Source organism: Triturus cristatus, chromosome 3_2, assembly GCF_964204655.1.
Source record: "Triturus cristatus chromosome 3_2, aTriCri1.1, whole genome shotgun sequence".
In the NCBI taxonomy this organism is placed as follows: Eukaryota; Metazoa; Chordata; class Amphibia; order Caudata; family Salamandridae; genus Triturus; species Triturus cristatus.
In genome coordinates, this window is record NC_140584.1 from 720,765,344 (window position 1) to 721,053,701 (window position 288,358).

The following is a 288,358-nucleotide window of genomic DNA, read 5'->3' on the forward strand; positions in this document are numbered from 1 at the left end:
GTGGCAGACACATGCTGCCGTGAGACACAGTGTGGGAGGGAGAATGTGGAGGGATGCCTTTACACTTCTTGGGGATTCAATAGGGAATGAATGTCTTGGTAGGAGTGGGAAGTGGGGCGGGCACAACTGCCTCACTCTCCACAACAGGTGCATCAGGTGCAGGTGGTGGTCCTCCCTCTGGAGCTCTGCTGGATCTGGCGGAATGCTTGGCCTGGCCTTACCTTTTCCCCTCCATTACCTGTTGACCAGGTGAACCCTCCACAGTGCCCCCCTGTCCCAGCTTCACAGGGGTGTGGGTGGGAGTTGAGGTTGTGGGTGAATCTGCCTTTAGGGGGCTTTTTCTTTGGACTCTTACGAGGCACCAGCTTCACAGCAGGCACAGCAACTGTTTGCCTGTCTTTGGGAGACGCTGTTGGGACAGGAGTGTCCTTGGATGGGGCAGATCTTGAGGCATGTGAGCTTCAGGCCTGCTTCTTCGCTTGATGATCCTGAGAGCCACCTGAAGGACTTTTGCCTTTGCTCTCCTGTGTGACTTTAGTTTGTTTGGGCGATGGTGTCTGCACTCTGACCCGCTTGGGGTGCTGCTGTTGTGTGCTGCGTGTGGTATACTGGGAGCCTGTGGGTTGTGGTCACTCTTGTCAGATGTAGCCACTGGCAGGATACTTGTCGAAGGGACTGGAGCTGGACTCTGAGCCGGTGACAGCTGAATGGCTGCCATCGCAGTGGAGGACAAAGATTGGACAGTCCTGTGTGGCCCACCCATGTCTGAATGAATGCCCTCCATGAAGGCAATTACCTGTGCCAGCTTCTTGTCATGGTCTTGAAAGGCAATCAGGAGAGTTGTCTGACCCACACACAGCTGGCGCAAAAGGTCCACATGCCTCATCACTGAGCGCAGCAGGGGAGACAGGGGCAGAGGTGCCTGGGGGAAGGACACTCTTCCCTTCTCACTGGTGCAAGCATGTGCAGCACTAGTGGAAGTAGCTGGGAGGGTGGGCACTGGGCGATGTGTGGTGGTAGAGGAGGCAGAGTTCCCACTCCCTGTGCCTGCCAACATCGAGGAGTCACCGCTGGCGTCAGATGACGTTGAGGTTGGTGTTTCTGGGCATGATTCCTAAAGGGCACTCCTGTCCCCCTCCGAGGCGCTGGTCACATCAGTGTCAGTGAGATTATGCGTAGCAGTCGTGCCCGAAGCTTCACCACTGGTGTCCATCCCATGTCCTTCTGTGCCCTCGGTAGATGCTGCAAGAGACAGAGACGTAGGTTCAGTTTAGTGCCATACACACAAACATCATATGCCAGCAAAGTACAATACGAGATGATAGTACCCTCCATGTTGCACACAACCCTGTGCAGTCTGTAAGTGCCACCTTAATTAAAAAATCTAAACATGCATGATAACATGCATACTTGGCAGTAATGACCCATGTGATGTCCACACAGCCAAATATCTTGCCCGTGCCTCAATGTAACCTGACATACAGATTCCTGTAAGCATACCTATGTGCCTGTAGGTAAAAAAGATGTGCATCTCCACATGTTGTCACAGTCACATATGGAGTCACCATAGAGGGACAACACAGATACAGGCTCCAAAATGTAATTTAGCAATGGCCGTGAGCTCCTGCCATCCACCATGTTGTGCTTTGGTGCACAACTACAGTTGCACATTGGCATCAGATGTGTAGTTCTCACAATTTCAAGGTCAGACACTGCACGCATCAATGAAATCACACTCAGCTGAGGCACACTGCCGTTCACTGCCCAGTGATGTCCATGACTCCCCTGATGCAGCAGTGCCATAAGGCCACATCTCAGCCATCACACTAGAAACATCACAGAGCTATGCACTGACTCAGGTTTGGAATACATGCAGTCACTCACACCGAAAGTCACCCTTCCCAGAATACTTACCCCCAACTTGCTGCTGATGTGCCCTTAAATGTCCATCCAGCTCTGGTTGTGTCACTGCCAAGATGTGGGCCATTAGTGGTGTCATGCTCCTGCGTGCCAACCTGACAGTTCAAGGGAGAAGCCCCAGCGTCATCTCAGCCACGTTTTTGCTCAGCCGGCAGATGTCATCCCACCTCTTGTGACAGTGTGTGTGCCGTCGGTTGGAGACACCCAGAGCCCGCATCTTGCATGCAATGGCCCTCCATACGGCCTAACGTTGGTAAACTTTGTGCTGCAGGCATGGGAGAGGAAATTTCAGTGACACTGGGTTATGTACCACTGTGTCTCAGTACAGGAGTATGCACACACTCAGCACAGCTATTCAGATATGTTAAGCAGAGACAATACAACATGACACATAGTACATTAGCATCAGATAATTGTATAGAAAGGCATGCAGGTATGAGGATGGACACAGTACCTGGTCATCTCATACTCATGCAGAATGCCAGCACAGAAAGCAAGGTGAAGGTAGCCACACATCTGCAATGCTGTATGTGAGGGAGCAAGACATACATTACATTGCAAATGATGTTTTGGGCCAGACTCATTGTGTCCAACACTGCACACCCCGCAATGTCCGTGGCCTGTGAATGGCTACCTGTGTCATGGAGGTCACATAAAGGGACATGATCTTACAATCTCACACCCTTCTCACAAGGTCTGTCTCATGCAATCCACAGATAGCTCATTGCGGAATAGGGCAGCAGACAACCAATAATTCTCACTCTGTCCATTCAGTGATGGGTCCCTGACAAATTGGGCAGTAACAGTGCAGGCTAGGGGGGCTCACACTGCAGTATAACATGGGCCATCATAACCGCCACATGCATGTACAATATGTGAGGGAAAACAGTGCCTACACATGCAAGTCAGTACACATTATGAAGAAAATGGAAGGGGGATGTTTCATAAGTACAACAATCTGCTGTGTCATATGTGAATTTCCACCTAGAGATTCACCCTCAGGCATTTCACTTTTGTTCACAATGCTGACATATCCATGGTGGCAATATAAAGTCAAACACACTCCCATCAGTACCCTCTGGACGGAAACTCTTTGTAATGTGACAGATGAGCCTGTGACGAACCTCATGGACCCAAACATCCATCAGCACAGGCAATTCCTGTCCTGACACTCACTTACCAAACTTGCAGCGTCACTGTATGGCTGCAAAAATACTGCATGTCCCTCCCATCCTGATATGTAGCCTGGGAAATGTGTAAAATAGGCTACAAAGCCATTTCCCCTGAAGACAGCATGCTAGTCAGTGTATCACACAAACCCTCACTCTCAGGCACATACTGCAGCAGTTCAACTTCATCCGTGCACTCCCTGAACTCCCCTATTTTCATTCTGAAACACTTACCATGATGTCAGGGGCACCATATAGCCTCCCATACTGTGTGAGCACCTCGTCCACCAGGACCTCCAGCTCCTCTGTGGTGAAGGGACGGGCCCTGATGTTCTCAGTCCTTCCCACCACTGGGTCCAGGAGACAGGTACAGCAGCAGTTGGTGGTGAATTGTGTCAGTCAGCAGTATCTGGAAGCAGTGGAAATGTGTGGCTCTCTCCCACACATATATAGCCCCCATGGGGTTGTTTCAGTGGTACTAAGCTGCTGCAATTGGTGTTCCAGGTCAGGTTTTTTTAAATGCATCCAATGACCGGCCCGCGGTAGCGGAGCACGCCTACCACAATTTTGAAAATTGCATTTGGCTACCGCGATTGCAGATCCCAATGGCTGCATGGGCATGGGCATTGCCGGTGATACATTGCAGGGGCCAGGCGGTTGCTACCACGATCGTGCATCTTACAATTGCATCCAATGCCCAAACCCACTGTAGCGGAGCACGCCTACCGCTATTTTCAAAATTGCATTTGGCTACCGCGATTGCGGTTCCCATTGGCTCTGAGGGCATGGGCATTGGTGGTGACACACCGCAGGGGCCAGGTGGTCGCTACCATGATTTGCCCACCTGATATTGGTGCCCATGGCCGTGACTGTAGTGGCAGAGCACACCAACCGCCATTTTACGATGAACGAAGTCCTTTCTGCTTTTCCTGCAATATTGTGTCAAAATAGCCTTGTGCCTCTGTTTACGAAGCTGGGGTTAGAGACTGGCCGAGTACACTAATCCCTGTCTGGTTTTCCTAATCCCTGTCTTAACTATCTATTGGTTCACACTATTCTCTTCTGATCTTATCTTGTCTTCTGGCCTTCGCTGTCCTCCGCTCGTATTCTCTTGTTTCACAACTGTCCTCCAAAACATACGAACGTATCTTGCCACCTGCAAACCAGTTACATACATGTTAATACCTTAACCTGTGGGAGGGATGGCAAACACCATTGGAGGAGAGGCTTCTTCGAGTTACTCGATACCTTGTTTTCCAAATCTTTCTATTGGCTCTGACTTATTCTTGAACTATTCTTATTGGTCCTCTATGTATGTTTTAGGTGTGTTCTTTGTTAATGTAGAAGTTATCTTTGTACTATATAAGATTGTGCGCCCCAGAGTGAAGTGGCAGTCTCCTGAGAACATACCGTGTGTACTTCTAGGACAACTGTACTAGCTGCAGCTAATAAAACCTGATCTTTTACGCCGACAGAGTGTCCCCGTGTCTCTGTTAGCTGAAGCAGGAGAACCCAGGAGATTAAGGCGTACCCTGCGCCGCCAGGCCCAATTGGTTCTGGTTCTTCAACTGGCGCCCAACGAGGGGCGGCTTCAGAGGTAGTGGTTCTGCCTGAAGGTCGTGAGGAACCCCGCAAGAAAATTCTGGAGGAATCGTGAGCCACGTCAAGTGACCCCTGCATGTCGAAAGTGGTCCGAAGGTCTTTTGCAGCGTGGTTACTCCTTCCTGACGGCTACTGACGACTGCTGCCCTGACTGCCGCCCTGCCTTGGCCCTCTTTTCGATGATGTATGGTAAATCGAGATGATAGACGGGGCCTCTGTTGGTGTAAGAAGACATCTTAGTTAAGTATTGGTGGGTCGCTCCCACATTTGGTTCTTTGGTTCTTTGGTTCTTTGGTTTTTTGGTCCTTTGGTTCTTTGGTTCTTTGGTTCTTTGGTTCTTAGGTTCTTTGGGTCTTTGATTCGGGTATTGCAATAACCGAAGCCGAGGGGTAAGTACACTTGTGCTGTGTTAAGTATTTAACCCCCTTGATGTTTGTGAACAGTCCAGTGAAATAACGATGACTGGTCTGACTAAGTTTGAGAAACTTTGTTGTTTTGGTTGTAATAGGGATTCCCGGCTGGAGGACTCTTGCTCGATTCCTTCGGGTGGAACTCCCACTTATGAGCTCTATTCTAAACATGGTGTTGGCCCTTTTGCCTTTAACGAGACATGGATCCGATGCACGAAGAATGATTGTGTTTTAAAATGGCCAGAAAATGGTAGCTTTGAGCCCGACATACTAGATAATTTGGAAACTATTTTATTTAAAAGAAAAGCCCGGCCGGCAATGTTTGACTCTTTCCGCCTTTGGCGTAAGGAAGCTAAACGGAGAAAAATTAAGCAAGAAAAACGAGATAAGAAAGCACAGGGTATGTCAATTATACAGGCTGCTCAGCAGTTTAAAGATGATGAAGTTGTTAATACGATGGAAATTTCAGAGAGACAGCATCGTATGGCGATAGATAAATGCTATCCGATGTTGCCAGCTTCCCCCTCTGATAAAAGAAAGGATTTAGAGGAAGATCCCTTGATGTCTCACCTATTAAGATTGCCTCCGTCCTGTGTACAAGGTGCTAATGCACCACCGTTGTTACAGCCTATTCAGCCGCCAGTTGCGCCTCCGCTTGCTCCGGCTCTTCCACATTTGCCCCCTCAAGTATTGCCTCCTTTGCCAGCTTTGCCTTCGACTCCTTTACCTTCATCTTCTACGCCTTCCGCTCCTCCGGTAATACTGATTTCCCTTCCGTTAGTTTGCCTAATACCTTGTCCCCTATTATTATGTCCAATTCTCCATCCATGCGTAAACGACTTACAGAAACGGTCTCTGGTCTTTTATCACCTTTCTTTGAGGCATTAAATGTGTCTCCGGCTTTTTCTCGAAGACAGTCTCGTAGTCAGTTCCCAGCTTCCGAAGAACGAGAAAGGTTGGACTCTCTCGCTCGCAAATGGATTGAGAAGGGTCCTCGATATTGCGTACCCAACATTATGCCTACCTTCTCACAGTGGACTGCGCCTACGCAGAGATATGTCTTCAATACTATGCGTGATACTCTTATTAAAAGTTGGGAGAATATGGACTTGGGTTCAGTTCCTCAGGGTCTGTTAGATATTCAGGCTAATTTTGATAAGGGACTCATTGTGGGTTCTAAGGTTGAGGACGCTGTAAAGACACATGTTTCCTTTAGAACCTTATTTACTTCACAGACTTTTCTAGATTCCGATCCCTCAGTTAGGTTGACACTGAAAAATTATCCAATGAGAGAGGTTCCTCCGGTATGGAGAGAAGAGGTTCCGGCAGCAGGTGGTAATCTAGCTATTCCTGCTCATTTCCAGCGAATATGGGTACATGTCCACTGGAAAAGGTCTGAAGTTTTGGCCCTTAAACAGTCTTTACCGGATCCTCGTAAAAACCCTGCAGGCTATTATAAAGAATTGTCGCAAACTGTTGAAGCCTGCATCATGAATTTCGCAGATATCGATATGTTGATGGGGAATGTAGTTCCACAAGCATTATGGGCTAGGATTCGTAAAGAGAATCATGCCCAAGAATTAGGTGCTGATTGGGATGCTATAATTGCTGCAGATAGAAACCAAGTGGGTGGTGTGAAGCCTGAGGCTTTGATTTCAGAACTCCCTGGTAGGATTATTACATTAATGAAAACAATGATGCCTGCCTTGAGAGTTAACTGGGATAAACTAGCCGCTTGTAAACAGAAGAAAGATGAGAGTGTCTCCGATTTCTTCACTCGTTTTGAGGAGACATTCATTGATCACAGTGGTCAGGACATGACTACGGAGGGTGGACAGCGATTATTTGTAGATAAGTTCGTATTTAATTTGCTTCCCGAGCTGTCGCATAAGTTGAAAGGATCCGAAAGTTCGTGGGCTGTTTCTTCTTCAGCCCAGATATTGGCTACTGCTCAATATTATGAAAATAGAGATAAAGAAGAAAAAGATAAGCAAGAGAAAAAGACTAAAGAATTGAAAACTAAGGTTCTCTTGCAACAGGCTTATCCACCTCGTTATGCTCAGCCCCAGTTTCAACAGCCTCCGCAGTTTCAGAGGGTGTATCAAAAGCCTGAGCCATATATTCCGCGACCTTTGTTAGGTCTTAATCAATGTGCCTATTGTAGAGAGGAAGGTCATTTCAAGAATAGTTGTCCAGTTTTATTGCAGCGTAATGGGACACTATCTGCTCCACGAGGTTGTGCTGGCCTCCAGTCAGCAAACAGAGGTAGAGGTCGAGGTATGTTGACCCAAGAACAGCGTTCCCTTCCTCCCTCTAGTTCTGTGAACTACTTTGATCCGCAAAATGCTCGGTCTACACAGTATTACAATGGAGATTGTTATATTGAAGGCGAGAATGAAAGTCTTCATGTTAACTAGGACAGCCATAGACAAAGTAAGGGAGTTGTGTCGATTCCAGTAGATCAGAATGGACCTTATGTTAATGTCACTACAATGGGTGTTTCAGAGCCATTTCTTTTAGATACTTCTTTTAGATACTGGTGCGATGAGAAGTTCTATCATTCATTCAAAACTCCCTGGGGCACCTTTGTCTGGCTTAACGAATGTATCTGAAGGTTTTTCTGGCGCCCCAGCTCGTAATCCGGTTTCTTGCCCTTTGCCCATTTCAATTGGCCCCTATGATTTAGAAGTTCCGCTTCTCTTAATGAATGGTTGCGGCGAGAATCTATTGGGCTTGGATATATTGAAAAGAATATATGCCACAATATCTTGTTCTCCTTCTGGTGTATATCTTACTTTAGGACAGAAACTGATTTCTCCAATGTATATGACAAAAGATCAATTTCCACCTGAATTGCTCTCTCTTCCTACAACGCTTTGGGCTACGGGTCCAAATGATGTTGGTTGTCTTGAAATTCCACCTTATGTTGTTACTCTCAAGCCCAGTGCTGAATTAACACGCGTTCCTCAATATAGAATTTCCACTGAAGGTGAAAGAGCGCTTTTGGAAATAATTCATGATTTGATTCAGAAGGATGTGGTTGAGGAAATGAGAGGTAACATATGTAATAGCCCTATTCTTCCTGTTCTTAAACGCACTGATCCTTCTCAACCTCCTGTTTATCGTTTTGTATTTGATCTTCGGGAGGTAAACAAAATTGTTGTACCACAGTTTCCTGTTGTCCCAGATATCACTGCGCTGTTGACGATGATACCTTCTACAGAGGTTTGATCTTCTCTTATCGATCTGAAAAATGCTTTCTTTAGTATTCCCATTGCTGAAGAGAGTAGGGATATTTTTGGCTTCTCTCTTGGAGGCTGAAGCTTCCGGTTTAAATGCGCACCTCAAGGCTATTGTGAAAGTCCCTCTATTTATAGTCAAGCTCTGAAATGTCATCTTGATGCTTTTTCTTTGCCGTCTGCTGCTGCTCTCATTCAGTACATGGACGATTTGTTAATCGCTGCTGATTCAGAGGATGTATGTAAGAATGTGACGGTTGCATTGTTGCGACACTTATCCAATCTTAATCATAAGGTTTCACCTTCTAAGCTACAATATGTTCACCGAGAGGTTACCTATTTGGGTCATCTCTTATCAAAGGAGGGAAGACGATTAACCCCAGAATGTATCCAAGCTATTGCGCAAATGTCTGTGCCATCCACACAAAGAGAGGTACGTGCCTTTCTGGGCATTACTTCCTATTGTAGGCAGTGGATCCCTAACTTCTTTCTGTTGGCCAAGCCTTTGTTAGCACTCACTTTGAAAGATACGCCTCAGCCCCTTTCATGGACTGACGACTGTCAGAGGAGCTCTACTGACTTACGTGCTGCTCTGTGTTCTGCTCCTGTACTAGGTACTCCTGATTACAGTAAGCCTTTTACGCTTTACGTTCACGAAAGAGAAGGTTGTGCGTTGTCAGTTTTAACGCAGCGATTTGGAGAAAATCAGCGGCCATGTGCCTATTTTTCGGCTACGTTAGATCCAGTAGCTAAAGCATTGCCTAGTTGTCTCAAAGCGACAGCAGCAGCAGCAATTTCTATTCAACAGTCTGCTGGAGTGGTACTAGATAATACTCTCATTGTTATGGTGCCACATGCAGTGGATACTTTGCTAAACAGAACAAAAACACAGCATCTTACGAGTGCTCGTTTGTCTGGATATGAGCTGACGCTTTTGGCTAGTCACGTGCATATCAAACGATGTAATGCTTTAAATCCAGCTACTCTGTTGCCTCTTCCAGATGAGAAAGGTATTCAGGAACAACATGATTGTTTCTTTCGTACTGAGGAAGAAACAAAAGGTAGAATTGACTTAACAGATACGCCATTAGTGAATCCGTATGGAACACTATGGGTGGATGGTTCTTGTTTTAAGCTTCCTAATGGTGAGACAACTTCAGCCTATGCTGTTACTACTTTGCATACAATCATGGAAACAGCACGCATCAGACATAATTCAGCTCAGGCAGCTGAACTGATAGCCTTAACCAGAGCATGTGTGTTATCCAAAAAAAAAAGAGTGAACTTGTACACCGACAGTCAGTATGCTTTTGGACGTTTGTGGAAAGAAAGGGGATTCCTTACTTCCCACAGCACTAAGATACAACATGGTCAGTTGGTGACTGATCTTCTTGAGTCACTTGCTTTGCCTACCCAGATAGCAATTGTGAAGTATACCGCACATAAGAAGATTGTTGACGATATTGGTCGCGGGAATGCATTTGCGGATGAAGTAGCGAAAAAGACAGCCAGAGATGCTACAAGTCGCATGTATGTTGCAGGCCCTGCAAATTGGGTCAGAGAAAGAGGAATGTATGAGGATACAGTAGAAAGTGCGAAATCAATTCAAGAAGAGGCTACAGAGAAAGAATTGAGTAGGTGGAAAGAAAGTACAGGAATGTTAGATGAGATGGGATGTTGGGTAGAATTATCCGAGCACCAACGTTAGCTGTTACCAGATGCCTATGTACTACCTGTAGTTACTATGGCGCATGGTCCAGCCCACCTAAGTGCGAAAGGAATATGCAAGCTTCTGGCTCCAGTGTGGCAAAACGAAGGAATCCCAAAGTGTGCAGACAATGTAGTGAAACATTGCATTATTCGCTTAATGTACAATCCGGGAAAGGGAATCCCAACTCCAGCAGGTCATTTTGCTCCTCCGACCTATCCATTTGAGGTGTTGCAAATCGATTACATTCACATGGAACGATGCAACAATCTCAAATATGTTCTAGTGGTGGTATGTGCCTTTTCCCGATGGATAGAGGCTTACCCCCTGAAAGATAATACTGCTTTATCTACAGTCAAAGTACTTCTTAAAGAGTTTTTCCCTAGATTTGGTTTGCCGCGCTTTGTCTGGAGTGACAATGGGAGCGAATTTGTGGGCCAAGTCATGAAAAAGGTTTGTGCAGGTCTTGGTATAAGACAAAAATTCCATGCGGCAAACTATCCACAGTCAGCGGGTCTAGTGGAGTGCTATAATGGCACCCTAAAACTCAAGCTTGCTAAAGTGCAGGCTAGTACAGGCCTTAGTTGGCCTGATGCCCTACCTTTGGCTCTTCTATCTACCAGAACGGCTGTGCATTCTCATTTGGGACTTAGCCCTTATGAGGTAGTTTTTGGACGCCCAGCCAATATATGGTGAGTCCCTCGCCCTAAAAAGTATTCAGACTTGCCATACCGAATGTTGATTGATTACTTGCACGACCTTACAACTAAATTGCGTGTTCTTCATCAACAGGATCAGAGCGCTCTGCCAGAAGCCTCCACAGACTCAGGTCATTCCATCCGACCAGGTGACTGGGTTTGTGTGAAGAATTTTCAAAGGACGAACAATTTGGAGCCTCGCTGGAGGGAACCCCGTCAGGTCCTCCTAACAACTCGTACAGCAGTGAAGGTTGAAGGAAAGAAAAACTGGATTCACGGCTTGCACTGCAAGAAGGTTCCTTTGCCTTTGCCCTTTGATCAGTGGGTCCGCAAGGGTATAAGTGACTCTGAAAGCCAAAAGGTTCCATGATTTGTACCCTTTAGTCATGCACGCTTGAATGGAACACTGTCGGAAAAAGAAAGCGATGACATTCTCCAAAAAGCTGTACCATCACATTTTCGTCTGAACACCACAAATCCACGAACACTGTTTCAGGATCAGACTGTACCTGATAAAACCCATTACGATTTGTGACCCAGACTGAAGAAGAAAAATTGAAAAATCTCTCTTCTATGTAGTTTCTATCCCGGCTGCAGGGTCACGGTAGGAGTCTTGGTTGTGACCTGAGTAGTGGCAATAGGCCTTCAGGACTTGCAGTGTCATAGGACGGCAGACAATCGTGAACAAGTGATTAAGGAAGATTGCCGTGAGCATCCATTTAGAAGATGGAAACTACATTAGGCGAAAGAGAGAGAAAGAATAAAATGAAAAACTGTCATTGTAAAATAATATACAGTCGTTGTGGTATAACTTTATGTGTTTCCATATTATTGTGTGTTCTATTGGCGTGTATAGGTTGGATTGTTTATGCTATGCAGCAAAAAGTTGTCCCTTCTTCTATCTCTATGCCTTCTTATTCTACTATCTCTCCGCATCTCTTTCATACACTTCCTCAACATGAACTCCTAAGAAGAATCGAATACTACAATAATTTGTTTATTCAATTATTACACCAACATCAATTAGTAATTAACACAACTGATTGTTGGGTGTGTGGATTAATGCCTCATACCACAGAAAAAGGGATGCCATATTTAGTCCTTTCATTCTCTTATGAAGGTTCTGCTTGGGCTTATTTTGTAATTTTCTCTAACGCTTATCAAAGCCGATTTAAACGACCTGTTAGTTCTTATATTGGTGGTCCAGATTTCAGTCATAGTTCACTGATAAAGGGAATGGTAGCTATGGCTAAAATCATGGAAAATAGCAAAATTGCTGTCGATGAAAGAAAAGCATACGCTAATTGGAATGTCACTCATTACATCACAAGTCTTAGTGATAAGGTTAAACAAGGAAAATCTCTACCGATTTGGACTGTACCTCATCAAGGCAATTTCTGTTTGCAAATCAATGGTCAAACTACTGACCCCGAAAAAGAAAAAGCTTTTGTTCCCATACTCATATCCACTCCTCTCAGAATTCGTCGCCATTAGTGCCATCTCCGGGCACATATTTTATCTGTCACGATAGAGCCTATACGTGGTTGCCGACTGGTTTTTCTGGAACTTGCTAAATAGCTTTTCTTCTTCCCCCTACATACACCGCTTCTTCAAATTTCCATAAAAACAGATATGGCAGAGGAATTATTGATTCCAAAGACACAGCAGGTCAAGAGGGAGGAGACTTCCTAAAGGGATTTCTTCCTTTTTGGGGTCCTATGGCAAACAGCAGGAATATGAGGGAAATATCCTTTACCACGCAACCATTACAACACGGTATGGCTACATCGCGGTCGTGACAACGCAAGTCGTTACACCGACTTGCACTGGAGGGCGCTCTAGACTAAGGAATAGTGTGAATTACTATTCCAACACCTTCCCTACTGTACGTAGACCGGAGTTGGAATAGTAATTCACACTATTCCTAAATCCAGCGCCCTCCAACGCAAGTCGATGTAATGACTTGCGTTGTCACGACCGCGATGTAACATACCGCGTTGTGATGGTATGCGTTGTATCATCATACATCCGAATATGAGGCAACTGGTTCATGTTGTAGAGACTACCATAGACATCACTGTAGGAGCTTTAAGTAATATTACAGTAGAACTACAAGCGGAACGACTTATGACTTTACAGAACCGAGTTGCCCTAGATGATATTCTTGCAGATCGTGGTGGAGTCTGTAAATTGATCAAATCAAGTTGCTGTATTTATATACCTGATGACGCTCCGACAGTATACCAGGCCATCACTAAATTACATATAATCTCTGAGTCGATTCATCAGGACGAAGGAGATTGGTCGTTATTGGGATGGTTTTGGGGACTACTGTCCAAATGGGGTTGGAAGGTACTAACATTCCTCGGTATGGTTTTAGCCATCATATTCTCTTGTAGCCTCTGTATGCACTGCGGTCCCCCCATCTGCGACCTTTGTGCTACTATGTACATCCCAAAACCCAAGACACAAAGAACAGAGAATATTAGAATGATGTTACAGCAACAGCTTGATGACCTCATGGCCATCGACATCGACTCAGATTGACGTGAGTCTATATATCTTGCCTGAGTTCTGGCAAAAGGAGGGTCAGAGGAAATTTGATTTTCGATCACGATCGCATTGAGCCGCCATTTTGTGCTCCGCCGCCATTTTGTGTTGCCCTCACTCAGGCAGCACGACGAACGAAGTCCTTTCTGCTTTTCCTGCAATATTGTGTCAAAATAGCCTTGTGCCTCTGTTTACGAAGCTGGTGTTAGAGACTGGCCGAGTACACTAATCCCTGTCTGGTTTTCCTAATCCCTGTCTTAACTATCTATTGGTTCACACTATTCTCTCATGATCTTATCTTGTCTTCTGGCCTTCGCTGTCCTCCACTCGTATTCTCTTGTTTCACAACTGTCCTCCAAAACACACAAACGTATCTTGCCACCTGCAAACCAGTTACAGACATGTTAATACCTTAACCTGTGGGAGGGATGGCAAACACCGTTGGAGGAGAGGCTTCTTCGAGTTACTCGATACCTTGTTTTCCAAATCTTTCTATTGGCTCTGACTTATTCTTGAACTATTCTTATTGGTCCTCTATGTATGTTTTAGGTGTGTTCTTTGTTAATGTATAAGTTATCTTTGTACTATATAAGATTGTGCGCCACGGAGTGAAGTGGCAGTCTCCTGAGAACATACCGTGTGTACTTCTAGGACAACTGTACTAGCTGCAGCTAATAAAATCTGATCTTTTACACCGACAGAGTGTTCCCGTGTCTCTGTTAGCTGAAGCAGGATAACCCAGGAGATTTAGGCGTACCCTGCACCGCCAGGCCCCATTGGTTCTGGTTCTTTAGCATGGGAATTAGCGGTGACACGCCGCAGGGGCCAGGCGGTTGCTACCATGATTTGGCCGCCTGATATTGGTGCCCATGGCCTTGATTGTGGTGGCAGAGCACACCAACTGCCATTTTCCAATGTGTATATCAGTACAGCGATTGCGATTCCCATTGGCTGTGAGGACATGGGCATTAGCTGTGACACACCTTAGGGGCCAGGCTGTCGCTACCGTGATTTGGCCGCTTGATATTGATGCCTATGTCCGTGATTGTGGTGGCGGTGCGCGCTTATGGCACATATGGACACATAATGCTATGGCAGTGTCAATGGCCAGTTCTCAACATTGTAGAGTAGACACATGAATCATGCCACCAGATAGTGCTAACCAATGATAGTGTGACATTTAGCCCAATGATGACTACACATGACATGTCAGAGCACAGGATTTCATGAACAGGCAAGTATTCTCTCACATATAACTTATGAAATTGTTGTGCAGGTACACAGATCTGTGGTGTGATGGACTCTCACATGTATACACCTTTCAACGTGTGAGATGTTTAAGCGACACTCAGTAATGAAGGTCTGACCATATAATGTGCCTATTTCACTGTGTAGATTGTTGAACTCATGTTAATACTTGATCTTTGTGCACACACTGTGCACATTGTGTTGTTAATGTGTGCCCTGTCCGACTTACACAAGAAGATATAGCAGGTACAGCAGCTATGTAGAAGCTAGCATTGTTGCTGTCTCACACATGTGCTGTATCAACTACTCTCAGGGCTGGTGGCACTAGATGTTGGAATGTACCTTTTTGAATTCACATAGTCTGAATCTGTTTTGGTGGAAATCTCTGTGTGAATACTGGACAAGTGTCCCACTAGTTTAGGTCAAGGTGTCCCTAAATGTGAGTTGTGCTGTAAGCTGAAGAGTTTTTGCCAGTCACTGTTGGCACTGTCTCTGTCAACACGTAAGATGTTGTAAACATGACATAGAGGAATTCAATTGACATGTGTCCCCTTTCATCTAACCTAGAAGGTGACCAAATGTGCATTGTCCATTCACAGTGCTGGCGGATATGGCGGATGAGGACATCATATGAAAATTCCATCTGGATCGACCTACCCTTCAAGACCTATGTGCTCTGTTGGAGCCCCATCTGAGGCCTCGCAGAACCTATCCAACTGCTTTGACACCAACTTGTAAGGTGATGGTGGCCCTGCAGTTCTTTGCTACTGGTTCATTCCAGTGCACAGTGTCCACCTCAGGTGGGATGTTGCAACCTATGTTCAGCATGGTGCTATGTGATGTCCTGTATGCTATTATGACCTGGCTACAAGGACAGGTACATCCATTTCCCCAGGAGGCATAAATTGGTGGCTGTGAAGGGTGATTTGTATGTCCTTGGCCACATCCCTAATGTTGTTGGTGCCATTGACTGCACACATGTTGGTCTGGTTCCACCACAGGCACGTGAGCACATCTACAGGAACAGGAATCATTTCCATTCCATTAATGTGCAAGTGGTATGCCAGGCGTATATGATAATATCACATGTATGTGCCAAATTTCCAGGATCAGCCCATGACTCCTACATCCTGCATAACAGCATCGTACCACAGCTGATGGCAAATCTGCATCCAGAGTGTGTGTGGATTGTGGGTGAGTAGTGTGCTGTATGTGTGACATGCTGTTCTCAGCTACCATTTATCCTACAAAATTGGTCTGTGTATTTCACACCTAGATGACTCTGCATATCCCAACCGGCCTTGGTTGCTTAGCCCACTGAGGAATCCTAGGACCCCGGGTGATGTCCGCTCCAATGATGCCCATAGCAGGACACGTCATGTGGTGAAGAGTGCTTTTGGTCTACATATGTCACGAATTGGCTGCCTGGACAAGACCGGAGGTACAGTGATGTACTCTCCCCAAAAGGAGTGTCAGATCGTAGTTGCATGCTACATGCTCCACAAACTGGCCTTGCGCAAGGAGATCCCCCTGCTCCTGGATGATGATGAGCAGCCGAGGCCCCCGCCAGCAAACCCACACATGTCCAGTGACAAGGACAGTGGAGAGGAGGAAGGTGTCGACCTGCAACAACAGCTCATCAACTGCTACGTCCCTTGAAGGTCATTGAAAATGTACAACGGTGCCATTGTCTGTTGATTTTGTTGTTGGTGAAAAGGCCTAGGTGAGCTTTGTGACTGCTGCCTGTTGTTGACTCTGTGCTGGCTGCTAATGTTTCTGGGACAGGGTAGTAATGCACAGCAACAGGATGTCTATGTTGGTACTGTTGCTCATTGGTGTGCAGATTTGAGTACATTTATGACAAGTGTTGTGTAATGGCTTTGATGCCATCACCTGACAAGTGAATAGTGTTCTCTTGTGTTTTCTTAGGTCCCTTCAGCCTCTCAATGAGTCCAGACAATCAGTACTCCTGGTACATTGTAAACAGAGTCAACATTGTACATCCTGTGATAAACATGGAGCTGACATGAAAACATAGATGTGTAAAGAGTGTTTATTTACAATGGGTATATGTGTCAGGGAAGTGAATATTTACAAAAAGGTGAAAAGTGAATCAATGAGTTGTCAGTGATGGTAGATGAGACAATGGAGTAGTCAACACATTGATGTGGCGACCCAGTTCAACAGACGCATGCCGTTAACCTGGCAGTGTGGGTAAGGACAGTCAACAAAGTCAATGGCAAGGTGAAGAGGGGTGCCATCATGGCTGGCTCCTTGACTGGCGTTTGGCTGGTGCTTTGCCATGTGATCCTCCCTGGGATTTCTTTGGACGGCCCCTTTAGCGTTTGTCAGGGGGGGCCTCTGCTGCAGGCTCAGTGGGGCCTGAGGACTAACCCCTCTCTGTGGTCGCTGGGGAGGTGGGGGAACTGTCATCCAGCGGGCCACTGGAGGGAGGTGGAGCTGTTGTTTGGGCTGCAGACCTGTCTCTTAGAGCACCCACAAGCTGGCCCAAGAGTTCCATGATTTGGCCCATGCGTGTGTCTATGGACCTCATAGCAGGCGGAGCTCACAGGAATCTTCAAGAGCCTGGCCCGTGTGTCCCTGGGCTCGTTCATAAGCCCCAAGGACTCTGACGATGTTGGCCAGGGCTTCGGTCCCAGTTTGGTTTGACGCCCAGGTGACCTATCACATGCCCTGCTGTCCCGGACCTGTGGCGTCACCTCTCTATGCACCCGCGTACTCTCCCGCCCTCCTCACATTGTGGGGTGGTGTGGTCATCCTCTGAGGCAGGGAGAGTGTTGCAGGCAGCACTGGTGGTAGTGGTGGTGGTAGCGGTGGCCGCACTGATTGTTACAGCAGGGTTCAGCATAGTTGTTGTTGCTGAGGTGGTAGCAGTGGGAACAGTCGGGTCCTGGGACCTGTTGCGCCCTGGCATGCCTGATAGGCCGGCTTCTGGCTTCGCATCCAAGAAATCTAGGGAGTCTGCATCTGAGAGTCCATGTTCCAGAGGGAGAGACTGGCTCTGCAGGTTGGTGTGGTCATCTTCAGCTGTCAGTTCTTGTTCACCTGTGGAACAGAAGGGAAATGGTTATTGAAGTGCGCTCCTCAAGCTTGATGTTAGATTTTTTTTACAAGTTATACACAACACAGTTTACATTGATATCACATGGTATGTCTGCACAATACTGTGCATCATGACATGATGTGGAGGTACATACATTACTTGTCCATGGTGTGATATGTCAATAGATACCATGCGCCACGTCCAGATTTTGTGATTATGTGGACATGTTGTCATCTAACGACTAGCAGCACAACAACTTTAGTGAAGCATATTTGTTGATTACTCTGCATAGAAGACGTTACATCTGAGCATGAACTAGACAATGTAATCTCATGCATACCTTTGTCATGTCATGTGCTTTGCTTTTTGTTTTACTACAGACCATGCTTGTTTTGTTTTCATATGGGCATTGATTAAGGGTGGGCGTTGTGGGCGTAGTGGGGCTACGTGAAGCAGCACGTAGTGTGCCCGAATCTACGCACACTACGTGCTTCGCATAGCCCCACTACACGCCACCCACCTCCCGCCCACCCTCCTTTTAAAAGATAACATAAATTTATAATAAAGCAAATTAAAAGGCACTTACTTGAAGCGCGGCGTCTCCGGGGCTCCCTCTTCCTGGTTTTCAACTTTTCTGACAAATGCGCAATGCGCATTTCCTGCTGAGCTGTGGGACAAGGGTGCCTGGTGGGAGTTGTAGTCTTAGCTGCCTATCCACAGACACCCCTTCCCCTCCCTGTTATGATGGCTGGCTCCATGTGGAGCAGAGGGAGGTAATGGTTACACATGGCTCTTGGGTGGGGGGAGTTTTCCATCCTGCTCAGCTGTGGGACGGGGAGCCTGGTGGGAGTTGTAGTGCTAGCTGCCTCTACACATGCAACCCAGGGAATGGTGCTAGCTGCCTTTGGGGTGAATGTTGGATCTGTGAGACATGTGTTGGGGAGTGTGTAGTGCACATGAATGGAATTGGGCCTAGGAGGTGTAGCTTTGTAGTTTTGCAAGACAGTACATAGGAGTATGATGGTAGACATTTGTTTGTACTTACCAGCCTCCACTCCCATGGCTATTCCTGTGAGACTCTTAGGATGCAGTTTGGCAAGCACCTTCTCCTCCCATGCAGTGAATGTTCTTGGTGGAATGGAAGGGCCACCGCCAGTCATCTGAGCCAGCTGAGGGTTCTTGTAGTTCATCTGTTTCACCTGCCTCTTGAGGTCATGCAATGCTTCATGATCTCCTTCTTGGTGCACGTGGTGGTCTCTAGTGCATTGACCTTGTTGACTACCCTTCCCCACATTTATGCTCTGGTGGCTAATGGTGTCTGTTGGACAAGGTTACCAAACAATTGTGGTTCTACTCTGATTATCTCATCTGCCGTGACTGATAACTTATTGTCAGTGAATTCAGGCATTTTCTTTTGTGCCATGGTGTGGGATGTGCAAATGGTTTGAGGAGCAGATGTGAGAGTGGTGAGGGTGTGTTTATGTGTGTGTTGTTGTGCTGGTGAGATGTGTGGTGGTCTGCCTCTCCTTTGTGCTGTAGGTTTTAGTTCCTTCAGGGCTGGAGTATTGCAAGGGATTCTGGTCAGGGAAGGGGCTGGTTTTATACTCAGCTATGTGGGTGTGTCAAAATGGAGTATTGCTGTCAGGTGTGTTGTGTGGGTTGTCCTGGGATTTGTATTTTTTTAGTTGCCATGGGAGTGTGTCTTGGGGTGTGTTAGGTGGTTTTGGGGGCTGAGCTAGTTTGATGTGTACACTTGGTGGCCTTGTGTGTTTTTTTTGTCGACCGCCATAATAGTTCTGGAGCGTCCGTGGCGATGGGTATGCAACAGCCCTTCCGACTGCTCTCCCATTCCTCACTGTTAGCAATCGCGGCGGTCGGAAACAGCAGATCGTTCCGCTGTCACCTCAATGGTATCCTAATTGTGCGTGTGGTCACTCCACTGGTGTTGCAGCGGGTTTGGGTTTTTCCACCGCGAATCCGACCGCCGCGGATGGATTTCCACCTGCTCTGCCCACTACTGGCGGTCTTTTGTGGCATTGTTCCGCCGCAGTCGGATTTTTCTGGCGCTTGATCCTAATCTGACCGCCTGTTTTCCCGCGGTACCTGCGGATGGTTATTTTCAGCTACCATGGCGATCGGAATGGTTTTCCAACCGCCATCCTAATAGAACCCCTAAGTCTCAGTTGTACATTTTCTGTTTATAAAATTTCAGGATGTTAAAGTGTAGGGCTTTATGGGTAATTCAGGCAATTTTTAACTCAATCATTGCCTCATATGGGAGCAAATTTAGAGACTGTAGATCAGGAGTGATGTGGTTGTATCTTTTAGATCCTGTGATAAGCCTTGCACCAGAGTAAAGAGAGGCCTTTAGTGGGGCTATCTTAGATCTAGGTAGGCCGCAGAGGGTTGTTCTTCCATAGACCACCCTGGAAATCACTAGGACTTGGACAACTGATTTGAAGTCATTGAAGGGGAGGAAGGGTTATATTTTCCTTAGGATGTTCATTTGGAACTTGGCTCCTTTATTGACAGTAGTGATGTGCTTCTGCATAAACAAGGTCTTGTTGAGGGTTATTACTAGTGATCTTGTGGAATCTATAACGTGTGGTAGGCAGTTTAGAGCTGTTAGTTACTTCATACATTCTATGATCTCAAAGGAATGTTTGGGTGGGGTGATTAAGAGGAGTTCCATTTTTAAAGCGTTTTGATTGAGGTGGTTGCATGTCAGCTAGATTTGAGTTTTTGAAGAGATATGCTAAGAGATCGTATAGCCTCAGGGGAAGAGATTATCAAGTACAGTTGGGTGTCGTCACAATACATGTGATAGTGGATGTTGGATAGTTTCAGAACTTTAGTTAGAGGCTCCATGAACAGGTTAAAGAGCGTGGATGAAAGCGTGGTTTCCTGTGGGACCCCTAGTGGGACCAGTGTAGAATTGGACAGGGACTGATTAATCTTTATCTGTTCTGTTGTGGAGGAATGAGTTGAACCAATTTAGGATGAGCCCTGATAGCCCCATCCTACCTTCTAGTAAGTCTAGGAGTCTGTCATGTTAACTGTGTCGAAAGCTGACAAGAGGTCTAGGAATATTCAAAGGCATGATTTCTTTTGATGCGTTCCCATAAGGCGATGTTTTTGGGAGTATATCCTCCTGTGAGAGCTAGAGAGCTCAGCGATCCAGGAAGGGGGAAGGCTGAGATGTGGAGTTGCCAGAAGGTGCTCCACTGCTGTGAGCAGATCACTTTAATTTTTTCTTGTCTTTTCAAGAAAGAAGGAGGGAAAATTCTCAGTTTGGCTGCGTACTGGACCCTATAGGGGTAGGGTTGGATTGAATATTTGATTGTAGTTTGACCAGTTCAAATAGATTTTTTTGTGGTTTTCTAGCTTTATCTAGCTGGTTTCGAAAGACGTTTGATTTTGAGCTTCTAATGTGTTTCTGATAGATGTTCCTCAGTGATCTCAGATGCTTAAGATGTTCGAGGGTCAAAGAGAATCCCCACACACATTAGGTAAGTCTCAGATTGTATGTTTCTGTATTAATGCTACCATGATTTAGAGTCTTTGGTGGATAATCTTTTTAGCTGTAGGGGCTCAATCAAGTCTAGAATGTTCACCATGGAAATGTTGTAGTGTTCAGTAAGGTCGTGGACATCCAGCATTTCTACCGGAGGAGGCAAGATGTTATTGCTGATGAATGTCAGATCATTCAGGTGCCACTCTTTGGACAATAAAATATGTACAAATGAGTTGGGTAATGTAGCACCAAAATGTTGATCACCAATAATTGTGGAAAGACCTGTGATAAATGTATTGCAAACGTTGTTCCACATTTAGGAATAAATCACGGTTTTAAATTGCTCCTCATGATTTCTGAACTCTTATGTATTCCTCTAGGTAACACTTAGGTATTTAACGCTGCACTCTCATTACCCAGTCATTGTTTGCCATCAATGGATCTCTAGATAATGAATTTGTACTGTTGTGATCCGTATTGCCCCACAGCTACAAAGCTGATCAGAGGAGAGCCCTTGCAGTCTTTGCGGCTGCTACTGGGGACTCAGAATCCCACAACTCCCTCTGGCTTTCACCTGCACCTCATCTCACCAGGATAAAAGGGGTGCTGCAGTCCCTTGCAGTGGTTCTGTAGCTTACACGATATTATGGGGAAAAGAAGGAACATGGGGGTAACACATGTTCAGAGCCCTGCCGCCAAAAATGCGGTGACTGATTACATGTTAGAGAGGGTGATTGGGTGGTAAATAGCAGAGATAGATTTGACAGCAAAAAGGCTCTCATTAGGTCTTCGCTCTGCCCTTTTAGTTGCTCAATTAGAGGAACGAAATTCACCGTTAGTCCTTCATGAATCGGCAAGTGATCCAGCCCTTATTCTGGAAATGTCGGAGGTTCCGAGAACTCAGGAACTAGATTCATATGTAAGTCCACCTAAGAGTCAAAAAGCCAGGAAGACTACTAGAGCTAAAATCAAGGTTAAGTCCTCTAGACCTCAGAAAGGCACTAAGCAGTGCCAAGCCACAGTAGAATCCAAAGGGCGGAAGTTACCCACTCCAGCAGTACACCAATTTAACCCTGTTACAGAGGATCAGGCCCCGGTCCTCCTATTCACACATCCATGGATCCATGGATCTGCTTTTGAAGAGCAGTAAAAAAAACATAGGGACATAATTAAGCAAGATTATATGCGGCATACGGCCGATTTCAAGTAAGCTATGAAAAAAATTAATAAAACGAATTTCGTTGCGCGCGTTGCATCGCCAAATGCGATGCAGCGCGCGCAACGAAATTTGTTTTATTATTTTTTTCCGTAACTTACCTGAAATCGGCCGTATGCCGCATTTTGCAACCCCCCCCCCTGCCCATCCTCTGCGCCACGTCACCGCCCCAGTAAAACGCCCTACACGGGCCGTCACTGCATTAAGAGCATATTAAATGAAAGACAGGGGTTGGGAAATGCAAACCTTATGGCCACAGCCCTGTCTAATTTGCCAACTGGGCCAAATATAGAACAGGCGGGAGGTCAGTGTACCTTGAGGCATCAGAATAAAGAAGCAGTCCCAATACATATCCCCTTAGTACCACAGTTTTCTGACCCCCCCATTTAGGTTTAGTAACCAGGACTAGCCACAATACTACAGGCCCACTAGAAAAAACACATGTGAAGGACCAAGCTATAATAAGGGGTACCCCTGCCTTTATCCAGAATGTACCCATTACACTATTATATTAAATGGTGTGCCGTGTGCCAAGGATTCTCAAAGAAGATTGCGAGGACTATGTAGCCTTGGAGAAAGATAGGGCAGCTTTAAAGAATAGCACCCAAGGTAACTCTGGGGCCTGATGGGATCCCTGTGCATGCTTTTAAGTCATATCTCTGCCTATGGGTCCCAAAATCGTAACTCAAAATTTTAACGCAGCTGTAAATGGCCATTTCCTGAAAACTAGGCCTGAAAGTGTGATCCTTGCTTTTTTTTTTAAAAAGGGAACAGAGGCAATGCTAGGTGCTAACGGCCTATATCGCTCTTAGATTCTTCTGGGAAAACTATGGATAGAGATCCTTGCAAGACTTGGAAAACTGGGCCCAGGAAAAAGATATTTTGACCTAGTCACAATTAGGTTTCAGGAAAGAAATAGGCACTGTGGAACAGGGAAAAAATCTACACCTCATTATTAGAAAATAAATCCTGGCAACGGAGGGGCATACACACCTGTGTCTTGCTGATTTGCCCAGCACCTTCAATCTTGTGAACCATGACAAATTATTCCAAATGATATTGTTTGTCACCTCTCCCAGATGTACACTTTTTAACATCAAATGCAAAAAGAAATATTGAAGGACAGAATGCTGCACACTGTCAAACATTCACCTCAGTACAGAGATGAGGGCCTAAATCCATCATTTTTTTGCTTCCCATGCCATTCCAGGTCAGACTCAGCCATAAGCAAATCAGTCCTGACCCTGTTCACCATGGGAACAGTCCCGCCGAACTGCCAGGCCTGGTCCTCCCTGGGCTGGAAACCAGCATCCTGGAAAAAGCCTCTGTGATTATTTTTGTGCAGGGAGGTCTCCCCTCAATGCAGGTACCATTGCATCATGGTTTTCCTAACCAACTCCAGGTTTTTGTCTAACCAAGATGCCCAGCTAGGGGAAAGCCATGGAAAATGTAAGGAGAAGCTCTCTAGCTTCTGAGGCACTACCACTCTCCTAGTGCCACCAGGTTTGGAGTCTCTGGCCACAGTGTATAGGAGTCCCTCCTCCCAATAGGTCTTGTGGGAACCACTGACACTTCCCTTTTCCTGATCAACACCTTGCTGCCTCAGGCTTTCAAGAGTGGAACAGGTTCTCTGCCCCCGCACAGATCTTCCCCAGAAGGTCCCCCAGTCCTTAGAGCTCTGCCATCTTGGCCCAAGCTCCTAAGGCTCAGTTCCCTCTGGGTCTGACAAATCTTCTAAGTGAGGAGAAGGAATTTGGTCTAGTGTGTGTTTTGAAGCTAGCTCCTCAGTCTTCTTGCCTTTCCTCTTGGAAGGTTGGTCCTTCAATTCAGGCTCAAAAACATCTTTTCACATAGGGTTTTGCTTTGTGCTCTTCTTTTTACACACACCCATTCAGGTGTTCCCAGCATTGCTGCATGTTTTTTTTCTTCCACAGCCCATGCTAAGTACTCCAAATCATTTTCAAACAGACACTTTTCAGGGATAGTGGAAGACACCACTAGCCTTTTGTGCCCACTAACCCCTCCCCAGTCTAAGGGCTTCCACTCTAATCCCATTAAACCTTGCCTCTTGTATGCATCTCTCCTGGTTTCTAGGCCAGACATCCAGGGTGGCTACATCCACCCCTCCTTATGAGACTAGGGTTGCCTCAGTGAAGACCTTGACATGGTTAGGGCTCACCTGTGATCCCATTTAGAGACTCACACGTGCATTTACTAGAGGTGAGTTATAGGCATTCTTTTTGCTTTTAAAGTTATGGTCTCCGGTTCAGTGTCCAGTTGGCTTGCAATTAAAACACCAAGCCTTCTTGGGATCCCAGTTTTTACCATGGTACACACCCTGGACTGTGATGGGTTGCTTAGTCCACCCTCCTGAGCACGGCTTTGGTGGTCTGAAGAAGACTCAGTTTTGTTTTTGTCTTTTGTGGTCACCATCTTTCCCTTGGGGGATCTTTTTGGCTAATTTTTGGTCACCCCCACCAGTGGCAGTTTTAGCAGCTCTTGTTTTGATCCAGTGGTCTGCCTTCTTCCCCAACTCTAGAGGAGAAAGTGGACCTAGGTCTCCCAGATGCTGATGTAACTTCTCATCGTAACAAACTTATTAGCAGTGGTAAAGTGGCCGGAGTCCTAAAGCCAACAACAGGTCAGGAAAATAAATTGAAGGAAGAAGCAAAAGGTTTGGGCATACCCTTGCAGAAAGGGCCATGTCCAACAATGTGCTTTCTAACAATCATTGCAAAAAACAACGTTTTGTAAACAATGAAAAACAAATTTCTTGGTATCAAGTAGCTGAATAAGCAGGGATTTCAAATGGTTTCGGAAAAACACCTAACACTCACAAAAAAATACCTACTGAAAATGGGACACCCTATTCATAGACGTTGTACTTCCTGGAAAACATTTACATCATTAATGTCACTTGAACATCATTTACTTCCCAATGTGACTTTGATGATGCATGTTAACGGGCTGGAAATGTCTTCATTAAAGTGTTCCATTTGGATGAGCGATGCATAACTTTATTTGCAGCATGTATGTATCACTAGTTTGTGATTGTTGTGCATGCTTCCAACCATGACTCCTATCATAGACTGACATCACGGTGTGGCCCCTAATTCCACCAATATGTGAACACACAACACAAATACCTCGTTACAACTTCCATCGATCAAGTCAGTCACAATACTGTACACCCAGTGCTTCTACGCTTGGTATAAATCAGAGATGAAGATGCGATTGGGGCATTCAAGCTGTTCTAGAAACCAAGGTCTAGAAAAATCGTTCAGTGACAAATGGGGCCAGATGTCTCAGACATGAGTTACGAATACTGTGTGCAAATTGAGACCAGTATTATTGTAAATAAGTTTGGGAATTTTCAACCTACCTGTGCACTAATAGGTTAGTTTGCAAAACCCTGGAACATAGTGGGTTACAATCAAATATCAAAACCAAAGGAAATGTTGGACGGAGTGTTGAACATTGCAAGCACTCACACCCAGTCAACAGATCTGGGTTTGATCCATCACCGTTCTGTAGCCCACTCTGCCACCCCAGTTGACTGGGGGTGAGTGCTTGCAATGTTCAACATTCCGTCAATCATTTCCTTTGGTTTTTGCTTTGTTCACCATAAGTTGGCAGGGTATGCTCAGTCCCTTGCTCACTTTGCCACTTGATTCAAGCAAGCCTGGCTGAAGACGGTTGAAATGCCAGAAACCGGTCCTAGGAAACTTGTTTACGGTCGAGGAAAAGCATGGCTTGGCAGTTCGGGCTGGACTGTTCCCATGAGGCACAGGGTCAGACTGATTTGCATATGGCCATGTCTGAACTGGGGAGGAAGAGTGGGCTAAAGAACGGTGATGGATCAAACCCAGATCTGTTGACTGGGTGTGAGTGTTTGATTGGTTCTGATGCTCCGTCCATCACCACCCCCTTTTTTACAATCAAAGGTACCTCACCTATGTTTATGAGGTAAGTGGCCAATGGCAATTCTCTACAATTGGTGGTCATCACTGGCATGATGGCATACTGGGATCTACAAATCACCATGCCTGGGATCGATTTAAGAAAGAATTTTTTTTTTTTTTTTTTAAACGCAGCTTAGTTTCAAAATGGATCTTATCACCCCATGTTGGGAGTCAGTAAAATTTCAATGCTTTGTGACCTGATTTTGGTTGTAAAATATTGATTTATTACATAAGAAATTGCTATTTTGAAAGGGTTTCAGTAACCTGTTACCAAATTACAAAATGTATTTAGTACATTCCGAAAAGCCATTTAGTGGTTGCTAACTCTGCGAGTCAGAAAATCATAAGATTTGCAACAGATCAGTGTCTTCATACATGTGACCCATGGCGACATACAGACTCAGAACCTAATTTAAGATCTTGTTTCTTGACTCGATAGTGCTCTTTCACTATTGCAAAACCTCATGTTTCTCTAAACCTATTCCTATGCTCATAATGTAATTTAATAAGCCTCATAAGAATTTGATTCTGCTGCTTGTCAATTGCTGTCGCTTAGAACCAGTATCCTTTTCTTGCTGCAATATGTTGCCACACAAGACGTGCACTCAGTTGCAAGCAATACGTACCTCGTAAACGGTGACAGTAGTAAGCCACATTTGAACTACAAGATTAATTTAAGTATGCTAAATGCACAAAAATACACGCAAACTGATTTCAAAATAACTGCTCAATACATCCTCTGATTTCACATGTAAGACCATGAGATATCTCAGTGAGTTAGAAGACGTTGGATCCTTTGAATACAATACAATTCAATTGAACGAATCCACAGTGGGCAGATTCTGACTGTCATCCTACAAAGGCCAATAAAATAGGCACCACTAGAATGTGTGACAGAAACAGCTGGTAATTAAATGCCATAAACACATCTTGTGGTATGCCCTGAAAGTATAGTACAGTCAATATAATCTGATGAGTACACAGCTTCTTTACACATAATCAATGGTTAAAAGCTATTATGTTGTAAAGCTGTTGTGTAGAACAGCATGTGTGTGTTATATAATAATTTAATTCCCTTCTTCCAGCCCCATCGTACACAGCTGGCCTGTAAGGAACTGGATTAACAGGGTTGGACTTTTATGCACACCACCCACTGTTCCCTTGTAGGCATTTCATCTCCCTCGCACTGGACTAATCTGGTGGTACAGAGCTGTCGTGAGTAGTGTATTCCGTTTTAATATTAACTGAAGAAAATAATCTTTAAAGCATGTGCTAGTGCATGAAAGTGCCCCCTTCCCTGCTATTAAAAGTTTACGGACCTCATTTGGGCTTTCAAAAAGCAGTATCACCTATATAAGTCAGTGCTGCTGCGAGCTGCCAAACCTGTATTTCTCTTACTTTTAGAGCTACAAACTCCCACTTTGGGTGTTTGTAGCTTTTTAGGTCGAGCATTCGAGACCTCTTGTATATACCTTTAGTATATACTTTAGTATATACTTTAGTATATACTTATATGTGTATGTACTTTGTGTGCTCTGGAGATCAGCCCTAGGTCGTGTCTGCTTCCGCTTAGGGACTTTTTTTTCTGTTCAACTGCCTCTATTTAACTGTCTGGATAGGAAACGACCAGCAGAGGTCAGTAAAGTACCAGAATTGCTTTCTGCTGAGGGACTTTCTTTTTTAAATTTTTCTGGCAACTGTCTCTATTTAACTTTCTTGATATAAAATGACCAGCAGGGGTCAGTAAAATACCAGAATCACTTTAGCATTCTCTAGATTTCAGTCCATACAAATTGTCTTTGACAATAATATTTTTTTCAAATCTTGTATTTTCAGTGATATGACCAACGAAGGCCCTGCTTTTATATCAAAACAGAGCGTTGGACTATACAATTTCCTGCTGAAAGGCAATATTTCTCTCCATGTATTCCCATACCTGGTGTGTTAAGCAGTTTGGTGCTTACTTTCCCTCCATGTTAAAGAACAGTAGATGTTTCAGCACCCAGGCTAATGTGCTGCATAGCTAAATACATATAAGGTCCCAAAGGCGAGACCGATGCATTGCAAATGCTTGTTACACAGAGTGCCCAGTTGACAATTTGTCTGTGCTGTATAGGGAGCCTGCTATGGGGGTAGATCAATTTACATCACAGAGATTCCTTCCAGGCAGGCGTGGATCTCAAATTAGGAGGATGGCCCTGGCAGGGCGATGGAGGTCATGTTCCATTCCCCCTTGGTGGACTGATGGACCATCTGCCAGTGTCTATGTGAATCACCATCACTTTTAAACACATCTTGCACAAAATGTGTAAAAACAACATCTTCAAAATCCAAAAAGTGTATTTAATTATCATTCCAAACCTTTTCAACTTAGTAAAACTGATTATATCAGTGATTTCAGAAGTATTAATTTAAAAAGTGATAGGTTTCAAACATGAATTTAGAAGCATTATTTCTTCCCTCTACCCTGATAACAATGACAATAGTGAACTAAAGAGGCACGTCAGTTGCACTCTGTGGTTGGACTGGGTTCCTATTACATGAACAACATTATAGTTAATTAAGTCAAACACAGGAGACGGTTTTGTACAGCGCAAATCCTGAAGCCATGTATTTGAGGTCTTATTATATGTGATAATGAAGAAAAAGTAGGGCAAGAGAAAAAAAACTGTTGCCTAGGATCGCACAATTTGGTTAAGTGGGAAATCCTGGAATAACCCAGGTTTTTTGTTTTCACATTGTTCTATTCAGCCACCAGATATTTGCTCTGCTTTCCCTACACCCATCTTACCGCCAATAAAGCTCAACCCCTAGCCTGACTGCCACTCCACTGGCATCAATGTGGCCCTCGGGCACACATCACACACCAAACATTTTGGCCCATGAGAAAATGTTTGCGAGTACCCATGCTCTAATTAATGGACTGGGGAAGAGTGCACAAACAAAACAGCCCAAAATTATGATGCTACAGAAAAAGGGTTGGTTTCTTTCCTGTGGCATACATTTTTCAGATGATTTTGCCAGTGCTCATTCCCTGTTGCCAAGCATCTCTTCAACTCATTAGAAAGGTACCTGCTATCTTGAAATGGTAAAACAAGAAGAGACTATGTAGAATGCCATCTTTGTGACTAATCTGGGAGTGTTGTTGCATCACCTGAGTTTAAGAACCCTGGGCCAGATTTACAAGCTCCGTGCGCCACTTTTGCGCCACCGTTGCGCCACCGTTGCGTCACATTTTTTGATGCGGCGCCAAGCTAACGCCATGCTGCGACAGATTTACAACGTGATGCATCTAGAGAGATACGTCACGTTGTAAAGCCCTGCGCCACATTAAACTTCCCAGCAAAACGGCGATAACATCACTATCTCTGGAATTTTTATCGCCCTGGAGCAGTGTGTTGATGATAACGCGCTACCAGGGCGATAAAAAGCAGAGATAGCCAGCGATAAGAAAGTTATCGCTAAGCACGGCCAACGATAATTATCGCTGGCCGTTGCTGATATGGCCCTAGGTATGGCTAAATAGTATGTGGTCCCTCTTCTAACAGTGAAACTGTTGCGAAATGAAATCCTGACAAAAGAATGTGCCTGCACCGAGGCCCAGATTATCAAAGGTTTAGCACCGGGTTAGTGTTACTGTTGGACTCGGCCCTTCTGGCAGGTTCACCCCTGAAACTTTTTGCTTTTTACTGTGACCTGGTGTTAGTGACTTTTGGCTTCTGCGCACTTTACTACTGTGTCCCAGGGTAAAGTGCGTGCGTGTAGTGAGGTTGGCCTGCCCTCCCATAGGAATGCATGGGGGAATGTATGTGTCCCTGGTAGTTCCTGATGCGTGGGGAGTGCACGTGCGAGTTTGGTATGTGCGGACTCGTGTGATGAAATGCTGCGCGATGATGTGTGCGGCGTCAATGTACCTAGTGAGGAAGTGCCACTTCTAGAAGTTGGCATTTCTGTGTGCAGTGTGACATGAGTGTCTTGTCTGGCGATTGGCTGGCTGAGGTCATGTGATGGGCTAGGGAATCCCCATAGTCAGGAGGAGTCACCCAGTGGTGAATGGGGAGATCAGCAGCCAGATGGGTGGGAGGAGTGCACCTGGGACCTGAATTGGGCTGGGCTTTCCCCACACAATGCCCCCTGTGGTGCGACTCATGACCCTGGCCTGTTCTGTGAATAGGGAGAGGGGCTGAGCAAAACAAAGTGCTGTGGAACCAGTTGCAACTGGTTCGCCCCTTCCCTGCACCTTGAGACAAAGGAAACCTGTGTATAAAAAGGGGCTGTGACCCCACGTATGTTGTTCTCTTCTGATCCTAACCTGAGGGGGGCCTGCTGCTGCTAGGCACCAGGAGAGACCGCCACTGGGGACTGCCTCCCTGCTGGAGGGCCCTGTGAGCTGGCCCCTGGGCCCAGTCTTTGCCCCCCTGCATCCCAAGACTTTCCCTGGACCTTGCCTTATGGGGGGGGGGGAGCGCCTTGTCTTCCCTTACCAAGGAGGGCTTTATTTTGATTGCCTGAGGAGCAGCGCTTCCAATTTTAGCTGCCACACGAAGCTGCACCGTGTGGGATCCCCCCCCAGTGGTTATTTATCAAGCAGGTGCCCACCCTGCATCTCGGCGCTGAGGAGATTCCCTCGCAACCCTCTGTATCCCAGGAAGCGGGTGCCCACCCGCGGTATTGCCGCCGGAAGGATTTGTGCTTGGGTGAAAACGGGTGCCCACCCCGTGTTTGGCCGGTTCAGCAGGAGCCTACCCCGCTTTATGCAAATCTAAAAAGCAGCGGGTGCACACCCCGCAGTGGAGTGTCGTAAAACGGGAGCCTACCCCGTACTGTAGCTGCCCAAGCCCTGAGGGCCACCGCGCTGTCCGCGGTGACCCGGAAACTCCAACAGGCAACCCCTGACTGGGGGCGGGGCCTGAAGTGACGCGGAAGTCAGCGCCGGCTGGAGCGGGGCTCCCAGGAGGAAACGGAGAGCCCCGCGTGGCGCGTCGTTCGGCGAGTAAAGGACTCTCGACCCAGGCGGGAGCCTATCCCGCGCTGGGACGTGCGTCAGAGCAAGTCCCCCGGTGCCAGGGGAGTGGTGCCGAAATAGAGGGGAGGTCCCCAGAGGAGGATCCCCCCCGCGTTGAGGCCACGGAGCGGACATCGCCGGAGTCTGGGCCAAGGCTGGAGCCTACCCCGCCTTTACGTGACCCCCGCAGAGAAGTCCGGGAAGCCTCCGTAACCGCCGGTGAGTGGCACATTGGTGGGGACATTTTTTTATTTGCTGGAAAGAAGAGCCCCATGCCGCGATCACAAGGAGCCCGGTAAGGAGAGGGCTCGGTGGGTCCTGCCTGCATTCATTCCAGAGCGTCCCCACTTGGCAGCGGGCCGCTCCAACGAGGCCCGCCTCCCTTTGACAAAGAGGGCAGCAACCTGGGGCATTATTACTGCCGAGCCTACCTGGCGCCAACGTCTGGGGCAGTATTGTACTAGAGCCCGAGAGGCTCCAACGTCAGGGGCAATATTTTGCAGAGCCTGTGAGGCTCCAAAGGGGGCATATTTGTTTTAGAGCCCTGACAGGCTCCAACGTTATTGGGTGCATATTTGTTTAGAGTCCAGAGGGACTCCAACGTGAGGGCATCGAGGTGCCCAGGCCCCAGTCCCTACAGTTTTCCTGTGTTGTGCCCTCACCGAGGGTGCATGGTTATTTTAACATATATACTTTTGAGCAATGTGCACTGCCTTGATGCTGTTTTCACTCCTAAACTGTGTTTATGCCTAGGAGATTGTTTTTCCTAGTATAGGTTATGCTAGTGTGTTCATGGTCCCCTGCGTGATGGGTACCTAAGGTGTTTTAGGATTGCGTAGGGTGTACTTACCTGTTACCAGTGGTTACTGGTTGTGCGCTACATTTATTATTTGTTCTACCTTTCCACATTTACAATTTGGTGATCTGTAATGATTCTGACAGTGGTCCATGTGGCCCTGTCTTGTGTAAATAGTCCCCTGTACATTCCGCCCAGTGCCAGTTGGCACAGTGTAATTTGTGTGAATATTATCTAATGTGTTTTGGTATAATACAAAGGCTATTTTTATATAATACCTTGTGTGGAGTTTCTTTTGTGGTGGGCCTTGGGTGTTGTTACTGGGTGCGCGCGCAAACGCTTTACACATTGCCTCCGGGATAAGCCTGACTGCTCGTGCCAAGCTACCAAGGGGGTGAGCAGGGGTTATCTTTGGCGTGTAACTCCCCAGCCCTGACTAGAGTGGTGGTTTCTGCCTGGCTTAGGCCCAAGCCCTAGCCATCCAGAAATCCCATTTCTAACAGTTACTTTTTAAATACAAACCCGATGTTAAACTTGTTTGGGGATTAACAAACCAACGGAAATTTGCATTTGTGTTGGTTTTTATAGATAAGTAAAGCAAATCAGCGCGAAACGCTGCTTTGCATTACTTTGCGTCACAGGGGAGTTACATGGGTGGTGCATGGGCATTCCCATGCAACCACCCATGCTTTTTTACGCTAAACCATATCTGCTAACATTGACTGACAGGGTTTAGCACTAAAAAGTAATGAAGCTGTAAAGCAGCATTTTAAAGAGAGATATAATTTTCCTTGCTTTTCCAACTTTGAATGCGTGCTGCACTGTGCAGCACACGTACAAAGCAGTAAAAGCTTTGAGTGTGTCTACCCTTCGGGGCAGATTTATATCAGACTTGCGCCAGTTTTACGCCGCCGTTGCGTCACTTTTGTGAAGCAGCGGCGGCGTAACCCCTGCGCCATCTTGCGCCCCATTTACATCGTGACGCATCTATGGAGATGCGTCACGGTGTAAAGCCCTGCGCCACATGAAACCTGCGTCAGGTTTCATGTGGGTGTTTCTACTCAGGGGGGGGCGTTCCTTCGCAGGAACGCCCCTGAAAAGTGACTCTGTGAAATCTGTAAGATTTCACGTAGTCACTTTCCCAACGCTGATGCGTCAAAACCCTGCGCCTGCTTGAAGCAGGCGTAAGGCTTGACGCACCATGTTATGGATAGGGTAGGTTGGAACAGTGCTGGAGTTGCGTCGCGCTTGCGATGCAACTTCAGCACTGCGCCAACCTTACGCCGGCAGATGCATCACGTATCTGCTTGTCCTTGCGCCACGATGCACCGCATTGTAAATGCGGCGCATCTGCGGTGGCGCAAGGGCAAACTTGCGTGACGCATCTTCCCTGGCGCATCCATGCTGATTTGCAGGGATGCGCCAGGGAACATAAATCTGCCCCATAGTATTTTGCACTGGAAGGGTGCCCTTCCAGTAAAAAACCTACGGCAGACTTAGACACCCACCCAATTAATATGCCTCTATACCTGGCACGCAACACAGCGCAGCCTTTTTGAGTGCCGTGCTGCGTTGCTTGGCAGCTACAGGAATCTGGGCCTGTGTTTGATTTCCGAGGAGAATTAATGCTATACAAACTTGAGTTTCAACATTTTCTCAAAGAAACCCAAATACTCTGAAATTTTGGATCTGTTCATAGGGTGTATGCCAGCCTCTGGGTATTTATAAAAACCAATCATATAAAAACAGTGTTCAGAAGTCCAAAAAAGAACACTAAAAAAGTAATGTGATTTTTTTGATAAATGAAGTACATATATTCATATGTATTAAAGCATCTCCTTTGGGAAATTCAAAAATGAGAATATCACTACCTACATCTAGCAAAGTAGAATTTTATACATTAAAAATGGTGGTTTATAAAAAGAAAAGTACACTCCTTCAAACTTGCATGCCTCTGAAACTATATGAAGGTTGTTTTTGTTGATATTGCTATTGATTTTCTAACACGATAAGCCATATTTTAAAATGTGTGGGCCAGACAGACGCTCTGAATTTAAACATACTGCATTACTTGCACCACAGCAAGTGTTCTGCAGCTTCCATCTGTCCCGAATATTTGTGTGGAAGGACTGAAGCTCTGTAATTGATTGGCACTTTTTGATAATTGTTATTGGCATAGAGCGGTATGACTTCAGATTACCCAAATGGAAATACAGTTCTATAAAGCCATTTTCAGAAGTCTTAAGTCGCATGTGTCAGAACAGGGATACAAGATATTTGCCATCGAAAGGTTCGCCCTTGAGAAATACTTGCGCAGAGCTGGTTTGGAATTATAATTGCTTTTGCAGAGACATTCTGAATCTTGATTTGCAGCACGGCAGCGAGAAAGCAATCGAAAAAGCAACGACTGAAAGACACTAAACGCCGCGCTCTAGTCTTCACTGCTAAAGCTTTTTGTAAGATTATGGCCCTAGCGCTGACCTACATGCTACAAGCAGGTGCCATTTCTAATTTCGTGGGTAAATCAATTTGCCAAGCCACTGGCTTCCTACCCTCTGTCCTGATATTAATTCCGAGTATTCAGTCATAGCTCTTCTATACATATCCAGGTTGCAGGGCAAGTAAAAAAACTGTAAAAAGTATGTTAAATGTGGTACCTCTTCTTTCTTAGTGAAAACAGAAAATGCAACAAAAAGCGACACGTAGACATGAAAAACAGAGGATGCAGTGCTTATTAGAACATTTTAAAGAGAACGATTGGTGTACCTAAAAATTAATCAAACACATATTTTTGATAGAACAAGTTTTGAATATCAAAGTCAGTGAAATGTAAAGGCATAACTATACAATAAGAGTAGCAGTGTTAAAAAAAAACACAACCCTAAAGTTCGAAGCAAAAATTCATAGTACAAAGAAGATTGCGCAACTAAATGAAACGTGTTATAGCCATTTTGTACAGCGGTTCCACCATGTGTATGGTCCAATATGAATGTGGGCTTCTGGACGCCTATTATGGTTCTGCTATTTTAATTGACTGGATGCAAAGAGGTTTTTTGAGACTGTACTCTGTATGGTTTAGTTTTAATCGTATTGTATAGGGATCAACTTAGGTAGAGATGTCTACTGTATTTTTAGCAGTGGTTCATATAGTATAATAGCCAAGTAGCTATCATCATCGATTTATGTAGTCCATTACGTGTATGAATCTGTTTTTTCTTTCTGTTGGGGCGAATTATTGTACAATATTTGGCTTCACTGGGCTAAGCTATTAGGACGCAGCATAAGACAATCTTATGGTTTTGATGCCCTATCTGCCTCATGGGTATCAACAGGTTTTACTAAGCAAGTTAGGGTTTGCATATTTCTGGGCATGATGATGATGTGGGTGTTCCAGTAATTTCAATAACTAAATACAATACACACAGACAGAGATACACATGCATACATACACACACACACACACACACACACACCCACTCACACACAGACACACACCCACTCACACACAGACACACACATACACACACCCTCTCCGTAAACTTAACAACATTCTCCCCCAAAACACAGTACCTCATCTCCTTATAACCAAAAGCAAACCCTACATGCGCACACCTTCCCCTAAATTGAACAATATGACACACACAATAAAAACACTACACTACCCATCCTACCCGACCAATTGGTAATAGAGAAACATCGGAAAATGTTAGACAGGTAGTTTCAATTTTGCAGTGCAGAAAGTCTGCCTTTTATTTGTACCAGACTGACACCTATAAATGATACTTCCATATATGGTGAGCATTCAGGGCATCAAGCATGTCCCTGAAAGAGGAGTGCGAGCTGCAGTTTTGTAGGAGTGGTCATCTTTAGTTTAGCCAGTGTAACGTTGGTCCTAGTACAAGTAAGGACATGCCTTCCTGGCTGATGTTTGAATCATAAAATGCAGTAATAATCATGGGTCAGTGGGTCCTCAGACCTCTAGTTCCAAGTGCCACTGCGCCAGCTTCACCAATTGAAGCTATGTGCCAAGTGGCCATAGGTTTTCTCTTTTTAGTATGTACTGTTAAGTTTGTTGGCACCGCTTTCTCCTCCCTTTCCTCCAGCAGTGAAATATCTAGTCAAACTCTTCAATGATGGCCAGCTGCAGTCACTTTGCAGATTGCCTCCAGGTCCTTCTGCACACTCTGGAGGCATGGGCTTTAGGGGTCCTCAGAGGGAGGTAAAAAAGATTAAGTATATCCACCGCACCAATCCCACATATTTGAAAAGTTAAAGCAGCTAGTTCAGTAACCTTTAACCTACATATTCAACCCCCAACAACTACTATCCTAACAATGCAGTTATTTGTATTTTTACAAATTTTTGTTATCATAATCTTGAATCTTGGCCTTATATGGAGAAGAGCAAACATTCCTAACTTCACCTGGGCAAAGTTTTTTGGGCAAAGTTTGACGCAAAGCAAATCAAGATTTGTGTGGTATTACAACTGTTAAGGAACTGCTGCCGGGAGCTCCCCAGTATAGGGATCTCCAGAAAAAAGTGATCCCTAGCTGACCGGGCCCCCACTGCTGCGTGAGTCACGGGCCATCCCCATACGTACCAAGAGTAAGGGACCTGGTGCTACATTGCTCACACTCTAAGCCCCTCAAGCCTGCTAAACACATCACACCGTTACATTAGGTGGATGAGCTGCTCACACAGTGTCCTTTGGTTGCCTCAGGGCAGGGGCACTGAGGGAGCGAATGACAGCTCACAGACACAGACAGAGTAGATGAGATGCTCGCAAAGGGTTTTTGGAATGCCACACGGCAGGGGGACCGAGGAGCAGGCGAGTTGCCAGCAAGGGTCCAGAACAAGCAACAGCACTTGTAGCCCAGGCAGGTCCTAACGGATGCCCACAAATTCGGTAGCAAGGGAAGCCTGGAACCGGAAGCACAGAGACGTTGCTTAAAGGGTCACATCGAATAAGGACAATGCTGTCAAAAAAGGAGCCACAACAAATGTTAGAGGACAATTCATGTTGTGAAATTAACATGATGTTTAAGAATGACCAGTCAAAAGTTGTGAGATGTACGAATCATGTTTAATAAAACTGTGCCTTTTCTATGCACCATATCATGTCTTCAGTAGAAGGATTATTGGGGAAAGAGACGCAGTGCTGCAGAAGGCAGGGGCAAATGAGGGGGGAGACTCGCCCCTTCGGATGGGTTGGACTGGTGACCTGTCTCTTGCGGGTGGCTCCTGCCGCTCCGTCCTCCACTGTCACAACTGGCCTGTTTCAGCTATACAACAGCTGAAGCCCATTGAAATCTGCCTCCTAAAGTTCGTCACCACTCACGGAAAAACCCAATACAGATCTTGATACTGTTTGCCCTACTGTCATCATGCAAGTATCCGGTGCCATCATGTCTTCACTGAGAGTCCACACTGCTACAAAAAGTCTATATACATGTTCTTTTGCTCTTCCCACATCACTATTTTTAGCCTGTGTGCACTGTATCTGATACTCCATTCTTATAGGCTTTCTTACTAACCTTGTATCAATACTTTAGCTATGCACACACTCTTACTTAAGCCAACACACCCCACCTTAACCACCTCAGAACTATATTATCCATATTATCCAATGTCCTTTGCATGCACTGTAGCCATGTATCTGTGATTATTTGATGTAACTTTTTCTCGCTCCATTTGTAAATCGTACAGCTATCACTGTTTCTAGTATACCTCTGTGTATACTCTTGCAATGTTTTTGTTGCCACTCTATGTAATTGTTTCTAGCCACATATATAGCTCCGGTAACTGCTTCTCTGCCAACTATGTAAAGCGCTCTTATACCTTTGAGTCCAGGTGGCACAATACAAAATGCTATACATTAATAAATAAAAGAATAAAGAATGTTAGTAATCCTTGGTTGGTTTAGCAGCATAGTACTTGATAATGTAGAGACATGGTGGTGAATGAAATAAGATAAGAAAAGCATAGGATGACAAAGACAACATGATGGACGCTACCATTGATATGGTACATAAAAACCATGCTCTAAATAATGTTTTACAATAATATTGTGGTAAACACATTGTAAAGAACTGTTTGAGAGGGGTCCCTTGAACCAAAGGGACAGGACTCCATATTAGACTGTAACATCAAAAAGTATTCCATTTGGCGTACAACCTCACCACATATCACATTAGTTAAAGTTTCAAATAATGTACTGTCTCAAACTTAGTCACAATTCATACAAACAACCCCCCAGTCTAATATAATCTTTTCATGGGAAAAATAAAAATATATTCCTTAAAAGATTATCAAACAGTTTATCATAATAAAAAATACACATTCTTAAAACAAACCACAAATAGAGAAAAGAGAACACACAAGACAATGTGCTTTGTCATTAATTCATCTGCTAGTTTGTGCAAAGAATCAGTACAGACAATTGATCGATATAAAATTCCTATCTAGTTCCAGAAATTTATCCTGATATATGTGTTGACGCATTTTGGCTTAAAAATGTGTTGTGTCTACTGTTGTACTTGTTTTTGTGTGAAATTAAAAACAATCCTATTTTTTGCAAGCTTGCGGCTTACATTGGGGTTTGAATGAGTAGTATTTTAATGTTTCTGTAATATTCTTTTTACTTCTTTTTTTTATAATAGTTATATTTTAGTATTTTATTTTATTATGTGTAATGATTGTGTTAGGTTCATAAACTTTGGGCTGTTGGTTGTAGGCAAAATTATTTTTCTATGGATTATGTTTTTTTTGTAGGTAGTGCTCTGATATTTGTATGTTTTGTATTTTTAGAGTTCAAATAAATAAAATGCATTTGTCTGTTACATTAGGGATTTTCTTCTCTTTTTATACTATAATGTAGGTATATTTCTTGGCAGGTTCAGTGGATCAATATTTCAAATATTTATTTAATATACTATTCATAATATTTAAGTATTACATTGGGTTCACAGCTTGTGGGATTCAAAATGAAAAAGTAATATAGGTTAGTCATCAGTGCATGGCATGGGGTTGGTCATCTGCTGGTGGTTGGGGTGCAGGGCATGCCCACAGGGCACACCCCATGGCCAACACCACACTGATCAAGGTCATGATTGGTGGCATCTTGGGCTTCCTGGGTTGCTGCATGTTGTTTGGTGCTCACAGAGGATTGGACAGAGGGTCTGGCCACAATCCAGGCCCTACGGCAAACCCCCCACCGTTCACTACCAAAGGCAGGGAATTGGTTACCCACAGGAGATTGGGAACTGATCCTGCGGCCAACCCCCTGCTGCACATGACCAAACGCTGACCTCAGTTGAGAACTTGAGTGAATATGATTTTTGGATAAAACAGAAATTCACTGAAAGAACAAAAGATTAAAGTGATATTATAGTTAGGTATGGTAATAGACCTTACTTTATGTTACAATAACTTTAAAAAATCACTGAAAAAAATAAAGGATAAATTGGTGTTATAGTTAGCTATGGTAATAAGATCTTACCGTACATTGAAAAAACCTCTGAAATTTTCGGAATAAACCAATTTAAAGTGACGTTATACAATTGATGGTAAAGATAGTTCAGAGTTTCTATAAGGAGAATTTTTTAGTTTTGTTTTGCTAATATCTTTGGTGACATTTGACAAATGTGCACAAAACATTCCAAAATAAAATGAATTCACCTCAGGTCCTTCCTGTACCTTGTAAAGTAGCATGCCATATACCCAAGGCCTGTAAGTCAAATGCTACCAGTGGGCCTGCAGCACTGATTGTGCCACCCTCACAAGTAGCCTTTACAACCTGTCTGTGCAGTCTACTACCACTTTGACTTAACGATGATGATCACATTTTATAATGTGCACAGCTACTCCATGGAGTGTCCCAGCTCGAAAGCTGCTAGATCGGAAATATGAGAAGAGGTTCAGACTTATACAAAGAGCCTTGTTTTAGGTTTCTTATTAAACAATACCACATCCCTCATAGTCTGTATTTCCAATGGGAGAAGATTCCAAGCTGCATTTAAAACCCTTTTTCAGGCCTGAAACTGCCCTTTTATTGCACATACGTCACCCCTAAGGTAGGTCCTAGGTAGCCTAAGGGCAGGGTGCTGTCTAAGTAAAGGTAGGACATATACTACAACGTTTTGCATGCCCTAGTAGTGACAAACACCCAAATTCATTTTTCACAACTGTGAGGCCTACTCCACTCATAGGTTATCATTGGAAATTCCTTACTACACTTTTAAGCTGTAATTCTTGATTACAAGGGAGTAGCTGTGTCATGTTTAATATTTTTGGGATGGTAATGATAAATTCTCTTTATTGGTAAAGTTGGATTTAACATTCCTATTTTAGAAATGCCAATTTTAGAAAGTGGACATTTCTCTGCTCTTACTTCTCTGTGTGCCTGGAGCCTGTCTCCAATACATGTCTGGGTGGGTGAAAGCTTCACTTTCAATCAATCACTTTGCGCATTCCCTCTAGACAGACACAAACACATGAAGGTTAGGTGTGTCTTAGCATTGTGAAGGCCCTTCCTGGACAGAAAGGGAGAAGGGGACTGACAGTTATGCCTGAATAGGTAGTGCTCTGTCCCCACATAAAAGGGCTGATTACCCCCTACTGGGAGTCTGGAGCCAGGTTTGGAAAGAAAGGATGTCTTCGCACTGCAGCCTGTCTCCAATATATGTCTGGGGTGGGTGACAGCTGCCCTTTGAGCAGTCCCTCTAGAAAGACACAAACACATGTATATTAAACCTGGGTGGAGCTCACAGAGTTGCACTCCATGGAATTCTGTTGAGTGACCAAACAACTCCGCCTAATTCTGTGGAGCTCCGTGCCAGATGTAGTAGGGTAGTAAGGAAACCGTGCAGAGCTCCCTAGGTGTCAGAGACAACAAGGATCACAACCCATCTCGCCACCCCCACTCCCCACGTGTACCTGAAAACATTGCACATGGAAATAAAACACCGTAAGTTCAGTCAGTGGAGGCAGCTGTGCTTGCTGGAGTTCTTCAAACAGCTGCTGCAGCTTCATTACAGCCACATCCAGAGGCCTGTGCAGTGTGAGGGTGTTGGAGGGTGTCAGGGGCTGCTCTCACTCTGCGGCACTGCCCATCATGTCCCTCCCAGGTACTACAGCTGGCACTAGGAGCGGTGGGTCTCCTCCTCTCTGCACCTGGTCTGTAGCTCCAGCAGTGCAGCCAGTGCACTGGAGCTACCAATGTGTGGCTGGCAGTGGTTTCTCCCGGCCACCGGTGCCATTGCTTAGGTGTGCCACCAGAGCTGCTGGTTCAAAGGAGAGTAGCCAGTTCTATATCAGGGGCGGAGATTAAGCAGTGACATCACAGCCCCCTCCTCACAGAAAGGCCTGGAAGAATGTGAGGGGAGGGATGAGCAATGGAAATTGTTTAAGGACTAAAGGTTAAAATTAATATTAACCAGCGGCCATCATGTGTAAGAGGAGTGCTACACAATCTGCTTCCATTCATTCAATGTGTCATCCCTGTGTACTCTGAAATTCTGCCAAGCTGGTCTGGCATTAGTAGAACGCCAGGATCTCATTTCCCGAATGCATGCACTTTCCGCTATTTTTAGGAAGTGTTGATTCAATTATTGCTATCCATCGCAAAAAAACTATCACATCCAGCAATAATTTTAACTCATTGCCTGCTTAGCTGCCCATATAATGAAAATACACAGCTTTCTACAGTGATTAATTCTGTTGTTTGGTGACGCTTCCGGTTTGTACAGGCAATAGAACGGAGCAACATGAAAAAAAAGTGATTAGGCCAGGATCACACAATAAGGTCGAGTTAAGTAGCCAAAATTGGAACTTAAGTCTGGATTTGCTGTACATACTCTACTTTCCTCCTTGGTGTACACATATTATGGCATTTTTGATCACCATTTGGTAGAAGTGAGAAGTGTCAGTGCAAAATATTTTGATGGAGGGCCCGGTGGATAAGCACAGAGTAATGGTAAGCCCACTGAAGATGCTTACACCACAGGATATAAATAAGGTTATATGCTTGCTTGTCTGAAATGATGTATCAGGTGTCAGTTTAGGTTACCGTAACACTTTTTGATTCACTGGTTGGATTGCCTGTTAGTCTTGAACATTAATTAGTTAATATTAATCAGCAACCCCCATGAGTGTTTTTTTATTGCTGTGCCTGTAGCAGGGCTATCCCCTCGAATAACGCTGCAACTCTATAGCGCTCACAATGACAGAAACAGCTTGTTAGACAGCAGCACTCACTTTCCTTTCACACACGTGCAGGATCAGACCGCCATGCACTTTCCCCAGCACTTACCTGGGGTGCTATTACCCCCAGAGTGCCTATGGGGCTCCTTCGTGTCCATCCCTCAGAGGTGGGCTCGCGCTCTAAGTCGCTACTACGAAAGGGAGCCTTATTTATTGCATGTGGCTCGTGAGTTATCTACTGAGGTGTGTCTCAGTGGAGGAGTTTGTACTGCAAACGGAGGGTAAACTCTGACATCCATGTTGTCATCCACGGCTTAGCCACACCTATCAGCTTGCACATCTGAGGCCCCCTCCCAAAACATGTCTCTGTCAAGAAAACACAGGCTTGGAAGGTGGGGGGAAGCCCCTCCAATGAGCAGACTGGGGAGGGCAGCGGCTTGCAACTAACGCCTGTCACGCTAGTGGTTGGCAAACTCCCCTACAGTGTTCACAGAATTTTTTGCAGAACTTTGCGCTCTACGCGGAGTGCGGAGTTGCAAAAACTCTGCAAACTCCACCGGTGGAGCGGAGCTTCCTGCCCACCATTAATGAATGTATGTATAATAATATTTGTAGAGCACAGCTGTCACTCTGGGGTGCATCATGGTGCTCTGGCGGGCCGAAACAAAGGAGAGCAGCAGAGATTCTGCAAGGTCAGATGAGTGAGAGAACTAGGGGATCTGGGGATCCTAAAATCCAGGTTTTCAGGGATTTCCTGAAAATTGGTTCTGTTTGAGAGAACCAGAGATGGGTAGGTAGAGAATTCCAGGATTTAGTCCCTAGGACTACCAGTGATTTGCCACTGTTATGTTGTGGTGGTGGTGTTAGAAGGTTGGCTCATGAGGAACTGAGGAGGTGCTGCCTCACATACAGTTTGACTCTGGCCCAAAGATATTTGGGTCCTGATGATCTAAATGCTCTGTAAATGCTTACTAAGATCTTGAAGAGAATTATTTTTTGTATGCTATCCAGTGTAAGGATTTTAAGGCGGCTGAGGCTGAGGAGCCCCAAGGTAGTTTTAGGACTAAGCGGTGGCAGCGTGTTGGACTATCTGCAGTTTCTTCAGAATAGACTTGTTGGTCCCTGCATATAAGCTGTTTACAGTAGTCTAGTCTAGACATGATCAGGGCATTGCAACTGCCTTTCTCGCCACACAAGGAAGTAGGTCAAAAAACTTTTTGAGAGACTTTATCAGGTGTAAGCATGTGCCGGCCAAGGAGAATGCTTGTTGACGGAAGGATAGTCAAGTGTCAAATTTTCCCCCCAGATTCCTGACTACATCCACTGTATTGGGCAGAGGGGAGATGTCATTGGGCCACCACTGGCTGTGCAACAAGGTTTTGTTTTTTTGTAAGCAGCATGATCTCAGTTTTTGGTTGTTACATTTCAGATAGTTTGATTGCATCCAGTAAAAATCAGCTGTAAGGCAAAGTTGGAGATTCTCTTCCACATTGGTGGAGACTTTATCAAGTACTAGTATTAACTGAGTATCATCAGCGTAGGGGATGGTTTCAATTTGAATGATGACACAGAATTATCAGGGGAGCCATGTAGATGTTGAACAACGTTGGGCTTAAGGCAGAGCCCCGCAGGACCCCTGAAAGCAAGGGTTTCTCTGCTCATTGATAATGGCCGAGGGTGACTATTTGTCTTCAATTGGATAGAATTGATTTCAGCGAGCTAGGGCCATGTGGGAAATGCCATATGTTTGGAGTCGGTGCCTTAAGATGTCATGGGAGACCGTATCAAATGTGTCCGAATGATCCAGTAGAATCAACACTGTGTTTTTCACTTGATCTAAGGCAAATTTAAGAGTTTCAGTGGTGCATAGTAACACCGATTCCGTGGAGTGCATGGGCCTAAAATCTGATTGACTTGGATGCAAGATGTTGGCCTCTTCTAAAAAGGAAGTCAGTTGGGTGTTTACTAATTGTTGGTGATTTTGCTTAGGCAAGGAAGAAGGGAGATAGGACAGAGGTTAGGATCAGCTATTTGTTTTTTTTAAGAGGTTTAACTGCTGCGATTTTCCAAGTTGATGGTACTACCGCTCGCGCGAGGGAGGAGTTTATTATTTCATTGATGGTTGGATTAATGGTGTCAAGAATGGCATGCAGTTCCTCTGGAGGGCACGGATCAAAAGGAAATTGCGGGAGAGGATAGCTTGACATGACTGTACTATACTGATCTCATGATATAAACCAAGTCATGTACTTCAGTGCACGGAGAAGAGGTCGTCTTGAAATCTTTTTGTAAAATTTGAATATTCTGTTTAAAAAAGTTTGTTATTTGATCACAGAGATTCTGTGATGAAGGAATCTTGTGTTCAAGTACTTTAGGGTGTGTAAATGATTTCACAATTGTAAAAATTGTGTTTTGATTGCAGTCTGCCAGCTCAAGTAGATTGAGGAAGTAGGATTTCTTTTCTACTTTTATTTGTTGGTGGTAGGTTTTTAGTGCAAATTTAAAGAGGGTTAGATCTTCTTGTTTATAGCTTTTTCTCCATCTACATGAAAGCCACCTGCAGAGTTATTGTAATTCTCTCAACTTTTGAGTGAACCAGGGGGAGGAAGCTTTGAAGATTAGGTGTGTCTAAGCACTCATCTACTCATCTACGCAGGGTGGTGCAGACACTTACACCTGAATAGGCAGTGCCCTGTCCCCACAGAAAAGGGTTGATTACCCCCTATTGGGAGTCTGGAGCCAGGTGTGGAAAGAAAGGATGTCTGTGCACTTCAAAGCCCCTTCTTTGAAGTCACCCCCACTTCAAATACACACCTGGGTATAAGTACTGGGTCTTTGACCCCACGGAATCAGACACTTCTAGACTTACATCTGGACTGCTGTGCTGTATCAAGGACTGACACTCTTCTGGACTGCTGACCTGGAAGGCCTGCTTTTCTCTTGTGTTGCCCTGCTGCCCGCTCCTTTTCGACCCTGCTGAGAAGAGATGGACTCTGTCTTGGATCAAAGTGATCTCTAAGGGCTTGTTGCCTTGCCTCCTGTTGTTTGAGACTCAGGGATATCAAAGTCTCTACAGATGCTCCTGTGCCTGACTCAGTAGAAGTGGACCCAGATACTTGCTTCAGAGGCACCAATGCATGTGAAGAATACATGAGCAGAAACTGACGCACTGTCCCTGTGGCAGGAGCATCCCCTGGCACATCATATCAGAACCGCTGCAGCACATGCAGAAATTGACTCATAGAACCACTCTTTGCCGCCACAGCAGCATGGTGAAATTTATGCATTTCCTCGACTAAACAGAAAAACCGGGTGCATCACTTTGGAACCAGCACCTCTCACCTGTGGCGCTTCAGCACTTTGGCTATGGAACTGATGCACCACCATCACTGTGTTGAGAAAATCAATCCATCATTTACTGTGGGATAGACATTGACACATTGCTCGAAGTATCACTTGACAATGCCCGCATCTCGCTGTTGCAACCAGGATAAGGCACTTTGTTTACCGGGACCTGCATGGGTCCTGTACCCGGCCTGCACTCCATCTCAGTCGGCCCAAACTGTTAACTTTGCCCTGGTACAGTGTGACCAGAAAACCCCCATTGCTTTTAAGTGGCAGAACTCTTTTTATTCTTCATGTATATCATTGTCTATGTTTCCAAACCAGTGTGGAGTCTTTTTGTAGTGTTTTCATTGTGTTACTGTGTGTGTGTGTTGTACAAATGCTTTACACATTATCTCTTTAAATAAGCCTGACTGTTCTGTGACAAGCTACGAGAGGGTGAGCACAGGTTATCTTTCAGTGTGCATCTAGCTTTGCTTGACTAGTGTGGTGGTCCCTACTTTGACAGGGGGAATACCTCTGTCAACTAGAGACCCCATTACTAAAAGTGTCAGACAAGAAAAAGGAGCGGTTACAAAACATTAATATCCCATGTTAAAACCCATAGGAAGTTTTAGGAAGTGACACAGAAAAAGTGAACCCTTTGCTGTACACAGCCATATGTATGGGGTTTGGGTACCCTGAGGGTCTGTGAGCAGTGGGGGTGAAGTTTGAGCCCCAGTACCATGAGAGTACTGTGGTATAATGAGAAAAATAAATGAATATAATGTGGCTTGGGGGGTCAGTTGGAAAGATGGTATCCACTGAGGGTTGGGCCCAGGACAACCACCTGCTGCACACAGACAAAGACAATGTGCAAAAGGGGTTTGGCCTTGTGCAGTGGGTTTTGGCCACCCAATGAGTTGGCCACAGGGCATGGCAAGAAACCAGGCACTGCAGCCAACACCCCACTGCACAATGCCAAATGCGGTGCAAAGTGGGTGAGTTTGCTTCTTTTGGGGAGTTGGGAGCAGGGCCTGGCCAGAGTCCAGACCCTGCTGCCAACCTCAAATTGCTTACAGCTGAAAGCTATGCTCAGTATAATGTTGGCTGAATATGATCTGAGAAGGTCAGAAATTCACTGAAAAAAATACAGGTTAGAGTAACTGTAGGAAACTAGGTTATTAGTTGAAGATGTGGAAAACACAATTTTTTCAGGGTCAACCCTTAAAGTCATGAAGTTACCCTGAGATCAAATGCCTGGTAGCAATGGTAAAGAGCAGAGAGGCTTAACTTAAGACAATGAGTAAAGCAATACAAATTGCCAAACAATAAAAATCCTAAACTGAATTAAAACCATAGAATAAAATTGAATAAACATAAAAACATCAAAATGATAACATTACAATAGGGGAACAGGACAGGTGAATTTTCAAGAAAAAATAGCACCCAAAAAATTAAGGTCCACCTGCAGTCAACTGGTCATGGTAGACCAGTTCCTAGGTGTGATTGCATGCTGGACGTCATGGGTCGCAAGTCGGATACAGAAACAAGTATCAAAACCAACAGACATTTTAGCTTAGGACTTGGCCTCAAAAATGGAAATCAAAAATCTTTGGTGGAGTAAGACAGCAGGCTGTAGCCTGTTGACGTGGTCCCAGGGAAGCAATTGGTTTCAGCTGGGAAAGCTCAGAGCAGGAGAAATTTGAATTTAATTCCTAGGGAGGTCCTCTTTTCAGCTTTTACCAGTGCAAGCAGTATCTGAAGAGGGTTATACAAGTCTGGAAACATTCTCTGCGATAACCTACTGAATTAAGGGGCATATCAGCAGCAACCGGCGATAATTATCATTAAGCGCACTTAGCGCTAGGATAATTATCGCCGGCTAGCGTGGATTTTTATCGCTGAGATAGCGTGCTATTAGCAACGCTTATCTCAAAAGCGATAAGTATCCTAACGCTAACTCCCTAATGTGAGATTATCGCTGGAAACCCAGCTTTAATCTCACGAAATGTGGCGTTAGCTTGTTGATAGGGACTCACAAACTTAGCCATGATATCCACCTTCCATAGGATATCATGGCTAAGTCAGTCCTGAAGCAGGCGTAAGGAAAGTGGCGATAACAAGGGTTATCGCTACTTTTCCTGCCGCTATGCTTCCTAGCGTGGGGCTTGATGATAGGAGAAATGTCGCTTAGCGACATTTCTCCTGTCATGTTAGGTCAGGAACGCCCACTTTACATCTCATTAGAGATGCAAAGCTGGGCGTTAAGATTTCGTGCGCTAGAGCAAGGCGATAAAATTATCGCCGCTTTTCGGCCGAAAACAGCCGCAAAAGCGGCGATAATTTTCTATCGCCGCCTTGTAAATATGCCCCTTAATTTGCTGCTGTGGAGACGTTCCTAGTGAGAGAAACCTGAATCTGGAGCCCAACAGCAACAGACCTTGGGTAGATTGACTTGGCAGGTTCGTCCTGTCCTTCTAGAGGTCTTGGAGTTGAAAATATTTCTAAGTCCAAGATTTTCAAGGCTGACAGGAGACTTCCAGTCTGACACAGCCAAGGTTCCAGGACTTCAGGAATAACACAGGGGTCAAACAGCAGGGTCCAGAGAAGTTGCAGAAAAAGGCATCAGGTAACTTGTTGTGTCCCAGTAGCTTGAACATGAAGTTAGACCTATGACCCTTGGATTCTACTTTCTCATCCTAAGTACAAGAGTGAGCAGGTCCATTCCTTTAGGGCTCCTCTCAGGTTTCAGACATCAGGTTCAGTTCTGTTCTGAGCTTTAGCATGCCCAGTGGTGTCCTGCATAGGGTGCCAGAAGATGTCACATTTATACCTGGCATTAGTTTGTATGGGGGTAGTGGACGTCTTACCCTTCCCTTCCCAATTGTGTAAACCTTTCCAGTGTCAGCTGTAAGCACTTTAGCAGCAGCACCTGTCTTCATTACTTCAAACAATGCTAATCACACTTTAAATCCAAAATAATGAAGACCTTCTTCCTTCTGCAGAGCCTGTGTACCCACTCAAAGTTGTGGCCAGGGTTATGAGCAGCCCCTGTCCGGTACTCACATCACAGCCAGTCCTAGGGTCAGCCCCCTATCACTGGGATTAGTATCTGACTGACTGGGAGAACAAAGATGTAGCCTGTCCAGGTGTCATCTGATATTCTCTAGTGGCATGGCTGACCACTTTGAAATAAATTAAGTTTCTAGGCACAGCCCAAATGGTCATCCTTGCAAAAGCACCTCTTTACACTTATCCTTCATCTTTGCTCTTTGGAACAGTTTTCACACCTCAATCAGGCCCATTCGGCAGCAGGATGGCTATGGAAGGCTCATCTAAATGAGCTTTTAGGCATTTCAGGCAGGAAAAATGTAAGTTACTAAATGACACCTTTCCTTCATATTTATCCAAAAGCCGATTTCACCTTCAGATAGGGTTTTTGCTCCAGATTAAAAATATTTATTTAATCATATTTCTAGGTGGTTCCAAACCTATCAGATTTATTATTTAATATTGCTCCCAGATTTTCTTTATGGGCCAGCCAGCCTCCTTACAGAAAAATAGATTTTGGGTGCCAGTCACTGTAAGCACATGGCTAACATTACATATCTTTATGTCCTACTTTTAAATACTATGCACCCTGCTTTGTGTGCTACAAGGACTACTTAGGGTACCCTAAGAAGCTTTAGAGTTGTCAAAGGAGCTTATTTTGCAGATCGAATTGCATTTTGTACACTGCTCTTGTCAAGCCACAATGGTAGGCTTCAAGTAATTTTTAAACTGCATTGCAGTAGATGCCACAATAGGCTCTGCAGTCCACTAGTGGTATTTAATTTCCAGGCCCTGGGTATACTTCCTATCATGTACTAGGAACTTGCAAGTTAAATATGTCAATTGTGAGTCTACCCATTCAACTTTGTTAAAAGGAGGAGCACATGCACTTTACTACTGTTTAGCTGGGGTAAACTGCACAGAATTCAGAGCAGGCAAAAAATATAGAGAAAAAATCTGGGCATAAACCAACCAAAGGATGGGCATTTCCTACTCTAGCATTATAGTTATGTATGTATGTGTTACATCCTGCTGCTCAGGCAGTATGAGTGTGCTGTTTGGAATGTTGGTGCATAGTGATGGAGAATGTTGCGTTGGTGGATAGTTGCTGGGTGTCAATTCGAGTATAGGCTGAGCAGTCGGAAGGCTGCTCCTGGTGGGGCTTACATTAGAGCTTAACATCTGGATTATTCTAGAAGCTTTCTTTTGAAACTCATTACCTTGAACTAAGATAAATGAATCGTCTTACATAATCAACACCTTAGAGTACAGACTTATTTCCTTTCATTTACTACATTTTGGCAAAGATTTAAAAAAAGAACCTTTGTGTCTAAACTGAGGGAGACTGAGAAATAAAGTTTACAAGAAGATAAAGCCTGAAGAAACTACAGGAGAAAATGAGAATACAGATGATGTGAATTCCAAGGTTACAGACTGCCCTGCAGCCCCACCATTGTCTTGCCACATCAGGCAGCCAATGGGCAGGACATATATCTGTCTGCCTCTATTTTAATTTCAGCGAGTTGGAAGCTTGTATGCTGTTTACATCCGGCAGATGTCAGGAGGAAACCTTTATTTAAGGAGACAGAATAGAACAGCAGCTGAGACGAAATGTAGCTGCTTTATTTTGTATCAAAGACTTTGTGAAAAGCGCTTGAACAAGAATTTCCTGGAGAGTTTCTCCAAGCAACAAAGAACAATATTTAGACATTTGTAAGCTAACTTTGAGAGACCTTTTTCTAGAAAAAGATACATGACTGATTATCAATACAAGTGATGATAAAAACTTGTTGAGAACTTTTTGGAACTTTTATAAGTGCATCAATATCTTGAAAAGGTATTATAATTACAAACCTTTGATCTGGTGTACAACCAAATAACACAATCCAGGGTTTTGCTTAATGATTGTTTTTCTACTTACAGAGTGAAATAATTGAAGATTGACAAAATTATTGTCTAACAAGGTTAACAAGCATTACAGAGAGAGAGTTCAGGAGAACGAAAGTATTTTCTAGGTACTAGAATTATTTTATGTGAAGCAGATGTTAATACATGTATTTATATGTATACTGTTTGCATTAGAACACATCAAGGAGTCTTCCTGTGTATTTAGAAGAATAATCCTACCAAAATGTAGTTCCTGAGAAAGAAGGCGATTCCGAAGATTTAGAAGTATCGTAGAACATCAGGAAGAGACAGTATTTCTTTTTCTCTCTCATTCCCATTCCCCCTTTCCCCTTGGGACCTTTCTGAGGATCAGAGTAGTTTCTAGATTCTGGTGCTTGGGAAGATTCTGGGAGGACTGGGGTTAGGTCATCGTCAGCCAGAGCAAGGAGAACAGGTGAGTGCTTTCCTGACACCTTGGGCCTCCTTTAGGGGTGACTAAAATGCAAGAAAAGAGAAGGTTAGGGCCTGGCAAGTGGGTGCACTTGCCAGGTCAACATGGCAGTACTAGACTGCACACAGGCACCGCCATGGCAGGCCTGAGACCTTGTTGCAAGGCTGCTTGTGTTGGCGGCACAATCAGTGCTGCAAGCCTACTAGCAGCATTTAGTTTACAGGCCCTGGGCACACACAGTGCACTGTACTAGGGACTTAACAGTAAACCAAATAAACCAATCATTGAAACATCAATCCACAACAATAATTTACAAAGGGAGCACTTGCACTTTGGCACTGAACAGCAGTGGCAAAGTGCCCAAAGCATCTAGACCAGCAAAAACGAAGTCCATACACAGCAAAATAACAGGAGGCAATGGCAAAAATAGAGGGGAAACCCATGCCAATGATGCTAGGTCTAAAAGGCTTGAGTTCATATTTTGATTTGTGTTTATGCTGTGTGTTGTGGTCTGCCATGCCACTTTGGTATTGGCTTCCCTCGGTGGGCTGCCTTTCATGCTGATCTGGCTTACTGGTATGTTTTGTTGGGTGTGGGGTTCAGGATGAGATGTGTGGCGTGGTAGAGTGTCTAGTCTGCCATCTTTACAAAATTGCAATATGTTCATAAGGTATTTGCAATTTTGTATTCTTTGATTTATTGATTTTAAATATATAGTTTACACCTATGCGATAACATATCATTTTCCATTTAATATATTTCATGTATTTCTCTTTTGTCACCGTATGAAATTGCAATATATCATCTTCTATTTGCTATATTGTTGCTCTTTTATCTTTGGTTTATACATGCATGGTCTTTTATCTGTAGGCAATACCATTTCATCATCACATTAAAGATGTTTTCATGCATGTTCTTTAGTCTTCATGAAAGTGAGACATGTCTGTCTGTTATTCGCAATATGGTTGTTGTGTTCTGTAAAAGGAGGATATGTGTTATAACCTGCTGCTCAACCAGAAAGAGTGTTCTGTGTGGATGAAGGGTGATGCGTTAGAATGTTGATGTGGTGGAGAGGTGCTGAGTGTCAGTTGGACTATCAGGGAGAAGCAGGGAGGCTGCTCCTGGTGGGGCTTACATTAGGGCTTAACATCTGGCTTATCACAGAAGCTTACTTTTTGAACTCATTATCTTGAACCAAGATAAATAAACCTTCTTACATAATCTGCACTTTGGAGAATCCATTTATTTCCTTTCATTTACAACAGTTTGGTAGTTAGGTGTTACCTTATGCAAAAAAAGAAATTCTCTGGAAAATCCTTAAGTGACCTTATAGCTAGTTATGGAAATAAGCTCTTAGCTCAACTTTAAAAAATCACTTAAAAAACAAATGTTAAGGTAACGTTATAGTTAGATGTAGAAACACCACAAAAACTAATGTTAAGAAACAAATAAAAATGAAATTCACCAGTTTTAGTTTACTGAGCTAATTGTAGTTTGAACCCATCCATGCACTGCATGACTTCACATACTACATCACTCACAATGACATAATTGCTGATATCACTGATAACAACATCTAACCTTCTGCTCCTCAAATTTCTCTATAAAAAACTAGTTTTTTTTAAAAAGACCCATAAAACATATACATCATTGAATGGCTATGGGCCTGATTACAAGTTTAGTGATGGACTGCCACACTGCCACCCCACTCCCACACCACCAAACCCGTGTGCGCACGGCCCACCAGATTATGACTTTTTTAGTCACTGGTGGGCAGTTCTTTGGCTTTCCCATGGCAGCGCCTATAAAATAGACACTGCAATGGGAACATCAAAGGCAGTACCTGCATGGCATGGACTGGTGCAGTCCATGCCGTGCAAGTACTAGGGCGCATGCACACAGTGGGGCACAACATGTGCCACCCTGCATGCACCCCATGTGCCAGAGGCAACAAGGGGTTCTGTATGGCCCCCTTTATTTCTTCAACGCCATGGTTTTTATGAAAACCGCATCGGAGAGGAAACTTGTAATGTGCTTGGTGGGACCGCGGGGGTCCTGGCAAGCATATTGAGGCCTCAATACCACTGCTCTATCGCCAGGAATCACTGATCCCTGGGGGTTGCAACAGTTCAATGGCAGTCCGACTGCCCAATTTGTAATGGGGCTATCGGACCTTTGTGAGTCTGACAGATTGTGGACAGCCAGACACATAATCAGGCCCTATATATCTTTGTGAATAGAAACAGAGTAGTACGGGAGACAAGTCTGATACACTATGACAAAAGTTATATGACAAACACTTTACTTTAGCTACCAATGATGTTCTGAGTGCAAGTAATTCTTCATTTAAACAAGGTAGAGAATGAGCACAACTAGTGTGAGTTGCACACATACGTTTCAAATAGGTTATGGCTTAAATCAAAGGCCTGCTGCCAAAACATGCCAGAAACGCACAAGCTTTTCCTAAAATACATTATTCTCCTGTGGATTATGTGCCCATGCTAATGTTAAAGAGTTCTCATATTGTACCAACAGCAATTGTTATGTATGGAAAATTAGCTAGTGTAGATATTTACATGAGTTCACATTTTGAGACATAATACATTCTACATTAATGTTGAATGTATTATCTATGGGTTACTCATTCATAGATGCATACATTACCACTGGCTAATGTACAGATGTGAAGCAGTTGAATTACACTTCTTTGTCAGATGAGGTATTTAACATGTGCAGCTTATGAAGGCTATTAATTCCCAGGCACTCTTTTTGAATGATATTCAGAATTGACTGAGTTACTGATCACATTAATGTCTACAGAGCCAGTATGTTTCTTATCCACTTTAATGCTAATATAAGCAGGTTTTAACCCCTTCGATGCGTTCGTCGGCCAACGGCCGTCGCGAGCACTACCTCCATAGTGCTGTGCATGTCCGTTGGCCGACGCGGACCAGCCTGGGCATGGAAACGCCCGCACCGCGGCCGATTTTACACTGCGGTTAAAGGGTTACTAGTTAACTAAATGTGTGATATTTCACAGGTATTCTTTATGTTTAGCATGTTGTGTTACAGGGGTGATATAAAACTGGGTCTAGATGTAGCTTTCTGAATAACTTGCAATCTGAAACGTGTATACCAAACTGTCACATTCATTGGCTGATGTGATCAGTGATGTGATTAGTGATGTCATCAACTATGTAATTTGTGATGTCATCAATGATGTTATCAATTATGTCATTTAACATGTCCTGAGTGATGTAATATGTGAGGTCATAAGCAGTGCATGGCGTGGGAGCATGTTATAGTTAGCTCAGTAAACTGCAACTGGATAATTCCACTGTTTTATGCTTTTAAACATTTTTACTGTTATTTTATCCTTAACTATAATGTCACTTTAACCTTTTATGTGAGCATATATATCTATATATATATATATATATATATACACACACACACTCACACGCAAACACACACAGATATTTATATATATAGATATATTCACTAAAACAACCATAGGTTTCAGGGACGTTATGGTTAGAAATCAGCAGTTGAAAACCTTAGAAAATCACAGAAAAAACAATAGGTTTCAGGGACGTTATAGATAGCTGGACATTTCACTCGTACACAACCAGAGGAATTTGGCCATGATAGTTAGTTCAGCTAAATATAACTCGCGCCCCCGCAATGCACTGCTGATGACGTCACATATTACATCATTCATGACATGGTCAGTGACATCACTGATGACATCACTGATTACATCTCAAATGACATCACTGATTACATCACTGATGACATCATCCAGTGACTGTGTGTTTCTGTAAAGTTTAAATATGTTTTATATATATATTCACTGAAAAAAAGCATATGTTTAAGGGACGTTATTGTTAGTTGGTCATTTGACTCATATAAAACCAGAGAAATTTGTCTGTTATAGTTAGTTGAGCTAACTATAACGTGCGCCCCCGCAATGCACTGCTGATGACGATACATATTACATCACTCATGACATGGTCAGTGACATCACTGATGACATCTCAAATGACATCACTGATGACATCACTGATGACATCCTCCAGGGAATGTGTGTTTCTGTAAAGTTTAAATATTTTTCATATATATCTATGCTAAGGTGTATTGAAGAAAGTGAATTTACAAGTCCCTGAATGGATTATTTAGTAGGTGCGTGACTGACTGGATAAGTGAGTGATTGAACATGTGTTACTGAATATATGGGTCAGTGACAAAACTGTGTGAAAGTCTATATTAGTGTCTCAGTTGGTGTATAAGCAGCTCCACGGGTTGGTGAGTAGCTACATGGGTGACTATGGGTTATTGATTTGTTGTCTGAGTATCTGTATGGGTGCCTGAGTGTCTGTATGGGTGGGTGCGGGGTGGTGTGTGACTTTGTGCATACATGTCTGAGTGGGTGATTCACTGGTTGTCTGGATTAAAAAGTGCATCTGGGAAGGGCTGTATGGGTGAGTTAGTGTGTGTGGGTGAGTTGGTGAGTGAATGAATGTCTCACTGGTATATGTGTGAGTAACTACATATGTTTTAAGGCAGTATATGTGAGTGTTGGAGTAAATAAATGACTATACATGAGAGTAAGTTATTTGAAGTGTGTTTGTATAAAAGAGTGTCTGCTTGTATCAGTGATTGTATAAGACAGTAAGTATGTATTAGTATCTTCATAAATAAGTGATGTGGTGTGTGTATAAATAACACAGTTGATGTGTATAACTGTATACATGAGTAAATGCCTATGTGATTGATTCTTTGCATGACTGACTAGGTGTGTGAGTAACTCTACGGATGAGTGGTGGACTGTGACTGTATGTATAGGTGTATGAGTGCATATTATAGTACTGTGTTGATGAGTAACTGCATGTATAAGTGAGTGGATGTGAGTGTAGACCTAGGAAATAGTGGGTGGTATGTAGTATCTGGCATTGTTGTGTGTATGGTTTCAAAAATAGTAGTCTGTATTTTAGAGTGCATGTATCAAAGTTTATATTAGGCCATCAGTATGTGCATCAGATTATCACGTGGATGATGTCATCAGTGATGTCATCAGTGATGTCACTGACCATGTCATGAGTGATGTAATATGTGACATCATCACCAGTGCATTGAGGGCGTGCGAGTTATAGTTAACTCAACTAACTATAACAGGCGAATTTCTCTGGTTTTATATGAGTCAAATGTCCAACTAACTATAACGTCCCTGAAACCTATGTTTTTTTCAGTGGTTTTCTAAGGTTTTTTAAATGTTAATTTCATATTTTAATTTTTAAAAAACCTATATTTTTTCTATTTTTTTGTAATATTTTGCAACTCTATTATCTTTTTTTTATTTGAAAAATTATGCAATTTTTTATATCTTCCCAATAAAGCATGTATATATATATATTTTTTTTTTAGAAAACTAGCCTCCCGTACTGGTAGTGTACCATGCTCCATCACCACGCGAATCCTATTCACGATATTGTGAAACTCGTTAAGGATGCGCATTTCGTATCCAACAGCTTCGTAGCATTGCGTCCCGCCTAACATCATATATGTATAAGGTCGCGCCAGCTCCAAGTTTGGTATGCGACGGCTGCGTGGTACCAATAAGAGCGTTACGTCATCTATGTATAGGGTCGCGCCGGCTGCGGGTTCAGTATGCGATGAGTGCACAATGCCAGGCCCTGTGTTACGTAAAAGACGTATGGTATCGCGCCAGGTATGCCATTCCCTCATTTATTTTTTATGTCTCAAAACTATATCTCAAAAGGGTTTAAAGTGTATATGAGAGCAAGCGATTATCTAAAATATTTTCCACATTTATATATTTCTAACTGTAATAAACTTATATTATGGTAAATATATTTTCTCACAATCGTGTCGGGTGCAGCCTCCTTGCGCGCCCGGTGCGCTCTTGCCATGTGACCTTAAAAAAAAGCTTTTGATTGGTTCATAACATTTCCCATTGTAACAGTTGGAGGACCCCACCCATTTTAGTCATTTTCTCTACAGCGTTTGATGAGAGACACCTCTTCTGCTTACAGAGCTTTTTTGAAAACTTTTTTACTGTGTACACATATCTTATAGTACACACAACATGCAACGATCATCTTGATCAATAATCATGCTCTGTACAGTAGCCTTCCATGTGTGATAGCCATGCATCTGAAACGTTACATCAGAAAACGAATGCGTGTTACACGATGCCCCTGGTGTGTGTGTGCGTGCATTATTGTGCTGCCTTTCGGCCTGGGTATTGGTGGCTCGAAGTGGTATCATCAGCCAGGGGCAGAGTGCACATCATAGATCACATGTGACAAACAGTAAAGAGTAATGTGTAGATTTGTGTTACAGTATGCTCTGTTGTCAGGCTTTACTAGTATAGTAGTATTTCATATGTGAGACTTTCAGATTCACGTTTGGCATGCATTGCTTGACTGTAATGAGCTTTATCACTGTGTATGATGTAGCCTCACTGCTGATCCTCCCTCCATCCGAGCACATTCACATGTGTGCGCTTCGCGATAGCAACACTTTCAATAATACCGCACACCATTGACATGCGTGTCTGCGCATATCCACAAGCTTGACAACGACATGTGATGTTGTCCATTCAATGTGTTTGGACAGCATCTCATTAGCGATAGTTGCTGCCCTCCCGGTACATGTTACATTAATGTAAATTGCGGATTGTGCGACATCAAAACTGCAACAGGGACACACACATAAGTACACTTCCTGCCCAGGCAGGAACTGAACAACACCCAAGGCCCCTGAATAATTATTCACACCCCTACGCTGGCCTGGCGTACCCAAGCCCAGCTTACTTTTGTGTATGTATAAATAGGATAAAGACGACGCCACATGTCCCAGTTCTTCCACACTGCTTCAGGTGATATGGCCGCATCCACCTTGTATATCACAATGCGCAATAATAAAAAGGGATCCATGAGGTGTACATCATCCTGGCAATCAAAACTACATCTCAATTGTGAACCCTGCTGGCCGTCGTGTTTGGACACAAACCAATGACAGCCGGTGAGCAGTGGGGTCTGCATGCACAGGGGCTGCAATAGAGCGTGGTGTGGTGGAAGGGATGGGGTGCATCAGCCTGGGTGCACAGGTGCAAACAAGTGATGTTGCCTTGCGTAATGATGTGATCTCTGACCTCATTCAGTCACATCTCTCTCTCTTTTTAAGGACCTGCTGTACCGTACTGTAGGCCTGAGCCAGCGGGCAGCGCTGCCCTACAGACATGTGGCGTTGGCTTTTGGGGCACTGTAGTGAGCTGATTACTAAGTGTACATGCACACAGGCTTTCCCAGCTGCATTGTACGTGCACTTTACCCTACTAGCATGCTCTATGTTCCTTTGTATGTGAACGTTGGCATAATATATTATTATTTACCCTTGTGTATTCTTGTGCACTCCATCTCCTCTTTGAACCACAATTACCACTAACAGTTGGTAGATCGTACTTCAAAAAGGAAGGATGCACTCAACTGGTGTTCTCTCTTAAGCTTGAAATAAACTTCCATTTACCTTAAGACGTTTCCACCATTATATTATTTCTCCCTTTTCAGACACTGAGTTAGTTGCACAAAAAAGCACGCAGCATGTGCTCAACCGGTGCTGATGCTCTGGCCTTTCTGACGCCTTCCATCATGGTATCAAGACAATGTCCCCGACCGGAGACCTGCTGTGCCACCCTGAGATCGGCACCCCGGAGTTGGAGCTCGCACCAACACGTCGTTGGACACACCGGTTGTGGCAGGTGAGCAGTGAAGCCTCGGTGCGCAGGAGCTGCAATTGAGCACAGGAAGGGGCAGGGGTGCAGCAGTGTTAGACCTGGCACCTTGGCGTGAGTTTCCCTTCCACTTTTTGATGGTGTGCCTCGATTGTTTTGCTGGTGTTGTCCGCTCAGGGCACTGTGCCACGGCTAATCCGTGCCTCAGTGCAAGTGCTCCCTAGGTAAAGTGTACCTGTAATTGATGTTCATGATTGGTTTATTGGATTCACTGTCAGTCCCCAGTAAAGTGCACCAGGGGTGCCAGGGCTTGTGAATGCCAATGCTGCTGGTGGGCTTGCAGCGCTGGTTGCGCCACCCACAGAAAGCGGACTTGTAAAATGTGTCTAGGGTCCGCCACCGCAGACCCTGTGCGCTGTCCGGGACCGTCGCGCCGACTGCGCAAGTGCCCCCACTTGCCAGTCCCTAAACCTTCCCTTACCTACATATTAGCCACCCCACTGGTAGGCCCAAGGGCAGGGTGCATTGTAGGCATAAGGTAGGACATGCCCTGATGTGTGTGGCATGTCTTAGTAGTGAATTACAGCCCTTTCCGTTTTTCACTATTGAAGGCTACCTGCTCTCCATAGGCCAGAATGGGCTGCTGGGATCACGCCAACGCTGTGACCCCAGTGGACTCAGAGAGCATGGTAGAGATTCAAGTTTAGTATGCCTGAACTCAGAATAATAAAATACTTCTTGTAGTCAAGTTTATTTTAATATCCTGGGTTTGTAAATACTACTTTTAGAAAGTTAGTATTTACTGACCTGACCATCTCAGTCCGCCTCTGCTGTGTGTGTGTGTGTTCTGCCTAGCAACAGTAAGGAGCAGGGTGGGGGGATCCCCAGAGACAGGTTGGCTGCCAGGTGGTGGGTAGGGAGATGACACCAGGATGGGTGGGAGGAGTACACCTTGACTCTTGAATAGACCTGTGCTCTGCCACCACAAAGCCGGCGCCACCCCCTGTGGGGCGGCTGATGTCTCTGCCCTGCTGCTGAAAGGAAAGAGCAGAGTCACCATAGCAAAGTGCTCCAGAACTGGACTGAGCCAGGCCTAGGCCCCCTGGCGCTAAAGAACAAAAGAATCATGGTATAAAAGTAGGAGCCTGGCTCCTAAGAAATCAGAATCCTGTTTTACCACAAAGAACCTCTGCCCGACTAGAAGGAGAAGGAGACGCTGGAGGAGCTGGCCTGCTGCTTGCCTTGCTGAGAAAGGAGAGGAAGAGACTACTGAAAAGACATTGCTGCTTTGTGCTTTAAACATTCTCCAAGGGCTTGATCTGAGCTTGCCCCCTGAACTGAACCTCAGGACCAGTGGGTTCTCTGTGCTTTTGCTCGTCCTCCGATTCGAGCCGTGTGGGCATCCCGCTGGAAAAGAGACTGCGCCCCTCATCGCCCCTCCTAGGGCCGTGACACTCAGGAGCTCGCCTGCCACAACCCCGTGAGAGCCCCGCTCCGTCCGGAGCCGCTCTCTGTCCCCGGGCTAGGCCGCCTGCACCCCTGTCACCGCCTGCCACTGGAGCGCGCTGAACGCGCTATCACCCCTCCCGCCGGAAGCCGTCCGACGACTGTGATCTACGCCGGGTCATCCAGCTGCACTGACTGTGCCCTGTGACCCCGCTTCGCTATCCCCGGACATCTCAGGCCGCGCCGCCCCCGCTGTGGAGACCCCCCTGCACCGCCGTGCCGAGGGTCGCTGGCCGCGCCTGCCTACCTGCCCACACCCGCTGATCGAGGACCCAAGACCACTTCTCAAGCTGAGAGTCGCACCGACCTGTGCCGACTCTCCACCTCACGAAAGAAGTTCCAGTATCGGGCTCGGGGCCCGCAACGCCTTATTTCCCCGTTCGCAGGAGCCGATCTCTGTGAGTACTGGAACTACAAGTGACATTTGCGAGAGACTACAAAGTATCCATTTGAAACTACGAACAAAGAACATTTGCCTGCTTTATAACCTGGTGGCCTAGCGAAAACGTTATTGGTCTTGTGATAAGTCTGCTGAGATATATATACCTATTTTTACATAAAGAAGCGTATTTTTATATATATCCAAGTCTGGTGTCCGTTTCTGGGGGGATTGATGTATTTACTGTGTGTGTGATTGTAAGTGCTTAACCAACAACGCCTGAGGAATCGCCTTGGCTGCTCACGCCACGCACCTAGAGGGTGAGCAAGGGTCATTCGCAAGGGGTTATCCTGCGCCCTGACGTGGAGGAGAGGGTTCCTGCTTGACACAAGGGCAACCTTGCGCCAACCAGAGATCCCCGACTCTAACATTGTTGGCAGCGGCTGGGATTTCGGATTTGCACTTGTAATTTACATACAGCGAATTATTAATCACCAGATAGTGAGAGCAGACCAAATAACGCAGCCGCAGGTTTTCATTTTTGGAACTTTGTTGAGACATCCGCCATTACTGCAACCATGCCTGGCTCACTCTCCGCTGGAAGAGCACTCTCTGTGATTTCTGGAATAGATGAGGTGGATTGGGAGAGACTGGAAGGCTACTCGATGGAGCAATTGAAAGGCTACAGTGTAAAATTCCGAGTTCCCCATGCTGGATTCAAGAGGAGGGTCCAGTACGCCAAGGCGCTGAGAGCCTGGAAGGAGTCAAGAGACCCACGGAATGCGGGGGACATCGTTCCACCCGACAACCTTGAGGAGCCCAGCAGAGTCCGGTCGCCAGAGGAGCTGGCAGACAGGGCAGCAGACAGGGCGCATGCAATGGAGATGGCAAAGTTGGCAGGACAAATGGAAATGGAAAAGCAGAAGTTGGCCCTGGAGGCACAACAACGCCAAATGGATCATGATATAAGATTGAAGGAGTTGGAGCTGAAGGCGAAAAGTTTGGACACCGCTCCTTCTGGTGGCAGCACTCCACCGGTGCAGGTAGAGTCCAAGGTGTACATCCCCAAAGATGTAGTAAAGGAGTATTTTAGAAAGGATGACATAGGGCAGTGGTTTAGAGCCTACGAGGTGGTCATGTCTTCACACCGGGTCCCTGAGAAAGACTGGGGAGCGGGGTTGTGGGGAAGGTTCCTTGCTGAAGGGCGTGACACACTGTTAGATTTACCCTTAGATCTCCAAGCCTCATACCCCCATATGAAGGAAGCTTTAATGAACAGGTATGGGTTAACTCCGGAGCTATATAGACAGCGGTTCAGGGAGACTAAGAAGATCCCTGAGAGTACGTATGTGGAGTATGTGACCTTTTTCTGCAGAGCACTGGATGGTTGGGTGAAGGGTAGCAAAGTAAATGATTATCAAGGGCTGCTTGATTTAATTGCATGGGAGCACTTGTCCAGTCAATGTTTTCCTGAGCTACGCCAGCACCTGATTGATAGCAAGCTGTCCAACCCGAGGAAGCTTGCTGAGGAGGCGGACCGCTGGCTCAGCACCAGGGTCCACAAGGGTCCAGTGGGAGACTCCGCCAAAGGTGGGCAGGGTCCCCAGCAGAAGAGTGGGGGGGACAGGGGTAAACAGAAGGGGTTCCAAAAAGGCCCCCAAAGTAATTCCCAAGGGAACCAGCAGAAGGGTTCTCAGCCTCCCCCACCCCCGCAGCAGAACGGGGCCCCGACCGGTAGACCTGTTCCAAAGGGGCCCTTCAATTGTTATAAGTGTGGTGACCCGGGTCACATTGCCTCTGATCCTAAGTGTCGCCTGTTTGGTAAGACCGCACCCACTGGTGCTCCACCCCGGCAAGTAGCTAGTGTTAACTTTGGGGAGGAGGTAGCAGTCCAGGAGGGTGGGGGTCCCGGGCAGATGACCCTAGTCTCGCTAGGAGACAGTGAGATGGTCCCCGAAACTTACTTGCCCTCTAACACTAAGAAATATGGGCAAGTAGTGACCATCAATGGAAAGAAGGTTGAGGCTCTTAGAGATACAGGAGCCAGCGTGACCTCGGTGAGGCAACACCTGGTGTCTCAAGAGCAGATTGTACCCAATGCCTACTGTAGGGTTGTCAATTTTGACAACGTAGAGAGTCGTTGTCCAATGGCTCAAGTTCCCTTCGAGTGGGGGGAGGTCTCTGGTACTCTACAAGTCGCTGTGAGAACTGACATGCCTGTAGACTGTCTGCTAGGGAACGACCTGGAGAGCTCCCCTTGGGAAAAGGTGGAGAAGACCACGCATCTGAGGATGGTGGGTCTACCCGACTGGGCGTGCATGACCACCCGGTCCATGGCAGCCAGTAGGGGTGTTGAGAGGGTCCTGGAGCCTGAGGGAGAGGTCCAGGAACCGGCCTTAGGGAGAAGGCGCAGGAGGCGCGGGAAACCGGCCCCCGAAGTTCCCACGGCCCAGGAGGAAGTAGACCCTGAGGGGGATGCTCTGGAGCCTACCGGGGAACAGATTGCCGAACTGGGAGACTTGCCTGAGCTGACCCATTGGCAGCAAGAAGGAGGTCCCTCCAGGGAGGAATTCTGCAGGGAGCAGAAAGAATGCCCTTCTCTCGTGGGTATGCGGCAGCAGGCTGCAGACCAGGCCAATGGTGTTCAGGCCAAAACACACTACGTGTACTGGGAGAGTGACCTCCTGTATTCCGAGCCTAAGGCTGCTGAACCTGGGTCAGCCCGTGTGCTGGTGGTACCTCAGAAGTTCAGAACCTTCCTACTGGGGCTGGCTCATGATGTGCCGTTAGCAGGACATTTGGGGATGGACAAGACCTATGACAGGCTTGTCACCCACTTTTACTGGCCCCAAATGCACAAGAATTCAGATTCCTACTGCAGAACCTGTCAGACTTGCCAGGCAAGTGGTAAGAGCGGAGGGAAGCACAAGGCTCCTCTGCAACCTTTCCCTGTGGTCGGTACGACATTCCAACGAGTGGGTATTGATATTGTGGGGCCTCTGGACCCCAAGACAGCCCTGGGCAACAGGTTCATCCTGGTCTTGGTGGACCATGCCACCCGGTACCCTGAAGCCATCCCTCTGAGGACAGTGACGGCCCCCGTGGTGGGACGGGCACTGATGGGAATTTTCTCCCGAGTGTGATTCCCTCTAGAGGTGGTGAGCGACAGGGGGACCAATTTCATATCCACGTATATGAAATCCCTGTGGAAGGAGTGTGGGGTAACTTACAAGTTCACCACTCCTTACCACCCCCAAGGAAATGGGTTGGTTGAGAGATTCAACCGAACCCTCAAAGGCATGATCATGGGCCTGGACGGTCCAATGAGGCGTAAGTGGGACGTCCTCTTGCCATGCCTGCTCTTCGCTTACCGAGAGGTGCCACAGAAATCTCTAGGATTCAGCCCCTTTGAGCTTCTGTATGGTCACCCGGTAAGAGGACCTCTGAGTTTGGTAAAGGAAGGCTGGGAGCAATCTCCCAGGAAACCTCCCCAGAATGTATACAGTTACATGCTGGCCTTCCGAAACCAGACTCGGCGTTTCAGGCAACTTGCTGAGGCAAATCTGGAAGCCAGCCAGGAGGAGATGAAGCGGTGGTACGACCGGAATGCCACTCTGGTAGAGCTTCAACCTGGACAAAAGGTGTGGGTCTTGGCCCCAGTGGAGCCTTGTGCACTTCAGGATAAGTGGACAGGTCCATTTGAGGTTGTGGAGCGCAAAAGTCCTATCACCTACTTGGTGGACATGCAGTCTCCCAGGAACCCTTTGAGGGTCCTACATGTTAACCGCCTGAAGCCCCACTTAGAGAGGACCGAAGTGGGCATGCTGCTGGCCACTGATGATGGAATGGAAGAGGAGACCGAGCCTCTTCCTGACCTCTTAGTGGCCTCTGAGAAAGATGGGTCAGTGGATGGAGTTAACCTCTCACCCACCCTGACGCCCGAACAACAGGAAGATTGCCGCCACTTGCTGGGGCAGTTTTCCGATAGATTCTCCCTGGTTCCTGGTGTCACAGATTGGTGCGTCCATGATGTGGACACAGGAGACAGCTTACCTGTGAAGCACAAGGCTTACAGGGTAACTCACAGGGTCAGAGCTTGCATCAAGGAGGAGGTCTCCAAAATGCTTGCGCTAGGGGTGGTTGAGTCCTCCAGCAGTCCTTGGTCCAGCCCCGTGGTCTTGGTCCCCAAAGCTGCTGCGCCGGGAGCCACACCTGAACTCCGGTTCTGTGTGGACTACAGAGGACTCAATTCAGTAACAAAGACTGACGCGCACCCCATCCCCAGAGCTGATGAGCTCATTGATCGGCTGGGGGCTGCCCGGTTCCTCAGCACGTTTGATTTAACGTCTGGGTACTGGCAGATCGCCTTGAACGATGGGGCCAAAGAGAGGTCAGCATTCTCTACACCAGATGGGCACTTCCAGTTCCGAGTCATGCCATTTGGGATGAAGAATGCCCCTGCCACCTTTCAGAGGTTGGTCAACCAGGTACTGGTTGGGCTGGATGCGTTCAGTGCCGCCTACCTGGATGACATCGCAGTGTTCAGTGCCACCTGGCCCGAACACCTGCGCCACCTCTGGGAAGTGTTGATGGCTCTGCGCCGAGCAGGCCTCACGATCAAGGCAAGCAAGTGCCAGATCAGGCAGGGTTCCGTGGTGTACTTGGGACACCAAGTGGGGAGTGGCAAGGTGGCACCCTTGCAACCCAAAATTGAGACCATCCTGGCTTGGGAACCCCCCAAGACGCAGACCGCAGTGAGGGCCTTCCTGGGGCTCACTGGGTACTACAGGAGGTTTGTCAAGGGCTATGGAACGATTGTTGCCCCCTTGACAGAGCTGACTTCCAAGAAGCAGCCCAGGAACGTGATTTGGACTGACACCTGTCAGAAAGCTTTCGACACCCTGAAGACTGCCATGTGCACGGCGCCCGTGCTCTTGGCCCCTGACTTCTCCAGGGAATTCCTAGTGCAGACAGACGCTTCAGAGCATGGTGTAGGGGCTGTTCTCTCACAGATGACTGAGGAGGGCTGGGACCAACCCGTAGCCTTCATCAGTAGGAGGTTACTTCCACGGGAAAGTAGGTGGAGTGCAATTGAGCGAGAAGCATTTGCTGTGGTCTGGGCGCTGAAGAAGCTAAGACCCTACTTGTTTGGGTCTCACTTCCAGGTTCAGACGGACCACAGGCCCCTCAGATGGTTGATGCAAATGAGGGGTGAAAACCCGAAGCTGTTGAGGTGGTCCATTTTCCTACAGGGTATGGACTTTACGGTGGAACACCGTCCTGGTACAGATCACGCCAACGCTGACGGTCTGTCCAGGTATTTCCGCCTTAGTGACGAGGAACCCCCTGGGCAAGGGTAGTTCTCCCCACATTTCAGCTGGAGGGGACACGTGTTAGACCTGGCACCTTGGCGTGAGTTTCCCTTCCACTTTTTGATGGTGTGCCTCGATTGTTTTGCTGGTGTTGTCCGCTCAGGGCACTGCGCCACGGCTAATCCGTGCCGCAGTGCAAGTGCTCCCTAGGTAAAGTGTACCTGTAATTGATGTTCATGATTGGTTTATTGGATTCACTCTCAGTCCCCAGTAAAGTGCACCAGGGGTGCCAGGGCTTGTGAATGCCAATGCTGCTGGTGGGCTTGCAGCGCTGGTTGCGCCACCCACAGAAAGCGGCCTTGTAAAATGTGTCTAGGGTCCGCCACCGCAGACCCTGTGCGCGGTCCGGGACCGTCGCGCCGACTGCGCAAGTGCCCCCACTTGCCAGTCCCTAAACCTTCCCTTACCTACATATTAGCCACCCCTCTGGTAGGCCCAAGGGCAGGGTGCATTGTAGGCATAAGGTAGGACATGCCCTGATGTGTGTGGCATGTCTTAGTAGTGAATTACAGCCCTTTCCGTTTTTCACTATTGAAGGCTACCTGCTCTCCATAGGCCAGAATGGGCTGCTGGGATCACGCCAACGCTGTGACCCCAGTGGACTCAGAGAGCATGGTAGAGTGTCAAGTTTAGTATGCCTGAACTCAGAATAATAAAATACTTCTTGTAGTCAAGTTTATTTTAATATCCTGGGTTTGTAAATACTACTTTTAGAAAGTTAGTATTTACTGACCTGACCATCTAAGTCCGCCTCTGCTGTGTGTGTGTGTGTTCTGCCTAGCAACAGTAAGGAGCAGGGTGGGGGGATCCCCAGAGACAGGTTGGCTGCCAGGTGGTGGGTAGGGAGATGACACCAGGATGGGTGGGAGGAGTACACCTTGACTCTTGAATAGACCTGTGCTCTGCCACCACAAAGCCGGCGCCGCCCCCTGTGGGGCGGCTGATGTCTCTGCCCTGCTGCTGAAAGGAAAGAGCAGAGTCACCATAGCAAAGTGCTCCAGAACTGGACTGAGCCAGGCCTAGGCCCCCTGGCGCTAAAGAACAAAAGAATCATGGTATAAAAGTAGGAGCCTGGCTCCTAAGAAATCAGAATCCTGTTTTACCACAAAGAACCTCTGCCCGACTAGAAGGAGAAGGAGACGCTGGAGGAGCTGGCCTGCTGCTTGCCTTGCTGAGAAAGGAGAGGAAGAGACTACTGAAAAGACTTTGCTGCTTTGTGCTTTAAACATTCTCCAAGGGCTTGATCTGAGCTTGCCCCCTGAACTGAACCCCAGGACCAGTGGGTTCTCTGTGCTTTTGCTCGTCCTCCGATTCGAGCCGTGTGGGCATCCCGCTGGAAAAGAGACTGCGCCCCTCATCGCCCCTCCTAGGGCCGTGACACTCAGGAGCTCGCCTGCCGCAACCCCGTGAGAGCCCCGCTCCGTCCGGAGCCGCTCTCTGTCCCCGGGCTAGGCCGCCTGCACCCCTGTCACCGCCTGCCACTGGAGCACGCTGAACGCGCTATCACCCCTCCCGCCGGAAGCCGTCCGACGACTGTGATCTACGCCGGGTCATCCAGCTGCACTGACTGTGCCCTGTGACCCCGCTTCGCTATCCCCGGACATCTCAGGCCGCGCCGCCCCCGCTGTGGAGACCCCCCTGCACCGCCGTGCCGAGGGTCGCTGGCCGCGCCTGCCTACCTGCCCACACCCGCTGATCGAGGACCCAAGACCACTTCTCAAGCTGAGAGTCGCACCGACCTGTGCCGACTCTCCACCTCACGAAAGAAGTTCCAGTATCGGGCTCGGGGCCCGCAACGCCTTATTTCCCCGTTCGCAGGAGCCGATCTCTGTGAGTACTGGAACTACAAGTGACATTTGCGAGAGACTACAAAGTATCCATTTGAAACTACGAACAAAGAACATTTGCCTGCTTTATAACCTGGTGGCCTAGCGAAAACGTTATTGGTCTTGTGATAAGTCTGCTGAGATATATATACCTATTTTTACATAAAGAAGCGTATTTTTATATATATCCAAGTCTGGTGTCCGTTTCTGGGGGGATTGATGTATTTACTGTGTGTGTGATTGTAAGTGCTTAACCAACAACGCCTGAGGAATCGCCTTGGCTGCTCACGCCACGCACCTAGAGGGTGAGCAAGGGTCATTCGCAAGGGGTTATCCTGCGCCCTGACGTGGAGGAGAGGGTTCCTGCTTGACACAAGGGCAACCTTGCGCCAACCAGAGATCCCCGACTCTAACAAGCAGCCTGGGTGCACAGGTGCAGACAAGCGATGTTGCCGTAGATAATAATATAATCTCTGGCCTCATTCATTTCTCTGTTTCATTTGAAAGATTTGCTGGACCGCACTCTTTCTTGCGGACCCCAGCGTCCCAAACACATGGGTGATGGTAGGTGAACAGTGAGGTCTGAGTGCAGTAGGCCAACACTCTGTCTCCTCCTCCCTCTGTTCTTTTGACTCTTCCCTCCCCTTCTCCCTTCCACCCACTCGCTTTCTGTCCCATTCTCACTTTCTTCCTTTCATTCTGACTACCTTTCTTTTTAGGTCTCGCCTACACCATGTCTTCTTTCATGTTTTACTGTTGTTCGAATAAAGTTACATTCCATTTATTTGTGTTGTTTTAATAAAAGTTATTTTTTTTACCAATAAGTAAGTGAGTGTATGGGTCTTCTTTTTCTGACAACACTTGTCTGTAGTTTATTGTGAAAATCGGCGGTTAATAGTAGTTTATGAGGGAAAACATTTTTAATTTTGTGGTGCACCTACCAAATATAAACCAACAGACTATTACATAAATGCAGTCTGGGTAATTCTACAGCGGCAAGGGTTGTATGAGTGTATCACTTTATAACACCATGAGTACTGCCCGTGTGATATCAGAACCAAAAAGGCACTGCCTAGGACCACTGAGGCTTCAAGGACTGGCGAGGCCCACCCTGCATATTTAAGTAAAGCCCGAGAGGTTGCCGATCCCCGGTCTTGAGTTGGCCTCGAAGCCCCCCAAACAATTCGTACACAATACCAGGGGAGGTGTCGATCCCCTAGTCAGCGAAACTTCTCTGTGCCCTCCTGCACCTAATTTACATGTGGGATTAAGGTCCCCAGTGCTGCAGAGATCCCGCAATATAATAATAGGATTGGCCGTGGAACATTACCCACCAGTGGGCTCATTTAAATGAACGGGTGAGACCACGCTTCATTTTTTTTCTACATTTTTACCATCCGGATCCGCTTTATTGAAGTGATACAAGGTTTTCCTCCTCTCGCTTCAGCGAGGCAAACAAGGATTTACTGTCACAGGGTGGAAGCAATGCTCTCTCCCTGTAATAGCAAACATAAATGTCCCGCAGATGAACAAACCAGGACATTGTATGACCTGCGCCTGGGAGGTGGCGCTCCATAGGGCCATGATGTATTGGTTAATGCATAACTACAGAATTAGTATAAACGCATACTAACACTACTTGCACATGTGTAGGACAGCAACCAGAGTGTAGTGAAGAGGCAGAGGGAGCCCAAAATCAAGAAATGTAAATCCTACCAGAGGTAGGATCACATATTTCGATCAGCCGACTACCCTGGGATGAGTAGAAGCAGCTTCACCAAGAAAACGGGTCTTCAGCAGAACGCAAGCAAGCTCAAAATCTTGGTGAGTGCTGCCTTCTTTTTACCTTCTCCCGCTCATTGCCAAATTCATGTAGTGAAGAGGAAGACAGCAGTGGATCCGATAAGTAGATTTATTGCAGGAAAAGAAGACAGCTTAAACAGCCACCAACAGGACTAGACAGCAAGGCAACCATCTTCTCCAGCATCGTGTACAAACTCCCCAAGATTCCCGTCATGACAGCCCTACTATGACTTACATTGGAATACTACACAGAGCACATGACTTTACAGCAATGAGCTCATGGTTTCATCCACGAGTCTTGAGACTGGTAGGGATGAGTAGTTCGCTTCCCACTCCCTGTATTGCAGAAACGCAAACTAACACTACTTCCACAGGTATGCTACAGCACTCATACCACATAACTTTACAGCAATGAGCTCACAGTTTAATCCCCGAGTCTTCAGACCAGTAGGGGTGAATAGTTTGCTTCCCCCTCCCTGTATAGTACAAATGCATACTAACACTACTTACACAGTTATACTACAGCGGCCAGTATGCTACAGTGCCCACAGCCCATCCCTTTACAACAATCAGCTCGGTTTGATCCCCGAGTCTTCACACCGGTAGGCGTAAGTACTTCGCTTCCCACTTCCGGTATAGTATAAACGCATGGTAGAGCTCAGTAGTTCGCTTCCCACTCCCTGTATGGTGTAAATGCCTACTATCACTACTTGCACAGGTATCCTATAAAGACCAGAGCACATCACTTTACAGCAATGAGCTCACGGTTTAGGCTCTCGGTTTCATATCCGAGTGTAGCAGCATCTCATCTCAGCACCATGTCACTCTGAGCAACACCGCACTTTCAGTCTGGTAGGAGTGACTACTTCGCTTTGCACTCCCCCACAGAGCTTACAGTGCTCCTATCCTCCTGTTTCCTACTCTTTTTGCCCTTTCTCCCCCTTAGTCGTTTCAATGGAATCACAAAATAGCTTCCAACACTTCCTAGTTGCAACCGCTCGCAGCCAATAAACAGCAAGCTTGTGCTAGTAACGCCTCAGCCAATCAGATGGCAGAATTCGCAAATATCGTTATCTGTAAATTTCTATATTTCTCCAAAACTACTGAACGGATTTCAATAAACAAAAGCGTGCTTTCTAGACCAAGACCCTTTTCCCCGCCAAATTTGGGGTAATTCCGTTCACCCGTTCGACCTGTAGCCTTGTCGACCATGCTAGGGAAACATCTGAGCTATCGGTAAGTCCCTTCTTGATTTCCATGATACTTGTTTCTCACACGCAACTTTATTTAATCCTGGGTGTTTGTGTTCTTGGTTACACGTGATCAAGGCTTTTGCAGAAACGCGTTGTGTAATAAATATTTGGACCTGCACTACGGAGTTGCCGTGCCTTTATTACTGAGAGCTTACTGTACTACTTGGATTTTGAGACATATATATATATATATATATATATATATATATATATATATATATATATAACTTGCACGCAGTTCCTTTCCCCTGAATGCCAAGCCAGTGACAAAGGGAAGTTGTTTCTGAAACGCGTATGGCAGAGATTGGCGAAAGACTTTGTTAACATGGCCCGGTTTTAGCACGCTGCTGCCTGCCAAATAAAGAAGTGTCATGCCCCGCGGTCCACGAATCCCGCTGCTGTAGTATATAAGGAGCCTCGAGGCAAGGAAACGCGCTTAGCGTTCTTGCCTCGAGGTCCACTTCCGTCTTGACGCTCAGCTGCCTGACTTCCGTCACGCATTTCCTGTTTCCGGCGTTTCTCTAAGGAACGGAGCCGGCTTGGTGCATATCGTCGCGTTGTTTGTTCTCCGTGGCGTTTCCTACCGGCCCGCTTCCACAGCACCTCAGGAGAAGCGTACTTGCTCCTTTTCCCGTTCTACCAATAAGTGAGAGGTACCCCGATAATCCTGTTTAGTATTACTTCCTGGCGCTATCACGGTGCTGTGCAGATTAGTGCTAGTTGTTCCTTCTCACCGAGCAGTTCCCAGAACTTTCCTAGTGGTCTGGAGAGTGTCCTGCTCCACCCTTACGGCCATAGTTATTTTATCCTTTATTCCCTCCTTAAGAAATCGCACTTCATTGGCTGTCAGTGCTCCTTCTATCAGCCTGGAGTGGGTCCGGATGTTAGTCTACTGTTGGTGTTCCGGCGAGCACCCAGTTTAGTGGGGTATTGGTCAGTTCCTATTCATCTGCAGAAGTATCCTGTCCCTCACTGGGTGATTGCGTGAATCACTGTGCTGAGTATCTTCATGACTGAAACACGGTAACGGCGCCTAGCGCTACCTTTTTCATTATAATACTGTATGTTATACCCACGACAGAAAACTCAGGGGGTATTTTGTCTGCATTCCTGACAGGTTGTGTCATTCCTTTCAATAGAACACCTACCTTCCACAGTGGTCACCAGGCAAGATAGAATCCAGTGAGTTAGTAGTTCCTCAGCAACATTACAGGGGGTAAGCAGACAGCAGGTATAGAATAGACTCTGGGGTTGATTCTTACCCCCTCCTAACCATGTGTTCTCCTTTACTTAGTGTCTTACAGTGAATCCTTGATGCCTCCTCATTACCAGAATAGACTTCCTGACACATGGGGTAGTTGTGGCCAAGGGTTAAGTTTTTCATAAGGGTTATTCGTATGTGACAGTGTTTACACAGTCTTTGTTTTACAGGGTGCACGCCACGCGTAGATCTTCTTACCTACTGAACCAGACGCCAGTTACACCATTGAAGTGCGAACCCTCCTTCCCTTGTTTTATTTCCCTGTTTTCCCCTGGCGAGTCTTCTGAGTCTCTAGAGTCTGATAGAGTCGGAAGACCGCTGGGGAAGACTGAGGTATTCTCTTCAGGTTCCTGACGCTCCTGCGGAACATTTGACAGCCCTTACAAGAAGGTTGAAACACAACGTTGGGTGGGTGTCTTCTCTGTGAGAGTTTTCGTTGGAATATATGTGGCCTGCTCCGGCCACGAAAACCACCCCACTGCTGGTGAAGCAGGTCCGAGTGCCTTGATTGTGAGGCACACTTCAGGAACAACGTACCTGTTTGGAGAGGCGGAATCCAGCAGCAGGCTATCCGTGTCCATGATAGCAACCCGATTGGAATTTTAATTAAGGAGGACAAACGGCTTCTACTAAAGAATAAAATACCTACCTGGACTACGATAACCAGCATGCGTAGCGAATATACGCCCACTGAGGCTTGCTTGAAAACACCTGAATTTAACTTGCACACAGTTCCTTTCCCCTGAATGCCAAGCCAGTGACAAAGGGAAGTTGTTTCCGAAACGCGTATGGCAGAGATTGGCGAAAGACTTTGTTAACATGGCTCGGTTTTAGCACGCTGCTGCCTGCCAAATAAAGAAGGTTGAAACACAACGTTGGGTGGGTGTTTTCTCTGTGAGAGCAGTTTTCGTTGGAATATATGTGGCCCGCTCCGGCCACGAAGACCACCCCACTGCTGGTGAAGCAGGTCCGAGTGCCTTGATTGTGAGGCACACTTCAAGAACAACGTACCTGTTTGGAGAGGCGCGAATCAAGCAGCAGGCTATCCGTGTCCATGATAGCAACCCGATTGGAATTTTAATTAAGGAGGAGAAGGACAAACGGCTTCTACTAAAGAATAAAATACCTACCTGGACTACGATAACCAGCATGCGTAGCGAATATACGCCCACTGAGGCTTGATTGAAAACACCTGAATTTAACTTGCACGCAGTTCCTTTCCCCTGAATGCCAAGCCAAACTATGCACTGCACTTTATTCTGTAAATATTATGTAATCCCGAGGAAAACGTTTTTAATGCCAATTCTTAGAAGATGGGACCTAAGACAATGTAGAACCGCCTTTTTAAGATTACAAATGCTGGAAAATGATGACACTATTATGGCCATTTCCTCTTTCTTAACCCCTTCTGTGCCCATGACGAGATAGTCTCGTCATGGAGCGCGGTTGCGCTGTGCCCATGACGAGACTATCTCGTCATGGACCCCGCCCGCTAATGAAAGGGCCGGCACAGGAGGGGGAAAGGGCGGGGCACTCAAGGGGTTAAAGGCTGTTATCAGATTTAGGAACATTATGTGACTCCATTGTGTATAATAGTAAACTTGCACCTTTTTGTGTATATATATATGGATTTTATCTTGTTCTCTTTTTAAATTATGCTTTGTAAACTGTGAACACATGGATAGCACTGCTTATCTCTCCTGTATCGTGTAAATTATTTCTTTCTTGTATATCCCCTTCCGTATCGCTGCTGGTTATAGAGTCAGTGGCGCTTTGAACTCCAGAAACGTCCTCAATTGTTGCCCCTTGTGCAAGTTTTTCATACATGTGATCGTATTTGTGACAGACCCAAGAATAAAGGGATACCGGGGATCTGTCTGAGGTATTTTAACTTATTCAGCCCCCCAGGTCAACAACTTCTATCAAGAGCTCCCAACACTGTGGTTGAGCCCACCCCGACTTTTAGGCGTCGGGGTGACCCGATGATGAAGCATGACACCACTAGGGTGTGTGAGGGTAAATAAACAAAAAGGAAGATTTTTCTTGCTCACCTTTTGGTGAAGACGTAAGAATTTACCCTATCTAGATCCTTCACATCTTTCCCCACTGAAGTGCATCTATATCAACCACGGTTGATCTGTTAGAGTAATTTAAGTGATTAAGTGACTATAACATAGGAGGAGTTACTCTGACTTTGTAACCTCTTTACCCTTCCAGGTATTGAAAAAAAGTTTTTTTCTACTTTACCTTTAATGTGAACATATGATTAGCGCAGCGCACAGCTGTAGGGTGTATCAACAGAAATTATCTGTAATATAACTCACTATCTATTTTTCTGATATCCCTCATTTGCACTAACACTCATTTCACGCTCCAAATAAATAATAACAAGACTCTCTCCCTCCTTTTAACGATACATAAAGGATAGAGTAGATCATCTATCTGTATAAATATGGCAGAACAATTGGGTATTGGCTATTCAGACGATATAGCATCTGCCATTTTAGCAGGACCCTCACTATTACCGGACACGAACATCAGTCAGAACCTTTCCCAGGCTCAGAATTGGGATGAGCTGAAAGAATTAAAGCGTAACCAAATGAAAATTTTGTTACATGGAGCCATTATGACGGAGTACCTCAGAGGCAATACAGCACCCACAGGATTACTTGTCACTAATGCACCAAGGATCTTTCTTGAAGACCCTCAGTTTAAAAAGGAATGGTCTCTGATCGCGTGGAGTTGCTCACGCGATTGGCTTATTTTAATTATCAATACAGCCAAACGTTTAGCAGATGCTCTATTGATCAAAATCAAAATGAGTGAGGATTCTTTGATGACTGAGATAAAACTATCCTTATACAAGAAAAAACTTGAGGAAGTGAATAAAGAGATAAGTGAACATAAAGATTATCTCATGCAAAGCAAAATCAACAAACTACAAAAAGACCTAAAAAAGTTTAGTCACGAAAAGGTTTACCCTTACATCCGAGACGACTATAAAGGTCAAGAGAATTCGGACTCAGGATCTGTATATAGTGAACAGACGGTATCATCGGACTCTGACTATGACAACTGGTCTAGTGATGGATCAAATAAGAGCAGGCGAGGCAGGGGCAGAAGACCACGGAGAGGCAACTACAATCAAAGATATGGACACCAGCAGATGTACCCATGGCCCGCCCCTTTTGGACCAATCCCATTCCATGGCCCTGCCCAATTCCCTATGGGTTCCTACTATCAGCCCGACTTCAACCAACGTTTTTTAGGACAGGGCGGCAGGAGAGGCAGACGTGGAAGAAGAGGGAACAAAAGAGTCCAATGGGAAGAAGATCGGAGCTCCATGAACACACGGAGCAATAACAGGGACCAACAACCAGGAACGAGCAACATGAGAGACTAGTGGTAAATCTGACGGACATCACCCTCACTACAGATGAAGAAACAGTACTTGAAAAGGGCCTAGGTTTTGTACCTACATCACACTTGGACAAATTCCGTTTACGATGTGAATTGGGAGACTTCTTCCGGAAGATCCGCTTGAAAACATTCTTTAAGGACAAAGAGGACCCACAGGTGGACGAAACCCATACGGATTTAAGGTGTAAATATACTTTTTATCCTCCAACCAACATGATGCCCCCGGAGGTACTCGCCTTTGAAGAAGCTGTGACGAAGGAGGTAGAACTACTCCAAGTCAGGAAAAACACATTCAACAACCTGAGCAAGAAGGAACGAGAAGCCTTGACCTCCCTTCAATCCAGGACGGATATGATTATAAAACCGGCGGATAAAGGTGGAGCCACGGTTATCCAAAGCACTAGTGCCTATAGGACTGCATGTATGAATTTACTGGCAGATACGAAGTACTATAAAAAGATCAATAGAGACCCTACACAACGGATTAAAACAACCATCTCTACGTTGACAGCAAATGCACTAGACAGGGAGTGGATCACAAAGAAGGAACATGACTTCTTGAATCAGGAGGATCCAAGAATACCTTTATTCTACACAATCCCGAAAATACATAAAGGGAAAATACCACCGCCAGGAAGACCAATTGTCTCTGGGATTGGGTCCATTCTTGAACCTCTATCCAAATACACGGATTGGTTCCTGCGACCTCTCGTAACGAAGATCAAATCCTATGTACAGGATACCAAACATCTATTCAATCGACTGGATAGGATACAATATAATCCAGATAAGAACATCCTGGTCAGGCTTGACGTTGAGGCGTTATACACAAACATTCCTCAGGCTGAGAGTATTAGGGTAGTTGAAGAGATCCTCAAAAAAGAAGAATGGCCATGGGCGGCACCAATTGAATGGATCACCACCCTTATCCATTTGGCACTCACTGAAAACTTCTTCAAGTTTGAAAACCAGATATATCTCCAAACCCACGGCACTTCGATGGGCAGTACATTCGCCCCGAGCTTGGCCTGTCTATACGTTGGGCATTTTGAAGATCAACATATATGGACACATAATCCTTTCTCTGCCAACATACGTTGTTGGTATAGATACATTGACGACGTCCTCTTGATCTGGGAAGGAGATACGGCTGGTCTTGAAACATTTAAGACATGGATCAACAGTTTGAATCCCCATCTCCATTTCACAATGACAATGAACAAAGAAAGAATATCCTTTCTAGATGTAATCTTCACAGCTAGTGAAGGTACCCTTAAGAACTCTCTGTTTACCAAAGCTACAGATAAGAACAGCCTACTCAGATTTGATAGCGCACATCCACGCTCACTAAGGGAAAATCTACCTGTAGGTCAGTTCTTAAGGGTTCGCAGAAACTGCTCTGATCTTGAAACATACAAAAAGGAAGCAGCTATCCTCACTAACAAACTCAAACAAAAAATGTACCCGATTAAGATTGTAGATAGAGCAAACAAGAGAGCCCGTAACACACCAAGAGAGGCTCTATTGGAGACACATGTAAAAAAACACTCTGACCAATTGATATGTGTTACAACATATAATACATCTTCTAATGATCTAAAGAAGATAATAAACAAAAAGTGGTCCATTTTGACCTCCAACACAATATCTTTTGAGAAACCTATGTTCTCATTTAAAAGGAACACAAGTCTGAGAGATGTACTGGTACATACTGACACATATACACCAAAAACTACCAATCAATCAACTCTCTGGAGAACGCCTCAGGTTACGGGACACTACCCATGTGGCTCATGTGAAGCATGTCCATTTACTGAACACACCAAAACAATAGAATTAGGATTACACTCTCCATGGGAACAGAGAACACACACCAATTGTAACTCTGAAGCAGTGATCTATATGATCAAGTGCCCATGTGACCTAATGTATATCGGAATGACAAGTCGAAAAGTAAAAATGCGCATCAGTGAACATAGGAGCACAATAAGACGTGCAATAACAGCAACTAAACTGACTGCACACTATAATGATAAAAAACACAAGGACACAGAGATAAAGTGGACCATCATAGAAAAAATCAAACATGTGAATAACCTCCAACGCAAACTCCTGGAACGTGAACAACGTTGGGTCCATCGATTAAAAACTCATGAAAGGGGCCTAAATGACTGTATACCCTGGAACCAACTAAATAGATGAAGTAAAGGGATTAAATTACAACTAGGCCCTATATCTGTGTATTAATATGCTCCCTAAAAGTGTATATCCAACTTAGGGACCTTAATATGGTGGCCATATGAGCGTTGATTCAAAAATTTTTTTTAAAATAACAGTACCTGAACATATTATTTTATGGCTTGCACATCTGCCTTTCATGAAGGGAATATGAATATGATCATCGTATATTCTACAACATTGCATCAGTCCCTATACGAGGAAAATATTTCTCATTGGATACCAAGACTCAAATCAAAATTCCCCGAATGGCTATCACTAGGGGATTAGTGAGAACTGTTCATATGTATTAATGACTTTAACGCATCAAAAGGTTTTTCACAAATTGGGCAATTACAGTCCCCACGATCACTGTAAGAGTACGTTGGTTTTCTACCCGGCTCGAGAAACCTACTTAGGTTTACCTACAGCATGAGCCTATTTAATTATCACTTATACCGACCCCCTTTTTTAATAAAATTTGGGACTCGCGCATAATTTAATTAAACAAACAGTTTTGCATAACATATTCGTGTCATCAATCGGAGAAGCAGAAAAACATACTGTGCTTCACATTTCTTACTGATACAACACTATAGATTGCATCTAACGCTTAAGTCTAGCGCGTTATTTTGATGTTGTGTCTGTTTACAATGAGACAATAAATTAAGACGATATGTCAGAAGATATACATTTTCCGTAGTATCTCACGATTATTACAAGGAACTACAATTCCCTTGATTCCTTGTACGTCATAGGCGTCATCAGTTACTTCTGACCGCGCCGAGTGTCGCCTAGCAATCAGTACTTATGACGATACAGACTGCATCTAACGCTTAAGTATTGCACGTTATTTTGATTTTATGTCTGTTTACAATGAGAAAAGAAATTAAGACGATATATCGGAAGATATACATTTTCCGTAGTGTCTCACGATTATTACAAGGAACTACAATTCCCATGATTCCTTGTACGTCATAGGCGTCATTACGTACTTCTGACTGCGCCGAGTGTCGCCTACCAATCAGTACCTATGACAACACAGAGGTACAAAAACGCGGCTCCTTCGCATTACTAACGCGAAAGCCGGGAACTGAAGCCAAGTAGGTGTGCACGCGGGGCAGGACTCTTGAAGAAGTAAGTTATGGATAGGCATTTTGAGTTCCATTGCCAACGTTCTCATCTTGTGTTCCTCTACACGAGGAATACGAGGATCTATACATGCGGTTTTTAGAAAAAACCTCTCACTATGTTTACCTACGTTTCCCTTAACCTCCTGGGGTCAAAATTTTAGGGTTTGACTATAGAGCTACCCCTAGACGCTTTACGGTCCCCTGAGATACAGAAACCATTCAAGAATTGGGTAAGGGAATGTTTCGTTTCATTTTTAACGCACAAAATCATGATGAGGAGGGATAATGATAAATGAACATAACTAAGATTACCGTTATTCTATTCACAAACACGGTATGAATGTGGAGTGAGTGTGAGGCATGGAGTGTGTTACTAGTGAATATATAGACGTACTGACATGAATTTTGGTCAGTCTTTGAGTGCAATTGCCACCCCACAATTCATCTGTCACGTAATAGCATTATGTGAAGATATGCACGTGAGTGGCACAAGTTTAGAAGAAATTGATTACCACTATGTCATAGACACAATTTGGCACGTGTGGTTCTTTAATTATTTCCAAAGCACGCAATGTGGGACACAATATTGCGGAGACACTATGACATTACTATACAAATGTATGTTGTTTTTGTTTTTGTGTCTTTCTTTGTTGTCTGTCTTTCTCTTTACAGATGGAGTATAATATATGATTGGTAAATAATCAATCACCCAAACAAGGAGCAGCTACTCTGCCCTTGCACCACGTACAGGATAGGGAATTCCCGTCTGTCCTGTCTCCTAGGGAGGCCCAACCTTGCCCTGATGAAAGTCCAGGACCTTTACGGCCATTATAGGACTGAAACATGTTGGCACTAGGGTCTTAGGACCATAAGATTCCTAATAAGACCCAATATTTGTTTTTTAGTTACCCAGACAGACCCAAGAATAAAGGGATACCGGGGATCTGTCTGAGGTATTTTAACTTATTCAGCCCCCCAGGTCAACAACTTCTATCAAGAGCTCCCAACACTGTGGTTGAGCCCACCCCGACTTTTAGGCGTCGGGGTGACCCGATGATGAAGCATGACACCACTAGGGTGTGTGAGGGTAAATAAACAAAAAGGAAGATTTTCCTTGCTCACCTTTTGGTGAAGACGTAAGAATTTACCCTATCTAGATTCTTCACATCTTTCCCCACTGAAGTGCATCTATATCAACCACGGTTGATCTGTTAGAGTAATTTAAGTGATTAAGTGACTATAACATAGGAGGAGTTACTCTGACTTTGTAACCTCTTTACCCTTCCAGGTATTGAAAAAAAGTTTTTTTCTACTTTACCTTTAATGTGAACATATATAAGTTATACACCTGTAGCAGAAAAGAACATTGAACAATTCCTAACATGTGGAACCACATATGTTATCTATATTCTTGAATGCCCTTGCCACTTAAGATATGTGGGGAGTACCACTCTGGAAGTTAAAAAGAGAGTGTTGGAACATATGCGTGCAATTAACAACAAAGATCCACATTACCCAGTGGCAAGACATTTTGCCAAGTACCATCTATCCAATAACTCACTTTTGTAATTTTTTGCAATTGAACAAATAGAGTTCAACAGAAGGGGCGGGAACAGAGAATTACAATTGAGACAGAGGGAGTCATGGCACATTATTAACTTGCAAAGTAAATATCCAGGAGGATTGAATCAAGATGAAGAATTAAATGTACATTTACGAGAGTAACATCTGATTGTATATTCTGTACATCAAATTGGTCTGTATGTTTGTGTATGAAAGAAGTAATTTTGAATATTTTTATTGCTATTATTAGAGTCTAATACTTTTGTAATTTGTTTTAATTTTATCAGGAAAGGAAGGGGCCGACTCCGGAAGGAAATCAAGACATACCCCTACCCTTTTCTTCCAGAACATGAGAATTGAATCACATGACAGATAAGAGAACCTTCATATTCCTAATGATATGTTTTAGTTCTTTTCTGTGATCTGTGGACTATATAGGGGAGAAGGTGGCACATATATTAAGTATCTTTTTTGACAAGGGTGTGGATCTTTAGTTATGGTGGGGACAAAATGATGTCACGTACTTTAACAATGGGAGAATTAGTTAACAGCAGGTAACAAATTTCTTTGACACTATGTCAATAACAAGTATAGGAAAATCCAAGATAGTTTATTCAGTTATTGAATGTAGAAAATAGCATTTTCTTATTTACATTGTTCTAATTGATTGTTCGTTCAGAGCACTATGCTAACAAAATAATGATTCATCATGAAGAAAATGTATTCATGACTAATGAATAGGTCTGATTCGAATTATGAACCGAATAATTAGAGTCCTGTGTCTTTTGATTCAGATGTGACACAATAGTAATATAATGTATGAGGACTTATGAAGCCCTAGGCTTAGTAAATGCTATTGAACATGTATATGACTAGCCTAAAATGGCCGCCATAGTAACACACACTGCTGATGAAATTCACAGTCCGTTTTCTGTTTGAATTCCCTGAAGGTATATACGTGTACACAACCCACTATTCAATGTGTGATCAAGGCTGTTGTGTCAGGCGAAACGCGTTACCTAAATTAAAAAGATCTGGTGAAAGACAAGCCCTGTGGTGGTCGTTATAATTGTTGAATTGAGAATACATATATATATATCATTCAAAAAGTTGCCCAACAGCTTAAGAACGCACTCCACAGCAGCGAGTCCGCAGGACTATTTATTGGAGGGTCCAGCACACACATTTCTGCATTACTCGTGCCTAACCGGTTTCAGAGCCCCCAGCTCCTTTCTCAAAGGCGTGCACCACAAAGAAACGGATTGTTCATCGGCACTACCACAAGCAGCATCCTTTCATTTCAGCCCTGCATCGCAAGGCACTACAAGTCCCACAAGCCCATCCAGGGCGTGCATCCATGCAATTAAGAGGGAGGTGCCTTAAGCGCTTTTTCTAAACTGCCAAAGCCTCTGAAGAGAAGTGGGGACACTTCGAAACGCGTCAGGCATCCAGGGCAGCTTAAACAGTGAAAGGAATCGTGGTGGTGGAGGCGTGCTTACCTACTAAGGCTTCTTGTGAGCAGCTGAGGCCCGAGTGCTCCTTGTACGTAAGGGTACTTTGAGCTTTGATATTCACGCGGTGACCCTGCCGCGGGAGGAGCACCACCCTGAGAGAACCGGGGGCCATGCGGTCCTATACAATGGGCCGATACCATGGGGCAGCAGCGTATGGATCTTGCACGAATCACACTCAGCGAGGCCCATCTGTGGGCTTAAAATATCGCCAGCTGAACATTTGCGCATCGCAAGGCACTACAAGTCCCACAAGCCCATCCAGGGCGTGCATCCATGCAATTAAGAGGGAGGTGCCTTAAGCGCTTTTTCTAAACTGCCAAAGCCTCTGAAGAGAAGTGGGGACACTTCGAAACGCGTCAGGCATCCAGGGCAGCTTAAACAGTGAAAGGAATCGTGGTGGTGGAGGCGTGCTTACCTACTAAGGCTTCTTGTGAGCAGCTGAGGCCCGAGTGCTCCTTGTACGTAAGGGTACTTTGAGCTTTGATATATATATATATATATATATATATATATATATATATATATATATATATATATTCACTGAAAAAACCATAGGTTTCGGGGGCGTTATAGTTAGCTGGACTTTTCACTCATACAAAACCATTGAAATTCCCCCGTTATAGTTAGTTCTGTGGCGCTTACTGGAGGTACCTAGTGGTCTAGTTGCAGAGAGGTGGATGATGTCATCAGTGATGTCATTTGAGATGTCATCAGTGATGTCATGAGTGATGTTGTCGTAAATAAAATATTACGCGTTCGGAATTTCTATATATCAATATGATCATGCATGAAGCAAGAGGCTGAGTCCGTGGTATCAGGTTCAAAAAAGGCTTTATTCAAATAACTCGAGTTATAGGGAGAATAGTTCCATCACCACAAGGGATCAGGACCAGGATTCTCAAAATATATTCTCCAACTTTATTCACAGAGTACAGTATATATATGTTTGTAATAATATACGTAAGCAGGAGTGCTTCAGGCGGAGCAAGAGAGAATGAGATAAGAGCATGTGGGTGTGTAAGTAGGCGTGAAGGTGGGCGTCCACTTGATGATAATAGGTAAGTGTCATAGGTGGGTGGATGCCTGGAGGGGGGTTGCGTGATCAGCTGGAACTTTACTGGAACTTTGCCTTACTTGTGCTCAACTCGAGCATGACGTGTAACTGACGTGTGAAAGGGTTGCTATGCAACCGGGATGTCTGGAGTCTGGAAATGAGGCCTTCAGTGTCAGGGCGACCAGCACATCTTGTATTATCTGGTATCTAAAGTCTGAAGCAGGGACTGATTCGTGACATAGGTTGCCCATCACCAAGAGCCAATGTGGCATTTATTTCTTCGTTTACTGCTGAAGTCTTACATGGGGGCTATGAGCTTTTCACTGACGTGAGCTTTGTAATCGCACAAAAAGAGACAGGAAGGCTAGGCTTTCTCCTTTGCAGATGGGTCATGTTTATCCCTTCTTCTCCAGGCAGGAATGTGGTTTCGGTAGGAGTAAGCAGATAACCGTGCTCAATACTGTCTCGGCACCTCGGTCGGGGCCCCTTTGGCTGAGGCCCAAGTGTGCAAGGCCAAGGATACACAGCTGCAGCTTTCAGAGCGTTCTGAGGCCTGAAACCTCTTTTCGGCTCTGGCTGAGCCACAATAATGGAAATGCGGGAAAACATGATGTAAAACGTGTAGGCCTCAGAGCAGAATTGTCGTTTCTCTCATGGGAGACTGGATTATGGTAGGCCACGTTATAGCATAAGCATCATGATAGACAGGCCATGGAGGGGAAATACATAGTTTACATGTATGTGCACATGAGTGGTGGGGAACACACGGGGACACATAGGCCTCATGATATTTTATTTTCCTCATTCCCTCCTTGTCCCCTAGTGGAACCTCATGTCACATCTATTCTCATGAGACAGTCAATCTGTTCTTGCAGCATTATTTTACCATTTTCAATGCTCTGTAAATGGGGATGTGGAACACATGCAGTAGCACACAGGCCGCAAATGGCCGGGCCACACTGCAGACATAGGCAACAACTGAATACCATCAGTAGTATTAGTCCACAGACTGTCAACACTTTCCATCCCCATGCTGATATTATTTCCCAAAGCCAACTGGACCAAGTCCACGTGCCTGGGTCTTGGTGTATGCTTTGGGCAATCTTGTGGAGTCTTGTTATTGCTTTGTATACAGACGGTGCGTTATTAGGTATGAAAACGCAACAGCTGGAACCTATGACCCTACAGGCCCCGCCCCTATCCGCTAGGATGACGTCAAGAACAAGACGATTCTGGAGAACGACCATTCTCATAGCAGACTGTTCCTGGGTCAAGTTCCCCAGGGCTGATGCAGTCTCATTAGCAACTGTTTCTAGAATCCTTGTTAGTCTGCGGATAAGTTTACTATTCTGGACGGGACCTATGAAGAAAAAGAATCCTTTGTTGAAATCTGTATATTGTTCCCAAGCTGTTTCAGTCTGGTCAATGCCAGAGGCATCGAGCCCTCGTCTGTGTCTGATAAGTGCTAGTTGGAGATTTTGATGATAGTTCGATGGGGCCAAGAAAACGGGTGGTAAAAGAAACGATATATAGCACGTCCCACCCCAGTCTAAGGGTAGTTGCACATAGGCTGTCTGGCCACAAATAAAGTAGGTGTGTCGTGATGCTCTGAAGTAAGACTTTCCTTTGTCTTTAAACACCAGTATAGTGTTACACTCGCTGTGCCCCAAATGTACAGAGCCTTCTTTTCTGACACACAAGTTCCCTTTTACTGGCAGGACTGTGATTGAGGATGGACCTAAATTGTGTATGGGCTTAACATTCAACACTATAAAGTCGAGGGTCGCATTTCCTTGCAGATACTCTTCATTTTCTAGATCTGTACCTTTCCTTTGGGGAAGACCTTCTTCATCTGGGAAACATGCTTCATTCATGACTTTATTCAAGTTACCCCATACCCAGTCGCCTCTACACTCCTTGTCTTGACATTCTTTGGCATCACCGTTGATGGATGTCATTAAGGCAAACCATGCTCCGCAAGAACCATTATGGGAGAATGGAAAAGGGAAAAGAGGCAACACTCCCTTCACCTTCTGATACGGGGGAAGTCGGCCACAGACCCAGCAGTATGTAGCATTGCTAGTCTGATGTGAATGGTGCAGCATCTGAATAAAGGTATTGTTGCGTAAGGCAAGTCGATATGATAGCTCATGGGATGGCAGATCACTAAATGTGTGCTTTATGGTATCATTAGTAGAAGAGTGTAAGAGTGAGGCAATAGGAGGAAAAATAGTATGTAGTATTAAGCTGATACATATCATCGTGATGCACAGAAGAAATAAAAAAATCAAAGTCACTCTACATCTACCACGTAATATTTTACAGTATTTGCTTTTCATCTTGCTCTTTTTTTCATCCGTAGTATCCAAGATCTTATGCAAGCCGGAATACATGTTCAACCGCTTCACCACCTAGTGGACTTAATTGATCAAATGGGTTCTGACTTTTTAGATCTAAGTTTAGCTTTGTACTCCTGCTGGGGAGTCTTCTCTAGTAAAGGGGGCTCAAAGTCTGAAAAATTTATGTCCTTTTTAAACGAATCGTCATTTCCAAAGTAGCGTTTACAATGATGAAGATGAACCCATCCTTTCCGTCCTTCGACTTTAACAGCGGTCCTCGTGGTCAATAATACCAACTTGGGCGTCTTCCACCTCGGCTCAAGAGGGCTCGTTCTATCAAAGTTCCGTATGACTACGTAATCCCCAGGAACGAGGGAATGTTCCTTGACCTGGGTGTTGTCAGGGAAGGCGGCAGCAACCTGCGAACGACAAGAGAGTAGTGCAGACATCAAGGAAGCCAGGTAATCTGTCAGCATGTTACTATCAACATCAGTGATCTTTTTAGGCATTGGAATGCCCCACATATTTGGTGGTCTACCAAAGACCACTTCAGAGGGAGATAAGCCTGTTCTAGAATGGGCTACCATTCGCATGTAAAAGAGGGCAACCGGCAGGGCTACCATCCAATCTACACCTTTGTCTGCGCAAATCTTTGCTAGTTTTATCTTTAAGGTCTGATTATGTCTTTCTACAATGCCTGCTGCCTCAGGATGTCGTACACAATGGAACTTCCTAGTATACCCTAACAGAAGGGACACCTGTTTCATGAGTTCAGAGGAGAAAGGCTGACCGTTGTCGGAATATACGACACGCGGTAATCCATAACGTGGGAAAAACTCTCGCACCAATTGTCTGGCAGTAGTTACAGCAGTATAATCAGGGACTGGGTAGCCCTCTGTCCATCTTGATAGAGAACATACCACTACCAGGACATATTTGTAACCTCTACATCTGTCCATTTGGATATAATCCATTTGGAGGACTTCAAAAGGATGGTCAGGTGGATGGAATCCACCTTGTTCCATCGGAATGCCTTTACCTGGATTGAATTGGCAACAGATCATACATGTTCTGACCTTTTGTTTCGCTGCTGCACGCAGGTGCTTGTTGAACCATATATTCTGTAAGCTCTCTAGCATTGCTTTCTCTCCTAAGTGTGCAGGACTATGTGCGGTATTTATGATCACTTGTACCATCGAATTAGGAAGAAACCATGTTTCTTTGCCCTTAGTCATCCAACCCTGATCAGTCAGTACCCCTCCTTGTTCCGACCATTTCTTTAATTCGTCTAGAGTAGCATGTCTCTGAATGTCTTGTACATCCTTGGAAGGATCCCTGACTGTCATGGCTTTGGACATTAAAGGTACCTGTGATTTCGTCATGTCTAGTGGGGTCTGAGCTGTCTGTTTAGCTGTTCGGTCTGCCAGATCATTGCCTTGAGAAATGGTATCTGTGGCTTTAGTATGTGCTTTGCATTTCAGGATAGCTATGGCTGTTGGTAAATGTATAGCATCTAGAAGGGCTTGAATAAGGGGGCCATGCTGTATCTTGGCCCCATGAGAAGTCAAGAAACCTCTTTCCCTCCATAGTACGCCGAAGTCATGAACTACCCCATATGCGTATTGTGAGTCAGTGTAAATGTTTACTCTCAGGTGCTTAGCTCTTATGCACGCTTGTGTCAGAGCGATGAGCTCTGCTGCTTGTGCTGACAGTATGTCTATTCTTTTAGTCTCTATGATTTTAGTAGCAGTGGTCACTGCATATGCTGCCACTAATTCTCCCGCCCCCGTCCTCATGCATGAGCCGTCAACATAGAGTGTTAGGTCAGGGTCTGGGAGTGCAACATCTGTCAAGTCTTGTCTTGGTTTAGTCACGGTATGTATTACTTCAACACAGTCATGTGGGGAAACGTTTTCTGTACTGGAGGGCAAAAGAGTAGCAGGATTCAATATGTTGCATCGTCTGATCTCTATGTGTGGTTGAAATAACGTCAGCTCATACCCTGTCAGTCTCGCTACAGTCAGGTGTTGTGTTTGTGTTCGGTTCAAGAGAACCTCTACTGCGTGTGGTACTTGTACTGTCAGGGGGTGGCCCAGCACTATCGAGTCACTTTGTCTTATGGCTAAGGTTGTTGCTGCAACAGATTTTAGGCACGCAGGCAAAGCCTGTGCTACTGGGTCCAATGTACTAGAGAAATAAGCACAGGGCTTGTGTTTTCCTGCATGATCCTGTGTTAGGACAGATAGTGCTGTTCCATCTCGCTCTGTCACAAAAAGCATAAAAGATTTATTGTAATCAGGGATCGCTAAAACTGGTGCTTGACATAAAGCTATTTTTAATTCTTCAAATGCCACAGTGTGTTCTTGTGTCCAAGGGAGGACTTTAGTAGAAGATACCTCCTGTGTCGTCAACTGTATTAGGGGCTTGGCTATGTGAGCATACTGGGGAATCCACTGCCTGCAATAGGAAGTGAGGCCTATGAATGCACGTACCTCCTTTTGTGTCTTGGGCTGTGAAAGGCCAGAAATCAATTGAATACGTTCTGGTGTCAGTCGCCTACCCTCCTTGGATAGCAAGTGCCCAAGGTACGCCACTTGCTGTTCACAGAATTGCAACTTCGAAGGGGACACTTTGTGCCCCTTGTCAGCCAGGAAATGTAAAACAGTGAGTGATGCATTTTCACAGTCAGTTTCCGATCGTGCAGTAAGGAGAATGTCATCTACATACTGTATCAGTGCTGTAGTGGTAGGCATATGAATACTGTCTAGTTGTCTTTTGAGTGCCTGACTGTAGATGCTAGGACTTTCCGTGAAGCCCTGTGGTGCTCTTGTGAATCTGAAGCTGCGGCCTTTTAAACTGAAACCAAAAAGATATTGGCTGTCCGGATGTATTGGGATACTGAAAAAGGCGTTCTTCAGATCGATAACTGTAAAGAACGTAGCCTTCGCATCAATGGCAGTCAATAATGAAGAAATGTCCGGGACCACAGGGTACTGTGGCACCACACATTTGTTTAATTCTCGCAGGTCCACAACTAATCTATAAACAGGTGATGCATTGGGATCAGTTCTTTTAAGAATAGGAAGAACAGGTGAATTGCATATGTTTGACTCTGTCTCTATCACCACCCCTTGTGCGATGAGTTCATCGATAATTTTCAGCAACCCTATTTCAGCTTCAGGTGGGATTTTATATTGTCTAATCCGTGGCAGCACCACTCCTTCCTTGAGGGTGACCTGGTATGGTGTAATGTTCATGAAACCTACGTCAGTCGGGCCTTGTGCCCATAGGTGCTGTGGTACATTTTGAAGCCTGATGTCAATATCTTTCATAACGAAATGTCCCTTGAAATCACGTAAATACAGTCGCACTCCTTCTGGCGAGCAACAGATAATTGCCCCCAGTTCCTTTAACGTTTTTATGCCGAGTAAGTTTTCTGGACATGATTTAGTAAGCAGTAAGTCTGTTGTATGTATTAGTGGACCAACTCCTAAAGAGACTGGTTCCGAAACCTCATTGATAATAGGCTTTCCTGAAAAGCCCAGGGATATACTCTTTGAGCCCGAGAGGGGTGCCCCTGGAACCTCAGAATGACTGATGGTAGTTCTACTTGCCCCAGTGTCAATCAAAAACTTTGTATTCTTTCCTAGTAAACGTGCATGCACATAGGGACCCGCTTGGTCCACAGGAACTGGAATAAGGGGCAAGTCGAATTCCCTCTCTGGGCTTCTTCACGAATATGCTTGGTATTCTGGATAGTTAGTCTGAGCGTGCTCATACATTTGTGTTGTGGCGTGGGCTGGTGCAGGTGCATGGACAGGCGGCGGCGGCGGCGGCGGTGGAAATGTGTCTGATGTCTGATGTGTGTTATTTTCTTTGGGAGGATAAGGACGTGGCTTTGTTTTACCTATCGCTATATTGTGTTTCAGGACCGCACATTCATTTACGAAGTGGCCTGGCTTCTTGCAATAATTACAGGTCCCATTATTTTGTTTCGTGCTATTCTTGTTCGTGTTTGTGTTTGCCGGGGTCGATTGGGCCACCAGCATCTTCATCTTTGTGTCTCCCATGCGTCTCTTGTCCTGTTTGTGTTCTTCTCTAATTCTGTTCTGGTGGTATTGTAACATCTGTAACATTTGTGAAGGGCTGTTTGCTTGCCAAGTACTCTCAACCTTCAGTACCCTATACTTCACCTCTGGTAGGGAATTTTCTACTAGTTTGCTCACGAAAAGATGGGGATATGAATCACTACCGGGCTTAAGACCACTATTGATAGTGAAACATTTCTCAAACCTAGAGTAAAAATCGCTAGTGTCCTCGTCTGGTTTCTGTTTACAGGCTGAAATAGCATCCCAGTCTTCTTTCTTGGTAATTAGTAATCTGGGCAAAACTTGTACAAGGAGTTCAGGTAGGTCTTTAGCTCGGGGACCCAGACCAACCCCCGGGCCTCTTCCCACTTCCTCTCTTTCCAACAGATCCCAGCTGAGCCTTTTCTCTCCCACCTCCCATTCCTGTCCTTTCAGCTTCCCGTAAATACCAGCAGGCAATAGTACTTTTAATAACTTTAGAATGTCAGCATATGTATATTCTCCTAAGCGAAGAATGTCCTTTAGTTCTCGGTGAAAACCCCCCGGGTCTTTATCATGGGATGGTAACATTTTTTTCATTTCCAGTATCTCTAATTTCGACAAGGGGGTGTAGACATACACCCGTTGCAGTTCATTATTTGCATCCTTTACAGGATGAACCTCTCGTAGGGGGTTCAGCTTGTCGTATGACTGTTCCTTAACCTGGGGTGGAGCGGGAAGCAGGGATCTAGTCACGTATACTATATACTTGTGTCGCTGATCCAGAATGACATTAATCAGTTCAGTACCCATGTTCATCCACCTGTCTAGTATTATGTCGTTCAGCAACTTATACAATAGACCAGGACCAGAATATTGACTCTCATATAACGTGATCAAATGTTGGACCATGTAAACACCAGCTATGCGCTGTTCGTTTGGTGGGAGGCTCAAGAACGTTTGGGCTACGATATCATTATTATATATATCATATTGGGATATCCACAGGGTGGCTGACCGTGCTAATTCATTTTCGGTCGGGGTGAGGGGCTGATCGTTACCTAGCCATTTATTCACCGCTTTTTCGGTGATCTGGAACAAACTTTCAAGGGAATATCTTTCTTTTATGGCAGTTCCCTGTTTACGGTGATTGAGGCCCTTGGGCCTTTCGAATCGCCGGGCACGGCCCACATAATGTATTCTGTCTTTGTCCCCTGCTTCGTCATCAGATGATAACTCAGCTTTCTCGTTCGGGCCTCCTTCGTGTGACGCTATTATTGCCTTTCGGATTTTGGTCAACATGTTGTCTGTCTGGCCTGATTTATCATGCTGACCGGCATCTATGCGATCACTCCAACCAATATAACAACGGTCTACGTCCCCGTCGCCTTCGTCTTTTTCCCTGATCAGACAATTAATTAGGAAGCGAAGGATATAGTTCTTAATAATTACCTTTCTATTTTGTACAGCTTCTGCTATACACTCAGGACCTTCCCCTGTTCTTATGAATGTGTACATTTTCTTTAGATGTTTATCCATATCTGGTAATTGTTCCAAATCTGCGACTGCTCGTCTAAGCCGTAGTGAAAACACGAGCATTCTGCCCTTTCCTGGATCTGGGTCATATATACATTCGGAGATGTCTACTTTTACTGTCGGCCCCCCTCCTGATGTTGCCCCGGATCCTCCCTCCCCGCCGTCCTCGAGCTCCTGGAGTTGTTCTTGCGTTGGGGGTGCAGGGAAAAATCCGTCCACGTATGCTGGTGGGGATTCCTCTAGGTAGGTGTTAATGAACGTTTCGGATGCTGTTTGTTTTATTTTTCGGGGTACTTGCGGTGGCACTCTAACTGGTCTTTCTACTGGGGCCACTTTTGCTAGTTCCTCTGCAAGGACGGGATAAATACCAGCAACGACAGTATTTCTTTCTCTTTCAGCCTGCTCTCTTTTTACCCGCTCCCCTTCCTCCTGTAATTTCTCTTCTTTGGCTTTTTCGGACTCCTGTCTACTTCTCTCTGCTTTGTGGAACTCTTTCTCTGTTCTTCTATGTGACTCTTTGCGCCATAACTCAATGGCATCCTTCTGAGCAGGTCTAGATTTTCTCTTCCATATCTCTTCCTCTACCTTCATAATGCATTCCGCATCCCACATTCCCGTAATGGGCCATCTATACTTTGTCTCTAAATCCTTCGTGTAATCCACCCATAGTTCTAAAAACAACACGGCATCTAAACCATGCTTACAGTACATGAAATGTCCAGGTGTGTCTCTAGGCGGAATGTTAACTGGTTCCTCTAGTACACCTTTCCTGGTACATATCTTACGCAGTTTTGAAAATAACGGCATGTTGGAATGTGACCGAAAACAAAAATCACAATGAACAAAAAAAACCAAAAATCACAATGAAACAAACTTACACAAAAACCTGACACATTCAAACCTAACTGAACCTTACTAAGACAATAACATTCATACAGTTATATCGGTGCACCTGAAAACTTGGACTTTAATTCTTGAAACATTAATCCTTGAATGCATGCTCTTGAACATACCGGTCTCACAAGTGAGACACGTCTTTACCGTGTTCATTAAATGAACCCGTCATTATTGCAACCCCCATGAGAAACTCACCGGGAAGCAGAACTTGAACTTGAACTTGAAGGCCTCGGACACTTGACGCTGCGCAGGGAATGGTGTATCTTAGGTGGATCTCTAGAAACCTCGGACACAGCTCTCTCGCAGGGTGGGCTCTGGGTCGGGACGATCCGCAATCCTCACCGCCTCGTATGGATGCCTGGTCGCAGTCCGTCTCCTTCGTTGGCCTGAGGGAGTTGGCGAGAAAACCCGCGACGTGTACACTCGAAGTCCGTCACGGCTGTGGAAGGGGGCAAAACTGGACCTTCATCTCCGGCGCATGGGGAAGGAGATTTGTCCCTATTCGGGCGCCATTAATGTCGTAAATAAAATATTGCGCGTTCGGAATTTCTATATATCAATATGATCATGCATGAAGCAAGAGGCTGAGTCCGTGGTATCAGGTTCAAAAAAGGCTTTATTCAAATAACTCGAGTTATAGGGAGAATAGTTCCATCACCGCAAGGGATCAGGACCAGGATTCTCAAAATATATTCTCCAACTTTATTCACAGAGTACAGTATATATATGTTTGTAATAATATACGTAAGCAGGAGTGCTTCAGGCGGAGCAAGAGAGAATGAGATAAGAGCATGTGGGTGTGTAAGTAGGCGTGAAGGTGGGCGTCCACTTGATGATAATAGGTAAGTGTCATAGGTGGGTGGATGCCTGGAGGGGGGTTGCGTGATCAGCTGGAACTTTACTGGAACTTTGCCTTACTTGTGCTCATCTCAAGCATGACGTGTAACTGACGTGTGAAAGGGTTGCTATGCAACCGGGAAGTCTGGAGTCTGGAAATGAGGCCTTCAGTGTCAGGGCGACCAGCACATCTTGTATTATCTGGTATCTAAAGTCTGAAGCAGGGACTGATTCGTGACATAGGTTGCCCATCACCAAGAGCCAATGTGGCATTTATTTCTTCGTTTACTGCTGAAGTCTTACATGGGGGCTATGGGCTTTTCACTGACGTGAGCTTTGTAATCGCACAAAAAGAGACAGGAAGGCTAGGCTTTCTCCTTTGCAGATGGGTCATGTTTATCCCTTCTTCTCCAGGCAGGAATTTGGTTTCGGTAGGAGTAAGCAGATAACCGTGCTCAATACTGTCTCGGCACCTCGGTCGGGGCCCCTTTGGCTGAGGCCCAAGTGTGCAAGGCCAAGGATACACAGCTGCAGCTTTCAGAGCGTTCTGAGGCCTGAAACCTCTTTTCGGCTCTGGCTGAGCCACAATAATGGAAATGCGGGAAAACATGATGTAAAACGTGTAGGCCTCAGAGCAGAATTGTCGTTTCTCTCATGGGAGACTGGATTTTGGTAGGCCACGATTTTGGTAGGCCACGTTATAGCATAAGCATCATGATAGACAGGCCATGGAGGGAAAATACATAGGTTACATGTATGTGCACATGAGTGGTGGGGAACACACGGGGACACATAGGCCTCATGATATTTTATTTTCCTCAATGTCACTGACCATGTCATAAGTGATGTAATATGTGACGTCATCAGCAGTGCATTGCGGTCACGCGAGTTATAGTTAGCTGAACTAACTATAACTGGGGAATTTCAATGGTTTTGTACGAGTGAAAAGTCCAGATAACTATAACACCCCTGAAACCTATGGTTTTTTCAGTGAATTTCTAAGGTGTTTTAAATGCTAATTCCTAACTATAACGTGCCTGAAACCTATGGTTTTTTCAGTGAATTTCAAAGGTTTATTAAATGCTAATTTCTAACTATGCCTACAGAGATAGGACATGTGAAGAAAGAAGAAAAAACGCACAGAAAGAAAAAAAAGAAATGCAGAAAGAAGCAACAGAAGTCCTCAAAGACGAAGAAAAGTGCAGGAAGAAGGATAACGTTTCATTTCATTTCATTTATTCCATTTGTAACGCGCTCGGCTACCCAAGAGTGTCCTGGTGCGAACCAGAAGGGGGGAAAGAGACAATCATACAAAAAGGAATGTTTTAAGCTTTTTCTTAAAAGATGCGAGCTCCTGGGTAAGGCGAAGATCAAGAGGAAGGGCATTCAAGGCCCTACTGGCTCTGACCACCAAAGAGCCACCTCCAATCCTCTGAAGCTTGTAGCGAGGGACGACAGCCAGGCAGAGAGCCGACGAGCGCAAGATCCTTGCTGGGGCGTAGAAGGCAAAGCGCCTTTGAAGGTAGAGCGGGCCCTGCCCATGAAGAGCACGATGGGCCAGGACCAGAGATTTGAATTTGATCCTGGCCGCGATAGGCAACAAGTGTAGAGAGTGCAAGTGAGTAGTGACACTCGACCTAGATGAAAAACCTAAGACTAGCCTTGCCGCCGTGTTCTGTACCACCTGCAGTTTCTTAACCATATAACCAGGTGACCCAGTAAACAAGGAATTGTCATAGTCTAGCCGAGAAAGGATCAGTGCACAGGTCACTGTTACCCTGGCTGCCTGCGGAATGAGTGGGAAAAAGTTCCTAAGTGTTTTAATAAGACCAAAGCAACAGCCGGCCGTTTTCTTGATATGAGTAGAAAATGAGAGGTTCTCCTCAAACCAAATGCCCAAGTTCTTAGTGGGCTGTTCTTCCGAGAAGGGAGGAGGAAGCTCCTGAGGCCACAGTTGTTGGCGAAAGTCAGTAGGAAAAGCGCCAAAGAGCAAGATCTCAGATTTCTGCTCATTACGCTTGAGCTGAGCATCAGCCAGCCAAGTGAAGATGGAGCGGAGGCACTGTTGGGCGGCCAGAACAGAACTGGAGGTCTTATCCCATGTAAAATGTAGCTGGGTGTCGTCAGCATAAGCCAGAACCTTGGCACCCAGATCTTCTGCAAGATGAATCAATGGCGTGACATAAATATTAAAAAGCAAAGGGCTGAGTGCAGAGCCCTGCGGGACTCCCGTAGTGACCAGATGAGGGGAGGAATGAAACAGAGGGAGCCAGATCTGTTCGGCCCTTTCCTCAAGAAAAGACCTGAGCCAGCCCCACACGGCCCCAGAAACACCAATCTCAGTGAGACGGGTCATCAAAAGGTCGTGTGGGACCGTATCGAAGGCCGCCGAGAGGACCAGTAGGATCAAGGCTGCTCTGCCCCCAGCATCCAGGCATGTTTGAACCACCTCAACCACCTCAACTAGAACCGTCTCGGTGCAGTGGCCTATCCGGAACCCCGATTGTGCTTGATGTAAGATACCCTCCGTCTCCACAAAATCCGACAACTGTTTGTGCACCACCTTCTCACAAACCTTAGCAATAGCTGGCAGGAGGGAGATGGGGCGATAATTGGCCGGATTAAGCGGGTCCAAGGAAGGTTTCTGCAACAAAGGAAGAATCTTAGCCTGCTTCCAGACCTGAGAGACCACCATAGACTGAAGGGAGAGGTTGACAATCAAATTGACCTCCAGATAGATACTATCAGCTGCCTCTGCTAAGAGTCTGGCCGGGCATGCATCAGCTGGGGATCCCGATTTAAGCCTTTTAAGAATTTTCAGAGTTTCCAGAGGGGGGACCGGGTTGAAAGTAGACAATAAAGTAGAGGGAGTAATCAGGTCATTCCGTGCGCCAGCCCGCGCACCACTGTCAGGGGAAAAGGATGCCTGAATTGGCAGTATTTTATCTCTGAAGAACCCAGACAGAGTAATGCACCAATCAAAGGAAGAGGGTGCAGCACTCTTCTGGGCCAGTGGAGAGGTAAAGCCCTGAACTATGGCAAAGATTTCTTTGCAATTATTCCTAGCCGCCTCAATGCGGACCGCATAGAACTGGCTTTTAGCCGCAAATATGGCGTCATAATAAGATCTTTGCACAGTTCGAAGGCTTGTTTTCGCCACAGGGCAGTAATTACTCTTCCGCCATGCCCGCTCCAAAATTTTACATTCATGTTTTAAAACTTTAAGAGCCGGGGTAAACCACGGTTTAGAAGGGGATGCTCTGGCCAGTCTGATGGGTCAACGGGAGGTAACTGAGATCACTGCTTTGGACAACCAATCCGTAACTCCAGACATACACTCCTCGAAGCCCCCGGACATTACCGTGCTGGTAGAATCTAAAGCATGCACAAACTCCTGGGGGTCAATTTTCCCTAGGACAGGCTTCGAGAAGCCAGGCACCCAGGCCTCTGTCCTGGAGACTGTCCAGGAGAAGTACGAAATATAATGGTCTGACCACGTCAAAGCGAGAGGGTCATCTACCACGATGGGAAAGTTGGAACATATAGAATCCAATAGATGACCAGCCTGATGAGTTGGCAGGCGGACAAGCTGGACAAGCTGGGCCATAGCCAGGTGATCCAACATGTCCATCTCCTCCCTCTCATGAGGCATATCCAAATGAAAGTTCAGATCTCCCAGCACCAAGTAATGAGAGAACCTGACCGCCCTAGCAGTAAGGGCATCTCCCCAAGTTTGGAGAAAGGAGCCAGAAGGGCCCGGTGGCCGATATATCAGGGAGGCCCCAAGAGTGAAGTGAGCTGAAAGTCGGACACTAAAGTCCAATACCTCACAGCCGGCCCAGTCCTGGGAGTCGCCCAAAAAAAGATCCCAGTATTCTTTGTAAATAACAGCAACACCTCCCCCTCTTGACCCTTTACGATCCACTCTAAGGATCTTATAGCCCAATGGGGTTACCAACGCGACTATGGGGGCGGCGGAGGAATCAAGCCAGGTCTCAGTAAGAAACAGCATATCCAAGGCCCCATCCTCCAGCAGCCCATGAACTTCCACATGATGTTGTTTTAATGAGCTGACATTAATAAGTGCAGCTGAGAGCTGCACCGAGTTAGCTCCCCTCTTAGGACAAGGGGTTATATCAGAGGGAGACGCACAGCCCAGCCCTAACTGGAAGCCACAAGACCTGCAGGCTCCAAGAGGGATTGCTGTCACATCCCACAGATGTGGATGTCGACAGACTGCCACATCCAAGCCCCTAAGAGCGGCGCCAGAGTATACCACGCAGCCAGCAATTACAGGAGAGAACAAAGATCGTGAAGCAGCCTTTCTGGCGCTGGTCGCTACCGGGGCGCGGACGGGCACAGACGGGCTTGCCTTAGGCGCGCTAGCGGCGCGCCCGCTGCGGGCGTCTGCTGCGCGTCCATGCGACGCGCATTAAATGCGTCCCGGTAAAGAACAACTAGTGCGCTGACCTGCGCCAGTGGCAAGATGGCGTTGCGAGGGAAGGAAACGCCCTCCAACCCTCGCCGGGAACAGCAGACAATGAGGTAAGAGAAAAGGAGTGTGCAAATAAGCAATAATGTTTTCTTTTTAAAATGTGGGTATGAGGAAATAGAATATAGCAGCAGGCAAAGAAATGTTAAAACTCGTCACTCAGTTAAAACATCACAACATAGGCAACATAGGCAATAGCACACATTCACAGTACTTGTCTCAGCCCGGGTAAACCCCTTCAGGTGCTGCACGTCCGTGCGACGCGCATTAAATGCGTCCCGGTAAAGAACAACTAGCGCGCTGACCTGCGCCAGTGGCAAGATGGCATCGCGAGGGAAGGAAACGCCCTCCAACCCTCGCCGGGAACAGCAGACAATGAGGTAAGAGAAAAGGAGTGTGCAAATAAGCAATAATGTTTTCTTTTTAAAATGCGGGTATGAGGAAATAGAATATAGCAGCAGGCAAAGAAATGTTAAAACTCGTCACTCAGTTAAAACATCACAACATAGGCAACATAGGCAATAGCACACATTCACAGTACGTGTCTCAGCCCGGGTAAACCCCTTCAGGCGTGCAGAAAGAACAAACAGAAGAGCAGAAAGAAGCCTTGTTGCAAAATCATCCTGTACCCTCAACTTTTTCAGACGGATACTGGTGGTAACTGAGTCTGACTAACCAGTCCTAGAGCCAGTGCTATGTTAAAAGACACTCAGAATACAGTGAAAACACCTACATACACTAGGGAACACTATGCGTTGGGGTCCCCCTGTGATCAGCATGACCTCCTCTGTAAGCCCCTAGTATATAATAGGGCAGGGGATTAAAACTAACTCTTAAAACGCACCACAGGGCGTGTCTGCACACGTCACCTCAGGCCCCGTCCCCTCACTTCCCCACTGTGTAAACACGCCCTGTGGCCGTTTTAAGGGCCGTTTTAAGTTGGGAGATTAAGTCCCCTTGAATCCTGAGGGTCCCTAGGGTCCAACTAAACCACTAGGTACCTCCAGTAAGCGCCACAGAGCTGCTTTGCAGAGAGATGTAAAAAGGGGCATGGCCTAGACCACCTCTCTGCAACGCAGCGGAGTGGTGCTTACTGGAAGCACCTGGTGGGCTAGTTGGCCCCCAGGGTCCCTCAGGATTGAAGGGGAATTATTTCCCCAACTTAAAACACGCCACAGGGCTTGTTTGCACATGTTAACTCAGGCCCAGTCCCCTCCCTTCACCACTGTGTAAACACGCCCTGTGGCCATTTTTGGTTGGGAGATTAAGTTCATTTGAATCCTGAGGGTCCCTAGGGTCCAACTAACCCACTAGGTACCTCCAGTATGCACCACAGAGCTGCGTTGCAGAGAGGTGTAAAAAGTGGCACGGCCTGGACCACCTCTCTGCAACGCAGCTCAGTGGCGCTTACTGGAAGCACCTGGTGGGCTAGTTAGCCCCAGGGGCCCTCAGGATTGAAGGGGAATTATTTCCCGAACTTAAAATGCGCCACTGGGCTTGTTTGCACATGTTAACTCAGGCCCCGTCCCCTCCCTTCACCACTGTGTAAACACGCCCTGTGGCCGTTTTTAGTTGAGAGAGTAAGTTAATTTGAATCCTGAGGGTCCCTAGGGTCCAACTAGCCCACTAGGTACCTCCAGTATGCGCCACAGAGCTGCGTTGCAGAGAGGTGTAAAAAGTGGCACGGCCTGGACCACCTCTCTGCAACGCACCTCAGTGGCGCTTACTGGAAGCACCTGGTGGGCTAGTTTGCCCCCAGGGGCCCTCAGGAATGAAGGGGAATTATTTTCCCAACTTAAAATGTGCCATAGGACGTGTTTGCACACGTCACCTCAGGCCCCGTCCCCATCCTTCCCCAATGTGTAAACATGCCCTGTGGCCCTTTTTTAAGTTGGGAGATTAAGTCCCCTTGAATCCTGAGGATCCCTAGGGGCAAAATAGCCCACTAGGTACGTCCAGTAAGTGCCATTGCAGAGAGGTGTAAAAGGGGCACGGCCTGCACCACCTCTCTTCAACGCAGAGCAGTGGCACTTACTGGAAGCACCTGGTGGGCTAGTTGGCCCCCAGGCTCCCTCAGGATTGAAAGGGAATTATTTCCCCAACTTAAAACGCACCACAGGGCGTGTTTGCACACATCACCTCAGGCCCCGTCCCCTCCCTTCACCACTGTGTAAACGTGCCCTGTGGCCGTTCTAAGTTGAGAGATTAAGTCCCCTTGAATCCTAAGGGTCCCTAGGGTCAAACTAGCCCACTAGGTACCTCCAGTAAGTGCCACAGAGCTGCGTTGCATAGAGGTGTAAAAAGGGGCATGGCCTCAGAACACCTGTCTGCAACGCAGCTCCCTGGCGCACACTGGAGATACCTGTTGGGCTAGTTGGCCCTCAGGGACCCTCGGTATTGAAGGGGAATTAATTCCCCAACTTACAACTGGCCAGGGGGAGTGTTTGCAGACTGCTGCAAGGAGGGGGCGTGGCCTCCAGAGTGATGCCGGTCTTTTATTTATTTTATTTTTTTAAGAAGGAGGGCTGTGTGGCCCCCCTTCTTTTTCGATTTTACTGGCCCTGGGGACCCCATCCCCCAGGGCCTGCACCCTAATTTTTTTTGTTGGAAAAAATAAATGTGGCCCTCCCAAGGCCTTAATCGGCCCCGGGGACCCCAACCCCCGGGAAATGGACTTTTTTTTATTTAAATTTTTAGGAGGGGGCTGCGTTGCCCCCCTCCTCAGACCACTTATGGCTCCGGGGACCCCATCCCCCTGGGCCGGCCTTTGTTTTTTATAATTTTAAGAATATATATATTTATAGAAACACCTAGGACATGCTGGACACACCGTATGTACCTATCACCATGACGATTTGTCGTTTATTTATACAAACATGGGTAGCTATTGACGGGCACATTTAATATACACGCACACCAAGCCATTCAAAGGGGATTCGACAAAAATTCGACCAAACTATGCAAGAAACCCCCCTCACGGTTAATAGAAAACACATCCACCGCCGGATGTGTAATACTTTTTATTTTAATCTCTGGAAAGGAGATGAACCTCACTTGAGAGTCACAGCGTGCTCCTGGCTGAGCCCAATGCTGTGTTACACCACCAGTGCCCGCCGATTGCCTCACACCTCTGTGTTGTATTCCACCAGCTAGTGCGTATGCTATGACACTCTCTAGCCCATGTGCACTGTAACACCACCCCGTGAATATGTCATGCCACACTTGCCTTTGCACGGGTTATATTGCCCCATTTAACGTGCCTTCCTCGATGTGTATGTTATAACGCACAGCGCTATGCCATACATATTACAATCTGGGATCCATATCTTTGTCACAGTGCATATGCAACGTTACACTCCCCAGCACATATTTTATATTACAACTTTAGAGACTAGTTATGTTACACAACACTGCCCTGTGCATATTACACTCCAAGGCGCATATCGCATAGCACGCGCTAGTGCCTGTACTATCTCGCGCTCTCCAATGAATCTGTCATTGCGCACAATGCATTACATATTATATTTCACGCCCTGGTTCATCTTATATCTTACTTTTTGGTGCACAGTTTATACCATATACTACATCTTGTTTTCATTTTCAATCGTGCTCTCAGGACTATGTTCTATATAACACTGCATCCACCTACCCTTTTCACGGGCATTACATTTTGCGATGGGGTGGAGGGTCAGGGGGTGTTTCTGCCAAGTGAGCCCGGAGTCACAGTCACAAACGTCCTCTTCTTCCTGAATAAAAGTGAGATTATGCTGCATACTTGTTCATATTTTAAGTAGTTCGCACAGACACACATTTTAAATACAATAACGTTCCTAATACCCACCTTCTCTGAACAGTTAGCTTGCTGCCCCATCCACCTCCTCCCTATCCTCTGTTGTCTGAATCCATGGACTAGCCTCCTCCCTCCTGCCATGCATGGTCTGATGTGCCGCCACTGCCCTCCATTTGGCATGATGTACCAGTCCACTCCTCCTGCCCTCCATTGCCCAATTCTATGGCCCATCATTGACCTCCTGCTTAGCCTCTGTGCTTAGCTTGCTGCCCCTATTCTCCTTCCCTCTGCCCTCCGATGTCTTTGTGCACGCCCCTGCTCCATCCTTTTTGCCCACTATGTTCCATGGACCTGCCACTCCTATCTACTCTGAGTGTTCTGTTGAGCTGCCACTCCCCTCCCACCTGCCTAGCATTGTTAGATGACTGTAACCTGTCCCTGCCACCTCCACCCTGCCTGTCCACATGCCATGCTCCTATCCCCTTCCTCCTGTCCTCCATGGTCCATTTTACTGCCACACCCTTCTGCCCTACCTGGTCTGTTGTTCTGCAACTGCTCCTCCTTATGCCTGCCCCGCCCGGTCTATTGTGAGGCACCTTCCCTTGAACTCTCCTGTCTGTGCCCAGGTCCTGACCCTCCCTTCTATCCTCCATAGTCCTTTGTGCATGCCCCTGCACCCTCCTGCTTGCCCATTATAGCCATTGTGCTGCCACTAACCCTCCCGCTTGCCATGCATGGTCTTCTGTGCTGCCATGGCCCTTCCCACCTTCCCTGTGTGGTCAGATACCTGCCCCTGACCCCCTCCCACCTTCCCTGCATGGTCTGTGTGTATGCCACCATAGTCTCATTGTGTCTTGTTTCTAATGCCCATCCTGCCTGACCTCCATGGTCATCTTGCTGCTCCTGCCCTGCCACCTTGCCCCCAGCCCTCTGTTTCCATGTGCAGACCCCCTATTCTCTCCCTCCTGGTTTGTCTGTTCCATTGTAATGCCCCTGATCCGTCCCTCCTGCCCTTTATGGTCTGTTATGCTGCAGCTTTCACTCCTGTCTGTCCATTATGGTCAGCTAGCTACCATTGCCTCTTTCCCCTCTGTTCTCTGTTGTCCATGTGCATGGTCCTGTCCCCTCCCTATTGCTTTCTATGGATTGTTGTGCTGCACTCCCGTCTCACATGCGCTGTGTGGTGTATTGTGCTGCTGCAAACCCTGATGCCTGCCCTGTAGGGTCAGTTTGGTGCACCTCTCCATGTCCCTCCTGTCCTCTGTTATTCGAGTCCATGTCCCTACCCCAATTCCTCCTGTCTTCCATGATCCAATGTACCATACTTGCGAACATTTAGAACTTGGTAAGAGGGAGATTTTGAAAAAAAACTGGGGTATTGAATTTCCCCTTTGAGTTACATTGAAAAAGAGGAGATTGTAGACAGGAGAGAGATCAAATAAACCCCATTGGAGCTTAAAAACAGTGGACGTTTCCTGGCTGTTGGCATGTATGGTTGTACTACCACTACCTCTTCCTTCTGCCCACAATGGTCTATTATATTGCCACAGCCTCTCTTGCCAGTCCTGTATTTTTGGTTTGTTGCCCCTGCCCCCCTTTCCACTGCCCTCCATAGTCTGTTGTGCTGCCACTGCCCTTCCTGCCTGCCTAGTGTGGTCAAATTGTTGCCTCTGCACTCTCCTAACTGCCTTCAATTTTCAGAGTCCGTGCCCCTGGCCTCTGCCTCTCAACAGTATCCCAATGAACAACTAGATTGCTAACATTCTATATTTATTACAAAAGTGTGGAATGCCTGATGTCATCTTGATGTAATCAAAACTGTAATGCCTAGAGCATTTCCTTTAGAAATTACATATATGAGAGGGTCTTATTTGCATCAAAATTATGGTTAGTGCCCTAAAAAACTAAAATGAGGACATATTTTCTGAGTTTTCAAATAGCGACAAAGAACTTTTAAATTATTTGCCAAATTTCAAGTAATTCTGTTCAGCCATTCGGGCTGTACCTTGGACTAAAGGTCCCTATGGAAAATTGCATTGCGAAAACGTGTTTTTTGACCCCCCTTTTTTCTCAGCCTCCGCTTGACGAATCCCCCCGAGACTTTCAGGGTAGGAGCAGGGCGGAGCGCCCTACCTATTTTGAAAATTTCGCAAGGATTCGTCAACCGGCGCCAAAGTTATTCCAAATAGAATGTTGCAGATTTCCTATGGAAACACGGTCCTAACTATAACTATCTACTGGCGACCGCCAGTAGATAATATATATATATATATATATATACACACATATATGTATATATCAAAAGAACAGCCTCCGAGCAAAGGAGCCCCCGACCCTACAATTTGGCCCCACAACAATGGGCACGGAGCAGCCCATCCATTGCCTTTCCAACAAGAACCACATTGAGGCCCATTACCGGAGTAAAAGCGTTTAATTTGCAGGCACAGCAGCTCAATGAATTCTCCTTCTCCTTACGCGTTTCAACAGCATTTGTCTTGTTCACAAGTGGAGATAAAGTGCTAAGTGCATTCGTGCGCGCCTTTATGTAAAAAGTCACATGACAAGCTTAAAGACTTCACTTCCCTTGATGCATTTCACTGGTAATTGCAGTGTAATGCATGGAATCATGTTACATCCATATGCCTTTTCATTTAAAAGTTCATTCTTTTTCGTGCATGCATCAAAAGTCATAGTGGGTTGAATTACTCACGCTGTCCTGTGAATATTTGTTATTCCACTGCCACTTGTTTTCATGGCCTTGAAACAATGCCAGTCCTCCGGCACGATCAGAGTAAGGAATCATCCCTCTCTGAATCCCTTCCTGCATATGTATTATCTACTGGCGGTCGCCAGTAGATAGTTATAGTTAGGACCGTGTTTCCATAGGAAATCTCAAAATTCTATTTGAATAACTTTGGCGCCGTTTGACGAATCTTCGCGAAATTTTCAAAACTAATGGGGCGCTCCGCTCAGCTCCTACCCTGAAAGTCTCGGGGTGATTCGTCAAGCGGGGGCCGAGAAAAAAGGGGGTCCCAAAACACGTTTTCCCCATGCATTTTTCCATAGGACCTTTAGTCGAAGGTACAGCCCAAACGGCTGAACAGAATTACTTGAAATTTGGCAGAGAGGTAGTCCTCAGGTGTCAATCTGTTCAGTATTTCCTGAGAAATTAGCATTTAAAAGCATATAAATATCTATACGCGCGCACGGTGCTGTGCGCGAGCGAAATTCTGATTGGTTGTTAGATGTCAGTCAACATTCGAATCGGTCGAAATCAGGAAGTGTCGGCTGCCATTTTGTCTCTCGCACTGAAAAGGAAAGGGGGGAAAAAGGTGGAAAACGTGAAAAGGGGGCAGGGAAGAGAGTTCCTGACCCCCTAGCCTTTGTCAGGGGGTCACAGAAGGACCCCCCAGAGGCAAAAAAACATTTCATTTTTTTTTTAACAAATCGCGGGGTGCGCGCATGGTGTGCGCACGGTAAAAAATAAAAAATAAATATATATATTAAGAAATACATAACTTAGCATTTAAAAAACCGTACAAATTCACTTAAAAAAACATAGGTTTCACACCTTATAGTTAGGAATTAGCATTTAAAAAACCTTGCAAATTCACTTAAAAAACCATAGGTTTCCTAGTTAGGTGGATACTTCTCTCAAACCAATGAAATTCCCCCGTTATAGTTAGTTTAGATAACTATAACTCGCGCGACCGCCACTCTATCACAAGGATGATGTCATCAGTGATGTCATGAGTGATGCCACTGACCATGTTTTGAGTGATGTAATATGTGGCGTCATCAGCAGTGGATTGCGGGCGCGCGAGTTATAGTTATCTGAACTAACTATAATGGGGGAATTTCATTGGTTTTTTACGAGAGAAATATCCACCTAACTATAAACTGTGTGAAACCTATGGTTTTTTAAGTGAATATATATATATATATATATATATATATATATATATATATATATATATAATTTTTTTTAACATGAGTAATGGCGTGTGTTTCAGAGTGCACTAAATATGATAATAGAGGGAAAATGTTCTTGAAGACGGACTATCGTAAGAGTATTTTTTCTATGTCAGGGACATTTGCACTTATTGTACCATCTTTGACCACATATTTTATGCAGGTTCTGTACATTGCATATTCCTTTATGATTGCAATCTGAAATTCTAATATCATATGCAAAAAAGTCTCAGTGGGCTAATCATATCTAATTAAAACTTTACATTTTCATTATAAATCCATTTTTATTGGAGCTTGAGTACTTCTGATCTTAACATGCCTGGAATTTCCTTGACTACTCATTTAAAAACCTCAGAAACGTTTTTCAAAATTCCCTCGCATAATTTATAACAAAATCCATAGTTCAATAAATATAAATATACTATTGTCAAAAGCCACACTTCTACATGCTCATCAGCATTGTAATGTGGTGTGTGTAGAATTATATATTTGCTGCTATTCAGTCCATCTGGCTCACAAGTCTCTAGGCCTATAACAAAATCACCATCTCTGGATTTTGTAAAACTGTATTGATAGCAAACTAACTTAGATTTGTTCAATCAGCATTATGCTAGGTTATGAAATACCTGCCTACTGAGTATTTCAGATTTATTTTTGTTTTAGCCATCTTGTGCTCTAATATTCCTTTTTCACAGGGAAAATCGTTCTTCCTGTGTAGTTCTTTTCATACAGACGCATTATACAATACATCATATACTCTGAAATGCAAACTATGTGTCTGTCAATGTTGTGTTATATATTTTTGGCTAGGGTTTTATATTCCTTTCTATGTGTACTACGTCTGAATGCCCTACATAATGCATGGCCTTGAACTTTTTAAAACGCATGAAGTTTTGCAGCTGGTGTAACTTTCCTTTTGTAGGTCTGCTTGCAGAAATTAGGGCAGAGAGTTTTGGCTAGGGATTGACTTTATCTTAGTTCTTGATACCTGTGTTATTTCTTCAGGATTTCAATGAAGTCATAAAGGATAGAGTGCTCTTTCATGGCATCCTAAGTGTGCTTCTTTTTGATTTCTTTATATATGTTTCACCACAGAATGAGGAAACAGGGTGCACACCTATGCTCTAGTTGGTGTGTGCAACCCATCCAGGTATCCTTGAAGTAGTCTAAAATTGGGCAGTTTTACTTTTGGTTGCTTTATAGCTGAATGAAAGAATAAGGGGGTTGAGTGTGAAGATAAAAGCAAAAGCAATTCTCTATTTTTAATTCAAGTGCAAACTTGGGGTTGGTGCTGTATTCTACTTGTAGTTTGGAGCTTTGCATCTTGAACCACAAGGTTAAATGAAAATAGCACAATTTGTATATCAGAGTAGATTTTAGGTATAGTAACAGTCACTGCAGGTAATACATTTTTTGTGCTTTGATATGTTAATGGAATATATTTGTTGTAGTCAGGAGCTTGTTAGATAACAGGGGACAGACTCTTGTCGTATAATAGTATGGACTTTTCATTAGTATCTATTAACTTAAGGGTTTAGGGGATTACAAAGTCCAAAAAGGCTTTGGACTAATGTTCCACTCTTCTCTTTCTCACAATGGTTCTTTTCAACAAATTTTGCACATGTATTAATTATCCTGCTTGTTGCCCAGTATTTGGGGTGCATTGTATTTAGGGATAGTCATTGTAGAAACTGTAGCAATGTCAACCAAAGGTTTTAGGTCATGCATAATTCCTAAAATTTCAATTGATTTTCAGTAAAGGAGTATGATTATTTTATCTAATGTCCCATATGATCTTAGTCACTGCACTCTCAGTAGTAGCATGCCCAGAACATCCATTGGAATATTACTTATTGCATTTCCAATGTGTTGTTTCATTACCTACATTCATTTTTGAAAGATATATCTCATGTATGTTAATTATAGTTTCCTTTTGTGATGTTGTAAATATCAATTTCCTTAAATTGTTTTAGATCCAAATATGTTAATATTTAAAATACTGTTAGTGGCATAATTTTAATTATTGTGAGATTAAATATGTCAGTTAATTTTAGATAGTTTGTGAACTTGATATTTGTTATTACTTTTCAGTAAATAGTCTCTTAATTAAGTGTATACAGTTTGCTAGTTCAACTTTTCATTTATTGTATTTATAATTCAGACTTTTTCCGGTGATTTATCTGGATAATAAATAAAATGTTTTCTTTACATATATATGTCACTTAAACATTTTTTTATTTGTTAGGAGGAGTATATTAATTTTCATATAATGAAATTCAACATAAAAGACATGACTCTGGCAATTAGTTGCTTCTCTCTTTCAGAATGCCTTTTTCCTCTCCTTAAGCAGGTTTGGCATAGGTTTTGCTTTGAACTTTTGAAAGTTTGAAAATGATTAGTTAACTAATTTATTTGAATGTTTTTGATAGTGTAATCAGTTGGAAATTGCTTTTAATTTATATGTGTTTTAGGCTATATATGGAAATGTCTGTTATTTTTGTTTTTTAAACATGTTTTCTAAATATGTTATTTCATGATATTTATGTTGTTGACATTTTTATTAATTCCATTATGACATTTCATAGCTTGATAATGTCATTTAATAAATATTGTTGATATTTATTGTGTTCACACTTTATATTCCTCCTTTATTTGTTATCTCCCGATGTATTATCCTTGCTCTTTAGAGTGGAACAAACACATGGAGACACTGAAGTCCCACTGCAGAGTAGCAACCTTGCAACAGGAAGGAAGGAAGGTTGTGCATTTATCTTTTTTGCTGACTTATTTTTATTACGTTTTCCAAGCTCCTTCAGTGTACAACTCTGGAGAAGGTTTGACACTAACATATATATTTGTGAAGCACTTGTCTAAACAGCTTCACACGCTGCAAAGAGTGGCAAAGCTATGTTCTAAAACAAAAATGGTTAGTAACACTGTGGGCCCTATTATGACCTTGGCGGTGTGGGAGCAATAATTAGACCGCCCATCTGATTTCAACTGGAATCCAAGTCGGGCAATCCTGCAGCGCCTTGTCCACTATTGTGCCTGTTTTAAGGCTCATAGGAGAGCTTTAACAGGCCCTGCAAAGGGAACACCCTTGCAGGTTCCTGCTGGGGCATGGATTGTCAACTGTCAAATCCATAACCTGCAGGAACTGGGGATGCATGCAGACAGGGGACAAATGCATGCATCCCCCTTTGCCTTTCTCTGACACATTTTTCATGGCGTGCATACAGTGAGACCGTGGTGGAGAGGAAACTCGCAATATGCTTGGTGAGGCCGCAGTGGCCCCGCCAAGCATATTGTGGCCTGAAGATTGCTGAAATACCTCCAGGTATGACAATTAGGTTCAGCCGCACAAGTCATAATGAACCGCTATAGTCATAATAAGGCCCCTAATAAATATATTACCTGGCTTACCATCATGTTTTAGTGCCAGTGATAACAACTTAATGTGGTAACCCTTGTTGTGAACACCATAATGCTGTGTGTATACTTTGCCTAATATTTCGATCATGCTGAAGTGTAATTGACGTGAGCAGACATGTCTCTCTGAGAGATTGTAATGCTTCCCTGACCTGCTGTGTGCCATTATCAAATGGGAGACATGTCGATGAACTAAAACTATTCTTCCACTTCTTCCATAGAAAACAATTTCCATCATGTGGGGTAGGGGGAAAAGTGTTGAAAGACTTCTCCCTGGCCATACTCAGCCTCTGCCTTAGTGCTGCTACTGTTAACCAAAGAAAGAAAAAGTAAAAATATGAAAAACTCTAATCCAAAACAATAAAAACCTCAAATAAAAAAAATTATAAGCTAAAAATGAAAAGGAGAAAGATATCTTCAGCAATACTGAAAATAGTAGCAGGGTGGTAAGCTTAAGTCAAACTACAGACAAAAAAAAATCCCGGTCCCCCTGCACACTATCCACTCCCATCTGCAGAAAGATTAAAAAAAAATGTAGACACACTTTGAGTGCACATGTGCTACATTATATGAGAAAATTATCCATGCTAGTAATTTGTGAGTATTCCTTCGCAGAAGTGTATGCCTTGCATATCTTTTCCACACAACTACCTGACACAATGGACATGTGAAAGAAAAAGCTATGTGATACTTTATTAAAATTGGTGCTTTCACCTACAACACTGAAAATTGAGAGTTGGTGTGTGAAAAGTACTTCAAAAATTACTAATCTCACATGAAATTCCAACTCAGCAAGGAGCTTTGAAAACAACCTTTCCTGCAAGGAGTTTTGTCCAAGCAATACTTTGAGTTGTTGTTAGAAAAAAAATGAGTTCTTTATTCATTAGATCCTCTTAATTTGCCATAACCAGCCAACACGTTTTTCATAAATCACTTATAAATATAATTTGCCTTATTGGTCATGCACATAGTTCCCATTTTCCCATTCACGTTGCTATTTCCAATAACTCATAGATCAGAAATCAGAAAGAGGAAACACAAAAGATGGAATAATAATAAAAATGCTACCATGGGCTCAAAAACAAACAGAATCAGTATTTACAATTCATCAACACTACACCATGTTGTATATATATATATACATATATACATGCATATATATAAATACATATATATATTTATAATAAGTCACATTTATTAATATCATATTCACATGTTTCCAATTATCAATATGAAAAACACATTCACCATTCCTAATATATTGAGTTGGTAAATATACATAGCATCATCTTTATTATAAAACAAGATTCCATATCTGGCAACCTTTATGATTGTCACCAGGACCAACACCAAATGATTGTTCTGACTGCATTCATACACCCATTCCTGAAATACTGATACTGGTGGATAAATATGCAAGGCAGATAACCTCACTCCTTAAGAAATAATCAAACATTGTAAATGCACTTAAAACATGGTTCTCATAAACTCATCAACATGCTAAATGTACCTTACAATATGTTTCCAAATAGTAAGACATGCAAGTTCCAGACTACCTCTTGCTGATAAGGTATATAAAAATGAAAATGACAAAATAATTAAAATAATGTTAGGAGAAACAACTGCAACCTTGTGGTAATTACATCTCAGAAATACCTTTGGTATTCTTCCGAGCCATACTTCAAAATGTAACTCCTCCAATAGTTCATCCTAGTTTCAAACCGCAGAATTATAATCATGTAAAACTACAAAAAGTATGAGATAAATCTCCATAATATGGGATCTATAAATGAGAACTCGCTTAGACGCACACTTGTATGTTGATATGAGTCAAAACACGACATATGAAATAAATAACCCTAACATACCTGCAACAATATATAGAAACTTGTTAATTATTTTGGCTCCAAAAATTCTCTCTATACGTTTTTGTGAAAGACCTATATATACTTTATAGAAGCCTCTTCAAAAAATCTAGTACAATTCCAATGATTTCTGGAATGAAAAATAAGAGAAATGAAGAACATACTACTGCCTAGTTACAAGGAGTACCCACAATGATATGATACAATCAACAATGTGTGTTAAAAAACAACCAGTATTACTAATGACCAATTATAAACAAATTTACTATAAGCAGAAGCATAACAAATTATAAAAATAAAAAACCTGTACAAATAAATGCATGCTAGTAAAAAAAATTGAAAAGTAATCAAGCCCTCTAATTGTGTTCGCTAAGCTTTGTAGCTCAGTATGGAATCAAACCATGGATGAAACGTAACTTAATTTGCCATGGCAAAATACCCCTGCTCAAACATTACATCTACAAAAGATACGAAGTTATAAGAAAGAGCCTATATTGAACTGCTGTCTTATTGCAATATCAAAATGATACATAACCATAGCTATCTACCTGATCTCCCAACTCTCAAGGGGAGTAGACAATGAATAAATATGTCTTCTTCTGATCTTATGCAATTTTTTTGTGCAGCCATTATGTAGAATATAAAACATCATGGCAGATTTAATGTCGGTATATTTAACAATGAGGATATAGTGGACACCAATCAGTGTACCCAGCTTCTTATCTATGAAATGATGAAAGGTTGGAAGAAGGAGAAGTGTGTTGTTAGTTGAAGAGGAGGAAAATCCTCCTGAAGTAATATATCCAGAATGTTGTCAGGTCAAATGAAAAGTTTCAATCATTCATTCTGGGATCAACTCCCCGTAGCTGTGATACAGAATAGCCATGCTAAACTTATGGAAAATGTGAATAGTATTTAGCAGTAACAAACCAATTAAAAAGGTGAAAAGACAACAGAATGAAAATCCCCCAAATAATTTTAAAAATTAAGAACAATGTAAAAGGAAAAATAATACTGACATCCAATAAGGGGATCTGAAGATATGATTTTTTAAATGTTTTAATTCAAAAATGGCAGGAAGTAACATAATGTCTATAAGTATGTTGATGCTCTGGAACTGGGAATAATTCTAGTTGCTCAGCTCTGTCAGAGATGATATGTTCGCACTTTGAGAGACATGTATGTACGTTTAGAACTAAGATTTCTAAATTCAAATTTTTTCTGATTTGTTATTGGTAATTAATGTATGAAAGTTTTATTTTTCAATTACCAATTCCTAATGGATCACAAAGTGACCTACCTCATGAATATCAATAAGGTTGGTCGCAATTAGTGACCCATTAGCGATGACAGATGATGGTGGTATGCTGGTGTTAGCAGACCACTATTTCTATGATTGCTTTAAAATAATTTTCTTTTAAAAATGCAACCCACTATTTTGTTTAAAGCTGAAGCATTAAACAAAAATTAACCATTTAACTTTCATTTTTTAAGAGTAGACAGTGGTTCCTGGTATCAGGGCCCTCTTTAAAAAATATAATTTTAAACATTCTCAAAGGAAAAAGGTCTCTTGGGACCCCTCCCTATTTGCTAATGGTTTATTATCACATCCTTTGAGGAGGTTGTAAAATACTACTGTTTTGTGACTGAAAATCAGTCGCAAAACTATAATACATACCATAAGGAATGGCTGTTTGAAGGCAATGCCCTAAACACCTTCCTTCAAAATGGTGATTACGTATGAGTTCCTAAACCCATTTAGGGAATGATTACAAAATTGGCAGGGAGAAAGTGTGGCGGCACGCCTCTGCCCTGCTCCCACACCACCGAAGTCAACCACTGGCCACCTCCCAGATTAGGAGTTTTCTTCTGTTTTGGTAGGCGGTCCTTTTGTGTTCCCAGCACAGTGCCTTTGAAAAAGTCACCACAATGGGAATGCCTAAGCAAGTTCCTGGATGACATGCACTGTTTACCCCATGCCGTGCAGGAACTGGGCATGCATGCTCACAGGGAGGCACAACATGTGCCCCCCTGCATGAATTCCAGTGTACAGAGGCAACAGGGAGTCCTGTTGGGCCCCTTTTGTTTCCCTGCTGCCAGCTTTATAATGACAGGCTAACCGACATTGAAAGGCTGTCAGCGGGGAGACTTAGAATATGCTTACCTGTGGCTCCACCAAGAATATTGCTGCCGAAGACAGCTACGCCACTGCCATGGAATGCGGTTCCCTGGCAGTTGCAGCGGTCTCGAAACGGTCTAATACAGGGGTTGGACCACTGGATTTTTACTGAGAATCATACATGACTTCAATAATCAATAATAAGACATTTTTTATTCTACATAATGGATACATAAAGAAGTTCATACAATCAGCAAACAAAACATTTATTTATATTATGTTCTCATGGGGGGTTGGGAGATCAAGTAAATTGTTAAAAAAAGCATCTTTTCCTGCCTGTAAAATTGATACACTTCACAACTTCACAAAGTATTAAAGACTCCGGGCTAGCAGAGCAACGTTCATTTTATTGTATGTGGAACTGTTAGATGATATGGCGGGCAAGCCTATTGTGGATGTAATTAATGCATAATGAATAATGGAACATTTTTCCAAGGTTGCCCATAATGAGCAGTGATACTGCCAAGTCTGCTAGTGAAGTTCTTGACAAAGGTTTTGAAGAGGCTGCACACAAATGAAAATACTGTGTCAATGTGATGGTTATAATGTCGATGCAAGATTCATATTTTTTTTTCAAACCTTTGGATAGTAACCGAGAAAGGGCATTTTGGGATTGACACTCTGCATGGTCTGCCCCAGATGTTTTTTCTTCACCCATCCATTGCTGAAATAATTTGTGTACGATCTAGGACTCTGTGCCCTTTACTACTACTAATGTGCTGATTAGCATATTGAATCTACTTATAAGTCCCTTCTAGAGTGATATACCATGTGCCCAGGGCCTGTAAATAAAATGCTCCTTGTGGGCCTGCAACACTAAGGGGCCGATTCCGATGTCGGACGGACCTGGGTGCGTCCGACATCGGTCAGGAACCGTGACCGAACGACCTACTGTCATCAGTTACAGCCCTGCAAGTACGATGCGACCGAACCCTGTTCAGTCGCACTTGTATGTTTCACAATGGGAGCATGCATTTCTAGTGGAGTTCATCCCTGCACCCTGTGGCAGGCACCGCAAGGTGCCTGCAACAGGGTGCAGACATCAACAGAGGAGCACCAAAGGTGCCCTCAGGCAGCCATTCAGCAGCCTCGCACCCATGGGGGCCCTACTGGGGGCCCCCAAAGCCAGCTTCGTACTGCCTTTTTATGCCGGAAACACCGGCACGAAAAGGCAGTGAAAAACTGCCATCGTAGTCCCTCACTCGTGAAGAGGCAGCCGGGGGAGTACTGAAGGATTTCCGGACAGTTGACGGGCTCTCCGAGACCGTCGTAAGCCATCCGGAAATCCGAGTCGGATTCCCTTCCGACCGAGTCCATCGGAATGGCTCAGTCAGAAATGAATCTGGCTGGCACCTTCCAATGCGAGCAGAACAGCTCCGACCATCGTTCAGAGCCCTTCCGTCCGAAATCAGAATTGGGCCCTTAATATGCCACCCACCACAGTTGCCCCTTAAAACATGTCCCAGACCTGCCATTGCTGTCTGAATTAAGTTTTAAACTGCCAATTTTACTTGGCAATTTAACCCCCTTGCAATGTCTTAAACTCTCCTTTTATTGCATATTAGCCATCCCCAAGGTAGGCTCTTGGTAGCCTATGTGGCAAGGTGCATTTTACAGAAAAGGTTGGAGATGTAAATTTATGCTTTACATGTCCTAGTAGTGAAACATTTCTAATTTGTTTTTTCACTACTATGAAGTCTACCTCTCCCTTAGAATATTATTGGGGTGCCTTCTTACATTTAATAAGTGCTAACATTTGATTGGGAGCAGGTGACTATTTTTTGTTTAGGGTCTGGGAAATCATTTTTAATGATAAAGTCAGATTTTAAGTTCAACTTTTAACACTGCAGGTTTAGAAAGTTTACATTTTCCTACTCTAACCATAGGGGGCTTTCAGCCTGATCCTGAGTCACATGGCTGGGTGTAGTTGGCATCTGGATTTAGTTTATTCCTCCCAGACAGCCACACAGTAGAGGGGTTAGGTTTGCCTGGACAGACCATCAACTGGCAGGATGGGGGTGTGCTGAGCACAGCTCCACTTGCAACTGAATAGGAAGTGCTCTGCACTCAAAGGACTTGTCACTCCTGAATTGTTCATGCTGCCAGTTTGGAGCCGGGGCAAGGGAGTCGGGAAGCTTCAAGCACTTCAATTAGAATTCTCTAGAAACTTCAACTTCAAAGAAGGAACCATGTATAAAAATGGGACCCTGAGACCTGCTCATCAGTTCACTTTCTGGATCTGAACAAGGACTGCGTGTTGCTGTCGCCTGCTGTGTACTCCATAAAACTGCTTGCTGCACCTGCAAGGACTGTTTGGCTGCCTGGTGCCTGCCTTGAATGCTCAGAGGCCTGCCCTGCTGTTTTAGCCCTGCTTCATCACCTGCACATAGGACTACCAAAGTGACACCAAGGACTAATTAGCTGGCCTACTGTTCAGAGCCTCAGGAACATAAAAGGCTTCATTCATTTTGAAACCACACCTGGACCTGGGGAGAGTGAGTCCTACTCCAAGTGTGTGCCTACAGTTCTGGACCCTCGGTGGTGGTACTAAAGCTGTCTAGAAAAAAATCCCAAATTTGGGACTGAACATTTTTGGCTGAAAACTGCTCTGAAAACCAGGGGAATACTGGGGCCAACTTGCTGGTCAATCTGCCCAAGGTGCATCACCAGTCGGCCTGACTTTGTGGCATATTCTTCTACCTTATTCTCCACAGCAGCAAATCCTGTTGAGTGGTCCTTCACCAAAGGGGTATCCAGCTTCATAGAGCTCTTGCTGACTACAGCCTGCTGCCTCATCTAGCTGGAGAGGTTTGACTTCCCAAAAAGTTAATAGGTCTGAGTGTTGAAATTTTCAATGCAACTTTGCCCAGCCATTCCCCAACGATGACGCTCCATCCTCGAACACTGACTGCAGCCTTGGCCCACTGAACTTTACCTTCTCAAAACATTTTACTCAAAATTTCTTCTAAGTCCGAAGGCAAGTGATGATCTAGTCCATTCCACTCTTTATATCTGACCGATGCTCCATCGCTTTTGGCTTTATTTTGCAACTTTTGACCCAGTCTCGCACAAAGAGGAGTGCATGATGGATGCTTTTATCTTTTAGGTACTAGGTACTAGATTTTACCTTTAACTTTAAAAATTCATAACTTCTGTTCTACTGATTAGAGTTTTGTCATTTTGGGGTTGAGGTCAAATAATTTATGGAAAAAACTACTCTATTTTTCAAATTTGATGTGGGATTTTTCTTGTGTTGTGGTTTCACTGTGTTACTGTTTCTGTGTTGCATAAATAATGTATACATTGCCCCTGAGTTAAGCCTGACCCCTTTTGTGCCAAGCTATCAGAGGGGTGAGCAGTCAAATTTTTAGAATTCTGTGGGGAACACTGACACATTATCGAAACTAAAAATATCTTAATACAGAAATATCGTGCAAAAATATCAATCACAAAAATATAATTTTTCTGTACTTATTATGGTAAGTATAAACATATTGAGAAAAATATTGTTTTACAATACTATTGAAATCATATATACAACAATATTGTTTTTCATATATGTACATATAGTCAATATTAAATATTTTAAAATATAACAATATCATAATTTAATATTTAAACATATATACATACATAAAATATAATCTTATTTAAAGAAGCACACACACAAGTATATGAATGTATGTGTATTTCAATACGCATAAAATATATAAAACTATTTTCAAAAAATCACTACAATCTATATTTCCATTTTTTCCATTTTTTTAAATATAATTAATAATTTTAACAAATAAACTTTTTTAAATGTTTCTAATTTAATTATACATAGAGCAATGTATAAAAATGATTTACAATTTTTTTTTAAATTATAAATATATAAAAATATTTTTTAAATGAAAAATAAAACACATAATAGTAAGAAATATAAAAACAATATTAAAATACGAGTGCATTCCAAGCATAATAAACATAATATTTCCACTGCAGTATATATAACAGCAGGGAAAGGGTTGGACACCGAAGGGGTAAAATTTATTGTTGCCACTCCAGTGTATTCAACAGTAGGAAAAACATAGAACTCAGGAAGGCTAATATTAAATATCCCCACTCCAGTGTGTGCAACAGTAGGGAAAGTGTAAGACTCAGAATGGGTAACATTTACTATGTCCATTACATTGTGTGCAACAGTAGGGAAAGCTTCAGACTCAGAAGGGGTTAAATTTACTATTCCCACCCCAGTCTGTGCAACATTACGGAAAGTGTTGGACTCAGGAGGGTAACATTTACTATTCCCACCCCAGTCTGTGCCACAGTAGGGAAAGCGTTGGACACTAGAGGGGTAAAAGGAATTTTTCTCATACCACTGTGTGCAGCAGTAGAGAAAGTGCTGGACTCAGGAGGGGAACAATTTACTATCCCCACTGCAGTAGATGCAAAAGTAGGGAGAGTGTTGCACTCAGGAGGAGTAGAGGTTACTATGCTCACTCCAGTATGTGCAACAGGGAAAGTGTTAGACTCAGAAAGGGTTAAATTTACTATTCCCACTCAAGTAGCTACAACAGTAAGGAAAGCGTTGGACTCAGTAAACGTTAAATTAACTGGTCCCACTCCAGTCTGTGCAACAGTAGAGAAAATGTTGGACTCAGGAGAAGTAACATTTACTACTCCAGTCAGTGCAACGGTAAGAAATGCGTTGGACTCAGGAGGGGTAAAATGTACAATTCTCACTCCAGTTGGTTCAACAGTAGGGAAAGCTTTAGACTCAGAAGCGGTAAAATGTGCTATTCCCACTACATTCACTGGTACAATACAGAGAGAATACCTTTCTTCCAGCCAATAACATATTGTAATAACTCCATTAAATAGCCAAAAACATACAATAATAAATACAAAATTAGGGTGCCGATTCGGATCCTGGAGAAATGTCCCCCGTCCGAATTGAATCTGGACTTTTTTCCGTCCGAATCGTACAAGTAGCGTACAAACTGCCAAGTATAATTTGCATGGGAAAAACTCCATACGAATCACATCCGGAAACTTTCCCCACATGTCCTCGGGTCGGAAATTGTGTCCGACACATCCCCGGACGATTTACCGTACGAATCGGAAAATTGAAGTCCGACCGCGCAAGTACGATCACTCCCCTCCTTTCTATTTCACAACTGTATGGAAATAACACCGTACGGACCGAACTCCCATAACAAGCATGGAGACACGTGCCCGCACACGCGCCGAACACCCCACCACAGACCCTGCATGTACGCGCACAACGCCCCCCGGCCGCGGATGCACGCACCGAACCCCCAACAGTGTATGCATGGAGCGTCCCCCACCCATGTATGCATGGAGCGTACCAACTCCCCACCCGTGTATGTACGGACCATACCCCCACCCCACCAGTGTATGTACAGACCGTACCCCCACCCGTGTATGGACGGACCGTACCCCCACCCGTGTATGCATGCAGCATACCAACTCCCCACCCGTGTATGTACGGACTGTACCCCCACCCCACCAGTGTATGTACGGACCGTACCCCCACCCCACCAGTGTATGTACGGACCGTACCCCCACCCGTGTATGCATGGAGCGTACCAACTCCCCACCCGTGTATGTACGGACCGTACCCCCACCCCACCAGTGTATGTACGGACCGTACCCCCACCCCACCAGTGTATGTACGGACCGTACCCCCACCCCACCAGTGTATGTACGGACCGTACCCCCACCCCACCAGTGTATGTACGGACCGTACCCCCACCCGTGTATGCATGGAGCGTACCAACTCCCCACCCGTGTATGTACGGACCGTACCCCCACCCGTGTATGTACGGACCGTACCCCCACCCCACCAGTGTGTGTATGGACCGTACCCCCACCCGTGTATGCATGCATCGTACCAACTCCCCACCCGTGAATGTACAGACCGTACCCCGACCCCACCAGTGTATGTACGGACCATACCCCCACCCGTGTATGCATGCAGCATACCAACTCCCCACCCGTGTATGTACGGACCGTACCCCCACCCCACCAGTGTATGTACAGACCGTACCCCCACCCCACCAGTGTATGTACGGACCGTACCCCCACCCCGCCAGTGTATGTACGGACTGTACCCCCACCCGTGTATGCATGCAGCGTACCAACTCCCCACCCTTGTAAGTACGGACCGTACCCCCACCCCACCAGTGTATGTACGGACCGTACCCCCACCCCACCCGTGTATGTACGGACCATACCCCCACCCGTGTATGCATGCAGCGTACCAACTCCCCACCCGTGTATGTACGGACCGTACCCCCACCCCACCAGTGTATGTACGGACCGTACCCCCACCCCACCCGTGTATGTACGGACCGTACCCACACCTGTGTATGCATGGAGCGTACCAACTCCCCATCCGTGTAAGTACAGACCCTACACCCAGCCCCCCCTGTATGTACGGTGCAAAACACCACCACCGATGGACGGTGCGGACCAACACCCTGCCCGTGTTCGTACGCACCCTACCCCAGGCCCACACACCAGCACCCTCACCCAACATCGGGCATGTACAAGTCGTACTAAGCCATAGCAAAGGACAGCACTGTACAACAACATGGCCCATGTACGCACCGTACAGACGCTAAAAACACTCCTACTGAACCAGGACAAACCAAAAAAACACCAGGAGAGTCAATCCGAGGCACACAACACCACAAAACATATCCAACAAGGCCAAATACATCCTATACACTGACCTGCAACTGACAAACAGATAAACAGAGGCCCAAACCACTACCACTCCTTATAACACACCCACCCAAAGTTCAAACACAGCCACACCCACAAATGGACCAATAAAAAGGCCCAACACACACAAACCATGATCCTTTGCAACAGATCCACTGCTGCCAGACCCCAGAGACAACACACTGCACCATACTTCAACCATCAATACACCTTACACTTGCACTCCTTCACACAACCACCATCACAAACACACCCACATCACATTCACACACACACACCTGCACACCCACAACCATCCACACCCACACCCAGCCACACCCCCACCCCCACAACCATCCACACCCACACCCCACACCATGCCCACCAACAAGAATCCAAAGTTCACAAAGGACGAGCTGGAGTCCCTTGTCGACGAAATCATCAGAGTCGAGCCAAAGCTCTTCGGAACATTGGTCAGACGGACCAGCATATCAGAGAAAACTGCCATGTGGGAGAGGATAGTCAATTCCGTGAATACTGTTGGGGCCACCACAAGGACCAGGCATGAGTGCCAAACAAGGTGGTACGATCTGCGGAGGACGGTCCGCCGCAAAATGATGGACGAGCACAACCAGGCCAACATCACTGGAGGAGGTCCGGCCCGCAGACCGGTACACTACCATCCCTGGGAGGAGAAGGTGATGGCCACGCTGCCGCAGTTGGTAGTAGACGGACTAGAAGGAGTCCGAGAGCCTGGTGAGTACACAAACAACTCACCTCACATGGGGGGAACGCCATATACAACCCAAATACCAATCATGCACGCAACCCCCCCAAAGCCAGCACCGGACACAACCACACTCCAAAAACACACACATGTCACTAGCGCCTCCATGCCCCATGCCCCAAGAAAGGCCATGCCAAGTCACAGGCCACACAAAACACCAACACAAGACAGGACGTCCCTGATGCCGGGAGGGTGGGCCTCAAAACTAACATAGAGCAACTCTGAAGCACACAACAATGCCCTCAGCCCATATGGCTTAGGGCACAGCCATACCAACAGTGTGTCCCCACACACTACTGTTTTGCCTGCTAATGGTGGCCGCGTTGCAGGTCGACATGGGTATGAAGGCACAATTTGCACATAACAGCAGCCAATGAAGACGCAGCACACTGAAAGAGTGTCAGCACACACCGCCACAGCAGCAGCGCAGACTCAGACACTCCGCCCAATGGGTGCCGGCAGAGAAGAAACAAACCCACATGAACAAGCCAATGGCCTTTGCAAGACCTGCAAACTGTGTGTTCCCAGGAAGCTGGGCTGAGGTGACAGAGGGTGACACACAGAGGGAGGGAGAGGAGCAGAGAGAGGGACAGAGACAGAGGTGGACACAGGGAGACAGACAGAGGGAGGGAGGAGGCTCACAGAGGGAGGGAGAAGGGGAGACAGAGGGAGACGGACAGAGGGAGGAGGCTGATAGAGGGAGGGAGGGAGAAAGAGAGATAGAGGGAGACGGACAGAGGGAGGAGGCTGATAGAGGGAGGGAGATAGAGGGAGACGGACAGAGGGAGGAGGCTGCTAGAGGGAGGGAGAAAGGGAGACAGAGGGAGACAGACAGAGGGAGGAGGCTGATAGAGGGAGGGAGAAAGGGAGACAGAGGGAGACCCACAGAGGGAGGAGGCTGATAGAGGGAGGGAGAAAGGGAGATAGAGGGAGAAGGACAGTGGGAGGAGGCTGACAGAGGGAGGGAGAAAGGGAGACAGAGGGAGACGGACAGAGGGAGGAGGCTGATAGAGGGAGGGAGAAAGGGAGACAGAGGGAGACGGACAGAGGGAGGAGGCTGATAGAGGGAGGGAGAAAGGGAGACGGACAGAGGGAGGAGGCTGATAGAGGGAGGGAGAAAGGGAGACAGAGGGAGACAGACAGAGGGAGGAGGCTGATAGAGGGAGGGAGAAAGGGAGACAGAGGGAGACCCACAGAGGGAGGAGGCTGATAGAGGGAGGGAGAAAGGGAGATAGAGGGAGAAGGACAGTGGGAGGAGGCTGACAGAGGGAGGGAGAAAGGGAGACAGAGGGAGACCAAATCACCCTTGGGTGGTGTGGCCATGTCCGCTCGTCAGGTGGACTGTGTGCATGTAGACCAGGTTTGGCAGTGCCTTAACCCCCCCTTCAACCTTTGATAAACACAAGGCCATGTGTCAATCTGTGCACGAGTACATCCGTGCTGCAGGCACAAACAGAACCTACACCCAGTATACCTACCCACTGTGATCGTCAGAACCCTGTCACAAATTGATAAGTTACCTACCTGCATTCTCAAATAGCATGGAATAAACACCATTTGGCCACGTACAGTGCAACACGTAAGGCGGCTCTGCATGGTTTGCTATGCCCGCTCACTACACTGCTGACTGCGTTCCCAAAATATGCATCAACTAAGATTTTGTCACACATAGGTAAAGTGTCGAAAGCTGTGGCCAAGGGACATACCCATGCACAAGTGCACTGTGTGAGGAATGCTAGCCAAATCCAACCACCCAGAGGAACTGTGCCAAATCAAAAAAGAATGAAACATGGATGTCGCATGTAACACAATTAACACTGTCTCTCTCACACACAGGTCAACGTCATCGATCTCCCCCCAACACTGGGGGGAAGACTCACAGGACCAGGCTCTGCGTGAAGAGGACACCACCGGCAGCGACGACTCTCACCACTCCGTGGATGACCCAGACCAACCTGGCCCCTCTGGTGTCCAACCACCTGCAGCACCTGCGTCAGGTACAACTGTGCCAACCACCACCCCCATTCCTGCCACATCCTAGGAGACACCCAGGAGCCCTGCCCGCACACAACAACACAGCCAGTCTGTCCACGAGGGACAAGGTTCTCCGGGCACCCAGGAGGAGGCAGGCGACACCGCAAATGCCATCCCTCAGGGGTCCCGGAGACCCGATGTGCCCACAACGGCAGGCCAGGCGCAAGTGGGCAGGGGTGGTGGGAGTGGAGGACGGCGGAGGTGCGAACCTGCCCAGTTGGCTCAGGACCCGGCTATGGCACACGTCAGAACCATCCTGGACGCATACCGGCGTGACTCCAGAGGCATCGCCCAGGTAGTGGGGACCCTCAATGAGATGAAGACCCTGCAGGTTGAGCATCATGCCAGGATGGAGGCAAGACTGGCATAGCTCTTGGCGGTGCACAGGGACATGAGCCAATCCCTCCGTCAGATTGCCCAAAGCCTGGCAAACCCTCCCTGTGCCACCAGGCGTAGAGCAGCACCAGACACAGGGAGGGAGGAGGAGGAGGATTCATTTTACGGAGCGTCCCTTGCATCGTCAAGGCAGGCGTCTGAGGGTCCCCGCAGGAAGATGGGTCGTCCACGAAAAAGACCGTGAGAGTCAGCGGAACATCACAATCTCCCAGGTCACCTGGCCTGGCACCTGGCCCTCTGGCCCAACAGCAGCACAGCAGCAAAGGACATTCTCTGCCACATGGCCTTGCTGGTCACTGTCTGACCAATGTTGACAAAGACTGTGGCACAGACTCTGATGACTGTCAATGGCAAGGACACCAACTCCCCCTGTGAACTTTGGATTCTACACTCCCGCCAAGCACCTCTTGTCACCCGCCCAAACACGTACCCCAGCACTAATAAAATTCATCACAATCACAAGATGATGTCGTCATTTTGCATTATTCCACTACATGTGTGTGTTGTAAAGTCAAACCATGCCTGATTTCTGAATTAACTCCAAACATCCATACCCTGGGGTCTGAGTCTGGCACAGGACACACATGGGTCACAACGTACCATCCAAGACAGACATGGAGCACCATACTCACCCGCGATGGGCCCAACCAGCTGAGGGGGTGCCCGCACAACTGTGCCTACAGACCTATTTAGAAGAGCAACAGTCATGCGCAGAGGTCAGGGATCATGTAGAGTGTCCTGGGCTGGGAGTCCCAGGTATGTGTAGACACATGGCAGAACCATGTCCTGCATGCTTGAGTCAGGTGGATGTGGAGAATGGTGGGCCAGCCAAGGTTGGATGCATGGATATGGCACAATTGGGTGTTGGATCACAGTGCCACAAGGTTGTGTTGTGGTTGTGGGCTGCATCCTGAGTGTGTGCGTGGATTGAGAAGGTCATCCTGCAGCTGGCAGTGATCCACTCCCCCCATCTCTGTTGGAAGTTGATGTGGCCTGGTCGCCGGATGTAATAGCAGAGCTTTGCAGATGCACCCTGGATGTGGACAAGTATCATGGGATTTCTAACGCACATGTCCATAGAGTGCAGGGTAGGATTAGACACGGATGTCGTAGTTGACCTGGGGGATGGTCTCCCTCTTGCCTTGAGGTGGATGGAACTGGGGATCTTGTGCATAATGCAGAGTGTGCTGCCGCATGAGGCACAGATGCTCCTGATCAGCATAGCACATGTCAGCAAGCAATCCATGATGAACACCAGCTCGTTTGCGTGGACACTGGGTGCCCTTGCAGCAGGGCCTGCAGCAGCATGCGCCAAGTCAAGGAAACAATGCCACAAGTAGCACACAAAGACAAGGATCTCAGGAAGGAACCATGCAAAAGGTGTATGACAAGGAAGGAATGTCTGGTTCAACATGGCACACACACACACAATGGATTCACATTTAGCACAGTGGCCGTCGTGGAGACTGACATGCCACAATACCTACACAGCCATGGACATCATGCACAATACAGAATCTAATCCCTGACAAACAGCTTGCATCTTGCTACTCTACACATAGACTCATATGCACCATCTCTGAGAACAATGCCAGACATGCCGCATGCACAGTGGCAACAGACCACCATTGACAGAGATGAGGCACCTTGGGCGCAGAGGGACACCTTTATTACTCATGTGTGTCGGAATGCTAATGCAACTCTGTCAACACATACACAGGTCATGTGGATGAACACGTGGGACCAACACTGGCACCCCCCTTACCACCACAGATGCTGGAAATCCATGGCACTGGCACACAAGTGACGGGTTACAGCTAAACACCCCCTGCTGCTCACGGAGAGCCTGCTATACACCATTGAGCCCCTAATGGGGAATTCACACACCATGTCAACCCAGTGCAACCAATATGTTTCCGAGGCCAGTGTTACACACATTGATGGCTCCATCACAATCCCATTACAGATGACTGTCACCAAGTCTGACCATCAATTCAGGTGAATTCTGCTCCAGGTCATGTGCCCCATGGTGAATCTACATGTATGTGAAGTATCCAAACATGATCAGGAGCAGTGCACACACATTCAAAACAAATACCACTCCCAAAAAGCTGTGCTGCATCCCTTACCTGAAGGAGATTTTCGAACTTGTCTGTGCATGTAACGCTGATTCAGCACATGTTGCTGTGTTCATGAGGAATAGCAGGAGCACAACAATGCCACCAGCAGACAGCATGCGCAAGTACCTGTGGATGGGAGACACACCAGAAGTCAGCCAAAAGAAGTACATCCGCATGTATGTACATGTACTCGACACGTATTAGGTTGTCAACATGCGAGGTGACAATGATGACTCTGGAAAAACATTCTTCTATTGCACCATCACTCGAGTGACACATCCAAACACACCTCAGACTCACCTGGAAGACATGCAGATGGACACACATATTGCAACACATGCCACACACAGCCCAATGCGTGCACACTCAGACACTGGAACTCACCACTAAGCAAAGAAGTCGCGTATGAGCCGACTCCGCATGTCCTCTAATGCCTCCTCCTCCTCCACATCACTTGCCTCGTGCCCAAGCCCTTCATCCTCCATTGGTGGATGGTCCTGCTCATGTGGATCCAGGATGAGTGGCACAGCTTTCTCCACTGCCATGTTGTGCAGCATGCAGCACACAAGGAATATCTTCCAGACCTTCACCGGTGCATATGGGAGTGCGCCACCGGTCTTGTGGAGGCAACGGAATCGGCTCTTCAAGAGGCAAAACGTCCTCTCTATCACTCGCCTGGTCCGCCCATGGGCGTTGTTGTAGCAGTGATCGGCAGCCGTGCTGGGGTTGTGGAGAGGCGTGATCAGCCATGGCATGTTGGGATAGCCAGCGTCCCCTACATGGAAACATCATGGACAAGAGTGGGTCAGGAGGAGCAGTAAGGCAGGAAGATGACGTTAAATACAGGACTGCCAGAGTATACCCACCAACAATACATGCTCGTTCGTTGCGCAGCTGCAGCATCATTTCAGGCACCATGCTACGCCACATGATGTACGCATCGTGTGCTGATCCTGGAAAACGAGCACAGACATGTGAAATCACTAGGCCTGGGCGGTAAATTCCGTTCCGCTCGCGGAATTTGCGGAATTTGGGTAATTTTGCGTTCCGCGGAGAACGCGAAATTGCCCAAAAATCTGCGTTCCGCGACTTCACGAAATTTTTTGCTTGTTCGCGTTCTCAATATGCGTGTTCGCGAGATATTTCACCCCGAGCACGCAAACAGCGATCGCGAACAGGAAAAAAGTATCGCGAACAAGCAATTACGCTTGTTCGCGGAATTTCTGCGTGTTCGCGGAGATTTTTTACCGTTTCACAGAGATTTGCGTAACGCGATTACGCGAATTCCGCCCACCCCTAGAAATCACCATGTTGGCAAGACTCACCGCAAGGGCATTAATGGAGTGGTGGTGTGATGGTACCAAAGCCACATGTGTTCCATCTATGGACCCAATGACATGGGGCATCCCTCCCAGGGCATAGAACTCACGCTTGACAGCTGTCAACTGCTCAGGAGTTGGGAATTTAATGAACTCATCAAGGTGCTCCAACATGGCCTCTAAAAAATCATGCAGAACACGGCTGAACATGGTTTGGGACATCCCACCGACATGGGCAATGGTATGTTGAAAGGTACCCGTGGCCAAGAAATGTAGGGCTGCCATCACCTTCATCTTGGGTGTCAGTGCACCAGGATACCTGTGTAGCGGTTGGAGGTGTGCTGCCAGCCGTGTCGTCAAGTCCTCAATCAAACGTTGGGGGAAGCGGTAGCGGCGTATACAGTCATTTTCCCGCATGTCAGCCAAGTCCGGAATTGGTCGAAGGAGAGGTGGAGCCCTGCAGTGAATTAGAAGGGACAACGAAGAGTGAGTACAGTACACCACCAATGTCAATGTACAGAGCACATGCTCAACAGGCAATACACATATGCTACATACAGAGTCAGGTCTGTGCAATATGCCCTGGACACGTATGCCAGGCATGTGACACTCCTACCAAGAGCCAGCTACAAACGTTGATTCTCAACCTCATTATGCCATGCCATGAAACTAGCTGTGGGCCAGTGTAAGTGAGCAGGCAGACGCATTACAGGAGTTACAGACATCCAAATATGTGCAGAAGAAGGATGTTTATTGTACAGACAGGTTGCAGAACACTAGAGGCACAGGTCACATGTCATAGAAAAAGGACAGACCACACACCTTGCCATGAAGGATTACATGTCAAGACTGATCACACATACATTGAGAGTATGCAGATATGTCCTTGTTTTGAAACTCTGTGTCGATGCATACATACACACCTTACGTTGGATTACACATGTGTGCTGGTGTGCGTAACAGTGTGCCATGCCCATCTACACACAGCCACATGTTGGTTGCAGCAACAGCAGATGCATTTGACCAAACACCTACAGCAAACCTATGGGAAGACATGACACACACATGACATAGCTACAGCGTGCAACGCGGGCATTCACTTGTCAGGTGTAAAATTCCGTGTACCTGGCATCAGGGGACATTTGCAGGTGTCGGTGACTGTGCCATGCCAGTGACGCATGGCCCACCAAGTCAGTACTACATGCACACATGTCAAAGGAGTGAAGGGGATGTGTGGCACATATGGCACCATCACATGTGAAATGTGTACACAGCCCATCATACTGTAATTAGCTTCACACCTCAGGAGTATGGTGCCACATCACAGCCTGACCCACCTGTGCCCGACACATGTAGTACTGCACAGACGATGCCTTGATGTCCAGCCTTGGCCATGTATGACAGCTCAATTCATTCCTTTGTGCCGCCTGTCACCACTGTCAGGTATGAATCCCACCGTACATACGCTCCGAGGGCGTGTGTGGGGTCCCTATCACTATGGTGGTGCTGGCGTATGCGTACGCCATAGTGATACGGACTGTACAAACGCGTGTGTACGGTCCGGACTACTATGGGGGTGCTCGCGTACGTGTACGCCATAGTAGTCCGGACCGTACACACGCGTGTACGGTCCCTATCACAATGGGGGTGCTCGCGTACGTGTACGCCATAGTATTCCGGACCGTACACACGCGTGTACGGTCCCCATCACAATGGGGGTGCTCGCGTACGTGTACGCCATAATAGTCCGGACCGTACACACACGTGTACGGTCCGTATCACTATGGCATACACATACGCCAGCACCCCCATAGTGATACGGACCGTACACGCGTGTGTACGGTCCGGACTACTAAGGCGTACGCATACGCCAGCACACCCATAGTGATAGGGACCGTACACGCGTGTGTACGGTCCGGACTACTATGGCGTACACGTACGCAAGCACCTCCACAGTGATAGGGACCGTACACACGCGTGTGTACGATCCGGACTACTAAGGCGTACGCATACGCCAGCACCACCATAGTGATAGGGACCGTACACGCGTGTGTACGGTCCGGACTACTATGGCGTACACATACGCGAGCACCCCCATAGTGATAGGGACCGTACACACGCGTGTGTACGGTCCGGACTACTAAGGCGTACGCATACGCCAGCACCACCATAGTGATAGGGACCGTACACACATGTGTACGGTCCGTTGCAATGCATTTGGAGTGCCCTAGGGCTGTGGGACGCACCGTACCTGTGTTGTGACATAGGATTGCCATAGGGGACACATGAGGGACAAGTATAGGGGCCTAAATGCATGCTGGTTGTCATGGAGACCGAGTTTCAGGTTTGAATTTTGCATCATGTGGCCAGCAGAAGTCGGTTGGAGACAATTTACTTTGTTGCAATGTGGTTGTTGACATTACATCATGCTCAATTTTAAAACCATGCATAGCCTGTCACTGGGGTAGTTTTAAATTGATTGGAGGACACGTAGGATGCAAATGTGACTGAGCCAATCACTCTGTACTCCTGTAAATGAAACAGGCCAGCAAGGAAGATATAAGGCAGCCAGGTCCCTTGAGAGAGCACTTGCCTGCACATCCCTTCATTCCACAACACTGCTGCTGCTTGTCATTCCTCTGGCACCATGTCCAGGTCTGTGGAGAGGGCCCAGCCATTCACCATGGAGGAGAATATGGCGTTGCTGGATGTGATCCTCCCACAGTACACCATGCTGTATGGTCGACCAGGGGAGCAGGTGAGTGCAGACCCCACTAGCTTAAACTGTGCCCCTCATTTTTACTGTGACTTCTGGCATTGTGTCCAGGTGTGACAGACATGCAGGGTTCTTCATAGTGGTTCCCAGGGTGGGGGAAAGGGCTCATGTCTCCCATGCAGAGCATGCTGTAGTTCCTGTGTGCACAACGCACTAGCATGGTGCTTACTGTGACGATCACTGCATGGTGCATGCCGCTTTCGGACTGCCTAATCCTCCTGGAAATGTTGTTCCTACAGTCCTGATGTGAGTCTGTGCTCCCCCCAGGGTGACAGGTGCCAGGACCCACAGATGTGTGTCTGTTCTGTGTACCTGTGGTGAGAGTGTCCAAATGATGTGTTCGTCCCCTGGACATTGGTGTGTGTGTGTGAGTCCCCTGTCATGTGGGTGTGTGCATATGTGGAGTGTTGCACCCCAGCTGCATGTGGGATGGATACACCCTGGCCATCTGATGTGAGCAGGGAGCTGTGCTGGATGTCTGCCGTGCTGAGATAGCCCCACATCTGTGACAACCCCAGTCTAGTGGCACATGTGCAGAGTGAGGTTTGTAGCGGCAGTTACCAATGCCAGGTGATTGTTCAGTGCCTGTGTGTGTCTGTGTACTCTGCTGAGGTGGCGTAAGTGGGCTGGGGCATGTGACTGCTTAGGGGTACTGTTCAGATTCCTGTTGTAGCTTGGGATGCACAGTGTGAGCCTGCATCATTGATTGTGTTGCACCCCTCATGCCACCTGTGTGCTTTCAATGGCACCTACTGCATTTGCCCATTCCCAGGAGGATGATGTCACTATGACAAAGGTGCAATGAGTTGGCTGCATACTGTGGCCAGTTCAAACATGCATGATTTGTAATATGTGTGTCTCTGTATCATTGATAAGGTGGATTGATGTATTGTTACTTTTGCATCCTCACAGGAAGGCGTCTGTGCCAAGGGGGAGATCTGGAAGCAAGCCGTCAGTGCCGTGAGGAGGACGGATGGTTGGAAGCGGCGCCTAGCCCAGGTGAGGAAACGCTGGCAGGACATCCGGTCCTGGACGCGGAGGATCGCACGGGTCCTGCTGGGGGACTCACCTGAGAGCCACAAAAACCGTGGGCGCCGCCGTCTGACCCACATCCATAAGCGTGTGCTGGCGGTGGTCTTCCCTGACTTGGATAGGCGCCTAGCGGAGAAGCAGCGGCAGGAAGGGGGTAGGTACATGTGTGTTTGTTGTGTGTGACCAGCTTTTGGAAGTGCGCAGTTGCATGGATACACTGACAGGGTTTAAATGTGCAGTGCATATCCTGTTCCCCAAAGTAAAGCCGTGCTGTTCTTCCTCCCTTCCCCTCCTTGCCATGTGTTCCCTGGTCTGTGTGTAGTCACTCTTGTACAAGGTCATCTAGGCTGGCAGTAACTCCAAGTGCCCAATGCTTGCAGCATCATGTGTGGGGGTGGTGTGTAACAGGTTTTTGCACGTTGCCTGTGCCCTGGCCAGTTCAGTCATTGTGGGGTCCATGTTAGTTGGCACTGATGCTGAGTCCCGACATGGGAGTATGTGTTTCATGTGTACTGCCTTACTGCCTGCATGTCGAATGTTGTGCCCTCTGACATGATGTGCTTGAGTGTGAGATGTGCATAGTGCAGGGATGGTGGCTTGTGTTCCAGTCATATCCATCCAGGGCCATGGAGTAGTGTGGCCACTACAGTCCCCTGGGGCACCTTTTCCTAGGTATCATGTGTGTCATCAGACAATGTGGACATTGTCTGTGTCTTCAGCATAGTTTGGGCCCTGTGGCATAGTACCATGGCCTCATTTGTATTCACGTATACTGTGCTACATGTGTCCACTGTACAGGGTGACCTAAATTAGCTGGTGCATACTCACAGGGGCCAGTGCCTGTGTGTCTTGGTACAACTATCTGATGATGGTTGTTTGTCAGTGATATGTGTGGACAGGCGCACCAGGGGTAGTTTGTGTGCGATCTGGATTAATTGCAGGCCATGTGTTTTCATCCCAGACTAAGATGTGTAAGTACTTCCTCTGTCTCAATCACATTGTCTCAGGTAGGGGGGGGTTGGTGTGGGTAAGGCCTACATGTCCAAACCTGAAGTCTCCTTGCTCGGTCTGGCCAGTGTGTGATGTTTGTGTGGCCAAACACTCAAGGTGCAGTGCCCCAGTCATGTTGGCCATGGTTTTCAGTATTTCCTTTGCAGCATGTCCCAAGAGTTGCTGGACATGGTTCCTGCTCATCCCTTTCTTGGCTACGCTGTGTGTCGCTGATGCTGTGCTAGATTGTCCCCAGAGCCTGGCTCCTCTGTACAATTTGATATCAAGTTATTTGCTATTGTGTCATGCTCTCCATATTTTACCAGTGGCATGGTGGGTCAACAAACTGTTTGTTGCAGGGACTACATATGTACCTTGTATTGTAGATGTTACTCTTGTAGCTCTTCAGGCTATGCACTGTGACCTATGTAGAGTTGACTCATGTGACATATGTATACAGGTGTCTGATTGCTCCTGTCTCTTCACCTTGCCCACAGCATCGTCGGGGGACTATGAGGGAGACACTGGCACGGACCGTGAGGAGGGAGCGAGCACCAGTGCCAGCAGTGCAGAGTTGTCTGGCACGTCGAGTGGCACGGAGGCCGACGGGAGTGCAGCGGAGGACCTGTCCAGTCAAACCACCACCGATTATGACGCAGAGGGGTCCGAGGCTGAGCACTCCGAGGGGGCGGAGGCTGCTCCCACAGCTGACACCAGCACTCCATCGCTACCCGCCCCCTCCATTCCGCTCACCGGCCTCCCACTTGCTCGTGTCCCTTCCCGCCATGCTAGGTCACCACGTGTCTCCTTCTTGGCAGGCACCGCACCCCCTGCCCCTGTCTCCACTGCTGCCACCAATGCCGAGTCTGTGGACATCCTGCGGCAGTTGCAGGTTGGTCAGACTGCGATGCTTAATGTCCTCCATGGCCACAGCCAAGTGCTCAACCAGATGGAGGCATACATGGAGGGCATTTCAGCTGCGCAGTCTGACCAACGCAACTTGCTGAGGTCCATAGACTCGACACTGACTGCAGCATTGGGTCTCCTGCAGTGCTGCGTCCCCCCCTACCCCTGCAGCATCCACACTTCCCACTCCCATGCCTGTCCACAGCACACCCAGACGTAGCCATGCATGCACACCACCAGACACAGGCACCACACCACCAGGGAAGGCAAAGCGCACACCTCCTGGCACGCACACACAGGGTGAAGTAGGCACACCCACTGGGTCGGGGGAAACGGAAGACACGCAGCCAGAGTGGGAGTCCACATTCCTCACGACCGCCACCCTCCAAATCCACTCCCCTCAGCTCTCCTGGCCAGGATTCCACCAAAGACTCCTTCATGGCTGCTCTGTCCCTGAGCCCCACAGTGACACCACCCCGCAAGCGGTCAAAGGAGTCCCCGGTCAGGGTGGTTGAGTCCCCCCCTGTCCACACCCTCCCCGGGTAGCGCTGTGACCCATCCCTGCGAACCCCCCCCCCTCCTTGGGGCCTGTGGTTCCTTCAGGTGCAGGGGAGACGCTGGGCGACCTGGCAGTAGTGTGCAGCGCCTTTCTCCAATCCACCTTTGGCGCTGCCCCACCCCCTGTGTTGGAGTCGTCCGTCCCTGCACCCACAACACCTACCCTTGCCCCTCCTGTCCATGCGGTGCCTGGTCCTTTCCCCCCACATGATGCCCCCCCGTGGATGACAAGGTAGTCTGAACTGTGCAGGCAAGCTACGGGACACGCATCCCAATATGTCCCCTACCTGGATTGGAAATATGGACTGCCCTATGGGCCTTGTGCATTTTGAACTCTTCGTACTATTCATTTTAGAACATTGCTGAATAAAGCTATTTTATTTTCCTTTGCACACTACTGCTTTTCTGGCATTGCTGTTGGTGGTGCTGCTCCATGATTTGGGGTGGCAATAATGTGTTAGGTGTCTGGGATATGTTGTAGTGTGCTGTTCGTGGGGTGGACCCTGTTATCTGTGTGCCATCACACGGTATTTGCTATCAAACTTTGCTCATGTTAGCTGTTACTGCATGGTGACATTGTCCCAAGGTGTGTACCTTCCTCTGTGGACCCTGACATCTTCCCTGCAGGGTGTTGTGCAGACATTTGTGCAGTGCTGTGTCTACATTTGCTGGGTGTGTGATGGACCCCTTCAACTATGGCCATGCATGCTGGCCAAGGTCTCCACCTGCATCATTTGTGTCATCCTTGGGTATGGTCCGTACATACACTGGTGGGGTGGGGGTACGGTCCGTACATACACGGGTGGGGAGTTGGTACGCTGTATGCATACACGGGTGGGGGTACAGTCCGTACATACACTGGTGGTGTGTGGGTATGCTCCATTCATACACGGGTGTGGGTACGCTCCGTACATACACTGGTGGGGTGGGGTACGCTCCATTCATACACGGGTGTGGGTACGCTCCGTACATACACTGGTGGGGTGGGGGTACGGTCCGTACATACACTGGTGGGGTGGGGGTACACTCCATTCATACACGGGTGGGGGTACGGTCCGTACATACACTGGTGGGGTGGGGGTATGGTCCGTATATACACTGGTGGGGTGGGGGTACGCTCCATTCATACACAGGTGGGGGTACGCTTCGTACATTCCCGTACCCACGGTTTGCAGGCCTGGGTACGTACCGTCCCCAGGCCTTAAGAGCGTGGGTACAGGCCGTACCACGCCCACCACTACGTCACCCCGACAATGGCGGTACTTCCCATACCCACGTTCGAATGGCCTGGGTACGGGCCATACCAGCATTGTTGGGGTGATGTGGGGGTACGCGTGGTACGACCCGTACCAACGCTCTGAGGGCCTGGGTACAGTGCAGACCCCCAATGGGATGCCGTAGGGGTATGCACCGTACCCAGGCCTTCAGAGCGTGGGTACGGGTCGTACCACGTGTACCCCCACATCACCCCAACAATGCTGGTACGGCCCGTACACAGGCCATTCGAACGTGGGTACGGGCCGTTCCGCCATTGTCGGGGTGATGTAGTGGTGGGCGTGGTACGGCCCGTACCCACGCTCTTAAGGCCTGGGGACGGTACGTACCGGTATTGTAGTGTTGCCGGTTCGCGTCAACATCCACTTCCGTTGTGGCGGACGCTTGCGTTGCTGGAAACGCCCCCACCCCCTCGAGGTGACCGGGTCCTGCAGGTCAGGTATGTCCAGGGCATGTGTGATTTGTGACTTGTGTGGGGGTTATATGTCCTGCCCCTGCCCCCCCTTTGCCCCTGGGTGTTATTCTGACCTTCTGCATCGGTGCCTGTAGAGCAGGTGGACTGATATGAGGGCTGGGATGACACGTAGGTTCGGGTCCATGGCTGTCCGTTGCGTACAGGTGCTCCTTGTGCGCGTCGTCCTGATTTCCCGGCAGTTTTTGGCAGCCGGAAAATATAATTCGTGCGGGGTGACGTCGGTGCGGATCGTACTTCCTGGTTCGTGAACCGCAGCCTGAATGCGTCCCGACGTCACGTCGGAGCATTCCCGGATCACATTCGTATGTATATTTTCGTCGGTCGATGTTTTTTACGATTCGTACGGAAATGGTGTTTCCGTGGGAATCGTACTTCCATGTTTGTAATGTTTATTTCACGGGTACGAGTCGGACGGAGAAAACGCTCCGACGGTTCGTACCCGGTTTCTACAGGATCCGAATTGGCACCTAAATGTCTTATTTATACCAAGATTTTTTAAATTACCATAAATATCACAGTTTGTATTAATTATTATCAATTAACACAACCATTATTGCTAATATTTAAAAAAACACACTATATTTCCTCAAAAAAACAGCCAACAATTGGAATGTAATACATCTAAACAATGTATAACACAAATAACGTATTACATAATGCATGTTTTGTTTAAATCAATAAATACATGGTTTTTAATTATGATTAATTAATTAACTTCCCCCATTCCTCTACAAACTGAACAGACACCTAAAATATAACTTAACAAAAATGACAAGTTCGCAATCAAGATAATTATCAGTTAAATAATGAATAATAAAGAGACAATTAATTATCAACAAATAATTTCTTAGTTACCTTACCACCCGGTAACCCTAAAAACACTCCACACCTGAGATGTAATTTAAAAAATGTCTTAATTGCACAATTTATCAAATTAATTCTCAATTAAACAATTAATTATAATTTAAATAATGATTTATTAATTTTAATTAGTTTACTTCCCACCCTGTACCCCTATAAACCCCACAACCCACACCTAGAACAAGACTTAAAAAAACAAAATAAAACATGTTTATTAAATTAATAATTAATTAAATATTTAATAATTAAAAATTAATAATTAATTAATACACATGTATTTATTTTCCACCCTGTACCCCTACAAACCCTACAACCTTCTACAACACTAAAAATTAAAAAGCAACCAAAAATGTACGATCTATATTAAAAAATGCATGATTATAACATATACAATTGAAACATATACTAATATATATATATAAAAAAAACTTCATAACAATATTTTTGTAAACGATATTAACAACATAGATATTTCTGACATCGATATTACGTACCTTCGAAAATTGATATTCTTATCAATAATATTCCTGTATCACGGTATTTTTGTACCACGATATAAAAAACGTTATGTTTCTGCATTTTGATTTTTTTTATCTACATTTTGTTCGAGCACCATTTTGTGGTTCACTCTGACAGGGATTGTGGCTGTTGCTTGAACAGGGGTCACCCCCCTTCAACCAACAAACCAATTGAAGGTACTTAAATAAAATAGCATACCGTGAAATCAAATTGTTCCAAATCAGTGACGTAGCAAAGGGGGTGGGGAGGCGGTTCGTTTCGGGCGGCACAAGTTCTAGCTATGCCACAGCTCCAAAATTCTTACATATGCTCATCTGAGTAATGTCTTTAAATGTGTAAGTGATAGCTGTTAACATTAGGTACCATAACACAGTTTTTCCTCTTTTCAGCTGTGCATTTGCTGTGTTTAAGCAGTGAGAGATACTCTCAGTTTACAACAACTGTTGTTTTCACCTATTCTATGGTTTAGGAACTTAGGAATGGTGTAATCTGATCCATTTTGTGTTTCTGACCAAGCAGTAAGGGCCATGCTACTACTCCAGACAGAAAACGGAAACTTTTCCTTAATAATATGTGTGTCTGGTAGTCCAGGCATTAGTAGGCTGCTGCCTCTGCCATTCGGATTTACAGTCTCCCTCTTTCCTTGTCATTAGTGTACATCTAGTCAAGTAATGTAGGGGGGTGATGTTACACTTTACTGGGAAGGTATGCTTTTTCATATTTTTTTAATGCATGTGCATTATTTGTTTAATGATAAGATGAAAGCTGATAAAGCACTGCATGCAGGTGATGTTTTTCAAGTGTCTCTGTTGTTTTAATTTTCCTTCGTTTTCAAATGTTATCCTCACCTTTTACTTCGAATTACTATTGTTTCTGACTTTGCTCAGTTTGGCCCTGTGTTTATTTTAATTTATGTCAACCAAAGGACCCCTGGACGGCACGCCAAACACTAATCCATCCAGTAGAAACAAAAATAAATGAATGGGCAAATAAATATTTCGTGTCACAAGGAGCATTTTCCTTTCCCCTCTTTCCATATAGAACAGGATGTGTTCGTTCTATTTTTGCCTATTACAGCTCATTACTGTAAAAGTGGTTTTAAGTCAATGAAAACCAGTCTGGAACAGAACATTCCTTTCGAAAGTAAGGATATTTTTAGATTACTGAGTTTCAGCCTCAACCGAGATAAATGTTGCACGTCTCTTGTGATCCATTATTGTCGTAAGTCTACATTCAAAATAGGACTGTAAATACTCACGTTGTAAGGAGCCTGCGCTTGTGTTTTGCTCGGGGAAATAAGATATTTGTTATGAGATGAAAGTCCCTTCTTCGCAAATCACTCTTGATTCGCATCAGCAGACATAAATTGATCCGGCAGCCACTAAGAAATGAGTGGCTACAGTGATTGAGAAAGAAACGTCCTCTTCTTTGTTAAGTTTCGGACCAGGTAAAGATGTCGAATCCCAACTTTAACAGTTCCTTACCATATGAGACAGCAGTGAATGACCCCTTGATCTTGGTTCAAGGGGTCTTGGTTCTTCCAAGGCTGTGGATAGATCTCACTGAGTCATGGTCCCATAGCGCCAAGACACCTCCGGGTACTCATGCACTCAATACATTTTATTAACATAATATAACATAACAAAACATTGCTAAACGTTCCTCTGAATAACTGTTGGAATAGCTATGTAGGTCAATTCAAACCAACACAAAGGAAAGCCTCTAAACACTCTGGGGCAAATTTACAAGCCCCTTGCACCACCAGTGTGTCACATTTTGTGATGCAAGGTGATTTATTTTTACACAAAATTTACAAGGTGACGCATTCATGAAGATACGTCACGGAAGACGGAGGTGAGACTGAATGCAACTGCGAGAATCTGCTGTGTCACGTAAGTATTAAAATATGCAAGGTAGGCATTCCAATGTTAAATCCAACGCATTACCGAAGCATATTTACAACAATTACCCACGGTTGCGGATCATTTGGCTGCATCACGCAAATTTGAGATTGCGCTTACAAGCCTACGCTTCGTAAAACCACACACAGGAAATGACACAAATACCATATAAATAGAAGACAAGACCTGCAGAGCAGTCTTGCAGCAGATCAGACAGCATGGACCTCCTAGTCCAGCAGCTGGGAGTCAGACCAAGAAAACGATACCCCCACCAAACCAAATACCACAACTGCACCCTCCACCATTACCACAAAGACAGCACAGGAGAAGGGAGTGCATCTACCGGCAAAGGACCATCCTCATTGGACTCCGGGTTGAACAAGTCATCAAAATGTATCACCTCAAGAAGACGTTCATCGTGACACTGCTGCATCACATCTCGCCACAGCTACAGCTTCCAAATGACAAGGTCTGAAATATTTCACTCCAGACAAAGCTACTGGTGGTGTCAAACATGTTGGCCTCAGGTTCTTTGCAATCAACAGCAGCACGAGTGACAGGTGTCTCACAGACATCTTTCTCTGCCTTCTTCCGTTTTGTCTTGGATGCCATCATTCAGCTCACACCACAGCACATCAATTTCCCCAACATACAACATCTGATGGACATTAAACAAGGCCTCTATGTCATCGCTGGCTTCCCACATGTACTTGGTGAAACGGACTGCACGCATGTCCAACTGGTACCACCTGCAGCAACTTCACACCTATACCACAACAGGAAGTATACACACTCCATAAATGCCCAGGCCATTGTGCACCATCGGCGACTATTCATCAATGTACAGACCAAATATCCTGGGAGTGTGCATGATTCATATATCTACAGAAACAGGATCATCAATAATTGTTTCCAAAATGGACAATATGGCAATGACCTACTTGTAGGTAAGCATCAATCAATTAAAACATACCAATGTTCTGTAAGAATAGCTGGCCATCTGGCACATTACGTGCCCTTGTGTAAGAATGCCACAATAAGTGATTGTGAAAAGGCCAACCCACATATGCACTATTCTCACATAACATACTGTCAAAAGCTGCATACATCCATAGCAGCATAACAGAAAGTGCTAAGGGAAGCAAGATGGAAATACAAGCAAATATCATGCAAAAAAAGTTAAGTATAATAAGCCACACTGTCGACATATGCACATATTTCATCTAGTTCAATTTACCTGTTACAATGTGTAATGCATTGTAAAGCATGCATGGAAATAAGAATCCAGCAAAATGGAATGTGTCCGTGCATTAAGGTGTCCCTTTGTGTTCAAAAAACAATCTACACATGATGCAGGCATTAGTGCACCGTGGTACAAGGGTGCCTGTGCCGGGGCCATGTCATCTGAATGTGTGACAACGCAGGGGCAAACACATTGAACAAAGCAATCAATAGAAATATGTTGCATCACTGTGCCTTGAAACTGACTCACTTATGCACAAACAAATCACTTGCCACACTCCCTCAGTGAAATGGGCCTAGATGTGCCATGCACAATCTGGGAAAGTGGGCATCAAACATAATATGTACACAGGTATCACTTACACACAGCAAGACCTCACACCTTTCAGTCAACAAATGGTGCACTGGAAAGCACCATCCCCTGTCATGCACATCAATTGATAGACAACAAGTGAAGTGACACGTGTCACAAAATGGGAAACTCAATGTTAAACACACCATCTAATCATCCTAAACAGAAATCCCACTTAAAATGTTTGCAAACATGACTTACAAAACATGCCATGTACACTGAGTTCTCATTAAAGTTAACACATTTTTCTTACTTTCCACTTACAGCTGATCAAGGATATGGCCTACAGAAGTGGTTGATGACACCATTTGGAAATCCCCAGACTGATCTGCAAAAGGCATACAACCATGCACATTGCTTAACAAGAAAGATCATATAAAGAAGCTTTGGCATGCTCACTTCCAGGTTTCAGTGCCTGGATTTATTACATGGAGGGTCACTATATTCACCAGGAAAAGTGTGCAAGATGATCATTTAATGTGTAATAATACAAATGACACTTGTCAAAACAAATGTGCCCTTGGATGAACAGGAACAGCCCCCTGAACAAATGGATGATGATGATGACGAATCAGAAGCAGAAGGACGTGCCATACTAGCACTGCTGCAGGGATAAGACGTCACACTCACATTGTCACTCTATTCTTCACATGATGTTGCTATTCAACATTTGTATCAATATTCACTAATGTCACAATAAAAAAGAATACACATTTAAGATTTACCTTTATGTGCATTTTGTATATTGGTCATATAATACATATAATATACAAATTCATAATATTTCAATTGCTCTTATGACATGTAACACCTCATGTCATGATCTGTGTATGTAACACATGTGTACACATGGATTTGACTCACACATAGAACAACATGAAAATGAAGGTGTTGCATCCGCTTGTTTGTGCATCCCATTGCTACAGATAAGACATGTGCATTCATCAGGCTATCAACATCTACAGATGTGACATACAGATTGGAATATGCGCAGGGCCACATGCAACTGGCAAACTACATCAGTCTTCACTAGCATGTCCACCTGCCTCAAACTGTAACATTTGTTTAGTAGAGGCATTCTCATTACCATTGCAGATGTTGTCACACATCATGCCTATAGGCAATGTCATTACATCTGCAACAATGCATAGTATGCAACAATGTGATGTATCACATCACAAACATAAACATCTCCGATAAAGAAACACTGCATGTTTCTGCAAGGACATTTGCAGAGTCAAGCTGGGTCATGAATGAGGCACAGACATGCAACATATTTGCCAACAAATGTTCTTCTGTGTTGTACTCTGTGCATGTGCACAAACTCCTGTCATTCGTCGACAGAAGCACACCTGCACCATGGTGTAAGGATGGCTGGGTGGTGTGGATGACATGCATCGCTGCAGAAAGGGGCACCTTCATTCTGGAAAACAACACATTAGGCAGATAACCTCTTAAAATGTGTGATGTGTGAAGGAGCACCTATTAAAAGAGTGAAAATATATGTGTCTCCCCAAAAAATGTCACCTCATTGTGGCTTGTGACATCAACGCAGGTGTTGTGTATCAGTTGAATGCAGAGATGCATGTATTATGCATGTATTATTGCACATAAATGTGGAAATGCAATAGTGGACATGTGTGTTGTATGCAAAAGCCACACCTACACCCATGTCCCCCCCAACATGCAAAGTTTTGCTTGAAAGGTGGGATTTGACACAAGCATATGTGAAACCACACAGTGTGCCTGGCTGTGACATGGTAAGAATTGTCCTGCAGGTAGTGCTGATGATGCACGATTCAACGTTATCCATCTGCTGTACAAGTTGACCGTAAAAGTACCACAAACATTCCAGCAATTTCCCTAAAATTATGAACACATATCCCATGATGTACGTGAAGGTCTCAAACAGAAATGACCACAACACAGCAAATACCATGCATTATGTTGAAAAAAAACATTCATGTGCATTACGTGACGCATCACTTGCACAATACCACGCACCTTCACCTCTTCAGACCTAAATCAGGGTTGAGTCACTCCAACACACAAAACGTGTCGCATCTTCACAAAAAATGGGGCAAAATAAAAAATGGGTAGCATCTTTGTGAATATTGACGCAACATTATAAATGGGTCACCTTTCATGTACAGATGACTATTACTGCATGAAGCCTTACGCAACAAAGCTGAAACCCACGCAACACATAGAAACGGCACACATGCAGATGTGAACTGTAAATGGCAATTGAGTCGAAATCACGACGCATCGTCTGAAATATGACGCAAAACATAAAAACGTGGTGCATCATACAGGAAATGACGCAATGACTCAGCCATGGTAAAAAACAGGAAGTACACACTTACTTTCTCTTTCACTTATATACTAGGAGTGTGCTTGGTGGAGGAGGCTGTTGTTGAGTGCTGTGCTAGTTATTTGACTTTGCACTGTTTTGTCTGTTTTTGTGCACTTTAAACATTTGTTTGTCTGTAAATTGTCAATTTAAAGTCTTTGTGTTGTCTAAATTGTTGTATTTTGGTGTGCGAGTGCTCCTTTGGGGTAGATAGGTGTAGGGTAGTCAAAAGGGTGTGATTTTTCTTTTTCTTAGGATACGTTTCATTTATTTAACTGTAACTTATTACCTTAGGTTTCATTTAACATGTCTGGCAGGTCTAAGAACCTGTCTCAGAGACAGTGTGGGGGCCCGTGTGGCTAATTTTTCATTCCCTGGCCTGTATGATCAGCACAGAGGTCACTGTGAGCAGGGGCTACTCCCCATCTGAAGTGCGGCATAGGTTGGTCAAGGTCCAGCACCACATGGCCCGCATATTTGACGTGGAACGCACAGTACACCAACTGAAACACCGCTGGCAGGATCTCGTTAGCAGAGAGGGAGACTTGCTAGACTATCTTGGACTGGAATTCGGTGGTACATTTGGTAAGTCAATATTTAAGAACACAAATGATGTTTATTAAGAGGTCTACAGCAACAGCATACATTGCTCCACCCATAAATAAATGAGAATCAGTGGTGGCGCAATGGTCTCTTAGAAAATACATCATGAAATAAAATGTCATTTTTGCCTGTTGTGAGGTCATATTCCAAATGTCTGAAATACAACTATAATTAAAATTTGAATGGTATCTTTGCACATTCACAAGCACACAGTGCCGAGGGTGGAACACTTTGTGTAAAGCAATAAAAAAGCATCATATGTCATCATATCACCAGTGATGTGTGAAGATAACATGTGTGGCATTCACTGCCTATTCAAATACGGCACATATGTGTCTGGCATTTTTACATTGCAGCCCTGTTACATAGGTGTTGCTGTGTGTGTTCCCACTCAACACCCATGGACCATCACACATTTCCCGATTTTTTTCAAAGCAACATAATGTAAAGGCATTGCACTGCATGCCTCCCCTTGGGTTACATATTTAGGCACTATGATGAAAAATGTGCTATTTTCTCATTTGTCAGAATGACATGATGCATGATGCATTATGCTGCAAACATGTAGATAGGCAAACAACTATGGTGACTTATCATGTGCAAGAATGTGCCCATTGGTACATTTACACAATCATCTTCGTGGCACAGACTTTCTTGCATCATTGTGCAAGTGTGCCCGCATCAGGGCATGTATGATAACCACCTCCAAGACAGGATTTAGTGTATTGGGACTGGGTGGGTGCACTTCCAAAGTGCCTGAAAGTCTGCACGAGGGGCACATTTGGTGTCCCTGTGCATAGCCCAGTTCAAACCAGTTCTGGGAGCTGTTGGCTCCTGCTCTGGCATGAAACTGGACAAAGGACATGGGAGTAACCTCCCCACTGTCCTGACCCTCCACTGGGAGGGTCCGCTGATTTTGTCCTACCCTCTCCCATGGGTACACAAGGGCTTACCTGGCTGTAGGACCCTAGATTCGATATGGACAAGATTCTGTAAAAGAAACCACTGACCTTTGACCGTCTGGACTAACTGGACTTTGCTGGACTTTGACTGAGTCCGACTTTGTCTCCCTCTCTGTTCAAACAATTGTCTGTGCCCTTGCACCATACAGGCTCCATGCAGGACCTGTGGAGCATCAAGGACAACTGAAGTATCTCCCTTGGGGTGAAGAAGTCACTCCTCTGCATTCACAGGCAGCATAATGCAACTGACCGGTCTGCTGATCCTGAGCTCCTGCAGACTCTGAAGGCTCCAGAAACAGAGGAGGTGGGTTCCTTTATTCCTTGAGGTCAAGCTTCCCTCTCACCAAGTCTGAGGCCAATATCCCTTGTGGGGACCGTACAACTTAAACCCCTGTGCACCACTTACATTTGCATTTGCATATGTTTGTTGGCGTTCTCCAACTAAGTGCATTGGGCTATCAAGAGCCCCAACCTTCACCTGCACATTTCATACACATAACTTTGGCCTTCTTACACTCTGTGCCCTGTAGGCAGTGACTTTGTGAAACTGCTGGAGGTCCCCCTGCGACTCCTGTGCCTTCGGCCTGTGGCTCTATTTGAAGGACAACACTGCTTTTCTTGAGCCCCCCAGTATACTCCAGGTCTGCCCTGACTCCCCTTGTTGTGGTGAGTCTCCTGGTTCTTACTGGGCCAGACCGTAACCTTATTTGACCTTCTTCGTGGGTTGCCACTGCCAAGGCTTGTTGGTGCTCCCGCTGGACACCGACCCCTCAGCACTTGACATACTTTGTGAGACAGCTCGTATCTGACTCCTGGTCATCCTCAACATCTCATGGTCCCTGCACCTGTAGAGTCAAGGTCTCCATCTTCACACCTGAAGCACCCGATATTGGTGGGCTGTCTCCTATGCTTTCAGGTTCCTTCCATCAAGAATCCACGTGTGGGTTCCACCACACACTTTTTTTCTTCCAGCAGTGGCATTTTTTGAAGACTCCCATTAAGAACAATGACGATTTCCGACACCACTTCGACCCTATGCACCTGGCTTCCCTGGGATAGGTAACTCTAGTACTTTGGAATCCATGAGTGGGGTGGCTCCCCAACCTTCTAAATTCCAAAGTGTTTCTTCATAATCCACTGGGAAGGGTCCTTAAACTGTAAAACTGCAACCGCGACTCTCCCATTGAATTGTATGTAGCACACGGTCGTGTTCTCACACTGCACCCGTCCCCTGGGTGGTCCCTACTTATTCACCTTGGGTGGTTCCTGGGGAACCCAGCCACATCCTCTAGACACTGTCTTGACGCGAGTCGTGGTTCTTATACCACTATTTTAGTATATGGTTGGTCTCCCCCTGGAGCCCGCTGTGTATTAGTGCTACTAAAGATTGGTTCTGTGCTACAGTATTGCATGTACCAGATACTGTGTGGTATTTAAGGTGTACTATAATAATAAATACATATTTGTATAACTACTGTGTGGTTCTCCTTTCATTTAATTAACACTATAAGGTTGCATTCTGGTAAAACAGGCTGTTTAACATTCCTTCAAGACTAAGCCTGAAGGCTGTTCTCCACAACTACCACTAGAATAACTTTCTAAGGTTATCTTTGGCCTCTTAAATCACCATAAGGGTTGTTTGAACTATTGCAAGGTGCCCACTTTAATTAGTGGACATCATTTACCAGGCCAACTTCTCACAGACCCTCACAGTGATCAGATGAATGGCACAAGCTTTAGAGTCAGCATCTCAAATGTACTCATGCATTGTCTAGCTACATTTGGCAGTTATGTACACAGTGACTGACTCATGTGTACTTCTTTTCCAAAAGACAACATGACGGCTGAGGAGGAATGCAATTCCCGGCTTAGGAAGACAAGGTCCTCTCACATCTATGAGGTGGCAAAGAGCTCCCGCTGGATGTATCGAATGAGAAGCAAAAGGCAGCCAAAACATGGATTGCAAATGCACCCGCAAAGAAAAAAAACAATGGAAATGGAAAGGCATTCTCCAAGGACATGGGAAATGGAGGTGGTAATGCTTCGCAGGCTGGAATGTCTCACGCACCAACACCAGCCCCAGGCCCCGGACAGGCTGCGCCCTCAAGTGCTGGACAGTCTTGCATTCAGGGGATGTCCACACAAGATGTAGATTTATTAAAACGTAAAACACGTGGGCTAGAACTTCAAATGGTTACGATGTTGCAGAAATGAACTACCTGCAGCAGTGCGTGAACACTATCATGGCTCAATTGTGGTGGCCATTTTGTATATATGTTTATTTGGTCTGTTGTTATTATATTTAGGATGAGTCATATTGTAGGTATAGCATAGTTAGATTAGGTAGTGTTAGGTAGTGTAGTTAGTTTTGTTACATGTGCATAGGTTGGAATTTTAATTAGATACTCTTTTTTCTATACTCGGGGTTGGTGGGTGATGTATTGTTTGAATACTTCTTTGATACTAACACAAAATACAAACAACAAAAACAAATTATATGTGTTTTACAACTTTTTATCTTAGTTTATGTATAGAATAAGTATGTATATCCATTGTGCATTGATGTGTTAAGGTTGGTTGGGGGCTGATGTTTTAGTGGTCTAACATGATGCTTGTTTAGCTTAGGATAAGTTAAGTTAAGTAAGGTAGGTTAGTCACAGTTAAAATTGATAGATTTTTAGATAGAGATTTAGCTTTTAAGAATATTTAGGATAAGTTATTTAGATAGATTCATAGAGACTTTTGATATATTTTATATTGTTAATAACATTTAGGATTTTTCAATTTTTGATCTTGTGGCTTGAGGGTCACCATTTCAATATTTTAATGTTTGGGTCATTAGGCACATGGAATTTAATCTAGACTTTGTATTTGAGTGATTAGCCATAGCAAAATGTAGCATGTAGAAGCTTCATGTTAATGTTTTTGGACATGTTATTTTTACACTTGAGACTCAACGGTTTTGTGCGGACACTCTTTTGGCTTGACATACATGACTATGATTTTTCAAATGGCTATGCAGAGAACACTTGTATGCCTATTTAAGAAGAATCTGTGTCAACTATGCTTAGTTATGATGTATTTAGGTACCTAGGTGTTGTTTCTTACACAGATGGACAGGATGTACACACTACACATAGTCTATGTGTTGTTAGAGCTATTTCATGTTCATGGTCAACTAGTTTTTGCGTTACAAGTAGTAAATTCATACCACTGCCCACCACAATGTCCACATACAGGACAAGTTGAGTGGCAATGATAGTTTGTTGATGGATTGTTCCTGATCCATGTTGACAGGTTCAGAGTTCAGGCTTCTGAGGATAGCCTGCAGTGTACTGTCCTCACTGTCCACAGCCACAGGCACCTCTCTGAGAAGGTCACGCTGTAGACCAACAGCTGTTCGTTGGAACTGCAGCTGTGTATCCTCAAAGTCAGGAGATGGATGTGTAGTGACAGATGCTGTGTTGGAACTTGTTTGAGTTTCTTCAGGAGCGCGACAACATTGGTGTCACTCCCTGGAGGCGGAGAAGGTGACCGTATGGTATACAGTACGTCATCAAGAGTGTCATGGTCTATTGTGGGCAAATTGTTGTCCATCTCTTGGAAATCATATGTGTCATCCACATGTTCTGATGTAGTAGGTGCATCTGCTACAAAAAGATGGAATTGTGTTTCTAGTGCTTGCATGTTTAAGCGTCGAAATGTTTTAACCAAAGCATCAAGTTTTTGTTTCAAAGCTGATCTCTGTGTCACAGTCAAGTAGTCTATGTTGTGATGCAGACCGAGTATCAAGACTTATACCCCCTTGCATCATCATTGCACCACTTATTATTACACAAGTGGTGCAGTGTAGTGGTACTTATTTTTACTGACCCCTGGACAGACACTGCCTTGCTAATGTTTATCATGATGGTATGTACACTTTTATGCCAACACTGTGAAGGCACTTTTAAATTAGTGTGTGATTGCAGTGTGTTGGCATCCTTTGAAGCACCCCATACTGCAACCCTTCTAATATTTTGGCATGCAACATCTTTAACACATCATGGTGCATGAAACAATTTCATCATGCACAGGCACTGAGGCTTTTTTTATGAGCACCTTGCATCACCAGTGCATCAATTTTAACCATGTTAACAGTGACACACAGGAGGCACAAGTGGCTTGTTGAATACCCCATAAATTTGTAGGCACGTTGCCAAAGCAGGTACCCTTGCACCATGGTGCTGGGATGCCAGATTGGTGGGTAGATTGTTGTTGTGCATGAAGGGGCACCTTCATGCACATGAACAATCTGTTGGGGTGAATTCATCTTCTGACGCATGCTGTGGAATGCATTAGTCATTTGACTGGTATAAATACACTGGGCACATATGAACATTCCTCCTTGTACCTCCTCACTTGGCCAGCCATGGGTAGGTGCATTTGCTGATTGACGAATGCTCATTAATCTGAACATGCATCAGTGGACATGGATGTTGCATGAACATACCCACAGCAACACAGATGTCACACCACTGACACGCCAAATGTAGCATTTACAGGGAGATATTTACAGGCACAGGTTAAGTCATGAAAGGTTGATTTACCTGTCCTAGTTCAGGTCACGCACCAGGGTACGCCATTAGTGCCTCATGCAACTTATTGCTCGGGTGGGACAACAGGATTGTACATCTACCCCGTCAGAGAGAGACATGGCAGGATTTTTTTGGCATGTGCAAAGTGTGACTATCATATTTGATTTACTTTCATTATGGATGGGTGGGACTGGGGACAGGTCCCAGTACATCAAGTTGCACAAAGCAGACTGTGGCACAGGGACATTGCTAGTTGGGATCACCATCATGACCCATTACTCATATGTGTGCACGTATTGTGACTTACCCGTTGACCGCTCTTGATTTTCTAAGGCTGCACTGTCCTGTCCTGCAATTCCATTGACCATCTCCTCTGGGATGACAGATGCCACTCGCTCCTCCAGGGCATGCAGACCCTCCTTTTTGCTGGCTACCTCCTCCTGTTTGTAATGCTGCCTTATGGTTTGCTGCTAGCTTTTCTTTTGTTCTGCACTTTTTACAGTCTTAGCTTGTCCTATGCTGTTTATCTTCTGGACAATGGTCTGCCATATCACCTCCTTTTTCGCAAGTGGCAACTTTGAACTTACAAAGAGCTGGTGCTGGTAATTGGTCACCTCAGTGACCAGTATTTCATTCTCCTCTTGACTGAAGTTTGATTTGTGCTTCCTCTCTGCCAGGGTTTCTGCATGTGCATCAAGGCTTTTGCTGCGGGTGGTTGCTTGAGGGTTCTGACTACTGCAGTATCCTTGCTGGCCCATTGCAGACTCCTCTAAGGTCCCCAAAGTGTTTTTTTTAGGATTTGTGTTGTTTTTCAGGTGCTCCAATATGTCAATTTGGCTCAATTGTGGCGATTTGTGTTGCCCCATTGACAGCACATTTTTTTGACCCATCGCTGCGTTGCGCCAGCGATGCATCACTTCTTGTAAATATGCCCATCTGTTCCAAACATACTTTCCCCATGAGTAAATCAAGGATGTGTAATCTACACACCAGTTTGTGAATGGGAATATAATTTACCAAAAAACCAATGCACTAATGGGTTACCTTGCTGATCATCCTCTGTTCACAGGTGGTTGGAAAATATGCCTCCTAGTCTGGAAGGGAGCTCTGCGTTGGCCTGCTCGGATCAATCATTTTGCTGCTGCTTTCATGCTGAAAATGGCATGAGAGCAGCTCCACAATTCGTTTGCTCATTGACTCTTCATTTCCAGTTAGGATCTGTGATTGCCTGTGAAGAGTGCCCACCCTATATGGGCACACTGGCAGTCCGTCCCGCATCTCCAGGGCCTTCCTTGTGCAGGTGGAGCTGACATTGGTGGGTGCTTTTGTTTATTTGAGCAGAGTACATTTTTCTGAATGTTTAAAGGGGCTCCACATGCCTCACTCCTTTGCACACTGGTGGGGGCACAAGTGCCGTAGGAGTGATGCTTTTGTGATTTATTTGATTTGCAGGTATTGCTGCTACTCTCAGCGGGATGTGTGCTTTCGGGCCTTCCGTTGGTGGTGGTAGAGCTGAGACCCCATCCACTCCGATGTGCATGCGGTGATTTAGTGGAGTCCGTGAGGGAGAATATCAGCGTGGCTGAAATGCAGACAGGATTTAGAGGGCTGCACGCTTCAGGTGATTTGCAGGTCCACCTGTCAGCCATTCAAGTTTACTCGAGTGGGGAATGGAGGGAAAGATGAGAGATCTGTTGAGTGCTTACAGTCTAATGGTCCCATTCATTTTATAATGCATTGCTCCATCATACAAAGAACACCAGTGGTCTTATTTGGCTAGTCAGATTGGTGACGGAGTGCCCCACAGTCACATGTATTTTTGTCTTCGTGCCATATTGTGGTGCAGTAGTGGAGTGGATTTCTTCTGGAATCCAGGCTTGATGTTTTGGTGTGTTGTTTGTCTGCACTTTCTGAATGTTGTAAATGACAGGCGATGCTATTGACTATTTGGACAGTGCTGTAAAAGTGGTGGGGTTGTCTTGATTTCTTTAATTGGAAATATCACATTTGTGAATGTGGCTGAAGGCGATGGACTTTGGATGGGTCACTATATGTTTGCGAATGTGGAAGCTGGCAGTGCTCCGGAGGTATGTGATGAGGGTCAAAGTGAAGTGTATGTGCCTATGTGGGTGTCAGTGTTTGATTTTCAAGTGCCTAATTTTCCTTTGTATGGATTTTATGGAGATTGATGCAGAGGTTAAACTTTTGTTGGTGCTATAGGTGAAAAGCGTCACTTTTGTCTAGTTGAGTTAGAGAGCTCTACAGTTGAACTCAAGGGGATAGAGTGCTGATTTGGCCCAGCCGAGATTAGGTATTGTGACATACAGGCCATACTTCTTGATGTGAACAGCAATTCTGAATGTGTCATGTTTTATACTGCACTTGACATTCTTATATCTTCTTTCTTGAGATAGAGATGGTTGTACATTTTGCCTCAAATTGATTAAACAAAGATACAAGCAAAGTCAATGTAGTCTGATGGCTACAATATGGTGACCAACTTTGCAACTTGGGCATTGGGTTATAAACTAGGCCTCTGCTTGCAACAATTGTGTGATTCTGATAAAATCACCTAACCACCAGTATACCTAATATCCTAAATATTCAAAATATATCACAGTTCAAATGTGTAAATCCCATATTGATGTACAGAATGTTACTACTGATGGTATAACACAACCTAGGAGTGCCTCAAATCAATGGTGATAAATGTTTCTAAAGTGTACGTTACCTCCCCGGGGCTAAATCAATTAATTGAGGTAGGCCATGAGGCCCCCATCATGGAGCTGTTGATGGCCTGGGGACCACCACCCACAAGGGGCAGCTTCAGCAAAGTCCCAGGGTGCCTACCCCCAGGAAATTGCAGTTTGCTATGGATTAGCGGGAGCATTACTACTCCTACCAAGCCATAGCAAACACTGCTCCTCTTTTAGCAAACAAGAGCATAAAAAATGCTCTCGCTTGCTGAAAGTTGAGCAGAATTGCTTTTGGACTGAGGGAGCTGCCTGTTTAGCAGCTTCGCCTGTCCAAAAGCAATACCGGCTCCCAGCAGGACATAGGGAGCTGGCAGGGGTGCCCAACGAAATTGACTGGATGCCCAGGTGGGACCAGGGCACCCAGTAAAGGCCAGGGCATCTAGAAAATGGCGAAGCGTATCCTTAATCCTAGAAGGCTAACCACACGCTCTGCCACTTCCAAAATGCAGGGCTGCACCATATTCAGAAGAATATGGTGCAGCCCTGTGTTTCCCCCTGCTCTGGTGCTACATTTAGCAGCCCAGCACCAACGCAGGCACCCTTGCACCATAGAGCAAGGGTATCTGCATTGGGGGAAGATTGTTTATGTGCAGAAAAGCCCCCCTTTCCTGCACATAAACAGTCTTTAAATGTTGTTTTGTAACTTCAATGTGTGCTGCCTAATGCAGCACACATAGAAGTTGCAAAACAGCTTTTTTTTTTTTTAAATGATTGCTTATGTGCAAGGAAGGGACCTTCCTGCACATAAACAATCATAGGCAATTAGCTGTTTCTGTGTGTGCTGCACAAGGCAGCACACATGGAATCCGCTAAAACAAGGTGAAATAAAGCATTTCTCCTTGAATCGCTTGTTTAGGACTAGGTTTTCACTGATCTTAATTTTGGCGCTGCCTCCTATTTACGCTGTCTTGTAAATAGGGGGCAACATCAAAATCAATGGGTGTTGTGGTGGAATGCCCACAGCAACACCATTTCCCTCCCCTTCCACGCTAAACACAGCATGAAAGGGTGCCTTATTTACAAGGCAGTGTTAAGCCATGTTAAGTGGCAAATGCCATCACAACGTCACTGTAGTGGTGATAGGGCTTGTAAATTAGGCCTGGGCTAAAATTCCGTTCCGCTTGCGGAAATTGCGATAATTTGACATTTTCGCGCTCCGCAGAAAGCGCGAAAATGTCAAAATTTCAGCAATCCGCATCTTACCGGTAATTCTTTCTTGCTCGCACTGGATAAAAATACATTCTCGCGTGCGCGCGATCGCCTTACCTGAATCCCCGCGTTCGCCAACAAGTTTTCCCGATCCGTTCGCATTCAACACGAGATGTTGGATTGTTGGTAGCCATTTGCGCTGTCTCGCGACAGTTCCCGCCCGCATTAACGTCATTTGTCGCGCGACCACGTCATTTATCGCATGATCATGCCTTTCCTCTCACGATCATGCGCTGTGAGAGTATGAGAAGATTGAGATCTCGAACACGTCATTCTCCACCGCGAGCGAGAGCGTGAGGACGCGGGCACGTCATATCGAACGCGAAAAGGAGAAAGAGACCCCGAACACGTCATATCCAACGCGACACGGAGCGAGAGAACGCGATCAAGTCATTTTGGACACGCCATCGACATCCGGCGGAAGTAATGTGAAGCTCGAGAACTCGAACATGTAAAATGTTCAATTTGGAGAAGAATATCAGCTCTAACAGCATGAAACCTTCTGCAAATGATGATTTGGATGAAAACAACTCCTCAGACTGACATGTGGCTGTCCTTTTTTGTGCAAGGAGTCCTTTTTTAAAAAGGTGGGGAGAGGGAGGAAGTGCCACAGAATCTCCAACTTCCTGTTCCTGTCCAGCAGGCTCCTCCCAGTGCTTTGTCCATCTCCTGCTCATTCTGCCTTAGGATTTTGAGCTGGAAAGATCACTCTTTTTGTCTGCTGCATCATTGCAATTGGATTTGAGGATTTTTGTATTGGATATTTTACAAGTAAGTGGTTGTTGTGTCTGTTTGATTGGGGGCATTGCAGTTGTTGTAACTACAATTTATTTTTGGTAACAATCATTCCTTTTTTTTTAAATGTTGTGGGTAGTAGTAGTCAGTAGTAGGCCCGAGCTAGTCATGGCCTCATGGGTGTGTGCATGATGAAGCAACTGTTCCTTTGGTGTTTTTTGAATGTATTTGATTTTCAAGCATAATTTAGGGCCTGGATGGCATTGGATTGAGTTGAGAAATGTGTTTTTTTGGGGTGGGCTTTCTGTTGTTGGGACTGGCCTTGTGGCTGGTGGCCATTTAGAAGCCTAGGCCTGCAAGCTTGTCTGGCCTTGTCTGTCAACAGGCCTGCTTTCATCCAGTAGGATCAGAACAGCCTAGTAGCCACAGCTTTATTAATCAAGTGTTTCTGTGTTGTCTGTTGAATTTAGACATCATTTAGGGCATGGATGGCATTGGATTGAGTTGGGAGTGTGTTTTTTGGGGTGGGCTTTCTGATGTTGTTGGGACTGGCCATGTGGCTGGTGGCCATTTTGAAGCCTAGGCCTGCAAGCTTGCCTGACCTTGTCTGCCAACAGCAGGACTGCTTTCATCCAGTAGGCTCAGAGCAGGTAGCCACAGCTGTATTAATCAAGTGTTTCCATGTGGTCTGTTGAATTTAGACATCGTTTAGGGCATGGATGGCATTGGATTAAGTTGGGAAGTGTGTTTTTTTGGGGTGGGCTTTCTGATGTTGTTGGGCCTGGCCATGTGGCTGGTGGCCATTTTGAAGCCTAGACCTGCAAGCTTGTCTAGCCTTGTCTGCCAACAGGCCTGCTTTCATCCAGTAGGATCAGAGCAGGTAGCTACAGCTTTATTAATCAAGTGTTTCTGTGTGGTCTATTGAATTTAGACATCATTTAGGGCATGGATGGCATTGGATTGAGTTGGGGAAGTGTGTTTTTTTGGGGTGGGCTTTCTGATGTTGTTGGGCCTGGCCATGTGGCTGGTGGCCATTTTGAAGCCTAGGCCTGCAAGCTTGTCTGGCCTTGTCTGCCAACAACATGCCTGCTTTCATCCAGTAGGCTCAGAGGCTGAGCAGGTAGCCACAGCTGTATTAATCAAGTGTTTCTGTGTGGTCTGTTGAATTTACACATCATTTAGGGAATGGATGGCATTGGATTGAGTTGGGAAGTGTGTTTTTTAGGGGTGGGCTTTCTGATGTTGTTGGGCCTGGCCATGTGGCTGGTGTCCATTTTGAAGCCTAGGCCTGCAAGCTTGTTGTCTCTTGTCTGGCCTTGTTGTCTGCCAACAGGCCTGCTTTCATCCAGTAGGCTCAGAGCAGGTACCCACAGCCGTTAATCAAGTGTTTCTGTGTGGTCTGTTGAATTTAGACATAATTTAGGGCATGGATGGCATTGGATTGAGTTGGAGAAGTGTGTTTTTTTGGGGTGGGATTTCTGATGTTGTTGGGACTGGCCATGTGGCTGGTGGCCATTTTGAAGCCTAGGCCTGCAAGCTTGTCTGGCCTTGTCTGCCAACAGGCCTGCTTTCATCCAGTAGGATCAGAGCAGGTAGCCACAGCCGTTAATCAAGTGTTTCTGTGTGGTCTATTGAATTTAGACATCATTTAGGGCATGGATGGCATTGGATTGAGTTGGGGAAGTGTGTTTTTTTAGGGTGGGCTTTCTGATGTTGTTGGGCCTGGCCATGTGGCTGGTGGCCATTTTGAAGCCTAGGCCTGCAAGCTTGTCTGGCCTTGTCTACCAACAACATGCCTGCTTTCATCCAGTAGGCTCAGAGGCTGAGCAGGTAGCCACAGCTGTATTAATCAAGTGTTTCTGTGTGGTCTGTTGAATTTACACATCATTTAGGGAATGGATGGCATTGGATTGAGTTGGGAAGTGTGTTTTTGGGAGTGGGCTTTCTCATGTTGTTGGGCCTGGCCATGTGGCTGGTGGCCATTTTGAAGCCTAGGCCTGCAAGCATGTTGTCTCTTGTCTGGCCTTGTTGTCTGCCAACAGGCCTGTTTTCATCCAGTAGGCTCAGAGCAGATAGTCACAACTGTTAATCAAGTGTTTCTGTGTGGTCTGTTGAATTTAGACATCATTTAGGGCATGGATGGCATTGGATTGAGTTGGGAAGTGTGTTTTTTTGGGGTGGGCTTTCTGATGTTGTTGGGCCTGGCCATGTGGCCATTTTGAAGCCTAGGCCTGCAAGCTTGTTGTCTCTTGTCTGGCCTTGTTGTCTGCCAACAGGCCTGCTTTCATCCAGTAGGCTCAGAGCAGGTAGCCACAGTTGTTAATCAAGTGTTTCTGTGTGGTCTGTTGAATTTAGACATCATTTAGGGCATGGATGGCATTGGATTGAGTTGGAGAAGTGTGTTTTTTTGGGGTGGGATTTCTGATGTTGTTGGGCCTGGCCATGTGGCTGGTGGCCATTTTGAAGCCTAGGCCTGCAAGCTTGTCTGGCCTTGTCTGCCAACAGTCCTGCTTTCATCCAGTAGGATCAGAGCAGGTAGCCACAACTGTATTAATCAAGTGTTTCTGTGTGGTCTGTTGATTTTAGACATCATTTAGGGCATGGATGGCATTGGATTGAGTTGGTAAGTGTATTTTTTTGGGGTGGGCTTTCTGATGTTGTTGGACCTGGCCATGTGGCTGGTGGCCATTTTGAATCCTAGGCCTGCAAGCTTGTCTGGCCTTGTCTGCCAACAGGCCTGCTTTCATCCAGTAGGATCAGAGCAGGTAGCCACAGCTGTATTAATCAAGTGTTTCTATGTGGTCTGTTGAATTTAGACATCATTTAGGGCATCGATGGCATTGGATTGAGTTGGGAAGTGTGTTTTTTTGGGGTGGGCTTTCTGATGTTGTTGGGCCTGGCCGTGTGGCTGGTGGCCATTTTGAAGCCTAGGCCTGCAAGCTTGTCTGGCCTTGTCTGCCAACAGGCCTGCTTTCATCCAGTAGGATCAGAGCAGGTAGCCACAGCTTTATTAATTAAGTGTTTCTGTTTGGTTTGTTGAATTTAGACATAATTTATGGCATGGATGGCATTGGATTGATTTGGGAAGTGTGTTTTGTGTTTGGGGTGGGCTTTCTGATGTTGTTGGGCCTGGCCATGTGGCCATTTTGAAGCCTAGGCCTGCAAGCTTGTCTGGCCTTGTCTGCCAACAGGCCTGCTTTCATCCAGTAGGATCAGAGCAGGTAGCCACAACTGTATTAATCAAGTGTTTCTGTGCGGTCTGTTGATTTTAGACATCATTTAGGGCATGGATGGCATTGGATTGAGTTGGGAAGTGTGTTTTTTTGGGGTGGGCTTTCTGATGTTGTTGGACCTGGCCATGTGGCTGGTGGCCATTTTGAAGCCTAGGCCTGCAAGCTTGTCTGGCCTTGTCTGCCAGCAGGCCTGCTTTCATCCAGTAGGATCAGAGCAGGTAGCCACAGCTGTATTAATCAAGTGTTTCTGTGTGGTCTGTTGAATTTAGACATCATTTAGGGCATCGATGGCATTGGATTGAGTTGGGAAGTGTGTTTTTTTGGGGTGGGCTTTCTGATGTTGTTGGGCCTGGCCATGTGGCTGGTGGCCATTTTGAAGCCTAGGCCTGCAAGCTTGTCTGGCCTTGTCTGCCAACAGGCCTGCTTTCATCCAGTAGGATCAGAGCAGGTAGCCACAGCTTTATTAATTAAGTGTTTCTGTTTGGTCGGTTGAATTTAGACATAATTTAGGGCATGAAAGGCATTGGATTGAGTTGGGAAGTGTGTTTTTTGTTTGGGGTGGGCTTTCTGATGTTGTTGGGCCTGGCCATGTGGCCATTTTGAAGCCTAGGCCTGCAAGATTATTGTCTCGTCTGGCCTTGTTGTCTGCCAACAGGCCTGTTTTCATCCAGTAGGCTCAGAGCAGGTAGCCATAGCTGTATTATTCAAGTGTTTCTGTGTGGTCTGTTGAATTTAGACATAATTTAGGGCATGGATGGCATTGGATTGAGTTGGGTAAGTGTGTATTTTTGGGGTGGGCTTTCTGATGTTGTTGGGCCTGGCCATGTGGCTGGTGGCCATTTTGAAGCCTAGGCCTGCAAGCTTGTCTGGCCTTGTCTGCCAACAGGCCTGCTTTCATCCAGTAGGATCAGAGCAGGTAGCCATAGCTGTATTAATCAAGTGTTTCTGTGTGGTCTGTTGAATTTAGACATCATTTAGGGCATGGATGGCATTGGATTGAGTTGGCAAGTGTGTTTTTTTGGGGTGGGCTTTCTGATGTTGGTTGTCTTAAAGACATGCTTTTGTTGTGTGTGTCTGGTGTGTGTTGGTGTGCAATGCATGCAACCTGCAGACCTTTTTGGGGCCTGTGAATTTTCGTATTTGCATTTTGTTGCATTAAAAAGGCAGAGCAGTGTGCTTTAGCATGCATCCTTTGCCGGGCTTTTATAGGTCTTTTGTCAGCTCCTGATGTTTCCCAGGCCCCCTGCTTGTTTGTGATTTGTGAGTGTCCATGTGGCTGGTGGCCTTTTTTTGTGTTGGGAGTTATTAGTGTCCTGCTTTTGCCATATAGGCCTGCATGGTTTTCCTATTGGCTTACTGCTTCCATCCATCCACCCCCTTTGCCAGCAGCAGCTCCATGGATGATGAGATGCTCAAATAATTTAATGGCAAATAGGGTCCACCCCACTTCCATTACATTTTTATTTTGGTGGTTATCTTTCCTATCCTTCCTGAGAGTGTAGTGTGTGACTGTACACAGTAGTATAACATAGCCCTTGTTGAAAAAAAGTCAGAAATGGCTAGACTATATCTTTTGTTTGCACTAGTACAGTAGTAAGTAACTGAACCACAACAACAAATGCTACATTTCACTGATGTTCTTCTCCTGGTTTATTTGCTTTTAGGTGCACAAAAAGCCAGAGGAGGAGGAGGTGTCATCATCATCACCCGTTGTACTGCCAGCCAGACAGAAGTCCTGCTGCGCATCACGTCCACGTGTGACCAGAACTTGTTGTGCATCTGCGTCCTGCCTGACATCTGAAGAAGATAGCCCCAAAGAAAGGTACCAGGTCCAGTACCAAGAAAGTTGCCGGTGAAAGGAAGGAACAGAAAAAGTAAGTGCCATTAACCTTGACTGGTGTGCCGGCCAATGTGTTTTTTTGGCGCCTGCAGCAGCATTGTCCGGGAACCAAGCTGGGAGCAGCACCTCAGCACCAGCGGTCCAACCCCACCAACTTAGGCCCAAGGCCTTGAGAGTGTCGCAGAGGTAGCCAGTATACTAACGAGCTGCGATGTTGAAATGCCATTATCGCTAAGTAGTCATCATCATACTAATCTTTATTTCGGTCACTTTGGACCATAAAAGAAAGCAGCAATATACAATTATAAATTATACAATAAAAAGATTACATTTAGATGGATAAAAGCATAAAACGGTCTGTTAAAAATCATTCAAGATATTCATATAATCGTACTAGACTTAATATAGCGATTACGGGTAAACCACATTGCTGTTAGGAATTTAGCGACTGCAAATACAGTTGAGGCGGATAGATCTGTCTTTAGAATTCTATATGCTGGATAGTAATTCCTAAAACCTAGATTTTTGAGGAGTGGGGTAAGCCAATAATTCCGAGGTATGGTATAAGCTGGGCAGAAAAATATAATGTGCAGGTCATTCTCTCGCAAATGTGCACATACTGGACAATGAGCTGTAAAGTGAATTTTAGTCCAGTGTTCAGTGTGTGCCCTTAGGGGAAGAGTACCATATCGCCACTGCATATATAGCTTCCTTGTTATTGGGGGACCTACATCATCAAGGACAGGCTCTAAGCAATAAGAATCTTTAATAGCAAGGAAGTGGTTGGATAAGGATCCCTCACGTATATTCTCAATTGTGACCCGTAGCTTGTGCTCAAAGTAAACCTTTGCTAAAGATTTGCGCGAGATCCTGCAACATACATTTTCCGGATTAAGCCACAAATCCGGTCTTCCTGGAGTTTCAAAAGTATATTTAATGTATTTTAACCATGGTATTTGTGTCACTTTGGGTAGGCGCAAAATCTCTACAAGTTCAGCCCTATAACTAAATTACTCCGGCGAGCACCAGATTTTGTGCCAAAAAGTCAAGGGTTTAAGTCCCAACTCCTCCGTAATAGGTCTTAGGCCCAGGTCAAATCTTAGAGGGAGAAGTGGGGTGCTAGGCGGTAGTGCTGCCAGTTGCCTTATGAAATTGTTCTCCGTTATCTGTAATTTCTGGTCAGCTGTATGCCCCCATATCTCACCCCCATAGGTTACTGCCCCTCTAGCCTGTGTTTTATAAATTTGGAGGGGTGGGCAGAATGGTTTATAAGTCAAACTGCTTATCATCCTACATATCCCACCCGTTAGCTGCACCAATTTCATGTTTGCCTTGATTCTGTGCGACTCCCAGGTCATAGTTTGATTTAGTGTTACCCCCAAATAATCGAACGTGGTGACCCGCTCTAATCTAACAGACCCTATCATGGGGTTTGGGCGAGTTGAGGGGGGCGGGTTGAAAATCATATACTTAGTTTTGGACGCGTTGATTTCCAAACCGCGCTTCTCGCAGAAGTTCGTAAACCCATCCAACACCCGTTGTATGCCCATGGGGGATTTAGAAAGCAGCAGGGTGTCATCTGCAAACATAATTGCAGGCACCCTGCTGCCATTTAGCTTGGGGGCATCAGTGTTGTTTAACCCAGTAAGATGGTTAATGACCCCATCAACAAAGAGGCAAAACAGGGTTGGTGTAAGCACACAACCCTGTCTGACCCCCGTGTCTACGGGGAAGCCGTCCGAAAGGACTCCCCCTCTGCCGCACCTCACCGTAGCAAAATTGCCCTGATGTAGTCTCATCAAGATTGATAGGATATCTACAGGGACTCCTAGATCCTTTAAAACAGTCCATAGTTTATCCCTTGATACTAAGTCAAACGCCGCTCGTAAATCCACGAGGACCGTGTATAGGGTGCCACCCTCAATTAACGCGGTCTTCCAGTATAAAACATTAAGACGAAAGATCTGATCTGTAGTTGAGACACCCTCTCTGAACCCAGCTTGGTACGGACTCAATATATCCCGTTCATCAATCCAATTTTGAAGGCGGTTAAGTATCAGTCTACCGAAAAGCTTTTGGGGAACGTCGATAAGACTGATGGGTCTGTAGTTGGATGGGAGCAGAGGTGATCCCTTTTTGAATATTGGGACAATCTCCGTGCCCAACCAAGTATTTGGCACCTCCATACCTCCGAGGATAGAATTGAATAAAGTCAATAAATAGGGAGCCCAGACATCAGGTTCGTGTTTAAATAGGTCACCCGGCAGGCCATCTAAACCGGGTGCCTTACCTGGTGCCAACCGTCCTATGGCCTCTCGGACCTCAGTTAATGTAAATGGGACCCCTTTCAGTACGTCACTATCAAGATGGATGGAATTGGATCGTGCACCATCAGGTGCACTATATAGAGACTGGAAGTGATTTTGCCATACCTTGGCTGAGATATTTGGCTCAATTGCAGTGGTCAGGTCTTCAGTTCCTGTGTTCACAAAGCGCCAAAATGCGCGGGAATCTCCGCGTGCCAGGGAGATTGTGAGTTTCTCCCATTTGTCGTGCTCCCATTCATTTTTTGCATGGCTGATCAGGCGCTTGTAGGCCGATCTCCTGGCCCTGATCTCATCACTCCCCTTCCCCTCCTTTATCGAGGCCAGGAGATCAGTTTTTGCCTTGCGGCATGTACCGTTATACCAGGAGGGACAAAAAGAGCGTCTGTTAGCCCCTTTTGGGGTGGAGAAAAGGATTTCAGACACTGCTTGAATAAGGTCCTTGTGTAGCAGACCCCACAGTTTATATATGTCCTGGGTGCTATCTTGTTCTAATGATGCGAGGGCTTTTACGAGTGTGGGGATAACCCCGGCATAAAGCCTGGATAACTTCTCTGGATTGGAAGCTAATCTCTCCCACTTCACTCTTCGTCTGTTGTTCGTAAGACCTAATCCCACCTCAGGTGTCGGCCTCTGTTCCCTCCTAGCCTCATAACCAGGGAGGTTATATTCCATTTCCAGTGCGTCGTGGTCACTATCCACCCTTGGGAATACCCGAAAGTCTCTGATAAGTGACCACGAGGCCAAAGGAACAAGAATATAATCCAGCTTTGATTCCCTACCCCTTCTATTGTATGTATGTTTTGGTGGAATGTCAGATTTTATCCGGCCGTTACAGGCCCGGACACCATATTTTAGGGTTAAAGATGTAATTTGAACAGCCAAGGGTGTCCATGCTCTTGGGCCCGGTGCCTCCAGTGGGGGTATGGACCAAAGCGCGTCCTCCTCTTGGGCTAAACCATCCAATGAGCCGAGAAGCGGCTCATAGTGGCAATTTAAATCACCACCGATGAAGAAAGGGGTACCGCCGGGAATTTCGCTTAGGACGTCCGCGAGCTCCTCGATGGTACGGGACTCTTGTGTGATATTTACTGGTCTAGAATAAACATTTACCAGCAAAAGCCTGGTTGAGTTTGGCCATTCCAGCAGTACAGCGAGAATATCCTCCTTGCTGAGTGGGAGTAGAGCGGCCCTGCATCCCAAGTCAGTAGCCACCCAAGTTGCGAGTCCTCCCGAGGGACGCCCCTTGCCCCCCCATTTCGCGTTTATAGAGAATGTAGTGTAACCGGTGTGAATTACCTCTTCGCGTGCCCAGGTTTCCTGAAACAGGCATATGTCTTTGCCCTCAATGTATGAATTCCATTACGGGCAATGCAATTTGTTGAGCAGGCCCGCCACGTTCCAGGAAAGTAACTTCAATGAAGGGGTGGTGACACTTTTGGTTGATGCATTTGAGAGCGGACCCCTACTCGGTTGCGGCCCCAATGGTGTATTGATGTGTTTATTACTATCTTGGGGCACCTCCACCTCCCTTACACTAGTTGGGGGGGGAACAAGCCGAATGGCAATCTCACCAGTGGTATAATTCTCCTCGAGGTTAGCTTTCTCTTTAGGAATAAGTGAGCAAGTTTTAGTAACCTTGGGGCCATTGTGTCCACTATCCTCCCCTCTCCCCATCTTACTCAGTCAGTCTCCCATATCTAGATTACTGTATCTATTTTGGATAGGGAAGTAGTCATGGTGCTCTATTCTAGTTGGGTAGGGGATCCTTCTTTCTCTATTACCCCATCTACCCCTTCTTCTCTGTGCTAATTCCCAACCTTCCTCATCCTGGTCTTGTCTTATAGGTGGATAGAAGAATGATAGTGGTAACACTTGGATAGAAGTCCCCTTATCACAGTATGGCCAACTACATATATAAGAAACAGTCAAGGGGTCCCTGAAGTTGACCAGGACACAGTCTCCGGGAATAGATTTCCAAGTACCACCAAGCCACGGGACTCTTCTTACCATGAGGACCTCACTCCTTATTCCTTCAGGGAGGGGTCTATTTATGGAGAGCCAATTGATAACCTTGTTTTTAAGAGCTTCCACTGGTTCCCGAGAGGATTGTTTTAATTCGGGAATACCTGCCAAAATGATTGTATATGGGCTTGCCTCCGGTGGTAAATTAACTATCCTATGTTTATTGTTATTGCCATTAGCCTGAACCCCATTTCCAGACACGGTCAACTTATCCTGAGGACTTTTATTTACTGTATGATCAGGGGCTGGGGGATTGAGCTGTGGTAGAGGAAGTTGGATTTGTGTGGGGTTAGTTACAAGGCCCATTTCCTTGCCTGGGGGGGGGCTATTTTAACCATCTCACCACTATAGCTCAACCCTGTTCCTGGTAATTGGCTGTCTTTAGTGCGGGCAGCTGATAGGTGTGCCATTTCCTTTTCAATTTTCAATAGACAAATTTCCATCTTTGTTAGTCGCACTTCCAGAGGTTTGAGCATTATCCTCATCAAAGTGCGAATATCAGAGAGGGTGATATCCTCCTCCCCAGAGTTTATATTAGTACTGGGGGATATCTGCCTTGATGTATTGGAGGTTAGTGGCCTTCTTTTTTGTGGCGAAGTTTGCCTTTTATTAGATGTGCCATTTTTCTAGCCCTCATTCGAGGTAGAATTCTTAGCGATTTTCGGCTTTCTCCCTCGACAATTCTGTGCCCTCCTTTTACTTTTTGGGATGGCTCCCTCCCTCTCTCCCTGCCTTAGCAGTGTAGACTGGTGAGCCTCAGTAATAATTTCCTCCATAGTAGACTAAGATCTACCGGGGCCGGAATATCACAGTCAATATCAGGAACAAAAGAACCACTCAAATCAACTGTGTCGGGCATATCATCTGTTCCCCTAACCCCAACGGCTGGTGATGTACGTTCTAGTCTTTGTTCAGGGGTAGTTGCGTGTGCGAGAGGGCCCAGAGATGATCTCCTTACCCACTCAATTTCTTGGGAAATACGTTGTTCTAAAATAGTAATTTCATCAATAAGGAGTGAGCCAGCCTTTGCAAAATAAGTATCCAAAGTACCTTGTGGCTTCCCAGCAGCCTGCATAGTCTTACTTCTTGTCTCTCTTGAGGCCATTCTCCAGGTATGGTAGTGGGGTGTATACAAGGGGGCGCGTGAAATCGTGGAACAGGAGGGATGGCCCAATCCCGATCTCGTCCGTTCTCGAACGGCCTCAAACGGCCCACTCTTTGCCCAGTCTTCGCCCCACGCTTCGTCCCGCGCGTGTCCCGCTGGCGCGGTGACACTTGGGATTGAAGTAGGAGGGTAAATCAGGCGGAAGTAGGCGGGAAGAGGCCCCAGCTGCACCTGTGGTGATGGCGCTGTGCAGGCTGGTCCTCGCAGTCCCACCTATGGTATTCAGCAACAGGCAAAGCTTCCCAGGGTCCGGTGCACTCCCGACAGTCTGTGCTCAGAAGGCGCGAATCCCTGCAGCGTCCAGAAACGATCAGGTCTGCGAGCGGCTCCGCGAAGCGGGGGCCGCGAGAAGTTATAGCAGTGCTAGGCGGAAGAGATGGGCAGAGGTAGGCGGGAAGAGGCCCCAGCTGCACCTGTGGTGATGGCGATGTGCAGGCTGTAAACATTTGCAAGAGTTTCGCATAAAGATTTTTGAATGGCTGCGCCCAAGAGGGCTTAGTATTAGTTTTGTTGCCACAGACAATGGCAGTAATGTACTTAAGGCCATGGATCACGGAGCGATATTATTGCGGTGGAAGGTGAAGAAGAGGGAGGCACTTCTAGCCCTGTCCCCAGTAGTGTAGTGGTACTGCCCACATCCTCCTCAGTAACATCTGAGTGGCACCGCAGTAAGAGCCATGGCTGAGACACCAAGGCGACCGAATACCGCAATGAGTCAAACTGCGTCGTTGAGCCTAAGTGGGTTAATGAAAACAACAGCACCACAAAGGAAAGTAATCCAGCCTACCATTGAGAGCATGCTTAGGTTGGAGGGGCAGTTCCAACGCAACCACCCAATGGCACAGTTGTACAATGCGAAACTGGCTAAAATGTTAGCGCTGGACCTTCTCCCTTTTTCATTTGTGGAAGGGGTGGGTTTCCTTGAATTTGTATCAGCCATCTGCCCTAAATGGAAGGTTCCCAGCCAGTCCTATTTCGCAAGAATTGCTGTTCCGGCACTACATCATGATGTGCTGGAATTGGTTGGACAAGCTTTGCAGCAGAGTACTGTTCACAATATCCACCTGACAACAGACATGTGGACCAGTTGCCAAGCCACAGATTACATGTGCATCACTGCACACTGGGTCTCTTTTGTGGGGGTTAGAGGTAAGCTATCTGAACGAGATGCTGTTGACACAGCTGCAATTTTTAAAGGTACTCGGAAACATGCAATTGTAGCCATGTTCGCCATGGAGAAATCTCATACTGCTGTAAACATTTGCAAGAGTTTCGCATCAAGGTTTTTGAATGGCTGCGCCCAAGAGGGCTTAGTATTAGTTTTGTTGCCACAGACAATGGCAGTAATGTACTTAAGGCCATGGATCTTGGTTCCTATTTCAGGGTTCCGTGTTTGGCGCACTGCATAAACATTATAGTTCAAGACTTTCTGAAAAAAGAGCCCATAGTCAGCAACTTACTGGCCATCTGCCGAAGAATATGCACTCATTTCAGCCATTCTTTTAAAGCTCGGAAGCAGCTGAGGATCATTCAACGTGAATATAGGATGCCAGTCAAAGCACTCATCCAGGAGGTGGCAACACGTTGGAACTCAACGTATTACATGCTTGATCATCTGTTTGAGCCACTCAATGAATATGTCTGGCAAAGAGGGGATGCTACTGTTAAAGGTATGACCCTTCAGATGGAGCAACGGAGCCTTGTTAAATGCCTGACTGAGATGCTTCGTCCTTTTGTGGCCTTCACACGTGAAGTCAGCAAGGAGGACTGTACAATGGGCCAAGCTATCCCATTATTGCAAATGCAAGAGCATCAGCTGAAGAAGGTGTCTGAATCATACAAAGGTGTAGAGGACAAAAAGGGAGCCTATGACTTGGTGGAGAGCTTAGCCCGTCACTTAGCTGAAAATACAAGGATAGAAATTAACATTTTGTCACAAGAACATTACATTTGTGCCACAATTCTGGATCCACGGCCAAAATTTGGACTGAAGACATTCTTTCCTTTTTCAGAGATTGATGTTGCCCGCTACAAAACTTGTATAGCTGAGGCAGCGAGTACGTTGGAAAATGAACGGCTGCTAATTAAAAGCCCGCAAGATCAACCCACAAGAAGTACTGCAGCAGGGCATGCAGCATCAAGTGCAACTTCGGAGGCTGAGGGCAGTGCGTTTGGATCACAACACTCACCATCACTATCGACAACAGCAACAATAACTGGATCATTAGGCCCAGTAGAATCGTTAGACGATTGGTATGTACAGTTAGGCATTAATAAGCACACTGCTGATGCACAGAGAAAAGAGCCGAAAGCTTACCAGCAGCGGATTGTCCAGGCCTATCTGGAGGACCCAACAGAGGTATACATTGATCAAAACCCATTGCAGTATTGGTATAGGAAAAGGTCTGAATGGCCACTGCTCAGCAGGCTGGTGATAAGCTATCTGGCTTGCCCTGTCGCAAGTGTCTCTTCCGAACGTGTTTTCAGTGCTGCTGGTTCCATTGTAACAGTGAGAAGGACCAGTCTCTCGCCAACAAACGTGGAGAGGTTAACAATGATCAAAATGAATCTGCACTTCATACCACCGAATTACACAATACATGAAGCAAGGGAGGAAGATGAGGGCAGCGGCTCAGGTGACGTAAATAGTGTGTCACATGATTACCTACTACTGGCAGAACCCCCAGAGTTTGAGGACGAGCTATACTGCCCTGACAATTAGGCTTGCACTTACTGTCTTCCTCCCTTTTTTCCCCTTTATTTGTGTGTCTGTCGTTCCGGTTACAAACTTGTGAATCACAACAAATCCATTACCACCGTCTTCTACTCTTCTTATTTAATATACAAGTTTCAGGTGTCTGCAATTTGACAGTACAGTCCTCCGAATCCAGCTCCTCCGCTCCATCATACTGAATCTCCCGCCTAAATCCATTGCCCTCATGAATGATGATTGGATGATGGAAAATAGAAGAAAAAATAAAAACTTTCCTAGTCCCGCCAAAAGAAGTGGAGCATGAATCAGATGACTACTATAGCTATCCTCCTTTCAGAGCCGACAGAGACTGCCCATTAACTGAAAATGAGATGGAACAGGTAATGATTGATGCCATGCATTGGACGCAGAGTCGCAGACTGAGTGATTTTGTTGTTGTTTGTTGTGCATGAAGTTATGTCATTGTGCACTAATTATCTTTCTACAGTACACACTAAACATAACTCAAGGTGAATTTTCCCCTTCTTGCAAATAAGAAATTTGTACTTCTCCTGCAGCTTGATACATTGCTTTTAATTGAATACAGGAAGGGGACTCAATCTGCGCACTGAGTATGATTGACAACAGCACCGTCCATGATGATGATGGCAAAAAAGACGGCCTGTTAACTTAAGATGAGAAGGAACAGGTAATAACAATTAATGGCATGCATTGGACACCTGACTCTGAGCGATTGGTGTTTGTGTTTTTGTTGTTTGTTTGTTGTTCACGAAGTGAAGTCAAAGTGTGCTAGTAGTCTTACTGAACACACTAAAGAGTGACTCAAGTCAATAATATTTCTACTCTTGTTGTGTAATAACAAAATGTTACTTCTACTGCAGGCTGATCTTCACAGTCAGTCAGTACAAGTATCGGAGATGATTGATGGAATAATAACAAGTCAGGTGGACGTTTCATGAGTGGCATAAAAGCTTAAAGGTAAACACGTCAACAACAACCACAGCAGACCCAAATGTCTGTGTAGAAGTGGAGTCGAGTGTTGCGGTGGGATGACTGCGGTGCATTGATTTACTAACTTAAATTGTAAAATGCTATGTTTGAATGGCTATGTGATTTGCCTTTGTCCAACTCTTTAAAAAAAAAAAGTACTCTAAACGTAGGATGTGCTAAGCAACGTGCCGTCAGGCCTGGCACTGTGGGCCTGCTCTCTCCTGTTGTTGTTAAAGGTCAATACTGGAAACAGGCTAGACTAGAGATGATGCATACATGCCACCTCAGAAAGTGTTCTTGTTGCACTACACCATAACTTGCGCATTTGTTTCAACTTTGTTTCTCAATATCCCCTTTGTTTTTCCATCTACAATTACAGGCCGGGCCTTGCCCTATACTTGGGAAAACATTACAATGCACACTTACCTTACCAATAGATCGGAAATAAATTCCAGCCGGGCAGTGGCGACACCCAAGATTGATGGACGAGAGGACCAAGAGGAATGCTGAGATGAAAATCCAGTCCACATTTTTGACCAGGATAACACAGTAACAGTATCAACTTTCATCTTCTTTTAAATAATTGGATTCATTTTTTGTCTACAATCTTTACAACAGTGTGTTCTTGTTGTTGTTATTATCATCATTAGGTTTGCTCTCTGTTTACGATTCATCCCTACCAATATTTAAAATTTCTATTTGCTATCAGTAAAAGTATTAAGGCCGGAACAACAGAACAAGAAGTGTATGTAATCCGGGTCTCCTTATCAATCATCATCATGCATGCATTTCCTTTTTCTCCCTTAACATATGGATATGGTAGTCTTCAAAGATTGTCGTATGTTTGTCCATGCGTACTGTTTTTCACTGTCAAACCTTTCCCCAAACCCCCTTACCATCCATTCAACAAACCCTAACCCTCTTCCCCGGGCTGTGTGACTTATTGTCGAGGTGTGACTAAATTAAATGTACACCAATACTTAATCATATGCTTGATGGGGCGGATGTGGCGAAAGTAACAGTACTTCAATTTCAAGGCAGAGCGATGATCTTCTTCTGCTTGCCCACCCATGAGTAGTATATTTTAGAGGTGATTTTATTTAACAAAGGAACATATACCTCAGCATTAATTGCCGGCATTGATTGGATTTGTTGTCATTCCTCATACACAGCACTAACTGTTACGCTGTAGGCCTAGTCAAGTGACTCAACACAACTATAGTTTTTAACTCTGTCTAGTAGGCTATTCCCACCACCATTATGTTTTGTTGTAAAATATTTTAGCATATTATTGTTGCTCGGTAAGTTCTGCACTGTACTTCATTCTACTACTCCTCGAACAGTCTCTCAAAGGCGACTGACTGTCTCATTTTCTTGTTTTGCAAATGCTGCTGCCCTGCCAGTGTCTACTACTACTACTATACTACCACTACCACCCCAATCATGACATGTTAGAAAAAGAAAACCATCTTCACCATGCAGCCATTGCTGTGCCTAAGTTAAACATCAAGCAAAGGTAAGAGAAGTTTGGGGGAGGCAGAATTAATAATGGACATGTTTTCAATTAATTCAATTTCACAAACCCCTTTGAGTCCAGATAAAGAATGCATAGACTAGAGGTGAGACTGAAAGTACTAGTAGGACAACTCAATCAGTGAAGGGTGTTGCATCTATTTGTTTGTGTCTTACATAGTCAGCCAATTATTTAAATCAAACACTGGCTATGGGCGGGCCTGCACCAGCAAGGAAACAGTGTGATGTAAAACAGTAACCCCACCTACAAAACATTAACAACATTGCATGTAACGTAGAAAAATAGTTAAGTTGACCCTAACAAAAATAAACTAAAAACCCACAAAAGCTGAGCCACCCCCCTCCCTAACCCCAACCAATGTCCGTACGAAAGTCCAGAAAATAGTCCAAAACCCCAACGCCCAATTCCCACCCACCCAAACAAGAATTAAAAAAGAGGCAGAAGACAGGGATTAAGGTGTGGTGCGGGATTGCAGGAGGACACGCATCTGCTCCTCTAGACGGGCGACGCGGCGTCTGATGGCGCGGCAGTTGCAGCCACAGTGGGGGGACACCAGAGATGGTATTGCGGTGGCAGCGGGCAGCCGCCAGATGGTGGCGCCGTATTGCTGGAGGGTGGTGGCTGGGTCCCGGGGCACTGGAGGAGGCTTGAAGTGCTGCTGCAGTCTCCTCCTCCTCCTCTGCCAAGACCACCAGCCGCCGATATTCCTGCTGGATTGCCTCCGGCGCCGTGCCTTGGTGGCCAACTCCTTCCGATTAACTTTGGAAGGAGTAGCTGTGTATCAAAAAGAAAAAAACAAGACAATTGTAAAATATACTCTTAGAAAAACAGTAAGACAAGTTAATTATACACATAGTGGCACTATAAACCACAGTACATAACATTTTAAATCTCGCCCGTCCTTCTTCCTTTCTCCCGTCTTTCACTTTTTAGTTGAACGCCAGGTGATCTGATCTGACTTTTAGTCTTCTCCATAAAACTTTCAAAGCGGAGTTGAAATCAGATAGATGAGGCCATTGGTTACTCAATACTCCCGGCCCTATGCCAATTAAAGGGTGTCTTCACTCTTCAAACGGCAATGGTAGTCGTGGTCGGTAGTGTGTCTAGAAAACATTACACATTTTTTAGGCGCCATATACACCTCCCCCTATTGGTCAGTAGCAAGATTGAAAAATGAGCTAATAGTATATATATATAACATACATCACTAGTACAAATCAGGTAGTAGTAGAGTAGACACTAATAGTTATATATGGTCCCCCCTAGGGTCATTCTAGCCTTTGCTTAGTTAGCCCGAGCCATGCAACCATTTTACCTTTGTGTCTTTTATTTTTACACATGTGACGTTACCTTGCAGCTTGTTGTATAAGACATCTTTGAGCCCACATTACCTCACACTGCTACTGTCTACGCGCTGCGTACAAGCGGTCAACCAAAACATTAACAAGCCACTTTTTTATGAAGTACTGGTGTACTGTTAGTCCATATTGCTTATCCATAAATGCTACACTTTTTGGCACGGCTGAGAAATGCTTGCAAGTTGCAATATACTAACGCGCACCATTTCATTTTTTGCATTGCAGACAGAAGATTCCCTTCTACGAACCAGAGCTTTGCAGAGCTTATGATGCAACAACTACCAGGTTCTTCTAAGGTGAGGGGTCCCTTCACTCAGAGATCTTCATTAATACATTTATATAAACTAAATTCCTAGGGGATGGTGGTGCTTCCACCACTGTTCAGTTATCATGATTTAATTCCGAACTGTAAGTAAGTGTAACAATGTTTATTGTTTTAATGTTATTGATTTTCCTTTTGGTGCTGCATTATATAATAGGACAATGTACAGAGCTTCTCAATTCAAAATAAACATTTTAATCTTACATAGACTTGGTAGTATTTGGTGTGGACTTGCACGAGTGAGCAAATTAAAGGAAGGGTGTGCATGTGCATTGCTTCCACGACTGAGAGGTTGGGTGTCTTATGTTCTGGGTTGTCTACTTGTTGGGTATCTTGGAGGGAGGGATTTGGAGACCTAATAGTTATGACAAGACACTACTATAACTAGTCGGGCAGGGGATTGTGGTGGGTTCTGAATTTCTGATTGAGGTGTGTGAGGAAGGTCCAACCTACCATCACCAACATCCTATTTTTGTGTGCAAAGGTCTGTATGTGCAAAATCCCTACAACAGTAGTAGTATGTCCTATCATATCAAAATAGTAATAAATCTGGTTGGGCATTTGTTGGTGTGAATTGTCAAAGCCTCAAGATTATCAAAGACTCAAGATCAATAAGACTAGAAGTAGTACAAGAGGACGACCCAAAGGACTGGACTCAATGGCTAGAGCTACTGGTGAATCTGAGTTTTATTTACAACCTTTCAAATAAAGAATGCCAACTGGGCAAGCTTAGCTACTACAGTACAGACAGACTGATAGTAGTAGTAATACAGAGAGTCATCATAGCAGAGGCAGGGATAACAAGATTTTTGAAACCATACAGATCGAAGGATAATTGTTGGTAAAAAATAGCATTGGGAAACTGAAACAATAGTTTGTGAAAAATATGGTGCAGTAAAAGTTATGGAATAAGAATTATTATTAAAAACAAGAAGACTTACTAGGGCCAGCAGAGGAGCCCTCGTTGGAGTCCTCCTGGTGGTGTTGTTCTCCCGCCGACTGCCCACTCCCTGTCTGCCTGCCCCTGGGTGCTGAACAGGAAAGATATAAGAAAGAGACAAACATTGATGGATGGTGTCAAACAAATAAAATATTTTTAAAGAACGGTCAAAAAATACTTATGTAAACAACAATTGCAATAACTAAATTGACCGATCTCATCTGGTCAACAAGTAGTATCGGGGATTTGTGGATCGACTACTTACTATTTATCAACAGCAATCCAGTCTTCCATTCTGATTCCAGAATACTAACTAAGCCTAAGTACGACGTGCCACCCGACCTAGCCCACCTATTCCAGGCATGCCAATTGTACATTTAGTATGCATTTCCACTTCTTTTAGTCCTCAACAATGCATATGGTCAAATGGAGGACACATGACTACATTTTTTGTATACACCAAATTTTGGGTTGATTGATTGATGCTGATGTTCTGCTAGTGCTAAGCCAATTACCACCACTCATTGAACAAACTAGAAAAGGTTCTAATAAAGACTGGTGTACTAGCAGCACGTGATGTAACTGAGGGGGCATCACGCATACCACTAAAAAATTACAAACTCATACAAAGTAACATCTTGCTGGTTGGAAGAAAAAAAGATATTCGCAATATATAACACAGAGCAGAAGAACAGACACAAAGTAGTAATAATTAAATAGTTACTCACCAAGACCCGGGACCTCCACTCCTAGCAGTTCCAGCAGGTCCTGCTCACGGTCCAGGATGTCAGACCACTGGTGCGTCAACTGCGCCTGGGTGCGCCGGACCCCAGAGCAGTGCAACACTACCCGGCGCACCTTCCCCCACCGCTGTCGACGCTCCCGGAGCCCGTACCCGGACCCAGGCCTGCCACCTGCTGCCAGGGTTGAGGGGAGGTGGCGCTGCACAAAGAAAATGAGTGCAGCCAACTCCACCTCCCCAAATAAGGCCCTACCCTTTGACATGGTTCTGGGGATGAGAGACGGGGTGGGAAAGAAAAGGTAATAAAATTAAAAAAGTAATTAAAGGAAATAAATAGCAGGCAATAGAAAGAGTGAAAAAGTAGCTAAAAAACAAAAAATAAGTAGACAAAAACAAAAAATATAGAAGCAGGAAAATAGTTAGAGAAATAATAAATAAAAAGATTTTTAAAAAGTGGCTTCAAACAAAGGATTGGAAAGATGCAGGGAGGATTGAAAATCAGGCCCCAGAACCATGCAATAGAGTGAAAAACAAGATGGCCGCGCCCATTGCGACCACGTGCGCAAGTTTGCGCAATATTTTCTCCCCGAGCACGCAAAAAGCAACGCGAACAAATAAAAGCGTTCCCGAACAGGAAATACATACCGCGAACAGGCGCGAGCATGCATTGCGCGACCCAGAACAGGAAGTAAGCATCGCGGGCGGGCGGAACAAGTGAAAACAAGATGGCCGTGCCCGTGAGCAACCGCATGGGTAAATTGGCGAGCCGCGATCACGCATAAAATACCGCGAACAGGCGGGAAAAAACTTCTGCGTCTTCGCGATATTTCCGGCGTGTTTGCAGAGATTTTCAATATTTTCATGATAGTTTGCGAAAGTGAATTTCGCAAATTCCGCCCACCCCTATTGTAAATATGCCCCTGAGTGCCATGTGTTGTGCACCATATCGCAGAAATTTACCTGAAAGTAATATGGGTTTTGCTGCAATTGTGTACTACTTATATTTGGTACTGCAAAGGCACATCTTTCATATTATAGTTTTTTTCTAAAATATCAGAATCCATGCAATATGAAATGTATATTCTCTGATTTGCATGGGTGTATTACCTATTTGCACTGATTGTGATGTCACAGGTGACTATGTACATCTTTCATTAGGGCACTTTCTTGTGTGCAGAGTTCATTTTCATGTCCTGCTCTCCATTTTTTTCTGTGCCATGATTCAAAACTGCATTTTAAAATGTGGTGCTCTGTGTTCTGTCCGTTGTTCTTTGCAAATTGTATTGTGCATAACTGTTTTTGTTTAGAAGGTCAATAAATATGTTAACTTATTCTTGAACTTTGTGGTTAGGCTACCAAAGGAGTTCGACGAGAAAATTAAGGTCTCTGTCAAAAAGAAGTTTACTCATTTGGGAGAAAGATCGCCACACCAACTTAACAATACACAATATCGCCAGGTTACACCACAATTATTTGAGAAATCCCTGCTCATCTCCTGGTAGCTATGGGACGAGCAGCAGGCTATACTCCATGTTTTTTTTTAATGTTCATGTGAAACAGTACTAAAACCCATTGAAGATAAGAAAAACACAACACAATAAAATATTCAAGCTATTATGTATATTCCCTCATATTGTTGTCATGACTGTTTTTGTTGGCCTTAGAACTCTGGGACCCTTACCCCTGCGAACCCATGTTAAAGTGCTGTGCTCCCCTTTAAACGTGATGAAATTGATATACACCTGATTTACATATTTGACTTACCTGTAAGTGCCTAGCATCTGGTACAAAGTTTACCCGGGGCTTGTCAGCTAAATGCTACCAGTGGGCTGCAGCACCACTTCTGCCATCCCCTGCAGTGCCACAACAAACCTAACACAAGGCCTACCACTGTAGCTTGCCAGTGTAGTCTTAAAACTGCCATTTCGACCGGTCAAAATAAACCATTTTCAAAGGTCTAAACCCCTCAGTATATTATTATTAAGACATCCCTCAGTTAGGCATTAGTGCCCATAAGGCAGGGTGCAGATAGTTGAAGGTAGGACATGTAAAAGATTAATGTTACACATGTTCTTACAGAGAAAAAATTTAAAAGCTATTTTCTCTGTAGCAAGGGACATTGACGCCTTAGAAAGAAACAGGGTTACTTTATTACACTAAATAATGCTACATTTGGGTTGGCAGCAGTTAGAAAATATTTCAAGGACTCTTTTTAATAGTAATTCAAAATCCAACTTAAGGGTAAAATAGTTTTTGGGCTAAATACTAAAGAAAAGGCACTTTAAAATAAAGTCACCTTTTTCCTGCCTAACGTCTCTGGAAGACTTTCTGCCGGTTTTTAACTATCACCTTGCGGCTGCTGTCTCCCTTACTGTGAGGCGTGAACTACTCCTAGAACAGAGACAAAGGTGCCTTGGTTGTGTGGAGGTGCTGCTTTCCCTTGAAAAGATGGCCTTAAGGCGGTGTCAAGGATCATGATTTGCTTCATAAAGCTCCAAAATGATCCAAAATAGAAGACTTTACTCAGCAAAGCCTGCAAAGATATCAGATTAGCTCCTGGATGTGAAATCTGAACTTGCCCACATCTGAGCTTTTCCCCATCTAAACCAACAGCTTTACCAAGGCTTTGATGCCAGAATCCATCAACATCTAACCATCTTCAACTACAACCTGCTGCTAGGTGCCGCTTGTGATTATTATTTGTGTTGGATTCTCCTCCTCTCAACTAATAACACAATTTCTTACCCAACCCAATTTAATAAAATAAAGACACATTTAGTAAAGAAAATGGCCAAAATTAGTTAATAACCACAAACCATGACACCAGACAGGAGAGGGGCAGGGGCTGCACCAATAGAATAGATTGTAGATAGAAGAGAGGCAGTGGCAGCAAGCTGACCATGGAGTGCAGGCCAAAGTGGGCAGGAGCAACAAGCTGAATATGTAGGGCAGGTGGGGGGGGGGTTAGGAACAGCACGTTCAGAACAGAGGGTAGGTGGGGAGGGGCAGGGGAAGCAAGCTGGCAATAGATGGCAGGCTGGAATGGGCTTATGCAGCAAGCTGACCACAGTGGGCAAGCAGGAGGGTGCAGGGGTAGAACACGGAGAATGGAGGTCATGTTGGAGGCGGCAGTGGCAGCAAGCTGACCACAGAAGACAGGCCAGGGTGGACAGGAGCAGAAAGCTGTTTAGGATGGGCAGGTGGTAGTGGGTCAGGAGAAGCAAGTTGATCATGGAGGGCGGGTAGTAATATGTAGGCTGCCTGGGTTCTGGTTCAGGGAGGACCTGGCTTAGCAATTCATGCTGGATGTCCCATACGTGAGTCACATGCTCACTGCACCACTGGAACCAAGCTACACCAAAATGATGAACCGCTGTCAGAGTAAACCTGGCCTTGGCATGCCAGAGAGTACCTGGCCTGCTAGGTAGGACTGGATTGAACTGTTGGAGCAGGGTCAGGACTGATTTCCATATCACCGGGTCCAAATTGACGAGGGATGGTGAGCAAAAGAAAGATGGGTTGGGGTGCTACTACAAGCAATTGTCAGTGGTTAGAATTATCGCAAGTATTTCTACCATCACCTTTTGTCTATTTGGAACAGGCAGGGCCAGCAAGCCGACCACTGCAGTAGGTGAGAGGAGGGGAGAGGCAGCACATGGAGAATATTGACGACGACAGGAGGTGGGATGTGGTACACCGGATGACATGGGAGGGCAGTCGATATTGGCAGGGTCAGCAAGCTGACTATAGAGATCAGGCAGGAGGGAGCAAGGGCAGAACACAGAGAACTGAGGGCAGGCAGCACGAGTCAGGAGCAGGGGCAGCAAGCTGACCATAGAGGGCATCCTAGAATGGCAGGGACAGTAATCCGGCCATGGGGGCAGAGGAGGGGGAAGGGCAGCACATGAAAATGGAAGACAGGGAAGAAGAAAGGCCTGAAAATTGACCAGAGAGGGCAATAGGATGGAGCAGGGGCAGCATGTGGAGAATGTAGAGCAGTTGGAAGTTGTCCAGGGGCCAAGGCAACAAGCTGACCATGGAGGGCAGGTTGAAATGGGTAGGTGTTGACCATGGAGGGCTGGGGGGCATGGGTAGCAAATGGAGAACGGAGGGGAGGAGGGTGGTGGGCACAGGTAGCCTACTGACCATGGAGGTCAGGCCAGAATGGGCAGAGGCATCAAGCTAACCATGAAGGGTAGACAGGAGGAAGGCACGGGCAGCATGCTGACCATGGAGAGTAGGCAGAAATGGGCAATGTCAACAAAATGACCATGCAGGGTAGGTGAGAGGGGGGCAGGGCAGCACACAGACAACAGAAGGCAGACAGGAAGGTGCAGAGACAGGAGGCTAGCCACCCAGGGAAGACTGAAATGGGCAGGGGCAGCAAGTAATCAATGGACTGCAGGCAGAAGGGGTTAAGTGCAGCACACAGAGAATGGAGGGCGGGACGGAGTAGAGAAGGATAGCAAGTGTACCATTGAAGGCAGGCTACAAGGGGCAGGGGCAGCAAGCTGACCATAGAGGCGAGACCAGAGGGGCATGGCCAGCACACAGCCCATGGAGGGAAGCCAAAGAAATTCTCCGATAAATAAATGTTAACGAGGCATTGTAGTTAGTTATGATAATGTGATTTTCCCTTACATAAAAAAATCTAGCAATTCACTTAAAAATCAAAGGTTAAATTGAGGTCATTAGGTATGGCAGTAAGATGTTAACGTATGTTACAAAAACCCTAGAAATTAGATTAAAACTATCATTAACTAACATTTGAAAATGATAAGTTTAACTTGAGCCCCGCTATGCACTACTTATAACCTCACCTATTACATCACGCATGACATGTTAAATGACATCATTGATGACAGCACTCATGGCATCTCAAATGATATCAATGATGACTTCATCCAAGCTACTGCTCCTCAAATTGCTCTATAAAGTGCTAGATCATTTTCAAAAACAAAGTAGGTAGTAATGATACTATAAACATATATACAGAATGGATTGATTATGTTTAAATGAGTGCATGTACAACATAGAAATAGTGTAGTACTGGAGGAAAGTTTGGCTTGGGAGTAGGTGTAATCTGTGTAATTTTGTGTAGCATAAGTATGCAAAATTACTGTAAAATAACATTCAATATTTGTAATTACACAAAATGCTTCTTGCACTCAAAAAAAGACCCATTTGGATAAATATTCAACCAAAACATTGCATTTTTAGTTGATTTCTGGCTGCTGGCATATAAAATCCTTCTCTTCACATTTGGCAATGTAGGTTTGTGCTAAAAAATTACCCAAACTGTCTGCTCTGGAAATAAATCCCACTGAAATTTTTGTTCACTATTTATAGAACTGCTGCTTGTGTTAAAAGATTTTGAAGTTTCTCACTTAAAAATTACTCAGGTGATTCTGTTGGGTAATAAAATGCAGCTCGAGTTAAAAAATTATCTGATTGTGTTGAAACGTACCCCTGGAATTACCTACTGTGTTGTTAAGGTGTTGCGCAGTTTCTATTTTTCAGTAGAAACTGTTTGTTCGTTGGACAACATAAACATTGGGATGGTGACAGACTGATTTCATGCACCCCCTTAAAATATGTTGGCCTATAGCCCTGCTAGTCCATAATGTAGTTATTTGGAACTTCGCCATGTTTGTATTTGTGAAAAAGCCCTGCTGTGTTGTCTGCTGCCAGGAATGTAACCAATTAATAGAACACTTCTTCCTATATGCTTCATGAGCCCCAACAACAAAAGTAACAGCTCCACCCACAAGTGTGGGACCATGTTGTAATACATTCTTAGTAAACTCATGTCTGTAGTTCCCAGCAATGTTAAGCGTGTCAGTTTCACCGTCTCCTGACTTAATGGATTACAGAGAGGGTAACACAATGGTCAATGGACTTGGAGGGCTCAAGTGCCGGCCTGCATAGCCGGAACACACTGGCGTGCAGGGGCCTAGGGATTGGTGAATGCCCCAGGGAGACATGGTGCGCCAGGGCTATGCTGCTGCAAAGATTGGAACACCCCCTCCCTCATAGGCACAGCGCGAGGTAAACACTCCACCTTGAAGTGTTTAAGCTTAAACAACCTTCAGCCAATACACAGGAGCTGCCTACTCATCTGAGGAGGATGGTCCCGACCATCACAGATGTCTCCGGTTAGGAGGTGTGTAAGAGCCAACTAACTAAGTATGAGAGAACTACTAAGCTGATCCATTAAATAAGAGCCCAATCTACCACGTTAGTGGCACTACATCACACGGTTTCCACTTTACAGTAGGAACTGTTAGTTTGTTGGACAGCATAAATGTTGGGATAGTGCCAGACTGATTCCATGCACAAATACAGGGTATGTTGGCCTATAGTCCTGCTATTTCACAGTGCCACCATAAGTAATCCTAAACCTAGTAAGGTAACAAATGGTTTGGGCAATCTCTGAACATGACAACTCTCATCCCAAGGAATTGTGATAACAGATCTAGAACGCTTTCCCTCAGTCACTCGTGCTCTCACAGAGATACAAGAAATACACAAAGGGGCATTTTCAATATTTGTTAAGCCATTGTGATTCTTGCATAAAATATATGCATTGCACTGATTAATAGACAGAAGCAGCCAAATGTGATTAGCATTATAAGGGCAGTGAAAAGAATGAACAATTCCACCATCATGCGACAAACAGTTTATATATGCTGGTATATAAGTACTTTGTATGATGTACTCCTACTCATGAATTTCCTAACCTAGGTACCTAGTGTGGGTGCTGTACCAAGAATGCCCCACTGGATGATCTAAATCCCCATTACCTGAAGGCAAGGTATGTAGGTCTGTGTTTTGGGCACAGGTTGGGCATCCCTACTGTGTATAGTGTACTTCTACTTATGAATTTCCTACCCTAGGTACCTAGGGTGGGTGGCCTAACAAGAATGCCCCACCGGATAATCTATCTGAAGGCAAGGTATGTAGGCCCCTGTCTTGGCCCCTACTCGCTGAGAGTAAACAGGAATGAGCTGTGCTGAAACGTCGACGATACTGATAACCTCGCAATGACAGCAGAGTGCTCCTCTAATTTGAGTATGGAAATTCACGTGCATTTATAACAACAGCATTCATGCTTTAGTGTTGAAGCTTCATCCGAGCTGATATTGTTTATTGTCTCTGGGATAGCACCATCACCTTATGGACAAATAATAAACAACATTTGACAATGTATTTTCAGGCCTTGTACCAAATGTTCAAGGTGTTGTGATAGTGAATTTACCAAATGGAATTGTAAGCAATGTGGATTCAGAGAAACTAATCCTACACTGTCACGTAAGCAAATATGTGTTGAAAGTCAGCGTGTGGAAAAAGAAGGCAACTTTAGGTACACATATATGTAAAATGGCAGTATTTCTTCCCAGGACTTACCGAGCCATGTGACAACCGCTCGTCGGACATAAGTTGACTAAAAGCGATCTCATTATAAGAAAGCTATCCATAGCAATGCTACAGCATGTGTATATATATAAAAAGGTGCTAAAAGTCTAAAAATATTTAAAAAGGCAATCATAATATTTGAGAACCAAAGCATACAGAAAACCAGTATTAAAATCATAAAAGCAAATATATAAAAAATGTATTTTCAAAAGTAATTTATGGTGTTAAAAATAGGCTGAATCAAAATGTTCCCACCAAACGGAATAGGCCAATTGTTTATGTGTTCCGTGTGGTAGACAAATCATTTCTATTCCCAGCTGCTGCAGACGATGATCCCAGACTCGGAGCAGGTTTATGGAGCAAATGTGTTCCCATCCAACCCCCACAGCAGCCACTGAAGGAGTGGCCATAGCCAGTAAAAAGTCTGTAGGACCAGAGCCAAGATCCAATTCACCAGGAGCAGAATCATCCCAGGAAGGCTCATAGAATGCGTTTCAGAAGCACCGGAATATGCAGACGGCTGTGATAAAAATGGGCCTTTAAGAGGTACATGAGTATGTTTATGTCTGGAGGCTGAAACAATTGCGTTCCTAGTCACAAGTCCAAGGCACACTCAACAGTGCACAACAGACAGTGGATTATGGGCTGCACCCAGTTAAGTCACACAGGCCAAAACAATAGAATCATTACTCATTTAATTTCTGAAGCAAGGGAGCGCTGAAACATTGTACCACACATTCACTGCACAGGAGCACATGTCGTAGTGCCAGTTCTCTTTGATCTTGAAATGGGACATCCATTACGACAATGAACAGGACCAGCCCAAAACTTCCAAAAATGCTTCTGAACAGGGAGTGGATAAATGATGGAATGACTCTGAAAACTGTCTGGAAGGTGCTAACCAAGCAAGAGCCTAAACATTTTAAAAAGTGTGTGCTACAACAGCGGTGAATCATATTGAAAATGCAATACAACAATTCTCCAGAATTCTGTAGGAAATTAGTGCGGAGTAGCGATTATATTTCAAAAGAGGACCTTGCATCTCAAAGATCAAACATCTCCTTTGCAGATGTTAAGGCCGCATCTTTCTGAAACAATGAGGCTTTCCGTTTTTTCAGGGCATTAAAATGCACGTTTGAAAGCCACAGTGGTGCCTACCTAACTAAACGGGCAGGTGGAAACATTACTTGTTTACAACAAGTGACCACGGAAGAAAAAGTGACAAGACACGCAATGCCCGTTCACATCCTGTAGCAACCCTGATTGTTCAACACCAACTCCCATTCAAGAGTAATCTGAAAGCCAGGCAAATCATAGCCACTGGGGAACCTTTCAAGTAGCAAGATAAGTTTGCTACAGAAGCATTGCAAGCCCATGGAGGAAACCTCCTTGTACACAAAGAACCACTTAAAGCATTCCTGCAGAGGGAACTACTAAGAAAGACTTTGGTTTCTTTATTCCAACACTGGAATACCCTTTCCTCAAGGCTTCATGTCTGCCCACTTGATGGTGTTCTAAGCAGTGTTGGAATTAAAGGTTGAAATTGGCAGGGTAATGAACCTGTGGATTACCCAATCTATGGGAGGTGTTTCATCAATAATAAATGGTAGCCTCTCTAACTTCTCTATGTGTATGTTGCATTGTTGCATGCTATTAATAGTTGCTTTTTTGTCAGTTGATAAGGTGAAAACAGGGTCGTGGCATTGATATGTCGCAATGGTACGGGACCAGAATGGAGTGTCTGATGTCCAACTCAATAGCAGTATGGATCTATGTTGTGATTATCCATGTTGTAATGTAGATACATTGTGCTGTGTAATTTCTATTCCTGACAGCACTATGTTACCCAAGGATTACATTCTAGAGGACAGGGTTTTCAAGCCATTGACAACTACTGCTAGAGCCTTCTCTAAATTAGCTCTGTGAATTTTGAGCAGTCTTTCAGCAGCTTTCTGCTGAGAAACATTCCATAATTCATTGTATATTGCATACAAAAAGTGTTTTTTATATGGTTTTAGAGGGCCTAACTAGGAGTTCTGTCCTTCCAGGTCATCTAAAAGGAGGGTCAAGTGTTGTTGCACGTGGGACAGCATTGAGTTTTTTCTGCTTGTTCTATTGAGTGACCGGAGGATGTAATGCGCTCCGTGAGGCCCTGGTCGATTGAAATTATAGCTGAATGATCAATCCACTTTGAGGACTCACATATGGAGTTCTCTGTGTGACCTCTATAGAACAAGCTGGTACGTGGAGCAGTGGCTTCTTGAGGTCTCCAATAACAGTGTATGGTGTGTCCTATACTGGTGCCTTGACGAAGTGGCTTGCCCTGAAGAATTTGCCTAAAATTGAGGTGGCAAAGAAACATGTAGGCGCTGGAAACGGTGTGCATGACAAGCAACCGGTTTTTAATCTGGAAAAATACACATTTGAATAATAAAGGGGTTGCTGATACAGAGCAGTCTGTACCAGCCAGTATTTTTTCTTTGACTGCAAAACGCATTTCAGCATTTGTATATAAATGCAGTTTATATGCAATCGGTTACGGGTGGGCGGAATTTGCGAAATTCACTTTCGCAAACTACCGCGAAAATGTTAACTCCACAAACACGCGGAAATATCGCGAAGACGCAGAAGTTTTTTTCCCGCCCGTTCGCGGTATTTTCTGCGTGATCACGGCTCGCCAACTTACCCATGCGGTTGCTCACGGGCGTGGCCATCTTGTTTTCACTTGTGTCGCGGTGCATGATAGCGAGAAGAAAGACGTGATCGCGCGACGAATGACGTGATCACGCAACGAATGACATTAATGCGGGTGCGAACTGTCACGACACAGCGCAAATGGCTTCCAACAATCCAACATCTCGTGGAGAACACGACCGGATAGGGAAAACTTGTCGGCGAACGCGGGGATTCGGGCAAGGCGATCGCGCGCACGCGAGAATGTATTTTTTTACAGCACGAGCAAGAAAGAAATTTCCAGTAAGATGCGGATTGCGGAAATTTTGACATTTTCGCGCTCTCCGCGTAACGCGAAAATGTCAAATTATCGCAATTTCCGTAGGCGGAACGGAATTTTCGCCCAGGCCTACAATCGGTACAGTGTCACCTTCATTGAATGTCGGATAGGTGTACCCTGATGTTCTGCAATTACTCGGATCACTAGGTTTGTTGTGTTCACATGTGTGTGTAAATGTTTGGAAGCTAGCTAGCATGTCGGCTTATACTGGATGTAATATTTGAGTGTGTTCAATGGTCCAGTGTGGTCATGTGTGCGCCTGGGAAATCTGGATGGATCAGGTTTTAGAATAGTTTAACCCATTCTGCGTAATCTCAAATGTAAGTTCTCGCAACATTTTGGAATCCTAACATGGATTGTAACCTCTTCAAAGTTGTTGTAGGTTGTAGGAGAGCACACTTCTCCAAGAAGTGTGTCACCAGGCTTTTGCATTCAAATGACAACTTGTATCCTAGAAACAGGACATTGAGGTGGTCATTTTAGATTTTCAAAGTTACATTTGTATCCTTTGTGAGCAAATCTCACAACTATGCAATCTACTATGATGCAATCTACAGAAGGTCATCATCCATCAAGTTTATGTCATCGACATAGGACATTGTTTGATTGGTAAAATCTTCTAGAAGTTCTCTTACCCTGGCTGAAAACAGGCTGGAGCTATTCTTATACCCCTGTGGAAATTGACAGAACTGTTTTTGAGCACCTACTTCCAGGCACATTATTTTGGCACAAAAATACATTTGAGATAACTAGTGTGGTTTTGTATTTTTTGCACACTATGTTGTTCATTAGTGTCACACTATGCATCTTTTACTGCACGTTCACCAGTAGCTGTGTTCTGGTGTCTGTAATCTAAAACTAGATGATATGAATGGCCTGGTTTCACCACAGGAAATAAGGGATTATTCTTAAGAGGGGTGCAACTGTTTATTACACCTTGGTATTCAAGTTGTTCTAGAATTTCCCATATTTTTTAACCTCAGTTTTAATGGGGTGTTGTCTTTGAGGTTGTGGGGTAGTCTTTATTGGAATTTTATGATAAGGGGAACCATCATCCCACCCCACATGGTTGCAGTATAACACAGGACCAAGTACTAACGCCCACTCCTTGGCGCATGAATGTTTGACTTGTTCTGGAACAAGGTTGGATCAAACAGGTAAAAGTACTGTTTCTCTGTTGAGGCATTACATTACGAAATTAGCTGGCCAATCCTTTTCAGCCAAGAGAATATCATAACTGTGTGTTAAATTCTCCCAAAAGAGAACCTAGTTGTTCCTAGGTACATCCCCCGCCAGTTGTATTTTGTATAAATGATGGGGGGCACTTACCCTAGGATCCGATGTCTCCACCTGGAAATATTTACTGGGCGTTACTCCTACCAGAAAATCCATTGGGTTCTAGTGAACTATTATGACTTTTGCCTCTCTGTCAGGCATGGGTATTGCCCACTCCCTGCTCAGAAGCAGTGTTCTCAATATCCACGTCATATCTGACTTTAAGTATAGCTACCGTCTTCTTTTTCAATTGCGGTTTTGATGTTTTCGATTTGTCTTAGTGTTTAATTATGTAGTCAGATAAGCGTTGTGAATCCTTTATCAGTTTCACGTGCGCCACCGATCTGCGCTCTGACCGCCCTCCTCTATCCAAACATTTATCGGATGACTCCTGAAAGGAATGAGATGAATGTGTATCAGTAGCCTGATACCTGTCAGGCGGTCTAATATTATCAAGGTTATGCAGATTATATCATTTCTCAGTGCGTCCTGTGAAGGACACGCCCCCCATAATTTAATTTTGTCTTTCTTTTTCTTATTATCCCACTTATTTTTGTGAAAGATTTGGTTGCTTGGTTAGAGTTATCCTTTTTAGAATTACTCATTAGTTTTAGTTTACCAGGTCTGGCTACAAATTATCTATACCCAGCATAGCATGGGTTTCATCAGTAATTTCAGGTAATTGGCATTATTGTTGTCCTGGAGCTAAATTTCATAGGTGCTGGTGTATAGCCAACACTGCTGCCACCCCCTTTTTGTTACTTAACATAATGGGGGATACCTCAGCAAAATTGCCCATCCGTTTCAAACACAGATCCAGAGCAGGTGCTGTCCCGTACTCATTCTGAATATGTTGAAGCACTTCTGGCAAAACAGCTAATGAAGGGGTACCATGTGCTCTGGTATTTACCACAGCAAAGACTGTACCCCAAGTGGTGCAGTCTTCCACAGGGGGAACCTTCCCCATCAGCAAGCAAATAATTAGTACTGTGTGCTTTTCCTGGTGTCCCATATGGGAAATCACTGCTTCAAGCTGACGTGCTTTCTGTGCAATCCAGAACAGAATCTCCTTCTGTTTGGTGGGAACCTTACCCATTACTGCAGTTAGTGTTAGTGGGCTGAAGTCCAGCGTAGTCAATGGTGGCTGTGCAGCTTGAACAGTCTGCACAGCGTTAAGTGGCAATGTTCAAAAGAACTGTGTCAAGCAGCTGCATATTGTTACTAAGTGTTTGTATAAACTATGCAATTGTACTGCTGACAAATTATCAGTATTAGAATGCATTGGTAGCTAGCTAAGACTGCCCATGTCTCTCCCTCATTTCTGAGGGGACCTAGTCTAATGACTTCTGTTGTGTGTGGTAGGGCCCCATCAAGCCAATTTCCGTGTTCTTGGTATGAAAAGGTATCTCTATTTCTTCATATGGTGTCTAGTTCTTTGGAACTTTGCCTTGTTTGTTTTTGTGAAAACGCCCTGTTGTGTTGTCTGCAGCCGGTAATGTAACCCATGAATAGAACACCTCTGTCTGTCCTATATGATTCATGAGTCTCAACCACAAAAGTAACATCTCCACCCACAATTGTGAGACCATGTTTTAATTCTTACAGAGTAACAGTATGTCTGCAGTTCCCAGCAATCTTAAGTGTTACAGAGAGGGTAACACAATGGGAATTAACCCTTTGAAGATTTTAAGGTTAAACAACCTGTAGCCAATACATAGGAGTTGCCTACTCAGCTGAGGAGGAAAATCCCTACCACCAACGGATGTCTCTCTGTTTAGGAGGTGTTTAGGGGCCTCTAAGTATACACAAGATAACTATTCAGACGATCCATTAAATAAGAGCCCAATCTACATCGTTTGTGGCACTATGTCACAGTTTCCACTTTTCAGTAGGAATTGTTCATTTGTTGGACAACATAAGTGTTGGAATGGTGCCAAACTGATTAATTGCACCCACACAGGGTATGTTGGCCTATAGTCCTGCCATCTCACAGTACCGCCATAAGTACCTCTAAACCTAGTGAGGTAATAAATAGTTTTGGTAACTTCTGTACATGACCACTCTGACCCCCAAGGAATCGTGGTAACAGACTGACAAACCATTCCCTGCGTCACTCATGCCCTCTCAGAGAAATATACAAGAAATACACTGTAGAAAGGAAGGATCCTTTTGCATTGCTACCCCCACTTTTTGCCTGGTGCTAAGCTGTATTTTGTCTAGTTTGACTGGAATGCTGCTAATCAGGACCCCAGTCTATCTGCTTTCTCCCTAAATTGTTGTGTTCAGTACTTAGGTACATCCCAGATTGAATACTGGGGTGTCAGTACCTAGTATATGGTAGCCATGTACCCAGGGCATGGCTACCCCAGAATTTCTCACATGGTCTTAAGCATGTATTATGCCACCCATGAGAGACCATTCAAATTCGAACTACAGGCCTGGCATCGCAGCCTGTGTAAGTTGGTGCATGCACCACTTACTAAAGCTATAGGTTTACTGTATCTAAGGGTCACTGCACTTAAAACCTATAAGTCACCCCAATAGCAGGCCTTTGCAATCCTGAAGGTAGGGTGCTTGGTTCTAAGTGAGAGGGTGCCCCTGCATGAGCAGGAGACCCCTGCAGCCTACAGAGTCCACTCTCCCGGGTTGTCAGTGCCGCAGCCATTTTCTATATAGAAGGACACTGCATAATCGTGCAATGCCCATCTAGAAAAAGGCTGCTATGAATCCTATCATGTTTGGTATCAAACATGTTGGAATCATACCCCCACACCATTAACGGTGTGGGAGGTATGATTCCAAGCAGTGGACGAGCGCTCTGTTAGGCTTCCAGTGTTCCCGGTATGAGCCTTCTGGACCTGAACAGCACAAAATGGTTGCTTCTGACTAGAGACACATTTCTGCCCTCCTGCAGCTGAGCCAAGCTCGAGAAGAGGATGGTGGAACAATAGGCATCCTGTCACAGGGAGGTGCGTATTTGGTGTCTCTGTGCATAGCTCAGCTCAAACCAGACCTGGGATCCGTTGGCTCCTGCTCTGGCACAAAACTGGACAAAGGACGTGGGGGTAAACTCCCCCCTGTCCAGACCCTCCACTGGGAGGGTCCCCTGAATCATCCCATCACTTTCCCTAGGGTACTTAAGGGCTTACCAGGGTGTAGGTCCCTAGATTCGCCGTGGTATAAGATTAAGATCAGACACCATCGCACTCTGGACTTTGCTAGACTTCGTTTGGGCCTGAGTTTGTCTCCCTTCCAGTCTGCTGCATCGTCTGTGCCTGTGCATCATACAGGAACATTCCATGACTTCTGAAGCATCAAGGACAACTGAAGTAATCTCCCTTGGAGTGAAGGAGTGACTCCCCTGCAGTCACAGACACTTCAACTAAGTTGGCCAGTCTGCAGATCCTGAGATCCTCTGGACTCTCTGGGCTCTGAAACCCAGGTGGTGGTTTTCCACAGCTCACGAGACCTGCTCAACCCTCTCATCAAGTTAGAGGCCATTAGTCCTTATGGGGGTTGCAATAACCGAACCCCTGATTACTGCATCCACTTTGCAGTTGCAAAGACATGTTGTCATCTTTGCAATAAGATCTTTGGGCTCCAAGTAGCTAACTTGGGTACCATGGTATCCACATGTGGGGTGGCTCTCCAACCTTCAGTCTTCTATGGGGTTTCTTCAGGGTTCCCTGGGAAGGGTCCCTAATCTTTAAAAATCCAACCGTGACTTACACGTAGAGTTGTACGGAGCGCGTTGTTGTGTTCCCACACGGCACGCGCTCTCCGTGGGGTCCCTATCTACTTACCTTCGGTGATTGCTTGGATCCCCAGCAATTCTATGTCCTCTAGACATTGTCCTGACTCGAGTTATGGTTCTTACACCACTTTCTTAGTATATGGTTTGGTCGCCCCCGGGGGCCCCCGTGTTTATTAGTGCTATTTACTGTGATTTATTTGCTGAAGTATTGTGTGCTTTGTTTCTATCTCTGTGTGGGAGATACTGTAACGTAAGAGATAGTGTTATATAATAAATACATATTTTTATAAAAACTTTGTGTGGTTCTGTTTCATTTAATCTATACTATAAGATTGCATTCAAGTAAAAGAAGCTGCTTTACACGCCTTCAAGGCTAAGCTGGATGGTTGCTCTACACAGCTACCACTTTGAGAGCTTTCTGAGGTTGTCTAAGACCTCTCAAATCACCATAAGCGTTGTCTGGACTGTGGCAGGTTGCCCACTTACATTAGTGGACATCATATTCCAGGCCAGCTTCTGACATAGACAAATGGGCGTTTACAAATTTATTGAACCATCGCGATTCTTGTGTGAATATATGTGTTGCAATGATTAATAGACAGAAGCAGACAAATGTGATTTGCAATATAAGGACACTGAAAAGAATGAACACTTCCACCATCATGCTAAAACAGTGGATATATACCGGCATATGAGTAATGTGTATAGTGTACTCCTACTTATGATTCCCTAACCTTGGTACCTAGGGTGAGTGCTCTGACAAGAATCCCCTACTGGATGATCTAAATCCCCATTACCTGAAGGCTAGATGTGTAGGTCCCCGTCTTGGCCACAGGTTGGGCATACCTACTCCCTGGGGGTAAACAGAAATGAGCTGTGCTGAAATGTCGACGAAAGTGATACCTCACAATTACATCAGAGGGCTCCTCTAATTTGAGTATTGAAATTCATGTGTATTTATAACAACCGCATTCATGCTTTAGAGTTGAAGTGTCATCCGAGCTAACATTGTTTATTGTCTCTGTGATACCGCCGTCGCCTTTTGGACGAATATTAAGCAACAACATTTGCACAATGTATGTTCAGGCCTTGTACCAAATGTTCAAGGTGTTGTGGTAGTGTATTTACGAAGTGGAATTCTAAGCAATGTGGGCTCTGCGAAACTAATCCTACATTCTCAAATAAGCAAACGTGTGTCAAAAGTCAGCATAAGGAAAAAGAAGGCAACTATAGAAATACATACATGTAAAATTACACTGTTTCTTCATGGGCCTAACCTAGCCATGTGACAATGGCATAGTCTCAGTAATTTCACATACAGTTTTGTTATGCAAAATCAGTAAAATTATGCCAATCACTCCTGCATAGCTAAAATTATGCCCAAGCCAAATCTGTTTCATAACGGTAACATTATTATGGTGTGCAGTTTAAATGCCAGTAAAGATTTAAGCTCAACAGTGCTATATTTAAGCAAAGAAGAAATTGAGCACAACAAATGTGATTCGCCGACTAATGTTAGTTATAAGTTGTAGCTTAAATCACAATCCTATTGCCAAAATATGTTCCAAGAACTAAATCTTATCCTAGCATCTGTGGATATTTATGAACATGCTTGTTGTTAAAGAGTTTTCATCTAGTTTGACAATTTCCTCATAAAGTAGAGATTAATAAGATGGAGATATTGAGGGCGTTATTTAGAGTTCTGCGGAGAGTTTACTCCACCACAAATGTGAACGATATCTTGTCCACTTTATTACAAGTGCTGTTTGATATACTGCACTTGTACTGTGGTGGACGGTATAAAATGTCACGTTTGTGACTGGGGTAACTATTCCACTAAACAAATCAGGCCCTTAGTTCCAGAACTTCACAGAAAATTCGAAGGCATTATAAATTGTTGAAGAATGTTTAATGTATACATTACTCACTGCCAAACATTGTAAGTTGTGGCATGATTGCAAAGTTTTTTATAATAAATAGGTGTTAGAAATGGGATTTCTGGTTGGCTAAGGCTTGCGCAAAAGCCAGGCAGAAACCACCACTCTAGTCAGGGCAAGGAAGTTACATGCCAAAGATAACCCCTGCTCACCCACTTGGTAGCTTGGCACGAGCAGTCAGGCTTATCCCGGAGGCAATGTGTAAAGCATTTGCGCACGCGCACAGCAACAACACCCCAGGCACACCACAACAAAAGGAACTCCACACAAGGTTATATATAAAAATAGCCTTTGTATTATAATAAACACATTAGATCATAATCACATAATATACACTGTGCCAACTGGCACTGGGCAATATCTACAGGGGACTATTTACACACGACAGGGCCAATGGGGCCACTGTCACAACCATCACAAATCACCAATTGTAAATGTTGCACAAATAATAAATGTAGAGCACAACCAGTAACTACTGGTAAAAGTTAGGAATACACTACACAATAATAATCACATTAGGCCTAGAACACAGTAGGCATAAAAATACCCTATGCATCAATTACACTAGGCCCAACACATTGCGTCACCTCTGTAGGTGTCATTAGGCCTAAACATCCTAAAAACCACATTATGCATCATCACAGTATTAGCAGGGCACCATTGTAACCATTTGTAGAAGGACCCCCTCCATGAGTACATCAGGCCCAGCTAAGGCCGCTACTGCACCGTATGTTACCTCAATCACTAGCAGGGCCATGGGATACATACTATATGTCCTTAGGCATAAAGTCCTGGTCTGCAGCCTAACTCATTCTGCACCTTGGGCGCCAACAAAAATAAGGGTGCCTAGCAGAGCACCTTACCCACAGCCATCCTCAATGTCCCCTCTTAACGGTAGGGTTTAGACCAATCGTATCTCTGGAAGCCCACTGGTCCCCAAGTCACTTTTCCCCAGCAGGGGCACTATCCTGGGCTCGCCCCGTGATGTCACCTCCACCCAAGATTGCCCCCGATATCTTTAACATGTGCAGTGGCCCACGATCCTGCGGTGCGGCTGTGCTCAGTGGGGGGAAGGGGCAAAGGCTGAGAATATCCTGGCGGCTCCCACTGCCCCCAAGAGAGGTCTACCAATGACCCTGCAGGGCCGTGAACACGGTAGCACAGGCCAGGGCAGAAGGCGCTCCGGTCCCCTCCCAGGCACTCACCCGCTATCCAGCCGTGTCCCTGGTCGGCAGCTCCTCACATGGCCATACTCACATGGTGGCTCGCGGCAGATGTGAGCCCACGAGGCTCGACGTTCTCGGGCTGTTGGTTGCAGCAACAACTCTCCTTTCCTGGTACTTGCGCCGCTTCCGCCCCAAGGGTGCGATGCTCCTCCCACAACAAGGCAATCCTTGCCTGTCTTCCGACCCCTCTGCTTGATCACGGAGCGGAGTCTCCATCGGTTCTGGGCACTTTACGCCACAATGGCAACTTCTCACAGGGAAAGGGAGAGCACTTCTCCCATTCAGCTCTACCCTCTCATGCCGCCCGTAGGTGACACGTCTTCGCACCGGGTACCGCGAGGCTCTCCCTCGCTCTCGGGAGCCCCGTGGGGAGACGCCGGCTTCCTCCTCTCCTGCGGCTCTCTTTTTTTTTGTCACAGGAGCGCGGGGTAGGCTCCCGTCTGCTTCCTGCTTAAGCCCTGCCCACGTCTCCACCAAGGCTTGCCTGGCTTCCTGGCTAAGCCTGGGCTGCGGTGACGATTTTCTTTTCCTCCAAACAGCGATGCGGGGTGGGCACCCACCTATAAGGAAATTTAAAAGTGCAGCAAAGCAGGCAATGAGGGGTAGGCTCCCTCTGGAAATCGCCATATAAAGCGGGGTGGGCACCCGCTCAGAGTGGAAAACTATGGGGTGGCACCCACCGTAAAGGCAGTAAAAGCAGGGGAATCCCTACGTCGGGATTCCCTCGAAAATTATCGTAATTTAGTGCTGCACACCGCCAGCTCCTTCCCTGCTGCCCAGAGCAAAGCGCTCTCCACAATAAAAGTAAAGCGCTCTCCCCAGTAATAAAGAGCACAGCGCTTCTTCCAGATAAAGGCAAAGTTTAGGGGGCACAAGGCTGGGCTCAGGCAGGCCAGCACACAGGGCCCTCCAGCAGGGAGGCAGTCCCTTGTGGCGGTTCCTCCTAGAGCCCAGCAGCAGCAGCCCCGAGCGTCAGGACCAGCACAGCAGAGCCCATACATGGGGTCACAGCCCCTTCTTATATACACATTTACCAACTGTAGGGCATGGGGAGAACCAGTTACAACTGGTTCTGGAGCACTTTGTTTTGCTCAACCCCTCGTCCTATTCACAGGACAGGCTAGGGACATCAGACGCACCACAGGCGGTTGAGCCAGCATTGTGTAGGGAAGGCACAGCCCTATTCAACTCCTCCCTCCCATCTGCATGCAGATCTCTCTATTCACCACTGGGCTGACTCACCCTGACTCCTGGAATTCCCCACACCATCCAGCACCTGTCAATCACAAGCCAGACATACACTCCACATCAGGCAGGCAGACACACAGCACACAGAAGTGCCAACTTCTAGAAGTGGTACAAAAGGGGGTGATGATGGACGGAGCATCAGAACCGATCAAACACTCACATCTGGTGGCAGAGTGGGCTAAAGAACGGTGATGGATCAAACCCGGATCTGTTGACTGGGTGTGAGTGTTTGATTGGTTCTGATGCTCCGTCCATCACCACCCCTTTTTGTACAACTTCTAGAAGTGGCACTTCTCCTATAGTTATAATAAATCCACGCACATCATTGCGCAGCATTTATTCTTACGAGTTCGCACATACTAAACTTGACCCTGCACTTTGTTCACACCAGGAACTACCATTCGCCGATTATAAAGAGAAGATGTCAAAACTTAACTATTATAAGTAATTACAGTCAAGTTCTGAAGTCACAAGGCCTGCTACCAAAGCCAGCAGCTGAGGGGAAAGGCTGGTCAGTTCCCAGAGCTTAATTGAAGCAACAGTTTAAAGCAACAAAAATGAAACATTGCTTTACTTACTTCTGTTCCATTTTAGTAGCCTACAATGAAAAACAGATAGAATATGTTAATTTGTTGCACTTCTTAGCTAGAATATGTCTGCATGTTTCTACATATTCCAAGCTGCTGCATTTATTTTTGTTTAATACTGACTCAGTTTTGATTTGTTTATTTTTGACCTAGAGGTTTTCGTTTTGTTCTTCATGTTTGCAAATATGCTGACTCTTTCATATGATAGAGCTATGCAACAAGTTTTCAAGTGGTTTTGGGAAAGGTGATGGGGTAACCAAGTATTTTATGGGCACAAATATCCCCAGAGTACTGTTGGACCTGACAGCCTTAGGGTGGTCTTCCCCAAACATTTTGCCTGCCTGCCTCCCTCTATTTTTCTGATCTCGGCTTTTGGACTCTGCACAACTTCCCACTGTTGACCAGTGCTAAAGATCTTTGCTCTTGCCCCTAAACATGGCAATATTGACTTAACACTAACTGGCATATTTAATTTACTAATAAGACCCTAGTAAAGTTCCACTACATGTACCCATGGTTTATAACTTAAATGCTACTAGGGGGAACAAAGCAAAACCAAAGGGGATGATGGACAGAGTGTTGAACAATACAAACACTCAACTGATCTGGGTTTAATCCATCATCATTCTTTATCTCACTCCGCCACCCTAGTTCAGACATGGCCATATGCAAATCAGTCTGACCCTGTGCTTCATGGGAACAGTCCAGCCTGAACTGCCCAGCCATGTCTTCCCTGGACCGGAAACAAGCATCCTGGGACCATGTTCTGGCTAATCAGCCGTCATCAGTCAGGCTAGCTTGAATTCAGTGGCAAAGTGAGCAAGGGACCCACGACTGGGCATACCCTGCCAACTTAGGGCGAACAAAGCAAAACCAGAGGGGATGATGGACGGAGTGTTGAACAATGCAAGCACTCACCCCCAGTCAACTGATCTGGGTTTAATCCATCATCATTCTTTAGCTCACTCCGCCACCCCAGTTCAGACATGGCCATATACAAATCAGTCTGACCCTATGCCTCATAGGAATAGTCCAGCCTGAACTGCCAAGCCATGTCTTCCCTGGCCCGGAAACAAGCATCCTGGGACCGGTTTCTGGCTAATCAGCCATCATCAGCCAGGCTAGCTTGAATCCAGTGGCAAAGTGAGCAAGGGACCCACATCTGGGCATACCCTGCCAAATTAGGGCGAACAAAGCAAAAACAGTCCAGCCCGAACTGCCAAGCCATGTCTTCCCTGGATTTGAAATAAGTATCCTGGGACCGGTTTCTGGCTAATCAGCCATCATTCGGGCTGGACTGTTCCCATGAGGCACAGGGTCAGACTGATTTGCATATGTCCATGTCTGAACTGGGGTGGCAACGTGAGCTAAAGAATGATGATGGATTAAACCCAGGTCACTTGACAGCTAGCCTGGCTCAATGTAAATTGTGAGCTCTGCTGACCGCAGTGTAGGTAACAAAAGATGAAATATGTATGGAATACATTGTCAAAATTTGTAGGTTTCGGGGACGTTATAGTTAGTTGCCTACTGGACTCTGAAATAAATTAATCGAGTCTGAATTTGAATTGTGAGCCTTACTGACCACATTGTGGGCAGGAGGCAGTGGTCAGCAAAGGCCCACAGCCACGTGGCGTTGATTTTAGCTCCACAGATTGGGAGCATTTGGTTTTCTTAACCGATTATAGTATCTTACACAATTTGTATCGGTACTAATCTTGAATTGTGAGCCCTGCTGACCGCAGTGTAGACCGGAGGCAGTGGTCAGGAAGGGCCTACAGCCACGTGGTGTTGACTTGAGCTGTATAGAGTTAGTGGTAGGTGTGGCGCTCAGCGTGTGCGCAGCCAGTGATGATGCGTAGTGCGGGCATGCCGCACTGGGAGTAATGTCTCTTGCCTACTGGACTGCGTCATCTGCAATCGCTACTTCATCTGAATGGTGAGCCGTGCTGTCCACAGTGTAGATCGAAGGCAGTAGTATTTAGCACAGACATCGAGGAATGCTTTTTGTGACTTCCTCTTGAGAAAATCCAATGACATAGAGTACAGTTTGCTCTGCAATAAATTAATCAAAACTGAATTCGAACTGTAGGCTCCGCTGTCCGCAGTGTAGACTGCCATTTAGTGTTCGTTTGGACTTGCAAGATGAATTTGGTCATTGTACTAAAGCTATAATTGATATCAAAAAAGTTCTTGAAGCAAGGATACTAAAAGGATATTATTTAGGTTTCGAAGATGTTTTAGTTAAATGCCTACTGGACTCTGTAATGAATTAATCACGACTCAATTTTAAATGTGAGCCCTGCTGACCGCAGTGTAGGCCGAAGGCAGTGGTCAGCAAGGGCCCACAGCCACGTGGCATTGAGTTGAGCTGCACACTTAGTGGCACCTGAAGCAATCAGCATGTGCGGAGCCTGCGTTGATGCGTGGTCCGGGCGGGCCGCACTGGTAGCAATGTCTTTTGTCTAATTAATTCTGCCTCAGTAAGGCCACGTGGCAGTGACTTGTGGTGCACTGAGTTAGTGGCACCTGAAGCAATCAGCTTGTGTCACCTTGCAATGATGAGTGGTCCGGGCGGACCGCACTGGAAGCATTGTCTTGTGTCTAATGATTCCGGCCTTAATGAGGCCATATGGCATTGACTTGTGGTGCACTGAGTTAGTGGTACCTCTGGCGCTCAGCGTGTATGCAGCGTGCGATGATGTGTGGTCCGTACAGGCCACACTGGGAGCAATGTGTCTTGCCTACTGGATTGCGTCATCTGCAATCGTGACTCCATCTGAATTGTGAGCCCTGCTGTCCGCAGTGTAGATCGAAGGCAGTAGTGTGTACAGAGGTAACTCTGTGGTGCTGTGCGGCTGTGTTCGCAGGGGGCCTGTGTCGAGGAGGCCCGCAGTCATGGTGGCAGCCACGTGGCAGGGTGAGGGCCGCCGCTCTGTCAGATGCGTTGGCCTTCACACAAGTGAACCACGCCCAGAGCCCAGGCCTATTTATTCACACTTCTATGCTGGAGTGGCATATGTTGGACCAGCCCACTGCGCTTCCGCTTACAGGGGACCACAACACAGGTACATGACCAAGATCTTCCCCACTGCCTGAGGTAACCTGGTTGCATCCACTGTTCACAACACTACAAGCACCAGCAGTATATGTACACATGGAGAGGTTTGTGCTCTGCATAATGAGGTCTGTCCAGCACATCACCGCTACACTTGGTATTGTGTGCATTATTATTGGTGGGTGACTTGCGTCCTTCTCACATGTTTGGTTGCCACAACTCGCAACATTCAGCTATTTTGTGGCTGAGGGGCCATGCCGGTTTTTGGAAGATTTGCTGTCCAGTTGTGCGCTGCCTCGGTGGCAGTAGGGGGTGTGGTCCAGGGGAGGTCCTGAGGGTGGTGGCAGTGGGTTTTGTGGCCTTCTTGGGTGTGGGAGGTGCATGATCAGTAGCTCTATGACATGAGTTGGTCTTCAGATGTGAATTTTGGGCTGGGCTCCCTTTCACACTGTAGGTAGTCGTCCTACTTTACACCAGTAAAAGGCAGATGTTATATTCCTACTGCTAACGCAGCTTATCGCCTGTTTTATTATTATTATTAGCGTTAGTTGTTGCTCTCATTTGTGGCAATTTTTTTTGTGGAAGCTATTGCTGGCAAACTGGCGACATCGGCTGTTTTCACCAGGTTGAGAATGGAATGATAATTTAAAATCACTGAAAAAAACCATAGGTTTAATGAACATTATAATTAGAAATTAGCATTTGAAAAACCTTTGAAATTCACTAAAAAAACATAGGTTTCAGGGACGTTATAGTTACAAATTATCATTTTAAAAACCTTTGAAATTCACTGAAAAAACCATAGGTTACAGGGACGTTATAGTTACAAATTAGCATTTAAAAAACCTTTGAAATTCCCTTAAAAAAACATAGGTTTCAGGCACGTTATAGTTAGTTGCACATTTGACTCATACAAAACCATAGAAATTCTGCCGTTATAGTTTGTTGAGCAAACTATAACTCAGGCCCCTGCAATGCACTGCTGATGACATCACATATTACATCATTCAAAGTGCAGAAAGCAGCAATAGACATGCAGTAAGAGGCAAGAAAAGTGCAGAAAGAAGTAACAGAGGTGCAGAAAGAGGCAAGAAATGTGCAGAAAGACAAAATAGAGGTACAGAAACCAACAGGAAAGGTGCAAAAATAAGGAACAGGGGTGCAGAAATAGGCAAGAGAGGAACAGAAAGAGGGAAGGGATGCAAAAAAGGGTAGAAGGGTGCAGAAATAATACACAGAGGTTCAGAAAGAGGCAAGAGAGGTGCGGAAAGAGGGAACAGAGGTGCAGAAAGTGGCAAGAGAGCTGCAGAAAGAGGTATGAGTGGTACAGAAAGCGGCAGTAGAATTGCAAAAAGTAGCAACACAGGTGCAAAAAGAGGCAGGAGAACTGCAGAAAGATGCAAGAGAGGTGCAGAAAGGGGTAAGATAGGTACAGAAAGAGGGAAGAGGGGTGCAGGACGAGAGAAGAGGGGTACAGAAAGAGGGAAGAGGGGTGCAGAAAGATGCCAGAGAAGTGCAGAAAGAAGCAACAGGGGTGCAGAAAGAGGCAAGAGAAGTGCAAAAAGAGGCAATAGAGGTGCAGAAACAGGAAAGAGAGGTGCATAAAGAGGGAAAAGAAGTACAGAAAGAGGCAAGAGGGGTACCGAAAGAGGCAAGAGAAGTGCAGAAAGAAGGAACAAAAATGCAGAAAGAAAAGGGGCGAGAGCAGTGCAGAAAGAAGCAACAGAAATGCAGAAAGAGGCATCAGAAGTACAGAAAGTGGCAAGAGAGGTGCACAAAGAGACAAGAGAGAGGCACAAAGAGACAAGAGAGTTGCACAAACAGACAAGAGAGGTACAGTAAGAGAGAAGACGAGTGCAGAAAGAAGAAAGTGAGGTGCAGAATAAGGCAAGAGAGGTGCAGGAAGGCGCAATAGAGGGACAAAAAGAGGCAAGAGAGGTGCAGAAAGAGGGAAGAGGGGGCAGAAAGAAGCAAGAGAGGCACAGAAAGAAGAAAGATAAGTGCAAAAAGAAGTAAAAAGGGTGAAGAAAGATGCAAGAGGGGTGCAGAAAGTGGCAAGAGAAGTGCAGAAAGAAGCAATAGAGGTGTAAAAGAATGCAAGAGAACTGCAGAGCAGAAAGAGGCAAGAGAGCTACAGAAACTTGCAAGAGAGATGCAGAAAGAGGGAACAGTGGTGTAGAAAGAGATGAGAGGGATACAGAAGGAGGGAAGAGGGGTGCAGAAAGAGGCCAGAGGTGTGCAGAAAGAAGCAAGAGAGGTGCAGAAAAAAGCAAGAGAAGTGTAGAAAGAGCCAACAGATGTGCAGAAATAGACAAGAGAGATGCAAAAATAAGCAACAGAGCGGCAGAAAGATGCAGGAGAATTATATAAAGAGGTAGGAGTGGTACAGAAAGAGGCAAAAGAAGTGCAGAAAGAAGCAAGAGCGGTGCAGAAATAAGCATAGAAGAGCAGAAAGAAGCAACAGAGGTGAAGAAAGAGGCAAGAGGGGTGCAGAAAGGGGCAAGAAAAGTACAGAAAGAAGAAAGAGAAGTTCAGAAAGAGGCAAGAGAGTGGTGGAAACAGGCAAGAGATGTACAGAAAGAGGGAAAAGGGGTGTAGACAGAGGGAAGAGAGGTGAAGAAAGAGGAAAGGGGGTACAGGAAGAGGCAACAGAGGTGCATAAATACGCAAGGGGGGTGCAGAAAGTAGCAAGAGAATTGCTGAAAGAAACAACAGAGGTATAGAAATAGGCAAGATGGGTAGAGAATGAGGCAAGAGAAGTGCACAAAGAAGCAACATAATTGTTCATCAAGGCAAAAGAAGTGCAGAAAGAAGCAACAGAAATGCAGAAAGTGGCAGAAGTGCAGAAAGAAGCATCAGAGGGGCAGAAAGAGGCAAGAGATGCACAGGAACAGGCAAGAGAGGTGAAAAAAGAGGGAACAGGGATGCAGAAAAGGCAGGAGCGGTGTAGAAAGAGGGAATATGGGTGCCGAAAGAGGCAGGAGGGTTGCAATAAGAACCAACAGAGGTGCCAAAAGGGGCAAGAGGACTGCAGAAAGAGTAAAGAGAAGTACAGAAAAAGCAAGAGAAGTGCAGAAAGAAGTAACAGAGCTACAGAAAGAAGCAAAAGGGATGCGGAAAGAGGGAAGAGGGGTGCAGAAAGAGGCAAGGGGTTACAGAATGAAGCAAGAGAATTGCAGAAAAAAGCAACAGAGGTACAGAAAGAGGCAAGAGGGGTGCAGAAAGAGGTAAGAGAAGTGCAGAAATGAGCAACAAAAATGTAGAACGAGGCAAGTGAAGTGCTGAAAGAAGCTACAGAAATGCAGACAGAGGCAAGATAAGTACAGAAAGAGGTAAGAAAGGTACAGAAACAGGCAAGAGAGGTAAAGAAAGAGGGAACAGTTGTGCAGAAAAAGGCAAGAGAGGAGCAGCAATAGGGAATAGAGTTGCAGAAAGAGGCAAGAGAAGTTCAGAAAGAGGCAAAAGAGTTGTAGAAACAGGCAAGAGAGGTAAAGAAAGAGGGAACAGGGGTGCAGACAGAGGGAAGAAAGGTGAAGAAAGAGCGAAGCAGGATACAAAAAGAGGCAACAGAGCTGCAGAAAGAAGCAAGAGAAATGCAGAATGGAGCAACAGAAATGTAGAACGAGGTAAGTGAAGTGCATAAAGAAGCAACAGAAATGCAGACAGAGGCAAGAGAAGTGCAGAAAGAGGCAGGATAAGTGCAGAAATGGGTAAGAAAGGTACAAAAACAGGCAAGAGAGGTAAAGAAAGAGGGAACAGTTCTGCAGAAAAAGGCAATAGAGGTGCAGAGAGAGGGAAGAGGGTTCAGAAAGAGGCTAGAGATGTGCAGAAAGAAACAACAGAGGTACAGAAACTAACAAGAGGAATGCAGAAAGAGGAAAGACAAGTACAGAAATAGGCAAGAGAGATACAAAAAGAGGGAAGAGGGGCACAGAAAGAAGGAGGCTTGCAGAAAGAAGCAACAGAGGTACAGAAGAAGGGAAGATAACTGCAGAAATATGTAAGAGGGTTGTAGAAACAGGCAAGAGAGGTGCACAAAGAGGGGACAGGGGTGCAGACAGAGACAAGATAGGTACAGAAAGAGGGGCACAGAAAGAGGCAAGAGGGGCGCAGAAAAAGCAAGAGAGCTAAAAAAAGAAGCAAGAGAAGTACAGAAAGAAGCAGCAGAGATTTGGAAAGAGGCAAGAGGGGTGCAAAAAGAGGCAAGAGAAGTACAAAAATAAGCAACAGAAATGCAGAAAGCAGTAAGAGAAGTGCAGAAAGAAGCAACAACGGTGCAGAAAGAGGTAAGAGATTTCCAGAAAGAGGCAAGAGAGGTGCAGAAAGAAGAAAGAGGGGTGCAGAAATAAGGAAGAGAGGTGCAGAAAAAGGCAAGAGAGATGCAGAAAGAGGCAGGAGGGTTTCAGAAAGAACCAACAGAGGTACAGAAAGAGGCAAGAGGAGAGAAGAAAGAGGAAACAGAAGTGCAGAAAGAAGCAACAGAGGTGCTGTAAGAGGCAAAAGAACTGTAGAAAGAGGCAAGAGAGTTGTAGAAAGAGGCAAGAGATGTACAGAAAGAGGGAAGAGTGATGCAGAATGAGTCAAGAGGGGTGCAGAAAGAAGCAAGAGAGGTACACAAATAAGCAGGAGAAGTGCAGAAGGAAGCAATAGAAATATAGAACGAGGCAAGAGAAGTGCTGAAAAAAGGAACAGAAATGCAGAAAGAGGCTAGAGAAGTGCAGAAAGAAGCAGCAGAAATGCAGAAAAGGCAAGGCCAGTACAGAAACAGGCAAGGGAGGTGCAGAAGTAGGGATCAGGGATGAAGAAAGAGGGGTGCTGATGAGGAAAGAGGGGTGCGGAAAGAGGGAAGATGGGTGAAATAAAGAAATAACAGAGGTGTAGAAAGAGGCAAGAGAGTTGCAGAAACAGGCAAGAGAAATAAAGAAAGAGGCATGAGAGGTGATGAAAAGAAGCCACAGAGTTGCAGAAAGAAGCAAGAGAAGTGATGAAAGAAACAATAGAGTTGCAGAAAGAAACAAGAGAGGTGTAGAAACAAGCAAGTGAAGTGTGGAAAGATACAAGTGAGGTGCAGAAACAGGCAAGAGGGGTAAAGAAGGAAGCAAGAGAGGTGCAGAAAGAAGCAGGAGAAGTGCAGAAAGAACATCAGAGTTACAGAAAGAGGCAAGAGGGGTGCAGAAAGAGGAAGGTGAGGTGCAAAAATGGTCAAGAGTGGTGCAGAAAGAGGCAACAGGGATACAGATAGAAGCACGAGAGGTTAGGAAAGAAGCGAGAGAAGTGCAGAAAGAAGCAAGAGGGGCTACAGAAAGAGGCAAGAAAAGTGCAGAAAGAAGCAACAGAGGTGCAAAAGGAGGCAAGAGACCTGCAGAAAGAGGCAATCGAGATACAGAAACAGGCAAGCGAGGTGCAAAAAGAGGGAACAGGGGTGCAGACAGAGGGAAGAGAGGTGCAGAAAGAGGGAAGAGGGGTACAGAAAGAGGCAAGAGGGGCACATAAAGAGGCTAAAGAAGTGCATAAAGAGGGAAAGGGGTTCAGAAAGACGCACGATGGGTGCGGAAAGAAGCAGGGGAGGTGCAGAAAGAAGCAAGAAATGTGTGGGAAAAAAGCAACAAAGGTGCAGAAAGAGGCAGGAGAAGTGCAGAAAGAAGAAACAGAAATACAGAAAAAAGCATGAGAAGTGCAGAAAGAAGCAACAGAGGTTCTGCAAGATGCAAGAGAAGTGCAGAAAGAGGCAAGAGAGGTATAGAAACAGGCAAGAGAGGTGCAGAAAGATTGAACAGGGTACAGACAGAGGCAAATGAGGTGTGGAAAAAGGGAAGAGAGGTGCAAAAAGAGGGAAGAGGGGTAGAGAAAGAAGCAAGTGAGGTGCAGAAAGTGGAAAAGGAGGTGCAGAAACAGGCAAGTGAGGTGCAGATGAAGGCAAGTGAAGTGCAGAAAGAGGCAAGTGATGTGCTGAAACAAGCAACAGAGGTGCAGAAAGAGGCAAGAGAAGTGCAGAAAGAAGCAACAGAGGTGCAGAAGGAGGCAAGAGACCTGCAGAAAGAGGCAAGAGAGGTGCAAAAAGAGGGAACAGGGGTGCATACAGCGGCAAGAGAAGTGCAGAAAGAGGCAAGATGGGTGCATAAAGAGGAAAGAGAAGAGCAGAAAGAGGGAAAGGGGTTCAGAAAGAGGCACGATGGGTGCAGAAAGAAGCAACAGAGATGCACAACCTATTTTTTTACAGTGAATTTCTAAGGTTTTTTAAATACTAATTTATAACTATAACGTAGTAGTTGTGTTTGTATAGTGGTGCAGAAAGGGGGCTGAGCCTCCGATCAGCACTCAGGATTTCTGGTGCATAGGACTTACAGGAGGTACCAGGAGGGCTTCTTGGCCCCCAAAGTCCCTTAGGAGTAAAGTTGACTTTATCCCCCAACCCCTAGTGTGCCAGGAGGCGCATTTGCAAAGTGGTGGAGAAAGGGGGGAGTGGCCTCCAAAGACCTCTTGGCAATACTACTGTGTGTGATTTACTGGAGGTACCAGGAGAGGTAGTTGGCCCCAATGAAGTCCTTGGGGGCCAACTACCCCTCCTATTAACTCCAGTACGTCCCACACAGCAGCATTGGCAAGTTTTCATAGCAGGCCATGCCCCCTTTACCCACCATTCTCCAAATGCACTTCCTGGTGTGCTCTGGGATGGGGATTAAAGTCCCCTTTGATGCTATGGCCAACTAGCCTACCTGACACCTCCAGTAAGCCCCAGATAGGTGGATTGCTGAGAGCTACACACATGACACACCCCCTTTCTGCACCACTCTCCAAACACGCCTCCTAGTGTGCTCTTGGTTGGGGGTTGAAGTCCCCTTGCCTCCTGAAGGTCCCTGGGGGCCAACTAGCCCTCCTGTTATCTCTAGTAAGCCCCACACAGCTGGATTGCTGAGAGTGGTTTGAGGCCATGCCCCCTTTTTACACCCCACTGTAAACACACCTCCTGGCACACTGCTGCTCGGGGGATGAAGTTCACTTTAGTTCTAAGGTCCTAAGGACACATGTGGACCTCATCGCCCCACCTGCAGTGCACCAAATGGTGCGTTTACAGAGTGGTGCAAATGGGGCATGGCCTCAGACCCCCTTTTAGCAATCCCACTGTGTGGGGCTTACTGGGGGTACCCGGTGGGCCTCTCGAGGTCTTTTTTGGCCCCGGGGACACCATCCCCAGGGGCATTGCCATTTTTTTGATAATTACTTTGTTTCTGGAGAGGGTGCCGTGTGGCCCCCCTTTCAACAGCCACTTTTGGCCCAGGGACCCCATCCCCTGGGGCCTGGTGTCAATGTTGGGGACCACAGGGGAGCTCCAATTCCCCCACGGTCCTGCGGGAGCCAGCATTGCTTTTTGGACAAGGGGAGCTGCTGGTGTGCAGCTCCCCTATCCAAAAGCAATCTGCTTCATTTCATGGAAGCGAGAGCAGGTTTCCTTTCTTGACTCAGGACACACTGCGGCACTGATCTTGCTTGACCTCAGTGCCGCATTTGACCCGGTCTCCCATGGGATTCTTTTACATCGTCTGGAGGAGGTGGGTGTCGTTGCCTTAGCTCTGGAATGGTTTAGATCTTTCCTGTCAAGGAGATTATTCCGAGTGATTGCCAACCCCGTTTCTCTCCCATATCCATTCCATCGGGCAGGGTGTGCCTCAGGGCTCTGCTCTGAGTCTTGTACTTTTTAATCTTTACATTCAACCTCTTGCTACGGTGACTAGGAACATGGGCCTCACCATGGTCTCTTACGCTGATGATACACAGTTGGTGGTGGCCCTCTCCGATGGCTCCACGCAGGATGTTTCCAAGTTTCAGAGCGGCCTGGCTGTTGTCGCGGAGTGGATGACCACCAACTGCCTCCAGTTGAACGCTAATAAAACGGAGGTGCTACTGGTAGGGAAAGACAGGAGTTTATGGAGTGAGCAATGGTGGCCTACCTCTCTTGGTAGTGCTCCCACCCCTAAGACGGTGGTTAAGAACCTGGGGATATGGATGGATTCTACTCTCAGTTTCCAGGATCACACTAAGAAGGTGGCTGGCATTTGCATCGGCCTTCTTCTGGGACTTAGGCCCTTGCTGGGGTTTTTTGATCCACCTACCCCTCGTCCATCTTATCTAGATTGGATTATGCAAGCTCGCTCCTCCTAGGGGCTAATCAAGCTGAGGTTATGCGCTTGCAGCGTGTCCAAAATTCTGCTGCCAGAGCCATGCTGGGGTTGCTTCGTAGCTGCTCTTCTTCCGGTGCTATCCGGCAGCTCCACTGGTTGCCCATGGCCAAGCGGATTGAATTCAAGGCCCTTAAAATCTTGAAGCTTGCGTCTCCTGAGCTTCTGGCCAACCTGTTGGTACCTTATGATCCGAGACGCCAGCTGTGTTCCCTGGGGCAAAATTTGGTTGTGGTCACCCGAGTGAACCGTCTCCATGCTGGGGGCTGTCTTTCCGATGTTTTGCAGCCAAACTATGGAGCTCCCTGCCCTTCCAGATCCGTAGTTTGGATAGCTTGCTGTCCTTTAAAAAAGTCATTAAAACCCACCTCTTCCCCTCGGCTTAGCCGTCCTCTCTTCCCTATGTACACTATTTTTTGCGCCGACGTGCCCAGTTCTTAACCTCTATGTTTGTCTGCTGTCAGCGCCGGGACAACTCTTCGCTGAGGCAGCTGCGTGCTATAAAAGTCCAGTTTAATTATAAAGCTCCAGGTAGGTGGCGGTCCCCGGGCCTGCGGGGGACGGATACAGACATTCACACAGTTTATTCACTAACCCATGCATTCAGTAAGATATGTTTAATCCCTCACTTATAGAGTCAGTCACGCACCTACTAAATCATCCATTCAGACACTTATAAATCCACTCATTCTTCAATACATCTTTCCCTTTATATATTAAACATATTTAAACTTTACAGAAACATACAGTCACTGGATGATGTCATCACTGATGTCATTTGAGATGTCATCAGTGATGTCATCAGTGATGTCACTGACCATGTCATGAGTGATGTAATATGTGACGTCATCAGAAGTGCATTGCGGGTGCGCGAGTTATAGTTAGCTGAACTAACTATAACAGGGGAACTTCTCTGGGTTTGTACGAGTGTAATGTCCAACTAACTATAACTTTCCCTAAAACCTATGGTTTTTTCAGTGAATTTCTAAGGGGCGCGTTTGCACAGTGGTGAAGGGAGGGGGCGGGGCCTGAGATGACATGTGTGCAAACACGCCCTGTGGTGCGTTTTAAGTTGGGGGATTAAGTCTCCTTTAATCCTGAGGGTCCCTGGGGTCCAACTAGCCCACCAGGTAGCTCCAGTAACTGCCACAGAGCTACATTGCAGTGAGGTGTAAAAGGGGGCATGGCCTGGACCACCTCTCTGCAATGCAGCTGCCTACTGGAAGCACCTGGTGGGCTAGGTGGCCCCCAGGGGCCCTGAGGATTGAAGGGGAATTAATTCCCCAACTTAAAATGCGCCACAGGGCATGTTTGCACACATGTCACCTCAGGCCCTGCCCCCTCCCTTCACCACTGTGCAAACGCACCTCATGGCACGTTGTAAGTTGGGGGATAAAGTCCCCTTGAAACCTTAGGGTACCTAGGGTCCAACTAGCCGACCAGGTACCTCCATTAAGCGCCATTGAGCTGCGTTGCAGAGAGGTGTAAAAAGGGGCATGGCCTGGAACACCTCTCTGCAACGCAGCCCTGTAGCGCTTACTGGAGGTACCTAGTGGGCCAGTTGGCCCATAGGGACCCCCAGTATTGAAGGGGAATTAATTCCCCATTGTAAAACGCACCACATGGTGCATTTGCAGTGTGTTGGTAGGAGGGGGCGGGGCCTCCGGCACAATCTCCGTGTTTTTTTTAGAAGGGGGTCGTGTGGCCCCCCCTTCTTTTTACTTTTTTTCGGCCTTGGGGACCCCATACCTCAGGGGGTGCCTCAGGGCTCTGCTCTGAGTCTTGTACTTTTTAATCTTTACATTCAACCTCTTGCTACGGTGGCTAGAAACATGGGCCTCACCATGGTCTCTTACGTTGATGATACACAGTTGTTGGTGGCCCTCTCCGATGGCTCCACGCAGGATTTTTCCAAGTTTCAGAGCAGCCTGGCTGCTGTCGCGGAGTGGATGACCACCAACTGCCTCCAGTTGAACGCTAATAAAACGGAGGTGCTACTGGTAGGGAAAGACAGGGGTCTATGGAGTGAGCAATGGTGGCCTACCTCTCTTGGTAGTGCTCCCACCCCTAAGACGGTGGTTAAGAACCTGGGGGTATGGATGGATTCTACTCTCAGTTTCCAGGATCACACTAAGAAGGTGGCTGGCACTTGCTTCGGCCTTCTTCTGGGACTTACGCCCTTGCTGGGGTTTTTTGACCCACCTACCCGTCAGCTAATTTTTCAATCGTCCATCTTATCTAGATTGGATTATGCAAGCTCGCTCCTCCTAGGGGCTAATCAAGCTGAGGTTATGCGCTTGCAGCGTGTCCAAAATGCTGCTGCCAGAGCCCTGCTGGGGCTGCTTCGTAGCTGCTCTTCTTCCGGTGCTATCCGGCAGCTCCACTGGTTGCCCATGGCCAAGCGGATTGAATTCAAGGCCCTTAAAATCTTGAAGCTTGCGTCTCCTGAGCTTCTGGCCAACCTGTTGGTACCTTATGTTCCGAGACGCCAGCTGCGTTCCCTGGGGCAACATTTGGTTGTGGTCCCCCGAGTGAACCGTCTCCATGTTGAGGGCGGTCTTTCCGATGTTTGGCAGCCAAACTATGCAAACTCCCTGTCCTTCCAGATCCGTAGTTTGGACAGCTTGCTGTCCTTCAGAAAAGTCATTAAAACCCACCTCTTCCCCTCGGCTTAGCCGTCCTCTCTTCCCTATGTGCATTATTTTTTGCGCCGACGTGCCCAGTTCTTAGCCTCTATGTTTGTCTGCTGTCAGCGCCGGTACGCCTCTTCGCTGAGGCAGCTGCGTGCTATACAAGTGCAGTTTAATAATAAAGCCCCAGGTAGGGGGCGGTCCCCGGGCCTGCGGGGGACGGATACAGACATTCACACAGTTTAGTCACTAACCCATGCATTCAGTAAGATACGTTTAATCACTCACTTATAGAGTCAGTCACGCACCTACTAAATCATCCATTCAGACACTTATACATCCACTCATTCTTCAATACATCTTTGCCTTTATATATTAAACATATTTAAACCTTACAGAAACATACAGTCACTGGATGATGTCATCAGTGATGTCATCAGTGATGTCATTTGAGATGTCATTAGTGATGTCGTCAGTGATGTCACTGACCATGTCATGAGTGATGTAATATGTGACGTCATCAGCAGGGCATTGTGGGGGCGCGAGTTATATTTAGCTGAACTAACTATAACAGGGGAATTTCTCTGGGTTTGTACGAGTGAAATGTCCAACTAACTATAACTTTCCCTAAAACCTATGGTTTTTTCAGTGAATTTCTAAGGGTCGCGTTTGCACAGTGGTGAAGGGAGGGGGCGGGGCCTGAGATGACATGTGTGCAAACGAATTTATGTCGATACATCGCGCACCATTCCATCGCGTGCGTTTCCCACGTGTATTTTACATCGCAAAGTCCATAACATCGTCATCTTTTACATCGAACGCTGTTGCAACGCCAATGCGTTGATTGCTATTGGGCAGTACATAACTTCGCAGACCACGAAATAGCACGTACTGACAACGCGTTTTTTGTGTCCTACCACAGTGTTTGCATTCTTTTGGCCGAATGCGTGATCTCGCCTCTTGCCCCTGGCCCCCACTGCCCCCCCTTCCCGTCCCCCCCCGACGCTAATTCTTCTCTTTTTATTTTTCCCAATTTTACGTTTCTTTTGCTGGCAATTACTTTTTTGAGGCACATTGTTTTCTATGGGAACTCAAACTGGCACTGTACATTATTTATGACCTGATTCTTTAAACATGGCTAGTTTTTCTTTTTAAACCGAGTTCAAGTACGTAATAGAGCGACAGAGGTATTTTAAAATAATTTTATTACAGCTGGCAGTGCAGTGTCTGGTTTGCTCCTGCGCAGAGCAGTGTACAGATGTACAGAACAGCAGAGATTGTTTTTATGTGACGCTGTTTACCAAGTGACAGGTTGTCGCTATCACTAATGTTCTCAGCCTCTCATCTGCTGAAAGTAAACAATCGGGGATCCGTTTGCTGTCTTATGCCTCTGTCCTGCTCTTTTTACAAGTTGTATTTCAAATTATGATTTGCATGCGGAAGTGCAACTGTTTTAACAAATCAGACAGTAGAGCAGTGTGGCTTCAGCTGGAAATAGCATTTGCTATGAAGTTTACAATACAAAAACATGCCCGTGCTTCTTAGAGGAGGCAAAACCTGCACACGATTGTAATGCAGTGAAAAAGTGATTACACATGTATTTACATGCTGTGTGCAAACGTGTGCACCGCATCTAATTCACACTCTGATATTTATTGACCAGGTTGTGGTGTGAATGTAGCTATCAGAAGTCTTTCGATGTAAATATGACCTGCCCGGTCTTTTTTACTAGTTGCAAATGTGCATGCGTGCACGCATACAGAGACACACTTTTCCCTACCCCCCCTCGCTTTCATAGCTGGTAAAGAATACATCTTGTAATATTACTTCTCCCTCTCCCCCCCCCCAAGAGGTTAGTTCGGACCTGGTCTACAGCCTCCCGCATCTCTGCAACAGTATAAAACCAGGGTAACAGCGTAGTAATCCGGCCCCAGAATGCCAATAAACCACTATTGTTGTGAGAAATAAGACCGGGGATTTATGAAGAATTCCATCTCTGGTTTCCTGATAAATGTGTCAAGGTGTTACCGTCTGCGTGACTCGTTTTTTATCTTTATCATCACATTTATCATTTTCGAACAGTTGCAGAACAAATTGCTTTCTGTTCATGACCAAACGTACCCGTTTTTAATTTGCGTCCAACCATACACCCTTCATCCATCCACCCTCTCACCCATCCATCCACCCATCATTCATCCCCGCCTTCCACCAGTCATCCATCATTCATCCATCCAGCCATCCATCCACCCCTCATTCATCCCCGCCCTCCATCATTCATCCATCATTCATCCATCCAGCCATCCATCCACCCCTCTTCCATATCGATAGCCAAAAAAGGGCAGGACTGGCACGTATGAAATCCGATATATAATTAAGATTAGTTCTCTGTGGCAGATGTATTGTGGGGTAGAGATTGGGATACCCAATAGTCTTTTATTAATACAATGTAAACATAATGCATTAAGAATTTCAGTCACATCACATTAACAAGACTTATGTTACATTGCATTAACGCATGAGCGGTTGACTTTCACTTACATCGTCATGTTGCTTTTTATTTGTAGACTAAACGCACATCCAGAACAATGATGACATTGCGCGGTATGAATACAACGTGCAATTTACGTTATTTGTAGTTTTTTCAGTCAGAGCAGTATTAATGAATACATTACAAAGAAGAGGTTGACTTTCAGTCGCGCATCCAGAACATCGCATTAACAAAGGAATGCAAAGGAATGATGACATTAACGCATGAGCAGTATTAATACATCACATTAACGTTGACATCGTAATGTTGCGTTGTTGTGGCTTAGGTTGCTATGCCTTACGATGTAACCGTGTACGCGTTGCTGTGCCTTACGATGTAAACGTTAATGCGATCTTCTAAATGCGTTGTAATGTCCTCGCGAACTGATCACTTCGTTGTGATGGGTGTTCGCCGTGCAAACACGCCCTGTGGCGCGTTTTAAGTTGGGGGATTAAGTCTCCTTGAATCCTGTGGGTCCCTGGGGTCCAACTAGCCCTTCAGGTAGCTCCAGTAAGTGCCACAGAGCTACATTGCAGAGAGGTGTAAAGGGGGGCATGGCCTGGACCACCTCTCTGCAACGCAGCGCAGTGACGCTTACTGGAAGCACCTGGTGGGCTAGTTGGCCCCCAGGGGCCCTCAGGATTGAAGGGGAATTAATTCCCCAACTTAAAATGCGCAACGGGGCATGTTTGCACACATGTCACCTCAGGCCCTTCCCCCTCCCTTCACCACTGTGCAAACGCGCCTCATGGCACGTTGTAAGTTGGGGGATAAAGTCCCCTTGAATCCTTAGGGTACCTGGGGTCCAACTAGCCCACCTGGTACCTCCATTAAGCGCCATAGAGCTGCGTTGCAGAGAGGTGTAAAAAGGGGCGTGGCCTGGAACACCTCTCTGCAACGCAGCCCTGTGGCGCTTACTGGAGGTAACTAGTGGGCTAGTTGGCCCCTAGGGACCCCCAGTATTGAAGGGGAATTAATTCCCCTTTGTAAAACGCGCCACAGGGTGCGTTTGCATTGTGTTGGTAGGAGTGGGCGGGGCCTCCGGCACAATCTCCGTGTTTTTTTTGTGTTTTTTTTAGAAGGGGGTTGTGTGGCCCCCCTTCTTTTTACTTTTTTTGGGCCCTGTGGACCCCATCCCCCAGGGCCTTACCCCATTTAAAAAAAAATAATACATTTGAATGGGAAGGGGGCCACGTGGGCCCCCCTCCCGTGGCAAATTCCAGCCCCGGGGACCCAATCCCCCAGGGCATGGCCACATAAATATTTTTTTTTATGGAGGGGGACTGCGTGGCCCCCCTCCTGAGGCCTCTATTGGCCCCGGGGACCCCAACCCCCCGGGGCCGGCCTTTATTTATTTATTTTAAATTTTGGGGGAGAGAGGCTGCGTGGCCCCGCTCCTGGGCCACTTCTAGCCCCAGGGACCACATCCCCCGGGGCTGGCCCTCTCTGTTGGGGACAGTCCCACGGTCCCGCAGGCTCCCCACGTCCTGCGGGAGCCAGATTGCTTTTCCACATGGGGAGCTGCTAACATGCAGCTCCCCGTGTGGAAAAGCCATCTGCTTTGCTTCATTGAAGCGAGAGCAGGTTTCCCTGCTCTCGCTTCAATGAAGCAAAGCAGTTTGCAATGACAGGGCGGGAGCTGCACGGCTGCCACCCTGTCATTGCAAACAGCAGTGTCCCGGGGTGGGCACCGCGGGACACTGCAGGAGCCGGCCCTGGGGGGTGGCGGTCCTCATGGCCATTGAGGGCTCCCCTCCCAACTAGAGCACAGCCCCGGGGAGGTGGTGGTCCCCGGGTCTTGGGGGTCCATAACGGACCCCCTTATTAGCATTTTAGTGCCCCAGGGAGGTGGCAGTCCCCGGGGCATGTGGGGGGGCTCGAGCCCCCCACACAGGTGTAATGTTTTTACATAAACACAAGCCCCGGGGTTTGGGGGGGCCTTAGAGGCCCCCACGCATTTACAATTAGCCCCGGGGGGTGACGGTCCCTGGGGCTGCAGGGGGCTGTGCGCCCCCCGCAAATAATGAATGAAAGCCCTGGGTTGGCGGGCCCCAGGGCTTGGGGGGCCTTAGAGACCCCCCATGCATTTACAATTAGCCCCGGCGGTGGTGGTCCCTGAGGCCGTGGGGGTCTGCGTGCCCCCCGCAACTAATTAACCAAGCCCTTGGTTAATTTTTTACAACATTTTCCAAAAAGTTTCTCTTTTTTGATGAGCTCCCATCTTGAAAGTTTGGGGGTGATTCGTCAAGGGGGGCTGAGAAAAAAGGGGAGGTCCCAAAACGTGTTTTCTCAATGCAATTTCCATAGGAAAATTTAGACAAGGCTACAGGTCAAACTGTTGAATGGAATTACGCCAAACTTGGCAGGGAGAAAGGTCTTGGTCCAGAAAGCACGCTTTTGTTGAAATGGGGTAAATCCGTACAGTAGTTTTAGAGATATATCCAAATGTAAAGATATCAATATTTGAGAATTCTGACATCTGATTGGCTGAGGTGTTACGAGCACGAGTCTTCGGCTGATTGGCTGCGAACTGTTGAAACTAGGAAGTGTTGGCAGCCATTTTGTGACTAGGTTGAAAGGTGTAGGGCAGAAAAAAAGAGAATAATTGTATGAGAGGGTATAGTAGGAACACCGTGGTCTTAGTTTAAGCAGTCTGTACGGTGCAGAGGCAGGGAGTTTGAATGTTGCTTAGGCCAGGGAAATTACGTCCGCAGACCAACGGTGCGCGGTATTGCGCAAGATTACGTAGGCTCTAAAATCCCGCCGGGTAAACAATGGACCGTATTGTGGACAGCAGTGTGTAGGGTGCACACACAGGTAGTGTGAATGTGCGGTATTGCGGCAATGTTCAGTAGGCTGTGTAACGGTGCACACACAGGTAGTAGGAATGTGCGGTGGGGAAAAAAGAGAATAATTGTGTAATAGGAACGGTGTGGTATTAGTTTAAGCAGTCTGTACGGTGAATATAATGTGCAGTAATGTTTACTTACAATGCAGTGTTCACTTTTGTCATGCACAGTGTCACTTTCTAAGACAAAATTTAATATTATGTGGGACCATTGAAAGTAGAAGTGTTGTCAGCCATTTCCTCCCCTTCCGCGGAGTAGCAGGGACATCTGATTGGCTGACGTGTTCCAAGCAGGACCTTCCCAAGCTTAATGTTCATTGGCTGCGAACCACTGAAAGTAGAAGTGTTACCAGACATTTCCTCCCCGTCCGCGGAGTAGCAGGGACATCTGATTGGCTGACGTGTTCCAAGCAGGAGCTTTCCAAGCTTAATGTTCATTGGCTGCGAACCATTGAAAGTAGAAGTGTTGGCAGCCATTTCCTCCCCCTCCGCGGAGCATCAGGGACATCTGATTGGGTGACGTGTTGTAAGCAGGACCTTCCCAAACGTAATGTTCATTGGCTGTAAACCATTGAAATTTAAAGTGTTGGCAGCCATTTCCTCCCCCTCCGCGGAGTATCAGGGACATCTGATTGGGTAACGTGTTCCAAGCAGGAGCTTCCCCAGCTTAATGTTCATTGGCTGCAAGACACTGAAAGTAGAAGTGTTGGCAGCCATTTCCTCCTACTCCGCGGAGCATCAGGGACATCTGATTGGGTGCTGTGCTCTAAGCAGTACCTTCTCAAGCTTAATGTTCATTGGCTGTGAAGCATTACAAGTAGAAGTGTTGGCAGCCATTCCCTCCTCCTCTGCGGAACACCATGGACATTTTATTGGCTAAAGTGTTACGAGTACAAGATTGCTCCTTATTGGCTGGGAACAGTTCACTGTTGTCAGCCATTTTGTGACGCAGTTCAAAGGAGTACGGGGTAAAAAAGTAGGGTAGGGTAGGAACACTATTAACTCTGTACAGTGCTCGCATGGTGGTTTATAGGGACTGTAAAGGGAAAAATAGCTTTTTATATATTTTAAGGGCCATTTATATAATTTGCGTGGGCCTTACAAATCAAGGAGGGAAAAAAACAGAGGGTTTTGCGGACTTCTCTTTATTAAGTCTGCGGGTGGGATACTTTTCAGAAGCACTATTTACTTACAATGTGGTGTTTACTTTTCTGACGGGGAGGTGTTGTTGCGCTGCAGTAATTTCAGTCTAGGTTCTAAACAGTTTTTATTAAGCAATCACTAATATACTTATAATGGGGTGACAAATAAAAACACAATTCATAAAATATCCCTTAAGTGTGGCCACACCCTCCCTTTTTTTGTCGGATATAGGTTGTTAAAGTACAGATTCTGCATGGGGTTTTGAGTGGACAGGTAGAATGGTGCTTACGAAAGTATGCGGTAGAGTGAGAAATGTACAGGATAGTTACGGTGCTACCAGGTCAGGGTAAACCCAAACAACCCCTGAAAATTGAGGGCACGGCCCCACACAGTAAAATTCAAACCAAGTCTTATGCACACGTTCAAAGAGATGTTGAAGAGTGTCAATCCACAAAAATTGTATTACAGACGAAATGGTAGCAAGGGTCGACACCAGTGGATACTTTTTTTCGATTGTATTTATGAACTTCTTCAGACAGTATCATGATAGGAAAACCAGCCGGCATGTGTTTCGTCACCCGTGTATTCACCCGTGACTCTTCAGGGCTGGAGAAAACATAATACGTATAATGTAGTACAGTGTAAAAGGGCAAACAGTCCAAAAGGGGCAACAATACTGACATTTGTGAGGTGACACCAAAAGAAGCACCTCTCTGTGTGTGGAAACCCTACGAGAATCATGGAAAGGACATAAAAAAGGGACTTCACAGCACACGGGACAGAAAACCATACGTGGTGTGAGTGGCTTGGAAAGTATATCTCAATGAAGGAACAACAACAGTATGCGGAGCCTAGACAAAAGACTGTAGTATACTCCAAATATCAGCGGCGATGGTGGAGTGGCATGTGAGTGAGTGATATTATAGTGACACAACAGGTTAGCATTTTAGTATAAAAAGAGCCAAAAGAATCTTGGGGAAAAGGGGCAGGAGGGTGCTAAATAAATGTCCAAACAAATGGATTAACATGACAGTGATTGCCGAGCAAATTTAATTTAAGAAAAATGTATTGAATCATACACATCCAAATTGGCGATGAACAGGTAAAACTACAGAGAAATAATGCATGGAGGGAAAACAGATGAACCAAAGGACAGGCAGGAGAATGAGTGGAAGTATAATTGTCTGGATGGAGGATTTAGTAGGCGTGTGACTCACTGTTTAAGTGAGTGAGTAAATGTGTCTTACTGAATACATGGGTTAGTGACTAAACTGTGTGAATGTCTGTATCAGTCTGTCTGTTGTTGTATAACCTGCTGCATCAGTTGGTCAGTAGCTCCATGGGTGTCTATATGGACTATTGATTAGTTGCCTGAGTAATTGTATGGGAGACTGAGTGTGTGTGTGGTTGGGTGGGGGTGTGACTCTGTGCATAGATGTGTGAGTGGTTGATTGACTGGGTGTATGACTTTAAGAGTGCATGTGGAAACAGTCGTATGGGTGAGTGAGTGAGTGTGTGTATGGATGTGTTGGTGAGTGACTGGATGTCTCAGTGATAGATGTCCAAGTAAGTACAAAAGTAAAAGGCAGTGTATGCGAGAGTTGGAGTATATAAATGTCCATATGTGAGAGTCAGTGATTGTGAGAGCGGCTGTATGGATGAGTGTATACTTCTATTAGAGATTATATAAGAGAGTAAGTATGCATTAGTATCTGTATGAATAAATTAGGTGGTGTGTGTATAACTGTGTAGGTGAGTAAATGGAACTGTGATTGATTCTTTGCATGACTGACTAGGATGAGTGCATGACTGACTACGATGAGTGGTGGTGTGTGAGTGTCTGTATAGGTGTATGAGTGCATATGATAGTGTTGTATTGATCAGTGAATACATGTATGAATGGTTGTATGGGTGAATGAGTAGATGTGTGTGTAGACCAGGAATCAGTGAGTGCGTTTGTAGTAACTTGTATTGGTGTGTCGATGGTTTTGAAAATGATAGTCTGTATTTTACAGGGAGTGTATCAAAGGTTATATTAGGGTGTGAGGAGGTGCATCAGATTGTCACGTCGAAGATGTCATCAGTGATGTCATCAGTGATGTCATTTGAAATGTAATCACTGATGTCATCAGTGATGTCACTGACCGTGTCATGAATGATGTAATATGTGATGTCATCAGCAGTGCATTGCGGGGGAGTGAGTTATAGTTAGTTATAGTTTGCTCAACTAACTATAACGGCGGAATTTCTATGGTTTTTTATGAGTGAAATGTCCAACTAACTACAACGTCCCTGAAACCTATGGTTTTTTCAGTGAATTTCAAAGGTTTTTTAAATGCTAATTTGTAGCTATAACGTCCCTGAAACCTATGGTTTTTTCAGTGAATTTCAAAGGTTTTTTAAATGCTAATTTGTAGCTATAACGTCCCTGAAACCTATGGATTTTTCAGTGAATTTCAAAGGTTTTTTAAATGCTAATTTGTAACTATAATGTCCCTGAAACAATTTTAAATCATCACTTCATGGTCAACCTAGTGAAAACAGCCAATATCCCTCGCTTTCCAGCAATAGCTTCCACAAAAAAAAATCGTCACACATGAGAACAACAACTAACGGTAATAATATACAGAGTAGACGTCCCCGTGCAAAAATTAACACAAAAGCACCAGTTCCCGATATTTTCAACGAGCAGCCAAATCTGGGTTGCGATCCAAATACAGGGAATAAGCCACGTTTGCAGTAGGTAGATAACATCTGCATTTTACTGGTGTAAGCCAGGACGACTACATACAATGTGAAAGGGATCGCAGCCCAGAATCACATCTGAAGCGCAACATATGTCATAGAGTTACTGATCACGCAGCTCAAACACCCATGAAGGCCACAACACTCACTGCCACCAGACTCAGGATGTCCCCCCCCGACCATGCCCCCTCCCTACTACCACTGAGGCAGTGAAGAACAGGACAGCGAACCTTCCATAAATGGCATGGTCCCTCAGCTACACAATACTTGAATGTTGGCAGATATGGCAAGCAAATATGTGTGAAGGACCCAACTCATTCATCAACAATAATAATGCACACAATACCAAGTGTAGCTGTGTTCGACAGACCTCACTATACAGATCATAAACCTCTCCATCAGTACATATACTGCTGGTGCTTGTAGTGTTGTGGACAGTGGACGCAACCATGTTACCTCAGACAGTGGGGAAAATCTCGATCATGTACCTGTGTCGTCGTCCCCTGTAAGCGGAATCACAGTGGGCTGGTCCAACGTACACCACTCCAGCGTAGGAGTATGAATAAATAAGCCGGGGCTCTGGGCGTGGTACACTTCTGAAATGTGAAGTCCAACGAGTGTGCCCGAGCGGCGGGCCTCACCCTGCCACGAGGCTGCTGCCGCCATGACCGCGGGTCTCCTCGACACAGGCCCCCTGTGAACCCAGAGGCACAGCACCACAGACTTATGTCTGTACAGACTACTGCCTTCAATCTACACGCATCATCGCAGGGTACGTACACGCTCAGTGCCAAAGGTACCACTAACTCAGTACACCACAAGTCATCGCCATGTGGCCTTATTGAGGCAGAATTCAATAGACAAAAGACATTGCTCCAAGTGCGGCCCCCCCGGACCACGCATCATCGCAGGGTACGTACATGCTGAGCGCCAAAGGTGCTACTAACTCAGTGCACCATAAGTCATCACCACATGGCCTTATTGAGGCAGAAATCAATAGACAAAAGACATGGGTCTGAGTGTGACCCTCCTGGACCACGCATCATCGCAGGGTATGTACATGCTGAGCGCCAAAGGTACTGCTAACTCAGTGCATCATAAGTCATCGCCACGTGGCCTTATTGAGGCAGAATTCAATAGACAAAATACAATGGTCCGAGTGCTGCCCTCACGGACCACGCATCATCGCAGGGTACGTACATGCTGAGCACCAAAGGTACTACTAACTCAGTGCACCATAAGTCATCGCAAGTAAGAGTGAAAAGTTTGATGTCAGCAGTGAGGCATACTATCACTCGAAAATCACCCACAAATACTTATAATATAAAAAGAACAGAAGAATCGAAGTACATTAATGATTACAATCCGGTGATTTTGAAGATGTGGAATGCAAATATGGACATACAATATGTTGCAGATAACTCAATTGCTGTTCCTCGCATACTATCCAATGTTACAGAAAAAATAAATGAAGGAAAATATGCTGTAATTGGGTCTGATGGAAATTTGATTAATCACAGGAAATTAAGTTATGATACTCCAGATAAGAGAGAGTTTTTCTATTTAGCTCTTCTGCAACTCTTCAAACCTTGGCGGACTGAAATGGAATTACTTAGAGATTTTGACTGCTATGAAGATTCTTTCAATGCATGTAAGGACATTGCTACCAGTGCGGCCCGTCCGGACCACGCATCATCGCAGGGTGCACACACGCTGAGTGCTTCAGGTGCCTCTAACTCACTGCACCACATGTCATCGCGACATGGACTTACTAAGGCAGAATTCAGTAGGCAAAAGACATTTCTTCAAGTGCAGCCCGCTCGGACGATGCATCATCGCAGGGTGCGTACACGCTAGTTGCTTCAGGTGCCACTAACTCAGTGCACCACTTATCATTGCTGGCTGCACACACACTGAATTGCCAATAACTGTGCAGCTCTACTAAACGCCACATCTCTGATGATCTCAGTGGTGAAGGGAGGGGACGGGGCCTGAGGTGACGTGTGCAAACACGCCCTGTGGCGCAATTTAAGTTGGGGAAATAATTCCCTTTCAATCCTGAGGGACCTTGGGGGCCAACTAGCCCACCAGGTGCTTCCAGTAAGTGCCACTGCTCTGCGTTGCAGAGAGGTGGTGGAGGCCGTGCCCCTTTTTACACCTCTCTGCAATGGCGCTTACTGGACATACCTAGTGGGCTATTTTGCCCCTAGGGACCCTCAGGATTCAAGGGAACTTAATCTCCCAACTTAAAAAATGGCCACAGGGCGTGTTTACACAGTGGGGAAGTGAGGGGACGGGGCCTGAGGTGACATGTGCAAACACACCCTGTGGCGCGTTTTGAGAGGTAGTTTTAATCCCCTGCCCTATTATATACTAGAGGCTTACAGAGGAGGTCATGCTGATCACAGGGGGACCCCAACGCATAGTGTTCCCTAGTGTATGTAGGTGTTTTCACTGTATTCTAAGTGTCTTTTAACATAGCACTGGCTCTAGGACTGGTTAGTCAGACTCAGTTACCACCAGTATCCGTCTGAAAAAGTTGAGGGTACAGGATGATTTTGCAACAAGGCTTCTTTCTGCTCTTCTGTTTGTTCTTTCTGCACGTTATCCTTCTTCCTGCACTTTTCTTCGTCTTTGAGGACTTCTGTTGCTTCTTTCTGCATTTCTTTTTTTTCTTTCTGTGCGTTTTTTCTTCTTTCTTCACATGTCCTATCTCTGTAGGCAAAGTTAGAAATTAGCATTTAAAAAACCTTTGAAATTCACTGGAAAAACCATAGGTTTCAGGCACGTTATAGTTAGGAATTAGCATTTAAAAAACCTTAGAAATTCACTGAAAAAACCATAGGTTTCAGGGGCGTTATAGTTAGCTGGACTTTTCACTCGGACAAAACCATTGAAATTCCCCCGTTATAGTTAGTTCAGCTAACTATCACTCGCGCGCCCGCAATGCACTGCTGATGACGTCACATATTACATCACTCATGACATGGTCAGTGACATCACTCGTGACATCACTGATGACATCTCAAATGACATCACTGATGACATCACTGATGACATCATCCAGTGAATGTGTGTTTTTCAGAAAATCACATATGTTTTATATATGGATATCTCAAGGTCGATGGAAGAATAAATGATTGTATAACTGACTGATTAAGTGTATCTTAGTGAGTATATATATATATGTATATATATATATATATATATATATATATATATATATATATATATAAATATATATATATATATATACATATATATATATATATATATATGTATATATATATTGGAAAGCACTCTCCTTTGTCGTGTATTACCCAACTGAAGCCGAGTAAAGAGAGCACGGACCACAGGATTCTTGTTCAATATCCGTTTATTCGCTGAATCTCACAGACAAACGGCAGCCATTACGCGTTTCATCCCTTCTGGGCGACTTGATCACATGAATATATAAAAAAGCTGTTGTATATTTTATTAAATCTTGCTTCTATTTTAATCAGGAAGGTAGAATTCATCCTCAAACTCTTGGGGGGAGGGGGCATCGCGTGGAGGATCAATCACCACACTGTGATGTCCAACTAATTGACATTATCAATGGATGCACTTTCTGGAGCCTGAAAGAGGATGAATTGGTGATTAATTGTAATAATTGTCAGTCCCTCCACATTTCAAGAAGAGAGACTCTTCCTTTTGACCATGACAGCTACCACAGATGCTTTGAACACTCACACTATGAATATATACTGCTACCTGCAGCTACATACTTTATTGTATGCCTACCGAGTTCTGGTCTATGTTCCTTCTTCCCATGCTAGTAGGTCAATGGTCTTGATACAGGTACACCTCAGATGGGATATCCAGACAGAGTTAGACCTTCTTCTCAATTTTCATTGTTTATGCTGTGTCTGCAGTGCTGGTGCCTCCACACTTGACTACATCCTGCCATATGAAACCATCTCATTGCAGGAGTTGGAAGTGAAGCTATTATTGCTATCCATTTGGAAGTAGCCAGCAATTGTGTTGGATGTTGCTTCTGCAGTTGCAATTGGTTTCTGCACATGCCAGTAGAATTACCCTCTCAGAAGGTTGGAAGCTGCAAGCTGCAGTTCAGTTGTTCATCTTCTAGATGGCCTACTGTCCTGATGATCTAGTTCTTGCAAATTGAGACATAGACTGTTGAGAAAGGAAAGAAAGTGGCCAAAATATTTTCCACCATGCATTCAGAATTGTGGCACAGACATACTCTTCGAAGTACATAATCTTTTTTGCAGACTTTGATTTGTGTTCAGGTGAGGGATTAAGCTGTTCACCAAATAAGCTGTGTTTTCATTATCAACATTGTGCTAAAACTGGATCGCTTGCCTCATGGTGCTCCTCCTTCCTGACATTCCGTGACATAATCTCAAAAGGCAGTAACATGGATCTTGCACTCGAAAAGTACTAATTTATCCACTTTCATTGTCATTGCTTTGGTAGTGCATCTCCTCTCCTTCGGAGTACATAATGATGGTAGGGCTTTACTGTTTAAACAAGTGTTGAAACCTGTAGTAAGTGGACTTCCAACACTTCGGCATCTACTGTATGAGAGGCCTTTTACAGCCACTCAATTTGCAAGCTGAGTGATACACAACTGCATCTACCAGTCAAGAAGGCCACTCATATTGAGACTGGACACTTCTGTACATCCTCGATTTCCGAAACTCTTACTTCAGTGGAACTTCTTTATTGTGTTTAGCCAAGCCATCTTTGGAACTACACCCCCCCCCCCCCATTAAGAACTGAGATCCTCCACTTCAGTCCAACAGAATAATCTTGGCTGTCCTGAAGTGACATCCTTTTCCACCCACCGAGATTACCCACAGCCTATGCTACAACCATTTAACATCAAATGCCCATACAATAAACACAATTTGTAGATGGTATGTATTGACATGTGGAACTTTACATACCTTAATTTCTTCAGTATAATTGACAAGACTACTACAGAGCCAGGTTTGAAGGAGCATAACTGGGGTACATTTTCTGCCTCAATCACTACAGCCAAATCTCTGCACATGTCACAATACAAATATGCACCCTTCTGATATCACTTGACCTGGTAGCCTCCAACCCGACAATAAGAATACCGGTGGAGTTTGAGGCCACAATGGTGGCATGAAGCTTTGTAGAAATGTGCAATACAATAATATTATTATTGTTTGATAAAGTCTCAGCTATATTTTTCTTCATAAGATATGTTTTACGTACCTGTTCATTGTTCATCAGAAAACAATTTTGGAAAGAACTGAGCTGCCTGGGGCATTTGAACAAAATAGACACCTTTTAAAACACATGAAGTGACGCATAGTTTCCTTGAAACAGGAATTGTAGCTAAATTCTATGAATAAAAAATAAAGCAACCTTCAAAGCTATTTTCCAACTATTTCTATTTGGCTTACTATGCTAATTGCAATTATAATTGAAGACTACATTGTTTGAATTAAACTATTCTCCTATAATAACTTATAAGCCACATGTAAATTGCAAGCAAACCAACTGACAGCATGTAGCAGAGATTTCTACGGTTTAAATGAAACTCTTTGGAACTTTATTTCCTTTTCTCTCATTTGGGGAACACCTGATGGTAGAGACCTGCCCTTTAAATACCGCTTTTAATACAAATCTTTACTCAAATGGTGGTGCCTCACCAGGCAGCAGAATAAGTCTGCACTTCTAACACGATTTTAAGGAAAACCATTAGAGAGCCCATTAATAGCTGACTGAAAGCAAGGATGTTATTGAATTTAAACAAGTGAAATGTCACCGAAATCAATTTTTTTTGTTCCGCCTCTATTACCGCAGCATGAAATTTGTCAAGTGAAGAAAAACACTACAGTTGTCATACTGTTCACAATCAAGGCATATTAGTCACAATCCCGATTGGTTGATTTCCACATATTTTGTTTGAAAAACCCGTGATTGTTTAAAACATTTCAGTACAGTTTGAAATTGAAAAAAAAGAGCAAGCCACCTTTACACCTGGTATCTAAATTTATCAAACAATGTTTGATTCATCGACTGTGGAAAACATATATAGGTATTTCGTGCCGTTGCCCTACCATCCACAATAAGTAGTCATTTCAATACGCTTGCTTCCTATATCAAGATTTAGCACAAATCTACCAGTGTCCTGTGTAGGACCAGGCCCTTTTTGCAGGGTTATACCCAAACATTTATCCATGCACCTCCTATTTTTCGGACCTATTTTTATTGGCTTTAGAACTCTGGGCACTTTACCACTGCTAATCAGTGCTAAAGTGCATATGCTTCATGTGTAAATTGTGATTATGATTGGTTATCCATGATTGGCATATTTGATTTACTGGTAACTGTTTTTCCTGCCTTCGGAGACACGTTTTTGGAAAGCAGATAACCTGTGGTAGCTTCTCTTCAACTGTAGCATCTGCGCCTTAGTGCAGACAGGCTGGCTGTCAGCTTACTGCAACAACTCCTCAGAGGGGCAGAGGGGCTGCTCCTACCCCGAGGCCGGAAGAGCCAGCGGGTTCATTATTCAGGCAAATTCTAAACGTTTTTTTAACAACTGAATTTCAAGCAGGATCAAACACGGTATACAGGCAGAAAAATGCAAAGAACTTTGTAAAACTGGCAAATAAAGGGACCTAATGCTAAAAATGATCATGAAATGGGCGTTTGAGTTCATTTTATATGTGCGTGTCTGAACTGTGTAATTTTGTCATACTAAAGGAAGTAATTGGACAGCAAAAAATGATGAAATGTTCAAAGTAGGCAAGTGTTTAACGTCCTCTTCTGAGGGGCCTAGGTGGTCTTAATTGCAGTCTCCACAAATACAGGGGTGAACTTGAGGGGTATACCACGAAATGCAATTAACAGCAGTTAACGCCTGAAAATATGTGGACAAGAAGGCTGTTAGCACCCACATCCTTAATCTAATAAACAACTGGTAAAAAAACACAATAGACTGGTTTATTTCCATGACACTAATCGTAGAATGTAACCAAACAACTTCAGTTAGTGTCAGCATGCTGCACATGTATTAACCAAATTCCTCTTGGTAGCAGCCAACTCCATTACTCTATCACTCGGATCTGCTGTGCTAGACACAGACTGACCACATGCACAGTAGCATTGACCCTCCTCCAAGGGACGGCCCATCTAAGCTACATAACTCAGAAACACACTGACAAGCGAGCCTGCCTGACGTGCGCCTCTGATGGCCCACAGTGATATTTGCATTAATTCCTCTGAGTAGCATTCTGATGTCTACCCCACGGTCTCCTCTAAATGAGACTAGAATCGGCATCAGGAAGGTTTTTGGGAATCGTGTGTTCAGTCTCTTTGGGCTGGACCGCGGAGGTAGACTAAACAGCTAAAAATCCCAACCACCCTAGGTACTGAGATGAGGGCTTCACCGCTGTCTCCCAGAAGGTATTTTAAAAGCAAGTGCTTAAAAAGATGGGTTTCTCAAATTTTTTAAAGGGGGGCATCTGTTTCCCATTTGCAAGGAAGGAGTTTTCTAAAATATGAGCAGTGAATGTGGTGGTAAAAGGCACTTATGCTGCATGGACTGTACGTGATTGTAAACGGCGCTTTCTTTCTTGGCCTCCCAACCTGCTTTTTAAAAGGAGCAGAGCATTGCTTCGATCCAGCATTGTCTGTGGGCTGTTGCACTGGGGCAATTGGGACGGGGTGGGTCTTAAGCTATCGAAAATGCACCAGTGGGGGCAAAAGGGGGTGGCGTTCAAAGTTTTATTCTAATCATGGGCCTCCCCAATACCAATGCACTCTTTCTCACAGGCACGAGAACTGCGCTCTTTCACACTACAAAAGGGTGTACACATGTTCATATAGTGGCTAATACTTGGTATTATCCCAGCAAACAGCACCTGTTTTTTTGATTAACATACTGGCAGCGGGAATGTGGATGCTTACAAGCACAGAGACTGTGGGAGGTGGAGGGTGACGCAGATGTGGATTTTTATGAACTGTCCTGGCTCGCCTTCCAACCATCAGGCTCCCACCTTTACTGCAACACAGATGTATGAGCTAATGTGGAATAACCATGAATTTCCTTCACACCCACAGCTTCATAGAAACGCTGATGCTTCTACCCAGTTAAAGCAGAGGTTCCCCAGGTCGAAGAAAACGCAACATTAAACTCTCAAAACATTCTATAGGTGCACACCATAGCTACATTGGGAGGAGATACTATTTCTGGTACTAAAGAGGATCTTAAATCGAGGTGAACTCCTTCTTTGCACCTCCCTGGACATACAGCATCAATTTACTACAATGACCCTCAGCACTGTTGCCTCCCAGTTGTTCCTTTTGTTGTAACGTCTGCATATTCACTACAGGTCAGATTTGATCACATTTGGAACCTGCACAGCATTATACAATATCTTAACTAGTGTTCGCGATATATTTCCAGAGTGCACATAGCAGCTGAGCTGACATGCCCCATACACCACATACAACCATCAACGCACTTCTTTTTAAATTCATTGTAAAACATACAATTGCCATTACATCCATCCATTCCAAAACATATAAGTAAAAAAAAATCCATTACAAAGCCAATAGCTCTGACTCTAAAAAAGAAAAAAAAAACGAGACCCGTTGCATTGCAAATGCTTGTTTCAATAGTTAGCACGCCAGGAAAGGTGAACATGTATTTATTTATTTAGCCCTTTATGGCTTCCAGCATGCTATTTTTGTAATACAGTTCTCCTGTATGCACAGAAATGGCACCTCAATCTCATACTTTAGTCAAACAAGGATTTCTCAGTGCTACTGGTTTATTAATGCTGTTGTGATCTGAAAAGATTGAAAAGTGTTGGTCGATTTGACCGCTGGGCATGACACAGATGATACGCTTAACACCTGGGTGTGACAAGGGGTGTGATTCAGACTTTGAGGAAAATATGGACCAGAGAAACTAGGCGTAACGTGTGTGGCCAAGAGGGGCCTGTGGTTCTAGAGTTACTCCTTTTTCTATATCTATTAGTTTCACCTATGTATAGGACTGGATAGCGGCAGACTATCCAGTTCACTTATGAACGTGTTCCATAGTAGTCTTCTCTTGCTAGAGGATACAGGGCCAGATGTACGACCATTGGAATTTGCGACCAGCAAAATCCAATGTACAACAGTGTCTCAGACACTGTTTGCGATTCCCATTGGGGTCTCTGTGCGAAGTTGGCCTGGTATATGCTGTCCACCAATTATAGTGGGCACCCTGTACCAGTCCAAACAACCCCTTATTGGTTATAGGTTAAAGACAACCTTTACTGAAAGCTATCCTAGTGGTAGCTATGGAGAGCAGCCTTCAGGCTAAGTCTTGAAGGAATGTAAAGCAGCTTGTTTTACCAGTCTATAATCTCCTGAGTGCCTATATGAAAGATATCCACACCAGGTGTATATATAAAATATATGTATTTATTACTAAACACACCCTCCTAGTCTCTTTATGAGACTAGAGGTCAAAAGACATAATTTACACTTCAAATATTACAGTAAAATAGCACAAATACACGTCAGGCCCTAGGGGTGAGCCAAACCATATACTAAAATAGTGGTATAAGAACCACGACTTAACTAGGCACAAGGCCTACAGCCTGTAGAATTGCTGGGACCCCAAGGAACCACCTAAGGTAGTGACACAGGGAACTCATGGGGGCCGTGTGCAGTGTGAGAACAGAGCCGCGAGCTCCTGTTAGCTTCTATGGGGAAAGTCATGGTTAGATTTTTAAAGACTGGGGACACTTAGAAATGAGTCAGGACCAAACCCTTTGGGACTTAGGAAGTTCTAGGGTCAACACCCATGGGAGCACCGGACCTCACCCAGGGAAGCCTCGTGCATAGGTGTCAAACAGTGTCGGGTCGCGTTGTCGATTTCAATGGGAGCTAGCGAAAAAGTGCTGCTGCCAGAAAGATGCGAAGTGTCCAAAGAGATCCAAGCCTAAATCAAAGATGAGAAGAACCTGAAAGCAGAGGGGACAGAGTCTGGGTCACTTGTCAGTGGCCTGGAAGGCGATAGGCAGATGCCCAACGATGTGGGGTGATTTCAGGTGAAGAAGGTGAAGCTTGACTCTTCAGCCACGAGGACCAAGAGGCGTCGAGGACAACCAAAAGCTGGATTTGAGCTGTCCCACAAAGGATGTCGAGTGCTGCAGTGTCAGTGCCCATATTGGACACAACAAGCCTTGGCAACAGCAACCCACGCAGAAACGAGAAAGATGCTTCGGCGCAGACCAGCAAGGTCTGTGTGACTCATCACTTGGTAGGGAGTCGGGGCACTTCTGCAGCAACCCATAAAGCCAAGGAAACTCAAAGTTACCCCCTCAGGAACCCACCAGTCGACGGACCAGGGATTGCGAAGGGACCTCAATATGAAACACAAAATGGCAGCCCACGGGTCACTCGAGGTGACTAGGCCAACAATCTTTGGTGGATTCAGTGCTCGAGGTGGGCGATACACGTCTGCCCAAGCACGTCTTCAGGAAATGTGGAGAAGTTAATGCACTTGCAAAAGTGCAGGGAGACCAGGAGTTCCGGTTCCACGCTACTCACAAGGGCTGCGGGTCTCAGCTTTGCTGGGGACTCAGGTCAGTTTGTGAGATGTCTGGAAATCCTCTTCCTGGGCTGAAAATACTTCAGAGACCGGCGGGAGCTTCGGAAAGGCAGACCGGCAAATTGCTTCATTGGTGCCTGCCAAGCAGCGGAGTCACTCCTTGACCCCAGGGGAGATTTTTTCAGTCCTCTAGTCTTGAGTAGAGCGTCGAAGTTCCAGGATTCAGCTTCAGAGTTTCGTACGGGGATATCTAAAGTTCTGGTTACAGAGGTTCCTTACTTATACCTAAGGAAGGGGTTGGACTAACTCTGGGGACACACCTATGGGGGGTTTGGAAACAGGGGTGGCTACACCCATTTCCTTTGTCCAGTTTCACACCAGAGCAGGGTCTGGAAGCCGCTGAACCTGTTTGAGCTGGACTATGCACAGGGACACCTAATGTGCCCCCAGTGCAGGACTTCAAAGCACTCAGAGAGTGCTCCCATCCAGCCCCAATACACATAAGCCTGTCTGGGAGTTGGTTACACCTCCCTGTGACAGGAAACCTATTGTCCAGGCCTCCCATGCCGGAGTTTTGGTCAGCAGCAGGAGGCCAGACCTGCTTCTGTGGCTGCAGCATCCATTTTGTGATGCCAGGGCTCTGTTAAGTTTCTACCGGGTAACCCAATACTGCCATGTCTCTCCCTCTAGAAGGGTGGGATCATACTCCCACACCAGTTGCTGGTGTGGGGTGTGAGTCCAAAGTGTTTAACACCAAACACAACATGTTTCCGTGCAGCCAGTCCAAAGTTAGCATTTACCGTTTGGTTATAATGCACTTAAAAGTATATGGTCAGGCTGCACTACTGACAACCCCGGCGGAATGATTCCAAAGGCTGCAGAGGGGCTCAGGTCATGCCTGGACACCCTCTCAATATAACCAAGCACCCTGCCTTCAGGATTGATAAGGCTTGGGGTGACTGATAGGTTTGTATGTGCATTATATGGTGAGGTATAGTGATCCTATATCTCAGTAAGGGGTGCATGCACCACCTTACCAAGGCTGCAGTAGCAGACCTGTGGTGTCATTTTGGGTGGCTTTCCAGGGGTGGCATAATACATAATTCAGCCCCTGGTAGGCCTCTGGGGTACCTATGCCCTGGGTACATAGTATACCATATACTAGGGACTTATAAGGGCACTCCAGATCCAATCTGTAATGTACCTAAAGTACATGCAATCAATTTAGAGAGGAAGCAGCTAGGCTGGGGCCCTGAATAGGAGGTTCCCAGCCAGTCTAAAGTCGAAAAACAGTGTAACACCAGCAAAAAGTGGGGGTATACATGTGAAGCAGATCCTACTCTCCTGCAGTCGCAAATTGCATGTCTCATGACTATTAATGAGGCTTTCGCATTTTGCAAGCCCATTGGGAATGGCTGGCACTTTCAGGGATGGTGGCCTGCTGGGGTCAGCAGACCACCATATCTGGGACTGCTTTGTCCTTTAAGCAAAACAGGATGCATTAAAAAAATAAAAATTAAACATTTCAGTTTCATTTTTTAAGGACAGGCAGTGGTCCATGGGACCACTGCCTGCTCTTAAAAAATATTTGTGCATCCATTCCCAAAGGGGAAGGGGTCAGGGGACCCCTTCCTGTTTGCTAATGCTTTACCATCCTGCGAGTGTTTTGCAACCGCAATTTCGGTTGCAAAATCATTCATACATAGGTTTTGGAGTTGCTATTAGGGAGGGATGCTCATGGCATGCCTCTTCTTAATAGCAAAAGTCTGTAACCCTATTTGACGAGTAACTAATTGATTAGCGACTCGCAAAATAGGGTTAGTACATTGGGCAAACCTACTTTGCGTTCGCAAAGGGGCCCATAATGTGTTGAAACGTATCCATTTTGTTTTGATAAATGTTCGAAATGGGATTTCTGGTTGGCTAGGGCTTGCGCCTAAGCAAGGCAGAAACCACCACGCCAGTCAGGGCAAGGGAGTTACACGCTGAAGATAACCCCTGCTCACCCCCTTGGTAGCTTGACACGAGCAGTCAGACTTATCCCAAAGGCAATGTATAAAGCGTTTGCGCAACACACTCACACAGCAGCAACACACTAGGCACACCACAAAAGAAACTCCACATAAGGTTATGGCAATAATAGCCTTTGTATTATCATAAGCACATTAGAAAGGTAATCACACATTTACACTGTGCCAACTGGCACTAGGCAATATTCAAAGGGGATTATATAGAGGACAGGGCCAATCGGGCCACTGTCAGAACCATAAGAACAGGTAAGTAAATATAAAACATAACCAGTAACTACTGGTACCATAATGACCTAAGCATTATCACATTAGCATTAAACACCATTCAAAAATATCATAGCATGACATTAGGCAATAAATCACATTAGGCCCAAACCTCATTACCATAAACACATTACGCATTAGGCCTCACCAGCATAAACCATCATAGGCATAAACACATTATGCAATAATCATGGTGCATACATCACATTTGGCAGTGCACCACTGTAACGCAGATAAAGTGCACACAGCACCTTAGAATACACTGAAATGACACCATGCCAACTGGCCTTCTTTGGGGCTCAAATTCCCTTTGTCGAAAATGTCAGGGCTATGGAGGGGGCCTTCCAACTGGCCCCCTGGCTGCCTCTGCAGCGAAGCTACTGCTCAAATGAGCTGGGGCGTGGGGTGCAACTCACCCTCTGTCTCATTGCCAACACAATGCCCCCAAACGCTGCAGCTGCCTGTGCCTTTGCAGGGCAGCTGGGAATGGCAATGGCACCACTGTGCCTCTGACTCCCAAATAGAAATGCCCCCAAGCCCCACTCCGGGACAGTGTGCAAAGCGAAGCCCTCACTCACCGGGCTCTCTGGTGCCTCTCCTGTCTTCTACCAGGTAGGGTCATGCAGCCAATGGAGCCCACGAGGCTCTGGAAGTCTTCCTGCTTCCGGCCGCAGCTCCACCCAGAGTCAGGCAGCTCGCCTGGCTTCCTGGTCGCACTGCGGCGGCTCCGCTTCAGGCTGGGCCGTGGTGGTGATCCCTCTTCTCCACAAGTGCGGGGTGGGCACCCGCTTCACATAAAAAGTATTGCGGGGTGGGCACCCGCTCTAGATGCACAAATGCAGGGTGGGCACCCGCCTCCGTAAGCACAATAGCAGGGTGGGCTCCTGCAGTCTCTCTGCAACTCGGGGGAATCTCTACGCTCGCGAGTCCCTTAGAGGCTATGTGCAGCTCAGTGCTGCGAAGCTCCAACGCTCTTCTAGGAACCAAATTTCTGCACTCACAAGGGGCTAAGAGCCAAGAGGCTCAAAAAGCAAGTTGGGCACCAAAGGTGTGCCAAGTCACAGGAGCAGTCATCTCCTCTTGCCCCCAAAGTAAAAGAAAAGCGCTCTTCTAAGTAGTAAAAAGATAGCGCTCCACGAGGCGCTAGGTCCAAGCCAAAGATCAGGGGGGCACAAGGCTGGGCCCAGGCAGGCCAGCCCACAGGGCCCTCCAGCAGGGAGGCAGTCCCTTGTGGCGGTTCCTCCTGGAGCCCAGCAGCAGCAGCTCCCAGCACGGGAACAAGCACAACTTCCATGGGGTCACAGCCCCAGTACTTTACACATATTCTCCTTTGTCAGCAGTACAGGGCTTGGGAGGAACCAGCAAAAACTGGTTTGGGGGGAATTGGAGCGCTCTGTTTACCAGGCTCCCCTTACCCTTTGTCAGGTGGGGGCTTGGTGATCAGACACACCACAGGGGGCGAAGCCAGCATTGCACAGGGCAGGCACAATCCTATTCAGGGTCAGGGGACTACTCCTCCCACTACTCCAAATGTAGATGTCCCATTCAGCCTAGTATTGACTCACCCTGCCCCTCCTGGAGCCACACACACCTCACCAGCCCCTGTCACTCAAAAGCCAGACATGCAATTCACATCAGGCAGACACATAGCACACAGAAATGCCAACTTCTAAAAGTGGTATTTCTAAAATAGTTATAATAAATCTGCGCACACCATTGTGCAGCATTTATTATTATCATTTCAAATATACTAAACTTGACCACACTGCTCCTCTCATATCAGGAATTACCACTGAAACACTTATCAGGGAATCCCCAATGCATTCCTATGGAAGTACAGCCCCACAGTAGTGAGAAACCAAAATGGCTGTTTGTCACTACCAGGACATGTCACTCACTTAAGGTCCATATCCTATCTTTAACCTACAATGCACCCTGCCGATAGGGCTAGCTAGGGCCTACCGTAGGGGTGACTGGCATTCAGAAAAAGGGGGGTCACAGACATGGCACACACTTTAGGTGCCTCGTCACCGCGGCAGTAACACTGCACGCACATGCCCTGCAATGGCAGAGGCCTGAGATAGGTTTGAAAGGCTACTTTGGTGGGTGGCGCAATCAGCGCAGCAAGCCCAACAGTAGTACTTAATTTTCCAGCCCTGGGTATATGAGATAGCACTTGACAAGGGTCTGACAGGTATATTAAATAGGCCAAACAGGTGTAGATCAATCTTACCATATGTAACACAGAGAGCACACGCACTTTACACTGGACAGCAGTGCTAAAGTGCCCAGAGTCCTAAAACCACGAACTCCATGTCAGAGAAAAGGCTAAGAGAAAGGCAAAAAGTTTGACCCTGCAAAAAGGGCCAAGTTCAACAATAAAGTAATAGTTTTTTTCTCTGTTGATCATTGATGAAATGTATTATAGTGTATGATGGCGTTACATTTATTGTCTTGGAAAAGTGTATTTCAAAAGAACTGATGCAGATTTCGTGCTAACCCATTTTATATTCTCCCTTTGGTACAATACTACATATGCAGTTTTATCTTGTGTTCATGTAAATTTGTATTTGAACTGTTTTATATATCTAGGGTACAATACTACATAAGCAGTCTTAGCTAGTTTTTTGATGTAAATGCTAGTTTTGTACTGTTTACTGTAAACAAATTGCCAGCCCTGAGCTCATATAATGTAGAATTGTAGGAGTGTACCACATGTTTTCCCGCACGATTAGAACAAACACAACTCTCCAAAAGATTCGAGTTGTATTTGTCGACAAAATGATTACATTGGTCACGGATTCCCCATTAGAGCACTAGGAAACCAGTTTCCCCACACAAGTAAAGAAACTCAATAAGTTTTGCCAAGAATGGCATGCACACACACAGGCACACACATGTCCCTGGCCTAAAGAGGGGACATTCAACACCAACATCATTTAGCAGCATTCTAAAACACATATAAAAACTGAATATACAGGTCAAAAGAGGGACATGAGAGAGGCATTAGAAGAATTATGGGCCATCTTTGAAGAGGCCAAGAGCAAAAGCCCTATGATGCTGGTAGCAAGCAAGGTGTCAGAGCCTCTCCACCACATATAGGAATGGAGGTACTCATACCAGTTTCTCCCGTATTTAGATATTCAAATCCAACAATAATAGATGCCGAGGAGCCCCCCACTAAAAGAAGGACAGTTGGTTCCAAGCATGGGAGAGCCAAGACGATCTCAGCGCAACCCAGGCTCCTTGAAAAGGTCCCCCTGTTTACCACATCCAACATATAGGACCTCAACAGCAAGAGAAACATGCACTTCCACTGGGTCAGGCAAACATACTCGAGTAACATGGATGTTTGTGCCGGTTCTTGATAGCAATACAGAGAGTGAGAAGAAAGCTCCAGTCCCTCAGAAACTGATGATGAGGGTGAGGCTACAGGATTTCCCCAGGTAGCCGAGGAGATAACAGAAAGCAAGTTTGAATCTGAAATAATGCCAAAGATAGTAGTGTGCAGCTCAGAGTGAAGGAGGCAAACCATATTAGGCAAGGAAGAGAGGCGTGAGCTGAGGCTAGTATAGAGAGAGAGTGTGTGTGCACCCAGGAAGTACAGCAAGAATACAGGGCAGGGCAACCTTCATATGAGGGAAGCAGGAGTAAGTACAAGGTGCAGAGCTGGGAAGAATTAGAGGCAAAAATAAATGAGAGGCTTTTTATTAGGGAACACATTTTCACCACCAGGTCAACAAAGGAGAGAGGCTGACCATGAAATAAAAGACCAAGGGAGCATGGTACTACCTCACCTGAGAAACATGCATGAGAAGAAATCAGTGATATAGATGTGCACTGCTCCACACAGGTGCACGACAAGGATGAACATATCCCCAGGGATATAGTAGCAAGAAAAGAAGGCAAGAGTTTTGCATACCCGATTTGGGACCTCTTAGCAGACTGGACTGGGGACAAGAACCAGTATGACTGTCCTGGTCTAGGGGAAGATCATTTGAGCCAGAGCACATGGCTATAGCAGAAGATTGCATCTGTCAGGGAGTTGAAGCCCCTTTAGCTGAACATCCCCTACATGCAGGAGTGCCTAAAGAGATGGGAACACTATGTAGAGTCACCTGAAATAAGAATGCACCCATTACTACAGAGGGAACAGGTGGGAATTGTTTACATGCCTTGTGCCAGGGTGGGCAAAGAGGGGTTGAGAACAAAGTAACCATCATTGTTGGATGGGGCAGGGAAATGGATTTCATTCTTCTAGAAGAACACCGTAGGTATCAACCTAGTGATAGGTGACATTAGGAGACTGCTGAGTAGCGTTATTGAAGAGCAGATTATCACAATGTTCGCCCGAGCTCGTATTCACGCAATTACTCTAACCAAGACCGAGTATGACAGGGCCACATTTAATTCATACAGGCACCGGATATGGAAAGTCCTAAGATACATATTCCCTGACTGCATAGATGTAGGAAGGTAAATGGCAGGGACAATGACGCCAGGGGAAAGCATGACAGATTTCCGAGGTAGGATTAGGGACAATGGGGACAAGAGACAGGACAGCCGTGGACCGATACAGGCCCACAAGTTGCATTTTTCTAAAACATTCTTAAAAAGTGGTTACCCGCCGATATACAGAGTGGGCTGGACAGCATAGTTGGTTTAGATCCCAGGTACTGGCGGGAGATACAGGCCAACATAAAACACTACCACAAAAAGAAGTTTAAAAAAAGGATGAAGAAAAACAGAAGCAGACCCAAAGAGGCACTGTAAAATTGCTTTAACACAAATTGAAAAAGATTGCCCTCAAGGCGGCAACAATGGCTGCAACCATGCAAATGGCACCAGTCCTAATGGGGTATCGACTGCAAATCACCAGAGGGTTCCAAACGGCTATGGCAGTAGAGACCAGGGAGGTTGGCAGCAACCAGACCCTAGGAAGTGCTACTATTGTAGCAGGCCAGCTGACCTGGCAGAGAGACGCCACTTTACGGAATATCATGAACATCAAAAGCCGCATAGATTGATGAACCAGAGCCAGCCACCACAAAACCCCACGAATAACCAGGTTAGCTGGTGCGCCTCCGGGAACTAAGGCTCCACTCTGCTACTGATCCCTCAGGGCGGCATTCGCTGGCCATGCTCCAGGAAGAAGGAAGTCTGATGAGGGAGCGGGTGGGGGGCACCCAGAAAATATTTAAAAAGCAGTCACCGAGGTACTGTAACCGAAGTCAAAATGGATGCTTTCTGATTACCAAGTCAAAGAGTACCCATTCTCTGGCACCAGAGCCAGTGTTTCCTTTGTGGCATGAAGTCCCAAAATCGCCTACAAATGGCTAGTCACCTCCACCTCAATGAAGGTCCTGTTTTAGTTCTAAAATGAAGATATCCCTGGTGGCGGGAACCAGGATTCCTGTGCACCCGGGATTGGTAAAACCTCGAAAGACTCAACAGAGCCCACACAAGGAGCTAATATCAGGCAATGCCTCCACATGATATTGAGCCCAGGTCACCAGTTGGGGGATCTTGCCTGGGTGACCAGGCATCACTGCAAAAGCAGTCCCCATTTTTTCCTTTGTCACACAGCAGGCCTTTGCAATTTTGGTCAAAGGTGGCAGGCTCAACTTTTTTGATGTTGCAAGTCAAATAACTAGTTTAGCCAACCATCTCTTTGTTTGGGAACTGTCCAATTTGTTTTTTTCTGAAGTCGGGGCACCTTTATATGCCCTTCCAAAAATTCATTACGTAACACACGACCATAGAGACCCCAGCCACAAGCTAGGGACAGTGGGTCCAGCAGCACACTGAGTGGGAATGGGATGTGGTCTGAGCGAGAGGGGGTGCCCAGGAAGAGGGATGCCAAATCTCCCCTCTGGGTCCAGACCAATGTAGGGCACCGGGTGTGTTCACCTCCATACCAGAACTAGCAACTAATGGTGATGCAAATCTTGCGGGCTCTGATAAAGGACAGTAGTTGTCCCCAACCTCAGACACCATGAAGTGGTATGGGTTGGAGAAAAATGGTGCAGAGTAGGTCCTGGCCCTCTACCCTGCATGCCAAGCAAAACAATAGGATTGCACGAGATTCAGAGAAACACCCGAAGCTAAAGAGAAAACCACTGAAAGCTAGCCCAAAAAGAAGGTTCCAGATCCCAAGTCGGGGTCAAGATCAGCCAAAACCTTATACCTGAGGAAGGACCATACCACAGCATGCCACATACCTGAGAGATGCACAAACTTGTGGTCCAAGTGCACATTGCAAACACCAACAACATTAAACAGTGATGTGCCCCTCATTGCACAGTACAGTGCACATGTAGACTGAAAAGTGGAACTCACAGGAATATTGCACTCATGCACACCCAGGCAAGACACATTTGTTGAGAACTAGTAACGTCCATAGATCCCCTGCTAAAACTTGAGGTTACCCATCTCTTTACACATTAGGCCACCCCACAAACATATTTTGCACCAATCTAAGCATCTGGTTTGGAGAGGGGAGGGCTCAAAGACTTATTTTTAGACTTGATACTCGAGGTAGTGTTTCTCTAAATGTTTTTCGTTTTCCTCCTGGGTTCTGCTGCTTCTCTTTTTGTGGACTTAGGGCTTTGGACACTTTCCCACTGTAAATGCAGTTTGAAAGAGCACACATCCTTCCTACACATGTTAGGAAGTGGTAATTACCTGATGTTTTTTAAAAACATGTGTCAAGCCTGCCATTGCAGGCCTGTGAGTGCATGATTGCATTTATGCTCAGGTTGGCATTTCAAAACCACTGGCCAATCCTGATGGGGTCTTTCACTACCACTAGAGCCCCCTTGGGGTAAGTCATAAGGGGCGGAGCAAGTGGTCAGTGAAAGTCAGGGGAGGCATATGTGTGTTCCCTGCCCAGGTAGTGAAGAGTACCCATGTGTATTTTCACTACCTATGATTCATGTTTCCCATCATTGGATTCACAATGACAAAACCTCTCATGCGGTAAAGATGGATTTGTCATTAATAGCTTAGAAAAGCCACTTCTATAAAGTGAGTATTGCTCTGGTATTAAACTCTTTGCGTGCCTATCAGCTTGACTCTAGTTCACACTGGAGGCAGGGGGGAGCACATCTGTGCTTTCCCCAGCAACAGCAAGCAACATTGGGCATGCAACTGGAAATAAAGACATCTGCCATTTGAGAGCCTAGTTGAATAGATTGGAAGGAGAGGTTTGACATTTGGCCTTTAGGTATCCATATCATGGCCCGACTAAAGATTAAGGGCCTGATTTAGATATAGGCAGACGGGTTACTCCATCACAATGGTAACGGATATCCTGTCCACCAAAATATAAAATATAAATCTCATAATATCCTATTGGTTTTAGATTTCACTGTACGGGATAGCCTTTACAGTTGTGATGGAGTAACCCGTCTGCTGAAATCCAAATCAGGCCCTAAGATTTGCATTATACTGCCTCATGGATCACAGGACTGAAATTTAGGAGAGACATCCGTGCTTTAAAGGGAAACCGTCTGAACCACCCCCAACTTCAAAGGCCCACTACAGTATAACTAATTATGCCATACTTCAGCAGGGGATAGATACACTTGTGGGGACATGGACCGAACTTCCTAGAATGCGTGGTGCACACTGACAGAGAAATCTGTACTGCACACAGAGAATTACTGCTCTCGTAAGGGACTGTGCACTGTTCCTGAATAGTTGTTCCTTTTCTGCCCTCAGTGCAGTAGAATAACGGGCCTCTCCTCACCTGGTCCAACGGCTTGGTGTTGCAAGGTAGTATTGCCCGGATTGCGCCTTGGGGGTGAGAGTAATTGACTGGGCTGAGGAACGCCTCCGAGAACGATCAGAAGCAGGTCAAGAGACAGTGTGACCCTCCTATGCCTAACAGAAGTGGGCTAGTGCTGAAAGGCACATTGTGGAATCCTTTGATTGAACAACTATTGCCTTCATCCCGTTTCTGCTCCACATCCCATGGGTGAATTTCCAGAGTGGTGGCTAAACCCCAATTTGTCAATTGCCTTTTGATTAGAACTGCTACCTACCCCCACCTTCTTCCCTCGTACCCTGACTAAGTGTGACTCTGGCTTCAATCAGCCTAGTATCAGGGGGTGAGTGGTTAATCTGCAACCCGTGGGCATAGGGTAGTCAGGGTTAGCTGAAAGTTGGAGGAGGGCTTGGGCCCTAGGGTCTGCATATGTTTTATAAACTGACCTGCCGTTATCAGTGGCACTGCTTTACTGTGCTGTGTGGGTGTGTGCGTGTGTCTGAGAGTGCGCTCTGTAGGAAGCTAGGTCTGTTTATACCATACCAAAATGGGGTATAGTGTGCACAGAGTCCGGTGGATCCTCGTAGGATTTACAGAGGTTCAAGTAGAAAATACTAATGTTCTCTTTTTTGGTAGCGTGGACGAGCAGTTAGCCTTAACAGATGGCAGTGCTAAGCATTTGTAGTACACACACAGCCAGAAAATGATACACAAACTCAATGACTAAATCCAAGACCAATGCTTTGTAAAAATAATACTTTTAGTAAATTTATTTTACAGAACCAAAGATACTTTGTTGCAAGTAAATACATTTTGCATTATCCGAGCTTTTCAATGTAAAAAGTAGTCACTGCATTTTTCAAGAATGAAATGTTATCTTACTGGAGGAAACAGAATCAGCAATATGCAGGTAAATACATTTATGATATTGAGTTTCTGGCTAAAGAATCAGTCCCAGGTGAGGTTCAGGTAAGTGACAATACTGCATCACCAGCTGCAGTGAGTTGGCCAGATGCAGAGGTCAAACTCAGTATCTGGTGCCAATGTTATCCAATGGAGAAAGGTGGCAATCAAAGTGGTACTACTTGCAAATAAGCAGGGACATATAAGTAATTGAACTCATGCCAATTGGGGGTAGCCAATTCAACATGTAGTATGTAAATGGTTAGAACAATGTTATTGAGGTCTGGTTAGTAGGCCTTAGTGCACTCTCAGAGTCCAAAAACTAGCAGCATCAGTTAAAAACTTTGGGGGTGATCATGCAAAAAGAGGCATTTCCTTACACTAGGGAACAAGACCACTGCTGAGCGGGACAACGTTGTAAATAAAGGTCTAAGTTAAAGAAATGAAAGCATGGGTGAATGTTGAAAGGGTGTGAAGAGAATAATGAACAACTAAGAACGTTATGCTCTAGTACTATTAAAAATATAACAAGGAATTCCATGATAACACAGTAGTAAAAAACATACCCTTAAATTGATTGACTAAAAGAGGTACACAAAACTCCTCTAGTATCGATCAAATACAAAGAGCACAAAAGGCTTTGAGTAACTCTGAATCTCAGTATTAATGAAACTACGATGTGATACAGAGGATCTGCATAAGCTGGTGACTTGGGTGAAAGGAGCAATGTAATTCTGGAACTATTTGATACTACTAGCCCATTCAGGAAAGAGAACAAGGTGATAAAAGAAGCACACCTGCGAATAACAAACCCCATGAGTAGGTAATGTTAGAAGGAGGGAGTCAAAAGATGCTAGTATTTGCTGAAGTACACACACATTCCATGAATGATCCCGCAAAAGATATAGGAGTATCCATGGGTTAAGGTAAGCACAGTGTGGGGTCCACAAGGCAGGACCAAACTTAAACCTCCACCAGCACCGGAGCAGGCGGGTGAAGAATGCCAAAACAGCATCGGGGGCCCAATGCAAACCAATTGGGTATCTCGAAGTCGGAAAAAAGGCTGCAAGCTGAGGCCCGGGGGGCGATCAAAGGAGACCTACAGCTGCGCAGGTAAGTCTGGATGTGCTGGAGCATCGGAACACTATCGGTTGATCTCTCCAAGGTCCAGGAGCTCCTGGTGCAGAGGTCTCTCTCAGTGTCAGGAAACAGCTTACCAGTGCAGGTCATGGTTGAGGGGATCATCGTGCATAGGCTGCAGGCATCGACGAGGAGTCTCATAGAGGTCAGCCCATGATGGACACTTGCTCAGAAACACTGATGAACCTTTGCTGGACTGGTGGGCCACTGGAACTTGGGCTGTAGGCTTCAGGTGCAGAGGTAGTCGGTTTTGTGCTTCTGCAGGAAGAGCTTTGATCTTTAAAGTTGGGGTTCTTTGGACAGGTTCACTGTCTATGGGAGATCAGGAGTCTTTATAGAAGGCAGACAGTCCTCCCAGGGTATTGGAGGTCACTGTTCTGAAGGATGACTCATAGGAGCTGCAAAGTTTGATGTTCAGAGACAGGCTGGCAGGATTTGGGAGCAAGTCAGCGGCTGCAGCTTCTTGTCATGCAAGGATCGGCTATTCTTTGTCCTCTTCTTTATAGGTTGTCTGTAACCTGAGGATTAAGGTTGAGCGGTGACCCTAAATAATAATTGTAAGGGCGCTACAGGGGTCAGAAGGTTGTATTCAATAGGCTACTTACCTTTAGAGTGCCCTTTGTATGTCCGCTCCCTCTGGGGAGGGAGCATATCGCTAACCCTATTGGATAGAGTCCAAAACAATATGGAGGATTCTGAAAAGAGGGGGTCACCCACAGATATCCAAAGTACCTAGCTGGACAGAATTTCTCGAAAGGGCACCATAGGGGTAGACACTGTTTAGACCATGATAAAAGCCATAGACATTTATCATGTGCCACAGGCTTGATTAATGCTTTGATTTTATATTTGGGCTTTGACAGCAGTGTTATAAGCATATTGTAGTCACCATATATAGTTTTCCATGTACGACCTTTAATAACAAGAGGCAAAAAGGTTCTGGAAACAAACAAATAATCAAGAGTTGTGGAACCACCTCTACCTCGAAAGCAGGGTAGAATAGAATCACCATGTCCCATAAAAGCCATCACCTCTATTAAATCAAACATTGCAAGATACCCCGCCCCATTCCTCACCCCCTATGATCACACCATTTGAGAATCTTGTTAAGGGTACCATAAGTCATATCTGCTGAAGTAGGAACATACTTTGCAAATAAAATCCACACAGATTATAATGTTCATATTTTTAGAGCAGCACGGACTTTGCAAAAATAGTGAGAAAATTAAAAAGGTGCATAAAGTTGCCATTAAAGCTATGGCTAAAACCATTGTAATAAAAGTTTATCACGTCAGCATGCAGATTCCTACCACCTTATTAAGGATTACTTGGAAGGCATGGTGTGTAGTAGGTCCTCCACAACAAGATTACATGTGATTTTAACCAGCTGTGGCCCGTGCAGGTGAGAGCATTGGAGCGGTGAGGCGAGGTGGGTGGGATTTCGACAGACGACAATGGGGAAAATTAAATAAATAATTAATTTACCCTCGTCGTATGTCAAACTCCCCCCCACTCAGCCCCACTGCCCCACCGTTCTTACCTTCACAAAGAAACAAGGATAGAATGACATCAATAGCCTTTGTCTTCCACAGGCCTCATAACTCACTTTTCCTGAAATAAACAAATAACATATTGCTCAATGAGAGAAAGCCAACCAAGTATCAATATTTTTGATTTAATTCCAGAAATATTCCAGCTGATAACTGAAATTGAAGCTGTGTTCACAGGAGTTAATGATATAGTTAGTTTAGAGCAACTTCAGGGGAAAGGCTAGGGTCTGATGAGTGTCATTCAATGCTTTGATGTCTGAGAATACTCTAAACTGATTTGAGGTGGGGTACCCTGATAAGTGGGATAATGGGGTTGCATGACCTCATGCAAGGCATTTGGCTGCATATTTGTTGAATATACTGGGAACGTAGAAACATCTGGGAGCTGATAAAAGCTTGTAGAATAAGACAATGCATTTCTCACACCTACAGTGCTACTAAAATTAACAGTAATGCAGCCTCCCTTGATGTCTTTTTCAGAATGTACAACACTGCCCACTGTTCTTGTCATAAGAATTTTTATCAACCAATCAGGATTTATATAGCACAGCCAATCACCCGATAGGATATCAAGGTGCTTGCAGGTCCCAGGGGTTCAAAGTTTCTGTATAGGGTTGCGATGTTGTCATGGAAGAAGTCAGCAAGATAGTCGCACAGCTCTTGTAAGGGTGTGAATTTTTTGCTGGATCTGGGTTGGCAAACTCCTTAACAATGTTGAAAGGTTCCATGCTGTTGTTGATGCTGGTTTTGAAGCATGCAGCTAGGGCTGGCTTATTTGATGCCCTCAGCAGATGGTGGTCGAGGTTGAGGGAGGTTTTGAAGGCTGCCCTATTGAACAAGTTCTTGCTGCTGTACCATCGCCTCTCCAGTTATTTACTGTCATGTTTGCTGTTCTGAGTTCTTGGGTGCACTACTTGGCCATGCCTTGTTTGTTTCTCTTCACAGAGGCAATGCTGTCGGCACTGTTGATGACCCAGGTATTGAGGTTCTTAATTCCCTGTTTCAGGTTGGTGGTGGCTGCTGGGGTGAAGATGTTAAGAGCATCTGTCCAGCTGGTCTCTGAAAGTTTGTTCCAGCTGTGTTGGGGGGCACTGACCATCTTGGGTGAGGTGGTGTGGGGGTCTCGATGCTGAAGTGTATGATGAAGTGGTCGGTCCATGTGAGTTCTGTGATATGGCTGTACTTGATGAGGTTGCTAGTGGTGAAAATGGAGTCCAGTGTATGTCCTGTGATGTGCATGGGGTCATGGACGATTTGGGTCAGTCCAATGCTGCTCATACTGTCAAGGAGGAGGGCAGTGTTGTCATTGAGGTGGAAGGTGAGGTCACCGAGGAAGATGTAGTCCTTGGAATCCAGGAAGAGGGTCACAATGAAGTCTGTGAAGATGTTGTGAAGAAAGTGAGCCCAGGGGTCGGTAAGCGAGGGTGCTTCTGATGGTTGTCTTGTCATTTGTGTGGAGCTTGATGTTGAGGTGTTCTATGTGGGTGATGGTGTTGCAGGGAATCTGCACAAATACAAAACAATGTGTAGGATTATGGGACCTTAGTGCATCCTACCGCCTTAGTACCCATGAGCCCAGGAACGACTAGCTATAATGTCTCACTTGCTCTCATACTCACTCACAGACAAACAAATGATTAGACACCCCAGAACACAACACTCCCCACTCCCTCAGGAATCATGGTTGCAAGACACACCCTTTTGCTCACACTCCTCTACTTGTCCACAATAGGATCTGACAGAGACACAAATAAGTTTAAAATATTTATTTTAACTAAAGTGCTCTAATGTGCAGTATTTGTGCCACAATAAGCAAGAAAATGCATAACATAAATATGGTAAGGATTGCAATTAGTCCATAAATCATGAAAGGAGCTGTCATTATGAAAAGACAGTATAGCCTAACCTCCTTCCCCTTGTATAGAAGCAGAATGATTATGTATTAGAAGATGTATGGGAGTTATCTGCAGACCCCCATACCTCAGTCTATGGATGATGTGTCTACATCATAGTTGCTGTCCCTGGAAAGGTCCATCACCAAGTGTGTGTTACCTATTCATGTATTCCATTGAGACCAAAGTACATGTTCCCAAACAACAGCTGTTTCGGTATGTTTTGTCTAGGTGCTAGAAGCTGACCAGAACAGAATACCAAGAGTCATTGTTGATCAACCTTGCTAACAATGTTCGGACTAAATTCCAGGAACGTATAGAGTGTACACACAGCGATAGGTTCTCATCTGAAAATGGCAAAAGAGGCATTTGCAAAATAAACTTGTGTAGTAACATGCGCAAAGCGCTCATGCAAACATAGCTACATGCTCATGCAAACATAGTGAAGAAGACAATGTCCCCGTGGGCCATGTGCCACGCTCCCCTTGGTGAGGTCAGTAACCCTAGACTAAAATCGAAATCAGAGGTAAGCAGAGGCAAAGCATCTTGATGGAAGGCCAAAGAGCAATTCAAATCCAAAGTAGAATCATGGTGGACTAAAAAATGACTGCGTATTTTTCATGCCAAAATCTTTGCAGGATAAGTGGAATGCCATAAGCTTCAATAAGCTGACAGAACCTTCAATAGTAAAAAGGTATACCATCCAATTAAGCAATTTGAATGAGCTGACATGCTCCTCATATCCAGAGGCAGTTAGGAGCATTTCAGGGCAACCTGCGTTAACTTCGATGACACTCTGATCTAAGAGGAGCTGTGCACGAGCACAGGTACTCGAGTCTGCCGATGATCCAGGTGTAGGATCGTACACAATGCACCTACCCAAGGAACAGTCCTGGTCATGGGCCATCAACGGACCCATCAACAGTTCACAATCCAGGGCAGCGTGTGATGTCCTGGGCCCATTGAAAAGGGCACCGGAGGCAGTAGAACACAGGTTGCACGCAGGTGAAATAGGCATAGCGGAAGGTCAGCAAGTATTCGATATTAAGAGCTTCCAATTGCATTAAACCAAAAAGCTGCCACATCCGTTCATGGTACAGCTGCAACTACTCCCAGCTTGGCAGCACCACAGGTCAAGCAGCCATTACGGAGCAGCAGTAGAAGTAACAGAACTCAACAAACAAAAAGGAGCAGTAGGGGAAACCCTCCGAATAGCCTGGAAAAAACGAATGAATAAAAGCTGGGATTACCTCACAAATAGACTGAAATGAGGTGACAAGGCAGGAGCCTATGTCCTTAAAAAAGTAGGCCAGGCCCGGTGTATCAGATGCCTTAAATATTTGGTGAAATAATTTTCCAAAATATAGGGGGAGATTCGTGTTTAGCAGTGACTGAATCTCACTTAGTGTTCTTGCCACCTTCAATTTGAGGTTCTCACAAGCTGATGTGAGAGCCACTTCTTGCAGAAATAATAGTGCTTTGAGTCTGCTTAGCTTATTGAAATTTGTTTTTAAAGTTGGAATGGAAGGCCACAGCAAACTTTCTACAATCCGGTGTGCGGGTGGAAACAGGACGTTGCTGCAACATGTAACACGTTGGGAAACTGTTACTATATATGGGATTCCTGCCTGAAAGACGTAGCAGTTTTGGTTATTTAGGATAGGATACGTTGCAGAGATCGTGAAGTCTTACTTGTTTACAGACTAGCGAGTGTCCTACTGTAGAATCACAATCCTCCCCTGTAAGGAAAATATCCTTGTCCGCTTGCTGACAATGAAATGCGAACGGTAATGACCATAACTCAAGAATATAACTGCTCCCAAGTGGCTCATATCTACCTACAGGACAGTGTTTCATGTAAGCTAAAAACTGGAAAAGTGAGATGGGCAAGGAAATAACTCAATGTATTAACCACACCACTGAATCAGTTTCTGCCACTGAAAATGCTAACAGTTCTAGTTTCTTAATGTGCAACATAGTATATGTTGCATCTTTCATGGACAAAAGTTTTTGTTTATCTGTCAAATTAAATGGTAAAAATAGTGCAGAAGTATTCAGGTAATTTCATGGTACTCTACCATTTTTCAGTGTTTGCCACGTCCAACTAAATTGCATAACAGAACGCAGCTGGTTTTGACCATGGTGCAATGTAGACACTTCATTCTGAACATTGTCAACAATAGATGATAAAACAATATCTAAAGTATATATACATGAAGACAGAGTGTTTATACTGTTATCAACTATGGCAAGAACTTTTCAAAATTATCCTGATCAATTTGAAGTAAGCGTACTGTTGTTTCCATTTGGGACAGTTTTCAAACACATTGTATGCACGAAACGTTTAGTGAGAGGGTACTTTGGATCTAAAAGAAAATCAGCAAGATTAATTTCACCTGACAAAAGGGAGAGATGTTGTTTTACACACAACGAGTGGAATGTTCCAACCATTGTTGATATAATTTACCAACAGAATATGTGGTAACTGTATGAGACATTGGGGTAACGAGGGTCAGGTCTACTTTGAGTGAACCCTGTCATAGCATTAGTAAAGCTCAAATGACAGACATTTGTGTTCTTGGGCCACATCTACCAACCCGAAGGGTCAATAGTAGATACTTTTAGAGTACTGTTTTGAAACATAGCAGTGCAGTCCGCAATTGTGTAGTTGGTATGTGTATGCCATGTATCATGGTCAGCCAAGGACGGAACTGATGGAGTACTCAAATTCTTAGCTGTGGCCAAGCCGAAACAGATTGTTTGCTGAACTATCTGATTTAAAAATATAAGTTGAGACGGTATTAAACATGCACGATGCAAGGACTCAATACCCTGGACCTGCCAAATTATTGTTACCCAAATAGACTTAAAATCAATTGTGTCCTTCCAATAATCATAACCTTTTAGGGACAACTCAGTTATGAAGGACGATGAATAAACTAATTTAGTGTGGGTAAGCAGGTATTTGTTGAGGGTGGTCACATTTGATTTGTAAAAATAAGACTTTGGGTCCGATAACTTGTAACCCGTAAAATATGTAATCTTCCTTTTCTGTGTTATTGAACTCCCCTCAAATAGTGTTGGGCAATGCTCTCATTGCATGTAACTAAATTGCGGTCTCTGAGTATTGGTCTTGTGCAAAAAATGATGGCCATAATGTTGGTAAGAAAATACATCTGCATAATTAGCTGAATTTAAATACAAATCATCAGTATCAAATACAGTGTAATATTGTAAATCAGAAAACAGTGAGTAAACTGCGTTGACATCCCAATTGTCGGAGTGCATTTCAGGTAAAACAACATCACCTAAAGAAACTCGGAAGACGCATGGAATTTGCAATTTTCTGTAGGACCATATACATCGAATGGCACTTGAGGCCCAATTCACATAACTAACTTAAGACAAAATCATAAACTTACTACCATTTTGGTATTCACAGACGGCACTTACTCATTTTGGTATTCACAGAAGTTAGGAGTCCTAACTTTAGGACTCCTAAATGCATTCTGTGAATACCGAAAGTCTTAAAGTTAGGATTTTTCTCAGTTTAGGAGTAGTAAAGTTAGGACTCCTAACTTTAGGATTCCTAAATGCCTTCTGTGAACACCGACAGTCTTAAAATTAGGATTTTTCTCAGTTTTGGAGTCCTAAAGTTAGGAGTCCAAACTTTACAACTCCTAAACTGAGAAAAATCCTAACTTTAAGACTTTCGGTATTCACCACAGAAGGCATTTAGGAGTCCTAAAGTTAGAGTCCTAACTTTACTACTCCTAAACTGAGAAAAATCCTAACTTTAAGACTTTCGGTATTCACAGAAGTAAATGAGTAAGTGCCTTCTTTGAATACCAAAATAAGTAAGTGCCTTCTGCGAATACCAAAATGGTAGTATGTTTAGGATTTTGTCTTAAGTTAGTTCTGTGAATTGGGCCCTTTATGCCAAATGATGCCATCAGTGACCCGGGAAAGCTGAAATGTTAACTAAGGATTGGTCTAGTTTCATTTTATGAGATGGAGTATGAGGGGCAAGAACTCCATCAAACAAGTCGACAGAAGAGCATTCAGGTAAGTAGTGGACATTAATTAAAAGGAAAATGAGTCACAAAGCCAAACCACATGAAGAGGAATACCATTGACAACACAATCCAGATGTATGTCCATGGCGGGACCAGGTAAGTTCTTTTTAACCAGGAGATGAGAACACAAATCTGTGTAGACAGCTCTGCCACAGACGAAGACAAATACGATTTTGCTGAAGAAAAGTTATCTTGGCCCATATAGTAACCACTGGACCCAAGCTGAAACAACGGGGCTGTTCTTCATTGGGAGGTGAATGAAGTGGGCTTTCTGGGAAGTCAACTATAATTTCAACTGGTTGGGAAGCATACTCATTTTCCTCAGTTGAAAAATCAGGCAACACATCAATTGAAGTCTCCATCCCCCCTTCCAATACATGAGGGGAATTCAAGGAAACAGAATGCATTGGATGAAGTTTGTATTTTCTAGAATTGGAATTTAAAATCTGACTTCACCATCATTTTGAATTTTAAATTGTTATTTCAAAGACACCACACTTGAAATGGTCATCTCTTTCCAGTTGGAAATTACACTTATAAAATAATAATCAACTCCAATGTTACCCTATAGGAGAGATAGACCTTGGGTGTTTCGCTGTCAGGACATGTAAAACTTAGAACTACATGCCAAACATTTTAAATGCACTGCACCCTGCCTTTATGGCCTACCTTAAGGCTGACTTCTATGTATTAAAAGGAAGGTTTGGGGCTGGCAAAAGGTTTATTTTGCTAGGTCAAAATGGCAGTTAAAACTGCATACACAGGCTCTGTAGTGGCAGGCCTGAGATGTTTAAAGAGTTACTTAAGTGTGTGGCACAATCAGTGCTGCACACCCACTAATAACATATAATTTACAGGCCCAGGGCACACATAGTGCCAATTGGGTATAAGCCAATGTTACCATATTATAGGCAGAGAGCACAAACACTTCAGCACTAGTTAGCACTGGTGGATTCAAAAGGCCAACAAAACCAAATTCTTCAAAGATAGGAAGAGGAATAGGAGGGCAAAAACTTTGAGGATGACCTACAGAAAGGGCTGTATCCAACACAGTTTGATTCAGATTATAAAAAATACATATTGCTCCTAAATCGATAAAATGTTTTGAATTAATGTACATTACTTAAATATTTTAAGGTATTTAAAAAAATATATTATAAGCAAAATACATTTTCCGTGAAGACTGATTCATTTGAGCTTTAAATTTAAGTCATTGAGACTAATAGCATTAAGTAAGTAAGTAAATTCATTGTTTTTGATTAGATAAAACCATTACAAAAATACATTCTGATAAAATTTTTTGGTTATATTATTTTTCTATCAGTGGACTGTTGAAAATGTTTATGTACCAGGACATGCATGAATGATAAGAAAGTTCAGCGTGTCCATGGTTCGTTTTCCTTGGATCCTCAGGAGTCTATATGCAGGTTACAGTACTGCTGATCCTTTGCTTAGCTGCAACTTGAGATATGAACTTGACAAGCTTCCCATTCAGTTGTGGGTCCCTTGGGTTAAAACATGCGAGTACTGCTTGTCTCCGAGTACGTATGCCATGTTAATTAAAGTGAGTTTTTAGGAGGCCTACCCTTTCTCCTTTTAGTTTGATGCAGGAGCATATAGAGGTGCCGATTACGATCCTGTAAAAAATTTCCCCGTACGACTCGTATCCGGTCTTTTTACCGTACGAATCGTACAAGTGCCGTACAAACTGCCAAGTACGATACGCATGGGAAAAACTCCATACGAATCGCATTGGGAATTATTCCAAACACACCCTCGGGTCGGAAAATGTGTCCGACACATCCTCGGACGATTTACCGTACAAATGTGAAAAGTGAAGTCCGACCGCGCTAGTACGATCCATCCCGTGCGTCCGATGGTACAACCGGATGGAAAAAACACCGTCCGCACTGAACTCCCATAGCAACCATGGAGACATGTGCCCGCATACGCGCCCAACACTCCCCCCAGCCCTCCTATGTACGAGTCGAATCCCCACCCGTGTATGTACACCCGTGTATGTATGAGACGTACCCACACCTGTGAATGTACACCCGTGTATGTACACCCGTGTATGTACACCCGTGTATGTACGAGATGTACCCCCACCCGTGTATGTACACCCCCATACGTACGGCCCGTACCCCCTCCCGTGAATGTATGGAGCGTACCCCCACCCCAACCGTGTATGTACGACCCGTACCCCCACCCCAACCGTGCATGTACAACCCGTACCCTCACCCGCGTATGTATGGAGCGTACCCCCACCCCAACCGTGTATGTACGGCCAGTACCCTCACCCGCATATATGTATGGAGTGTACCCCCACCCCAACCGTGTATGTACGGACCGTACCCCCACCTGTGTATGCATGGAGCGTACCCACACCCGCGTACGCATGGAGCGTACCCCCACCCCAACAGTGTATGTACAGACCGTACCCCCACCCGTGTATGCATGAAGCGTACCCCCACCCCAACCGTGTATGTACGGACCGTACCCCCACCCCAACCGTGTATGTACGGACCGTACCCCCACCCCAACCGTGTATGTACGACCCGTACCCTCACCCGCATATGCATGGAGCGTACCCCCACCCCAACCGTGTATGTACGACCCATACCCCCACCCCAACCATGTATGTACGACCCGTACCCTCACCCGCGTATGTATGGAGCGTACCCCCACCCCAACCATGTATGTACGACCCGTACCCTCACCCGCGTATGTATGGAGCGTACCCCCACCCCAACCATGTATGTACGGACCGTACCCCCACCCCAACCGTGTATGTACGACCCGTACCCTCACCCGCGTATGCATGGAGCGTACCCCCACCCCAACCGTGTATGTACGACCCGTACCCCCACCCCAACCGTGTATGTACGACCCGTACCCTCACCCGCGTTTTTATGGAGCGTACCCCCACCCCAACCATGTATGTACGACCCGTACCCTCACCCGCGTATGTATGGAGCGTACCCCCACCCCAACCATGTATGTACGGACCGTACCCCCACCTCAACCGTGTATGTACGGACCGTACCCCCACCCCAACCATGTATGTACGACCCGTACCCCCACCCCAACCGTGTATGTACGACCCGTACCCTCACCCGCGTATGTATGGAGCGTACCCCCACCCCAACCGTGTATGTACGGACCGTACCCCCACCCCAACCGTGTATGTACGACCCGTACCCTCACCCGCGTATGCATGGAGCGTACCCCCACCCCAACTGTGTATGTACGACCCGTACCCCCACCCCAACCGTGTATGTACGACCCGTACCCTCATCCGCGTATGTATGGAGCGTACCCCCACCCCAACCGTGTATGTACGGACCGTACCCCCACCCCAACCGTGTATGTACGACCCGTACCCTCACCCGCGTATGCATGGAGCGTACCCCCACCCCAACCATGTATGTACGACCCGTACCCCCACCCCAACCGTGTATGTACGACCCGTACCCTCACCCGCGTATGTATGGAGCGTACCCCCACCCCAACCGTGTATGTACGGACCGTACCCCCACCCCAACCGTGTATGTACGACCCGTACCCTCACCCGCGTATGTATGGAGCGTACCCCCACCCCAACCATGTATGTACGACCCGTACCCTCACCTGCGTATGTATGGAGCGTACCCTCACCCCAACCGTGTATGTACGGACCGTACCCCCACCCCAACTGGGTATGTACGACCCGTACCCCCACCCCAACCGTGTATGTACGACCCGTACCCTCACCCGTGTATGTATGGAGCGTACCCCCACCCCAACCGTGTATGTACGACCCGTACCCCCACCCCAACCGTGTATGTACGACCCGTACCCCCACCCCAACCGTGTATGTACGACCCGTACCCTCACCCGCGTATGTATGGAGCGTACCCCCACCCCAACCGTGTATGTACAGACCGTACCCCCACCCCAACCGTGTATGTACGACCCGTACCCTCACCCGCGTACGTATGGAGCGTACCCCCACCCCAACATTCTAAGTACGGAGCGCACCCCAGGCCCCAACACCAGCACCTTCACCCAACATCGCGCATGTACGAGTTGTACCAAGCCAGACACAAGGACAGCACTGTACAACAAAATTGCCGAAGTACACACCGTACACACGCTAAAAACGCACGTACACAACCAGGACAAAGCACAACAACACAAGAATACACTATTCGAATGGCACAAAGCCACAAAACATGTCCAACAAGCACAAATACAACACATTCACTGACCTGCAACTGCCAAAATCCCAAACATTGGCCCAAAACACAACCACTCCTTATAACACACCCACCCAAAGTTCAAACACAGCCACACCCACCAATGGGCCAATAAAAAGGGCCCACAGACACAAACCATGAGCCTTTGCAACAGACTCACTGCTGCCAGACCCCACAGATAACCTACAGCACCATACTTGAACCTTTACTACACCTTACACTTGCACACCTTCACACACACACCTTCACAAACACCCCCTCATCACATTCACACACACACCTGCACAACCACACCCACACACCCACAACCATCCACACCCACACCCCCACAACCATCCACACCCACACCCCTCACCATGCCCACTAACAAGAATCCAAAGTTCACTAGCCAAGAGTTGGAGGTCCTTGTCGACGAAATCCTCAGATTCGAGCCGCACCTCTTTGGAACATTGGTCAGACAGACCAGCATTTCCGAAAAAACAGCCATGTGGCAGAGTATTGTCGATGCTGTGAATGCTGTTGCGTCCACCAGAAGGACCAGGCATGAATGCCAAGCCAGGTGGTACGATCTGCGGAGGAGGGTCCGAGCCAAAATGATCGACGACCACAACCAGGCCAACATCACTGGAGGAGGGCCGCCCCGCAGACCCGTACAATACCATCCCTGGGAGGAGAGGGTGATGGCCATACTGCCGGTGGTGGCAGTGGACGGATTAGAAGGACTCCGAGACCCGGGTGAGTACACAAACAACTCACCTCACATGGAGGGAACGTCATCCACAACCAAACTCACAATCAGTCACGCAACCACCCCAAGCTATCGCATGACTCAACCACACTCCATGAACACGCACATGCCACTAGCGCCACCATGCCCCATGCACCCAGCTGGACAATGCCAAGTCACAGGCCACAGAAAACACCAACACAAGATACGGTAAGCCGGATGGCGGGAGTGTGGGCCCCAAAAATCACATAGTGCAACTCAGAAGCAGACAACAATGCCCTCTGCCCATATGGCCTAGGTCACAGCCAGACAAACAGTGTGTCCCCACACAGGAAAGACTTGCCAGCAAATGGCGGACGCCTTGCATTAAGACATGGGGGTGAAGGCACTTTTTGCACATGACAGCAGCTAATGAACAGCCAACACTGTGAAAGAGTGGCAGCACACACCACCACAGCAGCAGCGCACACACAGACACTACTCCCAATGGGTGCCTGGAGATCAGAAACAAACTCACATCAACAAGCCAAGGGCCATTCAAAGATCTGCTAAAAGTGTGTGCCTAGGAAGCTGGGCTGAGGTGACAGAGGGTGACACACAGAGGGAGGGAGAGGGGGAGAGAGAGGGAGGGAGACACAGGGAGACGGACAGAGGGAGGAGGCTGACACAGGGAGGGAGGGAGAGGGGGACAGAGATGGAGTGAGAAAGGGACACACAGGGAGACCAATTCAGCCTTGTGGGGTGTGGGAATGTCTGCTCGTCAGCAGGTGGACTGCGTGCATGTAGACAAGGGTGGGCAGTGCCTGAATCCCCCTCTCTTCTCCATGGCAAAACACAGGGCCATGTCTTAACCTGTGCACGAGCACAACGCCAGCTACCTGCATTATATAAGTGTGTGTAACAACTCCATGTGCCCACGTACAGTGCAACACGGAAGGCGCCAATGCATGGCTCGCCACACCTGCTCACTCCACTGCTGACTGCAGTCACAATTGACGCAGCAAGTAAGACTGTGCCACACATAGGTAAAGTCTCAAAAGCTGTGGCCAAGGGACATACCCATGCACAAGTGCACTGTGAGCGGAATGCAAGACATATCCAAATTCCCAGAGGAAATGTGCCAACTTTGAAACGAATGAAACATGGATGTTGCATGGAACATAAATAACATTGTCTCTCTCACACACAGGTCAACGTCGTGGATCACCCCACAACACTGGGGGGGAAGACTCACAGGACCCGGCTCTGCGGGATGCCGATCCCACCGGCAGTGACGACTCTCACCATTCTGTGGACGACCCCGACCAACCTGGCCCCTCTGTTGTCCAACCACCTGCAGCACCTGCGTCAGGTACAACTGGGCCAACCACCACCCCCACTCCTGCAACATCCCAGGAGACACCCAGGATCCCTGCCCCACCACCACAATGCAGCCAGGCTCACCAGGAGGGACACGGTGTACCGGGCACCCAGGAGGAGGCAGGCGACAACGCTAATGCCACCCCTCAGGGGTCCCGGAGACCCGATGTGCCCACAAGGGCAGGCCAGGTGCAAGTGGGAAGGGGTGGTGGGAGTGGAGGACGGCGGAGGCACGAGCCTGACCAGTTGGCTGCGGAACCGGTATATTCCCATGTCAGAAACATCCTGGACACATACCGGCAGGACACCACGGGCATGGCCCAGGTTGTGTCCATCCATGAGGAGATCAAGACCCAGCAGGCCCAGCAACATGCGGAGCAACATGCCTATCTACTGCGACACCAAGGGCGGATGGAGGACAGACAGGCTGAGCTCATGACGGTGTTCACGGGAATTCACAGTACACTCCGTCGGATAGCCGACAACATGGGCAACCCTCCCTGTGCCACCAGGCGTAGAACATCACCACCCACAGGGAGGGATCAGGAGGAGGAGGAGACATCCGACGGAGCATCCCAAACATCGTCACGGCCTGCTTCTGAGGGTTCCCGCAGGAGGGCGGGTCGTCCACGGAAAAGACCGTGAGGGTCGGCGCAACAGCACCATCTCCCAGGACACCTGGCCTGGCACCTGGCCCACTGGACCAATAGCAGCACATCAGCAAAAGACATTCTCTGCCACATGGACTTGCTGGTCACTGTCTGACCAATGTTGACAAAGACTGTGGCATGGACTCTGAGGATTTCCAATGGCAAGGACACCAACTCCCCTAGTGAACTTTGGATTCCACACACCCGGAAAGCCCCTCATGTCATACCCCCCCCACGTACCCCAACAAAAATAAAAAGTTACACGATAAAGAGATGATGCCTACATTTTGCATTATTACCTTACATGTGTCTTGTTAAGTCTAACTATGCCTGAGTTCTCATATGACTTCAACCATCCACACACTAGGGCCTGAGTCTGGCACAAGACACACATGGGTCACAATGTATTAGGCAAGACAGACATGGAGCACCATACACACCCGTGATGGGCCCAACCAGCTGAGGGGGTGGCCGCACAACCGTGCCGACAGACATATTGAGTACAGCGACAGCCATGCGCAGAGGTCAGGGATCATGTGGAGTGTCCTGGGGGGCACCCATGTATGTGTGGACAGGTGGCAGAACCATGTCCTGCAAGCTTGAGTCAGGTGGATGCAGAGAATGGTGGCCTGGCCAACGTTGGATGCATGGGGATGGCACATGTCATAATACCCACACAGTCATGGACATCATGCACAATACACAGTCTAATCCCACACAAACAGCTTGCATCTTGCTACTCGACACATAGACACATAGCCACTATCACGGAAAACCATGCCAGACATGCCGTATGCACCGTGGCAACACACCAGCATTGACTGAGAATAGGCACCTTGGAGGCATAGGGACACATTTATTATTCATGTATTCGGGAATGCAGAGGCAACTCGGAGTACACATAAACAGGTCATGTGGAGTAACATGTGGGTCCAACACTGGAACCCCCCTTCTGCAGCACAAATGCGTGATAGCCATGGAACTGGCACACAAGTGTCGGCTAACAGCTAAACACCCCCTGCTGCTCACGCAGAGGCTGCCATACACCATTGATCCTCTGATGTGGAAGTCCCACACCATGTCAAGCCAATGCAAACCGTATGTGTCCGAGGGCAGTGTTACACACATTGATGCCATCATCACAATCCACTATCCCATCACAGATGACTGTCAACAAGTCTGACCATCTATTCAGGTGTACCTAGCTACATGTCATGTGTCCCATGGTGATGCGACATGTCTGCAGAGGAACCAAACATCGACAGGGGCAGTGTGCACACATCGGAAACAACAGCCACACCCAATACACCCCTGATGCATCCCTTACCCTAAGGAGACTTCCAAACTTGTCCGTGCGTGTAACGCTGAGTCAGCACATGATGACGTGTCCATGAGGAATAGCAGTGCCACAACAATGCAACAAGCAGATGGCATGCGCAAGTACCTGGGGATGAGAGACACACAAGAAGTCAGCCACAAAAAGCACAGCCACTTGCATGTGCATGTACTCGACACATGTAAGGATGACAACATGCTAGGTCACAATTATGACTGGGGAAATACACTCATCACTGGCACCATCACTCCAGTGACACATCCACACACACCTCTGACTCACGTGGCATGCATGCAGATGGACACACACATCGCAACACATGCCACACGGGGACCAATGCGTGCACACACAGACACTGGTACTCACCACTAAGCAAAGAAGTCGCGTATGAGCCGACTCCGGATGTCCTCTTGCGGAACCACATCCTCCACATCACTAGCCCCATTGCCAAGCCCTTCGTCCTCCACGGGTGGATGGTCCTGATCATCTTGATCCAGGATGAGTGGCACAGCTTTCTCAACTGCCATGTTGTGCAGCATGCAGCAGACCATGAAGATTTTGCAGACCTTCGCCGGGGCATATGGGAGGGCGCCGCCGGTCTTGTGGAGGCATCTGAATCGGCTCTTCAGGAGGCCAAATGTCCTCTCTATCACTCACCTTGTCCGGCCATGGGCGGTGTTGTAGCGGAGCTGGGCCGGCGTGATGGGGTTGCGGAGAGGTGTGATCAGCCATGGCATGTTGGGATAGCCAGCGTCCCCTACATGGAAACCACATGGACATAAGTAGGACAGGAGAAGCGGTCGTGCTGGAAGTCTACGCAAAATACAGGACAGACAGAGTGTACCCACCAACAACACATGCTCATTCGTTGCGCAGCTGCGTCATCATTTCAGGCACCCTGCTACACCTCATGATGTAGGCATCGTGTGCTGATCCTGGAAAACGAGCACAGACATGTGAAATCACCATGTTGGACAGACACACCACAAGGGCATTGATGGAGTGGTAGTGTTTGCGATTCCTGTACGCTACCTCCTGTGCCTGTGGTGGTACCAAAGCCACATGTGTCCCATCTATGGACCCAATGACATGGGGCATCCCTCCCAGGGCATAGAATCCACGCTTGACCCCAGTCAACAGTTCAGGAGTTGGGAAATGGATGAACTCATCCAGGGGAAGCAACATGGCCTCTAAGAAATCATGCAGCACACGGCTGAACATGCTCTGGGACATGCCACCAACATGAGCTATGGTATATTGAAAGGTACCCATGGCAAGAAAATGTAGGGCTGCCATTACCTTCAGCTTGGGTGTCAGTGCCATAGGATACCTGTACAGCGGTTGCAGGTGTGGTGCCAGCCTTGCCGTCAACTCCTCAATCAACGGTTGGGGGAAGCGGTAGCACCGTATACAGTCATTCTCCCGCATGTCAGCCAAGTCCGGAATTGGTCGGGGAAGAGGCGGCGCTCTGCAGTAATTTGGAAGTGACAAGGAAGAGTGAGTGCACTACAACAACAATTGATTTGTACTGAGCACATGTTAATCTGTCAATACACATATGCTACATACGGAGTCAGGTATGTGCCACATGCCCTGGACACGTATGGCTGTCAGGTGACACTCCTACCAAGACCCAGCTACACACGGAGATTGTGAACCTCCACATGCCATGGCATGGGATTAGCTGTGTCCCAGTGTAAGTGAACAGCCAGACGCAACACAGGAGTGACATACATCAACACATCAGCAGAAGTAGGATGTCGATTTCAGAGACAGGTAGCGGAACACTAGAGCCACAGGTCACATGACATTACACTAGGACAGCCCACACACCTTGCCAATACGGTGTACATGTAATGACTCACCACACATACATTGAGAGGATGCAGACATGTCCTTGTTACGCTACTCCGTGTCCCATGCATACATACGCACCTCACATCCGATACCACATGTGGCCTGGTGTGCGTAGCAGTGTGCCATGTCCATCTACACACAGACACATGTTGGTTGCTGCAACAGCTGATGCTTTTGAGGGAGCACCAACATCAAGCTAATGGGAACACACCACACATACATGACATAGACACATCGTGCACCGTGGGTAGTCACATGTCTGGTGTGGTAACCCCTGTAGCGGGCATCAGGGGACACTTGCGTGTGTCCTTGACTGTGCCATGCCAGTGACGCTCATCCCAAGTGTGCAGTACGACATGCATTCATGTCAAAGGAGTTAAGGGCATGCCTGGCACACATTGCACCGTCGCACATAACATCTGTACACATCTCATCATACATCTGTTGCCTTCTCGACTCAGGAGTAATGTGCCACATCACAGCCTTTCACACCTGTGCCCCACACATGTAGTACTGCCCAGACAATGCCTTGATGTCCATCCATGGACAAGTATGTCATCTCTATTCCTGCCTGTGTGCTGCCTGTCACCACTGTGATGTGTGAAAGGCACAGTACATTCTCTCAGAGGGCCTGTGTACGTTCCCTATCACTATGGGAGTGCTGCCGTATGCGTACCCATAGTGATAGTGAGCGTACGCACGCGTGTACGGTCCGTATCACTATGGGTACGCATACGCGAGCACACCCATAGTGATACGGACCGTACACACGCCTGTACGCTCACTATCACTATGGGTGTGCTCGCGTATGCGTACCCATAGTGATAGTGAGCGTACGCACGCGTGTACGGTCCGTATCACTATGGGTACGCATACGCAAGCACACCCATAGTGATACGGACCGTACACACGCCTGCACGCTCACTATCACTATGGGTGTGCTCGCGTATGTGTACCCATAGTGATACGGACCGTACACACACCTGTACGCTCACTATCACTATGGGTACGCATACGCGAGCACACCCATAGTGATACGGACCGTACACACGCCTGTACGCTCACTATCACTATGGGTACATAGTGAGCGTACAGGCGTGTGTACGGTCCGTATCACTATGGGTGTGCTCGCGTATGCGTACCCATAGTGATAGTGAGCGTACAGGCGTGTGTACGGTCCGTATCACTATGGGTACGCATACGCGAGCACACCCATAGTGATATGGACCGTACACACGCCTGTACGCTCACTATCACTATGGGTACGCATACGCGAGCACACCCATAGTGATACGGACCGTACACACGCCTGTATGCTCACTATCACTATGGGTACGAATACGCGAGCACACCCATAGTGATACGGACCGTACACACGCCTGTACGCTCACTATCACTATGGGTATGCATACGCGAGCACACCCATAGTGATAGTGAGCGTACAGGCACGTGTACGGTCCGTATCACTATGGGTACGCATACGCGAGCACACCCATAGTAATAGTGAGCGTACAGGCGTGTGTATGGTCCGTATCACTATGGGTGTGCTCGCGTATGCGTACCCATAGTGATACGGACCATACAAACGCCTGTACGGGCCGTTGCTATGCATTTGGGGTGCCCTAGGGCCCCGGAACGCACCGTACCTGTGTGTGAATCTCCAAATTACATAGGGGACACATGAGGGACAAGTATAAAGGCCTACATGCATGCTGGTTGTCATGGAGACCAAGTTTAAAGTATGAATTTTTTTCTGCAGGTGCACAGCAAAAGTCAGTTTGAATGAATCTACTTTGTTGCAATGTGGTTCTGGAGTTGACATCATGCTCAAGAAAAAAACCAATGAAAACCCACTGACTGTGCTAGGTTTGAAGGGATTGGAGGAAACATAGGATGCAAATGTGAGTGACCAATCACTCTGTACTCCTGTGCATGAAACAGGCCAGCAATGCAGATATAAGGCAGCCAGGTCCCATGAGAGAGCACTTGCCTGCACATCTTTCGATTCTACGACCCAGCTGCTGCTCCTGATTCCCTGGAACCATGTCAAGGTCTGTGGAGAGGGCACAGCCTTTCACCCTGGAGGAGAACCTGGCATTGCTGGATGTGATCTTCCCACAGTACCCCCTGCTGTATGGGCGACCAGGGTATCAGGTGAGTGCAGAGTCCACTAGCACAGACTGTGTTCCTTTTTTGTGACTGTGACTTCTGCCATTGTGTCCAGGTGTGACACACATGCAATGTACTGTAGGGGGGGTCCCGGGGGGGAATGCCTGATGTCTCCCAGCCAGAGCATGCTGTGATGCATATCTGCCGTCCTCACTTGCATTGTGTTTACTGTGACAATCACTGCATGGTGCATGCCACATTCTGCCTGTCTTATCCTCCTGGGAATGTAGCCTCTACAGTCCTCATGTGATTATGTGGTCAGCCCAGTGTGACAGGTGACTGTACCCACAGATGTGTGTTAGTTCTGTGTACCTGTGCTGAGAGTGTCCACATGATGTGTTCGTACCCTGGACATCGGTGTGTGTGTAAGTCCCCTGTCATGTGGGTGGGTGCATATGTGGAGTGTAGCACCCAAGCTGCATGAGGGATGGATATACCCTGCCCATGTGATGTGAGCAGGGAGAAGTGCTGTGTGTCTGACGTGCAGAGCCAGCCCCACACCTGTGAGCCCCCCGTCTAGTGGCACATGTGCAGAGTGAGGTTTGTAGCTGCATTTGGCAATGGCAGGTGAATGTCCTGTGCCTGTGTGTGTCTGTGTACTCTGCTGAGGTAGCGTCAGTGGCCTGTGGCATGTGACTGCTTTGAGGTGCTGCACATAATCCTGGTGTAGCTTGTGATGCACAGTGTGAGCCTGGATCATTGATTGTGTCGTTGCCCTCATTCCACCTGTGTACTTTCAATGGCACGTACTGCTTTTGCCCTTCCCCAGAGGATCATGTCCCTATGACAAAGGTGCAATGCGTTGGATGCATACTATGCCTTGTTGTAAACAGCAAATTTGTTCTAATATGTGTCTCTGTGACATGTGCCAGGTGTATTGATGTAGTATCACTTGTTCATCCTCACAGGTAGGCGCCTCTGCCAAGAAGCAGATCTGGATGAACGCCGTCAGTGCCGTGAGGAGGACGGACGGTCGCAAGCGGCGCCTGGCCCAGGTGAGAAAACGCTGGCAGGATATCCGGTGCTGGACGCGGAGGATCGCACGGGTCCTGCTGGGGGACTCACCTGAGACCCATAAGAACCGCGGGCGCCGCCGTCTGACCCACATCCACAAGCGTGTGCTGGCGGTGGTCTTTCCAGACTTGGACAGGCGCTTACAGGAGAAGCAGCAGCAGGAAGGGGGTAGGTACATGTGTGTTTGTTGTGTGTCACCAGCATTTGTAAGTCCACAGTTGCATGGATACACTGCCAGGGTTTAAAGGTGCTGTGCAGATCCTGTTACCCACAGTATAGCGGTGGTCTCCTGCCTCCCTTCCCCTCCTTGCAATGTGTTCCCTGGTCTGTGTGTAGTCACTCCTTCACAAGGTTATGTAGGCTGGCACTTTATCCACGTGAACAATGCCTGTAGCATCATGTGTGGGGGTGGTGTGTAACAGGTTTTGGGAACTTGCCTGTGCCCTGTCCAGTTCAGTGCTTGTGGGTTCCATGTCAGTTGGCACTGATGCTGAGTCCAGACATGGGAGTTAGTCTCTCAAGTGTCATGCCTTACAGAACGCATGTCCTATGTTGTGGCCTGTGACATGATGTGCATGAGTGTGCGATACGCATAGTGCAGGGATGGTGGCGTGTGTTGCAGTCATTCCCATTCAGGACCATGGAGTTGTGTGGCCACTACTGTCCCCTGGGGCATATTTTCCTAGGTGTCATGTGTGTCATCACAAAATGTGGACACTCTCAGTGTCTACAGCAAAGGTTGTGCTCTGTGCCATTGTCCCCTGGCACCATGTATATTGACGTAAAATGTAGTACAAGTGTCCAATGTACAGCCTGACCTGATTTTCCTTGTTCATACTCACGGTGGCCAGTGCCTGTGTGTCTTGTTACAATCATCTGGTGATGACCATTTGTACATGATTATTTGGACAGGCGCACCTTGGGTATTTTGTGTCCAATCTTGCATTTATCCAGCCCATGTGTGTCTCACCCAGACTAAGAGATGTAAGTGCTTCCTGTGTCTCAACAAATTGTCTCATGTAGGGGGTGGTTGGTGCGGGCAAAGCCTACATGTCAAAACCTGATATTTCCTTGCTAGGTCTGGCCAGTGTGTGATGTTTGTCTGGACATACACTCAAGGTGCAGTGAGCCAGTCATGGTGGGCATGTTTTCAGTATTACCTATGCAGCATGTGCCTCAAGTTCATGGATATGGTCCCTGCTCATCCCTATTTTCGGCAACGCTGTGTGGTGCAGATGCAGTGCTGGATTGTCCCCAGGGCCTGGCTCCTCTGTCAAAATCCATTTCATGTCATTTGCTATTGTGTCATGCTCTCCATAGTTTTTCAGTGGCATGGTGGGTCAACCAACTGTGTGTTGCATGCCCTACATATGTACCTTGTTTTGTAGATGTTACTCATCTTTCTTTTCAGGCTATGCACTGTAACCTATGTAGATTGGACTCATGTGACATATGTATACAGGTGTATGATTAATTGCTGTCTCTTCACCTTGCCCACAGCATCGTCGGGGGACACGGAGGGACACATCAGCACAGACGGAGCGGAGGGACCGAGTACCAGTGCCAGCGGTGACATCGTGGCTGGCACATCGAGTGGAACTGAGGCGGAGGAGAGTGAGGCCGAGGACCTGTCCACTGCCACCACAGAATATGAAGCTGACGGGTCCGAGGATGATCTCTCCGAGTGGGCGGAGGCTGCACCAGCAGCTGACAGCTGCACAACATCTCTCCCCGCCCCCTCCATTGCCATTAGCCGCCTCCCACTTGCTCGTGTCCCTTCCCAGCGTGCCCAGTCACCACATGTCTCCTTCCTGCCAGGCACCGCACCCCCTGCCCCTGTCTCCACTGCTGCCGCCAATGCCGAGTCTGTGGACATCCAGCGGCAGTTGCAGGTTGGTCAGGCTGCGATGCTTAATGTCCTCCATGGCCACAGCCAAGTGCTGAACAACATGGAGGCATACTTGGAGGGCATTTTCTCATCGCAGGCTGACCAACGCAAGTTGCTGAGGTCCATTGACTCGACACTGACTGCAGCAGTGGGTCTCCTGCAGCGCTTCGTCCAACCCCCTACCCCTGACCCATCCACACTTCCCACTCCCATGCCTGTCCCACGTACACCCAGACGTCAGCATGCACCCACCACAACAGACACAGGCACCACACCAGCAGGGAAGGTCAAACGCACACCTCCTGGCACGCACACACAGGGTGATGTAGGCACACCCACTGGGTCGGGGGGCAAACGTAAGACACGCAGCCGGAGTGGGAGTCCGCATTCCACCAAATCCACTCCCTCCAAATCCCCTCCCCTCAGCTCTCCTGGCCACATATCCGGCAAAGACTCCTTCATGGCCGCTCTGTCCCTGAGCCCCACAGTGACACCACCCCGCAAGCGGTCAAGGGAGTCCCCGGTCAGGGTGGTTGAGTCCCCCCCCGTCCACATCCTCCCCCAGTGGCGCTGCGACCCATCCCTCTGACCCCCCCCCTCCTTGGGGCCTGTGGTCCCTTCGGGTGCAGGGGAGTCTCTGGAGGACCTTGCTAAGGTGTGCAGCGACATCCTGGCCTCCGCCTCTGGCCCTGCCCCACCTCCTGTGGTGGAGTCCTCCATCCCTGCACCCACGACGCCTACCCTTCGCCCTTATGTCCCTGCGGTGCCTGGTCCTTCCCCCCCCACATGATGCCCTCCCCCCTCTGGAAGACGAAGGAGTCTGACTGTGCAGGCAAGCTAGGGGACACGCGTCCCACTGTGTCCCCCAACTGGATTTGAACTTTGCATTGCCCTATGGGCATTGTACATTTTGAACTTTCAAGGGACAAACAGATTTTTGGATGCTGAATAAAGCAATTTATTTTTCCTTAGTACACTACTGTCTGTCTAGTATTGCTGTTGGTGGACCTGCCCCATTATTTTGGGTGGTGATTATGTGTTGGGTGTGTGGGAATTGTAGTCTTGTGCTGGTCATAGGGTGGATCCTGGTATCTGTGTGCCATCACAAGCTGTTGGCTATATAACTTTGTTCATGTAAGCAGTTACTGCATGGTGACATCGTCCCAAGGTGTGTTCCTTCCTCTGTGTAACCTGACATCTTCCCTGCAGGGTCTTTCCAATATGTGGTGCTGAGCTGTGTCTACATTGGCTGGGTGTGTGACGGACTCGTTAGACTTGGGCCATGCATGCTGAGCGATGTCTCCACCTGCATCATTCGTGGCGTCCTTGTTGGTCACTGTACTTGTGTATGTAGACTGTTGTCATGACTTCATGTGGACATGTTTTCTTTTCGGCGCTATGCATGAGTATACTCCCAGCTTCGCACACATGTGGTACATGTACTGCAGGAACTTTGTGCACCTGACTGACATTTGTGGGCATTGGATCTATGGGTACTCCACCCTTTTCTTTGCAGGGGCACTGCTGTGAGTGTTAGGCACCCACCCCTCCTGTGTCTGGGCACTGCTGGGAGGACTCTGCACACACCCCTCCTGTGTCTGGGCACTGCTGGGAGGACTCTGCACCCACCCCTCCTGTGTCTGGGCACTGCTGGGAGGACTCTGCACACACCCCTCCTGTGTCTGGGCACTGCTGGGAGTGTTAGGCACCCACCCCTCCTGTGTCTGGGCACTGCTGGGAGGACTCTGCACACACCCCTCCTGTGTCTGGGCACTGCTGGGAGGACTCTGCACCCACCCCTCCTGTGTCTGGGCACTGCTGGGAGGACTCTGCACACACCCCTCCTGTGTCTGGGCACTGCTGGGAGGACTCTGCACACACCCCTCTTGTGACTGGGCACTGCTGGGAGGACTCTGCACACACCCCTCCTGTGTCTGGGCACTGCTGGGAGGACTCTGCACCCACCCCTCCTGTGTCTGGGCACTGCTGGGAGTGATAGGCACCCACCCCTCCTGTGTCTGGGCACTGCTGGGAGGACTCTGCACACACCCCTCTTATGACTGGGCACTGCTGGGAGGACTCTGCACCCACCCCTCCTGTGTCTGGGCACTGCTGGGAGTGTTAGGCACCCACCCCTCCTGTGTCTGGGCACTGCTGGGAGGACTCTGCACACGCCCCTCTTATGACTGTGAGGAAATATGAATTTTTATGGTCAATTGTGTCCCCTATCTTAGACCCGAACGGCTCCATGTACATGCTACAAGTACATGTATGTTCCCTCCAGTTGCAGCTATGAAGACGCAAACCCATGTGCGTCCAACGTCAACATGTCCTCTTTCAGATCCGCCATAAATGGGTCAAATATTTCATTCCTAAGTATGATTGGCCACCGACTTTATATGGTTCACTTTTCTAGTTTTCCAGTTCAGGCGAGTAGGCCCTGAATTCTGTCATCAAGCCATTTCCTGCTTCTGCCTCTGAAATGCTCCAGCCTGGACCTGCATCCGTATCCATGAACTTTGTCCTACTCCCTGCGCGGCTAACGGTGCCTGACGCGGCCTGTTGCCTGCCAAAAACTGTATTCAGCCTTCAAGTTATCTGCTCCGCTCCTCATCCAATGCATTCCTGTTTAGTAGTTTAGGTAAACATCCTTCCAGCTACCGAGCAAAGAGCTTGGCCTCACTGTCTTTTTGCAAGTAATTCATAGCCCCTGTTACCATGGAAGATTCCTGCCCCCTCGCATCTCATGTAGACACATAGACGCTTGTACATGCACTAACAGTCAGTATAGAATAGATTCCGTCCGAGAAACCTTTCCTTTTGGATAACACAGTTCCTTAAACAAAGATATTAGATACGATTTGGGATTAGGTTGACCTGACCCCCCAGACTTTTGTCTCCACATGTAGAGCTAAATGTCAATTCCCCTTCACCGTCTAGTTGCACGTCAATCACACGTCATGCGGCTGCGCGCGCATCTCTGCCAAATATTTCTGCTGACACTGCAGGATTCTCTTATGGATCCACCCACTTGTGACATCATTTTAAATGACGTTTCTAGTATACGCCTGTATTTACGCCTATTTTCATTACGTATGTGTATTCTTATCTGTATTATCAGCTGTTACGCCTCCTGCATCTGTCTTAGTGTAATGCTTTTCATATATATATTGTTACTTGTCAATAATGTATTGCCTATCCCTTCCTGAACCTTCGTGGTGATGGAATAAGATTGCCTAGTTCGAACTATGATTCCTTTGTAAGGAATAAAGCCCTTTTCAGAACCTCTAATACCACGGATTCTGCATCTTATTTTGACTGAGTTATTCTTACTAGACTTTACCGCATAAAAAAAATAGTACAGGTAATTTAAATATTTACCACATAAATTGGCGCCCGAATAGGGACACTTTCTCATCTCACGCGCCGGAGGTGCGTTGCAGGCCCGGTCCCCTGCCACGGCTGAACGGACAAAAACGCGTACCCGCAGGATTTCATGTATCTCCCTCCGGCCAAGCGGGGGTGACTGAGGCTGCGATCAACACCCAGACGAGGTGGTGAGACGTGCGAAGTATCCCGACCAGAGCCTAGCTGAGAGAGCACGATCCGAGGTATACAGAGACCCACCAGGTTCCGAAGTTTCCGAGTCGAGTCGAGTCCAGTCCGGTCCAGTTCAGTTCAGTTCCGAGGCCTTCCGTTCCGTGCTACCCGGTGAGTACCATTGCTGGAGAGGCAGTTAGACGTGCACATTGGTTTGTGCCGGTCCTGACGGGTTTGGGTACACAAATCCGGTCTGCACTGTTTTAGCAGTGTATCTGTACTGTTTAGCAGTATATCCAGTATGTTCATGTATATATAATCTAGTATTATCTAGTATTAGTATTATGTCGGTAGTTAGTTTTCTCTTAATTATCATTGTTCATTAAATGTTAAATGTTAAATGTTTTACTATGTTCAAAAATTGTGGTATGAATGAATGTTCATTATTGTGTTTTTCGTATTAATTGTGTTCAAGTTCAGTTCAAGTAAGAATAAAGTAGCAAGGTTTAAAAATGCCGTTCTTTTCAAAATTAAGACAGATCAAAACTAGAAAAGGAGTACTCGAAGAAGCTGTTCCCATTCCACCTAGGGATACTCCAGGGTATTTTATGTACCATAAGCATGGCCTAGATGCCGTATTATATCTTGATTTATGGGTGGACTACACCAAGGATTTAGCAGAGAGTCAGAGATGGCCCGCAGCTGGGACATGGGATGCAGATTGCATCATGAGAGTAGAAGAAGAATTATGGAAAAAGAAAGCCAGACAGTCGCAGAAAGATGCCATTGAACTATGGCGTAAAGAATCACATCGGCGCACAGAGAAAGCGCTCAGACTGGAAGAGAAAAATAGGGAGAACTTAAATAAAGCCCGAGAAAATATGTTAATTGAGGAAGGTACCCGAGTAAAAACAGAACAAGTAGACAGACAACGAAACACTCTCATGAATGGTATGTATCCTCTCTTGGCCGAAGGCTTACCTAAGGCCACCCCAGAAATACCAAAAGATTTGCCACCCCCATTACTCCCGATTAAAGCACATCCCAAGACCGCAAAAGATATTTTCCTTTCCTCCTATTTAGACGATGTAGCTCCCGAATATGTTAATGTTCCGCCACACACACCACCTGTCGAGGGTGCTCAACGCCGAGATCATCCGCCCCCAACTCCGCAACCACAAACTCCTCCGCACAATCCAACTTTTCCTGCATCCACAGTTTCTACATTACATCCCACAAACCCTTTTATGTCTAGCACTTCAGAAGGTGCGACAGGAGGTGCGGCAGCAATTTTCGCCACGCCACCATTACGAAGCAAATCGTCTCTTAGAGATTTAGCAAACCAACGTACACCACAAATAGCAACGTCCGACATGTTTAAGGAACATCTTATAGATTGTAGATATGACCCAGTGCCCGGTAAAAATGACAGAATGCTGCTATCATCACTACGTATACGACGAGCTTCAACGTATTTAACGACATTACCAGGAATGATTAAACATTTAGACAATATATATCGCTTTGTCCAAACAGGGCAAGGCCCTGAAAGTATTGACGAAGCCATGGAATACCAGAAAGTGGATGTACAGAGACTACTGTTACGTTTCTTCATAAACTGCTTGATCAGAGACAGAGATAGGTCCGAGGTAGATCAGGATGAAATGCAAGTCCTTACCAGATGGGGTCAGAATATATCAGAGGGAAAGCACGATAAACAGACATGTATAGTAGCTATGTGCCGAAAGATCCGCAAGGAAGTAGAACGAACACATAAAGCCAGATCGGAAGCAGATAAAACTGAATCAGAGGGAGAGGAGGAGGAAGAATCAGAAATGCCCACAGGACAATTAGAAACGATTGCTTATGTAGGTAGGGGAAGACCATGTAACAATACCAGATACTTTAATGACCCGATACGTCCGATACGTCCAGAATGTAACAGACATTTTCAAGCCCCTATGTTAAATACGAAGTCCCCTGAACACTTATTCCAGGCTGCTGATAAATTACTCCGAGACCGAAGGGGGTATCATATGCTCGACTCTATGGATGAACAAGAATTAGCCAGGTCAGCAGTACAATGGGCTGACAGTTCTGAAAAATACAGTGATGATGCTTTAGCACACACGTTTTTGAATCTTACTCCAGACGAACAGCGTTTAGCTGGTATATACATGATACAGCACCTCGTTATATTGTATAGAAGCCAACGTTCCGATCCTGGTCCCCTACCTGATATATTGATAGAATTACTCACGAATAAATGGAGAGGTTCGGGTACTGATTTAATTAAAGAAATTCTAGAATATCGACACCAGTACATTGTCTTCGTATGCCCAGAACATGTTTCAGTTCCTCCCAAGTTGGAAAGAAAAACGTATCACATAGACAGACAGAATCCCTTACGCGACGTGCACCCAATCAGAGGCGAAGACAATACTTTTAAACGCGTGTTTGTGTACACGCCCATAACTAAAATTGAATTATTAGAAATGAAGAAAGTAGTACCTAGCCATGACAAAGACCCAGCAGGTTTCCACCGTGAGATAAAAGACATGTTACTCATGGGAGAGTATACTTATCCGGACATTATGAAAATATTAAAAGTTTTATTGCCTGCCGGTATTTATGAGAAACTCAAAGAAAAGGAATGGGAGGTGGGAGACCAAAAGATAGAGTGGACAGCATTAGAAAACGAAGACAAAGCCCGAGCTGCAGGTTCAGGGCTTGGGGAAAAGACCACAGCATTACCAGGATTATTAGTGCAGGTACTACCACGTTTATTAACTACGAAAAAGGAAGACTGGGGTGCAATTTCAGCCTGTAAACAAAAACAAGATGAAGACACTAGTGATTTCTATTCCCGATTTGAAAAATGTTTTGGTATTAATAGTGGCATAAAAGCAAGTAGTGAGTCGTATCCACATCTGTTTGTGACAAAATTAGTTGAGAATTCCCTGCCGCAAGTTAAAGGTAGAGTATTAAAATTCGAGAGTACCTGGCAAGGTAACACACCGTCACAGATGTTACAAATGTTACAATATCATCACAATAGAATTAGAGAAGAACAAGAAAATGAACAAAGACGTATGAAAGACACGAAAATGAAAATGCTTGTTGCACAGTCAGTTCCAGCTGATGGTCATAAAAAGGGTACAACACAGTCCAATGATTCAGTAGGTCCTGTTAGAGGGACATGCAACTACTGTAAACAGCCAGGTCATTATATACACGATTGCGCAGTCCTAAAACATAATATCTCTACGGGTATAACGAAAGAGAGACCACGTCCGCCTAGACAGGATCAGATCCAACAACAAGTACCTCAGAATACACAGCCTATGCCAGTTCCACAACAGACCGCACCACAACAACAACAACAACAACCACAACAACAGCCACAGCCTATTGCTGCAACACAAAACACGACACAACAGATGTACCAGTATGCACAAAATGACTATCCAGAGTATCAGCGCTACACATGAAATAGCCTAGAGAGGGAAGTTGGCCCACCCCTTATTGAGGTTCCCGTAGATCAAGAAGGTCCTTACGTACAGAGTCAAGTATTAGGGAAAGACAGAAAGTTTCTACTCGATACAGGGGCAAGCAGAACCACTATCCGTCACAGCGAAGTCCCAGGGGTACCCCTCTCAGGCTCACAAAATATTTCCCTTGGTTTTTCAGGAAAGCCCACTATTAATGAAGTATCGCAACCGCTTGCTTTATCGGTCGGTCCATTAACACGGACTACAGATCTATTGCTCACAAAATCATGCCCAGAAAACTTGTTAGGTATAAAAACATTGAAAGCTCTAGGAGCTGTAATATGTTGTTCTCCGGAAGGAGTACGACTATTTTTGCGTGACTTTAAAGGTCACTATGTGTCTAGAGACATGGATCATCGGTTACAGAATCTACCTGCACATTTATGGGCACAAGGCCCCACTGATGTAGGTTGTATGCACATTACACCATATCGAGTTACACTCAAAACAGGAATAGTATTACCACGAATACGACAATACAAGTTACCGCCAGATGCTGTTGTGGCTTTACTGCAAATCATTGACAAACTCATTGCACAAGGAGTGGTTGTAGAAACGGACTCCAATATATGTAATTCCCCGGTAATTCCGATTCTTAAACGAACTGATCCAAAAGCACCACCAGTATATCGATTGGTTATTGATCTGCGAGAATTAAATAAATGCATTGTACCACAATACCCTGTGGTCCCAGATATCTCTTCATTGCTAACAGCCATAGATTCAGAAGCAACGTTCTTTACTATAATTGATCTCAAGAACGCTTTCTTTAGCGTCCCAATTGATCCGGAAAGCCAATATTTGTTCGGATTCAGTTTAAATGGACGAAGTTTTAAATTCACACGCGCACCTCAAGGATTCACAGAAAGCCCCAGCATCTATAGCCAAGCACTGAAAAGAGAACTCGACAGTATCCACATGCCAGCTAACACTGCCTTGCTTCAATACGTCGATGATCTGCTGATCACCGCTCGAAGCGAACCTGAATGTGAAAAAGCATCACTGACGGTTTTACATTTCCTAGCCGACAAGGGGCACAAGGTGTCCCCTTCAAAGCTGCAATTCTGTGTCCAGCAAGTTGTGTACCTTGGGCACTTGCTGTCCAAGGGGAGAAGACAGCTTACACCCGACCGTATTCAGTTAATTGTTAACATGCCGACACCCAAGACACAAAAGGAGGTGCGGGCATTCATAGGCCTCACTTCGTACTGTAGGCAGTGGATCCCTCAATATGCATTTCTAGCAAAACCACTCATTCAGTTGACAACACAGGAGGCAGCGACATCAACTGTCCTCCCTTGGACTCAGGAACATACGCAAGCTTTTGAAAGCTTAAAGAAAGCCTTATGTCAAGCACCTGTTTTAGCAACACCATGTTACAGTAAACGTTTTACACTTTTTGTTACAGAACGAGAAGGTACTGCTTTGTCAGTACTCACGCAGGAACAAGCAGGATCACATAAGCCATGTGCTTATTTTTCCAGTACATTAGATCCCGTAGCTCAGGCTCTTCCTGCGTGCCTGAAATCAGTCGCAGCAACAGCTTTAGCAATCCGACAAAGTGATGCCATAGTGTTAGGACATCAATTGACAGTACAAGTACCACATGCAGTAGAGGTTCTCTTGAACCGGACCCAAACACAACACTTGACCATAGCAAGACTGACGGGTTATGAATTAACATTGTTCCAGCCACACATAGAAATCAGACGTTGTAGTACATTAAATCCTGCCACACTTTTGCCAGTAAGTGGAACAGACCCATTGGCACATGATTGTATTGAAGTCATTACTATTACGACGAAACCCAGACAAGACTTGACCGATATTCCATTATCAGATCCAGACCTGACATTGTATGTAGATGGTTCATGCATGAGAACAAGTACAGGAGAGTTAGTGGCCGCTTATGCAGTCACAACAGACACTGAAGTTATTGAAACAAATTGTATAGACACCCTGTCAGCTCAAGCAGCAGAGCTCATCGCTCTGACACAAGCCTGTATTCAAGCCAAAAATAAGAAAGTCAATATATACACAGATTCACGTTATGCATTCGGAGTCGTCCATGACTTCGGCGTACTTTGGCGAGAGAGAGGTTATTTAACTTCTCACGGTGCCCCCATCCAGCACGGTCCCCTTATTCAAGCTCTGCTAGATGCAATACATCTGCCGACTGCAATATCGATTATGAAGTGTAAAGCCCATACAAAAGTGACTGACATTACTTCTCAGGGTAACGACCTAGCTGACAGAACAGCTAAACAGACTGCTCAGAATCAGACTCATACAACTGACACGACAAAGACAATAGTTCCGACAACAACACGCTGCATGACAGTTAAGGATCCTGCCCTTGATGTAATTGACATACAGACACATGCTACACCAGAAGAAATAAAGAAATGGACTGAATTAGGAGGGATCCAAACGGATCAAGGATGGATGACAAAGGGAAAATCTATATGGTTTCTCCCCGACTCAATGGTTCAAGTCATCATTAACACAATACATAGTCCAGCGCACCTAGGAGAGAAAGCTATGCTAGACAGTATTCAACACATTTGGTTCAATAAACACTTGCGAGCAGCAGCTAAACAGAAAGTACGTACCTGTATGATTTGCTGTCAGTTCAATCCAGGAAAAGGCGTACCTGTAGAACAGGGTGGATTTCAAACCCCCGATCACCCTTTTGAAGTCCTCCAGATGGATTATATCCAGATGGAACGATGTCGAGGATTCAAATATGTCCTCGTAGTTGTATGTGCTCTTTCCCGATGGACAGAGGCGTATCCCGTCTCAGATTACACTGCCCCGACTACTGCCAAACAGTTAGTTCGAGAATTCTTCCCACGGTATGGTTTGCCCCGTGTCGTGTACTCAGATAATGGCCAACCGTTCTCATCCGAGCTAATGAAACATGTTTCACTTTTGTTAGGCTATCAATGGAAATTCCACTGTGTCCGACATCCCGAGGCAGCAGGTCTCGTGGAGCGGCATAACCAAACTCTGAAAATTAGACTGTCCAAAGTATGTAGAGAAAAAGGTGTCGACTGGATAGTAGCTTTACCAGTTGCGCTCTTTTACATGAGAATGGTAGCACACTCTCGAACAGGGCTATCCCCGTATGAGGTGATCTTCGGTAGACCACCAAATATGTGGGGGACGCCTATACCCCGTAAAATAACTGATGTTGATTGTAATATGCTGACAGATTACCTGGCTTCCTTGATGTCTGCACTACAATCTTGTCGTTCACAGGTAGCTGCAGCTTTTCCCGATAACACTGAGGTGAAGCCCCATGACGTGGTTCCGGGAGATCGGGTACTGATAAGGAACTTCGACAGAAGGAACCTGCTGGAGCCTCGCTGGCAGTCGCCTAAACTCGTCTTATTGACCACAAGGACAGCTGTGAAGATTGAGGGACGTAAAGGGTGGTTGCACTCGAGCCATATCAAAAAATTTCATGGACTATCATCCGACTTGAATTATCCGCCCTGCATTCCCTCACAGACTGACTCGAAAGTCCCCCTGGTTGAAAAAACTGAAAAAGAAAACTATAAACTGAAACTAAGGTCTAGCAAGTCAGACAATTTGATTGTTTAAGTCCTCTTCAAGGTGAATCGGTTGAATTTGTCTCTGACATGTATCCTCTAGACCGAAATAGAGAGAGAAATAGACAGAAACAGCTAAAAAAATATGCGTACTGTAAATCACTTCGTAGTCATTGCATAGTGACATTGTTAATTATGTGTTTTCTAAGTCTTCTGATTATCATCACCAGTATGTTATTACACATGTATTACCCTATTTCCAAGCGTGCTTTCAATGTTACTGCCGAACATTCTTTTAGCGAATTACCCCCGCATGAGTTGTCCTATAGATTTGCGCTGCGCAACAACACATTCATTAGTATGTTACATCATTCCCATCAGACCAGCAATGCTAAAAATTGTTGGATATGTGGCCGACTCCCTCCCTATCAGAAATACAAGGGAGTTCTGCCTCTCTTTCCGTATCCATTCACCCACAATGGCTCCTGTGGAGCATGGTTTAGTTTGATTAATTCCCTAGATTCAAATTCAGTAGTTTATCAAGACAACTGGGTTTGGGGAAACCTGAACCTAGTTTTACTTAAAGTCTGCTACCCTAACAAGGAGGGACTTCCCAAAAGAACAGGAACTGATCTAGAAAATGAAGTATATGGATTAGGTAACTTTACACTTAATCTCATGATCCTGAATGTTGAATCCGAAGCTACACCAATCTTGCCCGCTATGTCAGTATTTCCAGTTAGAGGCGAATTATGTGTAAGAAAGAATGGTTCAATTCACATGGGCCATAGTAAATGTACCACTGTAATAGAATTCAGTGATAAAGGCAAATCTACGTTTAGAGCTTCTCGTCACTCCTACTTCATCTGTGGTCACACCGCATACATATGCCTACCCCTAGATTGGGATGGTACCTGTTACATTGCATTCCTTCTGCCACCTGTTTTCCTAGCCCCGCCTGATTACCATAGGAATACCCATTTAGTACACAATAGACAGCAGAGAGATCTCCCGATTGTCGACTACACCGAAACAGCATGGGAGCAATACACAGATTTCAATAAAGGTTTCTTTCCCTACATAGGTACAGTCACTAATAGTAAGTTGATACGTAGATTAACTAGAACCCTTGAAGCAGTAGTGAATGAAACTACTTCCGCCTTAGGCAACTTAACAGAGGAGCAGTCTGCGATGCGGATTGTTGTTCTTCAAAATCGTCTTGTCCTTGACGTCATCCTGGCCGATAGGGGTGGAGCTTGTAGGGTCATCGGATCAAGTTGCTGTGTTTTCATACCAGAAAACGCGCCGTCAGTATATAAAGCCATAACTCGACTTCATAAGATCGTAAGCCAGATACACCAGAATCCAGGCACCTGGACTTGGTCCGGTTGGTTCTGGAGCGTGTTGTCAGCCTGGGGATGGAGGATCCTATCCTTCCTAGGTATTGGCTTTCTCATTCTATTCAGTTGCTGCTTGTGTCTACAATGTGGGCCAGCGATTTGTGGTCTGTGTGCCACATCGTGTATCCCGCCTTCGAATTTTCACTCAAGATCCCGGAAGAAGAAAGAAGAACAAATGATGCTATATGAACAGATTGATGGATTGATGAAGATGGATATTTCATAAGGGTCCGTAGGGGACAAGGGGGGAATGAGGAAATATGAATTTTTATGGTCAATTGTGTCCCCTATCTTAGACCCCAACGGCTCCATGTACATGCTACAAGTACATGTATGTTCCCTCCAGTTCCAGCTATGAAGACGCAAACACATGTGCGTCCAACGTCAACATGTCCTCTTTCAGATCCGCCATGAATGGGTCAAATATTTCATTCCTAAGTATGATTGGCCACCGACTTTATATGGTTCACTTTTCTAGTTTTCCAGTTCAGGCGAGTAGGCCCTGAATTCTGTCATCAAGCCATTTCCTGCTTCTGCCTCTGAAATGCTCCAGCCTGGACCTGCATCCGTATCCATGAACTTTGTCCTACTCCCTGCGCGGCTAACAGTGCCTGACGCGGCCTGTTGCCTGCCAAAAACTGTATTCAGCCTTCAAGTTATCTGCTCCGCTCCTCATCCAATGCATTCCTGTTTAGTAGTTTAGGTAAACATCCTTCCAGCTACCGAGCAAAGAGCTTGGCCTCGCTGTCTTTTTGCAAGTAATTCATAGCCCCTGTTACCATGGAAGATTCCTGCCCCCTCGCATCTCATGTAGACACATAGACGCTTGTACATGCACTAACAGTCAGTATAGAATAGATTCCGTCCGAGAAACCTTTCCTTTTGGATAACACAGTTCCTTAAACAAAGATATTAGATACGATTTGGGATTAGGTTGACCTGACCCCCCAGACTTTTGTCTCCACATGTAGAGCTAAATGTCAATTCCCCTTCACCCTCTAGTTGCACGTCAATCACACGTCATGCGGCTGCGCGCGCATCTCTGCCAAATATTTCTGCTGACACTGCAGGATTCTCTTATGGATCCACCTACTTGTGACATCATTTTAAATGACGTTTCTAGTATACGCCTGTATTTACGCCTATTTTCATTACGTATGTGTATTCTTATCTGTATTATCAGCTGTTACGCCTCCTGCATCTGTCTTAGTGTAATGCTTTTCATATATATATTGTTACTTGTCAATAATGTATTGCCTATCCCTTCCTGAACCTTCGTGGTGATGGAATAAGATTGCCTAGTTCGAACTATGATTCCTTTGTAAGGAATAAAGCCCTTTTCAGAACCTCTAATACCACGGATTCTGCCTCTTATTTTGACTGAGTTATTCTTACTAGACTTTACCGCATAAAAAAAATAGTACAGGTAATTTAAATATTTACCACAACTGGGCACTGCTGGGAGGACTCTGCACCCAACCCTCCTATTTCAGGATATGTACGCTTAGAACATACACGGGTGCGGGTTCGCTCTATGCATACGCGGGTGGGGGTACGGTCCGTACATACACGATTGGGGTGGGGGTATGCTCCATGCATACGGGGTGGGGGTACGGTCCGTATGTACACTGTTGGCATGGGGGTACGCTCCATACGTATGCGGGTGAGGGTACGGGTCGTACATACACGGTTGGGGTGGGGGTACGCTCCATACATACGCGGGTGAGGGTACGGGTCATACATACACTGTTGGGGTGGGGGGTACGTTCCATATGTACGCGGGTGAGGGTACGGGTCATACATACACGGTTGGGGTGGAGGTACGCTCCATGCTTATGCGGGTGGGGGTACGGGTCGTACATACATGGTTGAGGTGGGGGTACGCTCCATGCATACGCGGGTGAGGGTACAGGTCGTACATACACGGTTGGGGTGGGGGTACGCTCCAGGCATACGGGGTGGGGGTGCGGTCCGTACATACACTGTTGGCATGGGGGTACACTCCATACGTACGCAGGTGAGGGTACGGGTCGTACATACACGGTTGGGGTGGGGGTACGCTCCATACGTACGCAGGTAAGGGTACGGGTCGTACATACACTGTTGGGGTGGGGGGTACGCTCCATACGTACGCGGGTGAGGGTACGGGTCGTACATACACGGTTGGGGTGGGGGTACGCTCCATACGTACGCGGATGAGGGTATGGGTCGTACATACACTGTTGGGGTGGGGGGTACGCTCCATACATACGCGGGTGAGGGTACGGGTTGTACATACACGGTTGGGGTGGGGGTACGCTCCATATGTACGCGGGTGAGGGTATGGGTCGTACATACACTGTTGGGGTGGGGGGTACGCTCCATACGTACGCGGGTGAGGGTACGGGTCATACATACACGGTTGGGGTGGAGGTACGCTCCATGCATACGCGGGTGAGGGTACGGGTTGTACATACACGGTTGAGGTGGGGGTACGCTCCATGCATACGCGGGTGAGGGTACGGGTCGTACATACACGGTTGGGGTGGGGGTACGCTCCATGCATATGGGGTGGGGGTACGGTCCGTACGTACACTGTTGGCATGGGGGTACGCTCCATATGTACGCGGGTGAGGGTACTGGTCGCACATACACGGTTGGGGTGGGGGTATGCTCCATACATACGCGGGTGAGGGTACGGGTTGTACTTACACTGTTGGGGTGGGGGGTATGCTCCATGCATACGGGGTGGGGGTACGGTCCGTACGTACACTGTTGGCATGGGGGTACGCTCCATACGTACGCGGTGAGGGTACGGGTCGTACTTACACTGTTGGGGTGGGGGGTACGCTCCATGCATACGGGGGGTGGGGGTACGGTCCGTACATATCCGTACCCACGCTGTGGAATGCTTGTGCCGGCCATACCCAGGCCTTTGCCATGTGGGTACAGCCGTCCCGCCATTGTTGGGGTGGCATAGGTGTGGGCGTGGTACGACTCGTACCCACGCTCCTAAGGCGTGGGTACGGGACGTACCTGTATTGTTGTGTTGCCGGTTCGTGTCGTCAACCACTTCCGTTGTGGCGGACGCTGGCTTTGCTGGACACGCCCCCACCCCCTCGTAGTGACCCGGGCCTGGGGGTCAGGTATGTCCAGGGCATGTGTGCTGTGTGACTTTGGTGGGGGTTTTGTGGCCTGCCCCTGCTCCTGCCCCCCCCGTTTCCCCCCTCCCTTTGTTGTTCTGACCTTCTGCGGCGTCTGCAGCGTAACCTGTAGAGGAGGTCGACTGCTATGAGGGCCGGGATGACACGTAGGTTCGGGTCCATGTCTGTCCGTCGCGTGCAGGTACTCCTTGTTTGCGTCGTCCTGATTTCCCGGCAGTTTTTGGCTGCCGGAAAATATTCTCCGTGCGGGATGACGTCGGTGCGAATCGTACTTCCTGGTTCGTGAATGGCAGGCTGCGTGCGTCCCGACGTCACGTCGGCGCTTTTCCGGATCACATTTGTATGTTTATTTTCGTCGGTCGGGGTTTTGTACGATTCGTACGGAAATAGTATTTCCGTGCAAATCGTACTTCCATGTTTGTATCTTGTTACGACCGGGTACGCGTCGGGCGGAGAATATGCTCCGTCCGACGGCTCGTACCCGGTTTTTACAGGATCGTAATTGGCACCTATGTGTTCAATGTCCTCGTTCCCAACTCCGCATAGCTGGCAGGATCCCTAACCTGTATTTTAGAAAGGCCTCTTTAGACTTCCTAGAGTACCCCAGTTCAAAGTATGCCTGTGGGCCAAAAAATGTGTAACTGCACAGAGTCATCCATGCGTAGCTCCTGTGGGCAAATGTGGCTTTATATTCTGTGAACCTTGTTTACGATGCACTTAAAGTGCGAGTGCGTTGTTGGAATTTCCCATAGTTCAGCTAGTCCTGTGGCGGCCAGTGATTCATCCAAGTATGTTTTAGCTGGCGTAGAGGATGTTCTGCACAGTTCCTGCCAGAGCTAATGGTTCAATGTGTTCCTGGCGGAGTTCTTGATTTTATGCCAGCACTTGATGTATGAACCTCGCCTTGCGTGGAGTTGCTTTGTTAGACCAAGCTCTAGGCAAATCTGTGCTGGCGAAGTATATGGTGGGAGGTTTAGCATTACTCTATATGCCTTTGCCAAGGTGGTATCCAGCAGTGAAGCGTCCCTGCCTCTCAGTACCTCGCTGCCATATGTTACAGTTGATGGAATTTTGGCTTGCGCAACGCGAAGAAGTGGGGCGAATGTTGGTCCAGTAAATTTTGTTTTGAGGATCCTTAGCAATGTCGCAATCACCATTCCTTTCCTCTTGATGGTTTTAAGCTGGTTCGCAAATTGGCCCCCTTTGTCAAACATGAAATTTAGGTACTTATACACATTACAGTTTGTGATTGCAGTTTTTCCAAGCGACCAGGCATGGGACTGCTTTTTTCCATTGATAGTCAAAGTTTTAGTTTTGTCTATGTTGACTTCTAGTTGATTTTCATCAGCGTACCCATGCAGTGTGTTATGTAACCATTGTAAACCTACTTGAGTTTGGCTAGTTAAAACAACATCGTCCGCATATGACATGCTGGAAATCGGTTTTCCTCCTATTCGAGGGGCGTGTGCATTACAGGCGGTGAGGATTGTTGTTAAGTCAGCTGTGTAGAGGTTAAATAGAAGGGTTGCGAGAATGCACCCCTGCTTGAGGTCTTTAGTTGTTTGTATGCACCTTGATAGATGGGAGCCATTTCCAAGCTTTATCTGTATCCACGTATTGGAATTTAGTTCTATTAGGAGGTTCAGGAGGGATGAGGGAACCCCCCAGAGTGCCAATTTCCTCCAAAGGTTAGCTTGATTGACGATGTCGAACCCCGCCTCAAAATCCACAAAGCAGAAGTGGAGAGATTGTTTGGTTTAAATTGCTTTTTCGATGATTAGTGACATTGCTAAAAGGTTGGTTGCTGTACCTGTCTCTCTACAGAACCCCGTTTGGCTAGGGGGAATTATGTTTTGCTCTGTTGCCCATTCTTGCAGCTCTGTAAGTAGATTCCGCACAAAGTATTTTGCCTCTACGTCCAGCAGTGCAATTCGACGGCAGTTTTTTGATAGAGTTTTGTCCCCAGTTTTATAAATTGGTGAGATGACTGAGCCCTTCCATGATACGGGCAAACACCCAGACTGTCTAACAGAGGTGAAGATTGGAGCTAGAGTTTCTGACCAGTATTCTGGGTCTTGTTTAAAAAGAGCTGGTGGAATCCCGTTTGGCCCGGGTGCTCCTTCTTTCCTCCCTTTATGTATTTGTTCTCTAATCATGACGGCATCAATTTCGGTTATCTCAGCCTCGTAGAGTCATCACAGTTTGTAGTTGGGGTGCTGATTGGTCATCATTGCTAATATTAAGTCCTGGTGCATGTTGATTGAACTGAAGTGACGTTCTAAAAAGGATGTCCTGTTGTTTTCTGTTATGTAGGTTGTTAACCCACCATGTGCCGGTTGTAGGAATTTGTTTATCATTACCCAGAAACATGCACTGTTATTTCCTTTGGAGTCGTAATGGAGTTTGGCCCAGGGTTCGTTTTCTTGTGTTTTTCTTATGTCCCATTTAAGTTTCCTAAGTTCAGCCTTGCTCTTTCGGAGCTTCCATGTCCCCCGGGCATAACCTCAAAAGCCTTAGTGATTTATTTATGTCTTTTTTTAGACTTTTCAGAGTTGACCTTTGTGCGCTCGTAGCCTTCCCCGCAATTGTTGGATTGTTAGGCAGGAAGTGTCGGGCTACAGATGAGTAAGAATTTGAGAACATGGACATAAATGTTTCCCACATGTAAGTGTGGTTTCCCGCGAGATGGCTAAGCTCGTTTAGTTGTTGTTTTGCTGCCAGAAGCACCTCCTTGGAGTTGGTAATGGATGATTTAATTATTTTTAGGCTTATTGTGTGGCATGCATGCTTTCCATCTGGGTTAGGGATTGATTTAACTGGTAGTGCATAAATTTAAATTTCCTGCGGCCGATGGTCACTGTCCCCTTTGTCCTCTAGACAGTAGCCTTTTATGTATTGGAAGAATGGTAGAGATACTAAGGTGCAGTCAATTGTAGAGGTTACGCGGCCCAAGAGGAATGAGGCGGCCGGTGGGGAATCATCAACAAATTTGCCGTTTAGCACCCTTTGTCCAAAGTTCTCCAGATCTTCTAGCAGCTCAGTAGCACCCTTGGATTTTCCTCCATGATCTCTGTGTGATTGGATTGGAATGTTCCAATTAAAAAACTGGACTTGGCTGTCTTCATTTCAGGTGGTACCTAATATGTGTTGATTGAAGTCTCCTGACAGAATGAAATTTGGAGTGGTATGCATACTCATCAATTGATAAAGGTGTTCAATCAATTTTTTTGAGTCCTGTTTTTTCTGTTTCGGCTTTATGTATATGTTTATTATCAATACCTCCTCCTTCTTTCCGGTGAGGTGTAGTTGAATTTTTGTGCTGTTTACAGCTGAGAATACAGGTGATAATTCCACTGCCAGGCTGTCTCATAGACGGCCATAGCTGCTATTCATTAGAGCAGGAGGGTGGAAACAGATGTATCCCTCTATTTGCAGAGGCACCTCTTGCCATGTTTCCTGTAGTAAAATGATATTGAAGGTTTTTAGATAGTCAAGAAATTCTGCATCAGTGGCCTTGTTGCCTTGCCCGTTAATATTCCATGAGCATATGCTATGGGGTAATACACCTTGATTTCCACAATTTGAATTGATATTTCTGGTGATCCGAAGGGGAGCAGGAGTAACTGCGATGTTAACTGCTGTGCTCGTTTGTATGTTTGGTATCTGTTCTTTTTGTGGTGACCGCCCTCATGCCCCCCTAAGTACACACGAAATTTTATTGCATTTGCGGGTTGGTCCTTCTCTTTCTATATCAAGTAAAGGGAATGGGTATCCTGTGTTATAGAACACAGTGGTTTGTATCCCCCAGGCTTGAAAGGTTTCCTGTTCTTCCAAGACTATGTTTACAATTCGGTCACTAATTCAGGTGGCTTTGGTGGATTCTATTCCGTTTGCTTTGTCAAGCTTTACAAATTCTATTGAAAGAAGGTCAGTAGAACGTATGCCTTTTAGTCCAGGAGTTGGAGAATATTCCCTCTGTTCAAGATGTCGAAGGGTCCTTTCAATTCATATTCTGGGGTAAAAATAGTAATGGCTGAATTCCTGGTTTGGTTTACTGGCGTTTTTTTTCCAAAGATTGGCCCCAGGTGATATTTCGTGGTGATGTTGGTGAATTGCTGACTCGGTCCGATCGAGGTATCAGGAAATAGGGACTCTTGGGACTTAGGGCCTATTGATCCGTCTTGGCCACGGTCCTTGTTTAGGTGTCGTATTGGAGTGAGACCCATATGCCCAAATGTAGGGGGTCCTTGGCTCGAAGAGGGGACCCTGTGCTTCATTACAGGTGCTACTAGTGCTGTCGTTTTTTTTATTTGCTTCCCCTGGTGCCCTAGTTGGGTCCGGAGTGATCCGGTTAGCTGGCGGCTCAATTTTTAAGGTTGGTGTGTAGGAGTTGGCGCCCAGTAGAGGTGAGACATGTAAATTTGAGGTTGAGGCCAACTCCTGGTTTGGGCCTTCGGTAGTAGGGGGCTCCCTCGACTCAGTTGATTGTGACATTCGACTACTGGTGGTGGTGCTGTCATTCTGTTTTGACTTAACTTTCATTGTTCTGTTGCCTTGGATGTCAGTTTGGCCGCTGAGTGATATCCAGGCTTCCCCCAAAGGTGGTATTTCAGCTTGTGTTACATCCTTGTTTTCGATAGTGTCGTTGTCCTTTGGCTGGTTAGATCCTCCCTCAACTTCGGGGACGTTTGTGATGGCAGATTGAACTTGTACTTGCTGCTGTGATATTTTTGTTGTAAACAGAGGGTAGAGCTTTGTGAGGCTCGGAGAAGGTATTTTATTGCGTCCTTTCCTCCTAAGTTGGCGGCGTCGCTTCCAGTTCTGCTTTGGTGTTTGCTCCTTGGGTGGCGGAGAGGTCCTAGCGGGCAGGCTTCCCTCGTGACTGATCGTAGAGTTGGTCCCAGAGTTTTTTTGGGCAGTAGAGTCCCTGTTTGGTGCCTCTTTGGCTACTGCTTTATTTGAGTTTGCCCTTAGTTTGCACTGATGTGGGCCCATTGGCAGGCCTTCTATAAGGGTGGAAATAATTGTGGGGAGTGACGATAGTTTGTCAATTATAGGGCCACAGCTGCAGTTCAGTTTTACTTCCTGCTGGGCTCTGCTGATTAGGAGGTTTAGTTGGCCTAGTTTGTCATCTATGCCCCCCTCGATGAAGGCCAGAGTATCTAAAAGTGACGGCTGCAGGTCCATTTTGTCTGACTTGTTGTGTACAACGTCAACCGTTTGTTGCATTGTATTTAATAAGATGGCCCATGTTTTGATGCCTGATTCCCGGTTTGATTTGGTAAGCCTGGGGTCAAAGGAGGAGTTGGAGGACTTTTTCGTGAAATTGGATTGTTAATCGCTGTTTCTTGGTCGTTGCCTTGATTTGTATTAATGCAGGCTGTAGGCGGAAGCTGTTGCCCAGGAGTGACCAGTGCTTAGGACACTATTAGGTCAGCCCACTCCTGCGATCCAAGGTAGGAGATGGGGTCCTGCCCACTTTCCCTGGAGACCGGAGAGTCCGAAGAAGTTTCAGAAGACTCTTTGGGGGTATCTTGGTCACCCCCTGTTTCTGCTCCTGGTGAATATTGGGCAGGTTTGGTGGCCTCTCGATGTTGTGGTGGCACGAGTGGGGGTTTGTGGAGTTCTTTTTGAGGCAGGACTTTAAAGAGGTGTTCTGGTGAAAAATTCAAATTGTGTCCAATCGAGTCCACGTGCCCTAAATTTGTGAGCTTGCCGTTTGTTGTTTTAGGCTCTTGTAAGTTTTGTGCCTCCTTCCGCTTTTTGAAGTCAATTGAGACTGTTGTTATGGTGTATTGATGAACAACAAACTCCTCAGTACGAGTTACCACCTCCTCCACCTCCTCTTGAGAAATAGGTGGGCTGTTTCTTTTATGTTTCCAATTTTTTTCTGATGTTAGTAGAGAGACCACCGGTTTGGCCGCTAGGATTCCCACTGTGGTTTGTTCCGTGACTGGTGAGGTTGATGGCAGTGAGGGGAGGAGAGGAAAGAGTGGATCATGAAGGCCCAGAATTTTACCACTGAAAGAGAATATGGATGACGCTGGGTCCTTTAGGAATTGGAATTTTGATTAAATTTTTGGTTGATGCTAACGAGGTCAATGGCTTCCAGTGTTTTGTGCTGGATTACTGGGGACGTCCACTTCCTCCCCTACTTCGGTGGCCATCACCAGAGTTATTGTACTTGGTTTTGAATTTCCATTTTGTTTGGCTTTACGCTCTGTAACAGCGGGCTGCCCCCTTTTCCTGCCAGACCTCATGGTTGTGGTGGTCTTTGTCCTCTGGGAGAGGCCCTGCTTTCTCGCACCTTCCCCGTTATGTTGTATTTGCCAAAAGCTCTCCTAGGGCGGATCAGGACAGGTCTGTCGGGTCTGTCAGCTGCCAGTGGAGGTGGATTGTCTGCTTTTTTTTTCTTTGGGGCTGTTTGTCCTTCACCAGTGGTCCCAGTAGCCCTTACTGCCGGGACTATAGCAAAGCATGATTGCAATGATTGCAACAATGCAAGGATACAAGGATGCAGGGATGCAAGGACGATGATGTGCGCAGCTGACGCGACTTACGCGGAGTCCTCCCAGCTGACGCTGTGACGCTGATAGTGCTTTTCTGCGTTCTGCAGGTCCGGGTTTGGGGATGTTCAATCCTAACTCCCGTAGTGTTTCACAGTGGGCACAGGTGGTGTGGGGCAGAGACCACTAGCACAAGAGCAGGGGCGGAACGCCACTTGGCTCCACTCACACTCCCAGCGCCACTCAAAAACTCAGCACCACACGGCTCCCTGCGGCTCCATGCGGCTCACGACAGCTCCCCACAACGCAGGAGCAGGGCACACTGGAGCAAGTGCCAACCAGGAGTAATGTGGAGTGGAGAGACCATGTGCATGCGTGGAGAGCAGGAGCAGGATGTGTGCGAGCAGGAGTGGGTCAGGAGTAGAGCACACTGGAGATCCGTGGGCTACACGAGCAGGAACTGCACTGGTGCCGCAGTGGCCCCCACCATGGCTCTACTCACTCCACTCACGCCATTCTACTAGACTCCCGTCGCTCCTTGTGGCTCCCTGCGGGTCCTTACGGCACCGCGTGACTCCCGCGGCACTGTGCGGCTCACGCGGGTCCCTGCAGCGGTTCAGGGCTCAGGATTCTGGGCTCACAGCTCGCGGTTCGCAGTTCTCTTTTGGTTCGCGGCCCACGGTTCCAAGCTCCCGCGGTCCGCTTTCCACTTGCTGCCGCTTGCTGCTGCTGCCTCCTTCGTGCGCACCACAAGACCTCCACAAGACCTGGACTGGAGTCGTGCAGTCTTGGGAGGGTTGAGGCAAGAGCTCAAACTGAGTGGACTGATCACTGGAGACTAATGGCAAGTTTGTCGGCACAAACTTTTAGATGATTAGTAATTGAGTCTTTTTCCTTGCAAAGACATTTTTCGAAGGTTGCTTCAGATGGTACAGTGATGAATGAACTGGATGATTTTAATTTTCCCTCGCTAATAGTCACTAATTTCATTGTGCATCAAAGACTTCTCCTGGTTCTACCATTGAAGCAAAAATCAGTTGCTTCTGGCATTGTTCTGGTCTTGTAAGTAGCAGTTCCAGGCTTAAAGCTGTGACGCTTGATTGCTGTGCATTCAAATGTGCTGTGGTATCTGCATTTGTTTAGTGAATCACTTTATTCTCAATTAAGGGGGCTGTTCCTAGTTTGCAAATATGGTATTTGGTAATTATTACACATTAATATAATTGGGTATGATCCATCTGTGGAAAACTTACTTTTTTTCCCCTCCCATTGACTGATGATGCATACACATTATGGATTGCAATAATTGCCAAAGTTACTAGGGATATTCACATGTGGTAGACATATGTTTCAGTAAGCTCTATCATCACCATTGTTATTTGTATGCAACTTGGATGGTTTTCATTTTAAGATTATGGGGCAGATGTACAACTGGTTTTTGCTGTCGCAAATGGGAATTTGGCCCGTTTGCGACTGCAAAATAGGTCACCCCATGTACAAACCATATTTTGCGACTAGCTAACCTATTAGCTACACGCAAAATATGTTTTGTGACTCGCTATTGGGAAGGGGCGTGCCAAGGGCGTCCCTTCCGGATAGCGAGTCTCACACGACTGTATGAATGTTTTGCAACCGCATGTCCGGTTGCAAAACACTGGCAGTTTACCACCCTTTTCAAATGGGTTGTAAGCCTCTCACAAATGGGAAGGGTTCCACAGGGGACACCTTTCCCTTTGTGAATGGGTGTGAAAATATTTTTAAGAGCAGGCAGTGGTCTCATGGACCACTGCCTGACCTTAAAAAATGAAGCAGTCATTTTTCTTTTTTAAATGCATCCCGTTTATCTTTGAGGAAAATGGGCTGCATTTAAAAGAAAAAACTGATTTACTTAAAAAGCAGTCACAGACATTATGGTCTGCTGACCCCAACAGGCCACCATCCATGTGAGCGCTAGCCATTCCCAATGGTGTCGCAAATTGCGCTTGCCTGAATAATATTGATGAGGCATGCAATTTGCGACCCCATTGGGAATCGCAAACAGTGTCTGAGACACACATTTTGCAAGTGTTGTACATCTAGCCCAATGTGTCTATTTCTCATGAGGTGATCTTATTTTCTGTAAATCACAATGACGACTTAACTCTGGCATAATCCTTATTACAAAGCGCTCTCCAGGCTTTATAGGTTTGTTTGTTTTTCTGTTTTTCACTTGCTGTAGTAAGCACGCGGTTAGTCTATTGTTTATTTATTTTTTCACACATGCACACGTAATCTACCGTCAATATTATTTAACCTGCATTTGGTTTTCAGGGGCACGTTATTGTCCTTCAACATCTCACTGTTTCAGGCAAAGTTCCCATGTTCCATCGTTAAGTTCGATTCACTTGCCACACATATGTTATCTTCGGGGGCATGGTCAATGCACTGGCATTTATGTTATTACCTTTTTCGTTTTGCAGATACATACATCCACAACAGAAAATGCCATTCCAAATAATACCACTATAACACACAATCCCAATCCACATAATTCCAGTACACTCAATGCCACATACTTACTATCCACGTGTTTCCACTGCACATCATGCCACATAATTTCACTACACAGATCTACTCCACACCACACACAATTCCACAACTATCAATTCCAATCCAACCCACATAATTCAATTCCACACCACATACATCCACTCCAATCCAATCTTAAACATTTTCATTTACAAAACCAATACCTCTAACTCTCACAAATGCGAGACCTATTGCATTGCAAATGCTGGTTTATGAGAGTAATTGGTATACCTTTGGGCCCTGGTGCATCATATGATTTACTGCCTGTTGCTTTATTAAAGAGGTTGTCTTCAGAGTGTTTGTAGCTATAGAGACCCTTCAGTTTTTGAGCATGCTAAACATCTCATCACTGAATCCATATAAATCGCTAATAAAGTCTTCCATGTTTTTATAAGGGATGCAGAAGTCTCCTTTCTCTTTCTAACTTTAGGTTCAAGACCCAATGAGGAAACAACATTTTCGTCTGTTTTTCCATTTGATTGTTTCCTTGTTGTTGATGCAATTTGGTATCTTGGTTTATTTAAATGTGTTTTTTAGCTGTCTAATTAATTTATTCCTTCGTGTAGAGAGAGGTAAAGGAGTAAAACTTGTCATAATCTTTTTTGGTATGAGCACTTGAGTTTCTGTAATCTAAAATCTGGTGATGATCATGGTATAAATGTCATAGATGAAACGAGGGATGTAGAACATAAAATGAATATTTTGGTTGTCAGAAATTCGCAACCCAGGTGTATTCAATAGTTTTAAGTGTATTGGTGAGGATGCCTTCATGAAAATGTGTTTCCATAATTTACTAAATTGGTGTGTGAGATTACAGTCTTGTGTACTGGATTTTGTGCTACAATAAACACTTCTCCCATTCCTCTATTTGCCCCAACTCTTCAACATTCGACTTAAGATCTCATCACCAGCAGGGTCAAACCCCTAATGCAGCTTGCCATAGAATGAGACCCCAATCAGTTTCCCACCAATCGTGGTGGTTGACAGATCCTTATCAATGCAGAAATTTACAAAACGTAACACTCTCCTTCTTCTCTCCTCTGGATCTCGATCCCATCCCTGTGGTAAATTCATTCAAAGGCCCAGAAATTGGTCCATGGCAGCCAATAGCTCTTCCTTGCAGATGCTGCTAAAGCTCCCTTCACCAGGCTGAAGACACTCATTCTCCCAACTGCCAGACCTCGACCAGTAGCGGCATCTTGACTGCATCGCTCCAGGTGCCAGTGATCAGAAGCGCTGCCATTGGAAATGAGTTAAAGCATCCTCAGTGTAATTTTGGGCTCACGGGGCGTGACGCTCCCTGAACACAATATTAAAACGCAGACAGGTCAGGATAAAACATCACAACCACCTTAGCACCCATAAATCCCTGGCCCTTTGTCTGTTAACAAGATCGACCACAGACATGTTATCTACATGGAAGAGTACTGATCTGTTTGCCAACTCCACTCCCCACAGATGGAGCGCCACAAGCATAGGAAAGAATTCCAAAAAGGTGATGCTGCACCCTTGACGCACCCAGTGTTCTGTCCAACACTCGGTGCACCAAAAACCATCCCAGAAAAGACCAAAACCATGTGCACCTGCCACATCAGAAAAGATCTGAATTTGCCAAACTGATTTGTCATCTAAAACCTTCATGGGCACCCCATTGAAATCAGCCCAAAAAGTCCTCCATGCACCCAAATCTGCCCTGACTGCTCCAGAAATTCTGACCCTATGGTGCGGCAATGTTGCCCCAGACATGGGCATGCCAAGTCGCCCTACAACATGTTCACTGTGCTCGCACCACCCTGCATGCAAAATTTAGGTATCCTAGCAGTTTCTGCACCTTTACCGGCTTAACCTTTCTCTCACCCATCACCTCCAGCAAGAACACCTGCATCTCATTTACTTTGGCCTGTGGTAACCTTGCCATCATCAAAACTGAGTCCAATTCCAAACCTAGGAATGTTAACACCACCTTTGTACCCTCTGTTTTCTCAGGTGCCAACGGCACCCCAAAGCCTTCCGCCATCTTTTGAAAATGTTGCATAGCCTTCAGGCACTCACCTGAGTCTTTACTGCCCACAAACAACAAGTCATCTATATAGTGTGACGCAAACTTGTGGCCACTGGATTTTGTAAAACACACTGCAAGAAAATACTGAAAGCATTGAACAGTGCACACGAGATAGAGGAGCCCATTGGCAAAACCTTGTCCACATACATGAAACCACCGAACTGCATGACCAACAACTGAAAATCTTTGGGGTGTATAGGAGGGTTGCTGAAATGCTGACTTGATGTTGCACTTTGCCATCTCGGCCCCCTGCTCACAACTCTTTACCAGGGCCATTGCATCATCCACTGATGCATACAACACCTTGGAATCCACTTCTGCACTGTAATCATTCACTGACTCCCTCTCGGCGATGATAGATGATGAATGAGCCGAAACTCCCCTTCCTTCTTCAGTACCACCTTCCGAGGTGAAACCATCAAATCTGCCATGGGCCAATCTGCAGAAGGCATTTCTATTCTCCTATCTATCACTTCTTTGGCCAATTTTTGTGCTACTACTTCTGGGAATTCCTGGATGACCATAAATTGTCAGCCTATCTCTGCCTCTTAGGACCCTGAAACCCAATACCAAAACCCACCTTAAAGCCCTATTCCAGCCGCGATGTATCCCCCTTTGTGGATATATCAGCAGCCAAGGTGTCAAAGCTTCCAGCTTATTGGGAGTAGTTGCCTTTTTATTCCAGGGTTTCCCTGTTGCCCCGTCTACCGGGTACCCTCCATTGTTCTTTAGGGGTGGCCAGTGTGAAACATTGAGTGATGGAGAGCCTTCCCCCACATTTCAACCACTCTTGCTTGAACTTGCTTGGGTGCTGGGAACAGTAGCCTTTATTGTAATTCCAGCATGCCCCAACATTGGTGCCTACTGGTTTCAGGATGTAACCTACCCCTATCGGGCCGGGCTTAGGGTGAAAAGGCTGATACGTAACTGGCAAACCACTAGCAGTATGTGTGGCTGCCGCTTATTGCGTGGATGACATCCACGGCATCCAAAGTTCTGAGTCGACTTCCCCCCAGGGTTTGTCTGAGTTCAGGCTTGCTTACGCCCTGCACTCTTTGTAATAGCTGAACCATGCAAAACCCACAAAGTGCAATTGGGCCCTCCTGATTCTGTCCATGCATTTAAGCAGCGCTATAGCCCTGTCATCATGTCTTTCACAGTTAATGCTTGCATATAAGGAATGCTGACGTCCAGTTCTCCATCTTAATCGGCACTCTAGGCCACCTTGTATGCTTCCATTCTACCTCTTTCGACCCTTCTTTGACCCGTATGTCCCCATGTAATAGTTTTTATATATCTACGTACTCGTGTCTCCATATTCAGTTTTTTGTCTTATCAGACAGGGGAGGCCCTAAGGGCCTTGCCAGACACATATATGGTAGTTTCGTTTTATGTTTGACTTCATCTGATTCTGTGTCGCTCTTGTCCTTATGTGTCTCTGACGGGTTACCTGACTGACACCTTTTCCTATTCTTATGCTTATCCCACTCACACGTTTGTGACACACTTTGCTGCTTGTGGCTTCGGTCTTTCTATCTTTCCTTAGTATGACTTCATCATTCCCGACCCCCACTGACCGTCTTGTCGGTTTCTTTTTCTGCCCGTCCCCATGGTCCCAAACTGACAACCATTCTCCTGTACCTGAGGTAATGGCTCAGTCACTGTGCTTCTGCTTTGTGTTCACCTCTGCTGGTCTTCTCCTTTCCTTTGCCCTTTTTTGCAAAATATTAACTGAAGAATGTGTTGCATGCAGGTCCCTGTTGCTGTGGGGTACCTGCTGGAATACCCCCTCTTCCTCACGCAACTCATCCTCCTCTCACTTATCACTGTCATAATCAAACAGCAAACCATCTTCACCAGCATACTCTGTACCACCTCCA